General features: G+C 39.4%; 1 protein-coding gene across 14 annotated transcripts; it reads right to left on the bottom strand.

The window, feature by feature from the left end:
* Positions 1 to 95,330: 95,330 nt before the first annotated feature.
* Positions 95,331 to 239,773, bottom strand: NRIP1 (nuclear receptor interacting protein 1). Of its 14 annotated transcripts, none has more exons than XM_054067314.1 (12): positions 239,599 to 239,773; positions 236,839 to 237,141; positions 236,078 to 236,222; positions 207,396 to 207,425; positions 206,901 to 207,053; positions 206,152 to 206,246; positions 196,290 to 196,417; positions 193,939 to 194,001; positions 166,040 to 166,124; positions 162,748 to 162,852; positions 118,965 to 119,013; positions 95,331 to 104,247 (listed from the first exon to the last, which is right to left on the bottom strand). In XM_054067314.1, the coding sequence occupies exon 12, from the start codon at positions 103,877 to 103,879 to the stop codon at positions 100,391 to 100,393; it is 3,489 nt and encodes a 1,162-aa protein (XP_053923289.1). In that variant the 5' UTR covers positions 103,880 to 104,247; positions 118,965 to 119,013; positions 162,748 to 162,852; positions 166,040 to 166,124; positions 193,939 to 194,001; positions 196,290 to 196,417; positions 206,152 to 206,246; positions 206,901 to 207,053; positions 207,396 to 207,425; positions 236,078 to 236,222; positions 236,839 to 237,141; positions 239,599 to 239,773; the 3' UTR covers positions 95,331 to 100,390. The 14 variants fall into 14 exon arrangements, with proteins under 14 accessions (XP_053923289.1, XP_053923279.1, XP_053923306.1 ...); XM_054067304.1 differs by lacking the exon at positions 239,599 to 239,773 and adding an exon at positions 239,333 to 239,451; XM_054067331.1 differs by lacking the exon at positions 239,599 to 239,773 and adding an exon at positions 239,333 to 239,451 and having other exon boundaries at positions 196,290 to 196,414.
* Between the last annotated feature and the right edge of the window lie 16,504 nt (positions 239,774 to 256,277).

Below are 256,277 nucleotides of genomic sequence, written 5' to 3'. Positions count from 1 at the left end.
ACCTAACTGTGGCTCCAACACAATGGGTGGAGTGAGCCTTACCCAAGAATCGCCAGCCATAATCCAGGTGAAAAGCTGTTCAGCAGAATAATCATTCTGTATTCCACCACTTTTCTTGGCATCCCTTTTGCAGCCCTGCTCTAGCACTGCATTTGGTCACTCTTCTAACCTCTTTCGAACTCTGGGCTGATCCTTACTTTCTACCTCTTACTCCATGCAATATCCTCTAAATTGTCACTGTGAAAAAACAAAGAAAATCATGTGTAACCATTGTAATTTCTGAGTTAGACTTCATTTTTGTTATATGTAAACCATTTATTTTTATAGCTAATTATTTGCTGAATGAAAATAAGAATCACAGTAAATATTCAATGAACCATTGCATCTTTCTTCAGTGATCTAATCAAGCATTAGTAATCAGTGCTGAAACCCTACTTATATTCCAAACTGCCTTCCCACCACTGGCGATTCTAGCAAAAGAACAATTTTAAAATTGACAAGGATATACTGAATAGGCCATGCATTTAAAATAAAGCAAAGGGTCCAGATTTACAATTTTCCTTAAAAAAAAGAGATGCAATTATAAATTTGTTTTATTGGAGATTTTTCCATTAAAATTAATGACATTTTATGATTTTGTAAAGATCCTTAGTCTATCTTACATTAATATTACGGACTCTAGACTCCAGCATATTTCCTCAAATTTTCTTGATTTTGCTCAGCTATGTTGTTGTTATTGTTATTATTATTATGTATTGTTAGTTTTAAAACATTCTTTTCTTCTTCTGTTTACTTTCAGGACATGCAAGTTAACTATTTGTCCCAAAACTATTAGAAGTCTCTAGTCTGCCCCACATATCTTGAACCCTTTATTTGCAGAGGAGTAAAGTTACACCAGCTTCTGCAGTGAATAACACTGAAGATATCATACAGCCAGCTGCATTTCTTTGACTTTGACTTCCCCATGCACATAGCTAAGAAGTTAATTACCAGCAAGGTTAGCAATAGGCAGCAGTGGGGCTGAATCTGGAACAAAGTGTGAACTCACATCTCTAGCTCCACAATGGAATACTTTAGCTATGACATCAAAAGTTCACAGTTAAAATAACTTGCTTAATATTTTAAAAAGTATATCCTTATGCTGCATATGTTACTTAGTAGTAGATGACATGTAGAGATGGTGAAGGGTCTGGAGCACAAGTCTTAAGAGGAGCAGCTGAGGTACTGGGGCTGTTTAGTCTGGAGAAAAGGAGGCTGAGGGGAAATCCTATTGCTTTCTACAAGTACCTGAAAGGAGGCTGTAGGGAGGTGGGTAATTGTCTCTTCTCCCAAGTAACAAGAGATAGGACCAGAGGAAATGGCCTCAGATTGCACCAGAGAAGGTTTGATTGGATATTAGGAAAAATATCTTTACTGAAATGTTGGTGAAGCATTGGAACAGACTGCCAAGGGAAGTGGTTGAGTCACCATCTCTGGAGGTATTTGAAAGATATGTAGATGTGGCATTTCAGGACATGTTTTAGTAGGCATGGTGGTGATGGGCTGAAGGTTGCACTGGATAATCTTAGAGGTCTTTTCCAATCGCAATAATTCCATGACTTTATGATTCTATGATTAGATTTTTTTTTTCTGCTATATTCCTACATGTCAGAAATCTTAGACTATTTACACTATCCAAATCATTCTCATTTTTCCTATAATTCCTTTCTCTCTGTTCATGCACACCTACATGAAATCCTTTACTAGTTTTGGCTTCATCCTTTTACTTACTTTGTTGTTACCAGTCTACCTCAAAACTCGGAAAAAGGCATGTATTACAGTTACTTCTCTGTGTGTTCCATACCAACAGAGAAACCTACGTCATCAAAAGAAAAAAGTTGAACACGTCAAGTGCATCCAACTAACAAACTGAAAAAGAAGAATTTTCACTACATTTCTCTGGTCTGATACTTCTAGACTTACTTGTCACAATAGCAAGGACCATATTTACACCTTTATAGGTGATACTTGAGTTGATGTGCCCCTTCATGTTTTAAAGACGACCATCTTCTTAGCGCAGATTTTGACTTTAGCAAAACCTGATATTAACAGCTATACAAGGATTTGGATGACAAAGATTTGTTAGTGGTCCATCCCCTGCCCCCATCATATCTGAAGAATGTCGTGACCTTACAATGGCACACCTTCTGAATCCTTTCCAATTTCAGATATTTCCTTTCTCTTTTAATACCTCATTGCTTTTGCATCAATTACAGCCTGACCTAAAGCCACACTGGCAGTGAATGTGATATATAGTAGAATCCATTTAAATGAATTTCTGATGAAAGAATAAAACTGTTAAAAGAATAAATTATTATACAGATTTATACAAATCCTGTATATGCACTGAAATCCTCTTAAAGGAAAAACTGATGGCAGATTAAAATGTTAAATGAATTAAAACCCAGCCTCCTAGTGAAATATAATGATTATTTGACCTATTAAATGAATAACTCCACTGACAATATAATGGTAAGTATTCAAATATATGTCAATTTTAAATATGTAGTGAAAAAATATAAAGCAAACAGTGATCAATGGGAATACAGAACAGCAATGAAATGTTCTTGAAAGGTCTTTGTTCACCGAGGCACGAAGCTAGCAAGTCCTTCATTTCTGTTGAGGGAGACTTTTAATGATAATTAAAAGCTATTAATTGCACAGTATAAATGCAATTTTTACTTTGCTTAATTTTGACACATTAAAATGTCCAAGAAAGCCATTCTCTTCCACCTGGACTCTACTCCTGTGGTAAATTTTTAGGGATTTGGTTTAAAAAAGATGTTGACCAACATCTGCTATTAGATACATCTGTATTTATAGAAAGTGTCTTTTTTTATTTGTCAAAATTGGTGACAAATTTGTTATCGCTAGTGAAGCATACAAAATCTTACCTGTTGTGAGCGCTGTGACATTTGTTTAGCTTTTGTAATTTTAATGCAGTCAAGAACAGAGCATATAGACGTATTTCTGATAAATATTATGTCCATGTATTTGAATGTTAAAATAAAAATTAAGCATTTTATCTTTCCCCATCAAAAGCACTATTTTGGTAACACTGAATCCTATGGAGCGATCCCGTTTTAAAAAATGTATGCTTTATCTGTATATCTTGGGTTTGGCCAGCTCTTCAAGTAACTGGTTTCAGGTTTAAACCACAGATTAAACCTCTAAAACATACATTCTAAATCCCCCGGCAATGAGTTGAAAATGATTTTATACGTCAGCTTTCTACCTGAAAAATAGCTGAGTTCATATTCAGTTTAGGTCATAGGTGAAATGAGTTTGTCAGTTGTAATATAGTCTGTAATGAATTTATATCTTGATCACAAAATTACTGTACTACTCAATTAAATATTGCCAGAAGGGATTGTTCATTAGAGATAGAGACCCAACAATGCATATTAGAGGTTGAAGTGCATTTTCAGTGTGTGAAGAACTGTACAATCTCTAGATACTCCTGTCTTGGAACCAAGGTGCTATTCATGGAAATGGCATCCTTCCATTTGTCAATTCTTCATATTGGAAACATTCATAGAATCATAGAATAACCAGGTTGGAAAGGACCCACTGCATCATCGAGTCCAACCATTCCCAACACTCCCTTAAACCACGTCCCTAAGCATTTTGTGTTCCTAAAAGCTTACAAATTTCAAAAATTTCATACCAAGAAATAATATAAACCTTGGGTCACAGACTTCTACGCAGAAAATGTTTTGCAGTAGTTCAAGGTTTTTTAGCGATTACTTATGCAACTACGATTATCCTTTTACCATTTAGCTCAAAGCCTATTTTTGAAAGATTTATGTAGACAAAGCCTTTATTGCAAGAGGCTGGATGGCAGTGAGGCATGCTAAAAGTTATGACTTCCCTATACTGAAGGAACAAGTACATGTAAACTGCAGGCAACCAGAAGAACGCACATGTAAGGATACAAATTTATCAGTCCTTTTTCTCAAGAGAAGATGTCTTCTGCCTGTACCACTCCCAAAATCAAAATCAGATGAATACGAAAGGTCAAGAGGGATATTTAAGCCCCCAGGTAAGGTTAACTTCAAGACTTTTCAGTTTCCCTGTGACTCTTGTGTGAGCTTAAGAAAAATTTGGGGAAGGGAAAATTTGACTGCCTGACTGGAAAAATGCAAGGAAAATATGTCACAGGGGATTTGATAGTGGAAATGTCTGAAGGTAGAATTTCACCTTGAATTTCACTTGCTATCTGAGCAATACCCATTTGTCTTCCACTCACATTGAGATCTGTGACCACAACTAAATTTTTAATTCACCAAAACTCCAACCATTGTTATGTTCTGATAATACACAATAATAGCCATAAAGAAGAAAATTGGAAATAGCCAGGCAAACACTCCATTCATCCCTAAAATTGTGTTCTACTGTACCTTAAGAGAGCAAAATTGTACATTGAAAATGCAAGTAGATGATAATAGGAAGACACAGAATATTGCCTCCACAAATACAAATATATTGAGTTAGGGTTCTGCAAATTAGACGTCTGATGGAGAGATGATCACATTTGAACTTTGATGCTCTTGTTGAAATAGAATGTAAGCCTACCTTGTTGAGAAATCCAAAGTAATTGAAAAACAAACATCTGGGAAATAAACAGCTCTTGCTGACAAGATGCTAGACACACCAACCACTGAAAGGAAAGGAAGATGGCTGCGGAGGAAGCAGAGGGTATTCAAAACCAATTAGGAGTCAGCAAGGCTTAGGTGAGAACCTGTATGAGAAACACGTATACAGAACCCTGTTTTGGTAGTTGTTTTACTGGCACAGACAGAAAGAACATTTTTTCTTGATGATGTAGTGACAAACTGCATGAAGTGTAGCACATCTCAAGAAGCTCTTCAAAGCAAGGATGGAGATGATGCTGTGCTGCACATACATGCAAGACAAATGCCTTTTGAGTGATATTAGTGTTATTAGCTTTATATGACAGAAGAAAAATGTTAATGTAAGGGAGGTCTTGATCATTCTGTTGCCACACATAAATAACAGCTTGCATAATCCAATATTCACAGAAAATCTTCAGCCACACTCCAGAGAAAACGACATTTCCATCCTCGTCTCTTGGGAGTCCTCTTCTGAAAGACTCATCTTTTTTAGCAGTTCAGCCCACATCACTTTTTATTAGTAGAAAAAGGAGAGTCAGCTCAATGTATCTGATTATCCTTCTGTTTGAACTCTCAGATCAGGTAGTTGCAACAACCTGTCCCCTAACCCCTTTTTTACCAAACCCTTCTTTTAAATCCCAGCCTGTCACAGAGGTGGAAAAGGACTGAATCAACACAAGAAGAACTTAAAAATCTTTGAGCTCCAGGAAAAGAAATAACTATATCAAGATTGAAAATATGAGTGGTGCTTAGTGGGTTAATCTGATTTATTCCAAGAAAATCAGAGTCAAAGGACAAAGTAAAAGAGGGAAAATATACAGATAGAGGGCAGATTAAAGCCAAAATAGGATGCAATTGTGGCAACTGGAGGTCATTAGAGAAGGAACACGACTCAGGAACTTGCACTTGAATCAGAGGAGAGGATGACATTTGCAGAACCATTACAAAGGCTATAAGGAAATCTTGGATTGCGTGGGAAGAACCGAATCATTTCCTGGAATAAAGGTATATACAGTTTTCATAGGAATAAATTGTTGTCAACATGTGCAGAAAGTAAAGATTATGAGTGTAGAAGGTTTCAAAAGCTGGTGAAAGGTGGGAAAAATGTGACCGAGGTTGTAGACATGGGGTTCAGCTGAGCTGGAAGAGAAAAACTGTTTAGTCAGGAAGACTGTAGAATGGACATAGAACATATATTATTTTATAGAAGAAGGAGACAGGCATGGAGAAGCATGGAGAAACATTGACCCCAAGACCCCTGAATCTTGGGTCAGAAAGTTTGTGAGATAATAACCGTCTGTTGGCTGGTATGGACAGAAGTCTGACGTCCTCCTACTCTCTGCAGAACCTCTCTTTCCTTTCCCAGTACAGATCTTTAACAGAAGGGCATCTTAATTAAGATGTTACTCAAGCTAAACAGCAGATTATGCCACAAAATATTTTGCTTTTTTCAGTGTCTGTGTTTACTATGAACTCTGAAATAGTAGAAAAAAAGGCACACCCAGAAATGGCTCGTTATTTTATCTGCTAATAGTTCAGCAAAGAGGAAAGCAAACTATGCCCTATCACATCATAGAGTTTAATGCTTCCCATAGCACAGAGAAACAAAAGGTAAAAATTCACTACTCATAAAGTATCTACCTATGCCAACAGCTATTTTAGGATCGATATACAGGCTATGCAGAGAGAATAAATTTTTATGATACATCAGGACTGGAATCCAGGGCAGCCTGGTAGTGATATTGAAACAACACAGAGTTTGCTTACTGAATTTTGTGGTGCTGCTTTTCTTTTTTGAAAAAACACATTTATGCACTTTCACTGGGAGTATAGGTGTCATATCCAAATAAATGAGGAAACCTAGCCAAAGTGGCTAATTTGTTAACAGCTCATTCTGTAACTGGAAAGAGACACTTTCTAGGGTTTTAGGGGTTGGATTCTGTTTATGAAATAAAAGTTAGGGATATGTTTCTTGTTCTCCTTTCAGCTTCTGGAGATTTAAAATATCTGCAGATCTATTTTTGTAGATTCTATGTACCCTTTGGAGTAATTTCAAATATAATTTTGGTTTACTGATAGTTCACTGAACATTCAGAAACAACATAATTCACTAGCTTATTTTTTTATTTAAAGGACCTTTGACAGCTTTTATCTGCTTCTTAGGTAAGTATTTCTTAGCCCTATGTGTTCAGTATTTTGCGAGTTGCTTTTAATAGATCTGATCTTGCATGCACTTCATCTGCAGAACTCTTCTTCAAGAAATCTACAGTACAATAAACAAATAAAAGAACTTCACCTCAGTACTCCTCCTCAGTGGTTTTGCATGACTTTTACTTCACCTCTTGAACCCCTTCAACACACTGTCAAACTGACTGTGCTCTCTGCTTATCTGTTATTACTTTCTCTCCACTGAAATGCAGTTCATTACTTTCTTCAATGGAATTCTAAATCTGTTCTCTAATAGATTTCTAATCCTTAGCAAGCCCATGCATTACAAAGCAACCACTGTGCTTGCCATATGGTTAACCTTATTTTCAGTGACCCTGGCACGTAATTTTCATTAAGAGCATGTGATTAGGAAAATACCACATCAACAAGAATGTGATTCCCCTTTCCAGCTTTTCCTTATTATTATGAGGAGATTCTGATTATCATACACCCTCCAGTCTCTACAGAGAACTGTTTCCCTTCAGAAGTCTCCTGTTCTTATCTTTAAGTATATTCAGGAGCATCATAAGAGCTTGCTTCTCAAGCTCATACAGATACGTACACTGTTCCTTGCACATTTGTATTTAATTTGATTATAGAAGAATCAATAAATCAATAGACTTCTGATCTATTCCAGTAAGGATGGCATACTAAAACAAAGCATGTTTCCATACTAGCACACTTAAAATAAAAGTGTTATGTGCTACCTTTACCCTATTTCTGAACACCTGAACTGTTCTGACCACTTGTGATCATTAATAATCTTGTACAGCTTTTCACGGCATTAGAAGGCTTCATCAAAAAGTCCTTGGAGAATTCCTGCTCATGAAACTGTATATCACATCACTATATCCTCATTTCACCAACTGTGGGTTTCCATTTCATGCCCTGTTCCAAGCTGTCCTGAGATTATACTGATTCTTTTTCAATAGTAGCAACTGTTAACCTCCAATGTAAAGGAGTTTGTGTATTAGAAGGAGAGAAAAAACATATGCACATCAGAGTATAGTGATGCTTTAAGTATCTGTTGCAATAGTAACAAAGTAGTGAATCCGAACAGTTTGCCTACTTGGTATTCAAAAAAAATTAATTATCTAAAAATACAGGATGTTTAGAATTGCCACATTTGGAAAGGTTTTTGAGATCTTTGAGTAGAAGACACATAAATATTGAAGTTCTCATATTTTGTGTTATTTTCTTTGTTGTTTTTTATGGTGTGGAGTTTTTTTTAAGTAATAATTTTCATATTCATTTAAGAGATTATTTACAATGCTAGGGCATACCAGGTACTTTGAGAATGAGTCCTGCTGAAGAAAGATGTTTAGAAAGTAATTATCAAGTATTCATGTTGGTGAACAAAATATTCTTCACAATTAAAACATACAGAACTTTTTGTTTTCAATAAATATTCTCTTACCATGACAGAACAGCTGCCCCTTATCTTATGTTTTTATATGTACAGGAGTCAGAACTAACAGCCCCAGTGTTTTGATGGCTAGAATCGGTCATGGGGAGCATACAGGCAGCTGAGAAGAGACATGACAACAGTACCAAAGCAATGGCACAAACACGTGACAAAGCAGTGATTGAATAACTTTCTCAGCATTTTTTGCATCATTAGTTATTTATTTCAATATTCTGTATGTTATCAGTACTTTGGCAGATAGCCCATTTTATTAATTTTAATAAATACACTTTTTGTATAAACAGTTTTGGAATAGCTTATTAATCTGCACTTTGTTAAGGCTAGTTTGTCAAAGTGCGCTTGATAGCTGCCTCACTTGTGTTACGACATCAGCCAAAATTGTGAAGGTAAAAGCTGTAAGAATCCAAATAAAGGTCTTATAAATCTTAGATTTATATGTTTGAACAACAATTTCACAGTGAAAAAATATCTGGGTCATCACTTTCCAGAGGCGCCGGTGTCTATATTTCTGTTCCTGATCAACATTAGTACGCATTCCAGTGCCTGCTCGCATGGTGTTTTCCCTGCTGACATAATTAGCTAGACAGTACAAAAATACAACCTCTACTACAACCAGAGGCTTCAGTGTTGTAATCAACATGCACCCAGGCTTTTAGAGATGCTCCTAGTTTGGGAACATGTATCAAGTCTATGTCAGCAGCTTGGTTTACCTTTAACTTCAGTGGATCAAAACCAGCCCCAGACCACCTGAAGTGGTTTGGTTCTATATATTAAAGTGAGATTGAAAACTAGCAATGATATAATTCTTTCTGCACCTTTGAATTGACTATTGATCTTGGTGAATAGCACTGACCACACTGAAGGAGGTTCTGACACTAAAAGCAGGTTATCGAAGACCATCTCCCTTAGACAAAACATCCTTCTGTCACTCACTTCTTTAATGCTTCAGTGAACCCAGTTGGGACAAGGGGCTCCAGAGCCTCTTGGAAAATGTTTTGCCTTTCAGAACCTGACATTTCCCGATCTGTTTCTATTAAAATCAAAAAGTAGGTGTGTTGCATAGCTATTAAATCCTAATTTTTTAATGTGCATCCATCATTCATACTGGTGACCTAATCCCTGTGAAATCAATGTGAGAGAGGAAAGAAGATGATTCAAGGATCCTAAAAGACCCATATATGCATTCAAAATTTTTCCATTATGCTCCTTGCAGATGAGTTAAAATATGCATTATTTGGCAGAAAAATTTAACAAATAACTTAAAATAAGGAACAGTTGAGAAAAAATATGACCTTTACACAGAAAAATTGTGAAAAAATGAACAGAATATAAACATTAATAATTCATACTTTTCATGACTAATTACCCATCCAGCTCTTTTTTACCCATTCATTGTCAGTGAGTAACATGCCATAACCACAATCCTATATTTTTCTCTTGTTTAATTTTATTATCTCCTATGTTCTTCAGAAATGTTGTCAGATTTCCAACCAGGTAGTTATCTCTTAACTTACTTCAATGTAGTTATGTGATTTACAGCACTGAAGGCCCTGTCTCCAGCTCCACTTCTCTCTTTTCTTCCTCTACTTGCATGAAGAATTTGTTAACTCACATATACAATCCTACTGAATTATTCACCAGGGTAAGTGAAGGTTACATGACGAGGCTCTATGAGTCAGACTTCTGATGTGACTTCAGTTACAGACTTTCTATTCCTTTTTTCCCAAAAACTGTGTGGAAAACAAGATGCATACTGCACAAGCATATAATAGCCATAACTAGCTGTTTGTCCTTCATTTTTCTCCTTTTGCTCTATATCCAGCCCTCCTGACTGAGGCCAGCTGTGTGTGTGGAAGCATTTAGATTCACCTAGAACCCAGGAAGAAAAGTGTCCTTTGAGTCCTATATATTTAATTTCAGGTCTTGAGCTCAATGTGTATCTCAATATACCCAAACTGTGGTGCACCCTGGATATTATTACTCACCTCACTATCTCTATCTCTCTGTATCTCTGGACCGCTAATAGATACAGCAAGTCACTCATAGCATCAGCACTCCTTTGCAGGACTTGCTTTCACTTCCCAGGGAGCACAGCACACACAACATTCATAAAATGGGTGCCTCCTTCCCAGGATGCCTACTAACACCATTATCTGCCAGGATGTATCTTTCAGCCCCATGGCACCGTTGCCACCTGATTCCTGAAGAACACACAGCAGCCTGGGTGCAAAACTACAAAATGCTGCCAGCTGCAGTCAGCTGAGCTCAAGATGTATGCCACCTGCAATATTTGATGCCCTTCCTCCTCATTTAAGAGGCATAAATGTCCTAATAAACATCATTATGGGAGATGGGACTTTGATCTAAATCTCTTGGGAGAAACATCCATCACTTGGAGTTTCTGAAAGTAGCCTCTCCTGTGAGCCTTTAGGCACAAAGAAGACACAGTTACCAGACCTTCTTGTTCATAAATTGTAAGGCCAGAAAGAGCCATTATGTTAAAGAGGGAGCTCCTTATTTAGATTAGATAACTACCCATGGCTATTAAGCTATCCATGTATTGATCCCCCCATTAACTTACTTGCATATGCTAGAAAGGCACTGAAAGATGATGAGATGATGAGCCCACTGCTCATAAGTCTTCTTACAGCAACTATAGAAGCTCACTTCTCAAAGCAGTGCCTTGGTTTCTTTCCCTCCAGCATTACCTTTGGTGATATTGCTCAGGGAAGAGGATCACTGGATTAACAGGTTATGCAACTAGGAGCTGCTTCAAGAAATCAGAATACAAAGCTGAGCTCCAGACCCTGAGTTGCAGGTGAAGACTCCTTCTTGAGCTAAGGCAGTTTTAGGATCTCTTGAAATTATGTTGAGGGTTTTTTTCATGTCAGTGTATCTTAGAGCTATTTAAAATCGGAGTCTGGGAAAACCTCCAAGGGCTATTATGACAGTTAGAGATTACCAATGACTAAATCTTCCTGGTATGTCCCCTATGTAATACTTGCTGCAGGGTTGTAGGATGAAAATTAAGGACACTATCTCCTTAAAACTCTCCCACATTTTCTGACTTTTCAGATAATCTTTCTCTTCTCCAAATCCCTCTATCATTTTATCTCTTTTCTTCTGTCTCCTTTCATTGGCTTCAGCCCTGGTTTGTTCTACAATCTTCATCCTTCCCTTCTCATCCTGCCCTTAGCAGCTCCATTTCTCACTGAAAGCCCTCTTCAGTACTAGCTTTCAGCTTTGCCAGGTATGCTTTAGGCCACTGTCAGCTTTCCTCACACTCAAGGTTCATCTTTCTCCCTGCTACCCATGTTTCCCACCTCCCCCATCCCCTGCCCATCAAGTACGAGTTGCTATACATTTTCACATGTATTTCCTTCCTTTGTGAGCTTCTTCAATGCATGAGCTGCAGTCTCTTGCACTTTATCTGTATTTTAAATAACCTCTATTTCCTCCTCCCAGACTATTTGCATTCAGCAGATGCTTTCTTCACCCATCTAGAATTATTTTTCCTCTGATTTGTTCTTCATCCTTTTTCTCCTGTAGTGATATTTGAAATTACCAGTTCTCTTGAAACATTCCTTCATAGTCCTGCTGTCTTCTGCAATTCCAGCATTATTTAATGGATGGGATGTGTTGGTATAATCTGCATGAACCTTTAGTTTACCTTTAACATTCATTTTTTAATCACCTCAGTTCTATTCAACACCTTTTCCAATGAAAAGTAATATTCTGAAGCATGCATTGTATTGACTTTTTTCTTAAAAAGCAATAGAGCCATAAAGCCAAGTTTTTTTTCTATATTCCCATTAGTGAAGCTGTCATTCTCATGCCTTGTCCTGTGGTCTAAAAGTACTCTCTCTCTTCCTCACTTTTTTTACTTTTTGTTTGAATATTGCTGTCCTCGAAGAGTGTTGTCCTAACAAACACCAAATTAGACATAAGTCACCCCAGTAAAAAAAATGAAACTAAAGCAGAGAAATCCCTGCTTTGTTAGATTAAAAAAAAAAAAAAAAAACAAACCAAAAAAACAATAAACCACTAAATGATGAAAATACCAAGGAATTCCATGTGTTCCATGTACCTTAACTCCTTCTGAAACCCTCCCTTATTTGCAACGGAAAATACTTTACAGTATTGTCCCAAAGGTTAACACAATGCCACAGTAATACTTTCTTTCCTTCCTTCAGTGGCTTTATTTTGTCAATGATTGTTCTCTGCCTCAGCAAAACAGCTTTATCTCTCTTCTCTGTTTGGCTCATGTGTGGCTGAATCCTGCAGTACTAGTGAAGTTGGTGGCAATGCTGACTCTGTAAGAACCAGATGTGTCCCATTGAATAATTATCCAGGGTTGAATGAACTTCCAGAAGTAGTGAGTTCAGACAAGCATTCACAACTAAAGGTTGTTAACCAAAGGAGGACCTCCACTATAACAACCTTCCCTACCTCCTCCCAATAATACCCTCACTGACCTCTTCAAATACATATTTCCATGAATGAAAAAAAAAAAAAAGAAATAGGTATAAGATTTCAACAAAGAGAAATGATGCAGTATTATTCGACAAAAGACTGGAGCTCTGTACCTGTCCCAACTGTAAGTCAACTTTATTTTTAAACAGAGGTCAGATCTTTTTTTTTTTTTCTGCTGTAGAAATACATTTAGAAATCCCTAGTAGAAACTCACTTTCTGAGGTTCTAATACACCAAGGAATGTCAGAGGCATAGGAAGGCCGAGCTCTTATTAACATTGAGTAGTATACAGTAAGAATTGTATTTAGCAATTTAGCTATTAGTGTCTTATTGCCACCTAGTTACTGCCTTATTGCCACGTTTTTTTTCTCCAGACAGTGCAGATGCACTGTGTGAGAAAATGGGGGAGAAAATTTGTTCTCCTTGTGAAATCATTGAAGACTTAGTGTTTCATTATAGCAAGAATTTAAAATCCACTATCAAATTGAGTATTAAAGTGAAAAGTAACTTTCAAATTTTAAAACATCCTTTCTGGTAAAAAATAGCATGAACTATTTTCTGAATAGTCAGAAAAACAGTCAGAAAATGTTTCAAAGATACTTTGACTAACACCTTAGTAATGATGCAACTCACTGGTTGGTAAGGATGTTGCTCACCATTTTTTATCTTGTTCACATACAAGATGAAATCCAACAGCCCAGCAGAAGAACCCTGTGCCACCAGTTGGACAGGGAAGAATATGGAAAGAGAAAGTCTAAAATTCTGGAGTTTCATTCAAGGAAGAAACTCACTTTTGTAGCTGTTCTGGGCAGGATCCACCGTCTCTCAAAGTAAAAGGCAAAGAGCTAGTCATTTGAAGTTGAATATCTGTACACCAACATATTTGTACTCAAAGCAGAGGAACTTTACACCTTAGATTGCCTTTTTCTAAGCGAGAAACAGGGCAAAAATATAGTGTTCATTAAAAGACTCACTCTGGAACTCTTTCCTAAAGGATTCTGCTTGTAAATTAGCATCTTTTTGTCCCTGACTTGCCACCCTAAGCTCAGCTGGATGTCACGTTTCAAATCAGAGATTCCCTCCAACCGCCAAAGCTCTAGTTAAGCTGATGTCTGAGTAACAGTGTGAAAGAAAGATGATACAGACAACAAATCTGTGTCATCAGAAGTACCTCTTGGCAAGGGAGTAAAAAAAAATTTTTAATTTGCACTCAACTTTTTTTTCACCACTGTCTTTCCTGCTGAATTCAAAAGGTATATGAGTCTGTGCCCACCACAGGTTCTGACTTGGCTTCGGCCAGGTACACTGGATTTGTTAAACCCAAATTTTTAAGCCTATTGAAAACCTGGGAAAGCCCAAACTTATGGACACATTCATCACTTGGGAGCTGTTCTGTTGTCTGGGGGCTATGGGTATCCTCCTGCCTCCCCATCCTGGGAAGCAATGCAGCTGGGGACCCTTGGGGCAGCTCCCGTGGCATGCAGCTCCAGAGGGACCAGCTCTTGCACAGCCCAGGGGCTATCTCAGGGCTGAAAGTGCCCGAGTTCACTCCTGGAGTGCAGTGCACTGGGGAGGCTGGGGTAGCAGGCCTGTCGGGGCAGTGCAATGCTCCTTTTTGAGGCCAACCTATCCCATCCTGCAGCTCTGTGGGGCAAGCTGGGCGGGACATGGAACGGTAGCCAGGGTTGAGCACAGCCCAGCCACTCCTGGGCACCACCCACAGTGCAAGGCTGGGAACTGGGGTAACATTCCTGTCAGTGGTGTGCTCTGAGGTGACCTCAAGATCCAGAGAGGGAACACTGCCAGGGTCCTGAGAGCAGAATCCCAGTAAAGTGCCTAATATTTTATCAAATGGACATTTTATGCTGGAAGCTATGTTGATAAAATAGGCCAAGGCTGCTTCTACAGTATTTATCTGACTATGGAAAAAGAAAGGAAAATAAAAGCATTGGCTGATAGATGGTTAAGCAACTGCCAAAGCAGATTGAATTTTTTAAAGCGTTGGTGTCATGAGAACAAGGGACAGCTCTTACCTTGGCACCAGTGGTGTCCATTCCCACCAGGACTGCATAGTCCTCAGGAGAAGCTTCCAGAGTCCTGGTCTAGGACAGCTATCCATGGGAAAACTCTCTGCAGGGACAGCTGTACCTTAACCCTAAGCTTAAGCCTAACTGTAGTTGGCTCCACACGAACAACTGTCCCCATGGAGAATTGTCCCTGCAAAGAGTTGTCTTTGTGGAGAGATGTCCCATGGAGAGTCATCCCTTCCTGCTCCAGTTCTATGTCCCTGTGCTGAGCATGGCAGCCCCCATGCCAGCTCCACAGCACAGGGCTCCCGCTCCTTGGCCCACTGTGGGAACACTCACCAGATGAAAGTCATCAGAGCCACCACTAACAAAGACAGCTTTCAGAAAGACAGCAGGACATTTTGCACCATCAATAACTCTGCCTCAGACCCATTCTGACTAGTCAAGTTGTTTGGCACTCTGCAACTGCACTTAAAATATACAGGAGCTCATTGATTTTACTTTTTTTTTTTTTCTGAAAATCTCCATAAGGAAGATCAAAAGGTAAAAAGCAAACCAGAACGAATTCTGCAGGGAGACTGAAATTTGTTCTGCTGACAAACCCAAGAGCTTATAACTCCCAACAGTGCCATACGCTGCAGTGGGAGGGAGCAGGAGGTGGTCCTCATGTTGTTAACAACACATCCCAATGCAGTTCATATTGGGACAGGGGAGCTACAGCTAGAGCTTGGACTTCATATGAGATGTTATCGATCCTGCTACAGCTTACCTGAATACCAGGAACTAAGAGTTGCATCGCTATGGAGAATAGGTCAATATGGAAGAATAAGGATTGGATGTTATCCTGACAACCCAGCCATGGCAAGCAGGGGAGAGGGAAGGCTATGTGGCTGGAGAAAGTGGTCGTGACTGAGGTTCATTCTCCACTCTCTTTCTGGGCAGAGCTGGTCTAATCTAGCCCTTAATATGCAAGTTACTGGTAGAGAGTATTATAAATATGGAACATCAAAATGTCATTTGCACAGTCACTTTAAGCAGATATGTCCTAACACTCTCTTCCTTCTGTGCAGGAAAGATAATAATCTGTTAAACTTTCTCCTGGAACCATATTTTAGCATTTTAATTAGAGACCCAACACATGCACTAAACACACTCTCAATAAAGGGCACGCCTTAATAAAGTCAGTACAGCATGCTTCTGTAACCCAGCAAGGTCACTCACTACCTGAGAGGAATCACCAACAAGGCAACTGGCTCACTGCCAGGATAACAGACAAAGTTACTGGGGCTCGTTTCTGGAGGCCTCTGCTCCTGTTGGCCAAAAGAAATGTTCAAAGAAGGAGCAAACTGCCACTCATCCTCGGAAACGTTCATTCACAGGAGGGCAAATTAATTTAAATTTGTTATTTCTTTCTAATGGAGGGCTGCTACTGGTCTGAACATCATTCACTGGGTTATTACTGGTGATGGGTGACATGGAGGCAGCCTGTCTTTCTTTCTCCTTTGAGCACTATCTCCCTCTGCTGTCCTGACGCAGCTCTGCGTTTTGACTTCAAAAGGTGACCTCTGAAGCCTAATCAAAATAAGTAAGGAGAAAACTTGGACGAATACTTTGTAAATTTTTTGCTTAACAGTATTCAGTTTCAATAGAAATACTTTAATGTCAGGATGGGTCAGTCCCAAACACTGGATGCTTTCCAGTGGAAAATACATAAAAAAAAGAACAGCTGGGAAATACATTTTCTCCTTGTGAAACTGCCCAAACAGGTTTCCATTACTAGTCAGAAGTAATAAACAGCAATGGCTTCTTCTCTGGCAGGGAAATAACACCAACTTCTAAGCAGCAGAGACTCTCTGAAGAGAAATGAATATGAAGTTCTCCGCTTTTGCATTTGATGGAAAGAAAACAAGGGGCAAATGTCTGACCAAGGCAAGGGTAGTTCTTGCATGTCCCTGTATTCATATGCAAGATATCAGAACTCAGAGGGTCAGTTCTGAGGAGAGCCCATGAGGTGTACGGGGCTGGACAGCACCTCTGATAAACATGAAACAACAGTTGAATAAAGGCATTACTCAGTTTTCATGGGCATGGATGTTTAAGTTCTTGTGAGTTTGGTGATCTTCATCACTACTTCAGACAGCGTGCTATCAGCCTCTCCAAGAGGTGCTTTCATGTTGCAGATTATCAGAACTCCTATGCCAGTCTCAGTTCTGAAAGGTAAGTGCTGACACACTTAGGATTTTTCTTTGCTTTATGTATTTCCAACATTTTCATGAGAAAACCCTAAAGTTCATTTCCTTCCACAAGCCCCCAGTGAATATAATATTCTTCAAGCAGTAAGGTGAGCTCACACTAGATTTTCAATGTCAATAGGTGTTTTTGTGTTCTCAGTGGATGAACCATGACAATACTGTTCTCAGTGATAAATGCTTATTAGATCATGGATTGCAAGAATGAGGATACAGTCTTGATGGTTTGCTTTTCCAAACCAAGATACCACTTGCTGACTATGCTGCTTTGAATTCTTGCAGGCAGTGTCTTAAGTTCTACTGTGATTTAACAGAGGCCAGAATTTATTCTAATTTTGTTGTGAGTGTTACATGGTCAGTGTATGCATGTGAGGGCATATTTTGTCACTTGTTATTTAATGTACATGTTACAGTTCAAATTAATCTCTTAAACATACTCAGTAAATGATACTTTATTTACACTAGTGGTGGGCGAGGTCCTGAAATTTTTATTATTCCAATTTTTAATAGTGTTGAAAAGGGTTGTCACGTTTCTCAGTCTGCACCAAATTTTATTCTATGACCTCTAAGTAGAAACACTGGGAGAATCTTGCTCCATACAAATTAGGACAGAGACTGGAGCAGAGGTTCAACATCATTCTGCAGCTCTGTGCAGTACCTTGTGCATCCAATTAACTAATGAAACCTGAATGAAGAGGGGAAAGAAAAATCTTATTCTTTATAGCATTCCCAGTTTGCAAGAGATGAGAGCATTCAGTCAGCAGTGGCATTGCCTTGTTAGAGTTACAGTGTAAAGTAATAAACCAGGGTGCAGTGCATGACTAGAAACTTGACCTACTGGAATTAATCTGTCTGTGTGGATTCAGGAGAACACAGAGTCTTCAAAATCCTCTGCCTTGTTATGGATCTCAGTGGCTCATTGGCAGACCTCTCAACCCTCTGAATATTAGCCACCGCAGACAGCTTCCTCGGGTTTCTAGAGCTCAAATAACTTGGTAATATTGTGGTCCCACTGTCACTATAAAAAATCTTCTCCAAAAAATTATATGGATTTTAGTTCAGGTATTTGTTGACTGGTTTAGCATTCCTACTTTTACCCTAGGTAAATACAAACCAAGCAACAGAAGGGCAACAATTACAATGCATCTCTGATATACATGGACCCAACATCTATACACTGCTGAATTAGGATACTAATGACTTTACTGCTTTAATTAACCATGCTACTGTGTCTGTATTAGACACTTTCCGAAGAACCGTTCAGGTTACTGCGCAAGTCAAGGACACTGATTTTCTTTTAATTTCTCTTTCTTTTCTTTATTGACAAGTCTGCCAAGTTCACAAAGGAATCAATAACCAAGGATATTCACATAGGATAAGATTTACAATGCATGTTGCACGGACAGTAACAACTGGGACCTCGGAGCACTTACTGAAACCAACAAAATGACAACTGATATGTCCTCCAGTGAATCCATGTTAAGATGTCCTGTCCACAGTAATTAAAAACTTGGTAATCTCACCTGTGTGAAAAGCCCACCATAAAATCAGCTCCACTTAGCAGTGTAACTTGACGTGTTGACTTTTCACATCAGCAGCTGTGTCCTCTAAATCAGCTTCTGGCCTTGCTATACTAAGTAGCACCTCCTTTAATTCAGATCACATGAAGGAAAGTAACGCACTATCATAGTGCATCTTAAGTGATCCTTCTTACTTTTCCTACTATCTCTTTCCTTCAGTATTGTGTATGTGATGGTCTGGTAACCCACTAATTACACCTAAGCAAATGAACCCTCAGCAAACACACAGTATTTTTTTTTTATACAGTTCTATTGTCATGCATAAATTTTGTAGTAATTATCTTTAAGCTTATTTTAGCAAATGTAACTGCTGTCAGTAAAATGCCTAAGTTTTCTGTTTTGTGCTAATAACTATGCAAGACCTTGATATCACTGAGCACAAGGATTCCCTCTGTTCACAGTGTACCATATAAATTAACTTGATTCTAGTTCATCTTAAACTCCAGAAATGCTCTTAAACTTCTACCAAAATCAGAAAACACACTCTGAAGCAGAGTCTTTTCCATATGCCTTTCATACACATATTTGTACTGACTTCATGCAGCTACTTTTATGCAAAGAAGTAATGAAGGGAAAAATGGAACTAACCTTATCATAGGTTATTACATATAGCAATATTATAAATATTATTAATTGCTTGGCTCTCTTCCTTCCCTGTCATATTTCCCTCAGGTCTCTGTTCCATGCTCAAGGCCATTATTTGATGGGGGAGGTATAAAGTCATAGCAGGCTGATGTAAATTTCCTTTGAGGTGTCTTATATATCACAGATACCACGAGGGAGATGAAACAGCAATTTTGTTCCCTTTTGTAAGTAAGGATGTAAGAAATGCTTCATCTGAAGAGAACGAAACTGATGCCCATTCTCTAATTGAGGCCATTATAGAATATTATTCTTCAGGTAAATCTTTGATAACAGATTTATTGCCTTTTTCAGGTAGATCTTTGATAGCACTTATTGCCTTTTTCAGGACTCCTTCTGGAAGGAGGGCTTGTAAGCCTGAGAAGGAAATTAACAACTCCAAAACTGAAAGAGATAAAGAAGATGTCTGTATCAAGAGTCTTAGACATGCTCTGTCAGTGTACTGAATTTTATGTTGCTGCTAAATTAAAATCAGAAACTTATTACTGAACTTGAAACAAGAAAGTAGCTCAGACAATCACATTTGAAGATCACCATCAGTCTCTGAACAGTTCAGAAACCTTTTTTCTAGTCTACTGTAGATACCTGAGTTGCTGGTTTGAAAAAGTTCAGATCTACAACTCTGACAAGGGTATTTCGGTGTCTTGGCTTTCCTGAGCGTGCCAAGAAAACCATTTATTGAACTTAAATTTTAATTAGGAATTCACCCAGGTGAATTTACAGAAGATGACAAAAACCTGGGAAGAGTGTTCATTTCACAAATACTATAGTGTCTCCATCTAGGGAAGTCAGATAACACTTCAGGTGAGAGTGTTCCATACCATAAGCAAGTCTATGTGCAGTATCCATTTCATCTCCATACACTGCCTTTAGAAATCAGCCATTATCTAATGTGCCAGCTGACCTTTTAATAAAACACCAATGAAGTGACTTTTTAAAACATTCCTAGCTTTACCACAGTCTCTAGCTTTTGCCCAGCAGCACGTTTGTGCTATTCAAACGTTAACCTGTTTTTTCCCCTGAAGAGTTTCACCATCCACAATTAGCAACAAAGCAGAACCTGTGCAGATGAGAGTATGTGCAAATCTACTGTAGAGAAGGGAAGTATCATGCTTCTTTACACTGTTCAAGGTTCTGTTCCAGTAACTGTTTAGGCTTTGATCCACTCGTAGCCGTCATAGTTATGTTTTCAGATAAGCCAGTTCATTTCAATAAACTGGAAGGGGGAAGTGACACTATTTGTCCTACAGCTATCTTCAAAACTGGGTGATAAATACCAACTTTGCTGCTACAATAAACCCTGATAAAATCTTATAGCACAGCTTACAAGGAAAATAATTTGCTGAAATCCAGCTCTTGTTCACAAGTAGACAAAAAGATGGTTTTACACACAGGTTTTTTTCATAGCAGTCTAATAGGTGAGGCAGCAATGTCTTTGCTCAAATAACTAGTGTCTTACTCCTGATGGGAAGGATTGTTACCTATTCAACTTATATAGAGACAATCACAATATTGTGCCATCAAAATTGGTTTTAGGGCTTTATAAGTGAAGTAAAACTACGGATAAGACCAGGTGTCAAAAGCTAAGTGGATAGTATCAGCTGAAAGTTAGGAGAGAGAGGAACAACACAGTCATTTAAACAAGAGCATCAGGAATTGATGAGGAATGAGTTAGGGAGCCAGGAAAGTGTCTCAGTAGCAGAAGCTGGCACAGCTGATAATTGAGCGACATAGTCAAGAAGATAAAATATATATGTATGTTTCCTGGAGAATGGGTTTCCCAGAATTTTGTGTGCTATTGATTTTTTTACACTTAAGTGACATATTTGGTTTTCTAAACTGCTTCCACTGAAACTCTGAAGTGGTAAAACCTAAAAGAAAAGTGGCTGAAAAGTGGCTAAAAGTAGCTAAAAAAAAGGTGATGCACTCAGATGTGACAGCAAAATGGACCATATGAGGGCTTGAACAGAAAGAATCTGGCAATGTTGTAGAGGTCTTAAAAATGTCAAGGGTCAGGCTCCACCAACACATTTAATCCTATTAATTTCAGTAGAAGTCTTCACTGGTAAAGATACTAATCAATAAAACTACGGAGAATAGCAGTCAGTCCTTAAAGGGGATGGCATCACTAGAAGACTTCCATTCTTCTGGGTCTATTGCAGGACCATTATAACTGTTCTAATACATTTATCTTTCTCAGAATATAGAGCATTTTTTAAATTACTTTGCCTTCTATTATCGAGGTCTTAACCCTATCTGTTTGGAATCTTAAAATTTATCTTTTCTGCTAAGTATTTTTTGCTGTCTGAGCCTGAGCTATAGAGGACTATTGTATCTCCATCTTGAAGACATACTTTCAAAATGCTGATAACGCTGTATGATAAGACTGTCATGTATAATTACCCAGCTAGCTGTTATGAGGACATCGGTATCTGATTCCCTTAGGTCTACAAATATATGACCATAATGTTGCAAACAGCTGTCCATCAACAGCTCTGCTTACCAACATCTATGTGGAAAGGTTTAAATATCTTATCTCAGTGTTTGTGCGCTCATATTTCCACTACCCTTTCTGCAGCATACAATGCCAGCCTAACTGGCAATCCATGCTCTAATTTCAGTGAGACTAGAGGGTAAAAAAGAGCCAAAAAAACCCTTATTGCACTGTCTTTAGAAAGATAATGAAGGTCAGACTAATCAATCTCAAATAAAAAAGACACTACAAGAAACCGCCTGTTTTAGCCGAATCCATATTCATTCCTTCCCAACAGAACAGTCATGTCTGGCCTTACATAGCAAGTCTTATTGCTGTTTCTAGAAAAGTACTTGCAGCTCTTCCATAATCAGCTGCTGAAATATCGTCCTAGTTTATTTGGTCCTATACTCATTCATCCCATTCCATACAAAATATTTCTTTCCTACAGTATTGCATAGCATCATCTATTTCAGTCATTACTAACAACAGGATAGCACTCTGAAAGACGTTAAGTTAAAAAACAATAAATAAAGGCACACAGGAAGGTTGTTGGGTGGACAGAGGACTGCCACAGAGGGACATTCAAAATAGAATTTACCTGCTAGGCTACCACACAAAATTCACATGGGAAAGACTACAAATGTTTTATTCCAGAAAAGGGCTTTCATTAAAGACCTTAGATCCAAGTGAAGCCAACTACCAGGTGCAAAGCCCATGGAAACCAGCCTTCATGAATTTTGCCACCTGCAGATCTGCTTCTTCCGTTATCTTTTTATTATTTGTGTTGGTGAATAAAGTTTATCTCATGTTAGTTACCATGAAAAACAGCTTTCCATTCACATTCTTTCTTACTGTTCTTTGAAACATTGTCCCCTGCGGGTGTCTAACATATCTTCCATCCCTGTTAGAGTTGCTTACAAAAGTCTTTCTTGTTTTCAGCATTTTTAGTAAAGTTTGAAATCTATTTCTATACTAACGCTGAAGTCTTGGCTTCACAATTTATGAAGAGCTTCTTTAAAATTCAGATAAATTATGAAGTGCCAATGTCAATCTTGAGTATAATCTTGCCAAAAATCTTGAGGTTAATTAGGAAGGATCTCATCCTTCTAAATCCATATAAGCTTAACATAATAATTGAGAGTTAAGATCAGTTACTCATGGTATGTCAAGGGTAGGAACTTATACAATAGTGACTGAGTGCTTGGTCTGAATGCTCAAAAGTCAAGGTCAGAAAGCATGCCAAATGCACATTTAAAATTTTTTGAAGTCACAAGTGGTGAGATGGGGAAGGGAACGGGATGAATCTAGGACTAATAGGTAGGGTTCATACTGATCTGAACCTTTGAGGCCAAATACAGAAGGCATTGTCTTAATAAACAGGGAGAGATGCTGGGAAATCCTGACTCTGAGAATGGGATCAGCAGTAGTTTAGAAACAATTCTATGAAGTAATTCAGAAGTTCCATTTTACAAACATGTATCTAGTTTTTTCAGACTTTGACTAAAGTTAAAGGAAGATGCTCTGTCCCATGCAGTGCATGAGACATTCATTGTAGCATGGACTCACATGACACCGACTCTCCCTTCCAAGTATGATCTTTATAACCTTCTCCAGTGTTCTGGAAATGGACTACCACTCTTATTTCAATTATATCAAGACAAGTAGAAAGGGAGAGTCCTAAGGCAGTCCTGCTAATCCTAGGAGACAACAGCAAAAGAAGTCTGGAAGAAGATTGGTCTTGTATTTCTTTAATTTTCTTTTTTTTTTTTTATTTTTCACTTTTTTGGCATTGCTCCCTTCCTAAATCCCCACAGTCTATAAAACATATAAACTTATTTCCACCAATGCTCTTGAAGGAGATGCTTCCCAACTGAACCATTGAAACAGAGAGTGACTAGGTGTGTATGTGTCTCTCTCTCATTGTATCAGAAGTCAAAAATCAAATATCAAGAAGAGGATGCAAAATTATTACAAATTACTTACGGTCTTGAATATGGCACTAGACTGCAACTGAGATTTTTACTATCTAAAGTAGGCTCTTCAGCATTACTTTGTACATCAGAGGAGGTAAGGACTTGCAGATAATTAATCCCAAACCTCTTAGGCACCGTGGCATTGATAGTTTTGTGAATAATTCCCCCATCCTAGAAATGGGATGATCTCATAGTGAGACTGTGAGACTAAGCACACTGAAAAGATCTCTCCACTGATACAAAGCAGTGTATTGTAAAAGATTAAAAACAGACCTGAGCAAGCTAGCTCAGTTACTAGGAGCAATATAAATGCATTAATGCAGTGTTTCACCAGACTGGTTTTCACAGTCGGCAAATTCTCATTCTGCAGAGCACTGTCCAGGCAGGGCTAAACAGTCCTGGTACCAGGCTGGCCCAGGGTAGCTCAGGACTCTAATGGCAATGTATTCCTGGCATGAGCCTTGAAGATTGAGGACTTCAGTTCTGCAGCATATGGGTACTATATAGGAAGGTGAATGTATGTGAGACTCAAGGAACATTTCAAGTTTTTTGCAATCATATTCCAGCTTTTCTGCACGAGAAAAATCTTGGCGAACATTCCCTGAAAGGTAGTGCTTCTCCCTCAGTATGTTCAAAAAACCCATGCCACCTGAGTCCAACACTTCAGAGTGTTACAACTACAAGAGGTTCAGCAATTGTGTTTTTGTGTGTAGGCTACTACACCCGGAGCTTTTAGTTAGCTAACTCCCACATTGCACATTATGAATACAGCGTACCACATAGGAATCCAGGACTACAGACTTGTGGCCAAGTCACAGCAAGCTAGCTGTGCTGATATGACTCCTGGTTGTGTATTCCCAGCCATATGGAAGAGGTTTACCTTTACATTTCCCATGAGTTAGGAACACACAGTGGTGGCACAGCCATTGTCACAGAATTTGTCAAGCCATGGTAGCTTCTTCATGTGTTTTCTCTGTGGAGAACACAGAGAATGAAGGAAATCTGCAGTGGAGAGGAAGTGGTAGAAGATTGAGAACAGCATCCAGGAATAAATGAGGAAAGGTAACAAAAGAAATATACTATGTCAGGAAAGTGAAGGGAGGAAATGAGGAAAACTTCCTGGTACCTGCATATGAATCCATTCTAAAGGAATATCTGAGGAGCTTTCCATCCTTGGAGATACGTTTTCTATTTCTTTTTGCCCTAAAAATCTAGTCATAGCATTGAATTCATGTCTTCATTTCCAAACCCATTACTTCAAACCACATAAATGCTTAGATATTTACAACAATATAAACTCAGACAAGGCAAAGCTCTAAAAGGCCTTTTTGGATATTCAGATAATAAATTTATAAGTCTGCTGTGTGAAAGCCTTTTTGAGAGTCTATATCCAGCTGGAATCATTACAAATCCTCAGTCTATAGCCTGGCTCATGAAGATCTCAAGGAGGTCTTTACTAATATACTTCCCACAGCCCCAGGCTGCTCTGTAGATAGGGAAACTGTATTTTCTTTGCAGTCGGCTACCAGATATAAGATTGTTATGCATATCCTTTGCAATTAGGCTGAATTTTTAGTGATCACCTGTGGCTTAGTGTTCTTTTTGTCTGTTCCTCAAAATCAGATGTATTTTTGTCATATACTAACTTTGCAGTTGCCAGCCCACATCTTGACTGGTTGTTTAACGCCTGCAAAGCAGTTTTTGAATGCTGTCCGATGCTAATGCTTAACATCTATAGTTGTCATGACTACTTAGCACCTACATGAGGGCTGTGTTGGGCAGCTATTGTTATAATTTCTGGGTGCTTTCCCTAAATATTAGTATATCTGCCTCAAAGATTTCTCTTCAGTCTCTGAGAGACTGGACACAGATGCAATCTTGTCATCGAATGGAAGGGGCACTGCAGTGTTAGTTTGAAGCTGACCACTGTCCCTGCCCGTGAGGCTTCTGTGGGCATGCTGCTGTACTAAATGACATTTTCCTGGTAGCAACACAATGCAAAGACCCTGGGTCTCCCTGAGAGCTGGTGTGGCATCACCAGCTGGTTCGACCAGGCCTACCTGCCCTGTTTAGCATGTGGACTACAGGAACCACAGAGAAATCATGGCACTTCTCTGCAAACTTGCCATCCACGCTACAGCTATGTGCTAGTATTTGTAAGAAAGTCAAGTTAAGAGCCTTTAATGTGAGGCTTGCCCTTTGAAGATACATCCCTTTTTATTTCCTTTAATAAGGTTGGTTGTAGGATGGTCACAACCTTTCCATATATTCTTTCCCTGGTATCTATTCCCATAATTTTGGAAATCAAGCCCCATAGCTCACCCCACAAACTCTTTCTGGCTTCCAGAGATACATCACAGTAAAAATAACCTAAAGCCCTTTGTCCAAGATGAATATTTTGATGTTAGAAGTAATAGCAGAATTGTGCTCCATTTCATTGCTTCTAGAGTGGGTTTTGACACTAGCTTAATAGTGGTTGACTCACAAATCAAAGTCTGTCTTTGAGGAAACTTTCTGCAGGGTTGATAGACAGCTAGCATACTCTAAGGCATTTTCTTCTGCATTACTTGGCAGGAAGCCTGAGACAGTTTGAACAACACTGTGCACAATGTGCCCAGCTCAGCCAAAACTCATTAAGAGTCTTGTCTTCTCTTGTGCACTTTGTGAAGCACATTACTGCACCCCTGATGGGCAGCAGTTATGCTAAGATTAAAGATCACCAAATACCTTTAATGTACCAGTCAAATTGCATTTCTCAGCTGTGTATACATTGGTAAATGTTCTGCTGCTTTACCAGATGAAGGATGGAGATGTAATGGCTCTTCTCCAGCTACTGAGCTTGGTTAAGGGATTGCAGTGAAAGAGGTTTCATGGGATGATAATTTCAGCAAAATGTGAGACAGCTGCTAAAAGATGCTCAAGTTCACGACTGCATTTACTCTGGTTCCTATTGAAAGACTCCTCCCCGCTGAACAATGTAAGACACGTGCGTCTTTGATCACTTTGAAATATATTTTTAAAGAAGTGCTCTGGATTTTGCTCTGGGGGTCCCAGTGATTTGTGAGGCGATCAGTTTAGTTATAACTTCATTCACAGCTAGTTTGAGGGAACTGCTGACTTGCAGCATTGCAGATTGAAGGGACAACACTGTTGAATTTCTGCTAAGCTGGGTGTTACAAATATCTTCTTTCCTCCTTCATGTGCTTTCTTTTTTCTCTTTTTCAGTTTGTGCAAATGTTCAACTACTGTAATATTTGCTAACATGTTTAATTGTTTTAATATTACCGAACAACAACCACCACTGTCTTTCTTGCAGCTGTTTAGAGGAGTAGAATTCTCTATGTCAGCCCATTCGTGACAGAGGGGCCTTAAACAAAAACAACCTTCTTGATAAAGGTTCATTACCAGATCTTGGCCTGATAATATGATCTCCTTTTTCTACATGCAAGTAATAAAGGAAAAACACTTCTAAAACTGGCAGGTTTTGATGCCTTCCTACGTTGAACTTACATGCTTCTGCAACATAGAGTGTTTGAACCACAATCATTTGCACCCCAGGACCAACCAAGTAACCAAAAGAATGATTAGAAGAGTATTGAAGCCTAGTTACAGGTGGTGAACACTCAGCTCAGCAGATGTAGGCAGGGATAATATGTCACAATATGGAGTTAAGAGTGAGATAAATTTCAGAAACAGAACTGAACGGACTGGCCTTATATAAACTCTGTGTCTGCTGATACACAGGACAAAACAGCAGATGAACTGGGGGAGTGAAGAGGAGGCAGTACATTCTGCCAGAGGGATTTACTTTACCATTCTTACTTACCCATTTTCACTACTGCAAATTCCCTCTTCCCCTGCCCTCCCATCTACAATTCCACTGCAGTGAGAAGCAGCTACAGGAAAAATCATGTTGATAACTCCAAATTCACATATCGTTTTGTTAGGAAAGTAAAACAAGCCTAGTCCTTCACTCACTAAATCTATACTGATTAATATTGGTCAAAGCCATCCCTTAAGCATCATTCAGACACAGTGAAGCTACTAGTAAATAAGGAGAATAATTCAGTGAGTGCTCAAATGCTATGAAAATGACAGATGAAGCCAGTCTCTGCTTGAGGTATCAGAGGAAATATTTTTGCCTTGACTGACTAAATCATGGAATGGAGATATGAAAAACAGCTACAAGACATGTAAAGCAAAGTTGCCAAGAAGTGGACAAGATTCAAGAACAGACAAGTCAAGGGGGTGTACAATATGAAAAGGATTTCAGCGAAAAATGAGTAGCTCAAGAAGAGCCAGAAAGCATTACAGAGATTGTTAAGAACAGATTTGACAAGGATCTTCAATGCACACCACCTTTGTCAGTAGCTAATAAGAGTCCTGTCAAAGCCAAGTAGTTACAGACTTTCTCCACCATGCAACCCAGAGGCACCTCACTCCCAGCATCAGTACTCTGGGATAAAGTGGCCGTAGACCTTAACAGGTTAATCAACCAGTTCCAAACTGAGTTCAGGTTTGAAGGAAAATATGTGGGGAAGATGGTGGTACTAAAATTGTTCTAAAGTAATTAGACTGGGAAAGGAACAGAGGAAAGGAAAACATCATCGTTTTAATGATACAAGCATTTTTTAGACTTAAGAGACTTTCCCTGCATTAGAGTAATTAACTAACAACAGAAGGTAAAAAGAATTAGTTGGGATTAGTAGCTGCACTCACCAGTTGATATGAAGTGGTGTATGCAAACAACCAAGATGCAGTTTAAGAATTGTACACAAGATGGCATGAGGATGCTCCACCAGAATTAGCTTAGTATTTGGTGCACCAACGCTAATGCCCTTATATGACTCTGTTGGAAACACATGAGGACAGCAGCTTAAAGAATAAGCTGTTTACTCAGAGCTGAACTATGGTTAACAAACATACATATAGTAACATCCTGAAACTACCTTGACCTTTAACCAAGATGCTCTGTTGTGTTTGAGAACTCCAAGCTCATCTTTTGCAAGCACAGCTAACCCCAACTTGCATTTAGTCAACAGATTTTGAGAATGCCCTGCTGAAAGCAGAACCGTGGGATATGTTAGGCAAATTCTCAAGTGTGAAAAGCCTTAATTGCGTATTGCACAATTATTAATGGTCTCATGAAATAATATTAAGAATCAAGTAGAGGAATGAGGACATGGAAATAATTGACTCCTACGCTAGGATTAAACTCAGAAAATAAAACAAGAAGCATCTGGAAACAAGAGCAAATTTGCTGGAACAAGAAAAACTATGTATAAGAGAGTCAACTTTGACCACAGATAGAGCTTCCATACAAAGCTTATTCTAATGCTTCTTCTAAGCTCATGCAAGAACCACAGACTCACACAGAGTAGCTGAGGCAAGAAGGCACCTCTGGAGGTCATCTAGTCCAACCCCCATGCACAGCAGTGTCACTTGCAGCAAGTTGCTTAGGGCCATGTCCTGCCAGCTTTTGAAAACCTCTGTAGCCTCTCTGGGAAGCCTCCTGCAGTGTTTGGCCACCCTCACGCTCTCATGTTAAATGGAATATCCTGTATTTCAGTTCCTGTGCATTTGCCTCTTGTCCTGTCATGGGGCACCACCGAGAAGAGCTTGGCTCCCTCTTCACTCTGCATGCCCCATCGTGTATTTCTACATATTGATCAGATCCTCCTGAGCCTTAGCAAGCATCTCTGAGCCTTCTCTGATCCAGTTAAACAGTCCCAACTTGCTCAGCCCCTCCTCATATGACAGAGGGTCCCATGGGCTTGCTTCAATATGTCTCTCTTTTTGTATTGGAGAGCGCAGCACTGAACCCAGCACTCCGGATCTTAATGAAACCCAAGAGTTTGTTGGCCCTTTTTGCTGAAATGCTGGCTTATGGTCAGCTTGGTGCGCACTGAGGCCCAGGGTCTTCTTCGTCATAGTGGCTTTCTATCCGGTTGGCCTTCAGCCTGTATGTGTGCCTGGCATTTTTCCTCCCCAGGTGCAGGGCTTTGTTAAGCTTCATGAGATTCTTGTCAGCCATTTCTCTAGCCTGTCGAGGTTCCCCTGGATGGCAGCATAATCTCCTGGTCTATGAATAGCTCTTCACAGGTTTATATCGCCTATAAAGTTACCAAAGGTGTAGTCTCTCACATGAATCCAGGTCATTAATGAAGATGTTAAGCAGTGTTGATCCCAGGACTGACCACTGCAGTACTCCACTAAGGACTGGCTTTCAGTTGGACCATTGATTACAGGAAAGAAGATCACACCAGTGAACAAGGGTAGGTATGTCAGTTAGTGTTGGAATGTCAGCATTGCTGATACTTAGGAAGCATTTCTGAAAGACCCTTGTTTTTTCAGTCGTTGTTTCACGGAGGAAAAATGAAAATGAAAGAACTGAACATAATGCCCTCAAATATCATTATATCATTTATGTCAGATCAGAAGTGATAAAGGTAAATGACAATGTCAGGTTATGCAAAAAGAAAAAAAAAAAGACACAAAAAAATACTAGGTACAAGCATGAGAGGACTGTCTTTTGTCTCAGGAAATTATAAGCTTTCAGTAGAAATAAGTATGCCCTCCATGGTTTTATCCAGTAATAAATTTGTTGGTTATTCACCAGATAGTCGTTTTCTCCAAAAACGATTATCGCTATAGTCAGATTAAATGACAAGACTTGGAGACCTCAGGAAACATATGGATTTTATAATAAGAGCAAAAACATCAGATGACTTATTCACATTTAAATCCCAGTAAGGGTTATAAATTTAATAGAAAAAATAAGGTTATTAACTACAGCAACATAATTTTCCGTGTGCATCAGTGAACTGTGTAAAACGTCTGAAGGGAAACTTGCTACAGAGGAGATTGCAGGCTACTTACACTGAGAAACTTTATGCTGTCCTTGCCTACCTATCCTTTAGTCAGCTCTGCTTCACATCACTGAAATGTAAAATAGAAGTGTTGCTATTTAATCAGTTTGGAAATATTTTTAGTCGGAGATGAAGGAAAGGAAAATTTGCAGGAAGATCAGTACACTAGAAAGATCAAGAAAATGAAGCTGTAAGGCAAAAGCACCTTACCCTACACCATTATTTTTCACTGTCCTTAACATCATAAATGAAGAAAGAACACTTGAACACTCTTGTGCTTGCAAGTCTGGTTGTGTGATAATTGGATATCCATGGCATTTGGAGATCAGTGACAAGGCCAGTTTATGGAGCTTTCACCCCCTCTGCCCTTTCCATCACCTCTGTTCTCATTTCCAGTTCATGCCTACACCTTGGGTACCTAAGACATACTGATACATAGATATGTTTCAAACACCTTTCTATCCCAGAACACAAAAGGATCATTTCAGTCCTCAGGAAGTGCAGCATCTCTCCTAGTTGTATTGAGGGGTCAATACTAAGGAAGAACCAGGGAAAGGCAGGGACTCCTTGAGATAAGACTACATTTGTGAAGCTACAACTTAAGCACCAACAGGTTGGTCATAGAAGTCTGGTCAACAAAAAAATTTCAGCTAACAGGTGGCAGCTCAGCTTTAAGAGGCAACTAAAGTAAGACCCAACTCAACCTTGCAGATGTTGGCATTAGGCTTTTGGACAATCTACATGGAAGCAGGATACAATGAAGAAGGAAAGCAGGAAATGTTCCTGAAAATGCACAGGGACTTAGGCATCCTGACCTATTCCTTTTCACGGAGTGCTCCATAGTCCTACGTGGGCCACTGTGAAGAGTAGGAATTAGTCCTTGTTTCTCTTCCTTCCGTTAGCTTGACTAGAATATGTCTCTGTGACGTGGAAAACCCCTTTTTAAATCTTGACTCTTACTGGAGTAGGGATTGTAACCTCAATGATCTCCCAGAAGATGACACCACCGCTGACCTTCACTTATTTTTAGACAGATTGTTATCAGTCTCACTTGTCTGTTTTGTACAGAATACTCAAATATTTCCTAGGCCAAGGCCAGAGTTAGGTTAACAAAGTCACTGAGCAGCTCTGAATACCAATTTCTGCCCAGTGTTTGCCTCAGACAGGGAAGTCCCTCTTTAAGTCAAGCCTGACATGACACAGGCTGTTACCTAACTCATTCTGTAGCTTGAAGCACATGTATTGCTGCCAACAACAAACTCCTACTCCTTGAAGATTTTCTGCATTGGAAGTACCATTAAAAGGTCTGTTAATCTTTACTTTGATTTCCTACTTATCTGCAGATTAGACATTACTCAGTAATTAGATTGAAAAAGGTAGCAATCCAAAAGTTAGAGAAATATCTGTATCATGCCATTACCGTTTAAAACAGGATGACAAGCCAGAACTGCAACAAATTTCTCATGAGTCACAAATTAGATTTGAATAAAGCTATACTTTAGTGAGACACTTACACATCTTCTTATACTTACCATTATCATTATTCATGAATAAAAGCTTGCATAAAAGCAATGTAAATAAGCATAACCTACTTGTATTTCTGTTGAGGGGTAAAAACTTATCAACTGGAGTCAATAGCAGCAAGTAATCTCATCCAGGCATAGATATCTAAGTATGATTAGATGATCTGCACCCTAAAAGTTCTTATTTACCACTCAAAAAAAGGCTCTGTACAGTGACTAGCTTAGATGAATACCTCAGTACTGCAGGTACGTAAAGAAGTGTGAAAAGAATGGCAGCTGAAGTAACTGCAAGAGGACCTCTAACTCCACTGTCAGCAGTTTCCCTTTTAGATGACTTGTGATCTTATTTCATATTTATTCTTCACTCAGCTTTGCGTATATTTTTGGAGAAAGCAGAAACATTTAAAAGAACTTAATTGTTCAAGGAGAATAGGGACATGTTTCATAACTGGTTTTGGCCTTATTTTCAACTACCTCTGTACACTACTGTATATGCAACACTGGTTGAGTACTTGTAAACACATTCGAAGCTTTATTTTATGTCTTTATAACAATCTTTATTCACCAGCAGATGTTATGTCATGTGAGTATACTAGATACCCATCTGTCCCATGTACGTTTCTAAAACACAGAAGTCAAAGGCTGCTTGCTCCCACCAGTGCGGGTACACAAGGCCATTGCTAAGACATAAATTTTTCAAGCAAATATGTTTAGACATAAAAGCTGATTACAAGGCACTTATGTAAAACTGGCTATATTAAGTCCAGGGGCTTTACAGATACATGATTTTTACGGCGCAGATATAACTCAGTTCCCAAAGCAAGCGGGAGCTTCACCAAAAGCTTGAATGATCAGGAGCCTGACAAACATGACCCTTGAGAGAGTACAGAAAGAACTGGGCTCCTTCAGTCTAGAGAAGTGAAAACTAAGAGATGACATGGTAACAGCTTTCAAGTATGTAAAGATTGTGGCAAAAAGGGAAGGAAACTGTTCTTCTTTTTCCACTGGGGAAAGGACAAAATATAACAGGCTTAAATTGCAGCAAGGAAATTTCAGTTTGACACCAGGAAGAGCTTCCGTAAGTGTAAAGACCAGTTGTCTGGGCTGACCACAGAGTCCTCATTCTGGCAGTTTTTAAGAATAGGCCTGACAAACATCTGTGAGTGTGGTTTATGTAGGACTGATTCAGTGTCAGGACAGGGGGAATGACCCTTCAAAATCCTTTCCAGCTCTTTTTTTTTTTTTAATTAATTTAAGTCACTGAGAAGCAGCATTAAGCCAAACCAGATTATCTTGTTGGAAAAATCTTACTATGCTTTTTATTCATATATCAATATTATCATATTTAATTCATTTGTGTATTTCCTTAGGCAAATACAAACCTGGCTGCAATACAAAATAAAAACTGCTGCCACAGAGAAGCCACCTGTTTGATGAACATGGAGCAACCCATGTCCATGGAGCTCGGAGACCTCAACTAGACTGTCAGATAAGAGCTGCTGTCCCTGAAAATATACATGATTCTCAGATATTATTGCGAGATACCCTTCTATAAAATCTGTGTGATGCTTCTTCTGTATCTTTATTCTCTCCAAATATCCACTGTAGTTTCCATAGCAAATTTCCTAAAATTTAGGATAACTACATAGTCCAAAACAGACTATATATACTTATCTGAATATCAGCTTGTAGCGTTCTTTGTTTTGTAGGCATCTCTGGGTTTGTGACGAAGAACCTGAAGGGTAAAATGAAAACTCTATGCCAGCCACAGGAAAGTGCCCTGAATTTAGAGCGAAAGTATTCTACTGAGACTTTTCTTAAGAAATGGATCACATACAATTCAGTGATAGAAATACTCTCCCTTAACCTAATTTTATAATGCAATCTGACTGACCTCTCCTACGCACAGTAATTGAAAAAAAAAAAAAGAAGAGCCTGCAACAGACTAAACAGAAGCTACCCTAGTTTTTAATCAATAGTCCTATTCCCACCGGCTATGTATTTCAGTTCAGAACATTGTAATTAAATATAGTGATGAGCTGCATTTCTTTATGAATGAAATCTCTTGCTCTCATATTAAAAAATTACACTATAAATTATTTGTTGCAAAAATCCAATCATGATGAGTCTAAAGAAAATAAAAATATAAGGAGCCTTTAAGTCTGAAGGAGAGAAAATCCCTCTAATTCTGTCACTGAAATACTTTCCTGTTACGGTATTTTAGGGTGGGGGGTGGGGTCAGAATGCTGGAAGGGTATTAGTAGTATTGTTCAGACAAAACTTTACGTGTTATAAAAATATATTATAAAATGCCACTTAAATGAAATTCAAGACTGCAAATAGTTGATGTAATATTCAACCAAGTGGTCCCACTGATTTCCTATGGATCTACATTTAACATAAAGGTGAATGGATTTCAGTCCTACATAGATATTTTGAACGTATTTTCATTCTAAATACATAGTTTTAGTATAATTCATAAGAATGTTCAAACCCAAACAATAATATTGGAAAATTCACATGCAGCCTACCATCTTGCCAATAGGGAGTTTATGAAATTCTAATTAGAATTATTATTGCTTAGCAATCACACGCACAGAAATACTAAAAGATTTAGGAAACATAATTGCATTTCTAATAAAGTTTCATCACTTCATGTTAATAGATGAAACTGTGATTTATTCTAAGAAGCAAGAGAAAAAAAATCCTCATAATTTTGCTGTTTAAAAAAAGACTAAAAAGCCATACAAAGGTGCTCTGAGGACAGGAATATCTTCATTCTAATCCTCAGTGATTAGTAGCGTATCTACAGTGATTCTGCTTTGCATAAGACTATCCTTTTGTCCTTGACTTTATGGCAGGCTGAAGTTAATGGGCCAAATGCATCCGTTGACTGAAATGGTCTTACTCAAAGGATAAGTTTGGCTTACCATACAGAAACACGGTTCAGAGCAGCCCAGAGAATTGAAATCGTAAGAAATAAACCTACATCTTGGCATCACCTCTTAAGAATGTTGCTTGCCTTAGATATATATTCAAGGTCAAATGTGCAAATTAGAATGAACAAATGCTATTTTCAAACTATTACTTCTTGGTTTGGTAAGCAGTATATTGATTTAGTTTTTAGACTCTCAGAACCAAGCATTTCTTAATAAGAGATCAATTCTTTAAGTATTATATAAACAGAAGTATCCTGTATGTGCACAGACAGATGGCATAAAGGAAATTAAATGCATAGCTTTTCCCCAAATTAGACATATTGTAGGCTAGTTTGTGCCCTACCTAGTATCTCTTTAATAATACTGCAAATTAAATGGCACCTTTTATTAGATGTGTGTCCCATGAGAGAATTTATTCAGCCAAATCTACCTCTATGTCTACAGATACTTTCACTAAAAAATCTTCACTAGTCTATTACAACTGAAAGTTCAAAATACTGGAAGTGATGTCAGCATCATCTGCTTGTACTTTAGAAAAAAAGAATTGAAATATATAGAATATTTTTTCCTCCTCTAATCATAACAAAGGAACCAATGGCTTTCTGACTACTTATTAAAGAATAATTCAGCGTTTAAGTGGATATCTAACATAGAACACTGAAGCCTCTGTTTGTTACTTGGGAGTCAGCTTAATAATTTGTATGAAAGATAGGAAGTTTAGAAGGAACTTTCTTTAAAAGGAAGAGAAGAAACTTCTGGAAAGAGTTTGCAGAAGAATGCGTTACAGGGTAAAAGCACCTTCACACAAAACTCTTACTTATGGGGATAAGGGCAATACTTTTCTCCTTAAGGCATTGAGGGCTCAGTTTTAACACAAAATATGCTACATGTCTCAGAGGGCACGCTGATATAGAGGATCACGTTATGGAAGAATCAGCTTAGCTGAATGTACAACCTCTTCTAGACCTGCTTGAGATTTGGAAAATCAAAGCACCAAAGGCTCTGCTGTGCCATAATAATGAAAATTGCACCTATAATTCTTTTTGTTAAAACTCTTTTACAGCAAACAACAGTAACACGCCAAAGTTCTTGGCAAAACAAGTGACCTACCACAATAATACATATATTTTAAAAATTACATATAGTTTTTTTACTATATTTAAAAGTTTGTTATACTGTCTAAAATTTTTGTAGCAATTAATTCATTTATTGAGTGAATGGAACAAGAAATAAAAGTCATACATTGCCCTTAGAGATGCTACACCCTTGTTGTATCTCTCACAAAGGTTTTGGATCACAGTGAATAGCAATTCAACCTGATCTCCTCAGGAAAAAAAAAAAAGAATTACACAGTCTTTGGATGCACCTAAGAGAGGTCAGTCAGCAGAAACAGGGTTAATGAACTCTGAACTCTGGTTAATCAGACTGATGCGATATATTCTGGGATGCTACGTACAGGTCTAATGCTTACATTTTAAAATCAGAATGCAGAAAGGAGGCAAAAAAAATATAGGAAGGAAAGAGAAATTGCCTTACTCTAAGACACAGTTTCATCTTTTTCTTATGCAAAAGATCAGGAGCTGATTTGATTGCAGTCAAAAACACTTTACTGGACAGAAAGTACTTGTAGCTTAGGGGTTCAAAAATTTAGCAAAGTCAGTCATTCCAACAAAAACAAAGGCTGACATCTTAAGAATACCTAATTCTAGTTAGAAATAAAGAACATAATGTTAAAAGTGAAATCGCTCTGTGCAGGGATATGGTAGATTCTTCTCCTTCTGATGCCTTTGGAAAAACACTGGCTGAGCACACATATTAAGCTTTATTTGATACAAATTATTGAGCCTGCATCATAAAGAAATGTGTGGCCCAAGCCACACAGTAGCATTGAGGTGAATGTGTCTGGACCTATTCAGCTGCTATAAAACCTAAAAATGCTCAAACCCACCAGGTATGATTTAAATCGATTAAACAGAACAATTAACTTTATAAATAGAGAAAAATCTTAGCCACTGAGAAGGGTAGTAGAAGAGATTATCATGTGCTTCCTCCTCAGTTAATCAGTGATTTTCTGAGTGGTACAAACCCTATTCAGCCCTGTTGTTGCATGGGAAAATGTTTCTATTCCTCTGAAGAGAGTTCAGTGGATGCTCCCTCTCCAGTCAATCCCTCTGTGACTGTCTACCCCGAGCAGGTGCAGCTGCTGATAGCACTAAGAGCAAACATGCTTTTTCTCCCAGGGTTTCAGACCAGACAATCAAAAGAACATAATTCCCCTTTGAACAAAGGAATATATATATATATATATATATATATATATATATGTGTGTATGTATATGTATACACTCACACACATACTTATATGAATGTTAGACTACTTGTATAGCTCATATACTACTATAAATACCAGTGTGAGGGTATATGTGTGTGTCCATATCCATATCCATATCCATATCCATATCCAAGCACACATACCCTTGATCACCAAGAGATAAGCCACATGAAATATGTCATTCAGGACAGACCAAATGGTTTAAGGGCTTCTTCTGTCTTCTGTTGAACTCTGTTGTAACTTGGCTCCCTATACCTCAAAACTTTGTGGAAATTGTTGCAACTTGAGTGAGGAAAGAGAAGCTTTTATTCTAATTTCTTTTTATTTTTTCTTTCTTTTTTAAAGCCACTTCTGCAAACTTCTGAATAATTACCATGTCATCAGATATTGTTTAAGGCATGAGCAGGCTTCACCATGCCTTCTTATCATGTATTTTAAATCCAGAAATTAACACAGATATTCTCTAATTCGTAAGTACCTACTACAGGAGGAGGAAGAGGGAGATCATCTGAATACTGCTGCTTATAAGGTGAATCAAAAAGAACCCTCAGTTAGTGAACAGCAGTAGTATGCAGTCATTCCTCAGTGGAACTACCACTAAAGGAAAATGCTACACACGCTTAGCAGGGCTATTATCATAAGAGTATATCTAAATTTGTATACAACTATCTGCTCTGGAACCCTGAACTATTTTTGTTCTCCTGTCTGATCAGAGCGCTGCCTCTTCTGCTTACTTCCCCATAGGAAGATGGCATTTCCACTGAACCATGAACCTGCTTTGGCATAACAAATGTTCCTGGATGTTTCTCAAAATGTGTCACAAAGAGAACATCCTTTGTCTACTCCAATTATATCAGCATTGTTCTCTTCTTCTAGCTGTCATTTGAATAGCTTCTGTTTTCAGCCTTTCTTCTAAGCATTAAGGCCTTGCATGATGAAGAAAGTGGAGGTAACCATTTCCTTACCTGTAGTTATGACTTTTACCTGGAGAAAAGACCTGAGCCTGGATTATTAATGGATCAAAAGTCTTCCAATTACATCAGCCAGGATTTAGGTCTAAAAATGAATGCAGAGTGAGACCGTAAGTCTACCTATTAATTTTGAATCAACCAAGCAGATTTCAATATTCAAAATACTTTTTGGAAGAGTATTTTCCCTTTGTACTAACAAGAGGGCACTTGGAATAGCAAAATATTTCTCCATAATAATGATGTCTTATTTACACATTCAGTTCAGTCTCATTTACATTGAATTGACTCATTTAACTCAGTTACTATAATTTATTTTCTTTTTTATTCAAAGGGCAGGCCTAGCTGCCACAGTGCTGCTCAGGGGGAAAGGCTTTGCAACTGCAATGCCATGACTATTTCAAGTTATTGGGGACCTATATTGCTCACACATTGTTGGGGAATAGAGAGGAGGTGATCTTCACACGACAGCAATCATTTTTCTGTATAGGGCATATGGAGGCTAATTGCAATTTTTCTTTTTTCCCCTTCTACACAAAAGCATTTCAACAACAGCTCTGAGACAACCCAAGAATATTATTGTATTTTTCACTGTAATTGTTAGTTAGCACATATCACTTCAGTATACTAACACTAGCCCCTGAAATTCCCTGCTGTGGGAATAATGGCAGTCTTCCTGGCAGCAGGGCTGCTGTAGCTTTCAGGCTCACAGAGCTCTGCAGATCTATGCAACAAAGAAGGAGAAGAGAGGAGCAGGAATAATTCTTCCATGTTTTTTCATAAGCCACATCCCTAATATAAAGAAGGCTAAACAGCATACTGCATTTTAGAGTCGTCCCACACAGCTGAGACAAGCAGGCTAGAATGGACCATTTCCACCATGTGGAAATCTCTTATTCCCTGATACTGAATTTTAAAGATTATTGCCTTGTTTTTATGCAGGGAACAAGCATTGTAAGGATGCCTCACCAGGCTGAGACGTGGCCCACGCACCTCCATGCTCTGCAGAGGTAAAACAAATACAAAAGCTTTCCCTGTGTCAGACATGGGGAATGCCTCACAAACCAACATGTGGCAATGCAAGTTCACAGCATCTGCATGGGCCTCCCAGGGTCCTGCAGTACACACAACATAGGAACTCCCACCCCTCCTCAGCACCTCTGATACCCTGAACCCCTCAGGCTGCAGGCTCAGACCCTGTTTCGTCCTGGTGCACCTTGACACAAGACAGACCTGTAGCAAAACTATGTGAAGGTTTATTTAACCTTGTTTGAAGCAAAGTTTCAGACATGTGCATGCAAAGGTTGGAAACACAAAGGCTATGGGAAAAATGAAATACAATCTTGCTTGCAATGCTTCCTATTAATTAAGGATATTCACCAAAATGTAGTCCTTGGTCTGCTGATCACTAATTTCCATATGCTTCCCTCATTCTCATCTCCTAGTCTAGATGATTTCCTTCTGAGCCTTTTTTCGACAGCTTTTCCTGGAGACTTACACTTTAGAGACCCCTTCAGATTCTTTCCCTTTTTGCTTTATTTCAGAATAAGTGCCCTCCTGCAGGCTCACGTGACTAATATGCATCCAGGAGAAGCTTTGAGCTCAAAAGCATCCCATATATCACTTATTATGAACTGTATGTATTGTCCCTGCATTTTGTCAAGCAATTCCAGACATAAGAACAAGAGTCCTGATGAGAGAAATCTCAAAGCAGACATGTCCCTACAGCTCTAATTTCCTGTTAGTTTTGGGAGATATCTAGAGAAACCGAGTAGGTAGTAGATATTGCATAAACTCATTTCTTTCTGTTTGAAATAAAACTCTCTGTTTTAGACAGCACATATTTAATAATATTTTAGGCTTTAAATTGTTTCAATTTTTAATTTATCTCATTTGTAATTCCTGTATTCAGACAGCTTCCCTGCATAAGTATGAGCTTATTTCCTCATATTTTGAATACCTGAAGCATCTGTTATTGTTAAGTACAATAAAAGTAATAAGTTAACGGCTCCTCTGTGTGACATATTTCTCTAATACGCTGCTTTAAAACTAAAGAGCAATGGCATACTCAGTAAAAGAATCTGTATTAGTTAGTTTCACATTGTAAACTCTGTAAAACATTTTTGAAAGCAAGTAGGAGAAAGTGAAATCTCCGTAATTTTAAAGGTTTCAAGCTTTGTAAAAAAGTTATTTCCTGAAGCTGCAGGCTTAGCAAAAGGCCCTTTTAACCAAAAGATTTAGATGTCAGCACAGCCAACCCTGTGTTGCATTTCCTGTACTGCAAAGGTTATGATACAGCAGCTAGAATCAACACAGTGTCAAACTGCAAATTAGATTACAGAGCTGAAAATAATTAAGCAATAACGATAGAGGAACAGGGTATTTCCTGGGGCTTAATGACCTGCTGGGAGGAGTTGAGGTCTTTAATGTTACTTTCAGCTAAACATCAGGAAGAAAAGTGCTACAGTACATTTTTTTTCCTGGCCCTTTCATGTACAAAGGGCAATGCCACTCTGTTGCTACTCCCAGAGAATTAATGGTCACAGCACTAGTCAATCAGATTTATTTATTTGCCACCAGGCACAGTCTGGGGCACTGCAGGTCCCTGACTATGGCAGGGTAATTGGAGACGAGACAACAGAAAGACGACTGTCTTGGCTAGTTTCTCTTCTATAGGGGCAGAGGGATTAAATCAGTTGTCCACCGGAAACTTTCCTGCTACACAGCTCCCGCACTTTCCAGAAAGCCTCTAATTCCTCATATCTATCATCTCAGCTAGCTCCATCCCTCTTCCCCATCCCTTTCTCACATCTCCTCACAGTGAATGTCGGCAGTTCCTTACTCTGTCCCCCACCTGTGCAAGCCCCTGTGCAAGGCAGACGGGGCTTTCCAGTTCCCTTTCCAACCTTTTCTCACCCCTCCTGGCAGGCTCCTGGTGCTAATACTCACACTTGGCTCTCTCTTTGCACCTGCTCTGTAGGGTGCTCAGGACAGCATATCCCCTCTCATTGCCAATCTATGCTCAGTGCTCCCAGCACAGAGAGGAAGCAGTAAGCCAACTGGACCCAAATCCTTTCTTGTTTTTGTGGCAAAACTATACCCATATTTTCAACACAGAACAGTATTACAGAGGATGTCATAGATAAGATATAAATTTTCTCTCCTGATTTTGTTGTCATTTACAGTCTTATAGTTATGACTATACAATGGCTAGAAAGCAGATAAATTGTAAACATATTTTAAAGGAAACATCATCTTTTCCAGCCCCAGTTAATGTCAATTAAAAAAAATTTAAAAAAACCCAAATCACCAGCATGCCAGCATGACGCCACCCAAATACTAATTTTATAAATCCCTAATCAAAATATAGTTATTCTGCAGACTTAACAAGCTACAGTCATCTCTTGAGCAACTGTACTGAAGTCAAGGGAGTCACACTGGGAATGGATTTGGCCCATTCTGTGGAAAACAGAATCCAAAGGGCAGGATGACCTGATTTAAAACAAGAATGTAAATAAAAGTAATAGCATATTTTTTTATTTTGATCACTGAGCTGTAGAATAGCAATCTAATTTCTAGATGTGGGGTTTTGTTCAATGAGGTTCAGTAACATGAGTCCAAGATTTTCTGCGTATTGTATAGTAATGCAAAAATAAATCACAAAACATAGATCATAATTCCTTTTTTACCAAATTATTATTATGAGATCAATATTATGAGCTCCTTTTTACACAGCTGGATCTATAAAGTGCTTCACAAACTGGTTAAACAAACTGTAGAGCAGAAATCTTCTTGCCTATTCCTAAAATGCAGCCACTTTGGTAATGAAATCCAGCAGCTGTTAAAACTACACAGATGTACCAGACAAAAGCTTGGGGCACAAAATGAAGATGATGACTCTGCTTATCCAACATTGCAAGTGAGTGTAGGTAGGTAGAAAGTATCGTAATAATTCAAATATTCAGAGTAATATACGGCCACTCTCCTGCCAGAAGTAGAAGATTGTATTTACAAGGATATCAATCCTACCCCAAACCCTTCCAGATCTTTGCCTACTAATGTCAAAGGCAGTCTTCAGCTCTGCACTGCTGTAAAGAGGTCACAGTATCTAACCTGCCTACTGAATCCTTTTTTAGAGCACTCAAACTTTTCCCAAGAGAACCTCCTAAAACTGGTTCCCTAAATCTGTGAGTTGTCACAACTCAGTGCTGCAGCAGATCACAAAAATTTGACCTCTGATGAACAGAATGTGCTTCTGTAAAGACCAACTAACCCTAACATTACTGGCACCAGGAGTAGTTTTCCATCTCCCACTTAACCACATCCTCTTCATTCATGGGTTAATTTGGATGCTTGACAGAGATGTGACTGATGGAGACACCTTTCCATACTCCCCAAGTGCTCTCCCTCCAAAGGAAATTTAATTTCTCAGCGACATTGACAGCATAAAGGACAGAATCTACCATCTTTCTTCCTTGTGAAATTCTTTATTCTGAAGTAATATAGCTAGAGATTGCATCAAATATTTGCATGCATGTTAGCATGTAGGTACTCTAAACAACAAATAAATACACAGTGCTTCATGTCCCAGCCAGGATGCAGTCTCTGCTTCTGCTATGGCTAGTGTCACATCAGAAAAGAAGATTCTCCAGTAATTTCAACATAATTCAGATTATTTAAGATATTAGATTATTTAAACAATTTAGATTTTTTAAAAAAAAAAACAATAAAGGCAGAAAGAAGTATTGTTCAGCCTCTGCTGGAATAGCAAACTGCTGTATGATCCACTGAAGTTTGCATTCAGCATGTGCTAGCTCCAGAATCAAATTACATAACAGTATTTTTCCTGGCTCTCTTCAGATCACAGTTGTCATTAAATACTTTCAATAGGCTCATAGGAGGAAAAAATACAACAGCTCCGTAGTCTTTTCATCAGCAGAGGTGCAAGCTCCCTAGATCTTCCTGCAGTGTAGAATACCCCTTGAAGTTCCTTCTTCTCCCCTCCCCAGCAGTCTTGAAGCCCCCAGAGAGACCTTAGTCTTTCTCCATCTCACTGACAGACGTTCTTCCAGTAGGGGGTACCTAGACAATAAGCAGCCTGTTAGAAAAAAATCTACCTGCTATGATAGCAATGAGAAGAAAGGGAAACTTTGCCAAACATCCAGGCAACGAATGAAGATGTCCTTGAGTCTGTCAGGGTGCAGTGAAGAAAACACCTTAGAGCCAAAAAGAGAAAAGCAGGGGGGAACAAGAATGCCACACCGGTAGGTAAGAGCAAAGTCTTTTTTGCTTTTTGTCTCCCAGGGACAGGAGAGAAAGTTACACATTTCTCTATGGGTTTTGTTCTTCTCTCCCTTGTTTATGCACCTCTAGCTGACCTGATTATGTCAATGCCTCCTGAAACTTGTTATAACAACTTCTCCCCATTGCAGTGACGCTTCCGATGAAAGCAACATTGAGCTGACCCGGGGAGTGGTGACGGATTCCTAGAACTGGCTACAGCTCCGGTGCCGCTGTGAACTTTACAGACTGGGATTTGCTACCCTAGAAGGAGACAATGGCAGTATTGCTCAAAGAGAGTGTAATGCTGTGCCCATCGCCACCCAGAGAAAAGGCAGGCTGGGCATGGTCCTAACAAAATTTTCACATACTGCTTTCTGTATTCTTACTTTTCTTATTTCTTACTTTGAGAGGACTATTTACATTAGATATATCAATGTTAGAAATAAAAAGTGTTAAGACATTAAAATTGCCCTTCTTCAGGAACACAGTACTTGTAAACAAGGGCAACCTATGGCACAACACAAATGCATTTTGTTAAATGCAGTGTGGATCAGCTTAACAAAGCAAGCATGTCAAATTTACAACTGTGACTAGCAACAACAAGCGTGGGGATTTTTTTTGCTCAAGTGGTAATGTGCTTTAGAAGGAGCACGAATCTGCATTTCTTGGAGGGGAAAGCTGGGGTACACTCAGAATCCAGGCCAGATAATGATTTTTGCTGTTCTTTCATCGAGTCAGACTCTCAGCTCTGCTTTTTGATTTTTTTGAAATGTTTACTACAATTTACTTTGATTTCCTTAAACAGTGAGAAGTTAGGAAACACTAATACTTGAATTTGCTTCTTCTCTGATTTCCCCTTGGACAATATGTGATGGTGGACAGACATCAATTAATGATAATTATATATTTCTGCATTATAATAAGGATCCTTTGCAAGATCCTCTATAAGCGTAAATTTCTGAACATCTACCAGCAATTTTTCAGTAGTGTGGAACCAACACCACCTTTTCTGTACTAGCCGTGACCACTGAATCTTATGGTATCTTCACCATGACCACAAACCACTGTTCCATGCTTTGATTTGACTCTTGGCACATCAAAAAAATGAAGACTTGGGGACGAGTAACAAATATTCAAAATCCCACACATTCAAGCAAGTATTTCTTGAACACCGTCTCCAGTGGTCCTGATGGTCCTATGGCTGGTAAGGTAGGGTTTGAGGTTGAGATTTTAAATCAATGCAAGTTCCTGAACTACTTCTGAAGTATCACCTTGTGCTCCTGATAACAAACAACCTCCTTAAATATACCAACTATTTATTAATGTTACTTCTTCCATTTATTAATGGGGAAAGGCTGTGGATATAGTCTTCTTGGACTTCAGTAAAGACTTTGGCACAATTTCTCACAGCATTCTGCTTCAGAAACTGTCAGCCTCTGGCCTGGACAGGCGCACACTCTCCTGGGTTGAAAACTGGTTGGATGGCCGGGCCCAAAGAGTGGTGGTAAATGGAGTTAAGTCCAGCTGGAGGCCAGTTACAAGTAGGGTTCCCCAGGGCTTGGTTCTGGGTCCAGCCCTGTTCAATGTCTTTATCAATTACCTGGATGAAAGCATTGAGTGAACCCTTAGCGAGTTTGCAGATGACACTAAGCTGGGTGGAAGCGTGGATCTGCTGGACGGTAGGGAGGCTCTGCAAAGGGATCTGAACAGGCTGGACTGCTGGGCTGAGACCAATGGCATGAGGTTTAACAAGGCCAAATGCCGGGTCCTGCATTTGGGGCACAACAACCCTATGCAGTGCTACAGGCTAGGAGAAGTCTGGCTAGAAAGCTGCCTGGAGGAGAAGGACCTGGGGGTGTTGGTTGACAGCCGACTGAACATGAGCCAGCAGTGTGCCCAGGTGGCCAAGAAATGGTGTGACCAGCAGGTCCAGGGAGGTTATTCTCCCTCTGTACTCGGCACTGGTGAGACTGCACCTTGAATACTGTGTTCAGTTCTGGGCCCCTCACCACAAGAAAGATGTTGAGGCTCTGGAGCGTGTCCAGAGAAAAGCAACGAAGCTGGTGAGGGGGCTGGAGGACAAGACTTATGAGGAGTGGCTGAGGGAACTGGGATTGTTTAGCCTTAAGAAGAAGAGGCTGAGGGGAGACCTTATTGCTCTCTACAACTACCTGAAAGGAGGTTGTGGAGAGTAGGGAGCTGGCCTCTTCTCCCAAGTGACAGGGGACAGGACAAGGGGGAATGGCCTCAAGCTCCACCAGGGGAGGTTCAGGCTTGACATCAGGAAAAAATTTTCACGGAAAGGGTCATTGGGCACTGGCAGAGGCTGCCCAGGGAGGTGGTCGAGTCGACTTCCCTGGAGGTGTTTAAGGGACGGGTGGACGAGGTGCTGAGGGGTATGGTTTAGGGAGTGTTAGGCATGGTTGGACTCCATGACCCAGTGGATCCCTTCCAACCTAGTTGTTCTATGATTCCTATATATTTAGTTCCTCACTCTAATACTTGGCACTGAAAATACTAAAGGTATCCTATTTACTCTATGCAATATTGTATAAGGGACATTGAAAAGGTTTTAACAACAAATAATAATAAAATAACATACAAGGCATCACTTATGCATCAGAAAATATACTCTGTTGTCTCAGTGGACAGACTGAAATGTGTCCAAGGAAATGCATTTTATCAGATTTATTAGGCTATGCATTTATGCCTTGATTATCTGATGTGTTTTTTTCATTGATGAGACTGTGAAATAAAACAAAATTTTTAAAAACATAAGGCTGATGAGTTCAATCATTTTGTATCTAATGTGTCTCAATTTGAAGCCAGGACACTTCTTTGGCTCTATGTTTTCCTGTTCATTAGCACCTCTGATACAAACTAGTATATTCTTCTAAAATAAAGACTAGTTATGTGTTTTCTTGCCTCACAGCTCTTCACCAAGGAATATAAGCAGTAATACATTCTATTATCTGGCCTTGGTTAGGTATGAGGCATAAGACAAGGAGACACTTTGATATTCATCCAGTGGAGAATAATATGCTTTCCCTTCCTGGCAAGAAAATAATGTTCCCTGGTGGAATCCAAGGGAGATGAGTTTCTCTGCCAATTGCCAGATTAGCCAACAAGTTCTGAAATGTAATTCTTAACCTGACTGGGATGCTCTTCTGTTAAACTGTTGGCTATGACACAAAAAAGGAGACAGGAGAGAAACTGTCTTCTCTGCTGCTGGCTTGTGATAACTGCAGCTTTATATAATGAGTTTTGATCTTAAATTTAAATTTTATTCTGGTCTGTACACCAGTACTTGGCTGGTCACTGCAAAACTTCATATATATTGTTCATAATACCTGTAGCAATGGATTGGCCCCACAGACTTAGACTGAAAAAAACCCAAACCAAAACAAAATCTTTTTCCAACTCAAAGAAAGGAGGCTTTAATGAGCATGCAGCTTGTTTTGCTAATAAAACTGCTGCTCAGCCTACGTCTATTCACGATTTTGTATTGCCATCCTTCACTACCAAATTTCAAATTTGATTGCAAGCCGTTTTCAGCAGGGATCACGCTTTCTTCATCCCTGTGGATGCTCAGCTGTCTTTTCTGCTCAGTTGTAAAGGAAAAATGAAACACATACACACACATCCATCAACCAACCTGGCGTAAGCAGTAGTCACTGCAGACAAATCTTTGCATGTTATTAGACCTATGTGTAATCTAAGAGAGCAACAGCTGAGGAAAAAAATGAGCCCAAAGTGAGATTTTTCAAGCTTGCCTTTGTGAAACATAATGAAGCCATGAACACGCACCTTTAAAAGAGCCTGATTTCAGGCTGTCAGAGGATTACTTTCTGGATCTCTAGTATGGCCCTTGTCAGTTGGCAGAGCATTCTCCTTGTCCTTTTTCTTGTAACCAACCCTCCTGCTTGGCATTTTAAATCAGGATCTCCTCAAGGTCACATGATCCACTTGGTGTGAGAGATGAAGCAGGTGAAATCTCCCATCAGCAAAAGAAAGGCCACAGGGGAAAGATTTAATGTGATCCAGTTTTAACTACCAGTGTGGCGTTTGGCTCTCAACTTGCTGGTCAGACAGTTGCAGCTGTGCTTGGACTAGTCAAGGGCAGCTGCAGGCAGAGCAGAAGTATATGGTGAAAGGATGGATGTGTTCATTGCTGGTTTTTACCACTGTAATTATTACCCTGACTAACTGCACATGTTCACAGCTAAGTTTGGCCTCTTCTTTTCTCTAGGGTACTGCAAGTATCCCTGTGCAAGGTGGAACAGGTTTTTATTTTCTCCTCCTTCCTTCCATGTAATACATTTCAACCTTGATTACCTGGCTTTGAAGGACTCAAGGGCAGAGTGTGTGGGATGGGACATTTAGTAGGGTTCCTATTTTATTCTTGTTTCAGTGTGCAGGGCCAGGTGAGAGTTTTGCTTTCCAATTTTCATAAACTCTGTCATTCACATGCCCACACAGAGAGCAGGGGAAAGAAAAGCTACCTACATCCTCCATGAAAGAAAGGTAGTGATGCATGGGCTAGGTGCAGGACTGAGAACAAGGCTTTGACTTTCTAAACCTTTCCTGATATAGGTTCATCATGAAGCTCAGGTAAACCATTTATTTTCTTCTCTCCATCTACAAACAGACAATAGCAATAATTTGATTTATATTTTATGCTTCTGTAATTCCTACATGCTCTATCCAGTAAGAAATACAGAGCAGTTTTGTTGCAGTAATATTTTCTTAAATCATGTAGTTACCATGAGGATTAACAGAATTTCCTGAACAGTCTTGTGTAAGTGTTAAGTATCTCTACTACTAGGTTTTGCCTGCGTGCATCTCCATCTCCAGTAAAAGCTGAACATATTCTCCATGCACAGGAGGCAAGTCTGAACAACCAGATGAGACTGCTCCTTGCTCTGAGGTATAGCAAATGTAAATCAGCAGAGTTGAGAGTCTTGCCACAGAGAACAGCTGATGCCACTCCACCAATGTTGAAATATAAGGAAAAGGAGAAGTTCAGTGCTTCCACAGGCACAGTGGTGCACAAGGACAGATAAATTTGCAAAGTCTGACAAAAGAAGGCAACCCCACTGTCTAAGCATGTGTCTAATTGCCTTCTGTAATCCATGCCTAGGGACAGGCTCTGGTATCTCGTTTCTCGTATAAGTAGCTCTGCAGCACACAAACTCACATGCATGTTGACACTTCCCTTTCATCCACATGCTCATATGCATTCACACTCATGCTGACTGTACATATTCCATCTCTGTATATCAACTGTGAAATTGCAGGAAGGGCTGGTAAAAAGGTTTCCCAATGTTTGTTATCAGTTGCCAGTAACTTTGCCGAACTTCTGTCTGGCTCCAGCTGAAATTTTCTGTGCCAACTACATATCACAAGTTGAATGCTGTGCCAACTATATACCGCAAGTTGAATGCTTTTTTGAAAATCTCTGCCCTAAACCAGTTCAGACAGTTCAGTGGATAAGGGGAAAATGCACTGCTGTGTTTGTGCAGGAAAAAAAATAAAGTCTGGGTAACCTGCTAGTACAGAGGCTCTAACTAACCCCTTGCTTTGCAGCAGGAATTTAAGCTTTAAGGGCTTGGGCCTTTATTCCAAGAGCGCTTTTTGTCATCCACATGAAAAACGGCCCCTTTTGGTCTAGTGACCAGTCTTTGAAGCACCTTGCCTCACAGTTGAAAATCTGGAAAATCTTCAGAGCTAAAAGTTGCAAAGGAAGCAGAGGAAACCCTGCCCAGCATTCAGCTTGCTCAGTGCCACTATTATAGCTGGGGGTGAACCAGCTCAGCCTAAGCATGACACTTTGCCACTGTTTTTGTGCTCCTCTCCAAAGCCACAATGAAAGGATTCACTTTGCTCTGCGGGTAGAGCAGAAGGAAGATGACATTCATAAGCGTATCTCTCCCTCTCTTTCAATCTGCCCTGAAAAAGAGGCCATATCTCTGCTGAGGAGGAAGGCACCTGGCTGGTCAAAGTTCAGCAAAACCCACTGCTCAGCTGCAGGCCTCACAGGAGAAAATTCATGTTTAAATCTATGTTTAAGAAAAAGAAATTTTGTGACCTTTTTTTTATAAGCAGCAATTCAAGCATTCTTCTCTCCACTATGGTTTTTGATTAATAGCAATGTCTACTCATAATTTCTCTTTTTGAGCATATAAACGGTAACCTTAGTGCCTTCTTGAGCCAGGACTTCCTAGACAGGGCAACATTTCTTTCAGATCCAATACCGCAAAATTAATTCAGACTTGCTGTGACAGTCTTACCCTGAGTGGGAAATACCAGACAGATCTGAGGAAGCTTAACAACTGCTTCTGGCGACTGGGCCCACACGGTCATTCGGCATCCTTCCACTTACAGTTTTGGTCCCCACACATCCCACTGAGGGTCGCTGTGAAAAATACTAAGTAGAACAGGTGATGTCTTCAGCTGATTATAATGAAAGTTTAATGCTAAATGGCCTTTTATTGTTTTGTTTGCACAGCAACCCTTACAGACGTGCCCGTGGAAGGGGAGCTATGGGGTGGCTCTTTCGCAGACGCTAGACCCAACCGTGGGTTTCCCAAAGATGTCCATTCCTCCAACCCTGCTGTAGGCACAGCTCAGCACACACATGACTGCACCCACACAGCTGCACCTACATCACCAACTGCAAACCTTGAGAATGCTTTCAGTATAATATGTGGTCTGGTCACAGAGGCCAACTCCAGTTCCCTGTTCCAATGCCAGCAGATGTATCTACACAGGTATTTCAGTAGAGAACAGGAGGGTACTTTGGAAGTGTATTCCTTCATCACCTCCACTTCTGTCTTTCTAATTTGGTTTACACTGTTGAGTGGTCACAGAGCAGATGACATAGATTCTTCCAGATTAAAAATAGACCAGAAAATGAAACTTAGGAGCCAGTATGGATGTTTGGCTCACGGGATCAGACCAGAGGTAGTCTGAAACATACACTCTACATGCATATAGCACGAATATTGGGTCCTACTACACTGTTTCATTCTACAGGTCTATTTGAGTTTGCACAATCTGGTGGTTTTTAAAATTATAAAAATGTAGAAAAAAATATTAAAAACAGTAGAAAACCAGGCTATTTGGTGCTTTTCCAAGCAGGGCTGCATCTTTTGCTAAAATTTTCAAGACTTGTGACTTTCAGAGCTCTTTCCACCAGGATATACAGGACAATCCCCCTAAAAACTATTTGATTTATGCAGTTATTTTAAAATGGATTTTTTTTTTAGTGTTCATCTGGCTTTAGTCGAGAGCTTTGAAAAATCTTCCAAATTCAAAACTTTCAAATTGCATGCAACCACAGTTACACCATAACATCTAGCCAGGCTCAAAATTTTTCTGCTAGTCTTCTGATAATCCTAACACAGCAATTTCATGCTCTAGCAGATCTCCTTACAAAAGACATGTTGCAGTTTTTACTGGTAGTGTTTCTGCATCTAAAGAGAACAGAAATGAATGTTACAGTACCCACTGAATGCTGATGAGTTCCTAGAGGAGAAGACAAATTGTTGCTATGATTGGGAACACCGTGATGTGCAACAAACATTACAGAATCAGAAGACATAAAGTCACTTGTGTTCTTCCTTTTCTTCAGGTGCAAAAACTGAGAGGATAGTTAATTATTGACATTTTGCCCCAAAAGCTTACATGCTTCTCTTACGGGAAATATTTTCATTCAACATTCATAGAATCATAGAATAGTTTGGGTTGGAAGGGACACTAGAGATCAACTAGTTCCAACCCCCCTGCCATGGGCAGGGATACCTCCCACTAGATCAGGCTGCCCAAGGCCCCATCCAACCTGGCCCTGAACACCTCCAGGGATGGGGCAGCCACAATTTCCCTGGGCTATATGTTTCTGTGTGTCATCAACCTCATCATGAAGAATTTCTTCCCAATGTCTAATCTAAGTCTTCCCCCTTCCAATTTAAAGCCATTGCCCCTTGTTCTATCAATACATGCCCTTGTAAAAAATCCCTCACCAGCTTTCTTATAGGCCCCAATAGTCCACCATAGGGTGTCCCTGGAGCCTTCTCTTTCCCAGGCTGAACAACCCCAACTCTCTCAGCCTGTCCTCATAGCAGAGGTGCTCTGTTTCTCTGATCAACTTCATGGCCCTCCTCTGGACCCATTCCAACAGTTCCATATCCTTCTTATGTTTGGGATTCCAGAACTGGACACAGTATTCCAGGCGGGGTCTCACAAGAGTGGAGTAAAGGGGGAGAATCACCTCCCTCGACCAACAGGCCACACTTCTTTTGATGCAGCCCAGGATACAGTTGGCCTTCTGAGCTGTGACCACACATTGCAGGCTCATGCAGAGTTTCTCATCAACCAGCACCCCCAAGTCCTCTCCACAGGCCTGCTCTCAATCACTTTGTTCCCTAGCCTGTATTGAAACTGCGGATTGCCCCGACTTAGGTGTAGGACCTGCACTCAGCCTTGTTGAACCTCATGAGGTTCACACCAGCCCGCTTCTCAAACTTGTCTAAGTCCCTCTGGATGATGTCCCATCCTTCTGGTTTGACAACTCTGCCACTCAGCTAGGTGTCATCTGCAAACTTGCTGAGGGTGCGCTCTATCTTGCCATCTATATCATCATAACAATATTAAACAGCAGTGGTCCTGTATTTTTTTTTCAGCTAAACTCTATTATCTCTGACTACATGGATTCATGATAATTCTATTTTACACCTCAATAACACTAATGCTAGGGAGTTTAAACGAGGATTTTACTGCTTCCCACATTGTTCCTCGAAATAGCTTATAGTAAATAGTATCCCTGACAAAAAACTGACAACATATAATTTTCATCTTGCTGAGACAAAGACTTTTTTCTTTCATTTATATTATAGCCATGAGAAAGTACAATTTATGCTCTCAGATACAGAATAGACAATGGTATTTGTTTGATTATTTCCTAGTCAAAAAATCCATAATCTCATGGGCTGTGGAGTATTGCTATGTTTAGTGCTTGAGGACCTAAAACCCAGTTGAATAAAGAGATAAAATGCCTCCACACTGTAAGGAAAATTTTTCTGAGGGGCAACACTAAAATATTGGTGTATCTCCTAAAGATAAAGCCCAATACAGCCTGAAGCACAAACCCTGCTGCAGTGTCTGACAGATTCATGGCTGCCTCTCTCTTTTGCTTGCCTCCTGTACTTGCCAGTTCCTAGAAAATTGTTGTCAGTGCCACTTTTTACTTCCAAACAATATCCCCCTTGAGTTTTAAGTGTTACACAAATAGAAATGTGGCATAAAGGACAAAGGATAATTTTGGTCTGCTGACATTTTTTGTGTCCATGGGTTAAAGAAAGTTAATAAGAGAGTTTACTGTGTGTACCACTTGCACACTAAAAACGTTCCTCAAGAGGTTAAAAGTTCAAAGTTGAGTCAAAGTCTGCACTGCCTCCGCTCTTCCCTTTTAATTATCTGAGGTCAGGAAGTTAATAATACCAGAAATCCCCAGTAGAGACCTCTTGCTCAGTGTATGAACTTTAAACTTGTTCAGTTTTTTCCAAAGGGTAAAAAGTTCAGTGAAAACACAGTAGATTTTCCCTCTGGTGTCCACCAATTCAACCTCAAGGGTTAAAAGTTTAACTGTAAAAGAGGAACCTTTGTTCTCCGAGCTACATTTACAGAGTTCACTTATTAGAAGGTAGAGATTTCAAACAGCAGCTGAAGTCCAAAGTGATTCTTTCCCATAATGATCAAAATATCGCAATAAAAGAAAGTCCTTTGATCTGTTATCACTTCCCTCAGAAGTAACTGTCAAAACTTATTTTTCTCTTTATTTTGAACTTTGGACGAATAATAGAGCCATATGTTTCCCTAAGGCCACATATATCTGTTAAACAGCAACATGCTACATTTGTGAATTTGTCCCACATTTTTCAGCCAGACAATATCTTTTCCCTTCTGAAACGTTTGCAGCAGATGTTTCTCCACCAGGACTTTTTTCACAATTTATTTTACACAAGCTCATGTTCACTAATTCTGTCAATGATGAACATGTCAAGTATAGATATTTTCATTATCTTCATTCTCTAAAGAATGAGATCCCCATTTTGACTTTTTAGCAGCTATGCTGCTTGAAAATATACAAACCAGTTTATCTAATATGTATCTGGTTTTATAAAACACAGTTTAAATTTGTACTATTGGAGTTTCCTGACAGGTATTCAATAGGTGTGAAGAGACTGATAGCAATCTGCTGTGAACCAAAAGGTTTCTGAAAAGAGGAAAAACCAACCAATATGTTACTTTTGTTTTTAGTGTTTGTCTCGTATCTAATGACCAGGATAAGAATTTATGAAACTGAAATAGGAAATGCCCTTGGCTTGGAAGAAATTACACTGCTATGCATGAATTTGGGATGACTGTAGTCTTGAAAAACAATAAATTCTAATTCAGGATGTCCTTGGTGAATTTTTAAATATGTAAGTTTTGGACTGTTATGGTGTGATTGGTCTTTTTATTAAAGATCATCTTATTAATGTTCAAATATTCCCAGAACAGTTCAGTCGTTCTTTATTTATAAAGAAGATGAAGCTCAGCATTTCAGTCTTGCTATATCCACAAGCAAAAATCTCTCACAATGTGTCTGAATGTGTTGCTCTGACTGACACTTGTGACTCTGCTCTTCGATACAAACCTCAGCAAAATCAATACTAGCTCTCACTTCAGCATGATTTAAATCTGACCATCTCACTCAGAATATATCTGAAGATTTTTTTTCCTTACCCTGCTCCATCTGACTCGTGCTTTGGAGGATGATTCAGTTCTGAGAAATGAAGTTTCAAATGTATCTCAGCTCTTTAATTTCTTTCACTTGGATGTAACCCACACTTTCTTTCCATTTCCAGGCCTTTGTCATAGAATAATTTTCACTACTGTGTCTATAAAATAATATGCACTTCAGAATGGACCTGCAAATCTTCTCTGTTAGGTAGCTTGTCCTAAATCACCCTTTTGATTTTTAGTTTTCCTACAGAATTTGCATGACCTCTTATTCCATTTAACCTATAATTGACCATGTATTTCTACAAGCAACTCATCTTAATCATTTTGGTCACTCCTTTATTAGGTCAGATGAAGACTAAAGCAAAGATAAGTTTTCCTTAAATAGTCTGAGAGACATTTTCTCTCTCCTTTATGTGATCAGCAATTGACTCCAATCCATGAACCTTTTCAAGTTCAGTACAGTAGGAAAGGTTTAGTATTTAGGCAGAACTAGTTTACCAGGTGCAACACTCCTGAAGTTCAGCTAATGATGGTGACCTTACGAGAGGGTCTAGTCAGGTCCCCTCTCCGAGGGAGGTGCTTGGCAATCAGTCTGCATGACTTTCTCAGTAAGCTCCATTCAAACCCCAAACTCACAAATTAACAACAGATTCTGCAGGTTTAAAGGCCATCCAGACAGAGGAGAGGATGACTGAATCTGATTATGAAACAACTTACAAGGCTTGCGATAGGTAGCACAGCACAATTTTTTTTGGAAGAGATCCCATTTGAACATAACTGTGATTTTACTCAACTAATTATAATTATGCTTAATACTGGGGAAAAAAAAGGCAGACTGTCCAATACAGCTGACATTGATAATATTTGTGCAAAGCACAATTGTTTCACAAATACAGTCTGAGTTCAAGTGATTCCATGGCCAAATTCAATACTCAGCAATTAGACCTCCATAAATTATAATTTTAAATGGAACATATTTTTCAGTTCCAATGAGACACAAACTCAATTTTGCTTCTCTGCTCTTCTCCATATATGCCCTTTTGTCTTTAATGGTAGCTCTCAGCTTTGCCTTTCTACAGGCTAACTCAAACAGGCTTTTGCTGTGTCTTAACCTTCAGGATAAAAAATTAAGTTGTTATTTTTCTTTGCAGTAAAATAAACATCATGGGTAAATTAGCTAACAAATACTGTAGTCTCTTGAAGCTGAAGTTGCTGAGAGGGGATTTTGATAGTGCAGTGGGTCTAGGATAACTGTCCATAGTCAACCCTCCACTGGGACAACTCTAACTCTAGCCTTAACCCTAAGACTAACCCTAATTCTAATGGTTCCCAACAGAGAGCTGTCCTGCAGAGAGCTGCCCTGCAGAGTTGCTCCTTCCCAAGTGCAATTGTAGGCAAAGTTCAAAACCAAAACTTCATAGAGTTCACTGACTTATCTGTGCTATCATCTCACATGCATGCATCTATACAAAAGCAGTTCTGAGTGCACCGGGGTAACAAGAGCTCTGATGAATGAGCACCATCAAGCTGCAAAGGGAAGAGCGGAGCACTATGCTTCCCACCTGCCTTCCGGGCTGGTGAAACAGTCAGGTGTTTCTATAATTCTCTCCTGTTACGTTATTCTACAGCTCTGTGTATTAATATACTATGTAGAAGTTTAAATTAAAACAAATCAGCCACGAGCTGTGGCAGCTTACATGCAGTCACACATTCAGATCTGTTGCCTCAGCATTAAGGGCAATGACCTCCCACAGAGGAACAAGGAAGGGTACTAACCTTTGAAATTTCACCAAAGTGAGTCACTGGCACTTGTGAGAAGAGCCCTGAATGACACAATGTACTTGTGAGGGTGGGGGGAGGTTATTGGATGTTTTCATCATCTCTGCACTTTGTCACAACTCTACAGTTCATTCAATTTGCAATTCTTCATCTTAATTCTCTGCTAAGTCATTCTGCACCACTTGTGCCTTTTTACTGTAAACCTAACTGACAAAGCTCTACCCCTTGCCCTGCAGGAACATACTGCCATGATAGATACTAGGAAAAATCAGAGTAATTTGAATGTCTTTCCTACAGAGAAAGCTCTTCCGGAGGAGCCGCTCCTCATGACTTATTCTGTATAAGAGAAGGCAAGAACATGGATTCAGTCGCCATATGCTACAAAAGCCACCCACAGACAGCACATAATCTGATGCTATAGTCCCTAACTTTAGACTTAATGGGTCCCTTAGAACAAATGGATCTTTCCTCATAGTGTTGCCTCCGACCCCCTAAAAAAAAAATAGCCGGGTGCCAGCTGCCACAGTATATTTCATGGGAAACTTATAAAAACTCAGTCACAAGACAGTGAATAGCAGACTGCAATACCCAGACAGCTCTAACAAACATTTTGTTTTCTTCTTATTCTTTTATTGTAGTATTTTCCTGACTATTATTTTACTAGACTGGACCCACTTAATAAAAGGATAACGTATCTCGTGGATGATCAGATTATCTGCCTGACAGCTGCAGGCTAAGGTGATGTGAGAAGGAAAAGAGCGTCCCTCTGCACCCAAATCCTTCTACATGTGATTCATTTGCAATCTCTGTAGTCACAAACAACAGATCTTATGGGAAAGGCAGGATTCAGTTAATGTGATGTTAATTTTATTCACTAATTCAGAGAAGAGAAAAATCTTCTCCCCTTATGAGTACAAACACTCTTCTGAGCTCAGAGTCTGATGTGCTGACCACTGTTAGGCCCACAGTTATGGTTGCGAAAGTTTTGTTCTAAGAAAAGTCATAAACTCTGAGTTTTCAACAATCCCTTGAGACCTGGAGCCCTGAAATACTGAGCCTTTTGTCCTTTTAAGAACAGCAATAAACGGAAATTCTTCAGGGTGTGAACAAAGTCTGAAGCAAGCTTTGCAAATGAAAACACATGACACATCCTTTTGCCGCATGCAGGGAGCACACATGTAGGGAACAACTTGGTCCTGTTTGGAATGTACTGGCCATTGAAACACAGTTTCTTTTAAAGACATAGCTGAGTTAAAAGACTAGACCTCAATCAAAGCAGAAGCATGAGCCCAGAACAATAATAAAATGGCTACATACTCTCATCAGAGCCAACTGTGAGATGAGTAGTCCTAAAACAATGGAGTCTTTCAAAAAAGCCCACAAATTAACTTAAACACACAGCTTTTGCAACCAGCTGGTTTGTTAGCCCTCATTCCTTTTACAGACAAAGAACATTGAAGGTCACTACAACAAAAAGCTCCAGGCAAATTTCTCAAAGAAGTTCGCAACTGCTCATGAAGACAATCCACTTCCATAAATTATTGGGTGATAACTAGTATAAACATTGAAAAGAATTGGGCAGTACCCAGAGGAAAAAAAATCTACTTTGAACTCTTCAAAAATATGAGCAAGCCATGTAGAAATAATTAATCTTATACAACCTAGTACAATTAAAAACGTATTCTTAAATAGCTTCTTGATTGAGAACAAATGCCTCATTAATCTGGAACACATCAACTTAGGAACACAAGAAATGTCACACAGAGAATGATGACCGACATGACATGGGACTCCACATGCTGCATGTTCTCCATCTCAAAGGTTTACAGGGAACAGTCAATGCAAAGGTCAGTGGATGTGGTGAGTTGGAAAAAAAAATCTACTGACATTTGATTTTCTTAAAGTTAAATTATTTCATTGTAGACCACTGAACATTTGAGAAGTTCTAAAGTGGTCTCATCTGCTATTGTTTCCAGACATGCCTTCTACCCCAGTATTTCTCTGGAAATGTTTTTACTGCTGTTCTTTAAAAAAAATTGTATTGTTGCAGCTGCGTCTTGCTTATGTCCACATACCACTTTATAGGCAAATATGAGTTTGCTGTGTCCATGATACAAGTCAATTAAGAGGAGTGCAACCACATTGGAAAAACTCCAAACCTGATTCAGTACATCTTACATCTCAGCAGGATTTACCGTACTGGGCTTGGTACCACACTATTCAGTTGGCAAGTTTGTTATTTAACACTAGCAAGCTCTTGGAAACCTCCTTTCTAGATCAAAACATATGCTTTAAAAGCTCTTCATCTTTCAGTTTTACAAAATTTCACTGCTGATTTCTCAAAGGCCATAGTCTAACACAAAAATCTTTCACTATTAGAACACTGTAGTTTAGAGAGGAAATTTTCATCTCAATAGAATTTTTGCAGTGGAAACTCTGGTGCAAAAAACATCAGTGCTTTTGCCTAGAGATTTAATTTTGTTGGTAAATTTCACCCAGGGAGTAAGAGCTAGTTATGTTGGCAAAACCAATGTTTTTAGATCTTAACAACACTGCAACCAGCTGGACTTGGTAGCAGAGCAGCACCGGCAGACCTCTTTCAGCTGTGAATTTGGCTTTTGAAAATTAGGCCATTTGGTCTCAACACCAGTGTGAAACTAAGAGGGTTTATAGAGCTGATTTGCAGCTTTGAAATCTTAGCTAGCACCTCCTCTTTTGTGTAATCTACATAAGGAAAGCTCCTGAAATGTGCTTTTTGTGGCTTCCCTACCACCATGTATATGCTGCCATTCTCCTTCTGTGACAAGACGTCACCTTTGACAAAAATGCAGATTCATGTCATGCTTCCAGTTTCTTCAAAGAAAGGGAACTTTTGTAAAATCTAAAAGCATATATGGGGGAAATTTGGATTTTGCTGAAAAGCTGTATTCAGAATTAACTCCACTGTACCCATTGTACTTCTGGCTGACCTGCAGCAACAGAGCACGGGAGTTACCTGGTGAGATGTTTATGGCAGCAGCTGATGGTCTGTCTCATGTCTTTCTTCTCTTCTATGTCCCAGAATGTATTTCTTATTATACAGAGTGACATTCAGGAGATTTGTTAGACTGAGGTTAAACCTACTACTATTTCAAAATGTTTTAAGGGTGTTTTTTTTTTTTCAATTCAAATTCTGTACAGAGTAAACTGTACATATACTTATGCAATCATGTTTTAAATTGCCTGAAAAGCAGAAGGTTTATAGAAAAAAGAACAAAATAAAACTTTACAAGCAAGGCAGAGTGTCTTGTCTTCACCATCTGTCCCATCATAGGATAATGCAATACAGCATAATTTACTTTCCACACATAACCAGCAGGACTTGAGAAACAAGTATTAAAATCAAAATCTGTCAGAAAGCTTGATTTAAAAGAGAAACACTGAAGTAATGCTTTCTCAAATAATTATGAATAGCAAATGCATTAAAGGACATTGCAGACTTCACAGTTACTGCACGAACAGAGAACTGCTACATTCATCAAATAAAGTACTAATTGCACGTCAGTCATTCTAACTTATCTGAATATGACTGCAGAAAGACTTTTCTCATCACTTTCATTCTTGAGTGACATGGTTAAAAACATTTATAATACTATTTTCAGAATATGTTTTTAATTGCATCACAATGGGTTTTTTTCAATTGTAGCTCATCTAGTTTTCTCTTATGCTTTCCCAGCCTGGCAGCACCCTTTGGGGAGAGGCTTAGCTCCCAGCATTCACTCACCATCATAGAAAGCAACAGAGATTGCCTGTTTTCACTGGTGTTCAGAGAAATAGGGAAAAATTTGTCAAGAATACTGTATTCTGAGAATGCTGGGCATAGGTGGAAAAGTTCTCAGGAAGAGCATTGCAGATTGATACTGTCAGGTGAAGTGTGGGACCACAACAAGGCTAGGTAGCTATCAGTTTATTGATCATATACTCACACTCCAGCTTGAGAAGCTCCAGTAACTGTGTGCTGAGGGTTGCAGGAGAAAAGTAGATGATTGGGTCAGGTGTCCAGTTGGGGTTCAACTCAGGGATGTCCCTGACTTAACTTATATCAGCAGATTCATATATCATATCCACATGGTTACACAACAAACAATACATTGTTGCAATAAATAGAAGCTAGGGTCACCCTGACCTGATGATCATCAGCAATGGCAGGATGTTCACTTCGTGAACTGGGATGAGATAGCACATGCTGAGCCATGTCCTTGACTCCTTGCCAGCCTTCCGAGCCCTCCCCTTGCACTGGGTGCCATTGTGGAGGATATGTTTTCAGATGCAGATCAGGAAAAGTGAAATTCTATGACCCATTCCATATATTTTCATCCATAACAATCCCCTCAGTGTATCAGATCAAACTGTCTTGTATCCTTGTACTTCACTCATTGCAAGCAACCTCCAAACATTGTCTTTCCTCCTCCAGCACCGTATAATGCCTAGTGGATATGTCTGTTTTGGCTCCATAGGTTCATCAGAGTGAACTGATCAATTATCTGCCACTTGAATCCACCAATATCTCATAACATTTGTAAGTAATTGAAATATATGAGCATGTCTTAAAAACAAACTTCATTTTCATACACACAAGCTTTACTATGTTATAGTAAGTTATAGTTTAAAATACTCAGATAATCTAGTACTTCAATTAAATTTAAATATTTATATAAACTGCAGAAAATCAGAGGCAAATGTGGAAGGTATTGAGGTAAGAGAAATTCTACAGGGAAGTGGTATGCAAAGAAATTAGTAAGAAAAACTTTGTCATTTACTACCTACACGTACCATCTGCATGGCTGTTGAATCAGGGTTGGGGATTTCAGGTTTTTTTCCTCCGATATTTGAATTTTAAGGAAACCACATTTGGCAGACTCTAGAAATGCTTTCTTCTCTGCTCATAACAATGCTACTGGTGGTCCTTGGGTGGATCTAAATTTGATCATGCTGAATATAGCATACACTGCTATGAAACCGAGCAGAATGCTGCTCAGACAGGAGAAACATGTATGCCTATGAGGATCAGGCTGCAGCAGTTTTAAAAGAACAGCCTGGGCTGGCAATTTTAGTCAGATCCTTATCATTTTGCTATCGTGTATTTTAAGGGGTCACACTGATTCTTTTTCATGTTGAACATCATCTTTTTGCACTAAACTATCTTCTTTTGGTTGACCCTGTCTAAAATTGGTCTAATCTTTATTAATACCTTTGATGCTTGCCATGGCAACATTAATCACGAAAGCCCCATTTGTTACTAATCTATATGTCGTATACACGATTATAGAAATTCCATTGTAATCCAACATTAATTAGTTTACTGTTCCTGCCAATTCTGATTGAAAATCTAAGCACTACAGCACAAAAATTCTTCTGAGAATTTTTCAGGTCTTTGGTGCATTCTACATACTTGGTAAGAATTATAATGTCTGTTGTTATTGCTTTTATTAAACTATTTTCTTAAAATATATCTCAACTGTCTTACAAACCAACATCAAAATGTTCATCATTACTTGCTTCATAGTCACATAAATACAATAGCTGTCAATTATAGAAAGCTTATTCAGCTCTGAACAGCAGTTTAAGTTAATCCAAATAACTTTGTACTGAGGCAATTTAGGAGAATTCATACCCCTTCTGAGGAACCTTTGCTCTTCTGACTCAGCTTGGGGAGTGGCCACGCAGTGGGCGGTAATATCTTAAGCATGCACAGTTGTGCATGGTCAGTTGGCCTGACCATAGCCTTAGGCTCCTAAGTACTCAGTTTAATTTTAAATCTGAGATTCTAAGTAACATTCTAGATTACTTTCACCAAAGCAGTGACTTAAGCACCGACTGGCTGAAAGTGGTATTTATAACTTCTTACCTTTTCTCCTGTTCATATCTTGCCCTTCCAATGTCAAACCTGAACCACAATTAACACTGCTTTAGCTATCTGTCATTTATTGCTTTCTGTCAGCTTATTCCTTGCACTAAGCAGTTGCTCCTTTGATGCTCCAAATCTACTAATAAAATTTCTCAACAAATCCAGGAATAAAATGTATTTTAAAAAACATACGTTATTTGTGTTAAGCTGTCTTTTACTACCTTTCATATAAATTTCTAACAGGGCTATAGGAGAAGATTTCATTTTTGTAATAAGGTTTCTTGTGTAACGGTAATAAATTCTAGATGGCACATGAAAAGACCACGACAGTGGAGTAAGAGAAGACACATCAGTGGAGTAGGAGTCAGGAAAAATAGATCTCAGTTACAAACTTCTTGTATGCTATGATTTATTCAACCGTACGGCCCTTTCCTCTGTCATAGTTTTTGCTGTTTAAAATGAAGAAGAAATTATGTTGAACTCGTGGAATTTCCATACAACCATCAGAGTAGATGATCAAGCTTCTGTGCCTAGCATAGTCCATAAAATTCAAGTGCAAGCTCCTGTGGCACCTTGAAAGCAGCATGTTCTGTCTATGTTTTACTAATGCCTCTAAGAAGTCATCCAAGCGGTATTTCACGTATAGTCCCACTCAGGATAATAAAACTCAGCATTGCATAGAGAACACAGTCCAGTTTCCACCTTACAACTTTACAACTTAACTCTGGTGTCCCGAATTGTGCCATCTTCTAGTCTAGAGACATGGATAGACAGAACAGACCTCCCTTTTTGACCTTCTGCAGCTTGATGCCCTCAAAAATTATGCATTTAACCCACTACAGGCTCAAACTTCAGAGCAAAACTCAGGTAAAAGCTTTACCTCTCAGAAAATACATCTAAACCAAGCTGTGCCAAGTAATATCTCCAGCTCTCTGAATAAAAGCCACTGAATTATCAGTTATTTATAGCTATGTAATAGGGCAGGAATGATTGTCTCTTGGCTAGAAAGATCCTTGGTAGCAACAAACTGAAATCACAAGATAGAATTCTATGCTCTTGACCTCCCTTACATTAATACTTGTGACGAATTGCTCCTATTACCTCCAAATAAATTTAAATTTTTAGACACAGGGACTTGTACAACCAGGTTAAAAAAGTCACAACTCTGCAATAGAAAGAAAACTCATTTCTTTTTAAATGTGAAAATACAGATTACGCTGGATCAATTAAAATGTTTCTACAGCAGGCTCGGAAAGAATAATGAGACCACAGAGAAGACTGACAGCTGACTTAGGTATTCACTAGAAAATATTTAGCTACACAATTAACCTCAACTGGATGGCAAACTTTTAGATAGCCAAATAGAAGAAAATTAGTTCCACCCTAAAACTCTGCGGTATAATTCCAGATTATATCAATTTCTTGTGCCAAGAAAGAGAAACCTATTCTTTATCCTTCAGTTCAGCATTGGCTGAAAGTCCACAGCCAGAAAGATAATTATATCAGAAAAATCATGCTGTCTTGTAAAAAACAAAAAAAAAAAAGAAAAAATCATAATTTAACAATGGAAAATGCTAATGAATGCTTCAATGGCATAGCAATAAGATTTTTAGGAAGTAGTGCATGAAACCATACATTAAAAAGAACACTGTTATCATAGTAATAATGTATAATTATCCCTTCAGAGTTATCTCATGTTAAATAGGTTTACTAGAGAAGGTAAGAACTAATACCTTCATTTTACAGCTGGCATACCACAGAGCAAAATATCACTCTCAAAGAAGGGTAGTAGAGCACATAATGAGCTCAGTCATCCCACACAACTCTGGCTTTCCTTCATGACTTTGTTTCAGTAAAAAAACCCACCACATACGAGATTCTGTGCAGAAGAAAATAGTGGTTTACAGATCTCTGACTTCATGATGCATCAAAGCCTTACTACAGAATTCTGTAATCTAGAGTACCTGTTTACCTATCTTCAGAATCAGGGAAAAGAAACAATTTTAAAATTATAAGAGATGAGAAGAAACATTTCATATGATTTCTAAAGTTGTTTCAATACTAAATATTTATAAAGCAGCACATACACAACCCAGTACTTGCATATGAATTAAGACTTTATGTAACAGAGCTATTCAGAGACCCCATTCTTACTGTAAATTAGCATATCATAGAATCATGGAATCACTAGGTTGGAAACGACCCACTGGATCATCGAGTCCAACCACTCCTAACAATCCATAAGCCATGCCCCTCGGCACCTGATCCACCTGTCCCTTAAACACCTCCAGGGAAGGCCATTCTGCCTTGTCCTGTCCTCTGTCACTTGGGAGAAGAGGCCAGCACCCTCCTCTCCACAACCTCCTTTCAGGTAGTTGTAGAGAGCAATAAGGTCTCCCCTCAGTCTCTTCTTCTTAAGGCTAAACAATCCCAGTTCCCTCAGCCACTCCTCATAAGTCTTGTCCTCCAGCCCCCTTACCAGCTTTGTTGCTCTTCTCTGGACACGCTCCAGAGCCTCAACATCCTTCTTGTGGTGAGGGGCTCAGAACTGAACACAGTACTCAAGGTGCAGTCTCACCAGTGCCGAGTACAGAGGGAGAATAACCTCCCTGGACCTGCTGGTCACACTGTTTCTGATACAAGCCAAGATGCCATTGGCCTTCTTGGCCACCTGGGCACACTGCTGGCTCATGGTCAGTCGGCTGTCAACCAACACCCCCAGGTCCTTCTCCTCCAGGCAGCTTTCTAGCCAGACTTCTCCTAATCTGTATCACTGCATAGGGTTGTTGTGCCCCAAGTGCAGGACCCGGCATTTGGCCTTGTTGAACCTCATGCCATTGGCCTCAGCCCAGAGGTCCAGCCTGTTCAGATCCCTTTGCAGAGCCTCCCTACCCTCCAGCAGATCCACACTTCCTCCCAGCTTAGTGTCATCTGCAAACTTGCTGAGGGTGCACTCAATGCCTTCATCCAGGTCATTGATAAAGACATTGAACAGGGCTGGACCCAGTACCGAGCCCTGGGGAACCCCACTTGTGACTGGCCTCCAGCTGGAGTTAACTCTATTTACCACCACTCCCTGGGCCCGGCCATCCAATCGGTTTTCCACCCAGGAGAGTGTGTGCCTGTCCAGGCCAGAGGCTGACAGTTTCTGAAGCAGAATGCTGTGAGAAACTGTGTCAAAGTCTTTACTGAAGTCCAAGAAGACTACATCCACAGCCTTTCCCTCATCCAGTAGTCGTGTCACTTTGTCCTAGAAGGCAATCAGGTTAGTTTGGCAAGACCTGCCTTTCGTGAACCTGTGTTGACTGGGCCTGATCACCCGGTTCTCTTGCATGTGCTTCATGATAGCACTCAAGATCACCTGTTCCATGACTTTCCCCAGCACTGAGGTCAAACTGACAGGCCTGTAGTTCCACGATTTCTCCCTGCAACCCTTCTTGTAGATGGGCACATCAGCCAGCCTCCAGTCCAGTGTAACTTCCCCAGTCAGCCAGGACCTCTGGAAGATGATGGAAAAGGGTTTGGAAAGGACATCCGCCAACTCCTTTAATACTCTTGGGTGGATCCCATCCGGCCCCATAGACTTGAGGGTGTCTAGCTGGGCAAGCAAGTCTCTAACTGCCTCCTCTTGGATCATGGGAGCCTCATTCTGCTCCTCTAACTCCTGGGTTTGTACACAGGGGGAACAACTTTCCTTACTATTAAAGACTGAGGCAAAGAAGGCTTTAAGTACCTCAGCCTTGTCTTCATCCCTTGTCACTGTTGTTCCTTCTGCATCCAATAGGGACTGAATATTCTCCCTAGTCCTCCTTTTCTTGTTAATGTGTTTGTAGAAAGATTTTTTTGTTATCATCTTTCACAGACTCAGCCAGTTTGATTTCCAGTTGGGCCTTAGCCCTTCTGATTTTTCCCCTGCACAGTCTCACTTCTTCTCTGCAGTCCACCCAAGACAAGTCCCTTCTTTCAAAGCTCATAGATATTCCTCTTCTTTTTGATGCCTCTCAACATCTCCCTACTCAACCAAGCTGTTTTTTTCACCCGCCGGCTCCTTTTCCAGAACATGGGGATGGCTTGCTCCTGAGCTGCTAGGATTTCATTTTTGAAGAGCGCCCAGCTCTCATGGGCTCCCTTGCCCTGAAGGACTGTCTCCCATGGGACTTTGCCAACCAACCTTCTGAACAATCCAAAGTCTGCCCTCTGGAAGTTTAATGTGACTGTTTTGCTAATCCCCTTCTTCATCTCACCTAGAAATGAAAACCCTATCATCTCATGAACGTTTTGTCCCAGGCATCCTCCAATCGTCACATCCCCCACAAGGCCTTCTCTGTTCACAAACAGCAGGTGCAGGAGGGCACCCTCCCTTGTAGGCTCACTCACCAGTTGTATGAGGAAGTTGTCTTCCACACACTCCAGGAACCTCCTAGACTGCTTTCTTTCTGCTGCATTGTACTTCCAGCAGATATCGAGAAGATTGAAGTCTCTCATGAGGACAAGAGGTAGCAATCTAGAGACTATCTCCAGCTGTTTATAAAAGAGCTCATCAGCTGCTTCTTCTAGGCTAGGTGGTCTGTGGCAGACTCCCATCACAGTGTCCGCCTTCTTGTGGGCTCCTCACAGGCACTCAGTCCCTTCCTCACCGTAATTGAGCTCTAGGGTATCAAAGCACTCTCTAACATAGAGGGCTACACCACCGCCTCTCCTACCCTTCCTGTCCCACCTGAAGAGTTATACCCCCCCATGGCTACACTCCAGTTATACGAGTCATCCCGCCATGTTTCTGTGATGGCAACAACATCATAGTCACCTTGCCCTACAACAGCTTCCAACTCCTCCTTCTTATTGCCCATGCTGTGTGTATTGGTGTAAATGCACTTCAGCTGGGCTGATGAACCTTCAGCCCTCATAAAGGGAATAGAGCTTATTCCCCATTGACTGGTCCTTGGAATAACGAACTCCACAGTGCCAGTTTCATCCTTACTGTCCCCAGGTACAATCACCCCCACTTGCTCTGTGGTGATGTACTGGCGGTCCTCTCCAGCACACCATCTCTCAGTTACTGGAGTCCTGCTTCCAGACTCACTCCCGACTCGTCTGGTCTCGTCCCCCTCCCCCTCACATCTAGTTTAAAGCTCTGTTTAAGGGCCTAGCTAGAGTTTTAGATTTTTAGTAAGGATTTTCATCCCCCTAGGGACAGAGATGTTCTGTAAAGATTTATACTTACCATATTTATTGAAAACTTACTGAAAATTCCTGCTACATAAATACATACATAACTACCTACAAAGGCACAGAAGTAAATAATAAGGCTAATAATCAATCAGGACAGTAGGACTGCAAAATGCAACCTGTTTTGTACAAGACTTGGCAATTTTTGCATTCTAAGTGCTGCAACAGGGCATAGTGCTCTTGTGGCAACATCTTAGTTGAGCGTCATGATAAAGTGCTATCCCTGGGAGCCAAAGGCACAGCAGAAATCATGTGCCTCACCAGCAGCATGGAGACCCATTGGGAGGCCAAATATGGGGTCAGGTCTTACTAGATAAAGGACCACAAGGTTATAGACCCCAGGGACAGATTTGGGCAACAGCACAGCCTGCAAGGGAGGGCTCGAATGACTACAACTAGCAAAAAAACTCAAAGACTGAAATACATTTTAAGCATGTAATCTCCCATCATGTGGTATTATTCAGGAAGCTGCTTGAGCTTGGAGGTGACAGGGCTTATTCTCTTAGAGCTGGTGCGTTAGCAGGAGATTATTGCTATGCATATTACAGAAAAGGAAAAGGATTGCATTGCTTGTGACGTAGGAGGGAAAGGAGGTTACACAGCATGAGCCAGAAAAGGGAAAAGATCTGCAGGCGCAACGGAAAGAGCACGTGACGGTCCTCGTGACTAATAATGAAAAGGCCGGCAGCCTCCCTGACAATAAAGATCAGTGGCTTAAAGTTGAAATCACAGTGACTGAATTTCAAAGCAAAAAGTCACTGAACATTAATTTTGAGAGGAAAAAAAAAAGTCTTAATTGTCAAATGTACATTAGATTAGTAGCTGAGATTAAGCTAAGCATTTCTGTACAGTTTTCTATACAGGAATGATTAATTTGGATATGCAAAAACTGCTATACTCACTTGACAGATGGCCAAAGTCCTCAAAAGTAAACTGGATAAGCTGACTCCGTTGCTCTCACTAGGGCTGAATCCGTGCCATCATTTTTCCAGAATCAATACCTAGAGATGCTTCCAAGGCATCGCAATAAAATTTTGGCATTATTACAAATGAGAAAGCACCTTCTTCAGATCTGCATGTAAGTGCTGCCTTTCAGGTAGATTTGAGCTTCTAAATCTTTCATGCCCCTTACAACATGAAGAAAGAACTACTGTGTGCTTAAAACAACCAGTGAGGACATGGGAGATACTTAATAAGGTTCTACTGTAGTTTCAATATCCAATCTACACTTTTCCAAATAACATAAAAAGTAATAAGATCGCAAATCTCTCTAGTTAAAGCTATCACATACACTGTATGCATATAAGAGTAAGGAGCTGGAAATATCAGTTACTGATTTACATTTACCAGACCTATGAAAGGCTAGATTTTATTTCTAAAAAAATCAATATGTGAATTGGTAAGGGTTTAGGGTGTATAGGCTCTTGTCATAGTCATTCCAAGCACTCTTTTGTCATTTTGTCACGTTAAAATCAACTGAAAAATGATTATTCTTTTCTATTGGGAAAGAAAGCAACAGCAGCAGCATGCTTGTTTCTTCTCTGGGAATTTTCCCACATATTTCCTATCTTTGATATTCTGTCTTTGTCTCTTGCATTGATATTTCCTTCTAATTTTGCTACATTCTATGCTTTATTTTCTTCTGGAGTCAGTACACATTATGACACCCAGTCTATCTATTTCAAGGACCTGCAGAGTTTTAATACTACAGGTGGGTTCCAAAACTTCATTATTGCTTCTTGACTGCACTACGCTTAAAAACCCAGACCATAAGCTACATCTAAATCTGTTACCAAAAACTATTTAACCTTTTGCCCTATATACTTCCATGCTCTGCTGCTTCTCTGTTGCAGATATGTATTAACCCTACTGTGCTCTGTGACTGCTCTTGGTAGTTTGTATGTAAGCCTTAGCTTTTATTGTTCTGGAGTTGAAATACTACTATAATGACACTTCCTGCCTATCTGCTGACCAGTCGTTTTTTGGGGGGGATGCCGTATTGAACCAGTAAACTCTGGTGTAATTTTGGAGGCTTGGAAGAAAGAGGTAGAGGGGCACAGTAGCGAGGCAACATAAACAGTTAAATAGGAGAAAGTATGGAAGAGATCTAACAGGGGAAGTTCAGCTACTATAATTACCAGAGCCTCAGTTTAACTGTGCTACACTGATTTTTGCAAAATGAGATTCTTATCTATTAAAGATGAAGCTGAAATCTTCTGTTCGTTGGCCTAGTTCCTTGCTAAAGCTATCTCCAGAGATGCAGCACTCCTGGTGACTTTAACAGCATCATTCCATCAGAGTTTCTTTAAACCTTGGATGTTTCACTTCATATTACCTCCATTATCAAGTTGCTTTGTTCAGCAGCTTTGAAATATTATATAACACTAATCTCTCCCGTCTCCCTGAATGCAACATATTACTATTAATCCTTTTGCAACTGTGAATATAGGTTATACCACTCCTTCTATAAACTTTTTCTAAAGTTGATAGAAAATGCAGCAAAGGTCTTTCCTGATTTAAATTTTAGAGCTTGTTCCAAATGTAAAAATACTCTATTGGCCTTTAGGCAGTGTATCAACTGAGGCAGACATATTTAACCAAAACAGTGGATGCACTGAAACTGATAAGGTGTTGATTCAGTCTTCTGGGCATTTTCCAATCCGTATATTGAAATCATTATAGAATTTAGACATGCATCAAAAATATAAGGCTGAACTTCTTTGTGATGAGAATCTTGAGGGTTTTATGTCATGGTATTTCACAGATTCTAAGTTCAATGTAGTGTTTCTTCTGACAAACTGCTCAGAATTTACTTGTGCAGGAAATTATACATTCAGCCTACTTGTCTCTAACACGTGAAATACATGCAAAATTTTATGTGAAATATTGTGAGGAAGTTTGTAACTACACTCTCTACATTCACATTAAGAAGCATCATAATTAAGCAGTGACAAAATAAATTATGCTCTTATTAAGGCTGAGCACAGTGATTTTGACTCAGTGGGCAAAGCTGCTAGAAGAACTCCAAGTTCTATGGATAAAAAAATGAAATCATATCTTTCTCTGTGCATTGAGCTTAATTCAGAACACTGTCCAGGTCTGAACAAACTCAGGGAGCATTCCCCATTTATCTTCCGTGAGCTACAGATGAATTCCAGGAATCCTGTTACAGCCAAAGAAGGGATACTATTGTACCACCATTGTCTCTGCTGATGTAATAAGGTCCTGCAACCGTACAAGCTTCATTTCTGAAATTTCGTAGACTGAGAGATAGAACAACTATAATATTTCTTATTTAATGACTGTGAAAAATGAAAAGTAAAATCTTCCATTCTGGAAGTGGAAAACAAAGTGCTACCACATTTTTTAATTACTAGTATTATTTTAAGGTACCTTCCTAAAATACGAAAACAAACTCAAACTTCCAAAGTTTAACAATACAAAGGCTGTAAATATTTAAGGTTTACATTAATTTTGGTTTTCTGCCATGAAGCTTAACTAGTATTTGACTGGCTGTCCAACAGGACTGACAATCACTCTTTGCCAGTCAGCTCTAGTTGATTTTGTTTTCACCATATGTACATAAAATAATGTCAAAACAAGCCACTCTGGGATGAACAGGTATGATTACAGGCCAAATATGCAGTTTTTAGATGCCTAGAACATTATAATGTTTTCTCTTTGATAGACTTTCTTCTTTTCTGATCAATAGCTTTGCTGAGTACTTTATCACAGAGACTCCATTCAAAAGATTTGATGGTGATGTCTGAATTCAAAGCCTCTTCCTCACACTCAGTATTATTAAGCTCACTAATTTGGTTGAAGATTTTCAGGGTGTCATTGAAAGATTCAGGTATCATCCTCAAAGTGACCGTCTATATACTAACATGCTGTGGAAAAAAGATGAGTTTGAGGATTATGCAAGCCAAGAAGGGATCTTGGCATGGTAATTTTGATACATGGAAAGTTGCTGCAAGTTAGAAGCTCTGTGTTTTTTTACAAGGCTATGCCAGTGGACATCCGAAATTTAGCATTAGCAGTATTGACAGAGTTGTTTGATGGCTGGATGTTTACTGCACACCATCACAGAGAAGTACCTGTGGAAAAGAGCAAAAAGCAAATATCAGAGCCTCAGAAGAGCATTGGATACATCCTTCATTCCAAATATGATTTTCTTGATAATCAGAACAAGCTCTCTTCCCAAAAGTAAAGAGATGTTGCCTTCTCATATATTGTTGTCTTGGAGAGGTTTACCAAGGTAAACATGTCAATCAGTTGGAACCCTCTTTCATCAACTGGGGCTGTGAAAAAGCTGAATAATTGCCTTGGGGCAGCTCATACAGTGACCTCTGTCTTCTATTTACCAATGGCAAGACAAATGTCTTTGGATGACAGCAAAACAACTGAGGATAGCTTGATGACTTCCAGCAAATAGGCATACATTTCTGCAATCATGAATGAAGACTGGATGGATCCTCCCTAGGCTGGGCTCTCAGTGTGCTGAGGTTAAGCTGGTGGCCTTCAGTTTTCTAGTGAAGTTAACATGCTAACAACAAAAGGAGGGCAAAGGATAATCTCCATCCTTCACTGGATGCAAGAGGAACAATAGCAAAAAAGCATGAAGATAAGGCTAAGTTACTTAATGTCTTCTTTGCCTCAGTCTTTAATAAGGTCGGCTATTCTCCAGGTACCCAACCCCCTGAGCCAGAAGACAGGGATGAGGAGCAGAATAAAGCTCCCATGATCCAAGAGGAAATGGTTGGAGACAGGTTGACAGGTATATTCTCTGGTGAGCAAAAAACTGGCTGGATGGCCAGGCCCAGAGGGTGGTGGTAAATGGAGTTAAATCCAGTTGGAGGCTGGTAACAAGTGGTGTTTCCCAGGGCTCAGTACTGGGTCCAGTCCCGTTCAGTATCTTTGTCAATGATCCAGATGAAAGGTTTGAGTGTATCCTCGGTAAGTTTGTGGATGATACTAAGCTGGGCAGAAGTGTTGGTCTGCTTGAGGATAGGGAGGCTCTATAGAGATCTAGACAGGCTGGATCAATGAGCTATAACTAATGGCATGAGATTCAAAAAGGCCAAGTGCCTGGTCCTGCACGACAGCCCTACACAATGTTGCATGCTTGGGGAAGAGTGGATGGAAAGCTGCCTGGCATAGAAAGACCTAGAGGTGTGGTCGACAGACAGCTGAGTATGAGCCAGCAGTGTGCCCAGATGGCCAAGAATGCCAATGGCATCCTGTCCTGTATCAGAAACGGTGTTACCAGCAGGACCAGGAAAGTGAGGCCACACCTCAAATGCTGTGTTCAGTTTGGGGTCCCTCACTACAAGAAATACATTGAGGTGCTGGAGCATGTCCAGAGAGGAGAAACAAACCCAGTAAAGGGTCTGGACAACAAGTCTTATGGGAAGGGGCTGGAGGAACTGGGGTTGCCTAGTCCAGAGAAAAGGAGGCTGAGGGGAGATGTTATCACTGTCTACAACTACCTGTTAGGAGATCACAGCGAGATGGGTGTTGGTCTCTTCTCCCAAATAGCAAGAGATGAGACGAAATGGCTTCAAGTTGTGTCAGGGCAGAGTCAGATTAGATGTTAGGAAAAAATTATTCACTGAAAGGGTTGTCAGGCATGGGCGCAGGCTGCCCAGGGAGGTGTTGAGTCCCCATCCCTGGAGGTATATGAAAGATGGCTAGATGAGGTGCTCAGGGACATGGCTTAGTAGTAGACAAGTATGGTTGGACTTGATGACCTCAAAGGTCTTTTCCAACCTAATAATCCTATGGTACTATCATTCTAAGTTGCATTCCTTTGTCATGTTCTGGGAAGCATTAACAAAGACAGAAAAATGGATAAGCTAGGTGCAAGTACAGTAGTATGTGACCCTACTGGGAGCAAGAAACTACTCTAAAATTGAGAATTATGGGTTTTTATGTCATTGTGAAAGGAGCAGAGGAGGTTATAGAGCCCAGATTGCTGAGGACTTGCAGACTGATGAGTCTTGAATAAGACGATTAAATAGTTTAATCCAATTAGTAATACTTACAGTATGAATTCTGATTCCAGGAGATACAAAGATGTTGGTTGCTAGAAGCTGACAGGACATATTGGGAAAAGTAATATGTATTATTTCTCTCTTATACTCACCCTTAAACATGCACTAATAACCACTACAAGCCAAAACACTGAACTAAGATGAATCTTTTATCTTATCTAGTACAGAATTCTTCCTAATCTGTTTGCTTTTCCTAGGTTTGCCTGTCAAAGCATAATTATCTGAGGGTTGCCACACACAGTCCAGAAACTGCTTGGTCATGAGGCATCACTATCAAAAGGAAGAACTCATGTTAAGAACAACTCAAACTAATAATTTCCAGAGGATAAAATGGAGGACAATGCTAGATAGTTCTCGAATAATGGATAATAACATTTCTTTTTTTTTTTCCATAGCTATGCAATTAAAGCATCCTTAAAGTCTTCCATCACTTCTCCTTTTCCACGTGTTCAGGTGAATAGTGAAAGAGCTCCATAGAATAGACTTCGTCCACATATAAGTATGCTAGCAGCTATCCCGCCATCCTTGGGGATATATCTCCTTGTAGCATTTTATATATAATTTTTCCATTTGATCACATTAATCATTGCATGAAAGAGATGAGAGGTGGCTAATTGAAGACCTCTTTCAACCGATCAAATTTTTCGAGATCAAAAATGCTACTCCAAGATCTGTCAAAGCAGTTAAAGCTAGTAATGGTGGGAGTCCACACAGGGATCTTTGCAGAAATATATTTGGTGTTGTATGTATTAGTACAGGACTGCATGTCCTCAGCCTTGTCTTTATACTACACAACTTCCATTTCCCAAAGGTGTCACGTTACACAAAGATTTATAATGTTCCTTCTTCTTGTGAAGTTTAACATGTGAGCTGTGCTGGACAGAAAGAGTCTGTTTGATCTCATCATTTTAATCTGTCCATTTTCATGTCTGCTTTTAATATAGCTGATTGGTGATTTGGATAAGGCAAGTGAGGCATCTTTAAGATGTGCTGGCTGTTTTTCCTGTGCTGCTGCCCTTGCAGATGTACTGCTTGAGGTGGAATAGAGACTGTGTCTAATGTCAGGCGGGGATGGGGGCTTCCTCCCAGTGGCAAGGAGCCAAGATGACCTGGGCACAGGCAGGGCCCTACCACACAGAATTACACAGAACGATTGAGGTTGAGAGGGACCACTGGAGGTCATCTAGTCCTACACAACCTCTCACTTAAGAACATCTAGAGCAGACTGTCCAGGACCATGTCCAGAAGACTTTCTAATGTCTCCAAGGATGAAGATTCCAGCAGCTTCTGTGGGTAACCTGTGCTAGTGCTATGTCACTCTCACAATAAAAAAGCTTCTCCTTATGTTCAGGTTGAGTCTCCCTTGTTTCAGCTTGTGATCATTGCCTCTTGTCCTGATATTGTGCACCACTGAAAAGAGGCTGTCTTTGTCTTTACATCGCCTCTTCAGATAATTAAATACATCGATAAGATTCTCCTGAGCCTTCTCTCCTCTAAGCTGAGCAGTCCCAGCCATCTCAGCCTTTCCTTGAGAAAAAGAAACAACCTTACAGGGAAGGTTTCAGAGTTGACTTTTTTTCTTAGACTGACTTACTCTTCAAAACACAAAAAATAGGAGACGGCATGAGAAATTATCAGCCACAGCCATACTGCACATTCTGCTGAAAAGGAAACTTTACCCTGTAGACTTAGCAGCACATATCAGTGTTTTTGACAGTGTACAGCAAATGGGAAATAATCATTTGCCCCTACCACCTGTACAGCTCACTACCCCACCACCCAGGAAGCATGAAGGTACTTCTGTCCCTTTGCTGCTGACTTTATTATGTTGCTCCATTTTCTTAGCTCTCACCTGCAATCCTGGCAAATGAGATCTTACTGGGTGCTTCCAACGAGTCTAGTAAGATCTATGGATAATCAGGGCAACAGTAATCTGTAAACATTAAAAATCTCTCTTTTTCTTTTTTTTTTTTTTTAAGGAAAAAGAAAAGATTAAAAGCATTTTTCCCTGGTAGGCAGAACACCTCCTGGATTTTATATGCTGCTGCCATCAAGCTTTCTTGAGGTGTTTTGCTATGACCTTGCTTCTGATAGAAAACTTTCAAATAGCGGCAAATCCTTTTTATTGTTGTTGTCTAAAGATCTTTTTATTTTCACCCATATTGGTAATGCCAGTGAACAAAGGGCAGTCATCTAGAAGAAGAACAGCAAATGTCAGTGCATGTAGTGATCTAGAAAAAGTACATTCATGATTAAGTTAGAACCAGGGCTTTCCATATCAGGAAGGTAGGACTGGAAGTATCTAGGCTAAGGCAGACATTCCTCTCCTGCAGATTCAATGTGAAACATATGGAAAGTGGTACACCAGGCTGAATTTTTAAATACCTGTACTGAAGACATCTACAGAATAATGTGGGAAAAAATCAGCTGCTGCTCAATTTGTATTGTGTGGCAGATAACCAACAACACCTGGCTACAATAGGGAAATAAAATGTTAATAGGGCTCACTAGAGACAAGTATTACAAGAAGGAAACTTTCTTACACTCCTCTATCAATATAAGATGAAAGTCTAACACAATGTGAACAAAATTAACAGCAACCTGGCTGATAGCAGTTAAAGTAACTTACCCACAATCATAATGAGTTTCAAGAGATTATCTGAATACATAAAAGTAACTTAAAATTAATAACAATCTCAGATGTAGAGAAGACATTGTGAAGACAATGATTTTGAGAGGAATGTGTGAACACATGTTATAATTCCTCATTCTTAGCTGAATGAGTGGGCTGCAATTGAAAGCACTGACCCTGGAAAACAGGTATAAAATGCTGTATGAAATATTTTTTACATCAATTTGTAGAAAAAGAAATATTTTTAAGAATCCACATGAAAGTAATTTTCTGGAATCCACAACAATTAGACATAATTCCCTTTTGCTTATGAGGTTGTTTTCATACCAAACTTTCACATTCGCTGTGGTGGAAAGTGATCAGTGAACTAATGTTTTCTACCTCTTCTGTTTAAGTTTCTTAAAAGTTAGAAATAGATGTTTTCAGTAGAACTTCTTTCCTCCTTACACTTTCATTATATTCAAGCTGATAATACTTTACATTGAAAACTTATACAGCTATGACACTTTGAGAAGGTGTGACATCTTGTTAACACAAGTTTTCAATTTCATTAAAGACCTTATTAAAACTTTCACTCACTTCTCAATGCTGGCTGTTAAGCAGTGGTTATAAGGCAGACATCTCAGTTTTATTCTAGAAAATGTGCCACTGTAAATAGAAGAAGACTGGTTGTTTTCCAATTATTCTGAAACTTAAAACAGAGCGCTACTAGTTTTGACAGATCTTCAACAAACTCAACAAAGCAGAACACTTTTTGTTTCTATCATCAAACACCCTACATTGTCAGTGGTAGGCATACCTGAAAAAAAGGTTTGGTGATCTGTGGTTTAGGTGTCTACTGACTCACAACAAAGATCATGGTCCTACACTTGCAAACTACTGAAAATCTGCACTAAAGCAGACCAGCATTGGATAGCATTTGACCAGTGAACTCATATGACACATGCCATGATGCTCTCTACATAAACTGAACTGATATGCTCTGAGGATACAATTACACTTATGATCCTAAAATACATAACCTTGGAGAGAGTTCCTATGAAGGAAAATACGAAGAATGAGTAATCAACAATTCCACTGGGAAAGTGATCTCACTGTAGTTTGCAGTCTCCAATAAATATTCCCACAACCAGTTTTAGCATGCTTTGGAGCTTCAAGTAAAAGTCTAGAAAGTACTTTTCTTAAAACAGAACAAACCAAAAGTGAACACAAAACCAGTTTGTGTCTATTTACTTCACCAAGTAATGACAAGCAGTAACAACGTATTGCTTTGCAAAGTCAGAATGTATTTATAGAACTGTAAAACACAAGTGTCTTTCTTTGGCCCCAGGGTCTAGGGTTTGTTTTTAACTGCTTATGGCTCAGTCTCAAATTTGTCTATGGAATATGGAATCAGAAAATTCATTTTTCATTGGACTCTAGTGTGTAAATGTGTACTTTGAACCAGACCAGCAAACACACGGGTGTCTAAAACAAGTGGTATTGGGTTTGACTGAGGGTTTCTTTCGCTGGAAACAGGGAAGAAGATGAGATGGCATTGTCATATCCCATTCTTCAGCAGGTGACAAGCAAGTATTTAAGAGACGTCTGACAATAACTCATCCTCTGTGGAAAGCCCACGAATAGTGATTTTGGATGTAAACTGCACTACGACTAAGCAGTGCTAGACTCATCTCATCCAGACTTATGGCCATAACTCAAAGGCCTTACTCAGCCACTTTCTGTCAGCTGTAGTTGATGCCTACAACCTAAGGAGCCTTTTCTCTCCTGCTGACCACTCCAGAAAGCAGCTGCCTTTATTCACATGAGATACACGATACAGCTCACACATCGATCAACAGCAATAATTTTGGGAAAGAAGTTAGTATTTCCTCATCCAGTTAGAAGCTACAGATCTGCTGAAGTCAACCCTGTGCCTGCCTAATAATAGCAACAGTATGTGGCATTTCCGTCAGGGGCTTTCAAATCACTCTATAATCTTTAACAAAATTACCTCTCCAACACACCAGCTATATATACGCTGAACTTGTACTGTATTATCCTGAATTTACTGATTCTGTAAATTTTAAATTCTGTACCAGAATGGTGGCATAGATAACAGTTAATGGAAGATACCATTAAAACCCAGCCCATGCTACAGTGTATAACAGTTTGGGGAACTTCCATCTCAGTTTCCAGCAAATTTCTCTCTTAACATTTGCACAGCAATATTTTATTCCATCTATGAACTGCCTCCTAGATTTTTTTCTGATTGTTGACTCTTTTCTGTTGAGAAGTGCATCTAATATACTTAATCCAGATTTGACCCTTAAATTGTATAATTTAAATCTTAGCTTCCAACTTGTAAAAAAAATAAAAGTGCTGATTTTTTTTTTCTCACGCTAAGACCAAATAAATTGCTCCTTCAATGTGTCTATTCAGACCTGAAGTGTTTTTCAAAAACCTGAGGCAGTCATTAGCAGGATTAAAAAACTATAATAGGATAACTCCTCAGAAATCAATAAACAAACATCTAATAATGTAATGCACACCACTCAACTTTTCTACATCAGGTGAAACATTTCTCAGTAATTGAATTTATCTCAGATTCTTTAGGAATGTTGATGATCCACACAGCTGCCTGGAATTAAAAAGTGGAACACGACTCTAAGTAATTTTATTTAACACACAATAGAAATTATATCACGGAAGGACTTGTGCCAACCATTCTTGAGCATCTTATCTAAAAGGATTGCGATGAATTTTTCACTTGATTCATCGGTTGCCTATGTTTTTATTACTAAAGCCTCCCAAATACCTGGTGAAAGCATCACTGACATGATCAAATAGCCAAAGTGGTGCTGCATACTAAAAGAAACCAGACTGAAGCATGTTCCCAGTGGAAAAATCTCAGGCCACTTCTCTGCTGACCTACCAGTGCTTTTACTGCACTTCAACATGGGACTGAACAGAAGAACCCTGCTTTTTTATTCCTAGCCTTACAGCTGGATTGGAGGTGAAAAGAGAGTAAAATGCTGCAATTTGGACTTTGATACTTCAAGGAATATTAATTTTTTTCCTACGGAGTAACCACTTGGAGATAGGAAACGAAGCATGAACCTGGTAGGACTGTACAACTAAGTGCTGTGCATTGAAATAAATCTATGCTTTTGTTTCGTAGGCGATGCAGTTTTACAAAAGCCCTCTTTTCACACAGCGACAGCTTTTGGCTGGCTGCTGTATATGATACATTTTCAGAAAACTCTATTTTAGCGAAAAGGTATTTTATTGTAATTACCCTCCTAGCTGAAAAGGGAGGCACCGGATTATGATGCCAGTCTATTAGCTAGGTCTTTTATTCCAGTATGTTTCATGACTTTGTATACCTTTGGCATACATGGAGTGGGCTGTTTTAGAGAGCTGTTCTATGAAATTTGAAATGATTTTTGCTTGAGGCAGGAGAGATAATAAACAACCACCCTTTCAGCAGCCAAAAAATGGAAGGGGTGGACACCGCCAGTGAGGAGGAGCAGCAAACCTGTGCTGTGAGTTCCTACTGAAGGTAAGGTCCCAGGTTCAGTGACTTACATGAGATGTGTGTGACCACTGTGTTTCAACAAGAGAGTTGAGCAAAACTAACGAGCAACAAAACCAAATCTGATGTTTTTAGAAATGAAGTCATGGCCTACTTTTACTTCCTGACCCCAGGCAAATGATTGACATTGGAGCAGACTGTGACCTGTTTAGACTGGTTTAGTGTGTCAACTGCCACCTGGTTTTATGTCATTGAACATGTAATGAGGCTCACTAAATAAGGCAGACCTAACCTAGAAAACTGCATCAGTCTCCACTTATATTTTTAGGTTGATTTCTCCCCAAATAAATTTAAATACCAACCCAAGTCATTCACCGGGAAAGTCTGTACAAGCTTTCCTGTGCTGTTGAGAGAGACTACGGATTCTAGCCAGCTACATGGTGTCACTTCATTCTGGGTTTTTTCTTCTTTTTTGTTTTTTTTTAGCATTTTTTAAACAAACTCTCTTGTTTTGGGCCGAAAACTTAAAGGCAAATGGCATGCCAGAACCAGAAGTTTCTTGGTTTTATGGGGGAAGAAATACCAACACAAACAGGGAGAACTCACCTGCCAGCCTCAGTAATTGACCAATGTGACTGTTCTCTTCCAGTAAAAAGTTATCATTATTTTTATTACTAGTATTGGATCCATGTGAGGCATCAGTGATCCCTCTCCATGCTTTTCTAACAGCAACAAGTACAGTTATTTCTGACAAGACTGCTCCAGCCTGCCGCATTTCTGGGTGCCCTGCTGAGATCTCAGAGCCAATACCTCCATGGTAATAAGCTACATGTCCCTGGGGGAAGCTGAATACTTGCTAGCTTTCCTTCTCCACTTCAGGACTGAATCAACTTCATCATGCACAAGGATGTTTTTGATAGCCCTGGCTCTGCCCATGCACAAAGCGGCTGGGCAGGACTGAGGCAGAGGTAGGAACCCTGGCATAACACAGGCCCCGAGGTGAGGCATAACAGAGTGACTCAAAGGCCAAAACTAAGCTTCGTGCTTGGCTTGCTCTCACAGAGACATATTCCTACCGCTGCTCCTCGTAAGCTTGTATGAGAAGTAGGGCACCTGTCAGCGGAAGCTTAACCCTTTTAATTTTTTTCCCTGACTGAACATTTCTTTAAAAAAGGATGATGATTAGTTTCATTTTCTATGTTATTGCAGCATTAGAAGGTCTTGGATCAGATTTCGGGATGTTCAGCTGACTTCTGGATCTGCTGCAAAGCAATGGCTTTAGGCAGTGCCTATACTTTGAAAAAAATGCAGATACTTTCAGTGAGTTATTCAAACTGCAGAGCTGGGTCTAAACTCACTGACCTACTTTAACTTGCTTTTTGAGTGTCTGAGCTTCAGACTTATCTTCATTTTATCTGAATGTTAAATATTGCTTGGCTTTCAGAATTATTGTGCACGGCCCCTTCTGTAGTCAATCTCTTCTCTAGGTAGGTGGTTTCCTGTCATAAATTTCCATTACTAATTGTAGTTATTCCTAATGCACACAAAAAGCACCATCCAAGGCTACAACACCACCGATGCGTGCTCTCATACCCAAAAGGCCTTCAGACATCTGGGGTATTATGCAGTTAAGTACTTCCACATCTGAACATATTAAAAAAAGCGCATGGAAAAAAAAAGAATAATTGCAAAGTGTTTGTTTGTTTCCTTAAAATCCTAACAGTTGGCAGGCTATCAGAGCATCCAGTCAGTTTGCAGCAATGGAAATCAAGTGTATGGGCAAAGATTAGCCACCAGGAGTATTACACATGATTGGGCTGTCAAATTTCAGAGGAGAGATTCAAATCTTTGAATGCTCCTCATTCAAAGACAGCTGCCCAAACTCTGTCAATTCACTTCAGTTGTGGCAAAACATGGCCCCAGAGTGTCATTCCTGGTGGGCAGATGTTAATATTCTCATGAAGTGCTCCCATTCACTTCCTGAGAGCCGTCTGTCGGCATCTCTGGTCTGTGAAGCACACCAACTGTTATCACAAGTTTGCTTGCAAGGAATTTTCATGCTTCTCTGCAGACATACTTGTGCAGGCTTGAGTTCCAACATTGTGAAAAAAAAGAGCAGCAGTTTCAGACACATTAACTTCTCCTCACTTCGTTGGGTGCATTTCAGTCTCCATCACTCAACTTGGCTTGTGGAGTGGCTGAGATTCCTCCCTAGATGGTGAAACCAACAACTGGCTGTACTGCTACTTCTCTACAGCAGGCAGATCTCACTCTTGGAGAGAAAGGGGCTGTGAAACCTTTGGTCACAAAGCCAATATCAGCTTGTTCACTGTCTCCTGTATTTCGCTAGTGTCTTCCTCTAAATTTCTCTGTGGCAGCTGTAGAATTCATCGTGTTTCCTTAGACTACCTTTACTCTGTTAAGTAGCTCATAGACCTGGGCACAGTAGAGATGTCATACTAGCTGCAGTGTTTGACTTTGTCCTGGCAAGACCTAATTGACATAGAGTCGATGGTGATTCAGCTGGCTGTGAGATTTTATTGAGTCACCGGTGGAAGAGAACTGCTATCAGCAGAACCACTCTCCTCAAGCCCCACCTCCTTCTTGCTGAGCAATACCCAAGTGCCCTTGAGAGGTCTGACCCCAGAAGCCCTCTGCTCCGGGCTGGCATGGTGAGCCTTTCTCTTGATTCCAGGACAGGAGTACTTGGGAGGAAACACTAGCTACAGCACATTTCTATGCTGGACACCTGTTTGGGATTTTTCACCTGCATCAGACCTGACCTGGTCAAAGCAGCAGCATGACCAAGCTGGAGCAGCACATCAGTACGCTCAGTGCCAGGATAAGAGGGTATGAGAGAGTCTGACATGGTGCAGACAAGCCCAAAATAATCTCAGCTCTTGGCAGACCTGACAGAATTTGTATCAGGAAACTTTAGGCTAGTCAGTACTTGTCATAAGACACAATACATCTGTTATATTTTTAAAAAATGCATTTGAAAGAGAAGTTTGCAAAGTTTCTCTTCTTTATCTTGGAACTGGTGTTTTTTCCCCCCACTTTTGGAATCTACAAAATGGCATCAGTGGATGGGGAAACTCTTGCAAGCAAATACCATGCATCTTCCATCGCATTCAGATACTACCACTGGAGTCACTGTCTGGGCCCACACCTCGCATACTGTGTTCAGTTCTGGGCCCCTCGCTACAAGAAGGATATCGAGGCTCTGGAGCGTGTCCGGAGAAGAGCAACGAAGCTGGTGAGGGGGCTGGAGAACAAGTCTTACCAGGAGCGGCTGAGAAAGCTGGGGTTGTTTAGCCTGGAGAAAAGGAGGCTGAGGGGAGACCTTATTGCTCTCTACAACTACCTGAAAGGAAGTTGTAGAGAGGAAGGTGCTGGCCTTTTCTCCCAAGCGACAGGGGACAGGACAAGAGGGAATGGCTTCAAGCTGCACCAGGGGAAGTTCAGACTGGATATCAGGAAAAAAATTTTCACAGAAAGGGTCATCAGGCACTGGCAGAGGCTGCCCAGAGAGGTGGTTGAGTCACCATCCCTGGAGGTGTTTAAGGGATGGATGGACAAGGTGTTCAGGGACATGGTTTAGTGGTTGATACGTATGGTTGGACTTGATGATCCAAGAGGTCTTTTCCAGGCTGTAGATTCTATGATTCCTCCTGAACAGGTAAAAGTGCTTCATCTGAGAGCTTGACAGATGTTATTTTCCTCCATTCATGTCATGGCATGGGGTTGCTGCGGACATGGCTTGGCCAATCCCACTGCCTCTGCAGAGAGCAGGGGTGGCCCAGACACAGCCCCAGTCCCAAGGGCACCAGGGGGCCAGATGAGCCCTGCAGTGAGGGAGGAACATGCAGTGACAGGCTCACTATGGTGCTGGCACTTGCAGCATGACTGGACAGGGAAGGTGCGATGGGGTCAGCAGGGCTCTGCCCTCGTGTGTGCTGTGGCTGTTTCCTGGAAGGTGATCACTTAGACCAGAAGTGGTTTGTTGCAAAGTCCCCAGTTATATATGTTTTTAAACAAATAACTTCACAGAAGGAAATACTGGAAATTTAACATCAGCAAGAACTGAACCAAGTGTACAACCTGATGGTCAAGGCAAACACCACACAGCAACAGAGCTGGCTCCTGTGCTTCAAGCTACCCTCATGTGCTTGCAGATGTAGGAGTTAATAAGTTTCTTTACTTAAAATCCCCCTCCTGGTAAAACCCTTGTCAGCTCTGGCATGTCAGCCATGAAAAGCTCCTTACAGCGTAGCTGTCGCATCATGCCAGATGCAAATCCTTCCTGCACAGCAGCCCTGATTTTTTTTTTTTTTTTTTTAAATAGGATCATAAACAGAAGCTTCTTCAGCAAACCGCAAAGGTATTAAAATATGTGTTATAAATGCTTGCCCACTGCTTTCTTAAACAGCCAAAAGGGCTATGTGGGGCAGCTGGGTGGCCAGCTGCAGGCTCTCCTGCACAAGGAGACAGACTCTGATTCCATGCCTTCCTCCGGCTCTGCCCCAGAAACTTTGCCTACTGCACTGAAAACAATTGCTTGTCTATAAAACCAGATAAAACCTGATTAAAACACAGGTGTTGTTCAAATCTGGGGGAAAGACTAGTGTATACCCTATGTTTTAGACTAAGTACCCTTAGAGGGTGAGTTTCTCTCCCACAACAGGTAACCAAAGGACAGGACAAGAGTATTTATACATAAATAAACTTATACTGCTGGGTGGAAAAGAAAACCGCACAACTTTTTTAAAACCTGTGTTAGCATCTCTAAATCACAGTGACAAGAAAAGTACAAACTTAAAAAGAAATATTACCCCTGCTTCGTAACACTTGCATCCTCTCTACGTTCCCCAGTGCAGATGCCCTCAACATTGCTTTAAAATAATCTTCTCCCAAATGGTATATGATGCAGATCCATTGGAAACCCACTGGATCTACATATGCAGATGCAAAAGCCCACAGTTTCTTTTGCAAAAGATCTCCGCATCTCCCTGGAACGGAGATGTGGCCTCAGGCAGCTGCTCAGGCAAAGCCACATGCAAGAACCAAGAGCTACTCACAAGCATCCTGGAGATCTATATTTCAAAAACTGCATACTGGCAGCACAGTCACATGCCTGACTTCTTTTAATTCAATAAGAATCAATCACTATAGAGTGTATCAAACCCTTTCTTCTTTACAGAGCCATAATTTACTTAGGTGTAAAATTCTAAGACCCAGAAGTGTTTGCAAATTTAACGCAAAGTGTGCTTTTCTCTGTTTAAGTTGGGACAGCAACAACTTGCATTACAATCTGTAGTTACAATCTTGCATTACAGTTCAGAATGATACTCTAACATTATAAAAAACCACAAGGAAACCAAGGGAATTATAAAAGATGGGGCTGGCACTGGGAGTTAAGATTGAAATTCACAAGCATGGCTGAGTTTGGAGTTGTCATGGTACCAGCGCTGCTATGTGTGAATCACTGTAGCGTCAGATTGCATGCTGAAAGCAGCAGTTTTACCTGCATACAAAGCAAGCAAAACCTTGGAACAAACTGTTCTGTACCTTCAAAGAACTCAACATTCTCTCCAATATAGCAGGCTGGATTTAAAGTTTAAAAAGTAGTGAGATTTTGGATAAATTAGTGACTTTCTGCAAGCGAGGCCTGGCTCCCAGCTGCTGTGGTTTTTATGGATTTGCAACTCTGCAATCCAGGGATTAAGAAGCACCAGAAACACTGCAGGTATTCTCACAGTGTTGGCCCTCATACACTGCTGAAAAAAAACTGTGGCTTGCTTAGGCCACTGAACTTTGTCCATGGCAATTGTAAAAATCAGCAAAATCACGGTCTGTAATCAACGCTTTTATTAGTGTTAGCCCTTCTGTGCTTTGCAGAGAACCACGTGCATTGTAGCACAGATAATCCATCACTATCTTGTTAAACTTATTTTGCAAAATTTTCTTCAATATGTAGGCTAAGGTTTGCTCCCTTTATTGCTATGCTCTTAGTAATGGTGCGCAGTCAAGTGTAAAAGATCTTCTGTCTTCTCAATTAACAGACTATTAAGCTATCCCCTAAGAGTAATAAATTCCTGTAATCTGGCAGGGGCAGCAGTCCACAGATGTGGGTTTCTTTTCCCAAAGTGCAAGTTTGTTTTTCCAGATCTGTGCAGGTTGTTCTAAACAGATTTTGCTGAGGAGACACACAGAAGGTATATTCACTCTAACTAACGTGCTAAACAGGTGAAAAGTCATCTGGTATAAAATTAAATCTAAATTGTTTCAAAATATTTATTTTCATTTCATCAAATATTCCTGCATCTTTAATTCATCATATATGAACAATCTTTAGAGACTCTCTCTCAACAGCAGACATTTTTCTACTAGGAGATGAGGAAAATGTCTAAGAAGCCCATGAAAGACAGCTGGAAAAAGCAACATTGTTTATCAGGATGGTTGAATTCATTGACTTAAAAGTGTCAGCATTGCTATGAAATAAATGAGGGAGTCTGTAAATCCCAGAACTCCTGCTCTGAATCGAGGAGTTGAGGAATGAAGAAACTGAAGATAATGGCAAATTCCCCTAAATGCATAGCAGATATCTGGGGAACCGTGTGCAGTTTACACAAATTTATATCTAAATGCACTGTTGTTTAGTCTAAGTCTCAATGTTCTTCATAAAAAAGGTGAGTGAGGTCAGATTGCAGAGGTGAGGTGTTACCAACACTCATTAAGTTGCATCAAAGCAGAGCCAAAGATCACACTCAAAAGAAACAAGCCTGCTTTGTTTTCACGGTGAAAAAGCAAAAGCTAGGCATTCATAGCTTAACTGATCCAAGGCTATAACATGTTCTTGGTAGTTTTAAAAGAGGACAAAGAGTTCCTTCCTGAAATTAATGATCTGAGGACTTGAAGGAAGATCATCTGCCCCTTCTCTCCACTGTGCTGTAGAGGACAACCAGGCTCATCTGCTGCCCGTAGCTGCTTGGCTCCACGTATGTGTGCAGTCCCAACAAGAATACAGTAATATTATGGAAGAAGAGAAGGTGTGGATAGGTTCTTTTACAATTTATAGAGCATATAAGGTCATCTACTTCACCAAACTCTATAAAACCACAGATGGTTTGAAAATTTTGCAAGATCTAGGCTGTATTAGCCTGAATTTGTAATTTTCTTGTCCCTTGAAACCAGAAATCAGGAAAATTCCCTTCTAGGAAGTTTCATTACATTATTTTCAACTTGCAGTGATAAGATGGTATTGTCAGCACTAACCTTTAACTAAAGCAGGGACTAGCCTTGGGTTGCAATGCAGAGACCACCCACACACCAGACTACACTTCTGTGCTAGTTAAAAGCAACAAAGTATAAACAAAGACAGCACCCAGGAACTAGGGAGTCAGCTCTTTAAAACATAGCCTTCCCTGGTTTCACCTTGCTACTGCTCGTTTTTCAGATCCAGATGACACTTCACTTCTCTGCTAAAATCTTAAGGCCAGTCTCATGCAAAGCCCTGAGAGCACATCTGTACAGCCCAGTACCGCTCTGCTGCTGTGGATGTGCAGAAATACCCACACTAGCTCTAAATGAGTTGGCATGAGCACCAGCAGCATTTCCAAGAACATCAGAGCTTCTAGCTAAACCCTTCAACGTGTATTTTCCATTTCTTAATGGAAACAAGTATTTTTTTCACTTTTTCTCTCTGGGTGATTTAATGAGTCACTTCTTTCTCACCCCACTTTTGATTTTCACATTTTTTCCTCAGACTTATTTCTGGGTTCACAGATTTTTTTTTAAGGAATCAGTGAGGAAACCCACAGCAACAGGCCGCTTTTTTTGATCCCCTCCATGACACAATCCATAGATAATAATTCGTGTTTCAAGTTGAGAAACAATATTCCCTCCTGAAATAAGGAATACCAATGCTGAGAGAGTAAATTTATCATTAAATAAATTTTTCTCCCCCTCTACTGTGGTTTAATGTACCATTTTTCTGAAGTTTGTAAGCCATTGAACGTTCTGGGTTGACTCAGCTCCTGAAAATCAGCTCAGTACAATCTGTAACCAGTTTTTTTTACTAGCTGCAAATCAGGTTCAGTTGTTATTTTTGTAGTTGCACACATCCATATTCTTCCCTCTTTCCCTTCCTACACTCATCTTTCCCCCACTGCCTTCAAAAGTTGCCTTTAACTCCCACTACAAACCTTCTCCCTCCAGTTCAACCTGTTTTCCTTCTCTCCTTGACAGCCTCTTCAAATGGGAAGTCATCTTTCCCAAGCATCAGGGATAAAATCCACCCCCTGCAGAGGAGCCGGTGCCAGGTCCACTTAAGTCTTCCAAGGAATTTGACCTCAGACGACTTTCCCCTCTCCTTCTCCTCTCGACTTACTCTTTTCACAATAGTTTTCAACAATGGCCTTAGCCAGATTCCTTCAGCTAAATCTTACCAGCACTTAATGTACTTTATGTGCCTGCAGTGTTTTTTCTGAGTTTGTAATAGGCTGCAAATTCCTTGAAGCATGTCTCATTATATTTTTGTATAGCTCCGCTCACTCTGTCTCTACTGAATAAATAATGGCTACTCTACAAGAACACTGACTATACACCCCTACTGTTTTATATATCAGCCATTGCCTTGTCAGCTTTCTTAATTTTTATTTTGTCTGCATGAGTCATTGTACCCATCTTCTCTGTGTGTTTATGTACAGATGCTCATAGACATTTCTCTCCACAGAAGGAGATGCTAAAATAATCCTCTGCACAAAAATTCCTTATTTTGCAAACCAATCCAAACATTTTGGATTAGCTAGAGACACAGTCAGCCTTAAAGGTTTTCCACTTTTTTATTCTTCTGAGAGAAGTTCCTCTTCCCTCACAGCTATTTTAGACATGAGACCCCGAGTTTAACTTGCCTTGCTGTTGATATAAGAAGTATATGGCAGATGATAAACAAAAAAACAGGCTAAAAATACACTTGAACACTGGAACTAAGCCTAAATGAAAGGGCTTTATGTTGAGGAAAACACAGCGGAGTGTAGCCCAGCTGAGAAAAAACACTGTCATCAGGCTCCCATGAGCATAGTTGCAATAAGGCACTTTCACTGCTGCAAGGTCTTATTTACTTGTCCAAGCCTATTAGGGGTTGGACCCACCACAATTGCAAGCCTGGAGTCAGATTTCACAGGTGTCAGGTACAAATCATAGACAGTACTCTACTTCTATTTAGGTTACCCTCCGGCTTCAGAAACCTTTCTGCCATTTTCTTAATCCTTACTGGTTTTTCAAATTAAGCGCTTATTTAATGCACTGTAATTAAGTTATATTTCCAAAATATTTCTCTTGCAAGAACATTTTAGCCTAGTTTTACTCAAACATCCCAGATGAGATGACAAAAGCAGGGGCAGAGTTAAAGAGCGTGATTTAAATAAACAGCCCACTTGTGGAGTTTATCTTCTACCTCATGGTCCAACACTTGCAAAGCCATTTCTGACAGACAGATTACCAGATCACAGTAGTTCCATCCCATCAAGGGATTTTCCCATCTGATGGGAATCTTTATGTTTAGGTGCTCTAAATAGGAAGGCCAAATTGCATGCTATGCCTTTTAACACACCAAAGCAATACAGGTCAAATGATACTTTCATCTGTCTTGGGCACGTGTACAATTCATATTTTACTAGCATTGAAGTCTCCCTAAACCACAGGGAAGTCTTATTTTGTCTGTTTAACACAGAAATCCTGACATGTAGTATGGCCATTTGCCTCACCTGAAATCTCATGTAACCCCACAGTCAACCACAGTGCAAATCTGGGGTTCCTTTATTGTAATGTGTAGACCATCCCTCTTCTGGTGAGAATGGTGGGTGGAAATAAAACCAGTCATGATAGGCTGTGGGCACCACCTGATAGTAATATAGATCCTATCTACGCTATGTATTTCCAAACACTGAGGCAAGAACAACCTTTTCTGGTGGCAGGAAGGCTGTAGCGACTGCTGCTGAACTTGAGTAAACAGTAATGGTGTATAACTTCTCCTATGGAAAAAGAAAACATAGCAAACAGGGAGCCTTACTTGGGCTCTGTAACCTGACCTTGTTTGCTCAGATGCTAAAGCAAAGCATCCTGGTACCACAATACTCCTCCTGATGTCCTTTTCTGCATTCCATTCTTATCCTGGACTCTTTTGGCAAGTCTAACCCTGTCATCGTTTTCTCCAGGTTCAGGATGCTACTGTCTACTCAGCCAGCCACTGTGTATTCCCCACTCCATTCAGAAGCAGTAGTAGCTACATCTTGCAGGGCCCCTTTTTCGTGCCTCTCTTAATCCTCGCCAGGTTCCAGGTAGTACCAGGAATTTGCATGCTATATAGAAAAGACATACAGCGTGCTTCCAAGCACTCCTCCTTTGACCAGTTTACTTCTGTAATTGTCTCTTGGCCCTGATACCTTTCTGGATAGAGGTCCCCATGCTTCACCGCTTTCTGATCTGGCTCCTCATTCCAAGGAAAGGATTTAGCCCAGTGAGTGCTCTTCTCATTCATCCAATTCCTCCTCTCCTTGTTCCCAGTCCAGAAAAATACATGCAACAGTGCCTCAAGCAGAGGAGGAGAGCAACTCCAAGCACTCAGCACAGCTCTTCAAAAAAAAGGAGCACTACCCTGCCTCTATGGATGTTTCAAGTTTCCTATGGCATGCTGAAGCCCCTACTTGCCGGCAAAGCACAGTGCTCCATGCCATAGGCAACCGTACTCCACATTAGAATGGGCAGCACCATCTCAGCTCCAGCATAATGTTTGCTTTGGGCCAGTTTGGCACATGCTCTAAGGGCGACACTGGCACAGCTGTGCCATTAATGTGGGGTAGCATGAATTTAGTAGATGTCTGGAAATTGGCTGCTACATCTGCACCCACGCTCTGCATATCGCCAAAAATTTCCTTGATCCAAATTAGGAGATACAAAACCCGAACACGGCAGAAATTTCTATAGTGCTCAATATATCGTATCACTAACATTACCACTTATTGCTCCAGGCGTCCTAGCAGCAAGGAACAACAGTTAGCCTGCGTCAGAAGAGACTTCTGTTCCACGTAGGAGGTTCCTAGTGCCGTCAGGAAATGTATTGCAGGCAGAATTGTACTGTGGTATAGCCGTAGCATGAAATCAAACAAAGGAGAGCAAGCCATGTGTCTCTAGTGTAAACATAACAAAAATGTCTATGTAAAAAGAAAGACAAACCTGACAGGAAAACTGCAATAGTATTTACTAAAGTGAACCAAGTTTTCAAGTACTAAGCAGATACGAGAAGACAATGAAAAAAAAAACCTGTTGAAGCAAGTGGATATTAAAAAAGTCATCTTTTTCTGCAACTACCTTTATCATTAGAACTTCCACATAAGATTTCAAGAGTGAGATGTATTCAATGCAATAGCTGCTGTCTGTTTCTAGACAATTAATTATTCCTTCTGCTTCTAAATTAATAACTGAAAATCTATGCTGCGCAAAAACAGAGGATGATTCTTTGGGCTGTTAGCATTTTTTTTAGCAGGGCATTTTAGTGTCTTCTCTTCCTCTGTCAGCACCTGCCACTGTTTTTGCTAACAGAGAGAGAGCAGCCGCCACCAGCTCTCTGTGTCAGATCCCATGCAAATAGCAGCAGTTGACCCCCTGGGAAGCAACCACTGCCTGCCCTGCCTTTGTGCTTTCCCTCTGGGAAACAGGTGGTAGGACAGAATAGAAGCAGGCAACAGGCTGCCAGCTGGAACCCACTTAGGATGCTTAAAAAAGAAAATAATTCCCTTTATCTCATTTTCCTTCTCTTACCGTCCTGGGACTTGCATCTATTCTGCATCACTTAAAAAAAAAAAAAACAACACAAACCAGCAGGTTTTTAGGGGGGGGATGGGAGGAAACGGGTTGTGACATATACTTTGCTTCTTCCTGCCATAATAAGCAGTATCCTAAAATAAAGGAAAGAACTACTGGGAGTAGGTACCATTAGAGGTCATCACATCTCTTCTTGGTAAATTGTCACTATGCAGTGCCTTGGGTGAATAGTTTCAGAGGAAGAGACCAAGACACAGCATTCAATACAGTCAATGCATAACATAGTACCTCAGGCAAATGCCTATTTCAAAGCAGTTTTTGTCTAAAAATATATACTTTTTTTTCCCCACCCCCTATGCCCTTCATAAGCGATGACTGGGCTCCCATATACTTTGAAAATGAAATGAAAGGACTAAAAATAACGTGGAAGAGGTAGGGGAAAATGGCATGAGATTTAACAGTTTCTAGCATGAAAGATGGACAAATTACTACACGTAAGGATTAACTAAACTAATTCCTCTCAGATTTTTAAGCAGACTTATGCACCAACCAACTACCTATTGGTACTTCTGCATAATGAAACATAAGGCTTCTTTTAATTTAGGACTAGGGAGTGAGTAAACTTACATCAATACCCTCTGAGATTTAATCAGTGATACTGAAGTACAGAGAGTATGTTATCTATGATATGAAGAGCTGTATGAGGATTTTGTTTCCTGGATGTATGTAGTAGTTCTTGCTGCAGATGTTAATAATGAAGACTTTCTCCCAGAGACCATGTTGAATAGAGGAAAACGAGGTGGGATTAGAAAGTAAAAGGCATTTGAGAATAACGTCTTCGTAGCTCTCTGCCCTAAGATTCTCCTTCCTCCTCCAAGAGGTGATTAACACCCCCCAAGCTGCACCATGGACAAGCACACAGACACCTGTGAGCACTGGGGTCGTGTATAGCAACTGAAGGAACACAGGCTTCCTGCATGACCAAAGGCAAATCAGAGTGGGGGAGAAGGGTGTTCTTTCAAGAGTCAAATGTGAATAATAGATTTGGAAAGAATTGCACAATTCTAACAGCTAACTTCCTTCCATCTTCCACAGAACCCCTAGTAACGCTTCCAAATCAAGGCATATAAGAGACTGAGCATCAGGGCATCCAACTCTGAAACATGCTTGAATTTCCTCTCTTGGTACCAGTGATGAGACTTGGATGTGTGTTCTAGTCAGGCAGAACTTGAAAAATGATGACATTTTGCTGAAGTTACAAAGGTGCAGACAGGCAACTATTAAGAGGTAACAGTAACAGACTGGATGTATTTAGTTCCCAGTGGCTACCCACAACTCCTTCACATTTGAGGTCTGTACTGAAATTTTCAAAAGAACTTCTAAGCATGCAAGGAGTTTAAGAGTCAACACCATCTTCAGTAAAGACTGGGGCCACAGAGCCCCCCACTAACTTACAGAATAGCCCAGTTTGCCTCCCATTTGGTGAGAAAGTATCCTTGCCTCACCAAACTAGACTAGTTAAGGAGAATCGAGATCGTTTAATACTGTAATAAGCAGCATAGTTATTTCTCCATCACTCCCCAGCGCATCAAGATGCACTGAAGACACATCATCAGTTTAATTGTGGAGGCAGGCATCAAACCTATCTAACTAGCACAGTTGCCGGTTAATAATGGTCGGTTTGTATTCAACCGACCAATTCAGTTAAAGTCCAAGCAGTTTAATCAAAAAACTAATCTGGAAATAGTGACAAATCTCTTTATTCATTAAAAGCAAGCAGTCCTTAAAAAGTCAAATCAAAGTGCGCTGCTGTGAGCTTGGATCAGCATATGCTGTTTCATTAGCAGCATTGATATTTACCAGCAGAGAGGATTTTCATGCTCTGAGTTTGTGCCATACTGCTTTTGAGTCCCTCTGACAATCAAAAGGGAATAAAAATATTATCAACATTTATTACCTGCATGTCCTTGCCACGGCTTGAGGCTCATGCCAAGTCCCTACAGACATCCCCATAGGTACATTACATGTCTAATGTGCCAAGCTGTGTCATAGAGAACAATATTGTCATTGTATTCTCCTGTTTCAAAAACCACACTTTTCTTGACAAAATTTAGTCAATGAAGAATAATTTGCTTTACTGTTCTAACACGTAGATTTATTTGTATTACTGCAACAGGTTTTTCTACTCTGAACAAAGCTTCTGTAATGCATGGGCCTGCAAGTGATCTATCAAAGTCTGGATCTGTCCTTGATACTCACAATACTGGAGTTAATTTCATTTGAGGAGCACAAGATCGGGCTGCCAAGTCCCCTGAACATAACTGCTACCCCTTCCCCACCCTCCATTTTGAAATCTCTGAAGCAAAACCTTTCATTTCTTTATCCAGTGGCTGTTTTACAAAAAAATCATCAACACCACATGCATGTTTCATTTTGTGAGAAACAAACTGATGATCAAGAAGATTCTGCGCAACCACAGGTCTGTCTGTAAAAAGTTCACTAGAGGTTTGAGGCATTTTTAAGCGAGTTTATGATGAATAACTATGCAAATGTTGTTAATGTTCCCTCAGAGTGAAATGTCTCAGAAAATTTACACCACTTCAACATCCTCGTCATTCCACAGGCACTTTAAGCATACCATACACTCAGCTCTGCAGGCTTGTTTGCTCTGGTAGACACAACACAAGTTTTACTTGGTGTTGCAGCACAATATATTGAATAAATACACTGAAGTTGCAAGAGCCTGAACTCTGAGTAATAAAGTAGAAAAACAGTGATATGCAGGAGCACCAAGGAACTGTCCTAGGGCATCATCACGTGAGAAACGGAGGCACACCATTGGTTTTTGCTAAACCCAAAGGAACCAAGTCAGTGAGGAAGCATGTATTTCAAAAATTACTTTCAAGCTTCACTGCCATTAGAAAACTAGATTAGCTCCTGAGGTATATCACAGTTTTTCACGTGGCTGTAGTTTGGCTTATTCATTCATCCCTCAAATCAGAAGCAAGCCTACTTACCATGACAAGAGTCTATGCAGAAGCTGGACCCCTGGCCTTTTCCCTCTGAAGCACTGCTGAGTACCACTGGTGGCACTCTATACGTACTTTAAGACAACACATCCAAAGAGATATCGAAGGACAGCCAGTATCCAGATCGTATTCCATTTAGGAAAACAATCCATATGTTCAGCTACACACTTAATGAAGCCCCAGCTGAGATCTATGCAGTTGGAATTACTGTTTTAAAATTAACTTTATGGATTATAATTTGTTTTCAAGAAAGCTTCCCTAGAACCTCATGCATGTGTATTTATCGCTAAGACATCAGAAAACTTATGACGATTCATGAAAATGGCAGTTTCTGCTACCCAAGACAGTCATGACCCAAGTGCTTGCTTACATCTGTGCAGCTCCAGACCTAGTGTGCAATCCACAATTTGCACTGATGTCATAACCCAACTTAAGAGCTGCAAAACATATTGCAAGTGCACTATTAAATCTTTGTACAGTCTCCACAAGCAATATGTATTCTCTCTTCTACATGTTTGCTTAAGAACTTCAACTGAATCCAACTAAAGAGTCTTCTTTACAACATGGACCAAAGCAGATCTTAGTGGGAAAACACACCTTTCCAGCCCTACACAGAGGACCTGAAAAACGTTTTGTTTAAAATTCTCACATAAGAATCCTCATCTAGAGGTTACGAGTATACGGTCACCAATTTCAAGTCAATAAGCAGAAAGGTTTTTGAATAAAGCATGATATGGTGGTTTGTAAAGTGAAACTGCTAATCTGATTTAGATCATTTCACTTCCAGCTCCATGACTGTTTCCAGTCAGCAGACCCGTTGAAAGCCGTGTGTCCCTAACTTCCTTGAGATATTTTTGTTGTCAGAAAATTATATTAATAGCACTGATGCAGAGAGCCCATTAACCCTCCAATAATGGAAAGTACACATGAAATAAAGCAGATTTAAAAGCCATCAAGACAATGCATTTTTCTCATTTATTCAAATCTTCTGCAGGAAGTAAACACTGAAAGATTTAAAAAAACTTCACACTGCAGTATGTACAGTTTGTGACACCACATGAGGAAATTAATTTCTAATAAAAAAATGAGACCAGTTAGATAAATTACTGAAGACACATCACAATAAAATTGATTGTGGTAAAATCCTGAATTCTAATGTATGGCAATGAAAATCAATATTCCTTTGTTTTACAGGGATGGAATAGTCCTGGTACAATATTTCAATAACGCAAAATGGAGTCCTGAATTTACATGACTGATTATAGCTATATGAGTACTTCATGTTTTAAAATTAGTTTTGCATTTGTTTTTTTTTTCCAGACCCTTTTGATTTGAAGCACATTCTTTCACAAAGCTAAAATACCACAGCAGAAGTCATGTCCAGAAGTGGAATACTGTTGTGTTTTGAACTGACCTGACTTGTTAAGACATTTTTTTTTTTGCCAACGCACAGATGCACAGGGTCCCCCATGCACTTTTCATGCAGCAGGTAATCACAACTTTAAATAAAAGTATTTTTCTATACATTCTTCCAGACTTGCAACTGTATACATACATGCAAAAGTTTTTAAACCTATGTGATCATATTTACACTTATACATGGAATATACATAACAAAAAAGATTAAAAGGGTTTTTCTTCCTTTGCATTAGAACAATACAAAATATGTATTTCTCATTAAGGAAACCACTATTTACATCACCTTTTAAAAACCAATTTCAACATATTATAGGTGTAACAAGTCAATATATTTACATCATATATAAATATATATAATATATACTTACCAGCTTACTCCTCTGTAAGATGTGGCAGAGAAAAAACTGGTAATATCATGTCACTGACGTCAATGAGAGCTGTAACTTTCACCAACATTTAACAGGGAAAATTTAAACCATTCATTTCTTTCTTTTAAAAACACCGGTAAATTAAAAATTTAAAAACATTACTAAGAGTAAATGGCTAAGAAAAGTGAAAGTTATGGCTGAATTCCCTTTTGATCTCATAGCGTTTACAAACTTCTCAAACTGAGCCACCCAGTTACACGGTATCAGCAGAGAAGCCCTCCAGCAAAACAGCTTTGAGTCCGTAGTCACGCGTTACCCTCCATCATTTCCTTAAATTTTGGCAGAGGAGACACTAGAAATCTGGTTATCTTAGTTCTGTACACATTCCCCTACAAAGAAAAGGCGTACCTGTGTGGCAATTATAAGACAATCCCCAGATACAACTAGCTTGAGCACTACACCACAGTAGGTGAAGCAGCATGAGCCTGTAGATGCCCTCTAAAGTAAGGCATCGGGCACTTTACAACCCGACTGCTGCCGAGATTAAAGTTAATTCAGGTTTAAGTCTCAAGGGGCTGCAATTACAAATTTAAGCGTAGTAGACACATCCCTAACTAACTTCTTCACTGCTCCATGGGGTGGAGACAGCTTTCCCTCAGCAGTCTAACATAGCTAAAACTGGGAGGTGATCTCCTCCCTCCCCCCCTGCTCCTTTGATGATGAGATCACACAACGGTACCCATCAATCCCGCACCTCTTTGTCTACACAGCCACTGCTAATATCTGACAAGGCTCCATCTTCCTTCAAGTCCATAATCTGAAAGCATAGCTGAAACTTCAGCCTCCTGAGTTTGTAGAGCTATCTTTGAAGCTTCTACTCCCACAACTGAAGAAGCATACTGTGGACAGCCAAAATGCATAACCTAGCAGTGAATGTTTACAGAAACAAGGAAACAGGAGTTGCTGAGAATGCCAAGCACTACTCAGATGACCTTAATTTGTCATTCATCTACAGGGGCTGGTGAAAATCAAGGATCTTTGAGCTGCTTGGGAAAACACGGTCCTTCTGCAAACCCAGCTTCTGCACCTTCCTTTTCTGATGGGAAAGTCCCCAAGGAAAACAATGGCAATTTCTTTTTACTCACCCATGCTACAAGATAAAAAGATTAAAAAGCCTTTGGTCCTCAGGTTTAAAGGTTTTTCAAAATTTTAAAGAATACCTCCTACCTAGCAAGGGGTAACATCAGTGATACTGGAGAATTTGACATAGGAGATTGTTGCTTTCTTAGCAGCTGACTGAAGAGCATGAAGTTAGCACGCTCTACCCCCTCTCAAGGGCCTCATTGTTATATTACATGCTGCTTGAGATTGCAATGTCTACAAAAGGTAAAATTCTTTCATGAACACCATTTCACAAACTTAAATTCTTGCATATTATAGTTTACTGACATCTGTGAGAATGGTAATACTCTTTTCATTAACATCACCTAAAAAGAAAGCTAAATCATTAACTGGTCAAACTGTTAACATTTTAACTTAAATGGTTTTCTAAAACTTCAAAAACTAAATGTTCAAAAGTATATATTATAACAATAGAGTACCATAGAATAAATACATAGGTAAGCACACTCCTAGACTCCAATATTACTCTTTGTTAGGGTTAGACTCCTCTCCCTACTTTTTATCTCAGCTTTGTGTTGATAAAGTTTTTCTAACCAGATTATTTCACATCCGTTCAAGCTGCATGCTTCTCTGGAGCCCTTCAAGTAAATTACAGCCCTGTATTTACTCTGGGGACCATCTATTATTCTATATTGCATATATTTCCTAGCTATATACATGTTGTTTCAAGAAAAATAATCAATTAAGACTTTAAGAGATATTTAATGGATGGAACAAATACCATCTTTTAATATTTCTGCTGGGTTGACTCATATAAAAAGAATTCAGTTCCACCGTCAATCCAAAATATATTTTATCTTGTTAATGATTACTCTGAGACATCTGAATTGTCATTGGGCCACTTATAAATGCAGTATTAAAAACAAACAAAATTTTATTTTTATATTATACTTCAGACAATGACATTTAAAATGATATTAGATGTGTGAAGGTTTTAAAATATAAATCTTCTTTGTACAGCCCATTAATATATTACGCTTCACCCAAATAACATAAAAATATATCTTTAAATGACTCTTATTTCTTATATAAACCAAGGGGAATGTTTTATACCGGATACTGCCAAATATTTGTGTTCCCTAAAAGAAGGTATCCCCCAGAGGGATGAAACAGAATAGTGGTGCATTTTCCAGCTGGCAGACAGGAGAAGTCCCTTTCAGTAGGGACTGCACTGGAAAGAAGGGAAACTGATCCCAGGCAGGGGGTGGAGGATGACAGGGAGAAAACAGCTCCCTCTGTCTCAGCAAGCCAGCAGCCTGGGAAAAGGATCTCTGAAACGGTACCAGAAAGGAAGAGAGCAAAATGCCCCATCACTCATCTCTGCTATGCAAAAAGGAGATGGACAGAAATAAGGGTTTTGTCATGTCATTGGCTCTCAATGGTGAAAATGGTCACTATTAAAACAGAATGTATCTTTCATTATCCTTGAAGTGAACTACTCAGCTGCCTGCTGATAGCACAAGGGATTATTACTCAAATTCGAAGCTACAAAGAACTTCTTTTTTCCACACATGTAAAAGGTTCAGCAAAACTTACGGTTGCCAATCATACATACAATTTAGAGGAACTGGATTTTGTCCTCCTCCTCCCCCCACGAAATAAGGGCTCCAAACAGAATTAACACTTTCAGTGTTAACAGGAAAGCAGAGCCACGTGGCTCTTCCCCAGCCAGCAATTCTTTTACGGTCTCAGATTTGACTGTAATTTTCAGTTACTCCCATCTCCGGCTGATATTGCCAGATGTTACAAATCACAGCACAGGTGGGGACTGAGGAAAAGGGCAGAGGAAGAGGATTTCTCAGAGATGTCACACTATCTTTTACAGACCATGACAAAACCACAATTTTATCCTCAGTTCAACCCGAAAAACTACTCTAAAACCAGGTTTTCTGAAGTAAAAGGGTAGTGGTGCATTAAACCATACACCAGCTGTTCAGAGAATAATAGAAACTGACAGAATATGGATTCTTTTCTCTGGTTGTAGAAAGAGACCAAAACTTTTTTTATTAAAATCCTATACCATCTTTGAGCGGAAGTCCAATGCGTTGCTTTAGCTTCTGCAGGGGAAGCAGGATGTTGCTAAACAGGCAAGTCTGCTCATCTGCTTCACAAGCTTTCCACCATTTTCCTCACCAAATACATGTACTAAGCTTCCTTAATCACACTCCTCCAAGAGGCATTTTGGCTTTTCCCTTTTAAGCAGGGAGGGGATAGGAATGCACTGACAAAAGGACTTATGCAATACTTGCATGGCCTATGAAAATCTGCCTTTTGTACAAAAACCTAGAAAAAACCCACTTAATTGTAACTATAACTCATTAACTATGGCTAAGGAAACTGAGGAAGGCATTTGTCAAGAGCAGGACAAGGAAGAAAAATAGGTTTTACACCACTATTCTGGCAGGACCACAAACAATATTTAAAAATAACAATAAAAATTTTGGAAGCACTAAAAACTACATTTCAGTGCCTTTCAATTATTAACACTGACACAGGTTTTCCAATATGACGAGCTAATACCTTGGACGGACTGCTCCATTTCTTAAAAGTTATTTTTAAAATGTCACAAAACATATTAAACATTCAGGAAAAAAAAATGTACACTGTCTCTATGCTCAGGCTTCCAAAAAAATAAGGATTATTTTACAGAGAGAGAGGAAACGCAGCATTACCACCACCTAGGCTGTACGCTTACAGTTTGTTATACCAAAAAACTTGCAGATCCAAATAAGACTCTGATCAAAGAGTACTCATAACTTAATTTGATACATACAGAAATGTCTTGTACAAATTACAACCTTTCTCGTTTTCTTGTGACAATCTATTGTAAAGCAAATTTTATCTACATGTATTTTAAATAACATCACCAGAAAAATAAAAAGTTTATTAAATGAAAACATGTTTCAATTATACCATGCTTTTCTAAAATCATGCTCAATTTATACAGTAAAGTTCGTACTCATTTTTATTTTCTTCTTTTTTGTTTGTTTTTTTTTTTTCTTAAACAAAGATTCAAAACCACTGATTGTAAACTTATTGAGGAGGCTATAGTTTATTCTGGCTCTTTTTTGATTGTTAGCACTTTTTCCAGAAGTCCATGCATTTCTCCATTCACACCATGTTGATGAGAGGTCTTACTCCCCATATGGCTGTTGTAAGGGCTTCTTAAGTTACTAAAAGGAGTTTTAAGCTCTGCATCAGATGTCAACTCCTCTTTGATTGTAACACGAGCTGAACCATCAGTAAAAGAAGGTTCATTCCAAATTTCTTTTTCATGTGCTTCTTGGCTAGTAACAGAGTTGCCGCCTTTCTGTAACATGTAGTACAATATTGGATTGGTTTTGGTCAGTCTTGGAGAGTCTTTGTCATAATCATTCTTCTCCATACCTGTGATCACCCATCTAATGGGCCCTTTTTCACTAGGCATCGGACACATGCTAAACTGGTCAGACTCGAGTCTAGATACTGTATTACCTAAGTGTTCAGGGAAGGGGGAACTGGCAGGACTTTTTACTGCTACAGGATACTGAAATGTTCTATGATCTACACAATTGTTCTGTTGCACAGGGCTTCCCATTAATGCATTTACTGAAGAAATGCTGAATTCAGGTTTATTAATTGTTACACTGCTTTTGTTTCCCTTTTTTTTGCTCTCTGCTAGTATGTTATTCCTATGTTGTGACAGATCTCTCTCACAGTTTTCTGAAAGAAGCAGCTGTTTCAACACATTAAAGCCTTTACTATCTCTAGACCAGCTCCTATTTTCACTTTCATTATTTGAACCATGACTTACAGTATATTTAAATTCAGCATCACTTCTGCTGTATTTCAGTTCTTGCTGGTTAAGCAAAGGCCCATAAAGTGCCTCGGTAGGAGAAGCGTGATTGTTTGCAGCATCAGACACATTATTTTTCATCTTTTTTAATGGACTTTCCAATGGCTCAGCATGAAGCTTCCTCTTCTTCGGTACTGTGCAAAGACTCTTTGATTCAAGGTGTGTCAGCTCACTATTTCGGTGACTTCTGTCCAGCTCATCTACGGGGTAACTGTCTTGGTTCTGTCTCAGCAACCTACTTAGCAGGCCATTTTTGGAAAAAGAGAAATCCTGAGGTGAGAGAGGCTCAGATTTCAACTCCTCAGATGCTGGAGAAGCAGCTGTGTTTCTCTGCAGTGAATGAACAAATCCTTGAAATGTGTTACCCTTGAACTCTCTTACTTGTTGTGCATTTGAATTATAAGGAACATATGATTCTTCAGATGGTTCAGTTTTTATTTTCACCGTCAATATTTGCTCATTCAAAGCCTTATCCGTCTGTTCTTGAGAACTTTCATCTCTTAAAAGCATCCTCTCTTTCTTTTCACTTTTACCTTTATTGGGAGTTCCCAGAAGCAGCTGAAGGACAGTGCGTCTTTCAAGGAGATTTTCTATTTCTGAACCTGGAAGTCCTTGTTCAGTGGGTGCAGGCTGACAACCGAATATTTTGTTATTTTCTTCATGTGTACTCAATTTATTTGTAAGCAGAGGGCTGTTCAATCTATCAATCAAGCCAACAGGTTTCTCTGTGTTCCCCACTAGCAGCTGTTTACTAGCTCTTTGTTCTTCACTTGAAATGGAAGTCTGCATGCCACACTGAGCGAGGTTCTGTAGCAGCTTGCTGGCACTGAAAGCTGAAGAGTTCTGGGGACTGTCATTCCTGCTCAGTTTTGCACCTTGTATTTCTTTACTTTTAGAAAGGTCAATCAAATGTTTAGATGCAGGATTCACCAGCCTGTCTGGCTGGATGGTGCAGGCATACGGTGGCGAGCTACGCTTGATGGCTAATGGTTGGTGTGAGAGGTTTATAGGAGAGTCTGCTTTTGCAGAAGACAGCAAAGGTGGAGTGCTTAATGGAGTCATTCGATTTGTACTGGGACTGTCAGTAACGGGAGTCCTTTTACCAGTCTGTACAGTGAATTTTGCCACATCAGCTGCACTGTGTGGTCCCTGAGAGTCATTACTCTTGTCTACTTTTTCTTCACTCTTATGCCCAAGTAACAGCTGAAGTAGCGTTACTTTCTGATGGGGATTAAGCTTAGAAGCTTTTGGAGTGTCTTTGTCTTCCTTGTTCTCTGGACAGGAAACTTTCGGATCCCAGTTATGAAGCAAGGACTGAGTCAGGTTATCCAATGAAGCAGGTGGACCTGTGTCCGTTTTATCTGTCCTCTGCTTAAAGGATAGGTCTATAGGAAGACAGTTAGAATGGGAGCTTTCATCATCACTACTGTCATCTTCTGTAAAACTAGGATTGTTGTCTGAATACTCATCAATAGTTGTTGGCGTGCTGCTGTCTTCAAAAATGCCGGCTCTCTCACTCCGTTCACGCCCTTTTACATGTTTGGTGGTATTCTGGCTTTTCAGTAGATGCAAGAGCAAACTGTTGTTGGGAGATGTTTTCACATTGCTCCTTTCCAAAGAACTTTTGTATCCCACATTTTTTGGAGATGAATGCATGATTCCCATGGAACTCTGAAATGGTGCCATACTGCTTTTGCTAGATACTGTTTTGGTTGATGATCCTGTTTGACCATTGAGATGGCTTGTCGCTCCTTTTGACAAACCCAATTGGCCAATATCCTTCTGAGCACTTTCTTGTAATCTGGCCATAGCTGCAAGTCTCTCACTTGCTATTTGATTTGCATTTTGTGCTTTTAAAGCATGTTCCCTGGAATACTGCTGCAAGTGAGCTTCACTTGAAAGAAGTAAAGCTAGCTGGCTGCATGCTACGCTGGGCTTTGGTGAAGCAGCAGGACTAGATCGTTTCTCTACCATGCTTGCAACAGCTTGTAACCTCGCAGCACATGACAGTGGCTCATTTATCACTTTAGGTCCGCTCTGCACTGCATGAGGAGATTCTATAAACCTCTCCTTGGGCAGGTTCTTTGTTATATCAGGCAGGCTGTCGTCCAGCTTCTGATCTTTTGCCTTGCTTTTCTTCAGCAGAGTCTTCAGGTGACTGGATGCAACACCATAGCACCTTAAATCTTTCTCCACCTGTAAAGAATCATGGCTAAGGGAGTACCCTTGCTCCTTGAGGCTCTGCCTAATCTGCTGTGACAAAGCAACACTCTGCAACCTAGAACTGAATGACTGAAGCAAAGAGGCAAGTAATGTGCTATCCTGTTTGCCTTTAGGCACACTTTCAACCATGCCAGCTAACAAAGCTTCCTTTTTTCCATCTAAATCCACAATGGAATCAGACAACCGCCTTCTTTTTGCTGCATTCCAGTCTTCAGAAGACTGCAACAGTCTTGCTTTTTTGAGGTGCAGCATGCCAGATCCCTGATATGTATTTGTGTTAAGAACTGGACCATTACTTTGACAACTGGGAAATATATTTCCAGAAATTTTAAAGTTTTGATCCTCTCCACTACGCCCAGTAGACTTTTTGTCAGCTGCAGTACCTGAGCCTCCTGCTGCTTGATGCATTAGTAATCCCTCTAGGTAAGTTAGAACAACAGAATCCTGGTGCATCTCAGAGCCAAGCTCTTCTCCATGAGTCATGTTCAATAAAAGTTTCCAAAAGGGCTCTGGTTCTATTCACTTCAAAGACTAGTTCTGCTGTAGCTGAATTGAGACGCAGAGTTAAGAAATAACGGGTAGATGTCTATAGTGTTTTTTCACAGACTTTCAGAAACAATATAAAATGTCATATTCCAAACAGGCTTCTTCCAGTATATATTGCTCGACGAGCTGGGTTTCCACACGTATGAATCGGCTGATATCTAAAATATTTCTGAAAAATGTCTAGGAGGAGCACTCAAAACATGGTTCCACGGTAATACAGTTCCATTAAGTATTTGTTGCCTTCTTTCTCCAGGAAGCCAGCTTGTTTTTCATGTTTTTCCATCTCCACCAAGCACTTAAAATTCCTAAGTGAAAAACAGAAAACAAAACAAAAAAACAAGTGGTCAAAAAAGAAAATATTTAGGATAAGATCAAATTACACAAGACTATTTTTCTTCTTCTTCTCTTAAACACTTTGTCTTAGACAGAGATTCAGTATATATAAGCAATAATGACATTCCAGAAGAAATTAAAAGTCAATTAATGGGCAAAGTACATCACAAGTAATCTAAAGAACTTTGTGAAGACAGTTTTCCTATAAAATTTTCCATCTCAGAATTAAGCTAAACTATCATTAAGTATAGCTGTTACAAATGCTCATCAAATTTCTATCCTACAGCTGAAAATAAGGAATAGCAACCACTAAAGAAAAATCTTAAAGCGCTTAAAATAGAATTTTAAAAAATTACATTTGATTTTACTTCACAGTTGGATCAACCTTTCTTCTTATGTAAATGCACAGGACATGCAGACTATCACTCTAAAAGAGAATTAATGGCAACAGGCACGCCTAAAGTCAATGCTCAGGTTTATATCGAATCTGTTTTCAAATAACAGAACAGACAGCTTCATGTATGAGCACATATTTGTTTGGCAGAGAGATAATAACACTAAAAGTAGAAACCAAGTTGACACTGCTGCCAAGGACTAAATAGCACAATGGGAAGGAAATTTGTTGTTCTTAGAACTCCCAACTACCACAGATCACTGGAAGAGTCATGTGATAGAAGTGGTGAGAATGGTGCTTATGCTCCTGATACAATATAAATCCCGATATAAAAATCCTCCCTTTGCTGGAGGTTTTTTTACCTTCACATTTGTGCCATGTATTAGACAGAGTGGTAAAAAACCCACAGGTCTTCCTTTAAGTCTTATTATTTTCAAAGACTGCAGAATATTTCTACTCATTACTTCTTTGGATGAGACAGTATGCCTTAAGAAGCTGTTTCAAAAAACACAACAATGGTGCTTATGCTAGATACATCTCTTCATTTTTTAGATTACTGGTCAATGATAACATGAACTCCTTAGTGAGTCAACACAGTTCAATAGTGAGATCGTTACACCACATCTGCCTACTCCACTCATTTGGTTCTAAACTGGCACAAATATTCAATGCTATCACACCTAAGCGTCTTTCCACATACCTAACTCTGCAATTCGCTTTCACAGTCTAAGAGCCCATTGAAAACTTGTATTTACAAGTTTAAAAAGGATGTAGACAGATGAAATCTTTGCCTCCTTAAAGTGAATATATTATGATTGATTTCCCAGAGGCTATTTTTTAATTCAAAGCTACAGGCAACAAAAAGTCAGAAAATATCATATCTGAAAAAAATAAGAATCAGAACAACTGGGCAGCCATGATGTTAACAGTCCACACATCCCCCCACGCAACTACTCCCTCATTAGATTGTAAGTCATTTTGAGAAACTCTAAAGACTAAGTTACCTCAAAATAAAAAAAAAAGAAGAAAAAAAAAGAAAAAAAAAGAAATAATTAAGATACCAGCAATGCATTTTAGTGTAGATGTATATACTCATGCATTTAAATATCAAATTAAAAGCTGGTCGCTATTGCTGGGGGTCTTAGTATGTATCTCAGAAATGTATGTCCACATTAACCACCATTTACACAATCACCTGTAGAATACAGTGTTCTTTCTAATATATAAGTACAACTTAAGTGTGGATTTAGCTAAACAAAAATGCCAAACATCTTGCTGTTTCTTCAAAAATCTGTGCATCTCTGAGTGGGCTTTTGTATAATTTCCACCCAAATGAGACTAAAATCAGAAATAACAAATCCTTGAATAATCAAGGTTTTCAATGAATACATCAAGTGTCCAGCAACTGTCACATCAACACAGCAAGACTTATTTCCTCAAATATTTGGGAATGCACTTTATTTGGAAAATACCATTTTCCAACATCCAAAAATAAACTCTTTATCTGCAGCCACATTTTCATATTTCAAAAGGTAATTAGGCTGGCAGCATGCTGTTCTTAAAAAGGAGTGAGGAGCACTTGATACTGTGTTTTGTCCTTAAGAGTATAAAACTGAATTTTTTTCAAGATTTCCTACTTTCTGATAAAAGGAAGCCTTACAGATCAAGTGCCAAACAAATGCACCATTAAGCCAATACTCAGTAAAACTTCACTCATTACAGCTCTAGGTGATTAAAAAAACCCAACGCATTTATGCAATTCCCTTGGGTACTCTAGTAAGTGTTTTGTCGTCTTTGCTAAGAAAATACTGAGAATTTTACAAAAAAACAGGTTGATGCAAAGGAGTCTTCAGTAAAAACAATGAAATCTAAAAAGCACTTAACACAAGCAATGAGAGGGACATTAGCAATCCTCCTAAAGAGCCTCTTCAGATCTAGTCTTGCAACAGGTATTGCAGCATTATTAAACTTTACATGACCTAATGTACAATACACAAATGTGTTGAAGTCATCATCAAGAAATGAAATCACATATTAAAGAAGTCTCTAAACCCACAGCTTCTTTGTGATGGAAAGCCTGGTAGCAGGGTTTGAACGTAATCTCATAACTAAGCACTTCCGGTGTGTCCTGAACCGAGTATGCTTTCTTTCACTACCTTAAGTGTGGTCATGTGGAAACTGAATCAGATTTGGAAATGAATGTTTAGCTGGACGCTAAGGCACCCATTCAGCATCCTTTTAAAAACATGTAGACCGTACCAAAGGATTTCCCTGGACCCACTAAAATGTTAATAATTTATCTCACTATTAAAAATTATTTCAGAAATTACCAGAACCAAGGAAATAAACAAAGACTACAAAGAAAGAAGGCAAAAAAGAGAAAGGAAAAGCCCTAGAGCAACAGATCTCATATTTCCCAGTAAGGGCTGAAGTAACCTTATTGCAATGAACTTCTAACATTAACCTCTAACATCTATGAGCTTCTATACATAAAAATTACATTTAACTATTGTGACAAAATCAACTGATAAAAGTCTATGTGCTTTCTTGACCACGTAACTGCATTGGGTTGCGTTGTTTCAACTACCTTCTCCCAGAGGTCTGTATCAGAACAACTAAAGAAAACATTTGTTTTGCAAAGACTTTTTTCAGAACTTCCCAGAACACGCACCAATCACAGCTCATTAAGCCATGTTTCCCTAGACAGAACTAAAGCAGCACTAGGTCTCGCAGCACAAATGTTGTAACCTGGGGAAGACACTCCCCAAGTGTAGCATACCATGGGAAATCAGTCCTACTGCTTTTTAAAATGTGTCTGGGGAGAAACTGTGGGCAGAGCAGGGAAGATAAGAGAATATTAAAATGAACACTGAACTATAGAAACTGCGTATGTCCAGAATATTAATATTACTTCTGTAGTTGTTGGAGTTTCTCTTTGTTTACAAACTACAGATATACTTATCAGTCAAAGATTTTGAAAGAATGATAATAAACTTTAAGATCCTTTGGTTACCGTGAAATATTACTGCTGCAGAAGATAATTAAATTTGCGAACGCACCTTCTAATAGGTTAAACCAGAACAATATCTGAACCAATGGCTTTTTACTCCTGAATATGTTTGCTTATTTTTAAAAAATTCTTTGAAATAACAAGTGTCTCAACTGTAAAACCTAGTCGGTGACTAAACAAACAGCAGCCTCCTACCTAAACCAGTAGATATTCAGCTGCTGGCATACTAGATTACAGACCAGAGAGCCACAGTAACTTAACAACACCAGACTAGTATTCTTTGAGTATGAGGTCTACACAATCTAATGAAGATAACTTGTAAAACTTGATATTGTGAAAGTGTCATCTTCTAAGGTCTTAACTCAAGATCTTACAGAAAAATCTTACAGAAACCATTCAGGTATTTTTTCAGGAAATCATCAATGGCTAACCAATTGCCCACGTGAAGGCTTATTAAAGACAGCTTATCCAAAGTCATGCACATTGTTAGAATGATTAAGAGGTTGAGATGTGTACGCATATATATACACACACACACAGAGAAAAAAAACCATTTTTATTAACTGCACTTCAGAGTTCTTTAATGACTATTAAATTCCTGTAGCAATTTAATGTTCCAATTTTAAGTTGAGATGAGTCAAAACACGAAATGTGTAGTACTGGAATCAAAACAGCCCTCAGTTATTTAATAAATTCAGTGTCTTAATGATTAGAAACTACTGGAGAAGCCAGAAAAAGTCGCTCACTAGCTGACTGCATTCCTGTACTCATATTCCCAAATGTAAAGGCTACAGCCCACCACATCAACCAGTGGCTCAGACAGTCATTTTAATTATTACAGATTTGAGAAAAGCAGTACAGTGATTACAGTGGCAGCTTGGGATCCAGGGGTCCAATTATTTGCTGTGCTGCAGACAAGCTGTCTGACTTTAAGTTTTATTTTCTCGTAACCTGTTTTCCCAGATGGGAGTAATAATAGATGCAAACTTCAGAAAGATAATTGAGGATAAATATATTAAAGGTTGTGTGTTGCTCAACAGCTCTAGGAATAGCACTGAGTAAGTACCTATAACATAGGATTTTAAATGATTCCTCATTCTTATAGCTGACTGCAGTGAAATGCTGCAGAGCACAATGAAATTAAGCTCTCCAGAAAAAAAAAAAAATCTAGATGCACTGGAAATTGCAGCAGAATCCTCCAGTGAACTAGAGATGAATGTGGAAAATGAGACTAGTTATCCCAGAATTATTTTGTTATTAAAGTCAATTTGTACTACTTCCATTTTAGCAGGCAGGAAGCATGTATTCATTCAGAGTGGTGATATAAACACTTCAGTTGACTCTTTTTGCTAAGGCTGTAAGCAGGCCTGATTCAACAACCCACACTACCAAATCCACAGAGCTGCACAAATGTGCAGGTACTTCAACAGCATTTAAGTATGTGCTTTAAGAGAATCAAGTATTTAAGTGCTTAGCTCTATCCACACTTTATGTCAGGAATATATTGAGATGAATGGAGCAGCTGAGACCTCTTCACAGTTTTGACTCAGGCTGTCAAGACATTTTGAAGGTTCTCTTTGCAAATGCAATTTAGGAAAACAAAAAAGAGCAAAAGTGATCAGATTATGGAAGAAAACACAGCAATAAATGGGTGAATTCTTCCATGATGGCATGCAAAAGAACTTGAGAATCAACAAGCCTTCTTTAAAACAAGTTCATTAAAAAAAAAAAAAAATAATTCAAGCTCCTCTCCTAACAATTCTTACAATTGTAGGAGATCAGTTTGAGAAAACAAAAATAGGCTTTACTTTTCTTCCCCGGAGCCTGGCATGTTATCCACTCCTTTGTTAGGCTACTAACTGACTCCAAAAGACACTTGAAAGGTGGAAAAGGCTATCCTGTCACTTTTAATCAGCTTGGTCAGGAGAGGGCACCACGGAATCTGTGCTGCCAGGGGTTCTAGAGGGGTTCCCAAAGCCCTGACCACCCTGCCAGGGAGTGGGGATTCCCTCGAGACCAGCGCTGTCCTGCTGCCCCTCCTGCAGCACACGCTGGCTTTGCTTGCTCTAGAAAATACCCGCTTCGCATAGTTAGCAGAGTTCGACACAGGCACGGCTTCACAGCTACCTCCTGCCCAAGTAAACAAAACAGAAAAGCCTTTTCCCTATTGTTTTGTTAAGCCGCATACTGCAAAACACAGTCCTGACCTTACTTTCCATAACAGTTGATGCAATAGCTCAAACAGACACAAAATCTACCACGTTATGAAACATTGAGTAACTGAGAAGTCCTAAGTCACATAAAACTGACAGGAACACAGAACCAACAGCACTGCAGACGCCAGAAACAGTCTTTCCTGTGAGAATAATACTTGACAGACCACTGAACTGAAATGTTAGTGAACCAAAACCTGGGGAGACGGTTGTGTGGAGAAATCCAACTGTCCTAGGTGGTAGAGACTGTTGAGATTCACTTGGGCTTTTAAGAGACTGCTAAAATGTAAATTCTAATTACTGTCGTTGCTAATTGTGGCCCTAAAGGCACATAAGGAAGGCGAGGCAGTTCCTATGTATTCCCTCTGGGGTGTGGAAAGGGGGGATGCAGGCATCTCATCTCAGTTTCCCTCTGCTCCTCAGATTTCACACGAGATTCTCCACAGCCTGGGAACTGTGACTCACACAGACCATGCAATACCACCTCATGGCAAAGAGGAGCTTTGGGATGATACATAATATATTTCAAGGGGGAATATAATATTTCCACTGTCTGCTTAAATGAGGTGTGGAAATGTCAGAGAGATTTTCGTATTTATGCTGAGTGTCTTCTGGGAAGGCAGCACAGCAGGCTGCACACATTTGTGCCCGTGCAAGGAGAGACGCAGAAGTCAGAATGCTTCAAGCTCAGTGGCAAAGCATTTCAACGCAGAAGACCAAAAACCTGAGCAGTGCTGGCTACACGGCAGCTTTTATCCAACCCTAGGGAAGCACATTGCAAAGAAACGCCCATCTAGCTCCAACACAGGGCTCTTCCCAGAGAGGGGACAGTATCGCATGAACAGCAGCAACCTGAGCATAGTAGTACTGGGAGAAAAAGTTATGTGTGTGCTGCAGACTGGTGTACACAGGAGAGAGAGATAAGACTGCTCAGGTGCCAGAGTAAGCCTCACCTGGCAGCAAGGGACCATGCAGAGGTTTGCCTGCCCTGAGAAGCAGGGTATTTCAACACAGCACTGGTCTGCTGAACTCAACCCATCCCTGCTACTTCTTCCAGAAGGCAGTGCACAGCTTACCCAAGGCTGCAGACAGGCATCTCTCCTTGAGTTACATGCAAGTAAGATTTGTGAGCTAAACTTTGAAAATGGAACAGTAAGGAGAGGAAAAAAAAAATTAAAAAAAGAAAACCCAACCAAACAACACCTTAAAAAAAAAAAAAAAAAAGCAGAGTCCCCAAACAGCTGAAGTAAGGATATGAGAAGGGGGAAAAAGGGGATGGACACAAGTGCCCTAAAAGCTGAGTTTGTGAAAGCCTTAGTAGCAGCTCTCAAGGTTTACAAGTACACTCAAGTACTGTACATAGCATAATCCAAACCTGCATGTCAAAACCTCCTCCTAAATTCAGAGACAAATCACCTATTACCATTTTCCATGCTTACGGCACTTTTCAAACAATAACTAGTGCCAGCCTACCTTAAGTCAGTATTTTCCTTCTCTAACAAGTAAAAGAATTGAGCATCACAGAAATACTGACTCCTAGATGTGGAAAACCCCATCCTGTTCATATAATTTATAATTTACCGCTATAATCAAGTAGTTCACAGACCTTTCACTCAATTCCTCAGAACAGATCCATGCACATACACTTGTTCTTACAGAGAACTGCTCCTCCAGCACTATTTGTCGTTCTGTAACAGTACTGCAAAGGGCAACCTGGAGGTCATTTTTTGACTGGGATCTGCTAACACTCAGACATGAACTTAGAAACAGTCTGCCAACTCTTTGCCAGTTGCAGTATGAAGAGGAACAGACGTTCAACCTGCAAACGCTACCCATGAAGCAATCAAGTATTTGACATCCAAAACTGCCCCATGAGTTGCTGCTCAATGACCTTCTGCTATTAAACACAAAACCCCCAGAAACTAAATAAGGCAGAAAAGTTACACCCAATCTCCAATAAGGACAAGGATCCAGATGTAATACAGATCAACTAAATCTCAACCGACATGGAAGTGTGTTGATCAAAGCTCAGAAATACAGTGAGCAGAAGGCTTTTGTTAACTGTGTTTCCTTAGTCAAGAGACCAAGAGCAGGTACAAAAATGTATAACAAGATCTGTTTTCAGGATAGAGGGGTGGATAGGATACTGGTAGGTACAACAGAGTGGACAGAGGATGCTTCCTTTTAATCTTTATAAACTATTTGCATATAAATAAGCAGTTAAAAGAAATGAACAACAAGATTCCCATTCCCTTCAACACCCAGAAAACCAAATCACTGATTATGCATTTAACTATGTCAACTGCCCAAGAATGAAACTTGATTAATGTACAGTGAAAAAAATCAATGTCCTCTTCTGGACAATCATGCTTTTGAGTTACAATCAATGCATGCAGATAATGCATTTCCAGACAACTCTGCCCTTCTGCTTGTCGGAAGGATCTAAAGATACAGCCATTAATCCACAGCACTACAATAAAATCGTGTATTTCTTGGATTTGCTGGAGTAACTGTGCATGTTAGGTGACTTGTCATATAAGTCACTTTATGTTATTTTAATCAAGATTTGGTTTCACAGAGGCCAACCTGCAGCAAAGCACTAAAAGAAATACACAGCTTTTATTGACACTGGTAGTCGTGTTCCACTTGAGAACAAGCGATTCATAGTTATGAATGAGAGCCACTTTCTAGACTCTTCAACTGAACAGGTTTTGGCTAACCACCAAGCATGAATACACAGTATTTCCATAGCAAGGTCAAGTACAGGATCACAGTCATATAGTATTCAATTACATGCAAAACTCTCTAAATCCACATTAAAGACATCGATGATTTGGTTTTGGTTTTTTTAAGTAAGTGGAAGAACAATACAGTTTCTACCGTAATGAGAGATTTACAGCTTATTGTAAATGATGTTTCTAAAGGCTACAGACGCTGAAAAGGCTCATATAATTTCAGTTAAGTGGGAAAAGAAAGTTTGCATTAGCAAGAAGGTCTCTACTAGTTCAATTACAATAAAAAATCGGGTTTTTTTTCCTCTGCAAAGCAGCAATAAAATCAAGCAGAACTAAAGACACAAGGTAAGTATTAACTTTAGCAAAACCAGGGGAGAAAACACTAACAACATCCTGTAAAGAATGCCACAGAAACTCCTCATCTTACCAGTATGCCAGAAAGAATCTGAAAACATTCATAAAACATTAACCAAAATACTAAAAGCCTTTAGTCATATAGAGGTATATAGAGATAAGTTAATTAACAATATCCTAAACATTCTCAATTGGTCTGCAATTCAACTTTAACCATGAGTCAAATCAGAACAATTAAAATAGTGACTTCACTAAAAAAAATATGAAAACTATTCACTGCCACAAAGCCAGGATAGGAAAAGTGGATGGCTGGCAAGGGGAAGTGTTTATTTACCCCTCAATGCAAGGGCATACACCTTGAAATAATTTCTCCAATCTTATGTCAATAAAAATGATAAGCATTTTAAGAGGAAAGAGAATACACTGTCACAAAGTTGTGGAAGAGAGCTTGTACTAATAGGTTTTACAGTTCTTTCATGAGTGCTGCATGAATTAAAAACTGCAAAACAGCAAGAATGCTATTTGTTGTCACTACTTGTTCCACTAACATCAAGAAAGTTGAAACAGGTCCTCATGCCCATTTGAAAACCATACAAAACAAAACAACACAGATATGTAACTGATTTCTGAAGAAATTGTGTGCTTTTCCACACATAACAACATTACCCCAAAATAATAAACATTAAAAATAAATCTATTACTCCATACTTGCATGTAAGTATTGGCTAATTTGGGACCATCTTTCATAGTGCCTGTCAAACCAACAACCTCACTAAGCCTTCATAAAGCCATATGGCCAAAGTGTCAGTTACACCGAACAACTTCACTGTCCTGTTAGCATATGTCTAAAATTAAGCCTGTGCTCAAGAGCCCTGCTGAACACATGTGGCACCAGTGCATCAGAGTCAAACTGCCTGCTAGCAAGCTCTATCTCTGCCTCTAGAAAAAAAAACGCTGTCTCAGTTGCCATGAAGAACAGCACTAACTAGTTCAGAAGCTGCACACTTCAGTGTATACAAAAATGTGGTTCCACAAGAATTTTTGTCTGATCTAAGTGTGAAGCTGCTGCCAAAACATGCAGTCTTGTCTTGGTCTGCAGACCTAAAACTGTTTGCTCCTATCACCTTCACTGCATCAACAAAAGCATTCCTATAGAAAGCTCCTGCAAGGCAAGTCAGAGTAAGGACTACATTGCCACCAAAAGAAACCCCAAAGATATCGCCGAGCAGTTGTTTCACAGCTCTCCATGTGGAAATGCGTGAAGAGAGCGGTGTGAGAAAGGACAAACAGCAGGGCCTCCTCCTTTTCCGTGCTGAACCACACAACATGAAATGAAAGCAAGAGAAGCATTGCCACCAGTGAGATTCCTAAAGAGGAAACCCTACCTCCAGGCAGAAGGTCTGTGCTGAATTTAGAAGAGTTTGCAGGTGAGATAAAGACGTTTTTTTAAGAAGCATCTACTGAACAGAATTTTTAAAAAATAAAGCCAAAGTCCTTGATATGTTCTTTTCAAGCCCCTGAAATTTGAAAAGATAACTAGAAGTAGAATAATTGTTTCAAATATTTTGGATTTTATATTTTACTGAGGCATCCTGTGAAGCTGGACTATAAATCCTATTAAACTGAACTTAGTTTGTCCATCCCTAAAATAGATTTGACATACAGACACAAACACAAGGTCAAGGTCACAGATCAGCAAGAGAGATTACAAAGAGGACTGATGTAAGAGCTGGCATTTGATCAAAGCTCCTGGATTTCTTTTTTTTAGTACACTTACCAGAAATACCACTACAGTTTCTTCAAAGTGGTACATTACATGTTTTAAGTATTCCCTACCTTTAAGATCAGCTGCCCTCTGCTCATTTATTTTAACAGGATGTGTTAGGCACCATATCAAGTAAACTAAGGAAGAACTCTTAGGTTAAATGAAAAGGAAGAAGAAGACACTTTTTGCCATTCTTTTCATTCTATTCTGCTATGTGCTGAATACATATTAAACCACAAATTGAAAAGGAAAGCCCAGTCATAAATACAGAACTTGATAGTAAGACCACTGCTAAAAAAAAAAAAACAGAATATTTGGATGTGCACTTCCAAACACAACACTTACTTATCTATGCAAATTATCCTAATTACCACAGCATATATTTCTCAATTAAAAAAAAAAAACTCTTAACACAAGTTCTGTGCAGAACACAATCAAAGTAACCTCTTCTGTAATCAGGACAACATTTACCTCCTAGAAAGCTTTAATGCTGAACGTTGAGTAAGTGAGCACATTAAACACCGTGGCAACAGTTGAAAGAGTCATTAAAACTCTGCTACCGAAAATAGTTAGCAATGAAAGTCATTTACTGATCTATCTGTCCATCCACCCACACACCGATTCATTCTCAAAGCTTTAAACACATGCAGAATATTTAGCTGACAGGTCACGTCCACCAGATGCACTTTCTGACACTTAAACAAGAGGAAGAAATGGTGTTTTGGGTGGCACAACATCATATGACATTCAAAGGCATACCACTGTCACAAAGTTTATATGCTCATCATTATAAGTAGCAATTTAAAGAACAGCATGGCTTGTACTCTTACTTCTGAACCTCCACTTTCAACAACCAGCACAGGTCTGATATTAGTCTAGACATGACTGGGAGCAGTTTATATTTAGACAGAAAGCTATGTCTATAAATAGGACCATTCGTGTTGGTATAAAGCTTTTAGTGGAACCCAGCTGGGGTGACCTGTATAACTCACTCATATGTGGGCATCACAGACAGTTCCAGTAAGATCTTCATGCCACCTCAAATCCTCCTGCACTTTGTTTCAGCTGTGTTTCAGCATTTATTTACCGATTTTTCTCCATTTAAATTTTGTGTAAGCATTACATTTGCAGCACCCTACTTGTGTGATTAGGTTGGCTCAGCTAACATAGAGGCTGTAAATGAAAAAAGACAAAAAAAAAAATAAAAAAACCTTCAAGTTTACAAAGGTGCCTCCTTCTTGAAAACATCCTTCACAAGAACTAGATTGCCGCTCTTTTAAGCTTTAGTACTGCCTGAGCTACAAAAGCCAGATACAAACCACTTCTGAAGCCTGAGATGCGAGCTCCTCATTGCCACAGCATCGGTGTTTTTAGCCCTGACTGTGATTCACCAGATCTTAAAACAGTCACCACTTTAAGATCAAACTAAGTATAGTAGTAGACCTCAGGGCAATACAATTCTGCTCTTCCTTAGTCCCTCTTTTTCTATATACTTTCAGCAAAAGGAGAGATAAGCGGAGGTTGAGGGTTGCTTCTTTTTCTACAGTGGAATTTTTATTCTTCCTACTTTGTGAAATGCTGAGAAAGCTTCTCACTGCACTGAAGTGTTAGGCAATTATTATGATTCAAGATTAAAAAAACCCAGAGGTTCATTCAACATCCACAAAAAATCAGCAACTTACTCTGAGAACACCAAACACATGAAAATGTGTATATAATACATTTCACAATCCAAAATATTTTAAGAAATATGAGTTTATTAGCTGTATAGTTACCCAACACTTCAAACCAAGTCTATATGGAGTCATATAGCTTATTTAGGTTCACTAACACATGAAAACTAACATGTGAGAAAGCTTTTACTTTAATTGAGCTATATAACAGTGAATAACTTTTGATTCAATATCGTGTTAGCTCTTCTTCTCATGCTTACTCCACATAAAAATACCCAAACCTTTCTTTAATCATCATAACTGAACCTATAATAAAAGAAGTCAGCAGCAGTTATGAGGTTTTTTTCCAGTTAAAAACAAGGTCACAGTCTTTACATGCGTAACCTGCAGGAGAAAATGGTTTCTGCCAGCTGAGAATTTTGAATCAAATCTCCCGCTTTTCAAGCAGCAGGGATGTGGCACACTGCTATCAGTTGGCAGTGGCAGTTTCAGTCTCTTTCTTACCGTGACACCATGGAGAAAACTTCTAAAACCCAATTCTATGTCATTTCTCTTTGGGGAGCTCTAACAGAGCCAAAGCTTTCCACACAGAGAGCCTAACATAAACCATTTCAAGTGTGCTGTCTTTGAAAGGGGGGCAACGACAAACAGCAGTAAGTGACTAGCCAATACAGCAACAACAATAAGTACAACAGCAAGTACAAAGAAGAGAGTACTTCTGATCAATTCAGTAGTCAAGTAGTCCATGACAATGGATTATCTTGAAGCACTGGATGGCTGCTAATACCCAATCTGTAAAAGTACTATTGTATTTACTTAAAAAAAAAATAGTCTGTTATATTTAATGTATGAAATGTCAAATGAAGAAGTTTTAAAAATGTTAAAATAGTACCTTGATGAATAGTTTAATATTAACTCCTTTAACTGTGCATTATTTTTTTTTTACTTATTATTTTTACTAACATAAGTAGATCTATAGATTTTAATAGGACAACAAAATAACGGCAAGATTATGCACATGCACAGATTTTTATAAGGCATCTAGTTGATGCACTATATATTAAGGTTGCAGAATTAGGCACATGTCAGATGGACATCTGCCACACTGCAAACAGTAATACATCACCAGTTTATGCACCAAGACTATTCAAAGCAAACTGGTTCACAGTCAAAATTCAAATATTCTTCTGTTATTGAAGACATATCACAGGACTTCCTTTTCCAAACAAGATGTGCAAGATCACTTATTTCCAGCTTTTCCATTCCTCAAGTTGTTCAGCACACACCAACCATAGCAGATGATCTGGTTTCCCACATGCTGGAAATCTGATACATATTCATTATCCAATAAAATTGGCTGGTTCTAACAATGAAAGGCAGGGGGAGGTAGGTGGTGGATTTCCCTACGTAAATCTTGTCTCAGCTTTGGCGGTAAAAAAACTCCACAGAAACATCTCAAAGTTGTAATTACAGTTTTAATCTGCTCACTTAATGGCTCCCGATAAAGTACAGAGAGAGAGGGAAATTGTCATAAAACAAAAGACCTAGAAGTCATGCATCTAGCAACTAAACATATGAAACTCCACGAAAGTAGTTTAAACTATGTATCACGCAGTAGAATGTCATTATCTAATAGTTACAGTTGCAACTATTGATTTAGCTGATCAGGCTAGGTATTATTTCCAGCTTAATCTGCCACAGTAGAGATCTGAGCATGGCTGACAGGTCACAACCAGCATCCTTTGTGTTAAAGCTATCTTCGCTTGATGTATCTGGAAGAGTAATTTCCCAGCTCGATATACCATCAATAAGTAACTATAGGATTTTCTGAATCAATATATATTAAGGCATTGTCAATGACAAGGTAAGTTTCAGTGACTGACTGTATTCTTAGTAAACTGTATTTTTTTGCTTCTTCTCTTCTTTAAAGTCTTTAGAATAATCCTGTTACAAAGCTAAAGAAGAAGGATGTTTTTCAACCTCTGTTGCTAAATTTCATCAGTGAGCATAGCACCGAAAGAACTTCACTGAAGACTACATTAATGTGATTTCATTCAACAGCAGTTCAGGTGTGTATGTACCTGCACAAACTCACAGAACCACAAGATGACTCATCAATACCAAATTAATGGCAGAGGCAAACCATACTGGACAGGCAAGTATAAGCCAAACAAGGCAATGAAGGTAGACTAGAGAAAACAAAATCAAACCCCTACTTTTCTCAAAGAGACTATGTTCTACAAGCACAGAATATAAAATTCATTTGTTGAGAAAAGACCAGTTCTGGTAAGCAGGTGATCATGTCGCCAGCTTCCCAGGAAACTTTTAGCAGATTGTTATCTTGGCACCCTAGTTAACAATCTCAGGAAAAAGAGATCAAAGTCTATCTGGGGACATGAAATAAACCACCCTCCAACTCACAATTCTTAAGAGGGTTAAAGACCAAACCTAGTGTGAACTAGATAAAGTTACCACTCCACACCTGGTATGAGAAAAAATACAGGTTAATGAACTTCTTCCCAAGGTTAGGGGTAGAAACTCATACCTTTCAAGCGTCACTGCTGGATCTTTGTGAATCCGCTTTTCATTCCACCCTGCCAAAAATAAATACACTTTAATCAGGATGTAGAAACTTACAGTAGCAAACAATTTATTTCTACTATAACAAGGAAGTAATTCTGTTAATTCGGTAGTAACTCATGAAAGGAAATCTGTCTTATTTCTTAACGAGGCATCAAAATAGTTTTCCTCTGTAGCTGGTTATACTTGTGGTAGTTTGTGACAGTATCAGAGCTTGACCATCGAAACTGAACTGAGCAAGGTGGTAAATGTAACGTGCCAGGATGGAGAGGATTGGTCTTCTTGCCCAGTTAATACTGTTCACTTTGTCAAAAAAAGTTGTCATCAGGAGATCATCTTTATTCTGACACTCTATCCATTTACCCATGATGACCTAAAAAACCCCAACAAGCCAACACCATGCAACACATGCTTGACATTGCACCCTAAAGCCTTACCTGCCTTCTCCCACTATTATCCTTAAGTTATTCTTATTTAGCCTTTTCTCAGCTCTCTCTTTAACTCACACTGTCGTAACATTTCAGACATCCAACAACCCTTCCACATTACACAAAACCCAGTTGTTATTGTAATCCTTCCCCTCAAGATGCCTTGACCATGTAACCCTTTACTGCAAGTTTTCAGTTGTTTTGATCTTCTCTAGATTAAAAATTCTCATCTGAATTCTACAGACATTAATAACTGATTTCAACCCACATAACCTAACTACTTATTGTGTCCTCCTTCCCTACTCTTTTGTTTCCACAAACACTTGTTTTTACTGTAATACTCAGGCACTTCTCACACAGGAAATTCCATTACGCTTCTTCACTGCTCCCCAGGCAAAGATCATCTAGACTCTGGAGGCTGTTTCTTCCTCTCCTCCAACAATAAATTACCATAGCAAAAAATTAATCCAAATCTACCAAAATACCTCCTGCAAAACCACAAGCCAAAACATAAATGATGTATGTTGTTTGTCTTTCCACACAGATTCACACTATACTGTTTGTTTCTTTTCCCTCATTATAGTCTACATGAAGTTTAAAAAAAAATCAGCCAGATGCTGAGCACGTACATAATGAGTTCAGATGGACAACAATCAAGTGAAGCCCTAGAGTACCACTGGCCTCCAGAAGTATGTTTTCCCTTCCTCTTACAAAAAGAACACATTTATATTGTTGTACTGTGAAAACAATATGTTGCTGTAACAATACAGTTTTCACCTGATACCTTTCTTTTACTACCTATGATTGGAGGGGAGTGAAACACACTGAAAGATCAACAGAACACAAGGATTAATGATATGGAGCAAAGGGTACAGAAGGGCTAAAATAGAATGTAGTAGGGGTAAAATAAAGCATCAGAGGGTTCCCTTCTCTTAAACTGCTGCTATTAAAAATCTACTTAGAGCTCTTTCCCTTCCCTGGATGGTAAAATGACAATGCCCACACTTTGTTGCAATCTGTTTTCACTTCAGAGGGCACAGATGGAAGTCAGAACAGCGATGGAAAACAAAATTTTCAAAACTATGTTTACTTATTTATTTTTAATTGTGACAGCAAATGATGCCAAAGATGACATGAACAAGGCAGCTCCTGAGTGGGAAGGTAAAGGCAGAGAAAGTACCACTCCCAGGGACCAGTTAAACATAAGCTCAGACCTCTTTCAATGAAATAAAGGAAGCCACCTGTGTCTCAGCTGCCTTAATGAAAATAACCACCTGAGCCCAAACACCAGAGTCTATTTTGCAAGTTCTTCACTTTTTTTGAACATCTTTTCTTATTTCTCAAATCATAAGGATAGGATTTACTGGGTCTGCTTCTGATTTCAGTTTTATTCATTTTTTTTTTTTTTTTTTTAAATTTCAGATAAAACTTAACCCCTCCTTCCTAAGCCCCTTTGGTATGAGTCTACTAAATCACGTAACTCAGAGCTTGCTTGTAGCACTTCTGAAGGTGAACACTTCGGCTTACCAAGAATAACCTACTGGGCAAATTCCACTTGTTTTCTTTATATTCTGCCAGGTTTGTAAGAGCATGTCTGTCTGAGCTTGACATTTGTGGGGAAACATTGCAAAGGACAATTAATATTGCAAAACATTTTATATTCCTGTAAATTTAGCCTATAACTCCAAAGCATTCACAAACTAAGACAAGATACAGGGATAAACAAGCAGAAAGGAAGGCTTGTAGGGCATAATTAGGCATAAGGAAGAAAAACATGAATGGCAGGTCAAGACAGTGAAGCTATCCAAGCTGCCTGGGATCCTGCCTCACAAGCATGGAGTCCCAAGGAGTAAGAAAAAGAATAGTAGAAAAGGTAATGGAGGACAATGCACACAGTAAAAGGTTACAAGCAACCTGTTTCATTAAAATATAAAGCTAGGGGTAAAATTTTAGGTAGAGGGTTCCTAAATCTTCTCTACTGTTGTAGAAAGTACTCCACTGAACTGTAATAAACATCATTTTACAATGCATACAGATGGGAAGTCAAAATCTTCAGGGGTTACAGTATTTTTATTGTGATCTTCAGCAATCGAACAAGCAGGAAGACTGAAAAAATCTAAAACATCTTGACTCTATAACCTATTATTGAGAAAGAGGCAGAAGGAGTGAGAGAAAAAATAAAACCAGTAAGTTACTCCCTATCCATCACCACTCAGACCAAAAGCTCTTATACTGGACAGTGGGGGGAGAAATTCCAAAATGAAAATTAATAGACTGAACTATTCTTGTAATTCACTTCTACGTATGAGAAAGAAAGTGTGAACTGAATGTAAATTATTTCTGTCAGCTGCCTAATAAGATGTGAATGACTCTAAAGAACATGGAATAACAATAGCCTACTTCCGGCTAACACATCTGAACATATACTACTGAAAGCACCTTTTTCTCAAGTTTTCCATGAATTGTTCTATTCACCTTTAATTACTTACTTCAGAGCAAACAGGTATTTTCCAAAAGCAAGCATGGTCCATGTTCCTCAGAGATATCAATCATGAGAAAGGTCATAGTACTTATGACAGTTTTCCTAATGCACATCCCAAAACCCCAGACTATTTGATAGGGATACGTAAGCAAAATTTTTGCCGCTCTACGTACTGTCACTGAAACCTCTCTCGTTAAATATTTCTCTTTGTTCGACTGGCAAATTTGATTACAAGTTAAATTTTTGCACAGTAAAGCTCATCCAGCCATTTTTAATTTCAAATTGGTTTGAACTCCATCAGGACTAGCTGAATGCTACAGAAACATTTGACATAGCGACCTCATAAATCGTGGAGAAGAGAAGAAATGCTCCTAGGAGCAGGGAACTGTTGATAAAAGAAAGACTTTTTCCTCCGTTGACTGTACTGTCAGCTGTAACAAAATGCAGGAGTCCACACTTTCAAATTACACAAAACATGCTTCTGAACCACCCTTCCATGAAATTATTTTCTTTGTTAAAATGATAGTCACAGGTAAAAAAGCTGAGAAGAAGGAAGTGTCTGAAGTTGACCAAGCATCCTGGGTTTTTCCAATATAACATACAACCATCATTTAAAAACTCCATAATGAAGGAAACCTCCACCACCAAACAACAGACAGTAGACAGAATTGCTAACCATAGCAGGAATTTTCGTAGATCCATCCACTACATGAATCTGGAAGAGAAAATCTCAAACTATTTCAGACTTAAGTGAACTACAGAATTCAATTCCATTTTACTTACACATAATTTGAGGTCATAAAAAAAACCTCCTACAAACAAATGACAAGTAAGAGGCATTTCAGTTCCTAAAGACCTATTTCAATCTGACATCTGACATTAGATGGCTGCTGTTCTTTCGAGACTGATCACAGTAATTTAATTCCTCTGTTGGTCACCAGGACCCCTCATTATGTGCACTGTGTGGGTCTAAACCATGTTGGAGACAACTGACTACTGTCAAAATTGCAAGAAAAATGTTATTCTATCTTTGAAATAAAACAGAACACCTTACAAACAGCAAAGAACACATCACAACAGTCCTTTGGAGAACTCCCACTTTACACATGAAGAAAAACAAGCACGGTGGAAGACTACACAACTTGCCCACAGTCACATCAAATACACCTAGAAAGGAAGAAATTTTCAGAATTTGACCCTTTAATTATAAGATATTCTGTCTTAACAGTTTGTGGGCAGGTTTATCTTTTTTTTTTTTTCCTACTGACGAAACTAAACGACAATTGAGTACACTAAACCTGAGGATACAGTGGAGATTATTAAAGGAAAAAGACTTGCACACCACAGTAAATGCCTTTATCTTCCAAAATCAGAAGCATTACCAGCACTGCCATCCCAATTATTGGTGTACGTGTGTAAATACAGTCAACACAAGTTTTCAGCCATACCTCCTGAAATACCGTTCCCTCCAAGGAAACAACTGTGTCAATAATGAAATGAAAAGATGAATGATGGCATTACGATCAAAAACATAATTCCACCAACTTTTCCTATTTCTCAGAGAGCTGACGTGCTCAAACAGCTCTAACAAGCAAGGCAAACATTATTTAGTTGATTGGAGCTGGAAGGATCATTGCACAGCAACAGCAGATAAGAGTTTTGCAGCAGTGGTTCTTCTGATCCACTGCCCACTTTCAGTCTCTTTCCTAGCCAAGAACAATGAAGTTCTTTTTAAGTTGAAGAAAAGACCTTTCATAGCAAAGTGTCTATCAATATGTACACATATATCTAAGCACTTCCTTCCCAAACAGGTCCATTTTTACTTCCTTGCTTTAGAAAGCTGTCAAAATCTGTTCTTTACCAGCCTATCTCAGCTGCAATACATTCACAGCATTGGACTGCTAGGATGGACTAGAAAACAGGGTGTGCATTCTTCCATATGTACAGCACCGTATAAACAAAACTCCAACTGTCCATGCTAGAAGCAGAGCTATGGAGGAAAGGGGATTGAAGCTGCAGTGAACACAGAACAAGTGGCTTATTTTGCATGTGCTGAACTGCTCCGTGGTGCCCTGGCGCTGGAACCCTGAATTACACCAAGCCTGACTGAGCACCCTCTGCAAGCTACACCAGTAACTAGAATTAAGTCTGCAGAACTGAGTCTGCTTCCCCATGTAAACAGAGCAAAAAAGCACAGGAAGAATATTCAACCCTTAATATGAGTGTTTTTACTGATGAGTTGTCACAAAACTCCAATTCTAGTTTCAGAAGCTGTAGGTTTCTAAACTAACCAAATAATACTAACTCAATAATACTTGCTATACTTTTTTATTTGTAGAACTTGCAAATACCTGCCACATGCAGTCTTTGTCAGACTAAGAGAAACTAGATCAAGTGGCTCCCAAACATGTAAGTTTGGGAGAAGGGAAAAGGATCCCAACTCTTCTGCTAATTGTCAGTGCCATCTACAGTTGATGTTGCAGAAGCAAAGATCCAAACAAAGGAAAAAAGGTTTTTCAAATGACCTCAAGACAATAGATCAGACAAAGATTATTCATCTTGCCTACTCTAGACCATTTACCACTATTGCAATTGGGCGACTGTGCTAGTACCAAAACCAGGTCCCAATCCTTTCTACATTTTTACAACACCACCACATTCAAAACACACAAACACTTGTAGGTGCAGCTTCACATATTCTTAGCTTACCACACTCGCCACCTTAGGCAAGACTGATCACATTTTTATTAACACCTCCATCTCAATCATTCAATCAAATTCTGCCACTGCAGATGCTTTGTCCAGTGGTTAGGAAAAATACAGAGTTGCTTTTATCAGGCCTTGTAAAAGCCACCCTCATTACCCTATAGGAGTATCGGCAGTATTTTTAATTTTCAGGGAAAGTTAACCAACACAATAGACAAAATAATTCCCTCCAGAGGTTTTGTAGCAGTCTCAGTTCAGTACACAAGGCCATTAATTACAAAATGCCTTTAGCATGAGCAGGAACCTGGTAGCTACATAGCATGGGTTGAGTTAAGGCTGCCTTCAGTATCTGCACAAAAAAAATCTATTGACTTACAGAAGTTATGCAACACCTCAACTTCCTCTTTTCTTTATAATGGTAAAGCCTGGTAACAGAAGGAAAGGGGGTGGAGATGGGGAACAGGCATTTCGCAATCTCAAGCAGGGTGCAGCTACCTTTCAAAATGTACCTGAACTGTAATTTGCCTATAAAAATCTGCCCAACTTGATGCCAGTGCTCAAGCGCCAACTCTTGCTTAAACCTTGATTATCTTCAGAGAAAAGGTAGTGTTACGCAGTTAAACAATGCTGGAATCAAGTGCATGCCTCCAACGTAAAGGAAGACTGGTTTCTAAGTCTGATGAATTTTCTTTGAGGTTTTGTTTGGTTGGGTTTTTTCCCCCCTCCAATATACCAGTACACACCAGGAAGAGTTGTATTTCACAACTCTCATCAAGATTTTAGTATATCAGGCATGCTCACTCAGTAAAGTTAGCAGTCAAAGTTTTAATAATGCAAATATCCTTTCTACTTCCCATGTAAAAAAAAAAAAAGCTGATATATTCCATGGCATTACTGAAAATTTAGATATCAAAAACTTGAGGGGTGCACAGAAGGAACACAGATCTTGAAACAAAACAAAACTCCCATGACTCCCAGAACTGGCTCTACTCAAGAAAGAATTTATAAGAAGTCTCAAAGCAGTCACAGCAATCTTGACTAGGAAATCCAAGTCCTTGAAAACATTTTAATCGCATGTCATTTTATTTTTCTCCAATCATTTAAAGTCATAGGTCATCTTGTTTATGAACAGAAGTTAATTGCACTAAAATGGAGTATTACCCTGTATTTATCTCACAACTTCTTCAGAACTCAACCACCTGCCACTAAGCAGTTAAAATTCACAAAAGGTCAATATAGAATTTAAGATAAGATCTAACTACTTCTGCAGTATTAATACAATTAACTTCCAAAACCTTGAATATAGTCAGGGCTGCTATGCAAATTGTGCAACTGCTTTCTCTGACTTTTATTATCATTACAGTATGTGTTTATGTTTCAAAAAAGAAAAACCAACAAAAACAGGGGGGAGAATAGCACACTGACAAAATATTTGCTTTGAATAAATAAGTTTTGGCTAATTAGTTGTAATTAAAGTCATCATTATTTGAGTATAATCACATCACAGAGCCTCTCTATCCAAGGTTCTTCAAAATCTTCTTAACTGTCAAAGGATTTCCAAGATCAACAACTTGCATGCATAAGGCTACATTCACACTCTTTGCAAGGTGTAAAACGTAAGCTCAAGCGTTTACTTGTCTAAATATACTGCGCATCTATAAAGTGTTAATCTTAAGTCGACAAGGCCATATGACAGAAGTAACTATTATAGTGTGTGACTGCTCCTCAGCATATAACATCTTCCAAGTCCCTCATTTCCTTAGAGCAACTCATTTACTTGTCACCTGCCAGGACAAAGAGTAGATAGAGGATTTTGCAAATGCCTCTGTGGCTTGTGCATGGTGATAACACACCAGGAAAGATGGATTTTCATTTTCTCATCAAGTTATTAGATTAGTTTTACATGCAGATTTAAATGCCCAGGATGTGTCTGCCACCTGTCCCAAACTTAATTAGCTGGGAATGTCTGCATGACAAGAGCAGATACTTCAGATGCTTCAGAGTGACCACAAGCAAACATCCAAATAATCACCAACACAACTTCAGCGATGCCAAGCATAAGGCACTACGCACAGCACTCTGAAACAGCTTGAACTTTATTAATGGAGCACCTCATACTTCCTATCAAACACACAACTGACATCAGCTGAGCATTCAGAAAACCAGAGCACCAACTGTGTGAAGTCTGCAACTGAGTTAAGAAAATGTAGAGCACTAGTTTTCTCTCATTAAAATACAGGCACATTTTTACAAATTATTGGGTGGGGGGGGAAGGGAGGGAGAGATGAAGGCTCAAATCCTGTAAGACTTTTCCTCAGCTTTGTTCTTGTTCCGTTTATCACAGCAGCACATCCAATATTTTTATGTCCCTTGATATACCTCCTCACTCTGCCCCATACAACCAGTGCAGCAATTTTTAAAAATGAGGGGGGGGGGGGGGGGGGGAGAAACCCACATTTTCATTTAAAGAGACAAAGACATGCATATTCAAGTATATTTCACATGTATTATCTTACTAAAATCTAAACCAAAACACTCTTAAAGTGTTAATTAGAATTTTATCCGTATAGGTACACAGAAACTACTGGCACAGATGTGAGTAACTGAATATAATACAGTTAATTCAGTTATCCATCTCCTTACATTGCCATTGGCATGTACAATAAATTTGTCTCATTAGCAGGGGCTACTTAGTTCATCGTAGTAAACAAAGCTGCCGATACAACAGCCTCACATACTTTTCATTCATTCATTCATTCACATATTTTTCTTTACTTCTAACATGTGCCATAGAAGAGCTGAATGTTAAACATTCCTGGAGTGTCACAATATGTAATACAATAAAACAGATTACAACCATACCTTTCTTTCACAGCAGTGGTGCCAAGCACAGGTACACTGTAGCAATCAATTTGTTCTGCAGACAGTAACGCTTTCATAGAATACTAATGTAAAATCTCTTTTCCTTCTCCTTCGACTTGACTCCCCAATGCCCGGGTCCCGACCAATACAAGGAGGAGGGCAGAATGTCTTCTGCTGAGATAACCACAACTACTAATCAAGTATACGTGTACAAGGGCACAGGATTAAACCTCCACCAGGCTTGACTCGGGCACTGAGAGCAGCTGAACACATGCACAGCAAGGTCAGAATTAAACACATACACACGCACGCGCATCTACTTGAGTGAACTAATTTATCACACTTTACCACTGACGGCTTTTTACCTCAGGGGAGTAAAATTACATCCTGGTGAACTGACAAGGTTCAGACACAACAGCTTCCAACAAATCAGATCTCACAGAAACGGGAACCATGCTGCTAGGTGAACACTCCTCTCTCGGCTTCACAGGCTGTTTCTGAAACTCTGTGCATGCTGTGCATGTCTGTATGCATGTTCATGTGTTTGCGCACACACACGTGGCAAGACACATCCTTTGGCATCAGCTAAAGCACAATGATAACATTAAAGTTCAAAAACTAACAATAACTCCCTCTGAGTTTTCTTTTTGATTATATTTATCTTTATCTCTTAATACAATCAATCTATCAAGTCTAATTACTCCAGAATAAAGCATTTTATTATTGCCTAACGTAGCAAACGTCAAACAAGCTGTTCATTTACCTTGAAGTTTATTAGCATAGAAATGCAACATGAAGATGCTCTCAAAATATTGTCACTTGCATTCACAACATTTTCAAATACCCACTTAGCGGGTTTGTATTACTTGGCATAGCTGGATACTGTATTAGTTCTTAAAATAGGCAAGGTATTATCCTAACTGTATCGCCCTTGAGCTTATCAAGACTTTTTCTTTAAATATTCAAATTATATTTAACTTTTCTCTTTATTCAAAGACTACTCCCACATTCCAGTGGGCATATATGAATACACGCGTTTTCATAAAATTCTATACATGTGCATTTCAGGAAGGAGTGAAAAGTGAAATATGAGAATTTCTCCCCCTCCTTGAGTTCTGCCCTGTCTTGCATTCCTCATAGCGTTTTCTTTACTGTACAAGCAGATGTACATTTTATCAAAACCATCAAGATGAACCCTGTAACTTATAATTGTCAGGGTTTTAACCACACTGCTTTTGCATGTGATCAGTACTGAGAAGAAAACATTGCAGGAATACCCCCCAAAATAACCCCAAAAATCTTGTTTGGCACTTAACCTAGAATAAATTAGCAAAATATTTTTGAAATATCAGTGCCTTTGCAGAGACACCAGGAAAAAGCAGCGTTAATCAATACTGATGAGTTTGTCCTTGACATACTGACCGTGTCATCAGGCTATTGTCATGTGATATCATGTCATTTCCCCACCTGGCTCATGACCTTGTCCTTTAAATGACCCAAAGCTTCCCTCAAGTAGCAGGAGGCCCCTCCCCGCTGTCTCAGCAAGGTCGAACGGGTCAGCGTGTCCTCATCTATAATCCAGCACCATTTGTCAGCAGGGAGGCTGGAGGAGGCAGGCTTGCTACAAGGGGAGAATGCCCAATTAGGCAGCTGTCACACAAAGCATAGGCTGCAAAATTATCCCCTGTCAAAAGAAAGAGCAGCTGCGGGTGCCAATTACAGCAACCTTTCAACCCTTTAGGTACTGGAAACTACACAGAAGTAAATGAAGTACAATTAGTGATAACAAATCGATGAATTAGGACAGTAAATTAGAAATTACTAGCAGGTGAGCTTAGGTCTCCCATAATATTAAGGGCATGGCACACCCCAGGCAAGGGCAGGAATGCACAGATTTCACAGAGCACATCAGTTTTGTCCTATTCATCTTTCTTGTGTAGAGCCTGTTCTCCTCTGCTGTTTTCTTCTCATAAGCCTTGTCCAAGCCAGAGAGGGCAGGGAAAAGAAAAAAAAGGAGGAAAGGAGTTGTAGCGTCTGATCTTCCCTCTCTATCCTGGCAAATGCAGTTTCCTCCTTTCTCACAAGGAGGTTCTCAGAGCCAGCACAAGCTCTCTCTAGTAAGCATATTCCATTTCAGCCCGACATTTGACATTTGCTGTGCCTCATGTTCCAGCTGAACCAGATTTACCCCAGGAAAAAAAAAAAAAAAAACCACACAACAAATCCCAAACCCAAAACCACAAGTGATAAACTCTCAGTAAGTTTTACGTCTTTTACACTTGAAACACTTAAATCTGAATTAAGAGCTACTCTTTCCATGACAGACGGAAGACTTAACTTCTCCACATTCCAGTTCTCAGATGCATCATGCAGCGGCATCTCTGAACATGCCTATAGCCCTAAGTTTGCCAGCAAAGTTTCTATTTAATGCTCTTTTTTTGCTGTTTTTAACCCTTGGTGAACAATTTCCAAGTACTTTTTCACCCTCACTATTTTTTTCAGCAGGCAACCTGAAAACTTACTACGTGCTGGTACCAAAAGGCAGGTCCTGCAGACCACAGTAAACCCAACTTTCCCTGCAGTGTGGCAGGGCTCAGGTCAGCCCCTGCAGCAGAGGGAGCCATGCTACAGGCTTCAGGCTCCTAAGGTAACCACAGAAGGGTGGTCACCTTACTAGCCCCAAGGCATCTATAGAACAAGAAGTCAACAGAACAACGGAAAAAAACCCAAACCAATAGGGAGATATGATTAAAAATATGGATAATTAACATACAACCACCCCAAACCATGCTTAAGACAGCTGTACCAAAAGGCACTTTGAGTCAAAGACACACAAAGCTGAGGAACAAAATTCAAATTTCAAGATGCCTCCTGTAGTTAGTCTTTCCATCCAGGTCACAGTAATTTCAAACTAAAGTTGCTGATCAACTTGTCAGTTCTCTCCTTTAATTCTCCATTCCCTCACCTCAAATCCACCCTGTTTACATCCTTGTGCCTTGCAACCATGTTGCATACTGAGGACAGCAGTCCAGATTTCTCCCAGCAGCAGTTCTGAACTAATACCAGTATACTAGCACTGCAATTCACACACGTACTCTCACACACATGTATTTATACTAATGCATTCACCAAAACAAAGTGTCATAGAAATTAAGTCACTGATCTCCAAGAAGCAATTTCCTATGTCTATCTCTTGCTCTCTAGAGGGCAAAGAATATTTCATTGTAAAGGAAAAAAAATACAAAAATCTTGCTTTCCTAACTGATAAGAAAATGCATAATACAACCTTAACTATAAATAGATGTAAAAATGCTCATTTAACAGCAGTTGTAATAAAGCTCATCAAGTTTGACATTTTCTTTTGAGTAGCATATGGAAACTGTAGAGTACTGAAAGAGTTAATGTGTTTAGAATTCAGTTTCCATCATACTTGGGTGACTATCTCTTTAAATAATTTAAATCCTCTCCATCAACTACAAAGCTGTTTTGAAGCCATTTAGCTTTGTTCTTTACATGTGTTCTAATTAAGAAATGACCTTGTCATCACACACACCAGAAATCCTGGATTATTTCCTGCAGCAAAAATCTACGAAGACAAAAAAAAAAAAAAAGACAAAAAAATTACATATATACACACTTCTTGCTTTAGTGGGGAACTGAGGAAGTTGTTGGTTGGCTGAATGCTGAAGCAGTTTCACGGGGTAATTTTTGTGTGTGTGCGTTGCTGAATGTCACAGGGCGGGTTATTGTGACCTTGAGCTTCATCAGCAGCACAGCAAGGGTCGAGATGCCTGCAGGCGCCCTTGTACTGGATTTGCAAGACAAAAACCTTCAAACTGGCTGAAGGACATCTTAAATCTCTTCAAAGGTTTCTCCGAACTAATCTGGGCTGCTCTTAGCCGGATCTGTGCCAGTGTGAGAGGCAAAATTAAAAACAAGGTCTCTGACAGGATGTTGTCTTCTCTTAACCCTTCTGATGCAGGAGGCAGTACATCACAGGCGTGCGGAAGGTACACTGTCATCAGCCACAGAGAGGAGCGGTTCAACCAGCAGCATTCTTTCATAACGCAATTATGTAAGCCACCATTTACTAGGAACGCTGCTGTTATTAATACTGAACACCCAGCCGGCTCTCCACAGAGCCATCCCTCTCCTCCCTCCAAACTCCAGCTGTGGATGCATGTGGGCGCACCACAGTGATACCCCAGCTCCCAGCAGCCTTGCTTCCCAGGCTGCAGCCAGGAGAAAGGGGTGCTGGGCACCTCATGGTCCCAGACTCTCTATAAACAACTCCCTGCAAAGATTATTTTTCCACGGCACCTACCACGGGATGTTGTATGTTCAGGCCAGGCAGATAGGAGGAGGAGGGTCTGGAACTTGCAGAGAGTTGCTCTGGCAGGCATCAGGCATGTTTTATGAGAAGAAATTAAACAAGTGTCCACTCCTCATCTTAACCTTTTATCTCCCTCTCGGTCATCCAGAGTCATGAAGGAATTAGAGGAGAGAATATTAATACGCAACAGGCCTACCAAGAGTTTGAGGGCATGAATGTAATGCAGTGGGGGAACAAAATAAAATAAATTAATTGCCCAGCCTGCCAGCTCTTGACTGCTCATCATCTCACAAGTGATACAGAGGCTTTATAAAGACTTCAGCAAGCATGCAGCGATAACCTCTAGGAGAGGCCCTAGAAACACACGGTTACTCTATGAAACCACAAGTTTACCCAATGGATTTGGCAGGGTTATTTGAATGCAACTATCCACACATCGAAGGAATGGACGCTTTCGTCAAACATAATTGCACACTGAACTACCAATTCCAGTTTGAGGAACAAAAAATCTGCCAACCAAGAGTAACCTTCGGTACGCTTAGTTAGAAAGTGAGATGGATTCCCACATCTGAAAGTGGAGAAAAAAACATCACCTGCTTCTCATCTGTTTTGGTGGTGGTACAATTGGTCAGATTAAACTACCAAATTTCAGCAGGGAAAAATGGATACAGATGAGCTAAAACAACCTCAGCTTAACCAAGAGGAGCCAGCATCATACTTCAGACTTCAGAATTCAGAACTGTCTTTTACTATTTCTAGGATATCCACCAGGCAAGTCCTTGAGAAGAGGAAGAAGGAGCTGCTCATACCAGCAGAGGGTGTTGTGATTCTTCTCTGGTTCCTAAAAGCTTTATTTAGTCTGGTTTTGTACAGTCATTTTTAAGTACTAGGGTCTATTAGACAGGAACAAAGCACATTTAAGTTTACTGAAGGAGGACACAACTTTGGCAGTTACATCACAACTGTTATAGCACTACCCTCTACCTCCCACTAAAATAGATTCACTCCATCACTCCTGAGAAACACAGCTCTTCTCACAAAGCACCCTCCTTGTTAGAAGGCTTTAATGATTTCAAGGGTTAGTTTTCAGTAACATCGGTGAAGGCACCTTCTGTGTCAGCAAAGGAGGAACTCTCACCATACACAAGCTTTTCCACAGACCTACCAATGTTTCCAAGGCATGTGTTATGCTTGGATAGAGGGCCATGGCATTCCCTTAGCGCCTGGATGTCAGAACAACTCCTGGGATTACTCAGGGCCATCTGAAGGCTTGCTCTGCTCCACGGACCAGACCTGTCTCTGCTCCACAGCAGCAGGGAAGTGGGAGGCTAGAGGTGACAGGCAACCATGCGATGCCTTTGCCCTCACCTCATGTCCTCTGGCAAATGGAGACAGAGCAGATCCATGCATCTGGTTCATTGATCTTTCTGCACAAATGTCCTTTTTGTGGTCTTTGAAAGCTAGGGCACCATACAGCCAGCCAACTGTGGTTTAAGTAGTTTGGTCACTTAGCCTATTACACAGTTATTGCAGTACTGGGTCCTATATCATGTTTCCTAGAAAACTTTCCAGTTTACCACAGAGTTATCTGGTAAAGGGATTAGGAGAGAGAATTATAAGTAGTTCACATATTGCTTTTTAGCCTGGCAGAAAATATTAAGAAGTATTTTCAGGGCATGCACAGCTGACTATGCACTATCTGGGGTTTCTTCAGTCTGTCCAACATGTAAGAAGGAAAAAAAAATTATGGGTTTTCCCAAACATCAAGTGTTGTGAAAATTCTCAAAAAAAAAAAAAAAAAAAAAAAGAACTGGTGCTGCAACATTCCAGCTGAGCAGGATGATTTAAAGAGGGAAGGAAAGCTTTCAAGCAAGTAGTTGTTCCTGCCAAGTATGGGACACATTGTGTGGCCCTGCCAAAAGTAGAAGCCAAAACCCAAAAATACAAATTAGCAGCTTTCTTCTAGGGCCACAACACTCCACTGAAAACTTTCCAAATCAGGCTGTCCTGAGAATGACAGACAGAAGCAGTGAGTGTGGTTATGCAGCACCTAGCCATGACTCAAATGCTACAGCAGCAACCTGTGCACCCACCCACCGAAAACAAAACCACAGTGACACCACAGTGACACCGTAACATCTGCAGAGTTAGGCAGTCATTCATTTGTAATCATCTGATAAAAATGGCCTTTATCACTACAGTTTATTATGGATGGCAACTGTAGAGAGGGAGGCTGTTCTCTATTCACTTGGCTCCGCACACAGACGTGGCCCACACAACCTTGTGCAAGCTCTGTAATGGACTGGATGAGTGTTTTAAAACCCATACAAGTACAGGTTGGTTGTGCAACTTTACCATTTTCTAACTGCTGATTCTAACTACCCAATGCTAATGTTCTTTAAGTACAAGGCAGTTCTTTTGTACGCAGTGTGCTCCTGCACACCAAAAGAAGGGGTAGAGATGGTAGACTTTAATATAATATATTCTCTTCCCACACGGATCCCATTATTAAATGAAACCATATCTGCTAAAGCAAAATGCTGTTGACAATAATGTTCTCTTGGGAGCAAACGCAGATACTCCCATCAGTACCTACATTAACAGGAACAGTTGAAAAATTGTCCTGAGACCTTGTCACCCAACGTTGCTGACATAACTTCCTGGCAGCATCCAAAGCAGCTCTTCGCCTAAGCATTGCACAGGAGAATTTTCTAGAGATAAGAGCTCTAAATTACAATTCTCACTATTATGCGTTCTGTTATGCTGTTTATGAGATAACTATAGTGTAAACCAATGACAATATTTTTAAGTGCAAATGAGGTAAGGGGGAGGTGTGTTTATTTTATGTAACCACTACGTACAAGATTTGATGAATTGTTCTTTATAGTGTCAATACACTAATACATTAGTAGGGCTAATATAGTGAAAATAAGTATGCTTTCATGAAATATATCACCAGACACAAACTAAGTATGGAAGTAACAGATAAAACATTAGCAGACATAAATTTTAGGATGGTTATAAGGAAAAAGGAAAATATAGTTGAAATATTAAGATGAATACTATTATGACGCATTAAGTACATCTACTTCATTGTCTCTATGAATTCTACATATCTTTACATCCAGTTTCTGTGACTGTGTTTAAGAAGCAAAGGCAGAAAAGCCTTAATAGTGTGTTACATTTCAAGTATTCTTAATATAGCAGCATAGTATGCAATATACTAGCCACACTAGTATAAAAGAAATTAGTATTATAACTACAGTTTAAGAATTACAGTTAAGGGCAAGTAGTACTGAATAACACAGATTAGAGTGATCCAATACAGTGATTCTTTCTGTATCTACAGGGAAAAAGCAGCCTCAATAGATTATTAGTGTTTATATGGCCACAAAGGAAATAACCTTATTCTACTGAGATCTTCCACACCTTGCTAGTAAAACCAGACATTTAATTTAGGTCTGCCAACAACTCTGAAATACTCACAGCGCCAGTCTTCTGCAGACTTAGCTAAAAACAGTGACTTCCAAACCTGGGGACACCTCTCCACCAGGCGCAGCCCAAAAAAGCGAGGCCAACTACTTGCATAGAGGCACTGCTCACTTTGGGGGGTTGACATTACCAACACTTCATATTACATACTAGAATAAACCATATTCATAAGTATATTTAACTTGTCTCCCAATCAAGAATTACATGAACACTTGCAGAATAATAAGGACTGTATCCATGTTTAAGATTATGTTTTGCTGAATCAGGCCCCTGAACCTTAATGCAGTTTTTTCTCATTGCTCTGCCAGTTTATTTTATTCAGTACAAAGCCACCAACAACCTTTGAGTTCTTCTGCTCAAGGTCATTTTTAACATTCACAAGCACAGCTTTTTGGCCGTCTGCGGAGCAGAGAATTTTTTTAAAGTGCATTTTAGAGCAACGTGATGTCTGGAAACATCTTTAAAAGGTGAAAAACATCCTTTAAAGTTGCCTTAATCAGTTGGCTGTTAATAATTCCACTTGGCTACCTTTATTACCATAGGCTCTAATTTAGCCTTCAATCTCTGCAGCCACACATATCTGGAAGGTATAAACATGATGTAAAAATCATTTTCAGCTCCTGCAACCTCAGTCTTAGCTATACCTCCCACTCTTAGCCTTTAAAGGAATCCAGTGTAGAATCAGGTCCTTGAGCTCCTTTCCCTGCTTTGCCAGACAACGTCTTTCCTACATTTGCACTTAAAAGGGAAGGAGCTACCTACATTCAACATACTTTGCAGGATAAAAATAAATAAATAAAGACACAGCTTCAATTATATCTTGTTTTATAGAGTGAAAGAAAGAAAAGGAAGATTCCCCAGTTATCACCCCAACCAATCTCCTTAGTTTTCTGTATCGATTCTCCCTCCGTATATTTAAGGATGTGGGACTGGGGGGAAGGAGGAAGTAAGCACCTTACTTTACACTTTTGATTGTGCTGTATTAACTATTATTAATATTTTGCCAGCACCTGATTTAGAAAGAAATATCACAAGCCTAGGGGGAAGAAAAATAATTGTGTTTTGTTTTTTTAAACAAATACATCAGTCTCTGTATCATCACTGAAATTACATTACCAATATTCACCTTCAAATGTTCTTGTTTAAATACTCTTCTATTGTCTTTGGAAATCTCGGATATCTTCACAAAGCAAGAAGCAGCATGCTGATTACAGAAAATATAGCTAGTTATGAAAAGTGAAAAACTGGAAATGTCTGGCAGGCAAACATCGTTCTGTATACGTGCACTTCATTTCCACATGTGTGCATCTGTGTTAGACATGATACTTTATCCTGGTACCTCAGGCCATTTTGAGAAGAGAGTAAGAAGCTGAAAACGAGATAAGCCCGACAGAAGAATTAATTACACTTGTACAGTTCCAGCAACGATCACACTGTAATGCTGTTGCCATGTGTCCAACAAACTAGCTGAAGCCAACAGCAGTCCGCAGTGATTCCTGGTTATTGACTGTATTTGGGTACTCAGTTGCCAACTACATTTTCTATCCCAAACATGCTTTTTTTATCTTTAACAAGACTAATTCATAGGTCCTACAGTGACTCAAACTTCTTCTCTTCCCTTCTCCAGCTAACAAGGGTGTCAAACCCCATCTACCACAAGCATTCTCTTACTACGTACGTCATTATCACAGTTTACAACACTCCTAATTTAGGATTGCAGGTACTTTGCCTTATATTCAAGACAGGAATTCTCACTTTACTGTATACACCTAAATTCACAACATATATTAGGCTCCCTTCTTTTTTTCCTTTTCAACCTTAGAAATTAAAATCTTTATTAATTTCTAATAAGTCCAAGTTTTAGACCTCTTGACTGTTTCTTACCACGTAACTCAGAAGTGGAATTAAATCTCACATTAAAGTCAACAGAAACTTCAGTAGGGGCAAGTGAGATTTATCCTGTTCCTACTCAAAGCCAAGGCCTTAAGCTTAGGTATGGGCCAAGTCATCAGAACCAGTAATGTTTTCAAATAATAATTAAAAAAAATTATAAACAACAATAAAAAGGGTAAGGAAAGAAAGTTCTTCTGTAATTATCCTGAACTATTCCCTGAGAAACATTAGATAGACTCTTAGAAACAAAGGTTCTCATTTGTCTCATAGTAGACATAAACCCTAAAAACAAACACATTGCCTCAATAAAACAAATGTGCAACAGCTCCATACTCATAACAATTTTTTTAAAAACTACAGCAGATCTTTGCCAAACTACTGGCTTAAGAAAATACGGAGCACACCAAAGTTGTTCTGCTTTTTTGGAAGACACATTAAGTTTGTATTTAGTACACACCACAAAATGCAACCCAAGTTCCTCAAATTTTAAAATGGTCCATTCAGATTTTTCTAATTCTTAATATTTTGCCAGTAGTACACCATCACCACACCACTCCCAGTCTGACTGATTTAAAGAATCAGATGTATGAAGATTTCACAATATTTTTAAATGCACCCACAGATTTCCAAATATTTACAAGACCTTCGTGACTTTTCAATTATTTTCATTTATGGACAACTAACATCTGTGTATCAAACACAGACATAAAACACATTCAAGAGGCATGAATCTGCATGAAAACACAGATTTCCTAAATTAGAGTGCTGTGAGAACAATTATTTTCCTCAAACACAGAAGAAAACAACTTGAAAATATTTTTTTCAGCTTTCCAAACTTTCATAAACATCATAAAAATGGTTTGAGCTTTTCAAGTACATAACATCCATAATAATGAAAAACAACATTACTGCATTATTTAATCTTTCCTGCTGTAGTACATAACTATTGAGAAACCATGGATAAGCTGAACATGCAATATTGAGGAAAAAAACAACTGGGTAGTATTTGCAAAAAGATAAATTAGGTGGGATGTTTTGGTTACTACTTTAAATACAGTTTACACCTTTCATAAAGTAGTTGTATAGATAAACATCCGATGTCATGATACAGGTTATTTCCAGTGGTCAATGGATCAGTCATATTAAAGAACTGACACAAAACCCTTTGTAATGTTTTGTGTTAGGATTAACAATCGTTAAACAAAGTATCATCTATCAACAAAGTACTGACCACTTGGAAAAATAAAAGGACCCCATTCATCTGCTTAAAATTAATATTATGGTACCGCCCTCCCAAAAGCCTGAGACAACCAACAAACCTAACAACTGTATACAGAGTGCATCTGCACAGATGGCTCTATATTGTGGATCCCAACATTACCCAAAGGATCTCCCATGCTCATGAAGTGGCCTTCTCCTCTGATCTGTTGCGTTCACCTTCAGAATATAAAGAACAGCCAAGAAACGCCTGTGGGAAGAACCTCATGGAAAATTTCATTCCCGTAAGTCTCTTCCTATGTATGAGGTTATCCACACCAGGATTGATTTGACTCTGGAATATTCATGCTTACTACCACCTGACATCAAGGTTCATTTCTCTGTGAAAGAGTCTCCAAAGGATAATAAAGGAAAAGACTGAACACTTGCAAGAAGCATATAATAATGAAGAGAAGCAGTTAAGATCACTCCCTGCCTAGGCAAAGGAAGTAAATAGATAACCATAGAAAAGAAACCTCTAAGATCTTCCAAAATTCTTCTACTTAAGAACATAAAAAATGCCTGGTCTTTAAACATAACAAGCATCAACATCTAATGTACACGTCTTTGATGGTAAGCTGGGTCAGAAATTCATACAATTCTTTTTTTTTTTTTGTAATCCAAATCATAATGCCCAAACTGCAGCTTGCTGGCCAGATCTAATCCACTGTAACAATTTATCTGGCCAGCTGCCCACTCCTTGCTGTCCTCCCCGATGGCTAATTAGATGTGGGAAGGAAGCAGGCAAGAGCTAGAGGAATTACTCTCACAACTGATTTCCCACTGCTGTGTTTCATAAGAACCTGCAGCTTCCTCCCCTCAATCAAAAAAATCAGCGTAGATGATCATGCAGTAGTGATGCTGTTCACACAGCCATCACATGGAGCAAAATTCACACACACTAAGAAGCATGTCTCTTAGCATGACCAGTCCTGTGTCAGCATGACTGTCTACTTCCCATATGTTTCTGTTAAGATATATATGTGCTCCACCCTAATGCAGGTATCTACATAACTAACAGACACTCTCATATGGATCCTCCATAATAAATGCTGCTCCTGAGGTTGGGCACTAGTTGTCCAAATCAATGGGTTTCACACCAATCCAGGCAACAAGCCCCTTACATCAGGGTGTTTCTTCTTTTCGAAATAGGTACAGTTCACCGTGGAAGGCTCTCCATACTCGCTGAGTAACATTTAACCCTAAGTTAAGAGAGACTGCTAGCTGTCACCACAACTTGATCAAGGCATGCATACTAACGATCTTGGACTGCTGCCATATTATCCATATATGTTTTATTACAGCTCATCTCCTTCATGTGCAAGACATTTATCTTTGATTCTTTCAAAATTAGAAAGAAAAAAAATTCCACCCCAATACCGAAAAACTGGTTTTAGGACAGTTCACACGATTTAAACTGGGTCACTGTAAGCTCTACAAGCAGATGTTTATTTATCATCAGGTACAGGTAACAGCACTGAGGATTTTTTTGCCTTATTAACAAACTTTTCAGAAATATAAGGGATAGAATTTCTAATAACAACCAAGTAAGCTTCTAAGCACAATTTTCCAATTTACCAGCAGGGGGGTTAAAAATTTAAAATATGGAAAAAGAATTTTGCCTATGGAATTATCCTCTCTATTTTACTGAGCCTTACAACATGCAATATGGATCAGTAAGTACAAAGACCAGTGCCTGAATCTGAGCAGAAGAAAGCCAACCACACGAATCAACTTACTGGCTTCAACACAAGATAGTCATGAAGAGGGGACAGATACACAACAAGACAGACAAAATTTGCAAAATAAAGTCTATAAATTCAAGGGCAGATTCATGTTCATGATTGATGGGGGGGTAGGGTGGGGAGGAAGGAAGAGGAGGAGGGAGCAGGACTCTCAGACACCAACCAAACATCATTAGAAATATGATGATCTTCCCATTCCTTCAGTAGACAGTGAAATCAAGGAATGCAGATGAGAAAAAGCATAATTTCAAGAACAATGAAGGCTCACTGATACATACTTTTGGAACAAAGCTACTGGATTGCATTCTGCCATTTCAGGGGGAGAAAAAAAGATACAACCCCTTTCCAATATGGTTTTTTTTGAGGATGAACTGTATCAGATATCCTACAAACATACTTCATTGTAGAACCTGAAGTATCAGTGGTGTGGACAAAAAAAAACCAAAACAAAACAAACAACCCTACAACACAAAACCACTTGGCTAATTACTCAAAAATTTACCAGCCGACATGAAAACAGGATTTACTAGTCTTTCATAATGGTAAAGAACACAGAGAAAATTCTTTAATCCACCCATCAGGAAACCAACTTCCCACTTCTCAGTTGGTTGCTTTATTAAATGTATTTCCCATTTCACTTCTTTACGACTTCTAAAGTCATACTTTCTTACAGCCACCAACATGACATACAAAATGTCACACGATGTCATTCACCAACACAGAAACACCGGTTATGCCTTAAATACAATACACGCACCACACTACCAACTCCTACAAGAAAAATGGCAGGAAAGGATTTCTCCTGTAGTTACATAGTGGAACTTCTCCATCAAAATAGTTAGGGTTTCAGTTTCCAAGTAGTAGTCTGTATGAGTTCACTAAAACCACAACATACATCTGGGCATGGTCTTCAACTCTGTTTTCTGGGCCTGCACAGGGCATTAATGTTTTCCTACTTTGTTCTCTGTTCCTGCCGTATCCCTCTAAGTTTTTGTTCAAGAAGTACATTGGACCAAACATCTCTAGGGTCTTTTTAAAACTTTTGATAAGGTCTAAAAAAGTAAGGCTTACAAGCATGCTGAACTTGATAGTGTCCCTATAAAAGATTTTCTCCCCCACTTAATCACCCATAACACACCATAACCCTGGTTGTGTGCATGTAAAAGAACCATTGAATTGGCAATCTTCTACTGCACACTCTCAAAATTACTCATTTCAGAAAAAAAAGCTCTTGGCAGGGAATAGTTTGATGTATATATGATGGCTTTATACAGAGAAAGATGCAGAATTTTTTGAGTTATTTCTAGTAGGGATTACTCCCTGACCAGAACACCCCTGTTCTCCTTGTGTTACGGCTGTGACAGAGCCAGGCAGCCTAAGGCTGAACACTGCTACTCCCCCGAGAAGGGAAGGAGTAGTTCCTGCACACGGAAGCTACACAGAACAATGAAGCCGCTTCCCACAGAGGCTGGCAGGTAAGAAGCAAGACCTGGTCTCTGTTGATCCACCCCTCCAGAGCAATCACCAGCATCTAGGTTATGCTCTCCTCTCGAAGGCCAAAGAGAAAAGCAGAAACCAAACGGCAAAGTTAGTTTTCCATCAAGGTCTGTCTCACATAACAAAACTTTTGCAACAGGCAATACATAGTTGCAAATCCTCCAAAGCATGGCCTTCTTTTTTTTTTCCTTTTCCCCCCCCTCATTTCTGGGAAAAAGCCTTACTCTGGAAGAAAAGAAGAGAGAGAGATTTTAAGTAATGTGCACTAAGAAGTCTGAATGATAGAGCTGTTGCAGGCAAAAGAAAAACTGAACAACTGTTGGTTCTCATTTTGGATCTGAAGGAGGATGCAGATATCAACAAAGGACAAAAAAGAGGTGATACATGACCTCAGATATTTGTAATGAAGATGTTTAAAGACCCGGGTTGATTTCTCATCAAGAAGATGTTCTGAAAAGACTTAAGAGGTTTTTAAAGTTATATAAAGCAACTGATTGAAAATACAAGCACTGCAAAAGTATTTTATGCAAAGGGTAGTGGAATAAACTACTACAGGTGACTGAATCAGAAAGTTTAAACAAGTTCCAAGAAAAAACAAAATTAGTTTTCAAGTTAATGATGAAACAGCAGCTTCAAAAACAGTCACTTTGCTTTTTCTCCATGCAAGTTAAGTGTTAATATTACACACCGTCATTTTACTGCACTTTCAGGTCTTTAATATTGTACATCATTTGCCTTTATTTAAAAAAGTAGGTTGTATATCCATTTTATTAAAACATTACAATGATTCATCACAAAATGGAAAAAAACTGACAACACACCGTATGTGCAGCACTCATGCGTGGGTTAGACAAGCCTTTCCTCCAACCTCCACCAAAAGAAATTATCACATTTTATATGGACTCAGACCACCTCAGAGACATCTGTAATGCCTTAGAGGCAACTGAAAGGCACCCTGAAAAGGATGCTCCCTGGTAGTACAGCTGCCCAAAGCTGAAACCTGCATATCCAGCCAGGTCTGACGTCTTTCCCACACCTCATTTTCCTCCTCTCAGTTACACAAGGGGAATCATTACGCAGTCCAAGGCTGTGAGACTATTTCAGCTTTAATCTGTGCCTGCAAAATGACCTGAATACAGACCTCCAGGGCTATGTGATCTTGGGCACTGTCAGAAGTTTTTTCTAAACTCTCAAAACATTTGACGCTACTGCTCTTATTTAAAACCTAAGTCAAGAGCAGACCTGTTTGAATATGCCTTGAAATAGACGCAGAGGATATACACCAAAAAAAGCAGTGCTTAAGGATGCCATTGGGCTACACAGGATGAATGGAAGTCAAAAAAAAAAAAGAAAAGGAAACATATGAAAAGAAAAGCCATGGATTCAGAAAAAAAATAAGACAAAACACACGAAAAAAGCACACCATCCTAAACAAACATAAAATAAGAAATAAAGAAAAATGAAAAGCAGGGAGCTTAAGAACTAAAAACATAAATCAGATTTAATCCAAATACTTTTAGTCAGCCATGCTGCAACACAACTATTGCATTATTTCCTACATTTCAATCAGTACATACAAACACACAAATAGCTGTATCTTAATCCACATCAGATTGTGTTTGCTACTCAGCTCTAGATTACATCCTTGTCTTTCCCAAGATTGAGAGACTTTATCGCGGTTTGATCAGACAGCATGGCTCATCACCCTGTGCACATTTTGGATCAACAGAGCCACCTTCTTTCAGACCTCTCGAACCTCCTCAGTAGAATCTTCTTCAAACACTTCCTATTCAGTGCCTTGGTCACTCACAGCACCAGTACAACAGCAATTCCTTAAAGCTGAAGGTCAGAGCGTACATGCGAGGGTCTGGAGAAGACGTGGCAGGGTGGCAGGAAAGGGGAGGAGGGAGAAAGTATAACTTTAAGCTTTAAAATAGATTAGATGAAGAGTCAGCCTTACTAGTCAATTAACTAACTTTACTAGGTATTAAACTGGCTGCTAGTATTACTTGAGCTTTCTCCATCCCCATCCTCCCTCAATCATAGTTTCATTGTGAAAGAATTTAATTATTATTTTCAATACTAGATGCATACATTATAAAATGAGCCTGCACAGGGACAGGAGCATTGTAAGAGAATAGGTGTAATAATGAGAGTGAACTGTTTATGTTGGGGGTTATTTTGCAATAAAAAATAAGACATTCTCAACAAGGCTACCTTTTAAAACATACATTAATAAATCATTCATATAGTCATAACACTAAATTTGACACCCCTCTTTTTCTTAAAGAAGGATTAGTCCAGTGTCTTGAATTTTAATACAACTTTAAAAAGAAAGATAATTTTGACTCCCTTATGAAAAATTTCCTGAAAAATTTAAATGGAAAACATTTCACAACAGCAGAATATTAAAGCTCTATTGTTTTGTTTCTCAAAAAGTCAGTTCAAGAGACATCCATTATACTGCATACCCAGAGAATAATAACAAGCCACCATATAATATGCTGTTATTCCAAATAAACCATGGGAAAATTTGAAAGAAAAAAATTAAATGCTGTTCGCAAATAAAATAAAGGTAGACACATTCCTTGTTTCAGCAGTTCTGCAGCATGAACAGCAATCTCAAAGCACTGAAGTAATAAAAGCAGATTTGCGTAGATAAGATAGAAACAAATCATAGAACGGTAACGTGCATAATACTTACAGTCCAAACAAAAGATTAAAATTACTGACTTCTAGTAATAACAAAACATGAGTTCTTTTGTTTCATGTGGCTTTATTTAGTAATACAGTGCCATGCTCCAATTTCACCCAGGAACCAGCTTTGATAAATCATTTACTTTTCACGGCCCAACAAACATGCCAGGTGATTTACAGGTAAACACCAAGCCTGTCAGTAGAACACACAGTCTGCTCACCGGTAATAGCGTCCCTGCGGAGCTCACCGTCTGACCACCTGTGATGCCTATGCACCCCTGCCTGTAAATCAATCACTGGTACACGGGGGCAATTCGGGAGGATGCTACTTCCAGCTCTTTGAGGGTACTTAATGCTCCACAGCTGGGCAGACCATGCATGTGCCTGCTTCCTCTGCTAGTGATGCTGCAGGACTCGGCCTCATAGGACAATCCACCACTGATGTACACATACACAGACACAAGAGGAGCAAAGAGCCTGTTTTGCTTTGCTTCTGCTGCCCCGGATACGCTTCCCTGAGGGGGTGGTGTGTGAAGAGATGGCGTGGGGTGATGTCCTTGCAATGATTCAACATGACTTGTTAGCCCTACCTGGGCAGATGTCTGGAGGCCAACTTCCATTTTGGAAGTGTTGAGTCTTTACTCAACTAGGATGGAGGGCATCGAACACCTAACCACAAGCCATAACAACAGAGCACCCGTCTTTCCATTCTTAGATGTGGATGCCAATCCAGAATTCACTTGACCAAAGAGAGATGTTTACAGTGTAAGTGCCTGTATCTGAACAGGTCATATTAGTCTCCCTTTACAGCCTATGAGAAGAACTAGGTTATTCTACTGAACTCATCCTCTAGCACGAGTCTGAAGGAGGTCAAATGAGCCACACCCTAAAAGTGCATATTTGAGCTCTGCCTGGTAAGAGGTCTACAGGATTCCTATTTCTCTTTGCTGAATATACATAGGGTCTTTCCCCCACCTTCTACTCAAGATGCAGACATCTATAACACAGGAAAGAAATCCCACACTATGTCCTAGTACCATTTTAATCACCTCCATTTAAGTATCAGTGACTAAATACTGATCATTTAAGTTCTCCGTTTCCCACTCAATACACTGGATACCTACTAGTGGGTAACACCAGTCCTTCACTTAACTGCTTTTAGTTACATGACACCAATTAGCATGTTTATTTCAACATATTTGACAGCTTGCACTTATTCCTTCAGCACTTTTCCCCTCAGGTGTCAGGAATTGCATCACACAGGATAGTAACTCTTCTCATTAGCACAGAAACTTCCTCTCTTCATTACTAGTCTTCAAAAAAGCCTTACTGAAAGATCTTTCCCTTTAGGTGTGACCTATATATTTTCTTCTGGTTTATTTTCTTATTTTCTTTACGTTTTCCTCTTAAGCCCCTTTTCTTTTGTTCCACACTTTTTTTTAAAAAAAAAATATTATTATCCAAAATCTACTGAAACCAGCGACTCCTCAGTGGACTTCGAATCAAGCCAACCTGTCAGTTTTCTCATCTCTTATCTTATTGTTCCTTACAGAATCCTCAATTTGTTTGGATAGTCAAGAAGAAAAGTTATTAATATTTTCAAGTTCTGTCATTCTACTTCTCTTTGTATCTCCCAATCTTTCCCAGAAACAAGTAACTTATTTCCTAATTTCTAGTCTTTCATTCCTTTCCTCTTCTTAAACACTGTTTTTCTGAAGCTCTCCAGGAGCCAGACTGACTGGAAAAGGACTAAAACGTGTCCAGGTTTTTGGACTCCTCCTATCCTGTCAATAGCACACCTGCAAGTGGAATTATCTCAGCACACAGCACCAGGTAGCCTCTCAGTTGAGCAAAACCAGGCACAACACAGCTGTACTGTTAGAAATCAGTCATGGCTCCCCAAACTGAAGTTTGGGGCTTCAGACAAATTTTACCTCCGCTCTTCCCCCCTTGTATCCTTCTGTAACTATTAGTCATCTTAGCTGGCTTAACCATTTGCCAACAAACATTCAGACATCTCACAGTAGTTGCAAAGCCCAAGTTATGACTTTATTTGTATTCCCACAATCCACTCAGGCTTTGGTGTGCAGTTGTCACACAGCCTTCGAGACAAAACCCCTTCTTCTCAAAATTACTTTTGTTCCCAAACCTTTTTCTTCACTGAACTGACCAACATCATCAGAAGTGACACAACTAGGAAAAAAAGCATCAAACACCTTTTCATGAGATAAAGCAGGCCTATTACAGTCTCTTCAGCTATGAGGCTTGGGGAGGGTACTGAAGCTCAATGAGAAGTTGGCAATGGTTTTAATAGCTTGACAAATCTCCTTTCCCAGCAGAAAGGAAACTTTCTGTGCCTGGCAGTGAATTGCAGTGTCTTCTACAAAGCTGAAAGAAAAACAGCACTTATCTAAATTTAACTTGCCATACTTTCAAAATGGTCTATGTGAGGAAATGTCTCCTGCTTTCATTTCATGCAAAATGTTCAATTAAATTCTCGAGAGAAAAAAAAAAAAGCCCTTTTATGTACGAAGGCATGTATGGTACTTTTTTCTTCCCACACGGCTCAAGTGGAAAATCTTAGTGTAGTGACTATAAACCCACATTAACCTGCCTTTCTTCAGGGGCAAAGGAGAACCGGAGAAGCACTGGGCAATTCCTCATCTCCATAAGCAAAGAAATAAGATACGCCTGGCGCGGAGCCCATTCAGCAAGCTGACTCCACCAGACCAGGTTGGAAACACATCCACAGTCAGAAGATCTTCTCAAAGAACTTCCTGCCAATGGCTACTTGACATTAAAAACTAGGATGATCTAGGTCAAGTATCCTGGTTGACATTAATTGCTACATTGGTTAAAAAAAAGCAGGCAGCCTCTCAGCCAGAGCTCAAGTCACATTAAGCTTGAAAGCAATCAAGGCCAAAGCCTTGAATTGCACCCAGAAGCCAAAAGGAAGCCAACGCAGCTGTTGAAGAACTGCCTGAGCATGTTTTTGCCACCCATGCCCTCTCTGCAGACAGGCAGCTGCCTACTTCTCCAACTAAAGCTTCAGAGCACTGGATAAGGAAGGCCTCAAGAACAGGCTAGCCTGTAGCCTCACGTGGAGGTTGCAAAGTCAGACTGCCACCATGACATGCAACGCCCTCAAGTATGCTGTTCTGTACCCTGATGCAGAAGGCTGGTAGACTGCTGGCTGTAAATACCTCAGAAAAACAGCAAGTCATGGAATGCCCATATAAAAGGACAGATGAAACACTCCACTTTCTAGTAAACTAGTACTACTGGCCTTTTGTGCTTTACCTCCATTTGCTGCTACTTTTATCTCCACGTACTCTGAAAGCAAAGTGTGTGCCATGTCCAATTGGAAAGGAAAGATGACCTGGAAAAGCAAGTCATCTTTATACTGACAAGAGCACAAGATCAGATGATTCTCAAGTTATCCAGAGAAGTCCGTGAGTGCTTCAATACACTGTGCCCAAGAGCACTGGCTGAAAAGAGAATTAAAAAAAAATTAAACAAAAAACACCAAAAAAAAACAAAACCAAAAAGCAAACACTCGGAAAGGAAAGGTTTGCCTTGCCTCTTTTGCTTTGCTGTTTTTTTAAATAAAAATGCAATATTGTTGGACTATTATGAGATGAAAATGACTACAGGATAATTTTTTCTTTTAAGGCAAAATAGCTAACAGTGCTGAGAAAGAATATGAAGAAAGACAAAGCAGTAGCAAGACTGATCAGCACTTCAAGAAGAAACACAAAGAAACATCAAGTAGTTTTCGGGGGGCGGGGGCAGTAGATGAACAAACAACACTACACAGTAACAAAGTAGTCAAAGCTATCACTGTTGATAAGGCAGAGACCAGAATAAAGGACTTAAAAACCGGAAACATTCATCTAATACCAAAGGTATCAGATGTTTTATTTAACGTTTTTAGCAGAAGATGATTGATTAGGAACAGTAGTAGTTTTGAGAACGTACCTTACTAGTGCAAACAAGAAAGAGAGAATTCATATTCACATTTTAAATCCCAAAGTTATCATCACAGCCAATGCCAAGAAGGTCACATTCTGGAACCACTGTTCATGCTGAAAGGTATCTCCTTGCACATATTCTCTCAATTATTCCCAAAACATTACTTACCACAGATGAAGAAAATTTTAAGGTATATAATGAGTTCATGTAAAGAAGAGGCAACTCCATGAGCCCTTGCAATTAATATATTTTCCAAAGCTACAGCTAGAACAGAAAACAACCAGGGGCTCATCTTACTTATCCACACAGCTTGAACACAGCCAGAATACAACAGAGATGAAAGGAATAGATTAATTTTTAAAGAGTAAAAGATGAAAATATATAGTTGTACTCTATAACTCATAGCAGGTTTCCAAATTGTAATCAATATTTTCCTTTGCATTTAAGTGCTGCTGAATCTCGATGCATTTTAAATGTCAAAGTGTCAGAAAAAAATAATTTGCTTATAGATAACTGTATTTGAGTCTGCCTGTAGTTTTTTAAACGTCTTCGCAAACCCAAAATGGGTTAAGTACTTGTACTGTTAGAAAGCTTCTTTACAGTGCTGTGATACAATAGCTCGAACAACAGACGCCAAGCAAACATTTAGCATACAACCTGATAGCTACGTGGACAGCCAAACACAGCTGGAAAACCAAAAGTCTACAGCAAGTCCAACAATATTTGTATAATTTTATTCCAAAGATAAATAATACTGGTTTCAAAATGTACTTTTGAAAGTAGGAACAATATTTCGAAAGAAGCAGTAATTTATCAGTCAAGCCAACGATTCAGCATTTACAGACTGCGTACTGTGGACCAGAGACAGTTTGGTGAGTCCAATTACAACACAAACAGGCCTTTCCCCACTGAAGAACACCAGCTCCTTAGCCAGTAAGGTAATCTAAAACTTAGCCCAAAATTGTTTGTAAGTTATTCAGAGAAAAGTGAAATTGTGTCAAGAATAATTTTCTAAATATCTAGCCAGTGCCATTAAAAGAAAACAAACAAACATAAAACCCCAAACATAAAGAAAAAAAAAATCACCTAGAACATAATGCCTTATATTCATTCTTCTTAAGTTCTATACAGTGCATACTGTTCCAGACCCACGGAAGGCACAAAATGTTCAAATACAATAACAGTCAAGATTAACCCTAAAAGTGCTTGTAATATGTAGTATATAGCATTTCTCAACATAAGCAAACAGGAATCACCACAGCCTACCTGCACTACTGGGAGAAAGTTCAGTGAATCTCCCTGTGATTAGGAACTAGAGCAGATCTTTCCCTTACCTATTTAGACATTAGGAAAATGTTCTTCACTGAAAGGGTGGTCAGTCACTAGAACAAGTTCCCCGGGGGGATGGCACCAAGCCTGTCAGAGTTCAAGGAACATCTAGACTACATTCTTAGTTATATGGTTTAACATTAGGTAGTCCTTCAAGGAGCAGAGAGTTGGACTCAATGATCCTTATGGTTCCCTTCCAATTCGAAATATTCTATGATTCTGTGCCCATATTTGCAATCAACAAAATGTTGATAACCTATTAATACTATAAGAGACTTTTTTGATTTGGAAATATCCAATCGTGCCTTTTCTGCTCTTTCATTTCCAGAAGGACAAACATTTTGTGATAGGTCTCCTGTAGTCTTCAGAGCAAAGCTCTGGAACACTGTATATTGAACAGGTATTACTTACACAAATTCCTAGAGCAGACAACAGCTGCACAGATGAAACATTGATGACAGGAACCAAGAATATCAAACAGCAAGTCTAATTCCTGTCTTTAAGGAAAAAAGTGCACAGAACTGCACATCTCTGTGCCCTTTGCTCAATTCCTTTACACATAGCAGTCAGGTACATCCCAGCAATCTACAGTGGAACAGGCCAAGGTTTCATTTGCTTTTACACAGCCTGGAATTGCCTTTCTGAATCAAAGCGGAGAACAAACACTAAGACTATCCACGGCCCGTTAAGATGGCTAAAGAGGAGAAAGATGCAAAAGGCTCCAAGTCACTTCAGTCACAGTGAACTCGCAAAGCAGTACTGAGACCACAGCATACGCGACTCCATATCTCCCTTTGCAACGTTCCTCTTTGGAAGTGCCCAGTTCTGCTTGCAGATTTATTAGTTTACTGCAATCCGAACCTAGAGCCCTCTAGCCTCATCTCTCTCCTACTGCTCTAAGTGATAATTCTATACAATATGCACAAGAAAAACAGTGTGAGAGCATTTAACTAGTCTTTATCTCATTTTGATTCAGAAGCATTACAATGAGTTGTTAATATGTTAGGGGTTAAAAACCAAAATGCTTGGGGTTTTTCAGCAGCAGAGAAGCTATAGTCTTTTAAAGCACTTTTCTATTAACATGCTATCAACATTTCTAGACAAATTTAACAAGTAAGGAATGAACTCCTATGCACAATACTTACTTGAAAAAAACCAGAGTCTGCTTGCTTTTGCCATACCTCCCCAAGAATATTACTTTAGTTAAAACAGCACATGTTTTCAAAGCCGTTCGATAAATTGATGCAATTCAATATTGGGGAAAAGTACTTTTTTAAACACAAAACCTATAAAGTGGTAAAGAGCCTATTTGCATTTTGTCTACTTACTGTTTGGTTATTAGCCAAGAATGTTTTCATGTTCCCGAGTCAGAAAAGTCTCACGAACCTGACCTGAGGCGACTAGACCCACTTTCTGCGATCGGTGCTTTCCTATCAAAGTTATACTAACCTCTTCATAGTATACCTACTATTTCTGCCTACAGCATACTTCTGGATGAGTGTAGCTTCTTTGTTGGAATGGCAATTTCATAAGTTTGTTCGACTTTTTTATTCTGCATGCAAGCTTTTTGCAAAACTCGGTAAGGCCTGTCCTCTTCACCTGTTAGTACAAGACTTACAGGAAGTGAGTGGTCTTTATAAATTCAATTTATTATTTTTTGTTTGTTTTGAGGTTTTTGTTTAACTTAAGTTTAGATTATCCAATGCATTCAGAAGTTACTGTGGCATTATGTGCCTTTTCATACAATACTAGGCTAGAAAAGTCACTTATTAACCAGAGCACAGAACTGCATTTTACAATGGAAGAACACAACATGTATGAGTCAGACTTCTGATGTAAGAAAGTTTCCTTTAGCAAAACTAGAGCAGAATATCTCATAAGCCTGACTCAAAAACATCCTCTGCTTAAATATCTGATTATGTTTTTTCTTTACTTTGGAGAAGTGGTAAAAAATAAATAAAATTGGCAAAGGAGAACAAAACAAAATAAAAACGGGAAAATAAACCCTGACTGCTTCCAACAGTGATACAGCCGCTTGGAAGGAAACATGCTTCATGTTCAGAGAATCACCTAACATACATGCTTTGTTTATTCATCTCCTGCTGCTGTTCTTGATCAACTGCCCATAAACTCAGGTTAGCCTGGGGAGGGGGGTAGTGATAAGACAAAATAAAATAATCATCACTTCCAATCCTCCGAGCTGCTTCTGCTTATACCATTGACCAAACCTTTCCCTAGATATCACATCCACTCCCTGACCTTTTGATCAGTAACAGCACTCTCCTTCCTGATCCTGCAGTACACTGGGGCTCAGGTAATGAAGACAGCAGATGCATTTATATTTTTAATAGGACAAATAATTGCACCTCCTTATACTGTTCCCAACAGGCTAATACCACTGTCCATGCCTGCACCAGTGAAGTGGCAGGACTAATGGGGCAGGGATAGGACTTCTCTGCTCAGTGAAATCAAGCTGCAATATCAATGTTTCCTGATAGATAAGGATTCACTGTTGCTACTCTCTTGTTCTGCATCTAATTAAGTGAATATTCCCAAGCTCCCCCTCACATATGCAATGTCACTCTCCTGCGCAAGCAAAGTCTCACATGATTTGACACTGGTTTAAAACTTAAATTGATAAGCAGAGGTCAGACAACCCCCACTGATAACAACATTGAATCTCAACTGCATTGGCCACATGCACAGGTAACGGTGCACTCGCCCCTACATTAAGAGGTCAAATAAGAGAAGTACTTCAGTTCAGAAGGCAAGATAAGCCTAAGTCTAGCAAGAAGAGAGTAAAGATAAAAACCAAAATAAAGATATTTACACTGTTTGTTTCTCAATGAAGGCTATGTCTGGTGTGAGGGTTACCTGTTGTCTTACCTGGTCTTAAGTTTGTCCCTGACTGGTCCACAGGCTGGTCTAATACTGCTAGGAAGATACTGCCATTCTTGCCAGTTTTATGGCACCATCTTTTCTCACGTTCTGTTTTATTCTACTGTTAAATAATCCTCCAAGCAACTTGAACCAGATGTTTTGTCAGTGCTAGACTCAATCTCCACCCACAAACGCCGGCATATGCCTGTGGGGCTCTGGGATGGGGTATACCCCTATCACAGACCTCCCTTCTGGTTGTTCAGGCCAACTTAAGTCCCCATGTTTTATTTCCACACCTGTAAAAACTTCATCAGTCCCATTCTTAGATTTTAGTGCCAGCATGTGGTTTTACACTCCAAAACACAGTGAAGTGCTATTTCCACCTACAAGTTCTGTGCTCCTGTCTTACAAAACAATCATTAGCATATGAAACAAAAACCACAGTTAAGTCTGGAGGAGGGAAATTACTTTTTCCTTGGACATAATCTCCTTCCAGCAAAAGGCAACTACAATAACCAAACCACCAATTCACAGAAGACCCTACAGTTTCAACAACTTTCCTGCCGAGCTGTCCTTGGAATCAGCACACAGTACAGTTAAGGGACTGACTGTCCTCCTTGGAAAAGGCAAATTTATCTCAATATAGCTCTTAAAAGGAGCAACTAAAATAAATGTTAGTTAGCATATTAAAAAAAAGTGTTAACTGTTTGGTCACAAATTCAGCCTTTACCTCTAAATGCATTCACTTTCTGCAGGCACTAGGGCTACTTTGCCTAGATTTGAGGGTGTTCTATGTGTGTCTGATGTTCTCTCCCACTCCTCATTGAAGCTTACAAGAAGGGTGGGAAGCAGTGAAAGCAAACCAAGACAGGTTTCCCTCATAACATGAATAATTATTTAAGTATCACAAATGTGCAACTGGGCACAGTGGAAGAGATGTATACAGCCATCCCGTTAAAAAGCCTCTTTCAGGACCAAAATCTTTTATGTTTTCTTTCTCACAGGTATATATTCACATGCTCTAATCTATTTTTAGAATGTCCTTCCTAGATAAATTTTTAAACTACAGTCTGGATGCTTTTTTCCTCCCCCTCTGCCCAGATATCCCTGCTGAGCCTGTCTGTTCCACCACTGGAAACAGCAAGGACACAAAGTCAGCCTGATGCAGGTCTGCATCCCACTCCTTTCCCACTAAGAGCAGAAAAATCAAAATGGGGAAAGTCACCCTTGCAGATAGGAACAGGGCACAGCACTTACAGGCCAAGACCTGTAACTTCCTACAGCATGCATGCTATTACATGTACTCTCTGCTATAGTAGGTGACATGAAGCCATCTAATTAAATGCTGCAAAACATAAAAGAAGAAAAACATAGCACTGCTTCCCAAACTTTACAGAAAACAGACTATATATCACACCTGCCTTCATTCAACAAGTAGCCAGCCCAGGCTTAGGTTGGACAGCTTCTCTGTAACAGAATAAACCCACCACAGATTATTACATAAAAAAATAACCAAACCTTCTGTGAGTTCTCTTTAGCAGATATAATGCAAGCTCTATAGCTTTAGCTATGGATGATACAGCTCATAAATGCGACAATTTTAACCCAAGACTGTTTGTATATTTCTGTTTAGAAGGGTCTTGTACCTGAGAGTCTGTATACAACATAGAGCTTTTCAAAGGGAAAAAAGACTACTTAAGGAAGAAGAAAGTTTCTTTAGACTAAGACAGCTTTTCCCATTCCACATGAAAACAGGTGGAAGAAAAAACTTTGATTAAAATGGGGTGGAGCAATTTAAATGCTTATTCTACATTAGCTAACCAATGAGTAAAATCTGCAGACCAAAACTCATGCAGCCACTCAAGCAGATGGATGTTAAAGCCCTACATCAGAGCTGGGAGGCACAGCATGGATCTGTTCCTTCATTTTGCTGCCTAGAACTACTACATATTTTTGGTTACACATCGCATTTTGTTGGGTTTACTCTTGTAAGAATTCATGTCCTAGACTGGCTATCAGGCTTGGAGCATGTCCAGCACAACATATATTTATAACATGATTTATATAAAAAACACACTTTAAAGCGATTAATGCAATGATCATATCACAAAACACCAAAAAAAGGGGGTCTGTGGTGTGCATGCAGAACAGACTCTGCGAGTCCTACACGAACGTGACAGCACATATAACAAGTTAGAACATCCAATTTTTAACCTTTTACACTACAGAATTAAACAATCTTCTCCCAGTGGTGCTCTCAGATCCACAGAACAACACGTTTTGCCACTGGTCTCTAGCAGTCAGTCAGTAGTCTCAGGAATTAGAGCAAACCCCATGTTCAGAATGGTACTGACAAGGTTCACAAGGCACATGGTGCTCCCGTCAGCTCATCTTCCTCATGAGACAATCTCTGGGTGCTCCAGAAGCCTCACATATAGTTGCTGAAGCGTGCTTACCACAGCACCTTCTCCTCCACTATTGCTCTTCTGTCTAAACAGTTAAACAATTTGTAAAATCAAAGGATATTCAACCTGGTTGAAAGGGATTTTTCAAAATTCCCATCATTCACATACTGCTAACTAACAGATTTATTTCATGAAGACATTCCCCTCTTACCGACAGAGACAGAGAATCAAACAAATCACATAGCAGTTAAGATGCCAGACTGTGGCAATATCATTAATTCTCCAACAAGTGGTATTCCAGTGACATGATAACATTGCCCTCCACGTTCCAGCTATTTAGGACTTGTAAGTCTTACATCTCCTTCACATTCCGACATAAAGAAAGCCTTTCCAGAAACTAAAGATACTATTTTTTTTTTAATCTCTAAAGAATGCCCACTGCTAGACCCAACTTATTCATTCTTCTGCTTATCCATATCCACTATCCTTTACATTCAGAAAAGGATACTGAATGGTATCTGCCTTCAGACTACACCTGAAGGTTGTCACTTCAGACTACACTACTGAAGGTTCTGCCTTCACACTACACCAGCTCAGGTATATTCTCCTCTATATACTCTTAAAGCAGGCCAAAGCTCTCTTCACAAGTTTTCTTCTAACAAGGCCTGCAGAAGATTTGCCAAGGAATATATTAAAACATAAATTACCAAATTTATGTCACATGTGGGGGAAATGGAGCATGGGTATTTTCATTTAGGCACAGAAAGACTGATTTTTTTTTTTTTTCTTTAAAATAAACAAAGCTTCCCAGTATATCTAGAGATTAAATCAAAATACTTAAATATGTCCACCTTAAACCAAGGTCATCAAATAACTGACATTAGTTCAGACGCATGTAGTCCCAAAGACCAGCAAACAGCACTTGTAAACAAAGAGGAAGCTATGCCCACAGACCAGAGTATCTGAATATTTGATGCTGGTCAAATCCAATGGGAAATGAGCCTCCTGGTTGTACTATAGTCACTGAACCACTCAAACATAAGCCACTTATGCATTTCCAGAAGAAAATATTTTATATGCACATTATACATGAGCAGTGTGCAAAGACAAAATAGCATACAGAAGGTAAGCAAAGAGAGCTAATAAAAGCATGCAGAAGGTATTATATCTTTTTCTTGTCCGCTGTAACCACATTTTAGTAATTACCAGTAATTTCTACATATCTTAAGTGACTCACTTGTAAATAACAAATACTGGAACACACCCTTAGTACATGTACGGGGAGTCAGAATTCAAAGAAGTGATTTTATGAGTTATGTTTATGTTTACATGTTTTATATAGTCTAGTGATTAAATCAAAAGAGAAAATAAAATCATAGGGATGTTTTTCCCTTACCTTAATTAGTCAGGCTGTTTATGCAGGCTGAAAGGTAAGCATGTGTTTGTTTCTCCATCTCATTTTACTTATTACAGCTAAAGAGAATCGCATTATTTGTACTCTTCAACTCGCAAGAAGCTTCCAAACATTTTTTGCAGAAATGGAATTTAAAAGTGACACATTTAGAAATTTTGAATTTGATCCATTCAAGTAAGAACTGTTTTACCCAGACAGTAAGGTGTTCAATCACCAGAAAGATATGAAAGTAAATAAAATAACCACAACCTTCTCCCGAAGAATTCTATCACTCACTACGACCCCATCACTAAATTTCTGCAAGTGAAGTTCCTCACTGCAATTTTAATTATATCATTAGGTGGCCCTCTGCCCTAATTCTTCCAAACAATAATGTATGAGGTCATTAGATCGAGGTCTTAAATATAAAATCTAAATTAGGATTAGAAAACAACAACCAAAACCACACAATCAGAAAACCCACAATACCCTAAAAGCCACACACAGTCCACACGCTTCATCCCCAGGACAGCATGACAGATATTGAAGGACTGAAAAATGGACCCTATCCATTACTTCCCTCCCAGTCTCAAGAGTATTTGAGGTTCCTATTAGCACCAGCTCTAATACATCTGTTGTCACATGACCAATCTACAGTTTTAATACCAAAGCATAACAACTGCAATATTCAGGATTATTTCAGTATTTTATCTTACTTTTCCGAGTTGTTTAAACATACTCTGCTATTTCTACCATCCGGGGCATCTTGTCAGAGTCCTCTGAATCCTGCAGATGATCTCCACATGACATAGGCAGGTATTTTCTTTTTTTAAAAAATGTAAATTTTCCATGGAAATAAACTGCATGATGCACTTTTAAACAGCTGTGTTTCCAAGTGACTCTGCTCTGTAAGGAAGGGCAGCAGGTGAGGAGACAACACACTGACTTCTGCCATCCCAGTACAAGGGAGTGACCTTCTGCAAAGGACCAGAGCAGGTCACTAGGGTCAGTAGCACCGCTGTGAATAAACCTGACAAAGTCCACCTGCCACAGCACCAAGCAATAAGCTACAAGACGTAGATCAGAGAGCATATCTACAAGTGTTTATAGCCCATGACTCAACTTTCCCTCCTGTACGCTGACCTTTAAAGAGGAAAGGAAAAAGGAGAGGAGCATGTTTATATGTTAAATTCATACAATCCATTATCCAAAGAGTAACTGATATTTGAGGCTCTAAATCTACTTAAGTAGGACAACAGCAATGGTCTACAATATGCCCAAAAGGTCACAACAGAAGAAATTTGATTGTTTCTGTGCTCCTGGCACCATGTGAAGCATGCACAATTTTCCTCAGAAAACAACAAAGTCATAAGGTAAGAGCCACAGAAACAGCAAGATCATCAGCACAAAGAGGGTATTGTAAGAACTGCTTTAACACTTGAGTACAGTTTTTCAGAGACAAAATACTGCCGGTATTTGCCTAGACAAGGCTCTGAAGAAAGAGCTATGGGAATCATACAGCAGTGTAACACAAAATACCCAGTATTACCCCAAAAAGCAGTATCCAAATACTGCTCATCATCCCTACTGCACATATCTGGAAAACAAAACCAGAGCAGAGCAATGCAAAAATGAAGTCATCTGGAAAGCCTGAAGAGCACACTGAACAGATCCTTTTTCCACTAAGGGAAGTCACAACAGAAAGTGACAGATAATAAAACTTGAGGTCCAGGAGATAAAGTTTGGGAAAGTGACCTTTTATGCATTTCAGATCAAAACCCACTTCGATCACGTGCGTGCTGAGATAGCCCTGGGCATGTGACTAACTAGCTTAAAAAAAAAGTTTGTGAGCAAACACTCAAGGCAGCTGTGTTGAAGAGCTATATGCAAAAGACACCATCAAACTTTCATGTTTGATATTGCAATCCAAAGACAAACCAGAGTTCAGTAAACAGTAAATGTGATTCTGCACACCTTGTTATCTTTTCATCTCGACAGTTAAACCAATGTGAGAGAGTGCAAAGAGGTTAGAAAATGCTATCAGCACAGTTTATTACGTGTTCCTTTTGAATTTATTTTGTAGCAGGATAAAACTTCAGATAGCAGAGAATTAAATACTAATAAGTTAAGAGAACCAGGACCAATTCTTGAAAAATCATCTTGACCTCCAGCAGCAAGGGGAAATTATTCTTCGAGAAACTTTGCACTCTTACATGGCCAATGTTGAGCAATTCAGTGCAGATTTGCTCCTAGTATGTTAGCTAAGCAAAAACACTGATGACAAAAGTGCAGATTCCTCCATTATTGCCCATAAATAGGCAATATTTGAATTAAGTAACAGATAAAGGACATTTTTTCAGCTAGTTTTTCCTTTCCACCCCATAACCAAACACCTCTTCTCCATTGTTCAGGGAGTCCTAGGACTTTAACATATGACCTTGGAATTCAGGTGAAATTTTGGCCTTACTGAAGTCAACAGTATCATTCGTTCCCATTTCCAAGGCAAAGAATTTCACTCATCCATGGCATTCCTCCTCCCTACTCCTTCCAGATCATTATATTCTGGTATTGAACTTTAGCTTTCTATCCTCTTTCTCACATCTTGCCCAAGAGAGATTTTGCCTCTGAAAGCACCTTTAGATCAGTTATGATTGTTATTATAAATTCAAGAAAGAACAAGCTATTGTCCTAGCTGCACATTTAGGAAGCGCAGACTAGAAGTCAAAGTCTTCAGCTCTAGTGAAAAATGGAAGGGGAATGATGCTCTTGAGCCAGTTATAGGGTATCTTCACAAGCTAGGAATAGTCAGGCAGGACTATTAATTTTATTAATCAGCCTTTAAAGAATATTCTCATTGCTGCGTAACTAATTTAGCAGGTCACATTCTAGTAAACAGAAGTCAGCTAGCTACCTCAATAGCAAGGAGCCCATCTACTACTCATTAAATGACAAAGAAATGACAAAAGCAAAGTACTCCGCAAAATGAGGCCAACATAGCCAGCAGCCCTTGTTGCCTAAATGGTTCCAGAAAGAGCTGTGCAGAAAGAGCCATTTCCAAGCTTTGTCCTTCCACACCAAACTCAGCCCAGTACACGTCTGGCAGAACACATGTGCTTGCACACTACCACCCATCGGTGATATTTACTTTTCCAGCTGGTAGCTCCACTTCTACAAAAATGGCCATGAGCAGGAGATGAAAAGAGGGTTGTTTTTTTTTTCTTTACATTACGGTTCTCATGTACTCACCTTTTTAATAACTACAAAAACTACAAAGTAGTAGAGAAAACCAAATGCAGGCAAGAATTTTTTTCCCCTTAACCATAAGCAGAACAACTACAGACAAAGAAAGATAAGAGTACAGACAAAAAAATGGAGGCCTAAGCCCCGTTCTTTCTATGGCCTGAGAAACAGGAGGGAGTAACCAGGAACCTGATGTTCTTCCCTGCTGTTCTATGCCACTTCCTCACCTTATTTCAGCAGCAGGAGGAATAAAGACCAAAGAAGCACCGAAGAACAAAGCCTGAATCCCTTTCTGGCACAAAGAGGGAGAGGGAACAAAGAAACGAGCGGAAGTGGATGGACTACTTATACCAATTACTGTCAAATATTTTTGCACTTCCTTCCTTAATGTAGCTCCTCTTCTACACAAAAGCCTACAAATAATTTTGAGAGGTTCCCTTTGTAGAAAGAGGAAAAAGGAAAACTGTAATAAGACTATGCAATGAAGATAAATTTTCCCAATAATGCAAGCTACAGGAAACACATGGAGGTCAAATAAAACTATTATTTGCCTTTTCAAACACTATTTTCTTCAGCTGCTAAATTAGAACATTATGAAGCCATTTCATACAGTAAAATGTAACCTTATATTAACCTTCCATATTAAGTAAACAAACCTTTCTAGCCAATAAGCATCTCTGTGAACTCTCAAAGATGATAAGCAATACCTTAATTACATTCATTTACATGACTTTGAAATTGTTCCAGACCAAAGTCAATGACTACAAGGTCAAAGAGTATGGAAATCTAAAATAAGGAGAAATCCATAGTAGGTCAGTTCACACAAGCGTGGTGCAGCATCCTTTCCACTCAGTTTGTAAAGGGTCAGGGATACCAACCAAGTGCTTGTCTTTTTGTCAATTACATGAAAAAAAGCAAAAAAGCTCTGAAACACCAAACATTGTTGAATGCATCTTTTTTTTTTTTGTAGCATATTCAGAGTTAAAAAAACAGTGGACACTTTAGAATTGTTTTTAAATGCCCAATGGCTAGTCAAGCTGTACGAATACCTTATGCAAATATTTTATAATAGGCTAACTGAAAGGCACAATACAAAAAAAAGACACTTTTAAAAAATGCAGCCAATTCACTGACAACTACAGAATATTTGGTATAACACCCTGTTATAGTCAGTATTGTTAAACTGAATAGTTTTGCTGAGATTTATTCAATGATGAACGTGGGATGGTACAAGAGAAGACACCGTACTGACTTCACGCCACTGTCCTTTGTGAACTACGCAGACACAGAGAGAAGCCAAAGCCCAATAAAAATCGCTGCCTTGACTTCGACTCTCAACAACAAAACTAGACTAGATCCTTAACAGGAGAAAACATTCTGTGTTTAGTCCTGAATACAATCAAGCTACTTAAAAATCTTTATTAACAACTCTATGCTCTGCTTAGAGCAGGAAATGCTAATTATACTCAAGCAGCAGTCATAAAGATTGCAATGATGACTGCTGCAAGGAACTTTATCTAAAGTATGCTCTGCCCTGAAACAGCAGAAAAGGAGACAAAGCATCCATCCCACTCCCAAGACAACAGATAATGGCTCAGGTATGATCAATAGCAATCGAATTAGCCGAAATATAGCGTACACGCACACTGCACTAATGGATCATTTTAGGATTATAGTTTGTGTATTACAACCATGAAAATATTACGAATATGCATACATGAAAATCTAGAGCACAGCTTTTGGATTTAGGCAATCCCCTATCAATGCACTGCAGCTTACTTTTTTCAGTATTAAATTAGGTAAACCTCCCTGCACCCTCACTTTACTAGCCAAGCGCTTTTCACACAACTTTCAAGCCAACAACCTTCTACAATTTAAGAATGATTTAGTGCAACAGAAGCAATAAGTGTTATAAAATTTATGCTTGTTCACCTTCTCTCCCCACAGAGAAGGACAAGATTTTTTTTTCATGTAAATATGTATTAGATCCAAATCATTTAAATAGATATTATTCCATAGAGAACATGATGCTGCATATGCCCATTTCAGCTCCATGTTACTAAATAAACCACAAGATAATGATGTTGTCTTGTTCATCCTAAAGGACAATGAAAATATTTTTAGTTATTTCAAACGGAAGTAAAAGGAAGAGACTTTCACAAAAACAAAAGAAAAACTAAGATGGCTCTTACAAAGCTACGTAAGGTGAAGGCAAATTACTCATAAATCACTAATAAGTAAATCTCTTCAAGAACAGGCCACAGCTGTTAGAGTAAAAGTATAGCTCGGGTGCACAGAACAGTCTTTAGATTATGACTACTGAGTCATTACTATCTTAAATATCTTAACTTTAGGTTTTATTTTTTAAAGGAGCAAGGGAAAGAACATCTTATTTGGTAGGAAAAAACCAAGAAATTTTAGACAGATGAGTGATTTTTAAGTTAATGCAGGAACATTAAATGCAAGGTGCCAAATGTTAATTTCATGCAGTTCTATTTCTCAATTCTATTTAGCTACAAGTGGCATTGCTTGAATGGACAGGAAAGAGGAAACAGTGAAAACCTAAACAATGTCTTTTTAAAAGTAATGCTTAAAGCTGTCTTTTTTAAAGAGAACACGTATCTCTCACCGCTTTTCACAAAATACAAAATAAGTTAATCAGAAAGTTACCACAAAATAGTTATACTTAACAACTTAAGGCAAAATAGTGTATTTATTTAAAGTGAGGAAGACTGTCGCTGGTCTTGAAGCTACCACCTATCATTTGGGCCACAGTCAGTTATCTTACAATACAGTCTGACCTCTGCTTGGTTCTAAAATAGGATAATCACCTTCAACTATGTATGAACCTGAACATTATCAAAAACAGTTTTATTGCATCAACGATTTATTAATAGTTTTATATTAATAGTAATGCAACTTTGACTTTACAAAGTCATAAAGATGACAAAAGTCAAGATTTACTTTGCTACCTGTCTTATTTTAGGTTTACAAAGCAACTTTATGATGCAATCGGAAAAACTATCCAGAGCGCTACAGAGGAAAAAAAAAAAACCAAACCAACAAAACACGCACTTATCCCGGTTAAGCAATGGAACGGGCAGGATACAGAGAGCATAAAAGGTTTCAGTATTTACCTTAACTTCATTAAGTACTAAAATTCTCTTCTAGCCAACTGTGCTCAGAACTGGAGAACTGCTGGTACTGAGGCAGGCACCTCTGGGCAAGCACATTAAGAGGAACTGCTAAAAAGAAAAGTTATGAGCCCTATGTAGGGGCACATTAAGCTAGATCCCCCTTCCAAGCAAAGCACTGCAAAATGACCAGAGACTACAGGCTGACATTGAAAATAAACCTGACAAAGGAAGAAGTGTTCCCCCGACACCTTGCTGATTCAAAATGCTTGCCACAGGAGCCCTGCCACGTTCTTCATATTGCATGGTCACTTTTATAGCGGTTAGCCTACCATTACAACACAGTTGTCAGTTCAAACAAAGAGCGACTAAGAAGGTACAATATTCTATGACTGGCATTTACAGCTCCGGCCTTGGACTTCTAATCTTTACCAGACGGGCACACAAATCAATCTATCAGCTCATAAAGGTGTGCTTTTTTAACCTCTAAAACAGATGGGACTGGCCAGAAATGTCTGACACGTCAAACTGCTAATCACTGCTGCCCTTTGCACAAAATAACCCGCTTAAGTTGAGGCATGGTTGCACTGTAACAGACATTAGTCTGTGGGAAACCCATTTAACTGTCACATACTCCTGCCACTCCTGCTCTCCCTTAATTAAGCCTAATGCCTTATGCTTTGACCTTTTGTTCTAGCCTATTAACCCTATCTAGTACAAGTTCAAATATGTTAAACTTAAAAGTTTGCTGTAAAATATTAAATGCCAAGCTACAGAAAGAACAAGGGACATTTCTCTACCCTGCAAGTTACCAATCCCTTTACCCCATTCCCTAGGTTTACAAAGATGGAAGCACCATGTTAATTCCTAAATACAAAACATACCCAAACGATAAAGACTTTCACTGCAAAAAAGTGGAATTTCTTTCACTTGCATAGCCTACCTATTACTTTTCAGAGAAGAAAGGGAAAAAAAGTGAAACTTTCATTTGCAACTTCGTATCCTCAGGCTTTGGGTTTGTATCCAGCAAGAAAAGCACATACTATCAGCCAGGATCATGCTACACTCATTTGCTGCTGTGTGAAACCCATCATTAAAAATAAGACTTAATTGGTTTACAGTGACCAATTCCTCCTCAATTAAAGGCTGCCTCTACCAACCCTGCTCAGGCTGAGTCATACCTCCTTATTCTTTTGACAACATAGTTAGAATTAATATTAGTGTTTAATTCTCATCTATATCTTTTCATGAGTTGCATCTTTTGAAGTTTCTCAGACTCGCAGAAACTTAAAGTGAGGGCGTAATTTATGAATTTAACTCACTGCTGCAGACTTTTCTTTGATGCAAGCTCAACTTTAGACAGCATGACTGCCTTCCCCTTTTGTAACTCTTATTTCATAAGGGTTACACAGTACCAACGATATCAACAATTAATGTTTCCAAAGCAGTACTCTCCTGGAGAAATATCTTCCTAATGGTCCAGAACTCTGAATTATAACAAGAAATCCAATTCCAGTGACAAAACCAATCTCTGATCAAGACAAACTGGACTGCGTGCCACATGAAAGCTATTTACAATTGTACGCAATGCAAGCTTGCATACCGCAACAGATATCCCACAATTAGCATTTGCAACGAACTGTCCCATGTCCTGTACCTCACCATTCTTCCCCCACAAACAAACAAACAAACAAAAATAAAGTCATAGGCTATAACTGTTTTGTAATACTGGTTAGAAGTGGAAAAAAATGCAAATTGTGTCAGTATTACCAGACACGCATACACTGACAAATATAGCTTCTCAAATCTTTAGCTTAACTACCTTACTGACAACCTGAATACTTGGTGCAAGACCCTTACAGCTTGCCGTTTTGTAACCTTGACTAAATAGAACAGCTTTTAAACACCGTTGACAATTTAGAGACAGAGCTTTGAATTTAACTGTTTTTAAAGAAGCAGAACATTTCACAAAGCTTGTTGACACAAAAGCCACACTAAGTTCTATTAAGGCTGTATAGGTGACTATCTGCTACTGATAACTCTCAAATAACTAATTAGGTATTTACAACTTACATTTTAATTCCAAAGTACCTCTTACTTTACAGCAAGCAACACAATTAACTTTCCTGTAAACACAATTACTCAGACAACTAAAAAGTCCTACTGCAATGCTAGGCTTCTTTTTTGAGTCAAACAGAAAGCACCTCCCATCTTTACGTCCCTTTATTTCCAAGACACTGATCTGGATAAATCCAGATCTCCCCAATACAAAAATGCACAGATATTTTCTAATTACTTCGTTTTGAAATATTCTATTGTGTTGGAGATGTTCAAACTGCAATACACAGACCAATGCTATATTCAAATGAAGTCAAGCAACACATGGATTTACTGAATAAAAAAGAAAAATATATTGTTCCATCTGCAGTCTGTGTCATTACAATGGAAAAGTGAGAAGTTTTACAGACTGGGGATTTGGTATGACTGCCTTCAGCTTCTAGACCTTCCCTACTAATGCTCACAAAAGTTGTCACTGGAGGCAATGCAAATGAGTCCTAAGAGACCAGAAACAAAACAACAACTGCTTGTCAACCATTACATGCCCAAATTGTATTCTTTATGCTCATCAACATTCTCAAGCTCTTAGGCATGCATGTAGGCCCACTGAGTACAGTGGGGCTACTCAAGTGAATAAAATCACTCACAAACCAAAGTGCATATACATAAGCAATCACTGGACAACACTTGGGGAATTATTCCCCAGTATCAAAGAAAAATAGGATTTAGGAAATGGGAACCATGGGAACAGATCCAAACAAAATGACAGTGGTGCTAAATGTCTACAAGCCATTGTAACATAATATCTAATAACGATTTTACTGTTACGGTCCCTTGCCACGGAAGCTCAATTTGGATCTGTTTTATTTAAAAAAATAAGAGATTGTAACACAGTACATTTTACTTAATCTTCTCTTTCATTCTGAAATTACATGTAAATCAGGTTCTTCTCTGTTTAGCAGCTCCCTCCCAAACAAGCAGGCTAAATCTTCAGCACTTACCAGCAATTTCCACACAAAAAGTTCAAAGGCTACTAAAATGCTTATTTCTTTTTAATCAGCACACACTGAAGTCTTACATTAAAAGAGAGGGATTAACTTGAAAATTTATCACTTTAAAACATATTATAATCCTACAAGATTTCTACATGACAGACAGTTGTATGACAGATTTGGCAAGACAAGGAAGAAACCCCAAACCAAAGAGACAAGGTAAATAAACCCAACAAATTATTTACCTTGAAAGTGGTCCCATCAGGAAAGCTCTTCCTTCAGGAGTCCAAGGATGCATTAATTTTCTTCCTCAACAATTCCATGCTTGATCTGAAAAGAACAGCAGAAATCACCCTATGGAAATCCACGTATGAATTTTTCCTATCCATTTTACCCCTCTCTACTTTCTTACTGTTGGTGTAACAGAAAGTCATGCTTTATCTTAGATAGCAAGAACTGCAAATAACATGTCTATTTCAGAAGGAAAATGTAGCTCTAAACTTCAGAAACCAAAATCTTTCACACAGAACCATCAGTTAAACAAGTACAAACAACTCAAGTTGTCCAGACTCGTACTGACTAACTGGACAGTATTTCTGCAAGAACAAAATCCACATCCAATTCAGAGTCAAAAGTCAAGGTTCTCTTTCTTCCTTTCATTCAAAAAACAGCTGTGACATGAAAGTCCTCCTTCCCGTGGAGCAATTACTGCTTAACACTTCAAACCTGCAGCTATGGACATCACAATCATGTTTTTTAAAGAGCCCCTATTAATTGAAATATATATACATAAACAAGGAAAAGGCAAAAATGAAGCACAACTAGTGATTGAAATGCTGAACATCATAAAATTACTTACAAAAAAATAAACCAGTAGGGAAGCTAACATTGGCTTTTGAGATATTTAAGAAGTAAATAGTATAGCCAGAACATATTACCCATCAAAACACTACCTTAAAAATTCTTCCTAGCACTTCTCTATTATTCCTAAGCAAACTTCTCTCAAAGGATGCAAACTTACAGCTAGCCCAGATCATTATTATTCGCACTATTTCAGCCTCATTCTTGCAACAAGCCTCATTATTAAAGGTTATGTTAAATCTTCTGTCATCAAGTTACCACACAAGCAGCAAGTTTATTATGCACAGAGTCAAATTTAACTACAATAAAATTGCAAAAAAAAAATAGACTCTCCCTGTTTGGCCAAACCTTCCCCTCCTCTTGCTTGGCAGAGCGAGAATTCCCCTCCTCTTTGCCCCACCTTTAGCTTCTGGTCTCACAAAAACTACATACAAAACCTTTTTAAACATATAATCTCCAGCACTGAGGACCCCACAGGTGACCATGTGTGCAGAGGATGGAGAGGGGCAAAATGGGAAGCACACGGATTGGAGGTGGCTCTCAGCATTTACCCCTCTGCAAAACCACTTGGGCTAAAGTCAATTTAGAGAAAACATCTAACTGACCACTACAATGTGCTAGCTGAGAAAAAGAGATACAGATGTTGAGATATGGGTCATCATCCAAAAAAGATCTCGTCAAAGCTTTCAGGTAAATGAAAGCTAACGGAAGCATGCTGGACTACGGCCAGCATCAAGACCCAACAAAAGCAATAAATCCCATTAAGCCAAAAAATAAGTAAATACCCTGAAATAGTACAGGCAAACACCATTTTAAATCCTCCCCCCCATATATACATCACAAAATAAAAAGCCAATTTGCACCATGGAACAGCAGCAATCCTCAACATTTGGATTCAGCTGAGGGCAGGAGGAGATAAAGCTACCACTGAAGTCAAAATAAACAGAGAAGTGATAGGTACAGTGACAAAGGTGGTAATAAACATAGTTCAAAGCCTTCCCAACCCCATGTTGGACAAATAAACTGAAAGTGGACTCTTTTGCAATGAAAGGAAACATGGGACAAGAGGCCCCTTACAGGAGAAAAGGGTGGCACTTTTAAAAAAAAGATACAGTCCCCTTTTCAAGACACCTGAATCAGAGAAAAATAGTCAATTCCAATATTTCTATTCTATACTATAGATGTAGACTAAATGTCTTCTACCACTGCAAATGTAGTGAAAACTGAAATGTAGTTTTATTTAAGTATTCCCACTTCCAAAAGAAGACAGATTTCTATCTAGTAGGAGGGGGCAAGAAATCCCAAACCAAAACCAACAAACACCTCATGCTGTATTCCCATCAGGGTTCAAAGTATAGACATGATTTCCTTTAGGTCAATATTAAACAGTCTTTTCTGCATTGTTCTAAGCAACTACAAAAGGTTTATAAGAGTTCAGAGAAAGCAGAACAAAATACTTTATTATTTTGGGGGAAAATTCTATATTGCTTTAATGATGTTTTAAAAATGAGGGGAAAAAGCACCCGACCAACCAAACGACTTTCCTAGAATAATACTTTATTCCCAAAAACCTCACATCTGGATCCCTCACTTTGCACACCTAACAGTGTTTTTTGAATGTTGATTTGGTTTGTATTACAGACTGTTGCCAAATGGATAATGTCTCAAGGCAAGAATGATCATTTTTTCTATCTCTGAGTAAAGCCCTGCTGCTTTCTACATCACCGAAAAAGCCTTTCCAATTTCCTTTCCCATTCCATTTTCATAGTGGGCCAGGGCACACAGAAGAAGTAGAAAGCCCATAGCCACAAGTCTTAAAGAGTTTGCTGTGGGAAAAAAATGAGTATCAGAGCAGCAGTATCAGCCTAGCACCAAAGAGAACAAAAAAACACCGGTTTTCAGCAAGCAAGACACACTAAATTTCTGTGATGAACTGTGTCTAATTAAGCATTTTTGGGGGGCAAACTAAAAAAAAAATCCCTTGTTTTCAAATTTTTATATCCAGCACCTGATTCCTCATGATAACTCCCTCGCAACTTTCTTTCTCGAGAGAAGAAAGGGCAGCCCTCCAGATGTCTTCCCCAACACTGAACTGTTTTTCTACACTTAACTCCATCTCTTAGAAACTGGTGACTAACAGAAGATCTGTAGCTTCTGCTTTTAATCTGATTTTGTCTATAAGCAAAACTGGTCTTCCTCTGCTGAACACAATGGAATAAGTGGCATGAAAACAGAGTTTCTCTCAAGACAGGCAATTAAACAGGAGCAATAAGCTCCAGTAACAATTTACATATGAGAAGACTATGCCAGGAGGGTTTGACCTAAACTAAGACAGCTAGCAACTGCTTCTTCCTCTTTCCACACATGAATATTTATTTACATGAGTCTTAGTTCCTATTCTCCTTCTTCAGCCATCAAGACAAGTGACCTGCAACAGACAGCCAAACAAATAGCCAAACTAATTCTTTCAAGTACTAAATAGTTCTGATAATATTAAGTATTTGAAATCAATAATCCAGAAACACTGAAGTGCAGGCATTCATTTTTGCCAAAAGAATCCCTCTGCCTTCTTTTCCTGAGGCAGATCTTCCCATCAGAGAACGTAAGGAAGTTACGTGATCACAGATGTCCACCCAAAGTACTGTCTGCCAACCACAGCACCTCACTTTCTAAAGTCGATATTTTCTAATGCAAATAGCAAAACCCTAAGACCAGAGCACACAAAAACAATGCCACAAGCCTTTTAAATACGTTCCTCATATTTACCATAGGCAGGCCAGCACAGTTCAGATAGTTACTGTTGTTATCGCTTTGGCTTGTTGACAGGAAGAAAGAGCAAACCACAAATGCTGTTACTATTAACCTTTTTGTCTTTAGCAACAGTCTGTCTAAACAGTCGTACAAGTTCACGGGTTTTATCTTTTTGGTATATTTGTGCATATTCTTTCACACTTTTTCCTCCTGTTGAGGTTTCATTCCCTACCTACGTAATCTTTCCACTTGCCTGTCATTAAACCCCTGCTGAGCACTAATGATTTATACCTCAAAACCTACACTTCTGGTCCCAACAGAGTATTCATCCTTTTCTAATTCACAGGATAGTTATCCTGTTTAACCCACCTATTGCTCATGATCCAGCCCACTGCCCGGCATGCCCATGCACAAAGCGGCTCACGCCCCCACACCAGCTAGAAACCCCATACTCTCTCCAGTCTCCCTTCTGTACTCCCTCTGCTCCCCATATCTTCACGCACAGGAAAAAAAAAAAAAAACACAAGCCATTTGTATTTGGACTTCAGGCAAGTTCTGAAGAGCTATTCTAAAATTAAAAAAATAGTATAGTCCTGGTGTCTCCTCTGATGGCCTTGCGAGGAGGTGTCAAACGCAACCCTTGAGCAAGACAGCTGACTGTGGGAAATGCAACTCCCTGGCTTTGCCTTGGGCAAGTTTACACATGTGCTCGGCACAACCCAAAACAGAGTTTAGCTTTTAATATAGTAATGCCCTGCACTGTCACTGGTAAAATTAACAGGGCTCTCACTGCTAACAATAATACAGCTGGTATTACAGAAACCTTTTGCCAACGTTCAAAGCCAGGAAAATAAAGTAAGCTCTGAAAAGAAAAAATAAGCTTCAAGCAAGCAAGCAAGCCAGCCTTTGTCAATTCTTTTAAAGTAATCTTACATTAAGCGAAACCTACAGGCAAATATGATCACCCTAAAGTTAATTCATGTTCGAGTTGAATAACCTTTACTGAATCATTTAAAAAGAAAAAAAAAAAAAAATCAAAGTTTTCCTTTATGCCTTCTACAGAACAGATCCATCCTAAACACAGCTATCAAATGCTGTAAGTGATACGGCCAGCAAATAAATCACCCATTTGAGTTTACAATACAACAACATTAGTTCACTTTTACTTATCAACGTATTTTTTATGATGGAAGTAAATTTTGGTTATTTTATTTTCCTCTTTGTTTTGAGTGGCACATCTTTCACTTTCAAAAAAGAACCAAGCGCAGGGAGAAAGTGCACGTTTTCATCTGGCGATTATCTACCCCAAGTCTAATAGAGGAATAAAAAAAAAAAAAAACAAGAAAGAAATCCATCCATTACAGTTTGGCATTTGACACCATCTTGTATTCTGAGCATGCAAGGCCTACAAAAACCTGAAAACCACTGACAGCTCTTGCTCATTAGATAACTCAGAACTGCAGGCCCGCCTAACAGGTCAGCTTTCACCCCGGCCTAAAGCACCCAGTCACTACTTGTTACCCTCTCCCATCCCAAAAAACATACACCCCTAAGTAGGCATTCACTCATGACGAACTCGCTCTCTTACTTCGGAGCCAACGTCAATGCTATCTCAAGAGACTGATGATAAAATAACAAGTCAGGCTTCTCCACCACAAGTTTGCGAGGACAACTGCCCTAGACAGCAGAAGCCCCAAATCTGCCTGGACACCATTCTGGAGGAGAACTTTAGCTCTCCAAGATGCCAGTTCTTGCTGCTTATATATCAACGATTACTCCAATGCCATTAAATCAGATTTTAACCATGAAATACCCTTAGCTCACAAAGCTTTTATCATATGGTACCTTCATCTGTCACTTACTAGTGATAGTCACTAGTTCAGTCAGCCCCAGAAACAGTAAATCTCATTTGAATACTAAACAAAAATGTTTCCTACCGCCGGATCAGGGATACACCACCTCCTTTCCACAAGTGACTGTTTCCTTCCCGTGGGTCTTGGCAGACTGGATTCTCACTCTTTGTTAAAAAAAGGGTTTACAGTATCTCTGAACATTTATAGTGCCATGACTCAGTTAAATTCTAATCAGCCTGTGAGCTGTCAGGCACCGCAGCCAGGTCCCCTCAAAATAAGACAAGGAATAATACAGTCCCCGGATTCCAGAGAGATGAGGCAGAAGAGGACAACTTCCACTTCAGCTTTCCTAACAATACAATCCCAAAGCCAGAAATCCCACCGTATTTTTCCCCCCCAACATCCTCAACACGTGTCAAGTATTTTAGCCTAATTCTTCTTTCAATTGAAAAAGAAAAGAAACCAACAGAATCCACTGTACAGGAGAGGAAAAGGAGAGGTGCAGCACAGAGACAAGGCTGCTGGCGTGTTACAAAGCTGTCCCTTATTTTGCCTGCGCCCCGACACTACGTTTCCTTAGGTTTCCCCACCTTCCAACTTAATTGCCAAGTGACACTTAAGAACAGCCTCAAATAACACGTTCCGTTGCAAAAAAAAAAAAAAAAAGGGGGGTAAACGAAAGCAAAAAAAAAAAAAAACAAGGGAAAAAAAAAAAAAGAGAAAAAAAAGACCCCCCCAAAACAACAAACCACCACCTTTAAAGGGCTTCAGGGACACAAAAACACGTCTGGAAAAGTAACCTTTAGTCTAGAAAGGAAACAGCGACGTCCCTAAGGGGCCCGAAGCGATGAGAAGGCATCTTTGGGGGAAGCGGGGCGCTCGGCGAGCGGAGGCGGAGTGCCGGGCATCCCCGGCAGAGGGGGAGTGGGGGGACGGGAGGAGAGGAGAAGGGAAGAGGAAAGGGAAGGAGCAGAGAAGGGAGGAAAGGAGCTAAAAGGAGAGAGGGGGAGCCCGGCCTCTCCCGCAGCGCTCGGGAGGCGCTCGGGGGCTGCTCTAAATAACCCTTCCCGCGAGCAGGATCGGGGGGCGCTGCCCCTCCGAAAGGCTCCGCGACGCGCTCGCGTGGCTCTCGGCTAACCACTAGTAACTTTTCCTCCCCTCCGGCTCCCTCGAGCCCACCCTGCCCGGGCAAACTTTCCGCGGAGGGGGTGGCTTGGATGCCGCCGGGGCTGCCGTGCCCCCGCCTCCCACGGCATTGTTCGCCTCCCCGCCCCGCTCGGCCATTTCCCCGGGCTGCCGGCGCCGCACTGACCCCGCAGCGCCCTCCCCCGCATCCCCCGGCACGGCGAGGGCTCCCGCACCCCGAGCTACCCCGGCGGCAGGGCAGGGCAGGGCAGGGCGCGCTGCACAACCCCCCCCCCCCCGCCAACACACACACACACACTGCCTGTCTGTCTGTCTGTCTGTCCATCCGTGCTCCCCGCCCCCCCCCCCACGCACGTACAGGGCGAGCGGAGCTCCGGCGCACTGCTCTCCCCTCCTCGGGGCTCTGCTGCAATGCCTGCGAGGCTGACTTTGAAAGCCCTAACCCGCAGCCGCGATCCTGCCCGCCGCGGCGCAGCCCGGCCCCTCCCCGCGCCGACACAGCCCCGCGCCTTAACCCTTTTCTAACCCCGAGCCACGGGAAGGAGCCCTCGCTAATTAGTAGAGCGGAGGAGAAACAAACTTGGGAGCGATAGTGCCGGAGGACCCGTCTTTAAAGAAATCGGAGGTGGCTTAAAAAGAACACCTTTCTCTTTTTTTTTTTCCTTTTCTTTTTTTTTCCTTTTCTTTTTTTTTCCCTTCGGATAGCTCAGATGAATCGTAGAATCGCTACGTTGGGAAAGACCTTTGAGATCATCCAACCCAACCGTGGTGTCCACTACTAAACCATGTCAGAGAATCAGAGAATCGGAGAATCAATCATAGTATCATACAATTCTACAATCATATAACCATACAATCATATAAACAGACAATCATAGAATAGTTTGGGTTGGAAGGGACCTTAATGATGATCCAGTTCCAATCCCCCTGCCATGGGCAGGGACACCTCCCACTAGATCAGGGGAAGGAATGAGGAATTGGAGGGGGAAGAACAGGAATTGTCCCCGAGAAGCACTTCATCTAAAAATTTATTTTAAACACCTCCGAGGATGGTGACTCCATCATCTCCCTGGGCAGCCTGTGCCACTGCCTGAGAACCCTTTTGGTGGAGAATTTCTTCCCAATAGCCAATTTAAACCTTCCCTGGCGCAACTTAAGGCCATTCCCTCTCTTCCTATCACCTGTCACTTGGGAGAAGAGACCAACACCCACCTTGCTACAACCTCCTTTCAGATGGTTGTAGACTGTGAGGAGGTCTCCTCTCAGCCTCCTCTTCCCAAGGATAAACAACCCCAGTTCCCTAAAGCTGCTCCTCCTAAGATTTGTTCTCCAGCCCACCACCAGCTTCTTGCTCTTCCCTGGACACACTCCATGACCTCAATGTCTTTCTTGTAGTGAGGGGCCCCAAACTGAACAACGGCGGGGGGAGGGCAGTGGGTGCTTCCAGGGGTTACTATTTCTTGTCGGTTTAGAACTTGTATATTCAGCCTTTTCTCCGAAAACCACGCGCTAGAAAGTTTGGGGAGGGAGTGTTTGGAGCCCAGAGCCGAGGTGCTCCCGCCGCTCGGGGAGGGCAGCGGCTCCCCCTCACGGCTCCTCATCTCTCGGCCTCTATAGCGCAGGGGTGGCCACCGCCCCGGGAACGGGAATGGGGGTGGGAATGGGAGCATCGCATCCCTCCCGGCTCGAGCCAGGGCGCCCCGCGGTCCCTGTGCCGCGGGATGGGGAAAGCGGGGGGGACGGGGAGGGATGGGGGAGAGGACACACGGCCACCCCTCCCGGCTCCCAAACTGCTGTTCCCGTGGATGCATTTCGGGAATTGGGGGCAAAACCCGTCAACTACAATTTAGGAGGAAACCAGGTTTGGGCAGAGCCTCCGGGAAGGGTCAGCCCTCCATTTGGCAGGGGGCATCCGCTCAGCCCTCCAGCAGCTGCGTTACAGCCCAGGATGTTCTTGAGGCTTCGTGCCCATCAAAGAAGAGAATATCTAGAGGTACACGCTGAACTGGGCTGTGTAGGCTAAGCTACAAACTGTGTGTGTGACCTTCATCACATCCTTCTGTGTGCCCGCGTTTCACAGCTATCCGGATGCTTTGCATGTTGTTTGACAAATGCGTTATGGAACACTTCATGGTACTTTTACTTATTTTACAAGTTAAAGACTGAGAAAAGAGAAACACATTTGTTTACAAGTCGCTTATAACTTGTGTGGTAATATCTGCATTAACATATGCCCACATTTTGGTTTTAAAACTCAGATAAAATAATTACAAATGGTGTACTCCAGCAACTTCTCACAAAACATTAATATCATTAAAGAACATACGAATTTCAAGTTAAAAAAAAGCAAAAGGGAGTCACACCTGTGAAAAGCCAAATATTTTAACCTAGAGATACCACAAATGAAAGGAGATGTGGGAATGTTCAGCAAAACCTCTTTCACTTTGGAATGTACGGATTGTGTATAGGCTTACAGCAGAGCTAGTAATGTATTACTTGACCTATTTCTTTAAGCCAATCAAAGATTTAGGTTAACTTCATCATCATGTGTTTTTAACCACTTTCTTCCAGAAACACAGCAGCGTTTTCTAAAGCTACCACATGTCACAGTGTCTATGCAAGTCTTTTTTTTTTTTTTTTTTTTGAGAGCATAGCCTGATTGTGCTTCCATTTAAACAGTAAGTTTTGCTCTTCATTTCCACAGCAGGCTCATTAGCAAATTCTGATTGTAAAGAAATCTTTAGTTTTTTATTTCAGGAAAAATCTTTATCTCAAAAATATTTCAATGCTAAGCAGCCGAATTATCTAGGGAAAAGGAAGTTTTCTCATTACTGCAGCAATTTAGCTGCTATTTCAATCAAGAATGTCTGTAGTAGAGACCTCTTTCATTCTTAACCTTAGGGAACATATTGCGTAGACGAGAGACCTACTAAATGAGGAATGTTGGACAAGCAACAGAAAAAATGTGTATGTGGCATATCTGTTAAAATGATTGCCGTTAGGTTACGTATAGTTGGCTGAGGACACAAGTTTCGACACCAATCAACTGAGACTATATTAAATAATATAACGTATGGATTTAGCTGGTTATTTCCAACACTTAATATTCATCACATTGGATTGTGCCACTTGCTCATATTTATCTTAGCTATGAGAATTCTAACAATATACAGAATAAATTCTCTGTGCAAGTAAAGGAAAAATTCTAGCACACAGTGAAATCAGTCTCTCAGAAGTACACAAGTAATGATGTGTATTTGATTGTTCTTCCTGTGCAGTCTTCAACGAAACTTAAATGCACAGTCATTCTCCAAGCCTAACAGATGTGCATCTACCAATGAACCTACCTATGTGCCATCTGTGGGTGGTGTCTGTAGCTTTACATTATTACAGACATTGCAAACAGGGACATTTTTTCAATTTTTTTCTTCAAGGGGAAGTATTCTCTAGAAGAAGTCTGTAAATGCAAGCCCAGTTATGACAGGAGAACATAAACTACTCTTTGATTGGTCTTGAAAAACACATTTGTACAGGTTATGTTAGAATTCATTCCCAGAACTGCAAGCACTTAGTACAGAGTTGTTGGTGCCATACTTTGGTAATATCAGCAAAACACTTCTTTAAATTGTACGCTATCTCTCTCTCTCTCTCTCTCTCCTCCCAATTGCCATCCAGAAATCTTAGGACAGAAAGGTATGTTTTTGACCCAGGAGGAATTCTATCAAAATCTAATTGTAATTCTGACATTCTTGAAGTACAAAATTCATCTGTGTGACCGCTTCAAAAATAGTTAAATAAATCATTCACGTACTCCTTTGATTATTTTAATGACTACAATAATGCATTTAAAAAATTATTAACAAAACTACAGTTCCAGTTACAAAACTTTGCCTTTATCTTATTGAAGTAAAACACATAGGTCTGTGCCATGTGGTCACAAGACACATATTATTTTCAAAAAGTACATGAAAATGGTATTACGTGATTCCCAAACATTTTTAAGCTAATGCTAGCCTATTTTTAAATCACATGAAGTGCTTTGAAGAGCTTGGGTGAACTACAGTTGCTCTTATTTTGATTTTCCTTTAAAACTATCTCAGCCTCTCAAAACCTAACAGCTCTGAAACTACCTTTTTCAATCAAAATAATTAAGGCCTTGCTTTATGGCATCCAATCATGCTATGAAAGGCTTAAGATGTGGTTGGGAAGCTAGCTGGCTTTAGAGAAATTAATTTCCAGACTAAATGTTACTCAAAAATAGTTTGTCAGCCTTACATAGAAAAATAATGAAACTTCATCATTGACTCAGCCTAGTTCAATTCATGTAATATGTCAGATTACCCCGTATTTCAAAGGTGCTGTCACAGAGAGTTAAATCACCTAGTATTCCAGAACTTATGTAGGTGCACTAAATAATTAAAAAAAAAAGAATTCTTATTTATTTGATAGTTTAATTCAAAGCATGTTTGTCTAAATAAATGGTAATCGCATAACAGTGTTCATCCATAAATCTGAAGTGGTAAGGTGGAAAACTCTTCCTGTCTACAGGAACACTATCTAGGACTAACTGAAATCAATGGGAACCGTATGGGTGCTATCAGAGGAAAAGCTAGTCCAGGGCAAGGGTTTCTGCAGGTTGTACCATAGCACATATCCTGTTTTGTTCATGACAGCAGCACGTCTGCAACCGTTGGAGGTGGAGTTGAATTACACAATAACATGTAAAGGGAAGAGTAATAGACTCTTATATAGAACTGAAAGATATCAAGAGTGCATACTGCTTGTTACTTTACCTACCTACATTTAAAATGACAAAGGTATTTGTATGCTTACATAACTCCTGTAATTCCCTACTGGAGTTTTCTGCTTCTTTTTATCCTTAATTATACAGTTTACTTATATTTTTGCAAGTACTTCGAAGCGGGTCATCTGAGAGGGATATATTTCTCTTAGTGCCTCATGTTCTTTTTTTTTCTGCATTATTTAAAAGTAGACTTCAGATTGTAACTATTTGATCTAAGAGTAATAAGGAAAGGACCAGATGCTAAAGTCTTTTCAATTACAAAAGCATTTAAAGACAGCTGTACCATATAAACACTCATGGAGAAATCATATGCTTGCAGCATCTGGTGAGTTTTGGCCATGCTTCTAGCGCACCGTATCTGTTCTCAGGCATGAGCCAGGGTGAAGTTTACTTTCCCATGGGCATTTTTGGGATGGGGAGGTGCATTTTTTTCACCAGAGACAGAAACTAGCACTTTGGGTCTTATATTTGGTGGCAGGAAATACACACTACTTTCAGCCCCTGTAACAGGGTGTGTGGAATAATCAGAGTACATGCTAGGTTCATATAACTACTTTAAATTAAGTGGTAACGTTTGGCCAGAATAGAATGCTGGTAGTTTTATTAGCCAGAAGAGCACATCCTGCACTTGTGAATTTTATGCTATTTCATCCCACTTGCACAAACAAACATGAAAAATATACTTCTGAGAACATTACTCTGATGAGTCACGTTCCTGATAGTTAGTGTGAAGGCATGCCTGGAAAATAACCAGCCTGGAGTCACTATACCCAAACTTACTGGAGAAAGTACCAGCAGAGTAGGTACAATAGTATGAAAATACTTGTAGTTCAACAAGGATGAAAAGATTACATTTGAGAAGGTTATATAGATGTAGTTGAAACCATTCAGAACATGCCTATTCCTTTCAGATTTCACACTTTCCCCTTTTCTTTGACAAAGATGTTCCCTATGTCATAATAACACTGAATAAGGAGTGAAGAATCGTGCTCTCTCTCTCACACTCTGCATTTAGATGTTACTCTCAAAACCAATATTGTTTTGCAGCCCCATTTTTCTGGCTCTCATGAAATCTGGATAAAACTTTGTTGTGGTTCTCATGATGACACAAGCCATGTTGTTGAAACAGTATGTTCTAAAATAAAATGAACAGTATGTACAAATTATACATACAGCTATCTGGCAGCCTGTACCACACTGCAAATGAATAACATTCTGGAAAGGACCATTAGGAAGCAGCTAAAGAAGTGAAGCTAAGGTGTCCTGCGTTTGCCATTCAAAATAACCCTGGTACCGGGTAAATGTTTTACAATATATGAACACTTTAATTACATATTAAAAATGTAATAATATTCTTTAGTAGAAATGATGTTAAGTGTTCTGACTCAAGCAAAAGAAACTGCTGTGTTAAGCTAAACGGCATATCTTTTATGTTGTTATTAAATGTATTTACCTACTCACATACTAGCTTATGAAGAGGAGAATCTTTGATGGTAACCCAGCAATATGAAATACAGCTTATTTTAATAAACTTAAGCTATGATTCTACCCATCCACTAACTTGGAACATTTGCTTGAGTAATTTTAACTCACATTTTCATTTCTTTACTCCTTTTCTCTATTTATAAGAAAAATCATAAACAATAGCTGATTGTATTTAACAACAAATAAAAGGAAACTAGCAAGTCCAGATTTATTTTATCTGATTTCACTTACACCAGAGTGTAAAGATCAAATTTCTAATATGGCACAGGCTACCTTATTTTAGCCAGCTCAGTCCTCATTCCTCAGAAGAATGGATTTTATCGATGAAATAATACAGTACCAGTGTTTTAAATGCCAAAGTAGCATCTTATCTTTTCCATTTGTCTGCAATGTTAGTTTGGGTTTTCCTTCTCAGTTGCTGATAGTTTTCTTTCCTACTTTTTTTTTTCATTTTTAGAGTTGGAAGGAGAGATGAGGAAAGAGGTTGGCCTCGGGAGATTATTGGAATTCAAGAGTAAAAAGAAAAATGAGTATAAAGAAAAAAGTATAAAGTAAATCTTTATGTTTTTCTTGTTTTATAATGAAAAGAAAAAAATTTTCTTTTGGAATAACCTACCCTTAACAGTTTTCACAAATGCACAAAAACATAACAGGAAGAGAAAGAACATGGTCTACTACCCAGCATTTCTTTACATCACTCATAAAAGCCCTCAGAAAAGTAACAACCGAGAAACTCTGGGAAAAAAATCTAGCTTCTTTGGGTAGGTACTTAAACGGTGACTGTTTGGAAAACATGGTCCCATTTCTAAGGATTAAATTGTCTCAAGAAAAATTATGCTTACCTACCTAATGTCACAGATTTAGTCACAAGTGATTACTGGTTCTGTTTACCTACAGGTGCCTAATGGGAAAATCCATTTACATTGTGAATCAAAAGAATTAAGGAACTCAAATCACTGGGCCACGTAAGCTTACATAAGTTTCTGCTTGACTGTATTTTATGCGATTAGTTTATCAGAATCAAATTAGCTGAGCTTCTATAACTGATGCAACTATGTATCTTTGCATATTTTTATAAACAAACAAATATGTAGGTTTTATTAGGAGATATCAGCTTTGCTAAATGTTAGATATATAATAAATCCAGCTCTGATGCTGTTGATCATCATACCAGTATTTTACACGTGACATAAAGCTGGCAGAGTCAGAGGAGTGATTCAGCTCACCATAAACCAGAAAACAACAGTTATGTTCACGTTAGTTACATCCCCTCATAGAGCTGGGAAATTTCTCTTGCAACTTTTTGCATACATTTTAAGAGAAGTGCTTGGCCAAGATTGCCCTTGCTTTGAAAACCAAGGAGTAAGAACGTGGGGATACTTGCATATATAAACAGCAGATACTATAATCTGTACCTAAATATATATTATCCTAATTTTGAAATAAGTGCCTCTTTTTTCTCCCTGTATGATATGTAATTAAAAAAAAAAGCACAAAATCTTTTTCTGTGGAAAATTCACTCTGAGTTTTGATTACTTAGCGCAGATAATATCTGTGTTACAGTCTTCATTTGAACAACATCCATTTTGCTGCATTACAATGGCTGAGAATTCTTTTAAAGTGAAAATGTCTTCTAAAGTATGTTATGTTCTACATCCCTAATAACTTTAAAATATTTAACTGGCTCTGAGCATTGTCTACTAACAGAAATCTACAAAAAAAGATTACTTGAAAAAAATGGAAAAGAAAAAATTTGAAAAAAACAAAAATGTGTGTCTGTAGTTTGTCTAGAGCCAATTTAAACTCTTAAAGAGGTGATCACTATTCACAATTATTTAACAACTAATAGCAGTTAAATTTTCCAGGTCAATGCAATATAAATTAATTAAATCCATAAACATTTTTTCAACTCACCAAAGTATTTTTAGGCACTATTATTTTATCATTTTCTACTCATGCTATCTGATGTTGCTTAATATGGATGTTTAAAGAAAGCTAATAAATGAAGCAACAATTGATATGAATTCTTGTCTTTAGGAAAGAAATAGTTCCATGTGTTTTCTAGAATTATTCCTTCAATTGTAAATATATTTTGTTCATTTCCTTTCTATATAAAAAAAAGAAAAGGCAGAAACAATTTACTGTGTTGTGACTCTCTCTATTACTGAAATTCTTTTTCCCAGTATCAGAGATCTATTGCGATTCCACTAATAAGCTGTAGTTGGATTTAAGAGTAAAACACAATGTAAATCGAGACGTGAAGATATGTAATTCTGTTTTCTATGACTTATTGGCTTTTTCTGAGTTCCCATATTCACATTAAAATAAAAAAGCCTTTTTTTTTTTTTTTTTTCTTAAGTTGTGGGGTAAACTGCATGGTCCAGATCATGCAAAAAAAAAAAAAAAAAAAAGGAGGACATTCAACCTTTTCTTCTATTGTAGAGCTGTTCTCTTACTTACAAGTTTCCATTCCTTCTTTCCTCTGCCACTTCACTAAATGCTGGAATATCTGTGAGCAGTTTCATCAACATTTACTGATCCTGCTAGAATGCTTCTGGTAGAAAGAAAATCTGTAGACCAGAAGAGAAAAGCTAACCTGTTGAACATATTCTCAAATTCTTAAAAATTTACAAAAATCCATTTTGGAGAACATTTCACCCAATTATTGCGATTGTCTTTTTCTTGTCTCTTCTGGGGTTAAATGAAAAATAGTAACAATAAGCATTGTTTAGTTGCTGGAATTCAAAAGAAATCAAGAGGTGCAACACGATGCACAAATCCCCTTTGTTATATTGAAAAAAGATTTATGTTGACATAGAACACAAATCATAAAATCCCTCCATCAACTGCTATCTTTCTTCACATACCTGTAATTAAGCATCACTCAAGTGAATAAAAGACTTGCTGTTGATGTCAGTAAGCATGGAATCAAATTCTGTATTTTCGGTGGGGTTTTTACTATTTAAAATTTTCAGCATCATAACGATGAGATGTAACCTTCTCCTAAAGACAGGTTCTCATTCTCCAGCTACTCTCATTTCGTTAGATCTTAATGTTCTTCTTGAATGCCTGAGGGACTTTATCTTCCTGTTTGGCATGGTTCTAAATTGGCTTAAATCATATTTATCCAACAGTTACCTGCATTATATTTTCAAGGGTAATTTGTGTCCTTCTCCTACAGCATTTATTTCTCGTGCTCTGTAGGGTTCCATTTTGGCCCTGTTCTTACTCAGCAATCCAAAGCTGCCTGTGCGCAGGGTTGTTCATTGGCATAATGCTGGGTTTCATTTCTATGCCGACAAGACACAGATCTATTTGTCAACCAAACCGGCAATTTCAAACTATGCTATTACCATATTGACAAGCTAGTGACTATAAAAACCTCTATGAACATCAATTTTCTTCAGTTAAAATCAGATAAAACTAAGCTGTTCATGGCTGGCTCTTGCCATCAACTCAAACTCACTTGAACTTCTAACCCATCTTTAAAATTCAACCCAGGTTCATTGGTTAAAAACCTATGTGGTTTTTGATTGCAAGCTCTTCTTTCAGTATTGCAGTCAAAAGATTAAGGCTTCCTATTATTAGTTTAAATAAATGTGTTTTGCTTATTGCTCATTCATGCTTTTATGTTCCCTAGAGTAGATTATTTTAATGTTCAGCTTGTTGATCTGCCGATGAGACCGATTACTAAATTTCATCTTGTATAGCAAGTTCTGTTTCCAGGGCAATGTATTGTGCAGACTAATGCATGTTTCATACTTGCTGTTCTCTCACGGTGGCTATTAATACACCACAAAGTCTATTCAAGCTATTACTGGTCTTGCCTTACCAAGTTTTTTCATGAACTTTGAGTTTTTACTAGGAGATATTTGCCAGAGAGGTGATCCTACCAAGTTAAGTTAATGAAAGCTGAGCTGTAACGTCACATAGCCCCTACTCATTTTCTTAAAGCTATTGCATGGACACTGGATGACACCTTTCTGCTTGTATCCTATGTATTTTTTCAGGCCAACTGGCAGATTCAGAAGCACTTTTCAGCTCCTGAATCTAGCTGCTGGTTCACTCTGGCCATATTCTACATGTTGAAATGAAACCTACACTCTATTTCTTTACAAACTATAATTTTCTTCTTAAGGAAACCCTCATGTGTGATGGCCCTTCTGTCAGGCTGGTCAGAGGACTAGGACTGATGGAGGCAGGCTCGGCTGCTGTGCCTCACAGTGGTCTGAGTACGCCACAAACTGCACAAGATTTGTATTGTTTTCTGAGGAGTTCTGGCTTATGAAGGTGTGTTATCTGGCAGCTGCCAAGGATTAAGAAACTGTTTAATTTTGTTTTGATCCTTGTAGCCATCTGAACTAACCACTCTTTACGGCTAAGTAATAAATAAATAATTAAAAGAAGCAAAAGCCCACCCCAGCCCACCACCAAACAGCAATAGTGCTCGCAACCCATTTTTTTCAGGCAGCCTTATTCAAACGAGTACCTTACTTTTTTGGTGGTGCTATTGAAATCAGTGAAAATTCTCTATAAGAAAACATACTATAACCTGAGTCAGAAGTGGTTGTGTGGCAGAGATGATGGCCTGCCTTACTGGCCTTTCCGATGGTATGCATTTCTGCTGGATAGTCAATTACTGATTCTTGTTGTCACTCTAGTTTGCACACTCGGGTATGCTTGCATTGATCTGAGGAGGGAACTTGCTTTAGAGCTAACATGTTTTATTATGGATGTCAAATGTGGTTTTATCAGTTAAAAAAAAAAAAAAAAAAAAAGGAGGAAAATGTTAAGAGTTTTGTTCCCAGGATTTGGCTTTTAAATTACTAGAAATTATACCTACCAGAATAATGTTATTAGATCCTTTCCTGAGAACACAGAAATTAGAAGGTGAGTAATGAGGAAAGGGAGGATTTATGACTATTTAGCCCCTGATGATGAAGGTAATTTCAGAACAGACTGCAACACTTAGTTGTTTATAGAGAGTCCTTACAAGGGCAAGAGTTGCTACACAAAGGAGCACTGCTGTTCAAAAGAAAAAGACTAGTCGTAGAACCACTAAAGTTGTAGCTAAGAATATAGGATTATACTGAAGATTAAAATACTTTGGCTCTAGTGACTGCTGTAATGAGAATACATATAGAGATAAACTGACAGAGCTGAAAAGTATTTAATTTAGATGACAGCCTACAAAAATTAATGTGAAAATGAGAATTGCTTAGAGGTAATAGATTGAGGGTACAAGATTCATTTTTTTAAGTGTTAACCTTTTACATGACAGTGTGATACTGTAATTAAAATGGCAACATTCTTTGTTTGGGGAATTTATTTTACATTTCTAATTGCTTTGTAGTTCCTAGGTTAGATGTTTTCAAGCAATTTCTGACTGACAGAAGTCAAGAATCTTTCACACCAACACAATGGAATAAGTGAGCTTCATTGTACTGAGAAAAGATTAAGCAGCAACTTATCTTATTTGTTATAAGTGATTAAAATATTCTTGAAAATTAATATTTGTTCTGGTTCATGTTGAATATGAACATGGAAATTCAATGAATTTCTTTCTAGTAACCCAGTCCTTAAGAACTTGCCCCAAACTTTGAGCTGCATTGACGTTCAAAGGCTTTGGCTGAGATCAGAGATGAGAAGAAAAAGAACGGGGACCTCTTCACAATATTTCTACCTTTGAAGTCTCACGTTAAAAGTACTATTACTGTTTGCTTAAACAAGTGAGAGTATGAAGGATAAGATCATGAATTACAATAACAGATAAATAACAAGTGTTTTGCATGAAGTACATTTCCTTGTCAGGAGAGAGAATGTTCTTCTATAAGATTTCCAAAGAGATTGGCCATTTGTAGAGTCAATTATAGGGATGAGAGAGATGCATAGTTGTACTTTGGTTTTAACCCTTTAAGTGGGAATAAAGAATTCATTTGAAAATTTCCCTTTTGTTTTCCCCTACATTTCGTACTAGTGGTAGCAAACACGCACATTATTCAGCTGCCAACAAATCCCCCAGTCTTGAGCCTGGAACAGTACATCCCACATCTCCCCCATGAAAGTCTTTCATGAACGCTCCTCTGTCATTCAAGATCATACTATTCCCTCCTGTATTTATTTCTAAGTGTCACTCAGCTCCATTCCACCAGCTTGGAAAAACGTCAAGAACTTTTATCTTCAGAGTCAGTTGCCAGTTCTGTTTAGTGAACAAGCCAGCAGGGACCTCTGGTGCCATCAATGCAGCTCAGTCAGTGCCCCTCTCTTTAGGGATGGAGTATATCATTATCCAGATGGCTGGAGAGAAGAAAGATGCATTTTTAGAAGAGTTCTCAGGGAGCAGTTACTGGAAATCTCCTCCCTTGAGACAATCTATTGGCAACAAGTTTTGCTGCTGTGACATGAGGTATTGCATCAAGGCCCAATCCTGTCACTAATAAAGTTAGTGGGAAACGTGCCATTCTTTTCAAGTGAAGTCAACAGGATTAATGTAGCAAATAAAGCGCTAAAAAATATACCTTGCATCTACAAATGCAAGTGGAAAGTCATGTCACAAGTGGGAATGTCCTTTTATGTCTGTTAGCAGAATTTGGCTTTTTTTCAAATCAGAATAAGCCCCTTCCCTTAATTTAAAATTGACACTAAAGAAAATGGAATTTCTATTTTCATATTACAACATTTCCATTTTTTTTATTTTGAGGGTGTTTATTTACATTTGGATCTAAAATAAGTCAAGAACAGGCCAGTTCAGGCTTTGATTTTTTTTCCTCTTAAAAAAACCCACTTTTTTTTAGTTTCCTCTAAAGTAAGGCATTGACTTAGAGATTTTAATTTTTAACAAAATTATTTTCTGATTGAAAACTATTAAATTTAAAATTTTCCTTAACCAGCTCTAGATGGATCTTTTAACTGCAAACACATCTTACACAGTTGTGCTAGAAAACTACTTATTCTGCTCAGCCTGGATGGAGAATTTCTGTTGATTTCAGCTGTCAGACCCACAGGCTCTGGACTGCACTGACAGGTAACAGTCTCAGTGTCTCGGCAAGTGAACCTTTCCTAATAGAAATAACATGCTGCTTGGATTTTTTTTTTTTAATTTTTTTTTTATAAGTGTTGGTTCATTTTTTTCATAGGATATTATCATACTTGGCAATACTGGGTTTAATTCCACTTAAAATGACAGAACTGAATTGTCATCATTTTTAATGGGTAAAATCTATGCAGTTCATCAGAAGTGCTGTAAAATCTAATCAGAAATTAGACTATAAAATTAATATGCCTATATTCTATATAGTGCTCTTTTATAAATCTGGAACCGTAGCAGATTTGGAGTTTCACATAGAGTACAATCAGGTAGGGGTGGAATCTTCAGTTTAAACAAATAACCTGTGAAATAACTGGTATACCGTGCCAAACACCTAGTGGCTGTGTTTTCCTTAGAGTAGTAAGATACCAAATCCATCAATTCCACACCTGGGCTTTCATTTCAGTGTGTTTCTATACTACAGCTATAAGCCATGGGATAACTTCCCTCCAGTTTATTTTTATTCATCAAAGGTTAAGGATGGCTGTAAGACACTGGTCTTTGACCATGCAGTGCTTGTCTGTGGATATCCAGGTGACAGGAGGGCAGTGCTAAGCCGTTCCCTTTATTTGGAGAGGAATAACAGGGAAAAATGAACTGGAGAGGTATGAAGCAAGCTGAGGAAGGAGCCGGCATACAGCCTTTCCTTAGCAGCATCATGGAGAAGAATGGGAGCCCAGGCAGCAGCTCACCTGCGCTGCCTTGCTTCAGTGGTAGTCCGGCCACAGGAAGGGAGCCAGGAGACAGGTGTCAGCATCTCCTCCCTCTCTGGGCTTTACCCAGAGCACATATGTACACGTGCAGAGGCACAGAACCCAGGCCAAAGTTTCCCATGCCCAGAAAGTAATATGGGAATATCTCAAGCGAGACTCCCCATGATTTTCTTCCCCATCACAGCAGAACTGGGTTGAGAAGGTGTGTTTGTTGTGTCCCCTCCGACCCCCAAAAGCAGTGGGCAATCTGGTTAACCATATGCAACATTATATAATGCTGTAGGAATTTCTGCTGTTGATGGTGAACTATGGAAAGGTGGCAATCAGCTGATAGCTAACCTTACTTCCCTGTTCGGAAACAGTTCGCTTCTAATGGTAATTTGCACCATTTAAACTCTGAGTACCTTCCACTTAACGATTATGCAGTATTACTACAAAACCTCAGGGTTCATCTGCAGAAATATTTCTTATGTTGGAGGTCTATGTGGAGACACACTTATAAAAATTGGTATGACAGGAAGATTAAATAGATAAGAGCATAAAAACAGATTATAGAATAAATACAGTCTTGTACATTAGTTCAACTAGAAGGCAGGAGAGTACATTCTCCATTCTCCTACTGAATTCTGTAACACTGGACAAATGGCTTCGTGTCTTTGCACTTCAGTTTCCCAGATTTGAAAGTAGGGTGATGCCTTTTCCAGCTCTTTCTCTGCCTTATCTAAGCACACTGTAATATAGCAGAAATGCTTTCATTAGAGACATTAGCATTCTGTCTAGCCTATGGAATCTTGATTTCAGTTTAGTCTTCTAACTTGGAACGAGTAATTATCAACATATAAAGATGTTTCCCTTTGGGTCTGGTTTGTATTCTCTTTTCTTGTGGATTCTGCTATCCATTCCATCTTTATCTCCTTCCCAAGAGAAAAAGAACAGCATTTGCCAGGAGCAAAAGAGCAAATTCAGTAGAGTAGTAATTTTTCCTTTACTTTTTTAACAATCTGATAGAGAATACAGCACAGTGAAAAAAACCAGATTTTTTAAAAAAAATCTAGTTTGAAAAAAACAATTCAGTAGTAGTTCTTTATATTAATAAAGCCATTCAGTGAAGTAATCTTGCCTTACTCCATTAGTGCATGGGACAGCAAAACAAGGTGAAAACATTTACAAAAGTACTTAAAGGAATAAATCTGTAACAAGGAATACACTTTGTCTCAATCATAATGGCACATTTAAGAGGCCTCCGCTTTACTATGACAGTTCAGAGTGACAGTGTTTGGCTTAATGCTGTCATTTTGTAGCTACTATTATAGAAACTGTAGTTGTACAATTTTCAAAGTGAGAGACGTTATGAAGTTAATTGCGTAACATTGTTGATGAATTTAAACCACACAATTAATATATTATTCACAGACACGAATAATGGACTCTTTGTATTGAATGATCATTTAAGGAAAAAAAATGTAACTGATTTTGGAGCTACAGTTATTGATTTATGAGGTAAAATTAAAAGTTTATGTATGTATTACTTGGCTACTCACCAGCTAAGTGGATGTGGGTAGTATGAAAAATATCTATTTATAACTAACTGCAATGTATGAATACCAAGGAATCAGATAAGAAGCAAAAGGATTAACCTAGAAGTAAATGGTGAAGACTTAAGAAAGACAATTGGCTATCAAGGGAAACTAGGCAAGAATTAGTTGTTCCTATAAAAGTCATCTCTGATGTCAGGTAATGGAAGCTTAATTCTTTGTAATTTTAAAACAGCTGGATCGAACAATATCAAATTAAAAGACAGCACTCTAATAACATTTCTCATTAATATCTTGCTTTTTAAGTAATGGTGGGACTTTAAATGAAATGTTACCCTGCATGAATAATGGAAACTACCTGCTTCTAATGAAGAGAGGACCTCTGCAGTACCAAGGGATCCGACTTCTTGGTACTTACCAAGAAGTACTGGAAGTACTTTCCATTTTTAATTCAGTTGGGGGAAAAAAAAAAAAAAAAGATGTCATTACACATGGTAAATGTCAAAGGAGTTCATGGGCAGTTCCATTAAAGAGCTTTACACCAAGTGAAAATTCTCAAGTTTAGATAAAAGCTATACCTTACTGTTCTGCTCTAGCTTTTTATACTAACATATTTTAACTGGACAATAAATCAAAAAAGTCATGTGTTTTATTTCACCAGATTTCTTTCTCTGAACTGATAGTTTAACAGAAATATGTAAAATCTTATTAATGCACATGACAAATTTGAAAGAAACACACCAAAGCAATACATTTAATTCGCTTCTTCTACCACCCTTTTCACTTATACTAAGCAAAGGAGATTCTAAATGAATCACCATTAGCTTAATTCCACAAACATCCTGCTATCCTTTATTTGAGTTAGCTTGCTTCAGAAAAAAATAAGTATGTATTTCCATGAAATTACTGTAGTAAAGGACAGTTCCTCTTGTCAAAGGGCAAATGGAGATAAGTTTAGCAAGCATGTCTTTATAGTTTAATAAAAAAGTTAATCTACGTGCCTCCATATTGGTGGGTCTTGATGCAAACTCTAAAATTAAGGAAGATTCACATTTCTGTGAAACAGCCATGCATGGTGGGCTATAATTTGCTTTTAGTCTAAAGTAAAATAACAAATTCACTTTTCCTAGATTGACAGCTGTCACATATTTTAACATAGAAGCAGGACAGATGGATCATATATTACTTTGATTTTAGATATATAACTTCATAAAAAATATTACAAAGCAAAAAAATCACATCAACTTGGAGCTTTTTATGCCTGAATTGCTGATGAGCATAGTTGAATAAAATCAACCCAGATCTTGTGATTTTCACTTTCTGTTAAGCATTTATATATAACTGTCTATGCTTTCAGTCTTTGTGTATGAACAATGCAACATTTAGTATAAATAAAATAATTTTTATTTTCACTCAGATCCACATGACTACCTATTCTGTATTATTTGTAGCTGACTAAGGATTAACTTAAGTACATTTTACAACTCAGCTTTGTATTCATTCTCTGTTAATTCTCCTGCCAAAGCAACCTGATACTCCCTTTACCTGAACATTAACACATTATAAGCTTCAGTTCTTCCTCTTTAATCTGGACATTTTCCTTCATACATTGTCAATTTTGTATCTCATATTTTCAGCCAGTTTCAGTCATGAGAGTGGAACAGGTCTGAGTGACTACATTTGAGTGTATGTTTGCACTCTTGTATCATGTGTGATGGAATGACATTATGAAATTCCAGAAGAAAAAACAGAACATGTGTACAGTGTATCAATAATGCTTATAATATTTCATATAAAAATGGAATGGAAGTACATAATCTGACACTATTGCCTTTTCTAGTGTAATTTTTTGGACTTGTAGCCACTAATTTGAAATTTGTATATATGCTAGCAGTTCAGTTTACCCACTCCACTGGCTGAGGTATGATTATATTCTCCCCAAAGAAAGAGTGGCTATTGAGCACAATATGATAACTAAACAGAAAGGAGAAGTTCGTGTTTAGCAAAATACTAATAGAAGACCAGGTTACAAATAAATAGATGCAGCTGTCAGGAAAAAAAAAAAAAAACAAAAAAAAACAAAAACAAAACAAAAAACCGAAAAACAACTTATCTGCTAAGTTTCATTTATTAAAAACAGTCTACTACAGATGACCTGGTGGCCTTCCAGGATTACAGACTAGAGCATGGGCTATTCAGCCCAAAGGTTAGGGCCCATGTCCAGAACTGGGGAAGGAGACGAATGTTCATGGCCAAAAATCAAGAACCAGGAAGTCAAACCAAGGGTCAGCAGCCAGATATAGGAATAAGAGTCTGTCCAGGAATCAAGAGCTGAAATCAGAAACCCATAAGAAGAAATGACAATCGCAGGGCGCATGCAGAGGTGGCTCTGAAAATGTACAGTACGATGCATTTGGGTTCTGCCTCAGAGACCTGCTTCTGAGTCACTGGCTTATGTGCTCTGGCTAACCTCTTAAAAAAGGGTCCAAACTGCAAAGAACCTGATTTACTACTCCAGAAGAAGGTCTTATCCCAGATTAGCAACATAGAGGATAATGTGAAGACAAGGTAGTTGGTGTATGTGTGAATGATACATGCAATATGTTTTTGCTTTTATTATTACTCATCCAGAGGGCAAGTGCATATATAAATTCCCATTTCTGCATCACAATTGCAATTAGTCAGATTACAACAGATTGGTTGTTCTTTGATGCTTGTGATTTTGAGAAGAAGTGCTGAGGACCTGAAAGTGAGGAGGAAAAGCTTAAAAACCTCTTGGCATAAGAAAGATCAATATCCACATATCTTAGTTGTATCTACAAGAATATCCAAATGAGTGCCAATAGAAGACTATCTTGTTGGATCAAGATAATTGCAGCCACGGAAAATTTTTCCATGAAAAATAAGGCAAATGAGCCAGCCTTCTACCCTTCCAAACTGTCTGGCTGTTGAGAGAGATGGAAACTCTTTCCATAGTATCATACCTGTTAGGTCAATTAATAGAAGGCTACCATTTCTGCTGCTGCTGCCCCAGCAAATTCCAGAGGCATTACATCCACATACCGCTTTTAAATTGGGTACTAACATGCAACTTCTGAATCTGTTGAAGCAGGAATAAATTAAAATAAACGGATTCAAGTTGCACTAGTATGAATCTTGAGAGTATTGATAAACCTTTGACCTTCCTAGGGCTTTTCCTTAGTATCACTGAAGAGTGGTGCCAAACAAGAGTGGTCAGGCTGGATTTCCACTTGTAATTTGTATACAAGAAGGACGAGTGCAGGAAGGTTGTATGCAATAGGGCCTGGCTTAAAAAATACAGATCAAAAGATAAAGAATGAATCCTGGCCCCTTAGATTTCGCCAACAAAAATGTTTCTTTACCTAGGATGGATACCTTCATCCTGCCAAGTCAGAGGCCTTAACTCTGCTGGACCATTAGCACACAAGAAAGGGCAGCTCTCCATCTTTGCACAGTTTGTGCAAGGGCTAGGGGAAATAAAAGCCCTGTATGCTCCCATGAGTCCTTATGAGTGCAGTTGTCTTGAGGAAAGCAGCGGATTCTTTGTAGAACAATAGGGATTGGGAATAAAAAAGTACTTTGAAAAGGAAACGTGTCTCCAGTGACCTGGACAGCACCAGGATCAGGGGAAAGAGTAGCTGCTTCATCTTTTTTCTAAATTCAGATGGCTTAAGCATGGGAGTGAGATTATGGATGGAAAAGTACATCTAAGGCAAACAAAGAAGGAATTTGCTGTGGTAGGAGTTGGAAGGGTTGCTGTGTGGGACAATAGGTAACAGTATAGCCGGAAGAATGGCTTTTTTGAGGGCTGGCATAGTGACCAGCATGAAGACCTACTGCCTAGGTGCACAGATGTGCCTGATGGATGCAGCGGTCCCTCACTGCCAGAAGCAACCTGCCCAGCAGCAGTCATATAGGACTGGCCTGAACATTTTAGTGCACCATCATAGGCTGGTAGAATAGTTTGGTCTGGAAGGGACCTTTCAAGTTCACATTGTCCAACCACCCTCTGCAATAAGCAGGGACATCTTCAACTATACCAGGTTGCTCAGAGCCCCATGCAACCTGTCCTTGAATATTTCCAGGGACCGGGCATTTCCCACCTCCCTGGGCAACCTCTTCCTGTGTTTCACCACCCTCACCATAAAAAAATTTTTCCTTATATCTCATCTAAACCTCTCCTCTTTTAGTTTAAAACCATTACCCTATGTCCTATCACAACAGGCCATACTAAAAAGTTTGTCCCTATCTCTTTTATAAGCCCCCTTTAAGTACTGAAAGGCTGTGATAATGTTTCCCTAGAGCCTTCTCTTCTCCAGGCTGAACAAACCCAACTGCTTAGAAATTGCTGCACATTCCTGAACTGGAGTGCTCCTTAGCATAACAGCTCATTAAACTCTTCTAAATGGTTAAATGTAGCTTAGATATATAAGATACTTTAGGAACATAAGAATTTAAATATGCAAATATTGTGCAGTGGGTCAGACCACCACCATCTTTCTTAGAAAAAATCATGTTGAGGATTTTTCTATGACCTCACCCTATTTTTCTACATGAAAGAAAAATATTGTCTGGCTTCCTTCATAGCATATTCTACATCTTATTGACAAATCACTTATGACACTAATTTATTAGCATAAAAATATTACTATACTCAAGACAGCCTGCTTTGATTTACTACACCAGGGTTTTTCACATGCCAAGGTCCTATCATATCTGCTTGATCATTAGAAGTCCCTTGGCTTTTTTTTTTTTTTTTTGTGCAACAGGAGAGATTTGCCCTGGCTAAAATCCTGAATATCAGAATGACTTTGTGTTTCAGAGGAAGATTCACTGTACTGATGCTTAAGAAATACAGAACGGGATTTTCAGAACCACTGCCTTTACATTAGCCCCTCACTACAAAAGTCAATGGCAAAGTAGGGAAAAAAAGGGATATGTAAACACAGAAGAGTAAAATCTAATGACAATTAGAGACAAGACACTTAAATCACAACATGTTTTTTACCCTCCTTGTGTGAAAACTACCTCTGTTACATGCAAAAGAAAGGAATTAAACTAATTACACATATCCCTTTTGCATACAAGTACTGTTTCAGGCATTGATATCTCCTTAGTTTTGTGGAAATGTCCACTCCTCCTTATAGAATCTCGACCCACTGACTGTAGAGGCACCTGCTGAATTCCACGGAAGAAAGAGATGTGAAGAAATGTAAGAATTAAAGTCTTTTTGTCAGCATCATTTTATTATAAGGAAGATGGCTGGCTAATTTCATAAATTGCTGTTCCAGTTTTTTACCCTGTCTTCCATGGCTGTGCCTTTCCCCCTGCCCCAGCTTCATTTCACTACTAGTCACCAGTGACTGACTACTGGTGCTGGTCAAAGTAAGCGAGCCTTGCATCACTAATATTCAACACCACAAGAGTCCATTCAGAAAGCATATTAAAAATAGAAAACTGAGACTAAAATTAAAACTTGTATTCTATCCTTCACAGACATTAATTTGGTATTTTGAAAGAAAGAAATCAAAGTCTCATTGACCTAAAGCCTGTGGCTCAGATGAAATCCATGAAAAATCACTTGGCTTATATTTAATTCAAGGTTCTTTTTCTGGGAAAAGAAGAAAAATACACCTTTAACACGTAACTGAAATAACCTATTATTTTATTTCGTCTCCACTTCTTCAGCCAATAGTAACTGTAACCAAACAAGCTAAAATGATTCCACTACTATTTAAAAATGAGTCATCTAAACAGAATATGGGTGAAAAAAAAATTTTTAAATTCTTCATGCATTCTCAGAGATTTTTATATACATGTTTCAGCAAATGCTCTTACAGTCATAGCAACAGATTTGAACACCTGTTGTTTGTATAAAGTGTACCTACCAGTCTCTCAGCCAGACCAGATCATGCTGTAATATATTTCCAAAGGGTATGTTCTTATTTTGTCTGAAAAAGAAACAATTCATCAGCTTACAAGGAAGCAAGTTTCCTTGTGAACACAGGAAATAAAAGCATGGTGATATGGTCAGCATAAAAAACAGCACAAAGTTTTAGAAATATGAATAAATATATTAAAATGGTATTTAGGTCTAAAGGCAATTAATGTTAATAAGCAAAAGCTAACTAGCCATCATTTAAGCTGCAATTGTACACATGCAGGCACACACCTTAAAAGTTGTGAGGCGTACACTTGCTCCTTTTTGATCTTCACACTGCCTACCAGCATGGCTGATAATGTACTGAAATGCCCCAACATTTTCCCTTCCCTCTCCCATCTCCAAATGATATGAAAGCATGGTATACACCCAGATGCGTCAAAAGTCTCATTTGGAAGAAAAATCTTTAACAGGAACTTTGTACATAGCAAAAAGTCAGCACATCTCATCATCACATACGCCATCCATTAGAAAGCTTCTCTGCCCTAGGACTGAGATACTTGGCAGGACAGACAGCCAGTCTCTCTGTCTCCCCGATGGCGTCTGCATTGCTGCAGATTTGTCATGTAATTCATTGAACTGAACTTAGCACATAAATTTTCAGTTACGACTAAAAAGCTGGAAAATCCTCAACAGATGAAAATTACACGTCTGTACTTATAGTCAAGTAGGGAGCACTTTGGGGAGCAAGAACAGGAACAAAGAATCAATCCTAGAGTGTGAAAGTGACTTACGAAAAGGAAGACTAAGCTGAAAGAAACACTGCTAGGGAATAAATTCTAGTTTAACTCTTAAATATCCTTCTACTTTTGTTCATTTTCTATCAAAATATGATACAATATTTAAATCACTCCCACTTTAGATGGCAGTTTGTTTCTCATGAAAATTGAGATCCCAGTAAACCAAAAGCTTCTACCACAATTTGAATCTGAATTTAAATCCATCATCTCCACAACAAACTACAGAGCTCCATCCTTAATTAAGGCAGACCAGAGCCCAAATCCTGACAACGAGTGAGATCATACAGAACCTTCCCCTTACACAGAACCAATACAAATCTGTATTTTCATAGAAAATCTCATGTCAGAAAGAAAGACCAAGAAGAACAAGATCCTTTCCTTGGATTTGAACCTTCCATCAATATTACGCCAGAATTAACAGGCTGTAAGCAAATTTGGTAATGTTACTCAGGGTTTTTTTTAGAAAAACAGACACTTCACTCTTTATTTTACATTGAATAGGCCTGCTATAGGACTGAAGTGCAAAAATCTAAGGTTCTTTCCAGTGAAATATTTAACCTGAATAGAAGGATAAAACATTACTGTTTCAACAACTCTGTGAAGAACTTTGTCAAAGTTCTTACATAGCAAATATACAAATACATATAAAAATAACTTCATTTTAATTTACTCTTTCCTCCTAGTTTTGTAACAACATGTCCACTACTTTAAGTGAAGCTGTATTAGTTTCATAATTGCCAAGATATAAATTTGTTAGCTACCCAGAGATCTCTTCAGTTTTTAACATTTACCCAGTATGGATTTTTATGTTATTTTAAATATGTTTTTTTTAAAATTAAGTAATTACATCGCTGAAATTCTTAGTTCACAGTTTTGCTGCATAGATATGACATCAAATAATAGATGTCAAATTGCTTTACAGAGCATCACAGATAGTGGTAGAAGCATCATCTTACTAATATAATACACTGCATTAGGAAAAAGGAAGAGATGTTAGAGGGTTTGCCTTAAGTACACTAGCAGAATAAAGCAGTAAAACTTCAGCTGCAGACAAGCCCCCTTGATCTACCACTCCAGTGTCGACAAGACTGAATACAGTACACATGCAGAAAAGGAAATTTCTGAAACGGAGAACAACAAAAAAATATTCAGAAACAAATAAAAAGACCCAGCTCAGGGGCAGCTGTGCCAATCCTATTTTCCACTATTCTTCTTTGTTTTCTTCCAGTATTCCTGCCAAAGGAAATGAGTCTGTATTTTCATAAGATGTAAATTTGAGTGAGAAGAGGGAAGCTAAACTGCAGAAGGGCTTCTCTGATAGCTTTACCTGAAAGGATGAGAAAACAGGGGCTGAGGAGCATGTGAACTGGTAAGAAAACAATTCACAGACACTGATTCTTAGTGGAAAGATATTACTGCACAATAAAACAACCCCTCCAAGTCATATCTGCATGCATGTACCTTTTTCTTGGGATTTGTTTTTCAGAGAGAGGGACAGATAGCAGCAGCAGTCTTATAGGGGCCTCAGACCCTTGAGTAAACTCTGTTTTTCACTTACCTGTGATGTCTCTCTCAGTACTAGGATCCCAGTAGATCTGCAGCCAACTAGTACTTGCAGTAGTCCTACTCCAAGGTCAGGTTCTTGGTTTAGGTAGGCAACAGGTGGGATGATTCTCAAACTACCTACTGAGAAAGAAAATAATTTTAAACAAAAGCAGATACACCCAGATATAAAAAAATAATTGAGCTGTAAATAATTTTCCAGTTTGTTATCTTATTTCTAACTGAAGCCAGGTGACATGGGCACAGAAGACTGTCATGAAAATGGGGGGAGGGGAAGGTGAGAGAGGGACAGATAAAATCATTCACCCGTCTACCTCAGCAGAGCCAACAACCAGAATAGTTGCTGCCTTGCAAACTTGGTCCAAGTTCCTGCTTTGCTTGATTTGAACTGTGTACCTGACCTTCAGTCTACCACCCTAGCCCATGCAACCTTTATAACTACAGGGCCACAGGGAGTCTTCTTCTTCCTCCCATTATACCTTTCCCTACAAATTTATCACCCATAAAATGTAGTCAATGCCAAGAGAAAAGAATGAAAGAAGCCCACTCCACAGTAGACTGACAGGGCCATCTTTTTGGATTACCTGAGCCAAGGCTCAAATCTGTAGGTACCATCCAGCAGAGCTATAACATCTGAAGAACTATCAGTGCAGTAAGCAATGTATGTGTTGTACACCTGTTAATTTCACCATCTTCTCCTCACCTCTTGTATGTTTTCAGTAGTCTACAGAGCTGAGGAAGGTAGTGGCACTAGTTTACTCTCTCAGGAAACAAAGATTTCAAGGCCATGTCTAGCAAAGAGATTCCACAGACGTGACAACAGACTGGGGTGGAACTTCAGTAGTGGGAGCAACCAAAATTGTTACTTACAGTATGAGTATGTCAGGGATCCGCATCAGTGAGGACCAAACTAATTAATTATGGATATGCATTGCAATTGTCACTACTTATGACTAGTCTCAGTGACTTGATCTGATCACTACAATGGTTGCTTGGAGACAGCAAAGAATAACACAAAAAACCCCTGAATACTCCTGGTTTTCCACAGTCCAGATCAGGAAAGCAACAGTAGATGTGCAGTATCTGTTATTTCTCCTTCTCCATGTCTTCCCAGGAAAGGCTCAGACATTATAACACATTATTTTAGATCTTTCGACCTTGGCTGTCTCTTTTTTTTTTTTTTTTTTTTTTCAGAGCACTAAGTAGCTCATGTGACCACCTGAACCCTTACAAGCTGTGGTCTGAATTGCTTACTGTAGCTCTGTGGGCTCCTGTTTGCTTTTTGTTACCTTCTTAAGTACATTACTCAGAAGTGGAAGGTTGTACCAGGACTGACTCATCAGAGGAAAGGTCCTTCAGTATTTGATGCACGCACAAATGCTTGCAGAAAGGGAAAAAAATCATCGTAACTAAACATACAATTCTTTTTCTCCAAAATTCACGTTTTTGGCTACTACAAGCCTTGCATCCTGTTTTTAATAGTGGCTCTTAATGATTAAATTTACTAAACGCAGAGAAACAGAAGCTGTGATACAAATGGGGCAGACTTCTGATGTCGAAGAAAGTTTTCCAAATGTCCATGTTCTTTTTAGTAAAGTAAGATGACAGCAGTTTACTCAGACCTGCAGTACTCCATGAGCACTGAGCATGGATGATCTGGCTTCCCACCCATGGTTTACCATCCTTTCCTTGAAAAAGGATGTGGCAACAGACAGGAAACTCTTTTATGTCTGTAATACAGCTACAACATTGCCTGAAATATAAATTCCTCCAAGGGTGTTTATCCCAGCCTTTGCTATCAGCCACCAGTCTCGTTTCTCACTCAGGATCTTCGGTAAATCAGCCTTTGATATGCCCACAGGTAATCGAAAAAACTGCACAGGTGGGGTTTGCAGCCCTTCTGAATAAAAAATTTCAGGTGAGCTTTGCAAAAAGCCTTTGAAGGAGGAGAAAAAGGAGGATTTGAAAGCAGGATATCCAGATGCATTTAGTTCTCTTTACCTCCACGGTGTGGAACACTGCTATTGTAACAAAAAGGATATGCATGGACTAGCTTTTTTCCTTTTTTATCCCTCCTCTTTTATAGAAAAAAAAAAAGGTTCAGTTTTATCTCTTTGTATGTAGAGAATTAGTTCTTTTACTTCATTTTTGCTCATTTAAATAAATTTTGAGAGCAAGGAGTACACAAACAGGCATTATTTCAGTAGAGTTTAGTTAGGTTGTTTTGTTATACAGCACATTATTTTTAAATAGTTCAGCAGCTCCTTCCAAAATGTTCCTCCTTTAATAAAATCTGACACAATAGAGAAGAGAACGGGAAGTTTTTTGAGTTTTGTACTTATAATCTTAAACTAACTATTGCTTATCCTGAGCATGATGGATAGGGCAGCAGACAGAGCCAGCAAGCCTTTAGACAACGAACTCTGAACTTTGGCTGGACCTTGCCCCGGTCAGCTCTGTGACAGGAAAGCAGGCATACTTTGAACCCAGGGCTCTGGGGCTGCTGCAAGATTGCCAGCAGAGAAACAGCTGCACTTTGCAACACGAACTTTGTACTTAGACACATGCACATTTAATCTCTAGGACAGAGCTTTTCCTCCATTACTTATTAACATCTCCTCCTTGAGTAAAGTTCTACGTTAATGAAGCTTTAAAGCAGGGCTGGGTGTGTATGGTGTGTTTCATCATCCCCTTCCCAAAAAAATTAAAACACATCAACCAAATTGACAGGATTACAGTAACTAGTAAAAAAATACTAAAAAGAAAAAAAGTTAGACTTCATGCACCTTCTGAATGCCATGGTTATTTGATGTGTTCTCTCTTCTGAGAGACTCAGTTGTCATAGGCAGAACTAATTATGGAAACTGGGCAATATCGTGGGCCCTGCCTTTGCAGAGATCCCTTCTTGAGATGACACTCAGAGTAATACAGCTTGCAGCAACATTCAACCTTACTTAACAAATAAATTAATAGGAAAGTCTCAGCCCACTCACTCTAAAAAGCCATATTTTCTTACAGTGTCATGGGATGTTTTACTTGTACACATTCTTGCCACTGCTTTTACTTTGGAGTAGTGTCAGTGCTTGTTTTCTTCCTATTTCACTATAATGTATGCTAACTCACAGAGCACAGCAAATTTATAGAGAAGATACTCATGGCCAAGATCCATTTGTGTACCATCTGTTTTTTAGCCCTCGCTAAAATAAAACTTTGATCAGGACCAGCAACCTACCTAAACAAGGACCAAAGGAAAACCTCAAAAGAAGTGCCAAATAAGATGCTTAAATCGCTTCTTTACCAGAAGTAAATGCTGAAGCTGCACATATGCATTTACTCTAACAAAACCTAGTAACAGAAAGGCAATGGAAAATCCATATTGTATCTGAGTGGCAAAAGATTAAGAAAGTAAAGGTTTCCTGAACAATTCTTCAAATATAACTAGAACAAGGCAAATACTTGAAGTATTAACTTTGTCTTGAGGTACCACAAGTATTTGTCACAGCCTGTTTGAAAAAAATTCTCTACATAGGGATCACAGTTTTTTCTATTTTACTTCTACACTCTTCCTATTTTTCCATCACCACCATCTTTTCAACATGAATTTCATTCTATGCCTTTATGATCAGCTTTTATCTTTTTCCCTTTTTCTCCTCTCCCACACTTTCCTTCCATTTGCTTACCCACCACCTGTAGTGCAATGCTTTGAAAGCATCATCATTCTTCCAACCCTAGAGTTCAATTTGCATTCTTTGAAGAGAACAAACTGACAGATTTTTTCAGAACTGTTTTTCTTGTGTTAGTACTACTCTGGGTAGCAGTGTTGCTAGTCCTCCAATGACTGCAAGACAGTTGGCATAACTACAATTATATTACACGGTATTATTTTTCTTTCTAGATCCAGAAAGCCATGATTTCTCCTCCTTCTGGTGCTCCCCCATGATAAGGCATGAATTATGCATGCCTTATCACCCCACACCTGGAACATGGCCCTCCTGTCACACAGGTCTACCATGATGATCATAAGATCTTAGCTGTTGCTAAGAATAGACATGATCATTTGGAATAGATCCTACTTTATTTCTGAGTGCAGTTTCTGAAGGGTGTTAGACAATAAAACCTTCAGGTTGTATTCTGGATAACACCTGCCTGCACTTTCCATCTCTCCATGAGGGCAGGCACAAAGACACATACCATTTCCGTAGCTTGGGACAGCCACAGATGGGAATGTAAATGAAGCCAAACAAACCATAATGTCTTGATAAACAAAGCAAGCAAAGCTCTATGAAACTAAAATATCTTTAATTAAAATAAATAAATATAAATAAATAAACCTGGGAAGAGAAGAGCAACAAGAATTATTTAAGGCTGGAAAAAAAAGACTTCTTCTAATGAGACATTGAACTAAATGTGTTTTGCTTCAAAGGGAAGATTATAATCTTTAAGGGACTGGACAAGAAGAAGATATTTCAGAAGATTCTAAATTAGTGGGCAGACGCACAGCAGAATCCAGTATTTCCAAGTTCAATCTGGAGATCAAAAGTATGTTTTAAGTAAGCTACTGAGATGAATTGTCAAGAGACGCAGAAAATTCTCCTTCACTAAGAAATTATTTTAATTATTGTATGTATTGCTTACACTAGATCACAGAAGTCTCAGTCAACAGAGACTCAATAATCTTTAAGTGTATCTACATTCTAGCACAAGCTACCTCCTCTGTCTGAGAACTGCTCCTGTTGCTAATTCCAAATTAAATTATTTTTTCCTGACTAATCCAAGATGGAAGAATCACAGCTAGTGGATAATTAGCACATACAACACAGGTAATGTAGACATTATTCATACAATATTAGCATTCCTCAGTCCAGAGCTTACAGAGGAAAAAAAATAAGAAAAAAAAAATCCCTGATGTCTATTTCAGATCAGAAAATGAAAACAACAACAAAAATACCTCAGGAAAACAAAAAGGCATATCACTGTATATATAAATTTAAAAATATGCAATATTGCATAGAGCAATGTAATGTGCTTTTATCAGATCCAGAATCCGCCACAGAAAGAAAAGGCTTCAGACTAGCATTATCAAACACTCTACCAATTTACTCCCACAACACTTCAGTATTGTTCTATACCATAAGAGAAAAATATAGCTAGCAGAAAATTATTTCTCTTTTTGGTCCTGTAGGAGGATAGCTCCTATTAACACTAATCAGAGTTAAGGGCAGAAATCCTCAACGGACAAGCATGTTGTCTAGGGATATGTCCATAATTAATATGTTCTAAGAGTCTAATTTTGAAACAAAGTAATCAGGCTTAAGATGAGTTATATTAAGACCAATAAACCTCTGACTGCATATTTGCCTATATACATACATTGTATCCGATGTCAGACCAACCTATAGTTTACAAGACAACATCTGGTAAAACAGGATGTATCTAAGCTGTATTTGGAAGCATGAAATACAAATATACAAGCAGAAAAAGCAGAGTGGGGTTTGTTTTCTTTTCCTTTCTTTGTAGCACATCTTTATTACAAATGTTAATGCTCATCGTTATTCTTTTTCACATCATAGTGCCCAGGCTCAGCAAAGCTAACATAATCCTCACACTTCTGATGTTACAAACTAAAACTACCACATGGCACGATGGGAATATTTGTAATATGAAAGATGTGGAACAGAGTGTTTGTGACAAGTACATGGAGGAGAGAAGAGGAAGCTAGATGGCTTGAACACGATTACTTTTGCAAGTAACAAATGTTGTAATGGGACAAGGAATCCAAAATAAAACTATGCCAGCAGAATTTGCTTTCAGTATTATTTAGGATTTCTGTCACTGAAAGGATATTTTCAAGTCTGTTGCTGCTGATGCGCCAGCACAATTGATGCCCAAGTCATACATAATGTACTACATAACACAGTATACTAACTCAGCTTCAAAGTGTTAATATGTCAAGAAACTTAATTCAGATATCACAGATTATGCAAAGAGGATAGATATGTGGAAACATGCTCCAGTTTCTCAAAGGTGCCAGCCAGATTTTGCTTGGTGTCCCCAGTCCAGGAGGACATAGCAGCACTATGGTCTAAATCTCTTTCACAAGGTGAGGGTTGGGTGGCTCTTCATCCCGGTATTTTTGGGAAAGAGACCTCATGCTGAGGGCAAAATGATGTGTTAAAAAAGAAAAAAAAAAAGAAAAGGAGAAGCTTTTGAATACAAGACAACAGCCTAGGCTTTGCAGTGTCACAGCTGCAGATACATTTTATATCGCAGATGTAAAAATTATATAATATAAAGAAAATAATAAATTATTATGTGCTTATCTACAAGAAACAAAAGTCCTAGCTTTATGGGTAAAGAATCCAGCTGTACTGTCTCAATACTCCTGAATAGATGGTAGCAACGAGGACAAACTATTTTCTTGAGCGGCAGCTGGGAATAATGATAGCAAGCCTTTGGCCTCATTAATTCAGCTGGGAATGGAGTTGCACCTAAGTGCTTCTGTCAGCTGAGAACCAAACCCATGAGAAGCCACAGTACCTAAAACTGAGGTAGAGTCCTTCTCCCATTTCCACACACATTGTTTTTGAGACTCTCTCAGTAACTGTTTCTCTCTGCGAAATTCCAGACTTCTTCATACAAGCTGCTGCTAAAGGAGACCATAAACAACCTCTAACAAAACTGCATTGAAAGCGGCAGAGGGAAGGCATCCATGGGAAGCTTTTGCTTGTGGTATGAAGTTTTCCAATTCCTCTTTGGAGGCACTTCAGCTGACGGAAGAGGAGTGCAGTCCACTGTAAAAGCCTAAGAATGAAGTTTAGTTCCTGACATCACCATATCATTCTTGCACGACCTTGGGCCCTGATGCTTCTCTAAAAGAGGTTTGGAGACATAAGTCTAGTTGTTTCTCTTCATCTGTAGAAAACTGAATAATTTTCTACCTATAGATAATTTTCTACCTATAGAGGTATTATAGGTAGATAATATTAAGCATCAAAATATTAAGATTTTATGGAGACATATGAAATGCATAATATGGAATGCCCACTAGCATCCATTTTCTTTTTGTCTGTTTAACTTTAGGTAAACCAGCCAAGGCTTGTAATTTGTAATTTGAAAATATTGTTATGCAAAACATTTAATGATTTTATTCAGGTATTCTGTATGATTCCCACAATTTGAAGCAAGGACTCAAGACATAAATGAAAGACGGCTAGACAGTGCTTTTTTCTTTGTGAGGGAAAATTCACCTATTTTTAATAAAAACACAACTCTGTCTCAGAAACAACACATGCACACACAAACCCAAACCCAGAAAAAATACCCTAACTCTTGAAACCTTGAGGAACCTAGTTTCAGTTGATGAGCTGTGTGGGCTTAAGCCTCTGTGATTATCTGGGCTGTTTTTCTTTTTATTGTTTGTATTAAGCTGAGAGGGAAAAGGGATGCTTTTATTATTCAGACTTACTAAACATGCTCACAAGAATAGACACATTTTAGACTAGCTACACAATCCAGTGGATTTGGAGACAGACAAACTGGGACAACATATGAAAGCCAGGATTCCATAGAAGAAAGCCCAGCTAAGAGGACTGATCACAGCCCCGTACACTAGCTGAGGCAGAACACGTCCCTTGATAGCAAATTTGAGGAGGGTGGGAAGAAACAAAGCAAAAAGATGCTGTCTGCAGGAGACAGCTTGCAGGGGGAATCTGTGTGCAGGAAAGAGTCCCCAGATATAGTGGAGAAATCTTGCTATTATTTAAGAATACTGAGAAGCAGTGAGAAGTTGTAGTCCGTATCCTTTCATAACATACTAAAAATGTTTCTTCTGTAAGATCAGCATCCGATGCTACTAATCCCCTGAAATATCATTTCCTTGCGCATACTTCCAAGAAAACACCATTCATGGTGAGTGACAGACAATTTGAGAGCTGATTAAGACATCCTGTCACAAATATACAACACCAATGTAAATTTAAACTTTTTTTAAAATGATAAAACAGATTACCACATTACCAGATCATACTTCACCATCAGCTTCTCCCTTAGCTACTTCAGGGGGCATCCAATTCTGGCCCGCACTCACCAACTTCCTTCCTTCCCATTCTTTGATGGCAGGAATTCCAGGTTCTCCTTGTCTCTCCTTGGCCAAGTTAGAGCATCTTGATTTCTCTTAGGTACTCCTTACAAGGGCTCGTTTCCTACTTTCTCCTCTAATGGCAATCTCATTCTGGAGCTTCTGCCAAATATGGCTGCAAAGACGTAGTTTTCCCACCCTCTTTTTTTATGCAATTAAACTTAGGATATAATAGAAGACTTAGGATATTTAATTAAGGCTTAGGCTGTAATAAAAGGGACGCTCTTTTGTTTAAATTCTCTGCCCTACTGTGACTGCTTTAAATTTGTATTTCTATCATTCTCTAATTAGTATCCCTCTTCTGTCTTTAGGCTGGCTTTTCCTGTTTATAAGGCTGTGGTAAAACATCATACATCATTTAACCTAGAAAAAGTGATTGTACCAACAGTTTACAAAAGCTACAATTATCAGTTTGCTCTCAATATTGCATAGAGAATAAAGATGACATTAATTCTAACAGAAAATAGGTATGAGAAAGGGGTTACTTGAATAATTTAAACTCGTCTTCCTACACAGAAAGTACAATTTCTGGGGACTTCTTCACAGTAAATACTATAATAAAAATATCTTTATGAGGCTAATTAGTACAGGTGTGGCAGCAGGCTGATGAGTCTAGAAGGTGGTTCACCTGAAGTCAGTTCAGGTATTCACACACTACCAAACTACACGAACATATTTTCCCCATTTCTCATGCTCTTAACCTTGTTAAGCAAGCATACTAGCATGCAGGAAAAGCAAAAGCACAGGAGCCAAGACAGGAGGGTCACCAGGACCAAGACCAATCCTTTAACAATACAGAGAAGGCAGAAGAATGTGGTAATGAGGAACACATAGGAATCATTTACCTCCAGTTCCTCTAGCTCATCCATTTTCTCACATCCCTCCCCTTGTTATTCTGTGGCAGCTCTCCAGGTTGTACAGTCTCCTTTATGGTTTACCTTGTCAAGTGCTTGGATTACAGCTGCCTGTCATCAACATGTTGCTGCCTGCTTGCACACCAGACACAAGCCTAGGGAGAACTTAAATCTGTTTCCTCAACAGCAAGAGACAGTGAAAGGAAGTAAAATCCCCCAAAAGGTCAGCCATCAACTTCACAACAGGGCACCACAAAGCACTAATGTCTACTTGACCCTTTGTTTCAGTCCAATAACACTATCATACTCAGTACACTCTTAAAAGTAATAAGAATTACTGTCAAACACACAAACTCTATTTTTCCATCTAAATATATTTTTCAAATTCTGTCCTCTTCTGCAACAAAGTGTGTGAAACTAACTACATGATAAAATGGCCTTTCTATTCAAAAGAACCCAAATCTAGAATATATACCTTCAACTTTATGGTAAGCCACTCAGCTATGCATTAAGCACTGCTCAACAATATTAGTCACAGCAGAGCTCTGACAGGCATTCAAAACAGATTACACAACAAATAAAAAAATCATCATTGATTTCTGCATCGTGGTACGACTCTCAGTTCTTTGAGGCTAGTCCATGCAGTAATTAATCTATTATACATCTTTGATCCTGCACATCAGCTTCTGCCAGCAAATCCACTTTGAGGATATTCCTAAATTCCAAGTCTGAGAAGTTTTAGTCTTTATTCATTCATTAAAAAAAGGGAAAAAACAGAAATAAATTAAAAAGATATCTGTGTGCCTCAGGGTAATATTCAGTCTGATCCCACTGACAGATTTCCTTATGGCTTTGAAATCCATTACCTTTTGCAAGAATAGGAGCTTTACAGCAGCCTTCAAAATGAAGCTTCTACCTTCAACATGGGAACTACAGTTGCTTCGGTGGCAGATTAAGGTCTCTGTAGAGTACAGAACAGCAATTACCCAGTGAATGTAACAAATATGCCAGCAAGTATGTATGAAAAAGAGTATATTTAAAGACAGAAAGCTCTGATAACAGCTAGTCAAAACTGATCCCAGAAACTCTTTCCCAAGCAACAGTTCCTGGGAAAGGGGAGGGGAGAATTAAAACAAATCTGGCTGCACATCTTGCTGAAGTCTGAAGACATTCATACCAAAAACAGTAATTTACTCCTAGGGGCTGAGTTGTTCACTTTGTTTGTGCAATGGTTGGATGCAGACGGAACGGAAAATTCCTGCTAAGAATTCCTTCTCCTGGGTCAAGTGGACCTAAAAGGATTTAAGAGAAATTGGATGCCTGCTCTAAGGAAAGCCATTAGAGCAAAAGCGCAATCAAAATATAGGCTTACGAAAGCTTCAACCCCATTTATTGATGCTAGACCAGAATATTGGACAATGACTCCTTTGTAAAAGATCTCCTAGAAAAAGATTCACCCCTTTAGCTACATACAGAATCTAAACACCAGTCAACAAAAGAGACATCAAAAACATGCAAAAAATTCCAAGAACTTCTCATTTTTCAGAGGTGGGAACAATTTAGATCAGGTCAAACTTAAACATGTCTTCCATGCATTCAATATAAACACACTTACCTGTGAGACTTTCCTTCTGAGTTACAGTACTGGTTGTGGGGTTTAGACGTCACAGTATGTATCTGTGCAGTAAGGATGTGTGGATTGCTATGGCTGCCTTCTCCCTCACCCATCATCCTTTCCAAAATAACGAATGTGGCTGTAAGGTCTGTTCTGAAATTTGGTTGGTAATTACAAAGACTAATTATCAATCTTTCATCTTAATAATTAGCATTTCAAAAGTATTTTACTAATCAGCCTTGTTACAGGTAGGAACCATTGTAAGCTTTGTATTTTTTTTTAAATGCTTTTAGAGTATTTTTTGTTATTAAATCACTGTTGAGGTTTCCAGAGCTGTTGTTGTAGAGCTTGTAATAGCTTGACACCCTCCACCCCTCTTTCGATTCCAACTCACTATCTACATGAATAACTATTTAAAATTATCAGTCTACTCTCCAGATATCACTATCTAGAACAATCAGGCTTCTAATGCTTGCAGATATAGTAACAACATACCTGATTTTTAACTTTCATGATAGGGTCTGTCTGGAACAGAACAGAAGGAAGATTTATATATTATCAACATTACAAATAATTTAAATGAATGAAATATACTAAAAGTGGAAAGCATAAAACAAAGGAAGAACTATCACACAAACCTTAGTGCAAGCTACTGGCTCTGTTTCTACTCAGTACCAGCCATATACGTTCTGTACTCTTTTATGTCTCTGCGAGAAACGCAGAAAACCTTAATAGATAAAACTAATATAATTCTCTGCTCATTTTCCACACATGGAAGTATCTACAGAAGGTGCAAGGCAGGGGAGAGAGTGGTCAGTGAATCGTGTTTTAATTTATAGCTATTTTTGCCTAAGCCCTGAATGGCCTGCCAATTATAAATAGTACCAGCTGGGCTGTCAGAAGAGCAGGCTAAGAAGGACATACAGAAGAAGAAAATAACAATAATGTAAAAATTAAGATCAGGAGAAAAGTTTGGAGTTGGGGAGACCTGATGGGGATCTGAGCTCTGGTTTTAAAATGCCTCACTATAGTCCTATCTTCCCCAACCCCTAAGTAAAAGATTATGAGGATGATCATTATCTGGACATATGCTTATTACACAGCTAGGACTACATCCCAGATTTCTTGGGGCATAATCTAGTTATCTAATAAGTATAAAAATTGGGACTTTACTGTACCAAAGTCAGCAGCAAAAATAAGAATCATATGTGATGAGGATGAGACTCTTTTGTTTAATCTTCTTTTTATTTTCAAATAAGTAATAACAACACACTAGTTCCTTTTTTTATTATTTATTTATTTAACATAATCATTTTACCTGAGTTTTATATGAAATGTCAAAAAAATAAAGATTTTCAGTAACACAGCAATCCTACTTTCCCCAGCCCATGTCACAGGACGAATATAGAAAATAATTCTTCTAAACAAAACTCGGTGCATGCCCATCAATGAAGTCATGGCTTGAGCAGCTATTGAGGGAACAAAGAATAAACACTTGCATTAAAATTCAAAGATTTTGTTCCTTTGCTGTTAGGATATCGGTGCTGGATCCACACTGATGTATATATACAAATGCTGCATTTGGCAAAGCAGTAGTTTTGGAAACTGATCTGCTTTTCATGAAAAATAAAACTTATCTGTGAAAAAATTAAGAAGTTTACTCATGCGTTATTGTAATTTGCTTATCTGTGGGTGCAGATCAGTTTAAAGAGAAGTATATCTACACTCATGCATTTCACTGTGTATCAGCATCATACTGATAAATCCTACAAGAGCCTCCCCTCCTCCTGTTTTCATAGCCTTGTAGGAGAGAGAGGCAAGGCAGAGCAGCCAATATGAAAAGCCAGCAGGCCATAACTCCTCTACTACAGACAAGTGACAATTAATCACATTCACCAGCTAGGCAGGTAGCTCTTGTCCTTTAACACTGAAGGAAACATAAAGCTCCCTCTCTCTGAGCACTGATTGTCCAGGTAATACTGGAGCTCCCAGAAGCAGCTACTGAGCCACTGAGATACTTAATTTATAAGTAAACCAAAACCTAAATATGCAAGTCTCCTGCTATTTTATTAATCTTTATTTTTCAAGGGAGCATTGAAAGCACAACCAATTGCTGGAGTGGAACATTTATCACCATTTTTCTCAGCAAGACTGTAAGTTGCTCGTCCTGTGCCAGGGCTCAAGGTCGCTGGGGCACATTCAAGCTCTGACCATAGCACCCCTACCTAAAGGAAAGCCAGACCCACTTATGACTCTGGGAGTGCAGCACCAGGGACTGAGAGACAACTCCCACTCCACCCCCTTTGGAACAAGAAAGAAGAGAATAAGCCATAACAGTGTCAAATATGTCTACTATGGGACTAAGAAGAAAGGGATTATTGCTTTTTTTTTTTTTCGGTTTTGCTCTCAAGCAACTAACCTTTCTGGTTTAGCTTTCTCCATATGTGTGTAACTCATTGATTCATTCTGACAATTACATAATGCTTTTGAAGTGCAAAGAAAGACCAAAAAGCACATCCAAAATCTGGGACACCCTTAATTCATCTCTTTCTTATGGTTCCCTAGCATAGGTTTTATTTCCAAGTGAGTCAGTCACGTTTCAGTGAGCGTAACGGAGTTATTTTTGTAACCCTTCCAAAAACCTTTTGACTAATACGTGATGATGTACTGACCTCTTGGAGATGGAAGGGGTTACAGATATAAAGTCATGAGAACACACAGATATATTAAGATTATCTGTGGAATCTCTCCTTCAGTCACTCAGCAGAACTCAAGTACTCAGAAACCCATGGTTTTAAAAAAAGATATGGCTCTTATTTTAGCTGCTGAAGATTATTTAACCTAGGACTGCTAAATAAGAAGACCTCCATATTGCAACTTGATGCTCAAGTTGAAGGGAGCCCCTTGTTGGCTTTGCTAACTCAACTTAAATCCCCCGGAAAGAAGAAAACTGCAACAAGGATGTGTGAAAGAACAAGTCCTGTTTGTTACAGAAGTACACCCATCTCATTTTCACCCAGGCTCCAGCATCCTGTCAACCCAAAAGCTGACAAAATGAACATTTCAAGTATGTAGGCTGAAAGTGTAGGGAGAAATGGGTGATGATCAGGGCATGTCAATAACATTACACAGCTGGAACGCTGCCCAGTCCATGGCGAACAGCTGTTCTCCAAATGACTAATCACACAGGAGGAGGTAGAATGTAAAATTCTCCATTTTCAGAGAGGAGGATACTGCTTCTCCTGATGCCAGCTCTCATAATTAGTTTCTTCTTTTTCTTCTAATTTCATGTTGGAGTAGTCTAGTCAAAATGTGTAAATCAACAATAGTTCTCATAGATGTAAGTGTGATCTTTAAGTCTGCCAGTGTTTTGCCTTCCATAAATCATCTAACCTAACAGCAATGCTCCACTCCAGATGTGGAAGGATTCAGTGATCAATGAACTAACTTCTGAAATTCTTTGAAAACAAAAGCAATTTATAAAAGTAAAACAGACAGAATAAAAAGTTGTCATTGGGTTCTAAAATAATCTGACTCCAAAGTTCAGTGCTTAGCCTACTGAAATCATCAGCTGAGTGAAGGACTCACAAGTTCTTAGGGCCAAAGATTCCCCAGGGCTGTAGATATATTAGAAACCAAGTCATGAGGTACATCAGTTTGTATGTACTTTACCTGTGCAGCCACAAATATTGTGAAGAAATAAAAAAATTCAGAATAAAATGAAGGAAATGGTTTTTATAAAAAACTGAGCCAGTCCAACTAGATGCGATATTATTTCCCAGACGCTGCAAGATAATAGCAGGCAGGATAACATGCATAAAGGAAAACAAAATGTAGCTTTCATCATCTCAAAAGTGTTTGAAAACCCAGACCATGCCAAGACAAAATGGCTGGTATTTGCCTCTAACCATTCCAGTCATCCTATTTTTGAGGATCACAGTGATAAACAATTCCCTGAAGTATACTGCAATTCTGCAACGCTGATGAGCCCAATATCAATGCCTGTGTTAAGGGCAAGTTCAAAGACTATTCAGTATTTGCTTGATAAGCTTCTCAGAGAGGTCATTAACTAGGACAGTTAGTTATCCTCTTCACTAAAATTTTCTGTATTTTCTTTTTTTTTTTTTTTTTTTTTTTTTTTATCATCAAGATCATCGTTTTAGGGAACCTTCCCAGCTGCCTAGGTACATCTAAAGGGAAAGGTACACATACAGCAGTAAGGCAGTACACACATACTTTAGTCTGTACAGCTAAAGCATGTTTGTGGTTAAGGACTATTAGCACATATGAAACCAGGAAATGGTTTTAACTGGTTGAAGTATAATGCTCTTACTGGACTGGAGAGAAGATGGGAATGCAGCGACAGAAAACATTTACAAGGCTTAGGCTAGTGAGAAAGTTATTTCAGGAGATGCTTTGGGTGGTCCTAGTGATACTCATCTCCAATACTCAAGCATTAGGAGTAAACAAAATCAACAGCATGAGGCATTAGCTAGGTAATACCTCATCCTCCAGAGTTAGCCAATGCTGATTAATACTCTAAAAACACCAATGATTTGGTATGTTTGTGTACTGGCTCTGCACATGACAGGATAGTGGAGGTGACAAGCCTCAGCCACTACCCCTGCAAGCAAACAGCTGTTGTCCAGAGCATTTATTGGGAAAGCTCTGATCATTCTTTAGATGACTCCTTCCAGCATGCAATCTACAGAGTATAAATAATACTGAAGTAGCCCATTGCTGATTGATACAGGAATACTGCTCTACCACACAAGTAGTTTTCACTTAGTGGAGGAACAAGACAGAAGCAACTTTTCTGTCATGACCCTCTCATTTGCCACTGTCAATAACCTATTTCCAACAAGCTGCTCCAGTAAAAAGTTTCCACTGCATTGATGCAAGGTGCCTGCTGGTTGGACAACACTGATCCCTGTAACCCTGAGCAAGACAGGACTACTTAAGTCCATCATGTAAACATAGCTCCACAGGTCTGAATTAATGTCAGCTTTGCAGTGGATCAGCTACTGCCTAATGTAGGGTCCAGAAGCTCCAGCAAACGCCTTTAAGCTCTAAAACTCAGAAGCAACCAGAGTTGCTCAAGGCCATCACAAGCATTGAACACAGACTGTTCAAAGTATTGTCTTAGATGAAACCCAAGGTGTCTCTGAAGGGTTATTGGTGTTTCCCTGGGTGCATGGAACAGAAGGAAAAGCATGATCTAGAGCTACAAGTCATAATGATTATGAGAAACAGCTACCTGAATGGATGCTCAAAATAGGAAAGATGAAAATTCAAATCAGAATTCTTAGTTTTCCAGTTTTATAGCAGGAATAATTCAAGCAGGAAGGAAACTCAGCTGACAAAACCAGCAGAATAGCATTAAAGAGATCTGAATTAAAAAAAGGAGAAACCCTAGTCCCTCCAGCCATAGCTGCTAGGGAGTTCCTTCCTTCCTCCCTAGCAGAAGGTGAGCGAGGGTGGCCATGAAAGTGGGAGAAGCGATGACTTCTCTGTGGGGCCTTGCCAGCAGATCTGCATGCCTCCCACCAGTGCTTCAGGAGTCCTGTTAGGACACGCAAACAGACCATGGGGCCAGAATGAAGGACCTAATATAAATCTCTTCCCTTTTTCTTTGCTCTTCAACAGCTGCTTTTAGACTGCGTGCTGTTGTCTCAAGTGTAACTTCCAAATAACCACACAGAGCAAATATAGTACAACTCAAGTATAATTGTTATTTTCTTCTCAGAAGATCCCACTTGGGTAACATCATCAAGTTACTAAGTGTTTTGCATGAGAGCTTTACTCTCCTAGAACTAGTCACACAGAGATGTACAGGTACCCACTTGCAGCAGAGGCATGCGTGCTTTGCCCGGGTGGTTGTGAGCCTTGCCCACCCAACAACAGCAGTTACTCAGATAACACATGCCATTTCAGTAGTCCTACTTTAGTAGAAACAGTAGTCCTACTTTCCAGTCACAATGAAGTGAAATACAAGTGAAAGCTATGGTAACCTTATCTTTTGATAAGTGTCGTTATTGTCTTCTTAATGCCTAAGCTTCTTGGATTTTTAACTGATTTCTGCAGCGCCAACTCCACTTCAAAAAAACTTGCTTAAACCAAAATGATGGAGGAAGAGATATTTGAAATAATCTACAGCCATTCTGGGCAATCTGTGTAGCTCAGCTGATCATAACTGTCCTGAAAGTTTAGGTTACATGTAGATAGTCATTGTTGATATAAAAGAAAGTGCTGTCAGTCTTTCTCATTTATTCAAACATCCCCAATTCTATGGAGCTTCAGATACTTCTTCCAGGAAGAGCAATTAAAACAAAGGGGGGAAAGGAGGGGAAGGGAAAACCATCCAGAACACACACTTCTTTTTTGGACTTTCCAGCAGATGCTCCTCAGAGAGAGGTTGACAAAGCCTCAATACCCAAACCACTCAGCATTTCTCTTTGTTTATAATAGATCCATACTTCCCCATAGTCATTAGAAAATACAGATCCAAAGAAATAAGCCTTCTCAGGAAGGCAGCATTTTCAGCACATTTTTGCGTTGTGGAATATTTTTAAATGTGCAAAATTCCAACAGTATGTATATTGTGAGGCTTCAAAGTGAAAAGCTATATTTCGCATTTCTAGAGGGGCATTGACTACAGTGAAAGTTTAACAATTTACAATTTGACAAAGAAATATATAGTCAAAATTGAAACACGGCAACTCGATTTCCCTGAATTGTACTGGTGGGTAGAAGAGAAGGATGGAGAGAGGATACGCAGTTGATTCCACTCCCTGCCCCAGCCTTTCAGCAAATGCTGTCAAAGAAACATTTTTTTTAAAAAATATCCAAGACACTTCACAAGAAGAAAAAGCACAACCAAGTCAATCATTATCCAGCTGAGACTATTGTAGAACAAAATGCACTCACAAATCTCCTAGAAGTAGAACAACACTTCTGAGCTGCAGCAAATCAAATTTGGCAATAACAGGACTGCTTACGCTTCTCCCCTCTATGCTAAACAGAGGCACAGGATTTCTAGTCCAGTATACGTTGAAGGAATTTGAATTTAACAAGTCGGTTTTTATTATCAGTCCACCTTCCTAAGGAAATCAGTTTATACAACGGCCTGTACAGGTGTTTCTATCAGTTTGTCTACCTTGCAAAATAACTTCCAGTTTTCCAGGGAAATTTCAATGAAGTTTTTATAGAATGGTAGCAAATATAGAAATATTGTGTCTGACTGAGTTTTGTACATTTAGAGATGGTAGGGGAGAAGAAATATAATGCTTCTGTCGAGAAAACCTTGCGACATTTATTAGACAGAAGAAAATACACATATTAAGCACAAATTTATAGAAAATCATAACTTTCTCATCTTATGGTGCTACTTTTTTTTCTACACCTATGAGAGACCCATATAGCACAAGCCCCTAGGCAAACAGATGCCTTTTGCACTGTGTCAGTGCTACCTTTTTCTATATAAATGAGCAGCTGTAAAATATAGAAGTAACTGGGTTGATGCAATCATTTAATGTATCTGCAATAAAAGCACGTACACCTGATGAAATTAGAGAGGGGTCCATCAACAAAATCTCCATTTGGATTTGATGGTCTCCAATGACGGTACATGTTTTAATGCAGGGATTTGGCTCAGAACAGTGGTTGGTATAGGGTATCACTGGGAATGTGTATCAAAATGATGACAGTAGTCGTATCTCTGGCAGGCGTCACTTGGAGTTTACAACATGCTTGCAAAATTATGTCCAAATTTTTATTCCAAGTGAAGATTTTGGTGAGTCAAATGGAAACCATGCTTTTTATTACACCTTTAGCCTCCAAGTTAATGCTATTCTACTAGTTCTCCAAATACATTTTAAGTAAAAACAAGCAGAAGCGAAGCCATTTATAGTTTGCATTTCAAACGGCGAATCATATTTCTCAATAAGATTGTGGCTATTGTGCTACAAATAATTACAGAACATCAGATTTCATTTTATTTCATCTGCAGGTTACTAGGTAAAGAAAAAAATATTTGATTTTGGTATTCTATCAGTAATTGTATTTTGTCAGCTGAAAAAACAGCAAGCTATTTTAGCTAAAGGCAAGGTTATCTAGCCATCCTTGATTTGGGGCAATCAACCATCACAAAACAATTCCTGGGAGTAAACACTATAGTTAGAGACATGCAAACAAATACTACAATTATAAATGATAGCACCACACATGAAAGAAAAAGAAATCAAAGGGATTACTACTCGAAGCAAATCTGTATCTTGCCTCCCACTGAGTTGTTATATTTTCCATGTACTCTGCTTTGGGGGGGTTGATGTTTGTTTGTATGTTTTTTGTTGTTTGTTTTTCTGGAGCAAACCCACACGTTCCAACAGCATAAATCAGATAAAACATTTTTTACTTTTCATTTTTGGAAATGACATGTATTTCTGTGTCTACATCTCTTTCAGTATACAACTGTAATGTCTATCCACACAGAGCTCAAGAAGACTTACTAGAATTTAGTATTAAAAAAAAAAAAGACAACAATCTACTACAAAAAAACAGTGCCACATACAGTTTAAGGTATTGCCAAATGGTTTACACTCAGCTAAAAGAAAAAAAAATCACATAAAATGAAGTATAAAACTTTCCTATTAATTTGTGACAAGCTTGCTTCATGCAAACCATCAATCAAAGCCTTGGGCAATGGGAAGGGGCATTAGCCTGCTAAAGGAAATGGAGCTGCCCTGATCTGCACCAGGATTTGATTTGGCTAAATATTTTGAAGAGACAATTGTTGCTTCCAAACAGGAGGTCTCTTTGCTGAAAGGAAAGGGCCCTATTGAAAAGTTACTAGCCGAGCAGCACCTCAGTTCTAAGTCTTATGCATGAATCAACCTCAGGCAAAATTCACAAATATACCCTTAATTAAATATTTTTCCACTATTCCACCACTTTAAAAACATAAAGAGAGGAATTAGTTACATAGGGACAGATTTTTAACCCTCAAAGCTACCATTACTCACTAGAGATTTCCCATGTATCAAAGATTAGACCCTAGTACATAAAATAGCATTAATATCATTAGAGCTTAGAGTCATTTCAGCTACCGTTAGAAGTTAAAAAAAATTAAAGCATTCCCAAGGAAATGTAAATGTGTTTGCTTTTGGAAAGACTGGTGTGAATATACATATAATCAATCAGCTCAGTTGCTATAACAGCACTGTCAGAAGTGTAAGAGTAGATTTACTATTGAAAGGCACTGACATGCAGACACATCAGAAATTGTTTTTCCCTCACATAAGGTCTCCATCAATTAAAACAGCAACTCATGAACAACATCAATAACAAAATAACACCCCTGAAAATTCAGCAGTAAAGTGGAACACAAAGCAAATGTTGTAAAACGAAAGGCAGCAGAGTAAAGAATCCTTTTGCAGCCAGCCACAGCAGCCCCATAAAAGCTACAGAGTACCAGAGACTGCACTGCTGTAATTTACCTGTTCCTCCCCTTCCTTTTATAGTGTCCCAGAAAAATGCTACTGTAAGATGTAGGATAAACAGAGCAGAGTCACAGTGTGTTTGAGGTGTGGTAGCAGTTTCTGTGCTAAGGTGATCCTGCTTCACCTGATTTAACATTGCAGGGCCTCATAGATGGGACCAGCTTCAGAGGAGTATGTATATAAAAATAAAAGTATCATAAATGAGATCAGACCATCCCTCTGTGTACCCAAACTTGCTTCCATCCACCCCGAGTATCAGGAACTATAATCTAAATTGCTGTAAGCTACGTATCAGCCATACATGTGAGACATGCATGTTTCTGGGCATGGGACAATCTATTTTACGATATGTTCTTATGTTCTCCAGTTTCTCCTTCCCACATCTGTTCCTTTTGGCTCTATGTGTACAACAGCTGCATATTTGGGGAAACTGATTTCAAACAAAGGAAAAGTATTCCTTGCTTTTCTAATAAATTGCTTTTGAGATGGTCTATAACCCAGAAATTCAGAGAATTAGGCCAAGATATCAGTTATTTTTTTCATAATGAAATACACCAGCATTATTTCCGTAGTGATACCCTTCTCTATTTAGCAAATCAAATAGACATGAACCCCATAGAAATCCATTTGGTTTTACCTACTTCTGTCCCAAAAATTTGTGTACAGCCTTTTGTACATACAACTTATACACATTTATCATGCCCTGTCATTAGACCTTTTTGGACTGGGAAAAAGCTGAACAAACAGACAATGGGTATTATGGTCTGTAAACAAAAGGAATGGAAACACACTGTAGTCCACACAGAGGATGGCAGAATCTAGGCTCCTTCCCTGAAGAAGTATAAAGATATTGACCGCAGAGCAATTTCAGCCAGCATGAGGCTGTAGCTTCTCAAAAGACAGTTCTCCAGCACAGACAGTGAACATGAGAGGAGCACGTCACCATGAACACAGAAGAGCTGTCAGAGCATCGGCTCCTCTGAATCCCAAGCCTCTGTGTTCCTCATCTGCTGAACCTTGAAGTCTTAATTCAAGCCATGGTATTGCTCAGCTTAAAAGAAGTTAACATTAAGGCAATATGCAGCAAGGTTTAAATGATCTAGTGTAATATGCAAACACTACATCTGTCATATCATTAATAATTCTGTAATAGAAACCAAATAATGTACATGTTTACATTTTCTTGCTTAATCATTTCATATTTGAATAAAAGAAGTGAAGATATTGAGGAAGTGTTACACAAGAAGTTTCTCCTCTCCATCATATGTACATGAGACAGTCAAGAAATGAACAAAGAATGTGAAATTAAAACCAATAAACCCTGTGCCAAATGTTATGGATTCCATAAGTTTAACACCCTTTTCACAAACTTACATAAAAATCAAAGTACAGCTTCACACCTACTTCATTAATTGACCCTCTTTAGTTAAACACCGGGCAGTCCACAGGCTGTTTGTTTGTTTGTTTGTTTTTAATTCAAAAGCTCATTAGAACATCTAAGGTGTTCTAATAAAAGCCCTATGCTCTATCTTATTTTTCCAGCTGATAGAGGGGATGAATAGTGTTCCTTGAGTTTGCATGTAATAAAACATGGCTAGCGCTTATTAGAGAAGTGCAGCAGAGTATTTATTTTTAAAAGACAGTACCAACCAGACTATTTTCTGCATTAAGTGGCTCCTGCATATGTTAACAACATAGCATCAGTACAGTATAGCTGTACATGTCTGACAGGCAGATTTTCAAACTGCATGCATCAATTACAAAGCTATGTACAATGAGCACTGCAATCTGTTTGAAAAATGCAATATTAGGCTTTCCCTGTAAGCGTATCTTCAGCCTAATGCTTTTCTAACCCCGTCATAAGTCAGAGGAGACAATACTTTACTACAAAACCCTTCGATGCAGCATCAGTGGTCTCCAGCTCTAACATCCCAAGATGCTAAAATGTGTTAGCAATCAGGTCTGCTGACTCCATTGAAAACAACCAACCAACCACACCCCACCGCACCAACTCTCCCCACAAATCCCAGACTTTCTGGTACTGAGAAGGCACACCCATAGAAGGTCTTAACTAATGCCAAATACCAATGTCCTTTGCACTGCACAGCTCCCTAAAGGCAATCTCCAAAGCAACACAATCACATTAAAAATAAAAAGAAAGAAGACAAGCCCCAAGCTTTCTTGGTGATGACACTGTAGATGGGCTGGAAAGGAGAGAGGTTTGTGCTCTGCCATTTGCCTAACCCTCACTCCCACTTGCCAGCCTACGGCTTTGCCTTTGAGTATGCATAGCACAACAGTTTGCAGCTGCTCAAAGAGAAATTTCCCTTCCCAAATCATGCACAGGAACAGAATCTGTGGAGTTCTGAGAACCATCAGCTGGGGCAATCAATGTTGGCAGCTGAAATGAAATGCTGAATTATCTCTCACCACAACGGCACAGAGCTAGATTCCAGAGTTGTTAATCAAGCACAACTCAATGGGAGTTTTGCCCAATTAAATAACATGAGAGTTTGGCTCATTCTAGCAAAGGATTATACCACAAGAGCAGAAGCCCTCTGGCACACAAGACCGAGGTTAGCGCCCTCTTTTACTGTACTGATAAACCACCTTCCCCTCTTTTCACCTCTACTAGTCCTACTGTGAACAGGGGGCTTTAAGGGCAAACTGTGAGGTGATGCTGAGAAAAGCAGAGATGCAGTAAAAAAGAGAACGAGATTTGCTTTTTAGTTCTCCTTATCTCAGTTTTACTAGCTACCCCACTTGCACCCTGAAAATCCCTCATCTTCTCCTCTCCCCATATAAGTAGAAAACAGCACCATTTTTGTCCACACTGAAGCATTACCCGTGTATACTCAGGTACACCTCTCCCAAACTCCTGTGTAGCATCCCACTTGCATGCAAACTGATCCAAGTTGCATTTCTACTACCGAGATCTTTCTTTTCACCTTCTGAAGAGGCTCTCAGTGAGGTCAGCCACTAATCTGCTGAGGCCTGGTGTGTTTCCTCTTGCTAAAATCCAACTTATAACACTTTGCAGGACACAGGAACTTAGTTAAGGGAAGGAAGAAATTACTTGTGGAAGAAATAAAAATATTAACAAAAAAAAGGAAAATAGTGCATATTAATTTATCTGAATAAGTAGGCAAAGTGTACAGAAATCACACCAAGCTGCAGAGGACATCACAAGAACGTATCCTAGGCAGGAAAGCATATACTGCAGAAAGAACTGCTGGCCATGCCATACTTTCTCTAATCCCACATTACCCTCTTGGATCCTTGATTACTGAAAAGATTACTTTCTCTCAAGTTCTTGAAGACCTGATTCTGTAAGACAAGACAGAGGGAGGTAGTAGAACTGGACCAAGCTGAGTGAGAAAGCAAGTTAATGGTATTCCCCAAAGTAAAATTTCCCTTGAGGTTTCTACCTTGCATCAATGACGACTTATGACCTAGAAATCTTTATGATCAACTTTATTTTGCAGTGAAACTTATTTAAACACAGCTCCTAATACCAGTTTTGAAATAACATCTGACTGCAGAAGGATTTTCAAGCTCTGTAATGTAAAGAGAAAATGTTCCTTCTCCCCTCTCCCCTTAAATAACAGGATGGCATAACCCGCTATGTACTTAAGTCTATTTTCTGTTTACACAGATTTTCAGAAAAAAAGTGATGCAATGACTTGTATTTACACATTGTGTGTTGTCCCACTGAAACCAGTGAGATTATTCTCACAGTACAGAGTTAAGCATGTGCATTAATCGTCACAGGATCTCAGCCAAAAAGACTGTTTTATTGGGAAACAATAAAGAGAAATAGGCTTGCGGTAACTCTATCAGCCAAACCCTGTCCTCAGAAACACAAGTTCATTTCTCTTCAGTGATGTGCAGATGAAACCCTCCATGAGTACACTGAGTCATGGGAAGCAATGCAGATACAGTCAAAAGCCCTGTACCCCTCCATTTGCAGGGAGGGCAGTTAAATTTCATTAAGGAGTTTATCAACGTGAAGACATGGAGGCACGTTGGTGTAATTTAGATGCATTTTTGGCTTGACACTCCAGCCAAATATAATGCAATCTCGTCTCTCTTTCTGTCACATAACATTTGGTCTTCTATGGTTCTCATTGCTATGGGGATCACATAACAGGAATGTATCTAGATAGGCCTGAGAGGCACGTGCAACTTTTTATAAAGAATAATAGATAGTCTACATTATTCATAACATAACTGATTTCATTTGCATTATGCTTTACTTTCCATATTTTTAAACAAGGACATCCTAATAGAATGTGTATAGGTATATTTTTTTCTGAGATTTATGCTCTACACTAGACTAGATGTCTCCCACTGAAATAATTATTAAAATTAGCATTACACATTGGTAGATTGCAGCCTAAAAATGCATGGTTAAATATTGTCTACTACACCTGCATCTTCTATTTATGTAACACAGAGAACAAATATAAAACTTTAAAATAATGACAAGGACAAAAGTCAGGAAAATATGCAGCAATACAGATGTAAAAGCTCTTGTAAGGTAATATCTGATGGCTGTTAAAAAAAAAAAAAAAAGGCCTCCGAGTTACCCATAACCATCTGTGAAACAGTAACACGGAAGGACAAAAAGCCCCAAACAAACTCAACAACAGGCAATGGAGAGTGACTTGGAGCAGACAAGATTCTCTCCCTTAAAATTCATAACCATATTTTTCTTCCTGAGAGATATTCTTCACATGTAGTGAATTCATAACATTTCCTTTAGAAAAAGAAAACCTTGCACATAAATACAATTGCATTTGTCATTGTCTACATTAGGACTCAACTAATTCAGGTGAGTAAATCTGTTTTAGAGACTATCATTGATAATCCACTGAGAAGAAAACACTGTTCTTTATACTTAACTAAAATCTGACGTGATCTTTTGCCTCTTCTTTTGAGGATGGGTGTGCAAAATCCAAACAAAACCCCAAATCAAACAACCAGTCATGGAAATTACAGACTCTTACACAAAGAGAAAGCAAGACTGACTCAATCCCTCATTCTGTATGCCTGAAAATCTGTTCTCTTCCCTGTATTAATATAGAATTCTCCTTAGAAGCATAAGGGAACCATCTTGACTGGGCATTCTCACTTGCTCCAGTCATCTTTTGAGAACTGCTGTTTTAAAAGATGGCAAATATTTATTTTCTTTCCTTGCATTTGCAAGACAATATTAGATGGTTTTTAAACCCAGTTCAGTCAACCAGAAATGGCCCATCAATGTCGGCATCACAGAATCAGGCCCCCAGACCCCATTCTGAAGTGCTGGAGAAGAAAAAGAGACTCCTTTAAAATCATCCAAGCAAAAAATGAGTAAAAACAGGCATTCATGAAATGTTATTGTCCAAGACAGAATACTAGAAGCTGAGGAGAACAAACAATATAAGTAGAGAACATGTTTTTCTTTGCCTGCTTCACAATAGCTAAGATTCTTTTAAAAAAGAATAGGTAGAAAGATAAGACATGCATGCCTGATATTGAAGAAAAGACTGTATGTACCCAGCACACTGGATAAATTGTTCAAGAACAGTTCAGCCATGTCAGAAAATGACCCTCTCTTGCTGCCAGGGTCAGTCAGACCTGTAGTCAGTCTTAGTCAAAAAGGTCATCACTACTTGCATATTTAAAATATATTCATTGGATTTCTCCTAGGACTTCAGAAACTTAGTGCAGACCAGTCAAGTAAGGGATTTCAGGTGTGATATGTTCCGCAGGTGTTTTATGGATCAAGAGTTGTAGGCAATATTCATCCCAGTGCTGAAGACTATCAGAAAGCCTTGCATGCTGCTGCAGACCCCAGTTATCGCCCTAAGCGGGACTGTGACAGATACATGCCGGGTGAACATATCTACTGGTCAGCTTGCTCACTCACAAATGTACAGATCACTGTGTGACACTACTAATAAATTACCCAGCTGGGACTGTTGCTGTATAACCAGCACACTAGCTTTGAGGTACCAATCAAACCCACTAAACATTGAACACCCACCCATTGTGTTTTCTTATAAGAAGAAAGAAAACGAGAGGTCTGACCCCTAAACTCCCAATTCCTGGCTAAAATTCCACTTCAGTCCTAGTGTTCAGGACATTTGTTTTAATCTCAGTCTGATCTCTGGGAGATCCTCTTATGTTTAACACAGCAAGGGAAAAATTCACACAAAGCGATTCCCATGGAAATTCAGGTGTATCCTTATTTATTATACAGGTGTATCCTAAGTAGCGGTTTACTTGAACATGAAAAACAAAAGAAATGCATTAAGATGTAAATTAAAAGCATGATGGTAGTCTTCTACTGAAGCAATTCCTATTGTTATTTTTACTTACTGATCATCAGAGAAATGCTGGAAAGCATAAGCTTTTAAATATTTCTTAATAAATTCTAATGTTTCTCCAATTCCATAGTTTTGTTTAAAAATACTAATTTCAGGAGAAATTTTAGGGTAAAATTATAGCTTAAATTGTCTGACCCTTGCATTGAAAATGTGATGGAGCTACATTGTGGCAGAAATTAGATAAATTTCTTTGTGGTCCTTATCTGCGCGTGTAGAGAGATAAAACAAAAAATTAAAAAGGAACAGTTTAAATATGCAGTAGGAGTTACTTTGTGGAATCTCGTTCTTTCCAAATTTATAAGCTGCTCTTTTGAGACAGATACTTTGAAGAGTACATGAGGAAGGGAAGGCTCAGCTGGAATGCCTCACATGCAACATGAAAGAAACAGTATTCAGCTGTACCATGATCCTCAACTTCATTTAATAATAACACTGGTAGAGACTCCCAATTCTTAAAGATCTGTTCCCTTCAGACAATAAGGTTTCTGTTTCTGTGGCTATTCCATTTTTCTAAAGGAGGCCTGGGTGTAATCATACCCACACACCCATAGCATACACTAAGCAGGCAGAATCCCCCTCCAGTGCAGAGGAAAACTCAGGGCAAGCAGCAGAATTATGCTATTTTAAACTAGCTGTAGCTTTGTCCCATGATGTCTAGTCAACAGATATGCATCATTGCTAATTGGTTGTCTGGTCTCATCTGCCCACGGTTGAAAGATAAAAGCGTGAAACAAACTTCACTAGGTTTTAGGGCCAGAAGAGACTAAAGTTCAGTTCATTTTCATATGTGTTTTTTTCCAGCATTTTCAGAACTTGAATACCTAGCAGATTTCCCCAGAATCCTTGTAATTTATTTAAAAATATTAAATATATTTACTATAATTTAATATATATTAATATATAAAAATATATTTAATAAATATATTTAATATAATTAATGTATTTATATATGCAATATATTTTAAAAATATAAAAAAGCACCCTGGAAATCACAGGTCAAGATTTTCTCTTTTGTGTTCTGCTGTATGTCAGCAGTTAATGACATTACATTAGCTTAGATGAGATGGTAACAGCATATCCAGTACTCAACAGGTAAACAGAGAGAATGGGGAGGGAGGGAGAAATGTCTTTTCTTCATTGAACAACAATAAAAATCAAAGTGAAATGTAATAAAAGTGCGTTGGGAACTTCCAATTTGTGTAACTATTACATAAGCCGAGTACCCCTCTGCTAAAGCCAGGGATTTTGATTTTCCAGATTTTCTATTAACTGTGCCTGCCAATGATTACGCACTAAAAAACTTTTTGTATATATAATGGAACTAAAGTGAGAAATTACTGTCCTACCTCAACAGTGGTCTAGTAGAGGTTAAGACATGAACAAGTGGTGCCGAGACTCACTCTGTTTTTCCCATGGCCCTTTCATCAGACACAAGCTGAATGCACCTTCCTGTGCTGTTTGAGCCCAAGGATGCAGAGGGTGCTTGACATCCCGCACTTGTACTCCGCTGCTGTGTGCACACAGTTCTTGTTTACTTTGAACAATGACTTCTAACTTAAAGCTTCAGAGCCAGCCCATGCCACTTCCTGCTCCCACGCTAGGACACCCAGTTCTCTGCACCACACTGCTGCAGAAGCTGTCTCTGCTAGCACAGCTATTTTCCCATTTCAGAAATCCTTTTTGTCCTACCCTTCCCACCCACTCTCCTCTCAGAATCTCTCCTAGCTGGGATAGTACCCTGAGAGGAGGCTGAGACTTACTCAGCCTGGGGAAGAGATGGCTGTGGGGGAACCTAACAGCCACCTGCCTGCACCAGTGAGGCAGTGATCAAGGAGATGGAGCCACATTCTCACACTAGTGTATGCCAGGATGAGACACAACAGCCAAAAACTGAAAAAAGAGAGGGTCTGTCTGGATATAAGGGAGCAAATTTTACCCATAAGACCAGGTAGGCAGTGGAGGAGTTTGGCCAGAGAAGCTGTGAAGGCTCTGCTGGCTTGATGATTTCAAGAGCTGCCTGGACAAAGACTTGAGCAACCTAGTCTGATCTCACAGGTGACCCTACTTTAAGCTGCAAGTGAGACTAGAGATATCTTGACATCCCCTTCCAACCTAAAACTCTCTGTGGTCCTTTAAAAAGAAGTAAGTAAATTCAGCAGTTTGGTTTATATGAACACCTGCCTTTGCCCTAGTAATGAGAGCTGTGATAGCCGGACAGAGCAGATATCCTGCTCATGCATCCTTTGTAAAGGCAAAGGCTTAGGTGCCCCTCAGCCTCTTTGCACAAGGAGCACACTGGGAGCTTTCAGAAGACCAGGTCATGCCATTTTGGAATATGAGGAAGCTCAAGCTTCAGATGCATGCTGACCTCTCTATAGCTCAATCCAAGATGATCTTCTTGTAATTGGCAGGCAGTTATGGCATTTGTTGCTAACAAAACAGAACCTATACCAGTTACAGAGAAAAGGTTGTAATTGTTTAATGGAGAGATTCTCAACAAACACTTACCTTGTAACGTAATAAAAGTGCCTTTTAAAGACACCTTTGCAATACCAGTATTTAATAACAGCCTTCATACAAAAGCTGCTTGCAGATGCCTACATACTGTTTCAATTAAGATACAAACATACATAAAACTATTTAAGCAGAAAATACATTGTATTTTTGAGCAGCTCGTAATTTAAGATCATAAACTCAGAGTGACTTAAAACTTGTCACTGGTCTGAATTCAAATACATGTTAATAAAGTTGACTGTCTCGTGCTATTGTTCATCTCGTGCTATTATTCATCTGATGCAGACCACCCTTGAACTTCATACCCTTGCCATGATTCTGCACCAAAAACCTAGAAACCAAAAAGCCAGAGGATCTAAAAGGCAAAGTGGTTTCAGGACCAGGTATAGGCCAAAACAAAACCAAAATATTGTCAAGGGACGCTTGCATTAATTTTCTGTCCATTTCGTTTATTCAGTGGATGAACACAAGACTTCATTTTCCAGAGAGATGCACTCTGAACACAAATATATTCTTTGGTAAACCTCAAGATAAGTGAAGGGGCTTTCAACAACTCAGGCCAGAAAAGTATAATCTTTTATGCTTTGGACCTTGAAAGCTCTCTTTAGAAATGATCTTCTTTTCAAAGCCTCAGATCAATGTCATTAGTGGTTAATAACAACTATGAGCACTTGTGAGTCTTCATTCTTACATACAGAGAGTGAATGTATCTTTAAGAGCAGGGTGGGAAGGCAATCCCATAAAAATGCATAACATAATCACCACTTATACTCAGGGGATGTAATAGTCATATTTCAAAAAAAAAAACCAAGTAAAAACCCAGTACCACTACATCCATCACATTAAGGATAGTTGCAGGTAGGTAAGTATCCTACCAACACCCAGCGCGTAGTCAAAAACACTGTCATTCTGATCTTTCCCTAGCTGCACGGAGTGGCTCTGGGGTTTAGCCAGCTTTAGCCTTCCCAGTTGGAGGTGGTGGGTGCTGGAGGCTGCTGGGGGCTGCCTGTCTGCTGACTCCTGGATGCTGAGCCGGCTCCATAACCTCAATCAGATAAAACCAAGCTTTTCAAATATAGACCGGAGGAGCACAACTGTTTAACTGAGTTAGGTATAGCATGCAACATGTAAGGAAGACTAATACCTTTGAGGACGAGAAAATTACGGCTCATTATGCTAAGTAATGCCTTATATCAGCATGTAAATAACTTTTCTTTGTAAGCAATCACCAAAGCATTCTCAACAGAAAATTAATATATCTGATTTGTTTATGCATTGCTCTAATTTAGGGCAGAAAGATTTTAAAATGAATCTAGATATGAAAGCGCATCACTAAAATTTTTCTGAGTTACGTGTTAGGATGCATATATATTCATACTTACACAGACATTTGCACATACACAATTATGTGCTCTGTCTCTGCATAGGCTGAATCAGATAAAATGTTAAATACATGGTCCTGTGCTATATGTTACAAGAGAGTTCACTCATCTCTGACAGCCATAGTTTCGGTTGGAAATTAAAAGTTAATTTTGTTTTTTGTCCTTTTGTCTTTTTCCTTATCAGCAGTGCCTCTGAGGCATGCTAAAGTATTCTGAAAGTGACCTTCAGTTTACTCATATCATCCTGACACAAGTGATTTAGCCTCCATACTTGTAGGAGTAAACATAAGAAACACCCACTGACTGACAAATATTTCATCAGAATTCAGCCACACATTCGCTCCCAGGCTTAGAGGGGAGGGTATGTTAGATGATGACCTCATTTAGTAAGGAATCATCATTTAAGTTCATCACCATTATATGTACACTACTATGACCTTTTGCACTCTTAGCCTGTATCTTCTTGTCTTCCTTTAAAGGCTGCTGCCTTTTGTTGCCTATGCAGCTGCCATGCACCGATGATGTAGTGCTACGATTTCAAAGATGGACACAGATCTTTAACCAAACCTGATTAGGAGAAGAATTTTCCCATTTCTCAAAACAACTCCCTGAGCAAACAGGCAAGCAAAATTTTCATGCTTGAACACATAGAATTTAGACAAACAACACAGGAAACATCACAGCCCCACAAACACCACACCGCAAAGAACGTGCTGATGCACACCATGCACCCAGCTCTGCTGGGGCTTGTGTTTTCCAGGACAGTAGTGGTACCACTGCTTGCAACCGTCAAAAAAACCCTGGTGGGGTGATCTGGGCACTCGCCATTGTTTTCATGTGTAAGTCCTTTGCTGGTCTGAAACTTGAAAGGCAGTTAAAACAATTTTTAATATGTTAATTAATTGCAGATTTCAGGGTCTGTACAGTGAGGCAATCATAGAATCATAGAATGGTTTAGATTTGGAGGTTCCTAGTTCTGCCATGAAAAGAAACACCTTCCATCAGGTTGCTCAAACCATCATCCAGTCTGGCCCTAAACACCTCCAGGGATGAGGCATCCACAACTTCTCTGGGCAACCTGTTTAAGTGTCTCATCACCCTCACAGCAAAATATTTCTTCCTGATATCTAATCTAAATCTACCCTCTTTCAGCTTAAAACCATTAGCCCTCATCCTGTCATTGCACTCCCTGATAAAGAGACTCTCCCCAGCCTTCCTGTACACCCTCTTTAAATACCGGAAGGCTGCTATAAGGTCTCCCCAGAACCTTCTCTTCTCTAGGCTAAACAACATCAACTCTCAGCCTGTCCTTCTATGGGAGGTGCACCAGCCCTCTGATCATTTTTGTGGCCCTCCTCTGGACTCACACTAACAGATCCATGTCCTTCCTGTGCTGAGAACTCCAGAATGGATGTGGTGTCTCTTAATAGATACAATACAAATGTGAAAAGCAACAGATGAAGAAAATTGATGGAGATAAGGGCTTTAGTCATTGACTAGGGAAGAAAAATCTTAACAAAGGAAACAAAGATCTGAAATGTAGCAATAAACTGAGTCAAACAGGCTCTTAAAGATAGGATAACTTTTTCTAAAAGAGTTTAATAACTGGAGCATCAGAGAGTATATTCTAGGTTTTACAAGACAGATGTCACTGGATTATTAAGAAAGGTGAATTCGACAATACCATATCACCTAGACCTGGGCTGGAAAACCATGTTAAAAACTGAAAGGCTATTGTAGGAGACACAGCAAAGGCCATTAGGGTGCAGATAGAGAAGGAAGAACAGATGCACTGGAGAGGCTTTATGAAAGCTTCAGCAAAAAATAAAGTATATATAAAAAGTAATTTAAAAGATTACCTCAGAGCTACCACATGCAAGAGCAGGTCAAGACAGCTTTCAAAAAGCAACCAAATGAAAATTCCATACGTGCAGTCTTGGGCAGAGTACTGCTGCAGCATTCATCTGGATGGCACCAGAATGACTGGATTTTCAAAAGGACTTTATCATGCCCACAAGAGAATGGGCAACAGCTAATTCTTTCATTCAGTTTGGCAATTTAGTATGCTATTTACAGCTGCCCATGACATTTCAGTGTTGTGCCATATTTCCACGTTACCTTCCCTGCTGACTTCACAGAAGATGAGGAACTAAACCAGCTGGAAGTGCCTGTTTTCTCCTAGGAATTGTTCCCTAGATGATTCCTGGAACATGGAGTCAAAGCAAGAAGTTTACAGATTCCACCCACTGTTTAAGTCTAATTCCTCTTTGCTAAGACTGCCTCCCATCTTCTGGTAAATGCTTTGACAGAGGGTGCAGAGTTTATGTGTCTTTCAAAAATACCTTGCCATGTAGCACCTTTCTATCACATACAATGGAAAAGAAAAATCCCCCTAAGTTCATGTGAACCTCTCCTTCTGACTCACGGTTATGCACTCCCAAGCCTTTGCATGCTGTTTTAAATCTTGAAAAGCAATTTTTATTTTCAAATCAGATTCATGTTTTGACTCAACACTAACAAAAAAAAAAAAAGGTCACCGAAACATGACGTGGCTACTCAACTTTTTAAAGGAGTTTCTCATTGAATTTAGGGGGAAAAAAATGTTAGGGTCAGGGATTGGCCTTTAAAAAAAAAAATTAGAAATCCTCCGAACAGCAGGTAGCTATTGATCACCAGTTCCAACAAAAATGATATAAGAAGAATCATATGACTTCAATTTACACTTGGTTTAGCACATTTTGAATAAAGATCTACCATACAAGGAAGAAATTTTCACTGCAAAATGCAATGACAATTTTAGCAACAATATTACATATAGGTGTTTTTTTCCTTATTATCAAGGAAAAAAAGACGAGCTTGTGAAAAACATATTTTCAGAAGATTGTACCTACCAGAGCCACCTAACATGGCAAGAACAGGATTCAAGACCTGGCCATGTATATATAGCAATAAGAAACATGAGGTAACTTCATGAACTTGCAGATGCCACTTCAATGAGATTATACAACGGCCTAAGGTATTTGAAGGACACAAGGCTAAATAAGCTGATCCCTAAAAAAAACCCTTAATTTCAGTTGCAAAGCTTCCTTTACTATTTTAACATGAATATTTAGAAAGAAACAAAAAGTCCTACTGACAAAAAAAAAAAAAGGCATGCCAATTCAGACAGCTTAAGTATATACTTTAATCCTTCTGCAAGCGTTTCAGGCCCATCAGTTTATCAGGAAGTGAGGAAGATCTCAGCCTATGAAGGTACTTTCCTGAATCAGGGCACAGAACATGCATACAAACTTTGCGTTTTGATACACGGCTCCTCCAGAGCAGGAGCTTCCAGGAATATCTCTGTCCTTCCATGTGCACTCCTCATCAACACAGAAAAGGTCTTCCACAGTAGGAGGACCTTGGAGGAAAAGAAATTTTGGAGTTTGGGGACGTTTTTTTTGTCTGTTTTTAAAATGGAAACCTCATCTAAAGTTGTATTTGAACCAGAATCCGTTTTCTACGAATCCAGTCAGGGATCAAAAACATAGCCTGTAACTAATCTATGTAATTTCACTTGTAGCTTTAGTTTTGAAAATTACATTCCTATAACAAATAATTGTTTGCAGAAATTATTTAGCAAATCATGCTTTGTAGCACATAAATCAAACAGAAGTGGCAGTAAACTAATGAAGGACTAAAAGCCAACAAATTAGTAACAAAGCTCTGTTCAATGGCTTCTCTCCAACACACCAAGGTGCTACACTTGAATAATGGTGATACTGCCCCTCCTTCTTGGTTTTTTTCCCTTTTAAGAGAGGGGTTTGCTTGATATATCATCATCTCACTAGTAAAATCTTCTGTAATTGTATATTATATACACTTTATGTATAAAAATACATAAAATATAAGCACATACACAGACTCTATTTACACCTCCATTTTGAAGACATCACCTACAAATTCTTATTTTGTGAACACTTCAATTTCTGAATGTTTTCTTATCCCTTTCTATGACATCTGCCACTCTCCTGCAAGGAGAGTGCTCTGTAAAGGGCCAATACAATAGCAAGTAGTTTGGAATATTTTGACAGATATCTAACAATCAAATCCAAATGAATCGCATTAAAAAAAGTTATATCAACTCCCACAGAAATTACTTTAACAAATTTAGATTCAAATGTGAAAGAGCAGAACAAATTATATTTAAGAGCTCATCTAATACATTAAAGAAATCAGCTATCCTTATTGAACAATTATATTTAACAGCTCATACAATAGATTAAAAATTCCAGCTATCCTTATTAATGCTTTTATTCCATCTAACCAGCTTTTCCTCTTCCTTCCATATTTCTTCACCTTGCTTTACCTACTGTATCTCTGCTTCTTTTCCCCCATGCTGATCTGTCCTACATACTTGCATACTTTATATATTTCCCTTCTTAAAAGCCTTCTCTATTTTTGGTCTGTCTTCCTCGACTTCATCTTGTCTCTCACAAGTTGGGCTACACTGCATGGGATGATCTTCAGATTCCTACTCCTCTCCCAGCCACGTGGTACCACAGGGCAGGTGGTCTCTGTAGGGTGCCCTGGCCATGCTCCTCTCAGCATACCAGGCTGGATTTTGCATCAGGAGCACCACCTATATACACTGGTTTCCTTCAGCACATGGACAAGGGAGGAGCCTTTCTACTTGACCAGAACAAGCAGAAGGGCACCATAAGGGACGATGCTGTGGGCTACTCCAGCCCTGCAGACACCAGAGTTGAGTCTCAGGCTCCAGTTGCGAGACTTAATGTTCTAGTCCTTGCTCTGTCCTAACTCTGGTTTCATTTTGTCTTCACAGAGGTGGTGGTGTGTGCCTCACTGATCATCCTACAAAGAAGCACAGGCCCTAGCAACAGCTTTAAGCTACAAGCCCTCTGTTATTACAGCTTTAAGCTACAAGCCCTCTGTTACTACGTGATCCTGCAGGGACACAGGGAGCATCCTTCCTTGGCTCCTTGGACAGGAACTCATCTCTCCTATAGCCTGGCACATATCTCATACGTGAGGATTTTAGCAACTTGTTAGTGGGGCATGCTTAGAAAGGAGGCTGGCATGGTCATGTCCATATCTGAGCTCTGGAATCACAACCACCACCAGCATTAAGGCACTGTATCTGCTTTGCAGGGATACAGAGACACCAAAGCTGGCATTTGCCTACCTTGTGGAGCCTTGCTAGTTTGCAAAAGGTTGCTTGGAACCGGGCAGAGGTGGTAAACCCCTCTGCCTCAGCTCCAGAATTAAGTATCCTGTTTCTTATATCCTGCCCTTCCAGTAAAAGCTCTTGTACACGTGTGAATGCAAAGCACAATGCTATCCGCCACACTGGCTTTGCAGGCAACAGCCTCAAGTGGCAGTTTAGAGAAACATATGCACAAACTTGAGTGCACTAAGCCAGAGGACTGTTCTCATGATCAGCCTTGGTGAAAGCCCTGCTAGTTTGTCTATTTATGGTATGCCCAAGTAACCTATCACCATGGTAGCTAAGCAGAGAGGAGAAAATGCTGCAGACCAGAGCAGATCAGGCAGCAGCACTTGTAAGACATAACCACAAGACTGTATGTCACATCCTCTCCTCTGGCTGCTGCCATGACCCACTTATAGCTTCTACCTGAAAGCTGTGCAATATGGTAAAGTTTTATTGACATACACAAACTACGGTTTTCAAAGATCTTACACTGGCAATAACAGAAAATGAGAACATAAAAGCAGTCCAGAAAATTGTAAAAAATATTTAAACTAAAACAGAGAAACAAATCACATTGAAATTAACATTGTAAAATACACTGCAGTGACCCAATCTAAGATTGGCTGCTCACAGAGTGCCTCAAGCAACTTCAAAGGGGAAAAAATTACACATTTAAAGTATATACAGAATCGGCTCATGGTTTGTCATCAGCACAGAAAACTGAAGAGAGGAAAACACAGGATGGATGTCAGCAGAGGTCAGTTTGTCCCTGGCAGGTATAGGTCACCACTGGGTTTTCTGACCTGGGGCTGTGGCTCTCAGCCTTCTCATTCCTTCCTGTGTCTTATTAAGCCTGGTAAATCTACTCCAACCCCCTCCAGCAAGCGTGCTTCCCTCACCCAACTGGCTTCCAGCACTGTATTTTAAAGCAAGCAGGACTGCGGAAGGTATAGCCTTATAAGGGGGTGGTTGTGCTGCTGTCACAGCCTTGCTACTTTAATCTAGATGCATTGGTTTTAGCGTTTTAAATCAGGTCAACAAATCTCCCAACTATCCACGCTTAGTGCATGTTATATCATATTTCAGGGCAGCCTCAGAGTAAGACAGGTGGGCTGCTTTTAGACAAAGTTTAGCTGAACGTTGCATTCCAGAGGCTCACCTGGTGTGCTCCAACTGCTTAGCAGAAGTTCAGTCTGCTGAGAAAGATACAGCACATGGAGCCTGAGGTGACAATGATCTTGGGCTGTTACTATAGCCGGCAGTCCTCCAGTTTCCTAAGCAGATCCGTCAGAACGGCCCTCTCCACCCTAAGTAGCTACGGGCCTTCAGACACGAACAGGAGATATCCTAACCCCGATCAACCCCTGTTTCTGTCTCTCTTTACTAGGAAAAGAGATTAACTGATGGGATAATCAGACATTGTTTACTCTTCTATAGCTCATGCAGAAAAAGATTAAGGCCAAGATTTTAGTAAGTGGGAACCTAAAGTTAGTAAGCCCATACTGAAGCACTTAAATAAATGTCCTGATTCTTTTTTTTTTAAATCACTGACCTCCCCACGGCTCCCAGAGGCTTCACTGTTACTCTGTGAATGCACACCCTCTGATAATCCGACCTTTATGTCTTCAGCCAAGATTAAAAGTGTTAGTGGAGTAAGAAAATTATCCTAAGGAAGAATTACAAGTTCAGAAAGAGTTAAGAATAGACAAAGGCACTCCTATAATACCAACAGAGTCAGAACTCCAAGGAAAGTAAAAGAGCAAGAAGGAACAGTGAAATATTAAATGCAGATGCTTCTTCTATTTGCAGTTTAATAATTCAAGACCTATATTTATTTATTCATACTAATTGACCGATGAAGTTATGCTGTGGAATAGCTGAAGAGAAACTAATTGCTGTCTCATTTTATTTTAATAGTATATTAAAACGCATCCTAGACTGGAGACCTCTTCTCAATTTGTGCTGATGTTATCTGCCCTGAGACACTGGCAACTGCCCAGGGACTTGCCCACACTGATATTTAGGACTAACCTTAGGAGTCAGATTAGGTGACTGTGCCTTTGGCTATAATGGATCACAAATGTGAAGCTTACTTTGAGATCAATCTTTCCTCCTTTCCATTTTTTTTTCCTCACTTAGGTTCTGTTATCATTTGCTCAGCCTGTGCAAAGGGGCTTTAAAGTGGATGTTAATGAATTTTGCAAAACCCACATAGGACCCTTTAATACCATTGAAGTAATAGGGCCTTAACAGCAGTGAATCCTGAAGCACACTATCTAAATACAGGCATTCCCAAGCACTTCTACAGTCTCGTAATTAATGCTCCCACAAGCGAAATGAGACAAAAAAGGTGCAATACGCATTCTGCCGTGGAGTTCTCTAACAGTTCATGATTCTTCAGCTTTTTCTCTACACAGTCTTCATGCTCTCCTGATAACTAAATTGATGTTACTCTCCTCCATGTGGAGACCCTGTTTTCCTCTCGCTCTCAGGCCTTGGGTCTGGGACACTACAACGCACTCTCCCTCTCTCCCACCCCAGTCCAATTCCCGCACACCTCTAGCCTCTTTCATTAGCAAGAAGGCTGCTACTATGGCTAACAATGGAGACTGCATGCACCATGGTTGGACTCGATGATCCAGTGGGTCCTTTCCACCCTAGTGATTCTATGATTCTATGGCTCTTCTGCTCAGCTGCCCATCCCACAGGCATCACCTCTGCCGCTGGGGCATGAGGGGGAGGCAGGGCACCAGACAGAAGGGCAGAGGCATGGGCACTGCACAGTGGACCTCAGCAGAGAAGCAACCAAGACAAACCAAAAATTTGTCAGTGTTCCAATATCTCGTCTCACGTACATTTGAAGGCTTAGTGTTATGGATACACCATCCAAAGTGTTAGAGAAGATCCATCTCCTCCTCATCAGAACAGTAAACACAGGATCCTGGGGACGGGATCTCAGCAGCAGCATGTGGAACGTCCCCACACATTCAAAGCCCAGTGTATAGGGGCTATCCTACAGCAAGACAGCAAGCCACTGAACTGTAGCCCTGGCAACTGACATCCCTTTGCATAGATACAAATAAGCTCAGAAGGTGAAAGGCAAAAGAAAAGCAGATCCTTTGAGTGCAGATGCTTTCATCTTCGAGTTTGCTGAGGACAGACGTAAAGGCAGCTTATGATCCAAGTTGTGCACATTCCTCCTTTGAAGCTCTACCTTTCTCCCAGACCAAACTTTGCCATTTAGCACTCTCATTACCTCGTAAGGTGTGCTCCTCCCTTCAGTATTTAGTTCCTCTGTGGAGTGGCACAGTTTCCCTCCCTTCCCAGGAATCTTAATTAACTTTTTTTCGGTGTGTTTGTTTCCCACTTAACACCCCTTCAGACATACCAATACCTTCAGTTAGATTTGTTTCAATGCTTTCAAAGCTATCTTTAACTGCATACTTGTTTCATACAGGTCACCAGCTGAATTTCATACAAAGCGTAGCGCATATCAGAATTTAAGCATTCATATATCTCACAACATCACACGCAGATCTACACCTGTACTGTTATTTTTGACAGAGATGGCACTGGCTGCTTTGAACTATGTTGATTATATACTTACAAAAATCTAGCAATGACTTTCATCCCTCTATATGAATTTGCATGACGCCAAATCTTCCTATCACCTTTCCGTCTCTGATACTTCACCAGCTGGGCCAAAAAAGGTTCCTTGGTTCTTCATCATTGTTTGATTTCAATGAAGCCAACTGATTCACATCAATTAAAAAGATCGCTTCAGTAGAACTGCGTCTCATAACTTAGAGACGTGAGGACCTCTTTCTGTTCGAGGTCTAGACAGGCCTTGGGGGAGGATGGATGTACAAGGTCCATCGCTCTGAGTTTGAGATTGTTTGCTCAGCAGCAGCTCAGAAAGCAGGCAAGGCAAGTGCAGGACAGCCTGTACTCCTTCATATAAACTTGCTTTTACACATGTCTTATTGCACTTTTGGTTTTATGCACGTCTTCTTACTTTTTTCTTTGACCTCAGGTAATCTTAGCGATCTTCCCCCAGCCAGGACTTGCTCTGACAGGAGAGGAGAGTTACCACCCTTGCCTCTGGGGCCCGTGATATCACTCTTCTGATATCAACAATGGGATGAAGAGTCTGGAAACTTGTCCAGGAAGCAAATAAATAACCTAAGATACCCCATACCTGCTAGAATTCTTAGCAACAGCTCTTCCCCAGGACTCCAAAAGACTGCTGAGTGGGGCTGAGGTCCAGATCTGTGCCCTCTCCCTGGGTTGTCCCCAGTCCTCCCACACCACACTGGACAAATGAGGCCTCAACTCCCAAGTCCCTGTAAAATCAGCCAACAAAAAAGAAGTAATTAGGGATATATTCACTCACAGAAAGCAGATTACAAATTATCCACATTCAGCACTTGGAAATAAGATTATTTGTGACATAACAGATTGCCACCATTGTAATCCAGAGCCTGTAAACACTTGTTAGTTGTCCACAGGCAAATGTAAATCTGTGACACTGTAGCTGATTTTAGGCAAAGGTGATCAAGAATTATCAGATGTTAACATCTGAAATATTTTCTGTGCCATTAACATTCTTTCATGAATGTTTTGCCAGCTAACCTTAATCCGAATACTGCCTGCATCTTCACTGGCACTAGAACTGTATCTTTGGGGAACCCTTTTATAAACAAAAATTAGGCGCTAAAATAGTTAGTGGAATTTTACGGGGAAAAATTAATTCTAAAAATATATTAACCATTATTGATGTCATATATTATTATATTATTAGTATATATTATATAAAAATAACTATTAAATATTATTAAATAATAATAAAAACTTGGCCTTTGTTCAAAAAAACTGTTGACTGTATTGTTATTTTTTAAAAATAATCAAACATTTTATAACACAGTGACATTATACATCTTAAGACAGTTTTTCCAGCACCTCATTCACAAATCAGGAAATTTCAAGGGCCAAATGATTCCAGGGTGGCATCTCCGGAGTATGAGAAAAGATTGTAAAATCGCTCATCAATAGCAAATCTTTACAGAGCACCTAAGTTTTCAAGTCGTCATGTGAAGTTCAATGTGAAGCCAGAAGTCCCTGAAGGTGAAGTCTGGATGCACTGACACTGTGCCACCACGATCTAAGCAACAGTTACACCATGGCAGTTTTGGATTGGCAGCTGTGCAAATATAGACATTTTCCCTTAAAGAATACCAGTGAGAGCCAAGGCAACAAAGGATTCTGCAAGGCAATGTGACAAAAACATGAAAGGGATAAGCATATTTGTTCAGTAAAACAGATTTTACTAGTTTGTGAAAATAATGAGGTATGAATCAAAAGCTGCTTAACCAAGGATTTGGTACTCATTATGAAAACAGCACAGCAACAATTCCGTTGAATGTATTTTCCAGCAACCACTCCATGCTCTCACCCGCGCACTGCCCATCTCTTGAGAGAGAAGATTCCAACAAGCTGATAAATAAACAGCCGGTTCCTGCTTGTTTTATAGAGCCATGTTTGGGTCCACTGCTGTAAATCTGAGAATGGTAGTGCTTGCTTACATTTTCATTATTTAGGCTTTGTGGAAAATTTTCCGTGACACTCAGAGGATAGGAACATGAGAATCACGTGTTAAGTCATGATTTAATCACAGTGAAAAACACACACTACGTCTGCATTTATCATGCAAAAACGTCTCCTGCAAAATCCCTACAGGCTGGATGAATTCCACCAGTGTCAGAAGTTCTGACACAAAGTTATCTCCAAAAATGGTTTGAGCAGAGTTATAGGCAGGAGGGTCATGGACAAAAAAGAATAAAGGACATATTCTGCTGTAACAAGTGCCACCTATTGAGACAATACAATACACTTACCCTCTTAACAGAAATTTCTCATTTACTCGCTTAATACCAGTTTTAATAGGTTTGTAATCCTGAAGAAGCTAAGTAACCCATTCTAGAGACTGTTAAAGCAATTACATTGTTTGCAAGATTTATATATACATCAGTGAATGCTTTGGGTCTCATATGAACATTGACTCAAGAATAGTCCAAAATTGATAAATGCGTATTTCTTATTCTTTTTCAGAGCATGCAACGCAATTGATTCCACCTGGAAGCATCTCAGCAAGGAATAGATTTTTCAGCTACCTGAAGGCTTTCCTAACCCCAAGCCCATTCTTTCTTGGCCTCATCCCTGGCATAGCAGATGCCAGGACCCTCACAGGACTGGTGCATTGTCAGAGGGGTGCCGTGACACATCACCGCTCCGCTCTGCGGTGGTGGCCTGGTCACCGTATCTGTGCAGCTGAACCAGGACAGGACCTTTCTGCTGCTGCCCAAGGATTCCCCTCTGCTGGGAGGTTTCTTCCAGGGCTAGGTTGGCTGGCAGCAGCAGGAAACAGTACCAACGTGCTGTGAAATCAGGGCCATAATATGTTAATGTGAAGACTTTTTCCAAGTAATCTTTACCATCTGTTGTCTCACATTGATGTTGGTATTAATAATTTATAGACCTTCTCTTAAGGCTGAGGAGGAAGCAGAATGCTAAGCTCTAACACAGAGACAGCATCAGCTATTTTTTTTTATTTTAATGAGATTGATGTTGCTCTATATGATATCCTCACACAGGGAATATATTGTGCTATTCAGCTTTCCATTGCTGATGCTTTTCTAAGTCTTCTACTGAAAATAGCAGTGACAAAGTATTTATTTTAGTCCAGTTTCACTGTTGCTTCTTTCCTTCTAAAATAAGGCATACAGCCTATCTGGTACATCAGCAAAGTGCATCTAAAGGTCAGAGGCAAGGCATAAGCTAACAATATAAGTCATGTTATAGGATGCAGTTACTGCCAGGCAAGAACAGACAGTGTTCCTTCTTCTGCTAGCCGAGGGACTGCTAGGCTGAGGGAGCATAGCTGTGCTACCAGTTTGAGCCAGCAGAATCTCCTTGCTATATTTAACCTTGATTTCCTCAGAGACCAAATATGCAAATCACAAAATGTGATGCACGGCAAACACTGCTTTTATGAGAGAGCTCTAAGTTATAGTCCCAAACAATCAAATCAGCCTTTCCTACTCACACGGCTTCCCTTTAATCCCTTATTAACGGGATTAATAGCAGACTTACGGTTCATACCATTTTACTCCCCTTTTACACAAGCCAATCTAGCCGCTTTCACAGAGGGACAGGTGGATTAATAGTCTTAGTCAAAAACTATGGTGATAATGCAGAAAATCAGCCAAAGGGAGGGATTCCAGGGTGAAAATGGACAGCTGGAAGATTGCTATCAAAGCCATGCAGTGACTTCACCCACAGACAGAAAAGTGCAATGTGTGGGAGACCCTTCTGCTTCTTGAATCGAAAAGCAAAACAACCCCCTTGAAAGATAAACACGTACAGTAAAGGAGCCTCTCTAATAATAAATGCTTACCGGAGGATAAACAAGTAAAGGAATAAAGAACCTGTGAAGCTCAGAAATGTGGAGGCATTTGATGAAACCTAACTCCACTGAGAAAGGCAAGGCTCTGAGAGACTGTTATACAATCTTTGATTTCTTTTAATAACAGTTGAAGGTCAGATGCCAACAGCTCTTCCTGGAAATCCTAAAAAGACTGGGTGGCTCCCCAAGTTAGAAAGGAACTGCCACCCCGTATATTGTGCAAGGTATGGCTTATTGACTAACATATATTATATTACCTCCGACAGCTGACTCAGACCCAGTTGTTACAAAAGGCTTTCAGGCTCGGGCGAGCAGCGCCGAGCGGCCCCGGGCAAAGAGGCTCGGGGCGGCAGGACCCCGGCAGGACCCCGGCAGGGATGGGAAGGTCGAGGGGGTCAAGCTGATTACCTCCGCCAGCCCCCCCCCGCCCCGGGCAGGGCTCAGCTGGGTTACCCGGGTTCACACCGAGCTATTGACATTCAGCTGCTTTGCTTACTCATTACCGGATCAGCGGGGGACCGTCTGGGTCTACCGAGTTAACCCTTCCCGTGCCCGCAGGATTAGGGGAGTTTTAAAGGAATAGGAGCTCCTCGCAGGCAGGTGAGAGTTGGCTCTGGGAAAAAAAAAAAAAAAGAAAAAAAAAAAGCAGGAGAAGTGACACCCGCAGACGATTTTCACAGAGTCAATTACTGACTCGTTTCGTACTTCTGTGTTAGGGTAAGAGGTGCGGAGTGCACGCGGGAAGGGAAAGGAAATATCTCCCCGCGATCCGACCCGGGTGTCACTCCAAGAGCCATGGAGCTGGTGTAGGGGCTGGAGAACAAGTGTAGAGGAGCGGCTGAAGGGGCTGGGAGTGTTCAGCCTGGAGAAGAGAAGGCTGAGGGAGACCTTATTGCTCTCTACAACTACCTGAAAGGAGGTTGTGGAGAGGAGGGAGCTGGCCTCTTCTCCCAATTGACAGGGGACAGGACAAGGGGGAACAGCCTCAAGCTCTGCCAGGGGAGGTTCAGGCTGGACATCAGGAAAAAAAATTCACAGTAAAGGTCATCGGGCACTGGCAGAGGCTGTCCAGGGAGATGGTGGAGTCCCCATCCCTGGAAGGTATCTAAAAGGTGGGTAGATGAGATGCTCAGGGGCATGGTTTAGTGGCAGGTAGGAATGGTTGGACTGGATGATCCAAGAGGTTTTTTCCAACCTGCTGATTCTAGGATTCTGTGATTCAAGTAAGAATCCTAAGTGCTCCTGCTCTCTTTCACTCTCAGTTTTGAAAACATTTGTGGAATTACTGCAAATCTTGTAATGGCATTTTTCTTTCTTAATGATACCTGAAGGTATTTGGAAAATTGTAGATGTGGCACTTAGGGATATGGCAGCATTGTGTTTGCGGTTGGACTTGATGATCTTAAAGGTCTTTTCCAACCTAAATGATTCTGTGATTCTATGGTTCAGACTTTCATTACATGAAAACCTCAGGGCGTTTTTAGGGTAACTTCCAGTGCTCATGGCTTCATCTTTTAGGGTCTGTAATCCAGATGAAATTTGAAAAAGATTCCAAAACCAGAGGATTACTGTTGGCACCCTGTGGTCCTGTTAAGGCACTACTGTGATTTCCTGGTAATGGCATACTGATTTCTAGCTTCTGGAGTTAGAAGTTCTCTAATATACCATCGCAGCCGACTAAGAGATATTAAGTTTATTTGTTTTATTTGGTTCTTAAAAATAAAATTAAAATATCTCTGTGGTATGTAACAAAAAAAAAAAAAAGCTGTTCTCCCCTTTCCATCAAGTCAAAGGCTCCCCTGTAAAGAGAAGCTGTGTCATTCTGTCACAGAGAAGAACAGATGGTGAATAGCAGGTATGCAAAATGTTCATCCTACTCTTCTTTATTTCACCTTTCACTGCAATTATATTGCATGCCAGGCTCCAAACGAAGCATTGAATTCAGACACCAGAATTTGGTGGACATGAATTTTGCAAAGCTTTAAGTATTAGTCCAATTTCATGACATTTTGAATGTAGTTTATACGCATCTCAAAGGTACATCAGAAGAGGCAAAGGTCTTATTACAGTTTATAATCACAAATGAAATTTTCAAATAAACAATGAAATAGAAATAAACAAGCAATGAATACCGCTGCATCTGGCTAATACCTCCATTAGTCTGTATTAGTAATTTCTAATGTTGAGAGTGGGGAAGGTAGGATTTATAGCCCTTTTCAAAGAGGAGCCAACGAAAATTAGATGGGTTGGGCCAGTGGATAGGTTCCAAGAATAGGGAAAGAAAAGACAGGGCAGGATATTTGAAAGTGGTGAAGTGTGTCTGCAAATGAAGTGTATTAGAAGGAGATATAGAAAGACACTAAGATATGCATGTCCAGGAAAGCAAGAAGGAAAGAACTTAAATATAATGGGAAGGTCAGTAAAAGAACTTGAAGAAGAATGATATATGATCCAAGTGAAAGGTAAGATAGAAATGGGCTTAGATAAAATATCAGGAACCAAAAAAAGAACATATTACTTATCTATGACTGAAGAAGCACTGACACCTTTTTTTGTTGGATATAGTGAAGAAAATACTATTGTATAAATTTTAAGACTGAGTGACAGTGGAAAAAGCAGGACAAGAAAAAGTAAGTAAAAAACAGGATAAAGTTTCAAATGTAACAAGCATCAAGGAAGAGAAGGAACTTAATGAAAGTGCTTGAGTTTCACAGTTTTTTGGCTTGTGGTTTTCTTTCTGCAGAGGCTGTTAAGGAAGTTCAGTTGGCAAGGTAAAAGCAAGCTGTTAGCAAGCAGAGTGGAAATGAAGGAGTTAAATTGCTGAGTTCATCAAGGGCAGTTGAAGACCTGGAAGTGTGTCATGGCATGGGAATGGAGGAAAACAAGAAGCGTATGGTGTTTCTGAAAGCTGGAGAGCAGGTGGTTTTCAGGAAGGGATGGACAGTGTGTATTTATCCTAAAATGGAAAGGAGGAAGAGCTCGCTGGTGACTTTCCTGGTAATGCCATGCACCGTTTCTATGGACAAGAGGCAGCAGAAAGCAGATATGTCAAGGGAAGAAAATTGGCTCAGTAGGGCTAGAAGAAGCAGGAAATATTTTATTTTTTTAAACATGTTTAAAGACATATGGAGGCAAAGAAAGGAAGCATATGGAGTGGCACTTGAATATAGGGCTAGGGTCAAGAGACATGGTAGGGGAAACAATAACATGTTTCAGAAGAAGAGCGGAGTGGTTGAAGATGTCTCATTGTTTCTTCATGCTACTCCATCTGTCAATATCCATCTGTTGTTTTTTTGTTGTACGTTCAAATGTCGACTCCAGTAACTGTTTAATGTAAAATGGATAATCATGTCTCCATTTCTCACCCATTTTTTGAATGATGTAAAAAATGTATCTTCCACACAACACCGGAGGTGTGGGGAGAATTCACTTGTTCTCTGTAGCCTAGAGCTTGGTGATTAGAGGATGCTGTTCTGGGATGTGGGAAAGGTCAGATATTAATCCATAAACCTGATTAGGCCCCTGAACTTGTGAAGGGGAACTCTGAAGACTATCAAAGTGCCTAACTACTGCCCCATTCTATAAAAGGCACTGATAGCGTCACCAAATTCTAAATGAAAGGTGTAATAGGAGAATGTACACCAGCAAAAATATTCACTGCTTCCCTGCAGCCTGGTGCTTGGTGCTACAGACACTCAAGAGGTCAGGTTTTGAAGATACCTGCTCTTGATGACTCTCTGCAGCCTGCTCTTTCCTTGATGCACTGATTGCTCTGAACCAAACCGTGAAGCATCAAAGCATTCTGGTAGATGGGGGCTAATTAGGCTGGCTGGGGAAACAATATCACTACTGGCTGTCTTATCTTGTGCCTCTGCTGTAAGTCACCTTTTGCATTGCAGAGGTGGCTGATGAAAGTGTATGCTGGCTTTGCAGTTACCTACTAGCTGAGGGGAAGGTGCACCTTTTTATGCTGCCAGAGGTAGGGGAACAGAGCATGCGGAAGGACTGGAACCGTTTGCCTCTCCCACTCATTGCAGGAGGAAGGAAGGTACCTTGTTGCTGGTGCCTTGGCTTTCCCTCCAGGAGGCAGGCACTTGCCCACTTTCAGGAATCGCACCACCTTGGTGAAGTAAAAGATATGCCCCTCCATCACCATCAGCTGGCAATGACCCACAGGGAATATTCAGCCCACCAGTCATTTTCTCTCTTGGCAAAACACAACAATCGCAGCCTGCCTGCTTTGCTGAGCAGCAATGTGGAGCTGAGTCAGGCCCTCCCAGGTCACTGGGAATCAGTCCATGCCTGCTACATCCCCGATCCGCAATGACGTATCTGTAATTATGATTTTCACTATTATGTTCATGATATTAGAATTTGTCTTGCTCTAGCCAGGACTCCTGCTCTTCGTTCATGCACGAGCCTGTCATGCTATACAATTACAGTGGAGTCGGGGCCTGATCTGTGCTATAATTATAACTGAGTCAGTTACAACAGACTTGTCTCCTGACCTGGTTCCAAAATAGCACTATATTTTTTAAAGCAAAAGTGTTTTTGTGTGTTTTCTCCAACCATACTAATGCATTACACTTGTCTTGGATTTAAACCGGGTTCATTTCTGCTAAAGCAACCCTTTTATTAGCATAAGCAGGAAATGGTCCAAACTGGCTGTTCATTAGCATTCACTAAGTCAGCTTCAAGCACCCTCTCTGAATGTCAGATATTTCCCACTTGCATTCCATCCCCACTTTGTGTGTTTGCTACTTCCTGGCATCCTTATCATATAGTCATGAATCACGCAGGAGTTACGATGTCGCATTTAGATGCAGAGTAGGACTAGTTTGGCCAGTCCTGGGTAATCAGGCCTCTTAACAGGAAAATGCATTTAAATAGGTCAATGAATCTTACAAGTCTGTGCATCATGGAATTATCAGCACTGCAGAACTGGCAATCGGGAGAAATTCTCTTTCAAGTAAAAGTTCGTTGATGCCACTAGAGCAGTGAATAAGGTTTCGTTTACTTTTACGCTTAAAATGATGTTTTACCTTCACAGCTTTTTGGAGGTCTTTTAAACTGGAATAAAGATTCTTTTTTTTTTTTAATTTTTCTTCATATACAAAATATGATGTTTGAAATTAACTGTACAGTCCTGTTAGAGCTAGAAAGGTGCTTATTTAATCTCCCGTCTCTTGAACTGCAGCTGTAATTCTTAGTCCTTATTTTTGCCTTGTACCTCTTTCAGTGATGGAAATACTGTGAACTGCTGCATTATAAAGCTAATCAAATTGCGATGGGAAAGCTTTTTCCTTGTTCTGTCCTTTTAGGTTTCCTGTAGGTTATGTCTGTTAAGGCAATTTTTGGAAGCCCTCAAAGAAGCCACAGATATCCAGCACAAGAATCTCAACCCTGGAGGTTCACAGTCTCTGTCTATAGATACAGGAGTGAAGGGAAGGGGTAGCTTGAGTGGTGAGGGGTAGAGAGGCAAAGTGAAGCGTGATGGCAGAGGACCTGCTGACAATAGGAAGGCATCCATTTGTGCTCTGGGATGGATGCCTTGGCAGCACCTGCCTGTGGGGATGCTTCCCTTGTTGGTGAAAGACCATCTGGTGGCACAGCCATACTGTTTCCCTCAGTGATGTTAGTGAAGGGGACCAGTACACCCTTCTGTCACCATCACTGTACCAGTACTGTGGAGTTTTTTGAGCGTAAATGCACTAAATTGTTTCTGGATTCTTGTTCTCATCTGACAGGGCCATGGCAGAGTTTTGCAGCCAATGCCTACCCTTGCTCTGGAGTTCAGAAAATGCATCAGTGGCAGCTCCAAAGATACATTTCTGATTTTCAGCCCAGGTCCTTAGCTTTTGGTCCAGGATGCCATTATATGAGATTATTTAAAATACTATGGTCTGTTTTGAATTGCTAGGCACTTAAGTATGATCATGAATACATAAGTGTGGTGTATTTCCATCAGTTATACTTTTTGTCAACTCTACTTCTTCCTATATATTTCTTTTTGGGCAAGAGCTCTGAAATTTGCTAACATTTGAAGGATAAAGTCAGGCTTTTTGTTGACAGTCCTTGTTTTGCATTCAGTTCAATACAGCTCTTGCAGAGGAGATTCAGGATAAGCCTTCAGGATAAGACTACCCAAAGTCCAGTCTTGTATTCAGATTTTAATAGTCGAGTTTGCTGTAAAACGTGTCACAGTATAACTCTCCGACATTACCTAAATGTACGTTTTTCAGACAACATCTCTTTGGGGCTGTGTATATTGGTAAAAAAAAAAAAAAAAAAAGTGATTTTCTGGAATAAGTGTTTAAAAAATGGACTAACGTAAGACAAGTTTTATGAGTTCACCAATATAAGCAGAAGAGCTGTAATCTGTCTATGAAACTAGGTATGCATATGTTCAAATGTTTGTAATATAAAAGTTGTCAGAGTTTAGGTTATTTTCCGTAGTGTTATATAGCATTCTTTAACATGCATGAGTGTATAAAACAGTGATTTTTAACTTGTGCTCCATTAACTGCTCTTAAATGGTGTGTGAAAATGAACTCAGAAACAAGTCTATTGTCATTAGGCTCAAATCTGGTATATGTTGTTTGCACCTCTCTCAGGAAATGTTTAAAGGCTTTGAAAAACAGAAAAGGCTGAAAACCTTTGGTTCAGAATGGTACTTCTATTGGACCAAAAATAAGGTGACAGACTCTGATCTTGGAAAGATTATTGCTGTCTATTGGCCAGTCTTACATGTCCTTCATTTATAGGATGGTCAACTGCCAAACAAGCATCTTAAGGCTTTGTGCCCTGGGGTCACTCACACCTGATGCACCAGGGTGCAGATGCAGTCGTCTCCTCCAACCCACCTTTAGGAGCTCTGGGGAAAACTCCCTGTGGGTACACAGAGGTGTCTGTTCATCCTCTTGATCTGTTGTTTTTTTGTTGTCCCCTGCCTCTGCCTGCCCAGGCTTCTCATGTGTCTGCTGGATAATTGGATAGTATTTGCTCATCCTTCTGGTGTATATAACATTTTGCATAATGGGATCCTGATGCATAAAAGGGACTACAGTAAAGCAAATAGCACCACCACACATAAAAAAAATCCTTTGATGGTGAACAGGCTTGTTGAAGTCAATGTATAAGAGGAAGACATGGATTAATCTCTACAGAGCGCCTTTGGCTAACACCAGGACTTGTTATAGAATCATAGAATGATTTGTGTTGCAAGGGGCCTTTACAGGTCTTGTCCAACTCCCCTGCAGTGAGCAGGGACATCTTTAACTAGGTTTCTCAGAGCCTTATCCAACCTGACCTTGAATGTTTCCAGGAATGGGGCCTCTACCAGAGTCACCTCCGTAAAGGTGATTTCTTCTCTCCTTGGCTTAGACCTAGTATATTTCAAAACAACGCAAGGCCAAATCTAAGCTGGACAGAGCCTTCCGCCCCAGCTGCTCTGGGCCCTGGGTGCTGTGGATCATGCAAGGTGCTTCCTGTGGCAACCCTTTGGGCACCCTGTCATTGCTGCTGACGTGGTTCCCTCCCACCAGCCTATCATGTCAGGACCACAGTAATGTTTCTTAGACTCTCTCAGGGTACCTATTTAAATTATAGATCTGGAATACTGCTGGCTCCCCTCCAAATCTATGATCTAGTAGCTGTTTTTAATGATAAATTACATATGTTTAATAGCTCAGCTATTTTGTTTGGTTCCTTCAGAACTTTGAGATGAATAGGCTCCAGTCTGAGTGATTTATAGCAATTTAATTTGTCAAGTTGTTTCAGCACTTTTTCTCATGCTCCTCTGACAGCAGTTCACCTTCACAAACCAAACATAGGTATTTCCCCTTTCTCCTTGGAGTGAAGACCCACACAAAAACTATTTGGCAACCTCTGTGAGTTCTTTCTCCCATTTAACTTCTTTTTCTCATGCTCAGATGATTAAACTTAGGATTTTCCTGTGAATGTCCTATGGTCAAGTCATTTATCTGCACAATTATATGATATAATCTTTTTCATAATCTGATTCATCACCAGTTTAATAATAGGTACAATTTTTACCTATATTTTTCTAGAATCTCTCTGTTCTACATTTAAAATTTTTCTTTTGATTTCCAGTCTCCTCATGACTGTACTCTTTCCCCAATCATTGTCTCCATCTGTTTCATTTGAAATAATCTTTCCTAAATGTGGATGGTTAGATGCCCAGAATTCCAAGTGAGGTTTTTATTGCCTTCTTTCTGGCTTCCCAGTCCAGTCTAGGACTGCATTTCTGTCTTTCATGATTGTGTTATACCAGAGCTTTGTATTTATGCAGAAAGAATAATTGTATCAAAGTCTGCAGGTTGCTCAGCTGGTTTCCACTTGAAATTTCCCAATTTATAAGAGATTTCTGCTACTTTTCCCTGACCATATGACCTTGCAGTTGGTATAATTGAGTTAAATCCAATTTCTATTATTTCATTTGTCATTTATTTCTTTCCATGTGATATTGTAATAGTCCTCTGTATTAACAGTACCTCAACATTAACATTGTCATCAGCAAATTTTGTTTGTGCATTCCTACCTCTGTGCCAAGATCCCTAAAGAAAGCTTGGTAGAGTTCAACACCTTTCCTTACACCATTCTCCTGCGTCCTCATACTTTCCATTTTGATGCTCTTTAGAAAAGTCCTTAACTATATCCACAATACCACTGCTAACGTGGGCTTTATTTAGACTAATTTCTTACGTGATGACATATGAAATTCATAGTTAAAATCTAGATACATTAATTATGTTGTATTTTACCTATCTAATATATACTTAATTGATCAGAGAGGTGTTAGCATTGCTTCTTGTGGTCCATGTTTGGGACATCAGCGTTCCTCCTCTATTTGTAATTACTATTATGCCCCTCTACTACCCAGCAAAAACCCCCATACAAATTATTAAGGTAATAGTAATGTATCCAATTCTACAGTACCATCACCAGCTTATTAGATTTGTTTTTAAGAAGTCTTAAACTAGATGGGTTGTTCCATGTACTTGATTTTTCTCTAGCCTGTGGCTTTTTCAGAATTATATATGTTTTTAAAGTAGCTTCTCAATCTCTGCAGAACTGTGCAGGCCAAAGGAACACTGTGAGAGCTTTAAGTAACTTTGCAAAGAGCAAATGTGTACGCTGTTGTTTTAGGCTGTAGCTGGTTTCCCCTCCATTTCCTGATTATTCTATTTTATTGATCTGGGACATGCTAACTTCGGTGAGACTGTAATGAAATTTTCTTAAGCATCCTCCAGGGTTAATTCCCTTGTATGATCGTTTCTAAATTTCTCTGAAGAAAAAATTTGCAGTTTAAAAATCCTCAAATGTACCATCATTTTTGGGAACGTTTTCCTGGCAAGGACATTAGGCTTGCAGACCACTGTCATTGGAAGATCTCTGGGGATCCTGCAGAAGAAATTGCACCTAGATCCTAAACGAAAGATGCTCCCAATCCCCTACAAATGTTGGGAGACATTTAATTACAGCATTGAAGAGATGAATCAGTTGGGTGCCACTTGACTAGGAAACCTTCTGGATGACTAAATCTATGTCAGATGAAGTGACAACAGGTAATAGGTGTGAAATGCCCCGGTGACTGGGAGACATTTCCTAAAGGAGTAGATTAGCAACTGAACAGCTAAATAGATCACTGAATGAAGGGTGGTGGACTGAAGGGGAAACAGAGGGCAAGGGATGGTCTACAGATCTTTTCCTGAGGATGAGAGATGAATGGTGACAACTGCATCACTGATGCCTTGAAGTGTGATTCTCGCTTCCTGAGTAAGCTTCCTGTATAACTTTTTTTCTTTTAAGTAGAGATTGGAGAGAGTTCTCAGCAAGAAGTCTCTAAAATTTTTTTCTTAGGAAGCCATCACTATCTCCTTCATATTAAAGATTCTAATTTTTGCAGCCTTTTTGGATGTATGTCTTTAAATCTTATTGTACAATCAAATACTTTGGGGTTTGGTTTTTTTTTTGTTTTGTTTTTATTAAATAGAACCACACCTTAGGTAATAGGAATTCGGAAACTTGAGGAGAAATGCAAAAAGTTGATCTTTTGGTTAAAAAGCATTTATTTAAACAATGTAGAACACTGCCAATTGGGTCGACTTCAAACACTATGTTGTGCAGGTAACTCTCAGAGGTCAGAGTATTTTGCAAACTTGTTCCCCTCGCTTCATCTAATGATCATGATCACAGTGCAAATGCCTGCCTTAGGTCTAGAAGACCATCATTCTTTCAGACAAGCATCACGGCATGTCCTGCCTATATGATGTAGGACTGGAAGTATGTTTTGATTTTCATACATCTGAAGTCTTCAAGGGAACTTCAGAAGGCATGAAGGTACCTTCAGAGTAGAGAAGGTGCTCATTGTGTTTTTCCTGTCTATCAAGAGCCAGGAGGCATCACAGATGATCAAGCCCGAGATCCATTGCAAGTCGGGAGGTCCTTGTCCTCTCTTTTCCAGTTCTCTCTGACCTGTTAGACCTCAAAGCAGCCTGACAATGTCCAGACTTCTTTATTCCTTCCCATTAGATGGCCCTTGTGAGCACATATATCCTACCCTGGACTGAAATGTGGATTTTTTACTTTTGCCATGCTGGATTCTGAACTAAAACATTAATGAGTGAGAAACACAAGAAAACGTTTTGTTCATCTACCCATAATGGGTAGGTATACCACAATATACTAGACATATTACAAAATGTCACACTCCTGGACACACCACTGTGCCATAATCTCTGCCTCCTTCCTGAGTATCAGGCATGTGAACAGATATGGCCAGAAACTTCAAATATCCGAAGAACAGCCTCTGACTTGTGGGGACCTGAAGCAATAAAGGTGCCATGCTGCTGTGCCCTGGGAATGCATGAAATACTCCCAGTTCACAGGAGGTTGGAGCCAGTTGTATGAGTCCTGTTTAAAACCCAAGATGGGGCAGAAGATCATCCACCCCAAGGGCTGGTGTGCTGATGGCTCAGAATGGCTGCAGTGGCTCCTCTGGAATGGGCGAGGGGGATCACTTGAGGTGCTGCTCCTTGTTTGTCTCTTCAGGGCACCCAGACAGCTAGGAAAGGGAGAGGCAGAGTATGGCATGTACTTTGCAATGTGGGAGCTGCTTCCCTGACTCGTATTTGGTGTATGTCTTTATTTCCTGTATTAAAGTGCATGTGCTCTCACTGACCTCGAAGCAGGGGACATCTTAGTTCAAAAGGAGAGTTACTCCTCCTTCCATCTGGGCTGAGTTTGGGAAGGGAAAATCTCATTGTTGTGTTATTATCCAAACACCACAAGGTAGTTTTTCAAAGCAGGAAAAGGAAACAGAAGAAATGAGCCACCACAACACAATAATATAGACACCCAAGACCACGTCTTACATAAACCTCTTCATGACAAACACTTTCTTACAACATTGCTAGACGGTGTTTATATTTTAGCCTTGGAAAATAAATCTTGTGCCATGAAATAGGAAATAGTTTAACACTTTATCAGTGCTATCATAATGAATTAATTTGATATTCATGGGAATACCACATGTGCTTTCCTAGGTGTTCTACTACCGTTTCACTTTCACTAATGGGCACTTAAGTCGTACTGATTTTTCCCCAAAGCCACATAATGATCTATAATATTCCTGAATAATTGCACTTTAAGTGGAAGCTAACAGGGTTGACTACTCCCAGAAATACGTCCAAATATTTTTACTATTTTAAGTAGGAATTTGAATATTAACAGACCTGCCAATACATTTAAATATGCAGAAAAGTTTTAGAAAAAAAGTTTTGGAATATTTTTTGAAGGTTAAAAAGTTCTCAAGTATTTTTTTTCTGAATAATTTTCATAGCCATCTGCAGAGTAGCAGAATTGCTAAATTGTGTTAAAGAGAAAAAAGGAAAGAGAAAACCGAGTGCAAGTTCATGTGGTACAAAAAAATGCAATTATTTAGTAGTAACTAAAATAACTTCACAGTCTCAGTTATGCTCTTGCTTAAAAATACATTTTAGTTGCAGGTATTCTAAACCCAAGGTGGTATATACAGCTTGGGGGTGGGAAGAAAATCTATATCCTACCTATTGGGCTGCATCAAAAGAAGCATGGCCAGCAAGTTGAGGGAGGTGATTCTGCCCCTCTATTCCTCTCTTGTGAGACCACACCTGGAGTATTGTGTCCAGTTCTGGAATCCTCAACATAAGAAGGATATGGAGCTGTTGGAATGGTTCCAGAAGAGGGCTAAAAAGATGATCAGAGGACTGGAGCTCCTCCCATATGAGGACAGGCTGAGAGAGTTGGGCTTGTTCAGGCTGGAGAAGAGAAGGCTCCAAGGAGATCTTACAGCAACCTTCCAGTACCTGAAGGGGCTACAAGAAAGCTGGTGATAGACCATTCACAAAGGCTTGTAGTGATAGGACTAGGGGCAATGGCTGTAAACTGGCAGGAGGCAAACTTAGGCTAGACATAAGGAGAAATTTCTTCACAATGAGAGTGGTGAGACACTGGCACAGGTTGCCCAGGGAAGCTGTGGCTGCCTCATCCATGGAGATGTTCAAGGCCAGGTTGGATGGGGCCTTGGGCAGCCTGATCCAGTGGGAGGTGTCCCTGCCCATGGCAGGGGGGTTGGAACTGAATGATCTTTAAGGTCCCTTCCAACCCAAACTGTTATATGATTGTATCTGAATGGATAAATTTTCCTGCCTTTCTCATTAATGTCACGTAGCTTTGTACCTACGGGTTAGTCCTATTTCAAGGCTTGAATGATTGCCTCTTGCAAGGAGGTGTTATTTCCAAGGATGACTCCAGCTTCCTCTGCAAAATCTGTGGGGAGGGAGCTTGGTAATGCAGTGCAGTGCTCGGGGGAGCCAGGCTACCTGGGCAGCTGGTGCTGGACCTCCAGGCAGTGTGGGATAGCCTCCAACCCCAGAGCAGGCAGCAGGAGCTTAAGTCTCATCTTAGGCCCATGTATGAAGGGCCACCTGTGCAAACATCTACTGCATCAGCTCTCTATCTTATCAAAACCCGTCTTTCATCAAAAACCGTGTTTATTTGCGCATTTAACTTGGCCACATGTGAAAACGAGTATACCTGGTGTGTGCAATATGGGCTCTGTGGGTCATGTCTGGTGTGTTACACCTGCTTTTGGGAGCAGTAAAAGGAAGGATGGGGCGAGAGATGGATGGAAATGATCAGCTGTGGGGCAAATCAGGCAGGATGAACCCTCAGGGGCAGGAGCTTTGCTTCATCTATGCAGCTTTTGCCTACTGACCACCATGATGTGACCAGGGAGAGCATGAAGAAGTTGCTGCAGCCTTGTCCTTGAGTGACCCCTAATTGTCAGGTCAGACCTGGAATGCTAATGAGCCAAGAGCCACACTGTCATGCTCACGTTAATGAAAAGGGGGAGGTCCAGGAAGAGGACTAGGTAGAAGTGGAGCAGGGCATCTCTGTCCTCAGGAGGATCCTGTGGTTCCAGAAGGAACTACTAAAGTACGTAAGACTTCTTTAATTAAAGGATTTACCTGCAGTCTCAGAATGGAAATTACATGCTTTGTTGTGCGTAATTGGGTGGCTGCTCTACAGAGTCACAGCACCTACTCCTGAATGTACAGTGAAATTTCTACATGTAAAACTCAACACAAACCAAACTGTTGTGGGAGTCTCATAGCAGAATACACAGCACTACCTCAGAAACATCTAATTTTATCTGATTAAGAATTGTAAAAAATGAGGGCATAAGCCTTACTCATGCATTATTGAAAGGACTGCATTGGCGCTGACAGGATGGCCAAGCATGCCTGCTGATGCCGGAGGAACAGAAGCTGGTGTGATGAGACACAGGAGGAAGCTGGGAAGCCCGGGAGGCCAGCGGGTGCAGCGGCAGGGAGGGGTGAGGAGTATCTGCATGCTGCTGAGCTTCCTTGCAGGTGGAGGATGTGGAACAGACAGCAGACAGCATCATCTCAAAATGCACTGCATCCGGCGAGAGTTCAGCCTGATCAAAGGGAAACACTGCAGGGGACTGACAATTATTCTTGGATTTCTCTCTGCTTTGGGTTAACATTCCTAGAATTTGGGCAAGCAGCAGCTCTCCCCTGCTACAAGATCCTTTGTGATATAAAATGTTTCCTCCTTTCTGAATCACAGCAATTAAAAATGTATGCATGCAATCCAACCCATTTGAAAAATACACATCTCCTCCTTCTCCAGTCCTCTCCACCTCAAAAGACATTTACTCCTCAGAAGGCTAATTAACCCTTTCCTGCTTATTGCTCTCTTTGGAAGAATCTCCAAATTGGAGACATCAGTAGTTGTCAATGAGAAACATTTTCAGGTTCTCTATCACCACTAATTAAAAGCAAGCACTGGTAACAAACTTTTGCAGATGCATTCAGAGGAAGTCCCATAAATAATTGATGTATTGGAGCAGTATTAAAAACATACTCCTGAAAAATTGGAAAGTTAAGACTCTGTGTGGGGATCCACGTTGGAATTTGCTGGCTGGCGTCTCAGCTGCGTGCCCCTCTCACCCAACAGAGGCCATAGGGTGGACTGGACACACTGCAGTTCCTGCTATGCAAATTAAAGTGTGGGAAACTTAAGTGACATAAGTGGCAATTTAAGTTAATATGCTGGGTTATGAACTCTGGTGGCAGAGGTGCAGGCGTTATGCCTGTTCTCTTGTGCTAACAACTGACAGTGGCAATAGCCTCTGGGACAGGGATAGGGCGGGCAACTTTTCAGCCATCCCTATTACGTCTGACTGGCAGTCCCAATCTTTTTTGCAACACTCAGTGAAATAAAACAAAATTGTTAGAAAAGCAACTGCCCTGTTGCACTATCTACAAAATGTGCTTGAGCGATGGTCCTCCTTGAAGGGAAGTTCTGTTAAACCAAATCAGTCAAATTCAACTCATAGCAGTTAAGGAGTCTCTTCTTGCATTTCTAAGGTTTCAGAAAATTTGTTAATATTTTAGGCTGCACCTAGCCTGGCAAATTCTGTTCTTCTGCATACTGCTTGCACCTCCAAAGCAAAGTGTCACTGGAGGTTCTTTCCCTCTAGATCTGAAATACAGGTACAAGATGAATTTTGTCTTTACAGGCCTCCTGTATGAAGTGCTGTATTTAAGAAGCTTTTTTAAGCCCTATTTCCCCCCTTATTTACCTCTGCCATTACAGGACTGCAGTTCTGTGACTGGGCAAACTAGTTTTTAACTGTAAGCTGGAGCCTTCTTATTCTTTGGAATAACTTTCAGTCCTTGGTGAAGCTATTTTGGTGAGGAGCTATTCTTTTCCTGCCTTGTGGTTTGCTGTTGTGACATAGTCATAGTGATTGGGAGTAGACTACCAATTCTGCACTGTTAACAGCTTTATTGAGGAGCCTGGGAGCAATTCCCGGTGTACCTAGTTGCATGTTCAGCTTAGGACTGGGAAGTTGCTCCCCAGCTTCCATAAGAGAGATATCCAATTGTATCGGCTGCATAGGAGCAGCTAAACCACGCAGTCTGGGCAGCTGGGAGACAGTCACCCTGCCTGGAAATCACAGTACCACTATGTCCTGATGTCTACTGTCCCAGACCTATTTTTTATTGTGACTCCCCCTCCAAATGGCCTTAGCTCAATAGATCCAAGCATGCACTGCAGTTCTATATTCCCCTATTCCTGTGTGCATCAATTTAAACACTGAGTTTAAGCTGGAGGCATTAATGCTGTATAATCAAGGTTCCTAAAAATAAAAGAGCTCAAGACACATTGCAAATTTCCTTTTTCCACATAATAAGTGCACTTCTTTCAATATTATAAACAAGCATATTTCACTACTACTCCTTTAAATGACCCTCGCCCAAGGTTTTTTTTTAATCAGTCAACTCTAAACATAGGAAAAGATGCATTATATTATACTATATTATATTAAAAGAATGTTAAGTAAATTTAAATGGAAGTCCAAGTAGAACACATGTAATTTCTGTTTTAAATTAATAATAATGTTGTACATTTTCCTATTAAGCTGCATTTGCAATGTTAGCCTGAAGAACTAGTAATAAGTATCTCACCAGAGCAATTCAGTGCTGGACTCAGCTGAAAGAAATGGATATAGTGCTTTTCATCAAACAGCATCCATGAAAGAATTTACTAAATTCTTTGCCATTATGAATGTAATGGAAATGTTCCAGTTGACACCAGTGCCTTGCTAATAGTGTTTAAGGTAAAGAGAAATACCCGAAGTATGTTGACAATCAGAATTCACAGTTGGGGTGGAAATGTGTGGTTGTATTTGCTTGTATTTTTTTTTGAAGTCAGTAACTGAGAAATACTTGCTGTGAGTTTGGAAAGAAGCACAGATGTCAGCGTGAGCTCTGAAACCTGGGTTTTTCGCTCTCTGATCCAGTTCCTTGGACTTGTAAGAAACCCCAGAGGGTTACTTTAGGTTATGGTCCCTTTAAAACGAGGAAAGGCGCCTCAATCACCACCTTTTTTTTCTGAATCATTCTCCCTCCTCCCCTGCAGACGTCTGAATGGCAGCTGGGAATCCCCAAAGACTGGAGCATTCACGGGAGTCTGATTCTTTGACATTTAGGGTAGACAAACAGCTGCAAGGATCTGAGACAAATAGATCCAAAAGCTGGAGCTGGGCATGATACTGAAAAGTTGTTTCACTTTGGGCTATTCTGCCTGTTTTTACGTGTAGGATGGAGCTGAGAACTACATTAGGAGGCCTGAGGGGTTAAATGGATTACAAACAAGAAGCATTAAGCTAATCATAGGAGTGATTTTCCTTAAGGGCAAGAATGAACTAATTGCTGGATGTTCCTTTTATTACAACCATGGAATGGAAAGGTGGTCAAAATAGAAGCTGCTTCCAAGGCAGGTCTGCTACATTATTTATTTCTATCAGTTTTATAAATCTAGGAGTTGCTTAGCATGG

This window comes from Cuculus canorus, chromosome 1 (assembly GCF_017976375.1).
Source record: "Cuculus canorus isolate bCucCan1 chromosome 1, bCucCan1.pri, whole genome shotgun sequence".
NCBI lineage: Eukaryota > Metazoa > Chordata > Aves > Cuculiformes > Cuculidae > Cuculus > Cuculus canorus.
Note: the sequence above shows the minus strand (reverse complement) of the source record. Positions and strands in the feature narration are given on the sequence as shown.

What these genes read in the sequence shown, in the direction of transcription:
- NRIP1 (XM_054067314.1), bottom strand. Translation starts at nt 103,879, where the DNA reads ATGACTCATGGAGAAGAGCTTGGCTCTGAGATGCACCAGGATTCTGTT.